A 249,251-nucleotide genomic window follows, 5' to 3' on the forward strand; every position below is an offset into this window, starting at 1 on the left:
TTGTGACATATTTTTATATTTTTGAGAGGTCGTCCGGGTGCCTCATTCTAACCTGCTACTTGCTCCTTGGCAGCTGTAACTGAGGCTTCTCTTTGAGGAGTCGCTTTTGGGGTTGGATTTTTCCACTAACACAGTTTCATGAGGAGTCAGAGCTCATGGAAGTGTTCGGAGATCTGACAATGAAATCCAGTGGGCCTTCTTTCCTGTTCTCCCTCCCTCTAAGGCTAGCGTTTCAACCAGTGTGGTCCCAAAGAGACTTGCAATTAGCCACTGCTCAAATCTACATGCGCTGTGCCTTTTCCTTACCCCCTTCCCAGTATAGGACTCCCAGTATAGCCCTGGGAGCCTTTGAACCAATTGTCAAAGGCGCCCCCTTCCAGAGGACAAAACCTCAATGACTGAGGCTTGGGGGTGCAGAGCACAAGTTGGATTTCAGCCCTTTTGAGGCTCCTTGAATCACCTGCATGACTGCACATGGCAGCCGTGCCCACAGCCTCTGGAATGCCAACCCCACGTACTTTCTATCTCTCTGATTGTCACTCCATCATGACAATGTATTTCATCTCTTATAGGAAGTCTTATCTAGCTTTTTAGTTCACAGTAAATTTTCCATTCCTTGAACTCCTGAATAATTTTTTTACTCCTTGCCTTATTTGCACTTAATTGTACACTGCCTTCTGATTCTTCCTGTTTTTCTCACTTGCATCACTATTTCACCTGATGAGGGATGATTTAGATTGAGAAATCAGAGATATCTCTGTAGATGTATCATTTATACTAAATGCTGAAGGAGAGGTCGGCAAGAGTTCTAGAGAAAGTGTTCTAGGCAGAGGGAAGGGCATGTGCAAAGGCCCTGAGGCAGAAGGTTTTTGAGATGCAAGGCCAAATGAATATGAGTAGCTCTGCATGGAATGGACTTTACAGATTTGGGAAATGAAGTGGAAAACAACTATTAAAGTATGCATTCTCATTACTTTCTGAGGACCTCTTTGTTCTAACCCCTGGAAAGGACATATAGAGATGAATCAGACCAGGCTACACATGTTCCTTCTTAGACTAATGGAGGAGGCTAAGATGGTTTCTATGTAGTGTGACAGACAGTCCATGGTAGAGGGTTATCATGAATGTCAGTAGAGGGATAGAGAGAGTAACTATTTCTGTTTGTGGGCACTGAGGAAAGCTTATCCAAGATGGAGACATCTGAGTGAGATCTGATGTAGGGTGACCCATGGAGGCTGGTGCATGGTCCAGGCTAAAGGCTTGGACTGGAACAATGATAATAAGGATGGACAAGAGAGGAAAGAGGAGAGAGACATTTCAGTGTAAAACCTGTAAGACTTGGAGATGGACTGGTTTTAGGAGGCCAGGGAGAGGAATAAGTTAAGGCACTGCAATTTTGGCATGGATGACTGAAGAAAGGCGGTACCTCTCGATGAGATCGGGAATGGAGGAGGAGAGACAGCATTTGAGGAGGGTGGTAGGTTGGTGGAGAGACATTGGGGGACGGCGAGGGCTTTTCTTTGGTACCACGGACAGCTCCAAGGATCTCCCCGAGTTGACTTGACATAGGCTAGATCAAATGGTTGACGCGAGATGCCTTAGCACCAGCAAAGGAGCTAATTTAATATACAGACTCCCAGTCCCACCCAAATATTCTGTGTCAAAATCTCTGGGGCTGGGGTTCAGGAAGGGGTTCAGGAAGCTGCTTTCTAAATAAGCACCCCAGATAACTCAGATACAGGCTATACTTAAACACTGAAACAAACCACGGTGGCCGCCAGAAGAAGAGATGAGAGCGCCCTCTGCTGCTAAAAGGACGTTTGGACCTCTTGAGTTTATGACTGGTGCATTTTAAGGCAGTTTATTTAGGAAGGGAATCCCAAAGCCAAAACAAAGAAACAAGAGACCAGGGGATATGAGTGAGAAAGAGGGGCCACCTGTGTGCAGTTACAGTTAATGTCTTCAGTCTGGGGGTGCTGTTACACCTTCCCAACTGCATTCCCTTAAAAAAAAAATGTGGCTCCCTAAGGCAAGAGGAGAGAACCCTCTCCTTGGATTGGCTTTAAAAGTATATTTCATCCCAAAAGAAATGAAAGCAGGGACTTGAAAGGGTATTTGTGTACCCGTGCTCCTAAACATTATTCTCCACAGCCAACAGGTGGAAGCGATCCAAATGTCCATTGACGGATGAATGGGTAGAGAAAATGTGGTGGATTCATGAGCAAAACATTATCCAGTCTTAAAAAGGAAGGACATTCTGGGATATGCTACATCATGGATGAACCGTGAAGGCATTATGCTGAGTGAAATTAGCCAGACACAGAGGGACAAATATTGTATGATTCCACTTGTATGTAATGAGGTCCCTGGAGGAGTCAAATTCATGGAGAGAAAGTAGAATGGTGGTTACCAGGAGCTGGGGGGAGGAAGGATGGGGAGTTATGGCTTAATGAGTACAGAGTTCCATTTGGAGAAGGTGAAAAAGCTCCAGAAATGGGTGTTGGTGATGGTTTTTACGCACTCATGTGAATTCACTTAATGCCATCGAAGGGCACGCCTAAAAAAAGGTTAAAATAGCAACTTTTATGTTTATTTTTCCACAATACAAAAAGGGACATAATAAGAAAAGCGGTGTTAATGCCCTCCACTTGACGGGGAATGCGTAGGGCTTCTCCATCCCATGCGGCGCTGAGAGCAGGGAAAGATGCCTCCCTTCTCCGTCTGGGGTTCTCCCAGGACCAGCAGGTGCTTCTTTCAGCGGATACCTGCTCCCCCAGGGCCTGGACCGGTCCCGGCCAGCATCAGACTGAGGTGCTTCCAGATAGTGGAGTTCCCTCCCCGCAACGAGGTCCTGCCTCCTTCTTCCGAGGTTGTTATTCCAGCGACTGTGTAGCGGGGTGGGGGAAAGCGGGCCTCTTGTTTGAGATCCTCCGCAGCCCCCGGACTCAGGAGCCCCACAAGTGCCCCAAACCCTAGTAACCTCAATCTCATCTCTTGCCTCCAAATTCTGCGCCCTTAGATAACCAGCGCCGTCTTCCCGAGCCCGCGGTCCCAGGCGGCTTTCCGCCCTCTTCCAAGATGGCCGCCCGCGCCTCTGTGACAGGCCTGATCACGTGGGCGCCGCCGCCTATGAGGTCGCCGCGGCTCCGGCCGCGATTGTCCCTTCCCGGGCCCCGTCCCGAGGAGGTGCCCGCCCTTGTCAACCAAAGCCTGAGCGATCATGGCAACGGGCTTTGGCGGGGAGCGCGTGGCCGCGGCGGCAGTTTGGTCGCGGGCCGGGACGGCCGAGCGGCGGCGGCGGCGGTGGCACTGGCGCTGGTACCGTCCCTGAGCGCCATGCAGCGGGGCAGCTCCGAGAGGGAGTTGGCGGCCGGCTGGGAGGCGGAGGCGGTGGCCGTGGCCGAAGCGCCGGCGGCGGCTGCGGTGGCGGCGGCGGCGGAGCCGGTCGGCGTGGACTCGGGCGCGGCCGGGGAGCCGGAGCGCAAGGCGCCGGAGGAGCAGTCCAAGGAGCGCGCCCGGGCGCAGCCCCGCGCGGCCGAGGAGGGGGACGCCCTGGTGACCCCGCGGCCGCCGCCCACGCTGCCCCTGGCGAAGCCGCAGCCGGCGCGGGTGCGGGGCCTCTGCCCGCACCGGAAGCCCCGGAGCAAGGGCCGGGGCTGCCGGCGGAGCTCGGGCCGCTCGGCGGACGAATACTGCTCCCAGCGGCGGGTCACCGTGGACAGCTCCAAGGCCAGGACCTCCCTGGACGCCCTGAAGATCAGCATCCGCCAGCTCAAGTGGAAGGAGGTGAGGCCCGGCCCGGCCGCGTGGGCACGGGGGGAGGGTGGACTGTTCGTCCTCAGAGGACCTCTCACGGCCCAGGGCTAAGGGCTGAGGGCTGAGGGCTGAGCTCCTGTTGAGCACCAGGCTCCCAAGTGCTCATCCTTCAAGGCCTAGCCGCCAAAGTCACTTCCTCCCGAAGACTTGAAGCCCGCTCCGGGTCAAGTTAGTCACTCCTTCCCCTGGCTCCCCTAACACTACGGCTCTGGCTTCTAGCCATCAGCGCTCACCCGCCCCAGACGCCAGCACTCCCCTACATCGTAGATCTTAGCTTCTATGTCTGTCTCCTCCACCAGCTTTGGGTCTTCGGGGCCCGGGACCCTCTCTGTCACTTCATTCATGTTCTCATGGTACAGCACTTCCTGTGCGGCGGTTGAGGAGTTGGTACTTTGGAGGCAGACAGACTTAGGGTCTCAGCACACCCTGCCACTTAGGTATGCGACTTCGAGGAGCAAGTTGTTTCACCTCTTAAGCCTGTTTCCTTCCTATAAAGTGAAGCTAATAATCTGTCTCCTTTCAGAGGACTCTGCTTATTGTAGCGTGGCACAAGTGTGCAGTAAATGGTAACTCATCCCACCACCTTCTCCTCTCCCTCTTCCTCCATCGCTGTCACCGCCACCAGCATCATCATCCGGGCAGGACCTGTATTTTACATTCTAGGACTTGGCATATAGTGCGTGTCAGTAAGTGGTGGATGCCCGGGTGAGTGAAGGGATGGGTTATTCATCCCTGAACCCATTTTAGACCTGGCGGGGGCTGGGATGCAGCCCCAGTGACACAGAGGGGTGCCTGTTGCAGTTGGCTGACTGGGTACAGCCATTTGACTGAATTTTCAGCTTCTAAGGCTATTTAACAGGGTCCCAGGAGTGGCGGATTGTAATTTAGGGGAGACAAGTCTGGAGCCTTAGACTCAGATGGTCTGCTGATGGAATGGGCATCTTCAGCAGGCAACATGAAGATTCGGGTACTTAGCTCTATGCTTGGCTTATGGCAGACATTCAGGAATGGTTTTATGAAGTTGGAACACACAGAGGGATGGCCACAGAAAGGATCAATGAGGTCAGAAAGTTGGCGTCCCAACAGGAAGGAGTCATGTAGTTTGGAGGGAAGTCAAGATTCAGGTGGGAAAGGGTTAGCCATTGGGGGCATCTGACTTCTCATTCCCCGCTCTACTGGTGTCCGGGTCCCCAGGCTTGGGGCTGGGGTTTCAGAGGACTTTCATGCCTAGGAAACCTGCAAGGAGGGCTCCCTGTTCTGGGCAGGAGCCCAGGTCTGGGCCAGAGATAAGAGGGCCAGAACAACATGGAATTGGAGAACTTGTCAATGCCGTAGTCTTAATGAAAAAAGAATCCAGGGACTGAAACCAGGCCACAAGAACCAGGCGAGGCTGACCGGCCCCACTTAGCTTAGCCCTGTGAGAGAGAGAGACATGAAGCTGACTAGATCTTGAGAGATGCAGCCAGAAGGACTCAGAAACGAGCAGGCATACATGCCAGGTTCATGCACTCAGTCTGTGAGTGTTTGCCGTGGATGCCGGACCCTGGGAATCAAGGACCCTTAAGATGTAACCTCTGCCTCCCGGACATTATAGTAGGGATAAAACACAAGTAGAAAAACCCATTGCAGTGATTATAGCTTCTTTGCTCCTGCTTCCTGAAATGCTCTTTTCCCAGTTATCTGCATGGCTCACTCTGTCACTTTCCATGTCAGGGCAAACGCCACCTCCTCAGAGAAGCCTTCCCCTGTGATCCCTCCTCCAACCCTTACTCTTCTTTATTACAAACTCTACTCAACACTATATTGTGTGTTGTTATTTATTACCTGTTTCCATCATTAGAATGTAAGCTCCATGCGGGCAGGGGCTTTGTTTTATTTACTGCTGTATCCTCAGGTGCTTGGCGCATAGTAAGTGTTCAATAAATACTTGTTGAATGGATGAACACATGATGTGATGCGTGTCTCCCTGTCCCTTCTTAGAGCTTAGTAGGTGCTAGGGGAGAAGAAGAAGGCCATACCAAGAAGAGCTTCCTGGAGGAGAGATGTAAGCTGAGTTCTGAGTGCCAAAAAGGAGCGGGGAGTTAAGGAGGGGCTGTGGACTTTGTATCTCTGGTAGAGGGCATAGTATAGGCCCAGCTGAGGCACATTCGGGACTTTGCATATAGTTCAGTATGGTGGGATGTGCATGTTTAATGGTCTTTCCGTTTATCGACTCTGCTTGTTTGGCAAGTGAGTTCAGCTCTTTAGGCCTCTTCGTCTGCCTCTCTATCAAAGGGGGATAAGTTGGGCGAGATAAGTGGTTCCTGGGCTCTCCTGTGACAGCCACATAATGGTCATGTTCATCTACACGAGGCCCTTGCATGGGTGGACCCTGTGTAGGGGGCAGTTTCCAGGCACCACCTGTAACTGCCCCCTCCACCCCAACCCTGCCTTTCCCTTCTCACTCAGAGAGACACTGGCCTGCAGGTGGAGTTTCTCCTTCTGGTAGATTTTAAAACAAATTCACTCACCACAATAGGACTTTACTATTCGACGTGTGATTATTCACTTAATGTCCCTCTTCCCTATGAGTCTGTGAGGTCCTGGTCCTCCTGGGAGGGCGGGAGTGGTGTTTGACTTGGCACACGCTGTAGATGTTTGATAAATATTCACCAAATGATGCTACTTGTCTCAGAGCTCATATTTCATGCTGATACCCTAGAATGTGGAGTTTCAAAAGTACTGGAGTGGGTAAACTTGAAGTTCCTTCCAGCTTTAAGCTATGACAATGGTATTTTTAGTACCTACTGTAAAATTGAAAAGATGACTAGTAATGTATATAAAGCAGGTACTAACGAAGTAAAGACACTACTTCTCTAGGCCTCAGTTTCCCCATCTGTTACAGGGGTGATGGTGGACAAGATCACCTGTAACGTTCAGCACTGATGTTCTAGGAGCAGACATATCTCCACCGGGAGCTGGGACGTGAGGGATTGAATGGCGTCCCTTGAATGCTGGGCTGTAGCTGTGGGATTTGGGATACCCACCCAGCTGGCTGGCTTTGGCGGGGGTGAGCGGGCAGTCCAGGTAGGAAATAAGATCATGAACACCAACCAGGGTAAAAATATTTCCTTTGTGAGTGTACAGTGAGGGGCCACACCACACGGTCCACTTAGCACGGCATCACGTAGCCAGCGTGTGAATTCAACACGTGCCTGGTTACAGGACACGGTCTCCCTTCCTCCTTCACTTTTATTACACATACATTTAACAACAATGATTGTGAATGTCAGCGACTATGATGACCCCTTACGTAACTCTTAGCCTGCACCAGGTACTCTTCTAAGTGCTTAATGTATCTACAGTGATCGGATTTTCCCAACAACCCAATAAAGGGCCTCATTGTCTCTATTTTTCGGAAGAGGAAGTTGAAGTACACAGAGGGTAACTTATCCAAGGTCATGTGGCTGATCAGTGGTGGAGCTAGCATTCGAAACAGACACTCCTTTGGAAACTAGCCTTCAGTTCTGGACACTTCTCTCTGTTTCCTACTGGATCTCTGTCTGCAGACCCTGGGTTGGAGTTCCAGATCTAGATGTGAATGGGAATCACTCCTTGCCCTCCAGCAGCAGGGACAGACATGCACACAATGGCAGTCCAGTCTGGGTGTTGAATGGGGGTAAAGGCCATTCCACACGGAGTAGGAAAAAAGGCAAGGAGCACAGATCAGCTTTCGTATGCAGAATGGGAAGATAGCAGCATAGAGAGCGTGTGGGAGAGTTGGAGGGATGAAGAAGGAGCCAGATCACGGAGGACAATGGAGGCCACACCAAGAGCCTTGTGCTTCTGCCTGAATATGGTTACAGGATCTTTGCCATATATAGACTCCGCTTCTCTTGCCCACTCTCTCAGCCCCACGCCAACTCTCCGAGGACTCTGTTTTCAGTTCTAGCCAGTCTGGTCTGGTCTGATCCAACTGTGTCTGCAATGTTGAATTTGCCTCTCAAAGGAGAAGTCACAAACGTTAGCTCTGTGAACTTAATAGATAAGGTGAGAGTTTATTTGAGAATAGCTAAATCAGGTTTATGGAGTCACTATTGAAGCTGCCACATGAAAGAGACAGATGGTTCCTGGCTCATGGTGGATGCTCAGTAAATATGTGGGGACTTGTGTGGTCCTCTTCCAATTGTGTGAGTCTCTCTCCCCATCCCCTGTGTATCCTTCTGCGGTTTTGACACCCTCAGTAAAGAAACCTTAAGGGAAAGACACCAAGGAGAGCAGATGCCACTATTGTTACGAGCTGCCCTCCCTGGAGATGTAGGTTGTGTATATGTACGCAGTGGTGCCATGGACACCGGCTCGCTGATGGGAACGAGGGCGCTGAGAGATCCAACAGAAGGATCTTTGTTGACAATAGCTTGTGTAAGCGCCTGTCCCAAGATCTATTACAGTGGGAGCTCTTTTTTTCAGAGACCCCAAATCACGAGTTGTTTTTTGAACCTTATCCAACCTTCCTTCGAATATGTACACACTAATTATATTGTCCTATTTATAACTTGTAGAATATTACTGTTTATTAAACATTGGTTACTGTTTACGAAATATCTGTTATGTGCCAGGCATTGTGCTGAGTGTCTTATGTTCATTAAAAATTGTATCAGACATTTACTGTGGATTGTTTTATGTAATCCTCACAGCAAACCCCTGAAGTAGATCCTATTATCACTTCCGAATTACAGATGAGGAAACCGAGGCTTAGGAAGAGGTTGGCGCAGGGCTAGCCCAAGGCCACAGGTAACAAGTGGCAAAACCATCTAGGGCCTGTGCCTGGAACTGGTCAATAATCCTACGCTGTCTTCTTTGCTAATCCTTGGCTAAAATCCACCCTACCGGGGGTTACTCTATTATTATTAGTCCCCGATAATGCTTGAAGACACTGAGGTGGGCACAGCAACTAAGAAGGAGAATCAGGGTTCAAACAGTGGTCTGTCTTGTTCCAAAGCACACTTGTCAGTGTGTTTTATAATTCTCCACTCGTTAACCCTCCCATTTGTCTGACTCATAACTCTCAAATGACAGTGGAGTCGCTCAGATCCAGGAGAGCAGTATTGCAAGTAGGACGTAAAATAAAACACGTTGACATCTATCTTTGGTGCCTGCACCTTCCAAATCCTGTCTGTTGCTGCCCACAGACTGAGAAGCAACTTGGGTGCCGTTTGACTAGCTGAGTAGCCTGTTTCCTCTGTGGAATGTGATCCTGCTCTATGAATCACTGCATCTCATTCCTTCTGGAAGAATGTGGAGTATAAAATGAAAAACTGGAGAGTTGAATCTTCCCTCCCTTTCTCATCTCCAGGATGGTCATTGCAATTTACATTCCATTTTTTGAAAACAGCATTGCATGTAAGAACGGTTTATATCCCATTCATCACATGCTCTCCTTTCAATAGACATGTGGTTTTTCCTTTGCCCGTTGAGCTTGTCAGGCCATAAAAATCACTTCTCACTAGCCGCTGTTTGAACAACATGGTATGCGCAATAGCTTCACGAATCCACACTAACACCTCAAACAGTCCTTCAAAGAACAAGTTCTAGGGGCTCATGCTCAAGTTCAATGACTAGTACAAATTCAAATTCTGGGTTTGTTTTTTTTTTAGCTGATAATTGCTAGAGCTGTTTCCCATGTTATGTAAACGTACCCTCTGTTGTAAATAGCCTCAATTTTGATAGCTTCTGGATTCTGGGTTTGTATCAGCAGACGTCGACTGCAAAAATTCAATCATACGTATTCTTTTTCTTTTAATTCTATTCTTTGAAAAGGACATATTATCGTAGTAACTGCCCACTCGTTTAGTGCCTTCTCTAGAGGGGAAGCGTTGTGTCTTGGAGCTAGCATGGGCTTTGTATTCAGACTGTTGGGTTAAAATCCCAGCTACTGGGGCGCCTGAGTGGCTCAGTGGGTTAAGCCTCTGCCTTCAGCTCGGGTCGTGATCTCTGGGTCCTGGGATTGAGCCCTGCATGGGGCTCTCTGCTCGGCAGGGAGCCTGCTTCCCTCTCTCTCTGCCTGACTCTCTGCCTACTTGTGATCTCTCTCTCTCTCAAATAAATAAACAACATCTTAAAAAAATAATAAAATAAAAAAATAAAATCCCTGCTACTAATGACTAATGTGACCTAACTGATCATGTAGTAAATATAGAATCTGAGTCTCAATTTCTTGACCTGTAACAAGTCAAGTGACACCTACCTTGCAGAATTTTTGTGAGATTAAATGAGGGAATGTATGTAAATTGCCTTAACTCACACTGTCAGTAGTTAGTAAATGTTAGCCATCTTTCTTCCTTTGAGCAATTACAGACATTGGTTGTTTGACCTACTTTTAAAAACTAGAAAAGAAACTACTGTAGATTTTAGTCTGTATATAGGTTATTGGTAAACCAGAACATCTATGACCAGCTCATTGGAATCATTTCATAAATAATTTGAGACCGGGGCGCCTGGGTGGCTCAGTGGGTTAAGCCTCTGCCTTCAGCTCAGGTCATGATCTCAGGGTTCTGGGATCGAGCCCCACATCAGGCTCTCTGCTCAGCGGGGAGCCTGCTTCCTCCTCTCTCTCTGCCTGCTTGTGATCTCTGTCTGTCAAATAAATAAATAAAACCTTTAAAAAAAAATAAATAATTTGAGACCAACTCTGTGCCAGACGATATTTGGGCTTTGGGATATAACAAATAACAAAGCACACACAGATCTCTGAGGATAAGGAACATTTTAAATGAATGTCAATGTGATGTAGTCTAGATTTAAAATTTTTAAGATAACACAGACTAAACTTTTTGAACCAATTATACTTTGAAGGCTTTGTGAATTTACCTGAAAAATTTAAAGGCTCCATTTTGAACCTGGTGCCTTCCTCATACTTTGGTGTATTAATTATCAAATACATCACTGTGGGAAGCTTATTGTAGCTATTTGAGTTCACAGGGAGGACTGAGGTTGTGTGTATGAATATACCCATTAGCTGGGTGGAGGAGACTTCCTGGGTTGATTTCTTTACTCCTGTCATCCCTACAGTCCTCCCCACTGACTCTGGAAAGACTGTAGCCAGACACGGGTTTGAGTCTTGACTCTGTGACCCTGGACAGACAACTTGCTTCCCCTCTCTGAGCCAAAGGTTCTTCATCTCCAGGAATGAGCATCCCATACTTGGTAGGGCTGTAAGGAGGGTTAAATCAGAAAATCTTTAAAGTGCCTGGGTTTCCAGTAGGAATACCTGTTTGGCTTTCCCTCCAGTGAATTTCTGTGACATCTTCATTAAGTTTTATAACAAAAACTTGGAGGTGTGAACAGGCAAATAACCTTGCTTGCCCTTTCATTAGTTTTGAACTCCCCCCTTCCCGTGGTTGCTGCGCTGCAGCCAAGTTAGGGCCCTCAGATGCCTCTGCAAAGATTAGTGTTTGGTGGAGAGCAGTCATCATGCTTCCCCATCCCAGATGGACTCCTGTCTCTCCTTTCACGTCACGTAAGTCGTGCCTTGCTGTAACAGCTGCCTTGGCTGCCATTTGTGCGCGTGTTTTTTCCCTGGGTGTGTTTGAACCATTATCTAGTAATTTTTAGAAATGTCTTTGTAAGTCCTAGCAGGCAGTTCTGATGACTCTTTCTCTAGCCCCATCTGCTTCTCTTGTCATCTGAATAAAACCTCCTCATTCTTCATGGAGCTGGAAGAATAGGGCAGTTTTCCTCCTGTGCCCATCATCCTTATTCGGTAGACTGTCACTTTTCCAAAAAGTCCTTCTGTCCATCTGCCCAGAACTCTTATGTAGGACAGTTTTCCTATTTTGTTCTTTATGCTCATAGGGAGATTTTATTTCTCTTTGTGTCAAAACTGTGGTTTATTGGGATCTAAGAAAGCAACAATGGTCATTTTTCTGGACATCTAAGATTATTTATAAATAAGTTTGTTCAACCTCCAAAAACAATGTGTGGTTATAAAAAATATATACAGATCCCAAACCTCCACTCCTCACCCCATCCCCTTCCTTCTAACTCTTCTCCTTAAGAGGCAATGCCACTGTTACAGTTCGGTATGGATCTTTCCAGAATTTTTTCTTATTCCTGCATGTGTCAGGATAACTAAATTGTGCTCTAGTAATAATCAACCACAATGTATCAGTGGCTTGATAACAACAGAAGTTTATTTCTTGCTCACACTCAGGGATTCAGTGCAGGTTGGTGGAGAGGGAGGCTTTCCGCATTTTGGTTATTCAGAGCCCCGTGCTTCCAGCTCGATGCCTGCTTCTCTGAGTCACCGAGGGGAATGTGCACTCTGTGTAAGACTTTTTCCCCAGAAGTGGCCGTGCTCACCTATCACTCAGCACAGCGTTACATGGCATGGCTAACTTCCCAGGGCTTGGGGATGTGTGGTCCTACCATGATGGCATAAATAGGATAATCAGAATATCCGGTGAGTGGTGCTAATGACCATCGCAAAAGGAATCATATGTAGAGTTGCAAGAGTTACATATAGAATATATAAATTTAAACACACATTATTTTAAATGCTGCAGTCAATATGTATAGTGTTTGGCAACTGCTTTTTTAGCAGGGACAACTTTCTCTGTTAGTAAGTGTAGGTTCATTTCATGTTTATAACAATCTAATAGTCCACGTTATGGATATACCATCATAAAATTTATTGATGGATATTGTGTCCACACTTTTCCCTTGCAATTTCAAAGAAAGGCACAGGGGACGTCGCTGTTCAGACAATTTAAGTGTTTATTTGTACAAATACTTCCGTAGGATAAATTCCTAGTGTTGGGTCCGACGGTGTATGCACTTTGTGTTTTGATGGTTACCGTCAAATGCCACCAGCAACGTTGAGAGTGCCTGTCTTGTCCCCTCCTGCAATGCCATCTCCTATTCATCTTCTAAATCTGAGCCCAATCGTTGGGTAAAAATGGGGTCTTCTGATTCACATTTCTCTACTTGTCAGTGAGGTTGGGTTTTCCGTATACTTACCAGTCCCTTGTACTACTTCCTCTGTGGAATGCCCAGATGTATTCTTTGTTCATTTATCTTCCCAGTCATTTATGTTTCTATTTTGCTTATATTGATGTTTTTCTTGTCGGTTTACAAATATTACAGATAATTACGTTTGGTCTCATATGCATGCTAAGCCTTTCCCCTGTTGATTATTTAAACATCTAATAGATAATCACTTGCCTTGCATAATCTACCTTATTCTAATTAAAAATTTTCTCCTTCCTATTCACTAAAAGCAGTCCTTTCTTATTATTGACTTGTTGGCCCAAGAGGGGAGAAAACACACAGAATTCTATCTTCAGATGCTATTAAACTTCTAATGGATTAACAGGCTGTGTGGACAACCTTAGAGTCTTAGATTTCTATGGAGCAAGATGGGTTTTTTTCTTTTTCTTAGAGAGGGAAGGGGGAAGGGGCAGAGCAAGAGAGAGGATCTTAAGCAGACTCCACGCCCAGTGCAGCACCCAATGTGGGGCTCGATCTCAGGACTCTGAGATCATGACCTGAGCCCAAACCAACTGAGCCACCCAGGCACCCCAGAGCTAGACGTTTTATGTGGAGCTTTTACATACATTTATCTAATTGACTTGAACTTTATGCAGTGAGTGTGGTAGACTTCCTTACTTCTATTTGGTAGGTGTCAGTATGGAATGGAGTTAGATTTGGGTTTGACTCCTCCCATTTATTAGTTCTGACACAGGGACCATCATACTTGTCTCATAGGCTGCTTGTCCCATTTGAGTAGCATATGTTTGATAGCATATATAACCTGCATGCCAGAGCCTCCACACAGTAAGTCCTGGTCCGGTTCAGCTTTCCCACCCTTCCGAGGTGTTAGGTGACATACAACTGAGAACTTGACGCTGGGTCTCCTGGCTCTCGGGCTGGGTCTTGTTCCAGTAACCACATTGGCCATCTAAATTGAGTATGATTTCCCAGCCTGCCTAGAATTGAATAAGACCATTGGAAATTACTTAATTATCTAAGTCATCAGTACAGGACTGGGCTTTGAGCCTGGCTGTTAGTTTCATTTAAAAAGCACATTGTTTAAAATACTAAAATTTTGGGGAAAATTTTGAAAAAAAATTTTAGTCCTACCAGAGATGCAATGACTCTTTTCATTTTGAAGCATTTCATTCCAGCATTTCTTCAGCATAAGTTTCAGCTGATGTGGTCAATGTCAATGTTTTACAAAGCTGATATAGTGTTACTCTGTTAACATTAATGCCCATATTATAACTTAGACAGTTATAAAAACTTTCAGAAATGTCATCTTAATTGTTAAAAAAAATTTCATCCAGTGAGATTTATTCATTTATTAATTTTGATGTTAGTAAATGTTGAGACTGATTGCTCTCTGAAAAAATTTTCTGGAGTCCTTTCCCTACATTTTAAATTATTTTCTTAAACTTTGCAGAAGTGAAATATTTGGGTGAAAGGACATTTATCTCTTCAGTCTTCTGGAATGTATCACTGATTTTCTTTCCAAGAATTGTAGCAGTTTCTACTTAACAGTATATGAGAGTAGCTGCTTTTGAAAGATGTAATGACAAATATTGGAGAGGAGAGTGAGCTAGGTGAATCTTTCCTCTATCTTTGCCAAACCTAGTTCTGATAATTTTTCCTAGTTCAGGGCAGGGCATTTTGATAGGGCTGTTTTTATGTAGCTATTATGTCTAAATTGAAAACAGTCACATCTTGGGCCATCTGGGTGGCTCAGCTGGTTAAGCAACTGCCTTCAACTCAGGTCATGATCCTGGAGCCCCGGGATCGAGTCCCACGTTGGGCTCCCAGCTCCATGGGGAGTCTGCTTCTCCCTCTGGCCTTCTCCTCTCTCATGCTCTCTCTCTCTCTCACTCTCTCTCTCTCTCAAATAAATAAATAAAATCTTAAAAAAAAAAAAAAGAAAATAGTCACATCAGAATGTGGCTTTACCACTTTTAAATTTTCAAGTAATTTACTCAGTGGACATGCTTGATTTTCTCTCTACCTTTGTCCCTTTCCCCACATCTGGCTGCTGGATCTTCTTCCCATGGGTTAAGATTTAAGCATTTCACATTCAGTTGGGTAATGAAACTGTGGAAAGTTTCAATAGGTTATTTCTTTGTCTCTTAGGTTTTGTCAAAGTATCTCTGATGTGGAAAAAAAGGGACACATTAAAGATTGTATTAAAATGTCACGTGCCATCGTTAGTCATTTGGGGAATGAAAATCAAAACCCCAGTGAAATATGCTTTGTACCTACTAGGATGTCTGAAAAAGCAAATCATCAGTGTTGGTGAGGATGTGGAGAAATTGGGGCCCTCATACGCTCTTGGTGGGAATGTAAAACGGTGCAGGCACTTGACAAACAGTTTGGCAGGTCCTCAAAATGTTAAAGATAGAATTGCTACATCGCGCTTGTTTACTCCTGAGAGAAACGAACATGTATGTTCACTAAAAAACACTATGCTAAGTTCATAGTAGCATTATCCACAATAGGCAAAAAGCAGAAGCAACCAAATGTCCATGAGGTGATGGGTAAACCCAGTGTGGTCTGTCCACACGGTGGAATGTAATTTGGCCCTTAAGAGGAATGCACTGATACACGCCACAACATGGATGGGCCTTGAGAACATCTTCGGGGGAAGAAGCCAGCCACAGACAACCACACGTGGTGTGATTCCATTTATATGAAACTCTCAGAATAGAGAAATCTGTATGGAGAAAGTAGGTTAGTGGTTGCCTACGGCTTGGGGAGGCTTTTGATGGGGGAAGTTGGGAGCGACAGCTAGTACAGGATTTCCCTTTGGGATGACGGAAATGTCTTAATATTGGTTGTTTGATGGTTGCACAACTCCATGACTGTACTACACACTGTTGAGCTGCACACTTGACATGGGTGAAATGTGTGGTATGTGAACTGTGTTTCAGTAAAGATGCTGAGAAAAAGTACACGTGCTTATCCCGTCCTCGTCATTGAACAGTGCTTGGCTCCCAGGTAGTAATTGTAAATATGCCTCAGGAACGCAGGTCGGCCCGGTGCTGTGTGGCCTGTTACTGGTATGTCGACTCTTTGGACACCACATGAAGTGGACTCTGTCCTGGTGGCAGAGAGTAGTGGCAGCTGTAACGCCATCCCACACTTTCACTCTAAGAGTGAGTTTTGTTTTTTGAGGGGTAGATTTGAATATTTGCCTCAAGAATAAAGTTCAGACTCCTTAAAAGATCCATGGGAAGACTTCCACGACCTGAGATGCAGGGTAGCATGGACTTTGGAACCACCCAGACACGGGTTTGAAATAACTCACTGTGTAACCATGGGGACATTTTGCTCGGGACCTCAGTTTCTTTATTTATAGAACGGGCGTGATACAATGGTACCTCGTGGAGTTGTTTGTTGCCAGCATTAAAAAATATAATCAATGTATTCAGTCTATGATATTGGGTATACAGTAAAGACTCAGGTGAATATTTTTTAGTAATATCTGACACTAAACTTATCTATATTTCATGCATCCCATGCCTTGAACTTTATCTGCTACTAACACTGCACTGTGGGGGGTCTCTCGAGCCTTTGTGCTGGGCCATTCCCCTTTACAGTGGTTATGTTTTCCCTTTTCCTTAGAATGTGCCCTTCCTTTCTTTGGCTGACTCTTACCCATCCTTCAAGGCTCAGCTCATGCCGCCTCTTTTCCATAAGTCTTCCTGACCCCCTCCACTCCCACACACCCTAGTCCAGGCTCACTTCCCTTGCTTACTCACTTATGGTGCTTTACATGGATCTCAATGTCATTAGTTTTTTCAAAGAAGCAACTTTTGGTTTATTGATAATCTCCATTCTATTTTTGTCTTCTATGTCATGGCTTTCTGCTCTTCATGATTTCCTTCCTTCTACTTTTGAGGTTTATTATGTTGTTCTATTTCTGACATTAAGTTAGATGCTTCGCCTATCTCTTTTCTAAGAAGACTACAGATTTGGGGCACCTTGGTGGCTCAGTCAGTAAAGCATGAGACTCTTGCTCTTTGGGGGCATGAGTTCAAGCCCCTTCTTGGGCATAAAGTTTACCTAAAAACAAAAACCCAAAAAACAAAGAAACAAACAACTACAAACTTACCTCTAAGTACCACTTTGGCTGTACAGTTTTGGTATGTAGCATTTAAAAAAAAAAAAATCACCTTTTAGTTCTATGTAGTTTACATTTTTGTGAAGATTTTTTCCTTGGCCTGTGAGTTATTTAGCTTTATGGTTTTTTAAGGGTTTCTAAACTTATGAGATTATTTCTGCTTATCTTTTTATTATTAATTTCTATCTTAATAACATGGTGGCTAAAGGATGTTCTTTCTTTCCTTTCTTTCTCTTGTTCTCTCTCCTTACTTGTTTTTTTCTGTTTTCCAGCTTTTGGCTTTATAGCTTTATAAATGGTTATGTTCTATTTGTTTTTGAAAAGAATCCATATCCTCTAGTTATTGAATGCAGTATTTTACATATGTATATCAGATTAGATTATGGATTGCATTATACAAATTTTATAGCCCTGTTAATTTTGTCTTACCATGGAAGAGTTTTATTAATGTTTCCCTCTATGATTATGGATTTCATATATATATATTTTTAAAGATTTTATTTATTTATTTGACAGAGGGAGATCACAAGTAGGCAGAGAGATAAGCAGACAGAGAGAGGAGGAAGCAGTCTCCCCGCTGAGCAGAGAGCCCGATGTGGGGCTCGATCCCAGGACTCTGGGATCATGACCTGAGCCGAAGGCAGAGGCTTTAACCCACTGAGCCACCCAGGCGCCCCGGATTTCATATATTTTTAAATTGACTTTTCCTTTTCCCATTTCCCCCTGTACTAGTCTGGAAGTTATATATCTTATATTTTTTTTCTTCTAGTGGTAACCCTAGAAAATTTAATATGTGTATAACTAACTTCACAAAGTCTAAAGTTAGTATCTTTACTCTCCTCTTAACAACATAAGGATCTTAGGATATTTCACTTTGGTCACATCCCTCCTGACTTACCTGCTTTTGTTGTCCAATGTATTAGTTCTCTCTTACTTTATCCTTTTTTTTTGAAATTTACAAATTAGACATTACTATCAGTTTCTACAAAGCCTTGGTGTATTTTAGATTTGCCCATGTTTATTTGCTTTGTTTATTACACTCCACAACTCGGGCTTTCCTTCTAGGATCGTTTTCTCTCTCCTGAAAGGAATCTTTTAGAAGTTCCTTTGACAAGGGGCTATTTGTAATAAACTCTGTCAGTTTCTCTTTGTCCAAAATTACCTTCCTTTTGCCTTCATTCTTGAAAGATAGTGTTGCTGCACATACAGTGCTAAGGTGATATTATGTGATCTCAGCACTTTGAGAACATGCCACAGTTTACTCACTTCTATTTTTACTACTGAGAGGTCAGTTCTCCATTGGCTTTTTTTCTTTTGCTGGTGAAGTGTCTTTTTTTTCCTTCGGGCTGCTTTTAAAATCTTTTCTTTGTCTTCGATGTTGTTCGTGTCATTATGACTTCCTGGGTGAGGGTTTCTTTCTATTTATTCTGCTTGAGATTTGTTGGGACTCTTGTCTCTGAGGTTTGCTGTCCTTTATCAATTCTGGAAAATTCTCATCTGTTTTCTCCTTCAATATTGTCTCTTACCCATTGTTTCGCTACTCTCTTTCTGGGATTCTGATTTAGATATTTCTAGACCTTTCTTTTTTGACAGTAAGCTCATGTTCCTTGGGACTTTAATCTCCGATAATTCTCTGAGACCTAAATTTAAAGTGAAGATTTTTATCTTGTGCCCTTGTGGCTCAGAGGGCTCCATTAACCTAGAGCACTGAAAACTAAATTTTTGATCTTAGACTTTTAAGATTATAGGCACAGTATAAATTTTGACTCCAGACTTGCATGTGTTATGGTTAGGCATTCCAAAGGAAGGCTCTTTTCCTTTTCCCTGAGGAGCTTTTCTTCTGGTTCACCCCTGAGGATATGGCCTTGCAGAGAGCCTGGCTTGATCTGGGAGCTTCTAATCTGATGCTTGCCTTCCAGAGGTACTCAGGGGCCAGACCATTCCCTGTATACAGGGGAAAAGGGGATTTACACCTGCCTTTGAAAAACATCCCTCTGGACAATGGATCAGAGCTCCAGAGTGCAGACAAAGATAAGTTAGGATGCTGTCTTATACCTCAGGAAAGGCTATGCTACCTGGGACAGGATAGGGGTGGGTGGCAAGGCTATTGATTGAGATGGTCTCTCTCTTCCTCTAGTCTTTAGGGTAATCCAGTAGCAGCGAGCTTGTCTTATTCATCTTTGAGTTCTTCAGTGCCTGGCACAGAGAAGGCATTTGGCAATTGTTAACTGAATTGAACTGTGTAATCAGTAATGGTTCATGGGCTGTGTTTTTGGACTACCTTCAAAGAGACTATTTTCTTTAAAGGGAAGTGACATAAAGGGATTCCAGGCGGTGAACTCACCCTGTCGCTGGCATTGCAAAGCTCAAGCCAGAAATAGAGAACCAGCTGTTTGTAAGCCCATGCGAGTCTTCAGTTTTGGCTGGGTTTACTTTCCATGATAACAGAGCTTTCTTTAGCCTGTGCACTTGTTCCTTTCTTAAGGAACCTCGGGTCTATTTGAAGGCCTTGCCATCTTACTGGATTTTATGACACTTTCTCAGAAATTACTAAACTTTATGACTGTCTAGTCAGTTTGCAAAGATGTTCCTTTAATGGTTTGTGATAGCTGTGAAAACTTCTTACTCTTAAGACTTCTCAGAAAAGGGGTGCCTGGGTGGCTCAGTGGGTTAGAGCCTCTGCCTTCAGCTCAGGTCAGGTCATGATCCCACGGTCGTGTGATCGAGTCCCACGTTGGGCTCTCTGCTCAGCAGGGAGCCTGCTTCCTCCTCTCTCTCTCTGCCTGCCTCTCTGCCTACTTGTATCTCTGTCAAATAAATAAACAAAATCTTAAAAAAAAAAAAAAAGTCTTCTCAGAAAAAATATTCTGTGTCTAGGGAACAGAGAGAGAGGAGAATGGTCCCCTCTGAGTGACAGGTTAATGAGCTTCAGCTGGTCACTGAGGAGGGTTGTTTAAAGACTTATGCAATACTATTCCTTTAGAATGTGCAGACGTATTTCTAGGAAGTACAGTGAAATAGATTGTACATACATGATTTTAAATCCTGTGGCCTTGAAGTTTTCCATTATTCATTCAACAAATACATGTTGTATGTCCACCATGCCCCAAGGCCTGTTCAAGGCAGTGGCAACAGAGACACAATTAGGGGTGCTTGGGTGGCTTAGTTGGTTAAATGTCTGACTCTTGATCTCAGCTCAGGTCTTGATCTCATGATCATGAGTTCAAGCCCTGTGGTGGGCTCCATGCTGGGTGTAGAGCCTACTTAAAAAATGGTGGGGGCGTGCATCTGGCTGGCTTAATCTGTTGAGTATCAGACTCTTGATTTCTGCTCAGGTCATGATCTCAGGGTTATGAGATCGGGCCTGCGTTGGGGGCTCTCTTGTGCTCTAAAAAAAAGAAAGACACAACTAGACACCATCCCTGTCCTTGAACAGGGCCGCTACTGGCCTATACCATCCTTTTGTGTGAATGAGAACAAGGTGCCCCCTCCTCAAGGAAAAAAATATTAAATTAGTCAATATATTAATTACATCTCAATAATGAATTTGTTAAAGCAAGTGGATTATTGATGATAAAAGTATTAGTTACTAGATAATATTTACATGGTATTATAACGAAATCCTTGTTGATTTCAACTTAAAATTCAGAAATATACTGGCATAAGAAACAAACACCAGCTGAATTGAACTGCAATATGGTTTTACTATTGCATTAATACCAATGAGGAATTTTTCAAAAAAAATGAAAAGTACTCATCAATTATACGTCAGTTATAAAAGCAGATCTGATAGAAACATAGTCTGTTTTAGATGTTATTAGATCAGCCGTCTTTTGGGGCACTTGGGTGGCTCAGTTGGTTAAGCGGCTGTCTTCAGCTTGGGCATGATCCCAGGGTCCTGGGATCAAACCCAGCATTGGGCTCCCTGCTTAATGGGGAGTCTGCTTCTCCCTCTTCCTCTGCTGCTCCCCCTGCTTGTAATCTCTCTGTGTCAAGTAAATAAATCAATAAAATCTTAAAAGAAAATCGACAGTCTTCTGATAATCCGATTTGTCAAAGGGGAACAATACATATTTTCTTGTTAAAACAAGACACTTGCGTACCATTTGCCAGGAGATTCTCATCATAAATATAAAATTCCCTAATAAAATCATCTGATGTTTGTTTACTGAACCAGAATATTTTTGAATTCCCAGTTTAGATCAGTAAGTATTTTTCCTATGGTAACATGTAAATATTACATAATAACTAATACTTATATGAATAAGTCATTTGTTATAGAGTAAAAAATATAAATATATCAATTATAAATATATGGAAAGTGTTCAAAATACAAAAGATACCTGCGTGTGACCAGCTTCATAGCATCCTTGTGTATGACCTAAAGAAAACCACCAGTGGTGGCCTTGGGGGCCCCCGTCTCAGAGGAACAGACACAGCTGGTGAGTCCAGGGTGAGATGCTAAGTGCCCTGTTAACAGTTATGTAGGACGTGTGGTGGAGACTGAGGGAAGGGAAATGAGGTCAACCTGCAGGTTTTGGCAAAAGCTTGTGTGTCAGAGGCACTCAGGGAAATAAGAGTCAATCTTTTTGACATACTTTGGTTGTTAAGTAGCCGCTAATCCTTCTTTCTGGGTTCCGGCTACTTTCTGAATAAATGAGATGGCGGGTTTCCAGATTGGTGAGGTGTTGCTGTTTTGGATAGTCTGTGTTGATTTTCTCTCCTGCCCCCCACATCCGTAGTCCTCTGTCCTCAGGCCTCTTCCCTCACAGCATGAGTCAGCATCCCTGTCATGGCTTGCTTCATTTTCTCTTTTTCCCACCAGATTTTCAGTTCACCTAGTGCAAGGACCACACAGGTCTTGGTGACGATTGTTTATTATCAGATCGTCACCCTCCAGCGCACAAGGCCTGGCTCCCTAGGGAGCAGGCTCTTCACAGCCATTGACTGAAATGACTTTTTCATTCATTCCTCAGACATTGCACTGTGGGCTCCACTAGGCGAACAAGGAAATGCCCCCCCGTGGGTCCCTCCCCGCAGGAAGCTCACTCTCTAGTTATGACAGCTCCCTGCACGAGGAGGGGCAGTGATAAGGGACTCAGAGGCCACGCTGAGTGGCCTTCCTAGGGAGGAAGACAGGGCTGAGCAAGGGTTCCAGTGTTCACACTCGGCGCAGCAAGCCAAGACAGGGCGGTGAGCCGGCACACTGGGAACTTGGGGGGTACTGCAGACCTTGTCCTGCAGCTGCGACATCGAATTTGAGGAGGGGACAGTGAGGGATGATGCCACCTGCCCAAGAGGTGGGCAGAGGCTAAGACATGAAGGTCCCAACTGCAGAGTGAGAGTTCCGCGGAACCCCTGGGTGGTTGTAAACAGGTGTGTGTGTATGTGTGTGTGTGTGTGTGTGTGACAGAAATCACCTCCGTATGTTGGAAAGATCCCTCTGACTGTGATGTGCAAGGTATATGAAGGGCTTGGGGGCGGGGTGAACCAGAAGTAGGGAAAGCCTCCTTGAGGGCAGGGAGAGTGGCTTCCCGGTCAGTTTGTGGCATGTGGCAAGTGCTCGGAGGTGGTACTTGGTAACTGAGTCCAGCTGCAGAAACCAGCAGGGTAGGACCACAGACCCTCTTTGCAGAAGGGCGGCAGAGTCACTCCTGTCACTTAACAGAGCTGCCCAGCCACCCTCTGAGGCAAGGAGGCTACATCCCTTTGCTCTACAGATGAGGTAACTGAGGTTGGGCTGGCCAGAGGACTCAAACTTAGGTCTCTGTCAAGGCCAAGTCAAGTGTACTCTCCTCCGTCTGTCCCATGGTGGGGGGAGGAGTGGGAGCCACGCCAGGGAGAACTGGCTGGCTGGTGTCACTTATTCCCAGGGACCACTGTCTTCCTTTCTGGTGAGGGAGAGGCCTCTGCCTTCCAGCTCTGGAGTCCCCCAGGCAGTGGTGCCCCCTTCCCCGAGTCTCCTTCCTGGCAGAAGGAGATGACGGCCCAGGGGGTGGCTGAAAGCTGTCTTCACCAAAGCAGTGGGGAGAGATTAGTGGGACCCTGGCGCTCTCATCACGTGGGTATCACGCTGCTATTTAATAAAGGCCTCAGTGCCTGAAGGGCCATAAGTAACCAATGATATATTTCAACCTCATTGAGGAGGAAGAGGGCAGAGTTAAATCAAATTCAGACCATGTGGAAATAAAAGAATAAAAAGGCTCCTCCTGAGGGGAAAAAGAAGGGAACAGGGCAGTCAGGGTCAGCTCTGAGCCAGACTCTGGTTAGGAGCTTGGGCGTGGGTGCCGCTGACCAGTAGAGATGGTGCCGTGTGTTTGGTAGGTGAGGAAGAAAATGGAATGTAGGGGACACCAGCCACAGAGAGGTGGAGCCAGATTCTCAACGCTGGGCCTGACCTCATGCTGCTGGCTCCTTCCCCTGCACCGAGCTGCCTCCCCTGTGCAGTCTCTTCTTGCCACCAGACATACAGGGATTAATCTTTGTGCAAAGGATGAATGGCAGGGAATCAGCAACCTGTGCCAGTTCCGATCCTCCACTCCCCAAGGGCAGGAGCCTGTCTCTTTGCCCCTCCACCGGGCTCCGTGATGTGCGGGCCATCCTGCCCCATGCTGAGTGTCACCTGCCTTTCTCCTGCCTTCTGGCTACTTCCCCTTCCATCTCTCCTGTCTCCTCTGCCCCTCAGAGATGCTCGTGTGGCTCTTCTCGAAGATGGGTTTGACCCCATCCTGAGATCTTTGCTGCTTAGTAATGAGCAAGGTGATGGGGAATCAACTGTGATTCTTCCTCTGGTGCCACATTCAAGAGGAGGTTTTGGAAGACGGCTTCACCTGCAAAAGCCAGTGGGATGAGGCCCCCCTCTGGTGGGGACCAGGCTGTGGGGTGGGTGTTCTCACACTCAAAATCCCTACTCCATCCAATCTCCCCTGCTAGCCCTTTAGCCTCACCCCTGCCAGGCTCCCCCCCCCACTCCGCCCGCCCCCTTCAGCTGTCTTCTACCCTAACAGCCCAGGTTGGGCAGGTGCCACTACCCTTGTTCCCACTGACCTCTTGGGCTGGAATAGTGTTCATCCCCTCTGCTCCCTGCCCGCTGAACTTGGAGCCTCACTTCAATATCCAGCCAACTGTGACCTCTGCCATATGCCCCCTGCCCCCCATGCGGAAACAGCTGCTTCTTCCTCTGTGTCTTCTTAGCACCTGGTAGGTTCCTCTGTATATATTGCTTTTCATGGGGATAATGATTTGTTTATGGACATTAAACTGTGAGCACGGTGAGGACAGAAGTAGTGAGCGCACGCATGTGTGTGTGTGTGTGTGTGTGTGTGTGTGTCTGTGTGTCTGTCTGTCTGTCTGTCTCGTGTCTTCGTGTCTGGCCTACAGCAGGCGTCCAGGGAGGGCCTGTGATCTGGAAGAACGTGAGAACATGTGCCAGTGCCGGCCTCAGCAGCAGAGTGGCAGAGAGACACATTAGTGAGGGAGCAAGTTCAGCCCTGTAGCTCTCCTCTCTCTGTCCTCCTGTTTCTTGCCAGGAAGGGATGCTTTTGTCTGGGGGGTTATGCTGCTGAGTCTTCTCTGGGGCCGGCCAGCAGGGGGCTCTCGCCTACCGTCACCTGGGAGAGTGACCGCGCCCTCCCCTTGTCCTTCCTCAGCCCTGCTCCCCATCCCCAGCCTGACCTGGTACCTGACCTGACTGCATAGCTGGCGAGTCGGGAACAAATGCAGACTTGCCATCCGCCTTTGCTTCGCAGTGTCTCCGACCTGACCTGAGGAGATAGGGCTCACTTACCTGGGAAGCCTGCCCACTGCACAGGTAGGGCCTCTCTCAGTCATCACTGTGTTGCCAGGCCTGAAGGCAACACCTGGCTCATGTAGGGGCTCGGTGACTCACAGTTCACTCTCATCGAAGGAAACCAGAGCTGGGCAGTAGTGGTAAAAGCAGATTTTATTCAGGAACTCTTGCAACAGAGGCAAAGAGGCCTAGGCTGTATTCTGTATACCACTCGGGCGAGTGGGGATGTGTAGCCAAGCAGTGGGATGTGGGTGAAGGAATGGAAAATCACCAAGAAGAAACCTCGGGGGCAAGGCAGGGTGCTGGCTAGAGCAGTTGGACAGGGTTCTCGCTGCAGCAGGCCAGAGGCATCAGATACCAAAGGTGGGGGATGAGGAATTCGATGAGATACTGAGAGGGATCAGATACTGGGTGGGGGATTCCTGCTGAACTGCTGAGAGCGGCGAGGAAGGCCAAAGGTGGAGGCCTGGTTGGGAAGAGTGTTCAGAGGAGCCTGACTAAAGTTTGGTCACCGAGAGGCTTTGTCACAGCAAGGGACCCTGGAAATGTCGACTCCTGGTGTGTCCAGAAAAAAAAGGAACTGCATTTTGGGAATGGCCTGCAGTCTCTGCCACAGTACAAGCCTAAAGAAGGATTTGGAGTCTGTCAGACCTGCGTGCTAATCCGGGCTTTGCTCCTTGCTAGCTGTGTGGACTAGGAGGAGGCAGTTATCGAACTTGTCCAAACTTTGAGCCCCAGTGTCCTCAGCCGAATAATGGGGATAGTAACCCCCACCTCAGAGGACGGTTGAGAGAGAAGCCCAGTGCATAAGCCAGCACACTGTGAGTGTTAACGCTTTTGTCATTCGTGTCTTCATTATTACCATGTATCTCGATGCCACTGATGGACTAAAAACTTAAAGACACGCCCATAGTAAAAAATCAACGTAGTATAAAAGGGTGACCTCCGAGAAGTATGTCCCTCATCCCACCTTCGGTTCCCTCCCTCAAAGGCAACTACCGTGGGCAGCTTCTTGGTGGGTTTCCAGAGATATGTAGGCAGAAGCATCCATGTATAAATTGTTCTTTTTCTTAGCTAATGCTTTCATATGATGCACTCTACTCTGCACCTTTTGTGTGATATGACAATAGAGCTTGGCTACTGTTTTACGTCAGCACGAATTGATTGACCGCATCCTTTCCTTTACGGCTGCACGACATCCCGCAGTGTGGGTATCCCATCACTTACTGAACCGATGCCCCATCGACATGTATTTGACCATCTACAGGTGTTGCTACTCTAGAAAGCTGTGCCACCATCCCCTCATGTATATGTCTTTGTGTGCTTGCGTGAGACTATCTGTAGGACCAAAAAAAAAAAAAAAATCTAGCATTCATTAAAATGGGGAATGTTTTCATTCTGGTAACTATTGTGGAGAAAAAGATTAGGAATTAGAGATTTGGCTTGTCATGAGAAAGTGAGAGATAAAGTACATGGTTTCTTTATTTTTAAAGCCTTTGCTAATAATAGACCCTTGTTTCCTCTTCCCTGGATGCCTTGGATTCCAGATTCCTCAGCAGGGATCTTTGGCAGATACACAAACCAGTGCAAATCAGCTTTTAGCTTGAGAATTTATTTTCCCACATAAACACGTTGTCAACCAACTTTCTGAATGCCCTATGCATCGGAGAAGTTGGGTTGACTATAATAGAAACAAAGTCCTTTTGCTTGCTTGTTTGGGTTTGAGTGGCAGAGAAGCAAACACTGCGAGTGCTTTCTCTGGGTTAGGTATTTTTCACAGATTATCTCATTTGATCCTTGTAAACCTTTGAGGTGAAAAATATCATCCCTGATTCCCAGACAAAGAAAGGGGTGGGTTCACAGAGATTAAACAATTTGCCCAAGGTCATGCAGAATCGAGATTTGGATTCCAGTCTTGATGACTGTACCACTCTGTGGGCCTCTCCTGTTCTTTCATAGGGCACTCTGTAGGACTTTCCTGAATGTTCAATAAGTTTTACCTATTGCATAGACATCTGATGATTAGTAGCACCCCTTGATGATTTTGTAGCTTTTCTGGATTTAGTAGAGACAGAGGGTCTGTTATGGCCCCAAGTTCAGTGTCTGGAATGTTTCAGTCTTTAGGTCATTAATCCAGTCACTCTCAGGTGACTAGTCCAGTCGACATTGTCGACATTGTCGGCTATGTTCGTTTCTGCATTTGGGTGGCTTCTGCCCCTCAGCTCTAAGGCAGGATTGCTCTCCTGTGATCCTGGACTCTGGCTCTGTGTCCTTCCCTCGTGTTCTCCCCAAAGGCTTTACTAAACTTCTGTGTTTTCTGTCTCTTAGTAAAGGAAGGTCATGTAAAAGCACCTTCTAAATGGTATGGCCTTATTATGACAAATGCCCCCCAACCCCTGCTACCCCACACTTTGTCACCCCAGTTCTCCAGCCCCTGAGCTGATTCACTTGAGCTTGAAGTTTGCTCTCTTTTCTGAGACCTGGTTCACTTCTGCCCAGCTCCCAGGAAATCTGTTGCCTATGAACAAAAATTAGCACATTAAAGCTCCCTCCCACACCCACCTTTAAAACATCATATCCCAGAGAGCCACATTATAATTCAATCCACCGTATCCTGTTTCTTCAGAACACATCTTAGAATCGTGCTTTGTGCCTGCAAATTCTCTTTTTTATTAATTTAATTTATCTTTATTAGCTCTTGGTTCCATATTAGCACAGCTCTCTTGTTGGGCTATAAATTCACTCTTGTTTTATTATTTATTAGCAAACATTTGTTAAGGGCCTGATGGTGTCAGGCTACCATCTCTATTATCTCACATATTCCTCCGAAATCACTCTGTGGATGGGCAGTATTAATAACCCCCTTCGCAGTTGGGGAGAATGAGGCTCAGAGAGGTTCGTTAACTCGTCTGTGTTTCATCTAGTAAGTGGTAGGTCTGGGATTTGAACCTCAGTGTTTGGATTCTAAATCCATAACCTCTCCCAGATGAAAGCCAAGGCTTATAGTTTCTTATTATCTGGCTGCTTCAGTTCCTCTACTCAACTCCTTAATTAGTGGTGACTCCAGATCAGTAGCCTTCTGGTAAGGGAATGGCTTTTGTTTTGACGGGACTCACATAATCCATACTGAGAAGGCGTTACTTAATCCGGAATGAGAGATGGTAAAAATCCACAGGAAAGCTGGAAGAAAGGAAGGGGAGCAAGTTTTATTTGACCGGCTGGCTGATTGATCTCCGGAGAGTTTTCTTTCTTTTTGTATCCCCATTCCTTTTCTTCTTGGAAGGCTAATGTGCTTCAAGGAGCTCCACCCAGTTCTTAAAAATGTCCAGGAGGTGGCAGCGAAGTAAGCGCCTGGCGTGTTGGGTTTTAGGTTTTCTGAAGCCTTAACTCAGCATATCCCAAACTTGTCTGATCATAAAAATCACCTGCAGCATTTGTTAAAGTTGGATTTCCCAGTAGGGTGGGACCTGGGGAATCTCTCTCTCTCTCTCTCTCTCTCTCTCTCTATATATATATATATATATATATATATTTGTTTTCTTTTTAAACAATCCCCCCTTAGGCAATTCTTGTGATCAGAGTAGCCTGGGAAACACTAAGTATCATCTCTGGGAATTGGGTCTTTTTTGGTCTACTGTCCTCTGTAGATTTGAAGCCGAGCTGGCCACACTGCACTGCAGTAGAGAGGACATGTATTCTGGAGAATTCTGGGGTCAGAAAGCACAGGATTCAGAAACCCAATGTGACCACTTATAAACTGTCTTATTTTGGGTTACATAATTGAACATTCTCATCTTGAGAACTGTCCTGCCATTTTCTCTGCCAGGAAATAAGAAATTGTTTTTCCTTTCTCTCTCTCTCTTCCCATCTCCTCGGTCTTCCTCTTCTTCAGCTCTCAGGGATGCATTCCCTGATTCCCTGATTTCCCCCAAGCTGGGTCACTCATAATTATTTTCATAAGAATTTTTTAAGTGTCTCTCATTCCCTCTGGACCCAAAGCGCCTTGAAAGCCGGAACCATGTCCCTTGGGTTTCTTATTTATGACTCTCATGTTTATTATTGTACGCCCAACCCCTAGCACAGCGCGATGTGAATGACCCTGGAGCTCTGTTTTTCTTAACTGTAAAAGTGGATGAACACAATCAATCCCCAGGGTACTTGGGAGATTAAATGAAATAGTGTTAGCACAACTGGCATACAGTAGGCGCCTAATAAATGTTAGTTCTTCTTTTCTGTTAAAAAGCAAAATTCAGCTGAGTTCATTTAAAGATCTTTTTGGCTTTATCCAACAACTCATCAATCAGGCAGCACTCCGTGCTTCAAAGAGAAAGTAACCCCAAGGAACTGTACAAATGAGAGGTTTGTGTAAGCAGAAGGGAGCAGGAAAAATAAATTTCTAGCAAAAAATGGATTGTTTTGGGCCAGATCACCTTCCTTTGGGGAGAGGCAGGGTTCTATCAGGCAGATCACTTTACTAGTATGGATCAGGTAATTCCAGATGGACTGGTTAGAGATTACATTCCTGGAGAGGCTGAAAATCCTTTTGGGGCCTGTTGTTTCTTTTTTTAGCACTTAACTTTGGAGAACCCACTTATGATTATTAGTTCTGAATGGAAAAGATTAATAGGCTTTAAGGCTGTTTGCTCAATACACTATTCTAAAAGGTTTCTAATATTCTCAAAGGTTTAGTTAGAATTCAGCTACCTTTCTCCCTGCCCACCCCCCTCCCCCACCAAGTCCAAAGACTATCTTCTGCCGGTCTTTTAACCTTATTCTGGTGACCCACTTCGAAGTCTCTAATAATTTGTACCTGACTCCCTGTGGATAGCATATCTTTACATTTTCTTTATTCATTTGGTGCTAAGAATGAAAACAGTATCACTGTAGACCGGACTTAGTATTTTTGAAAGATCATGGGTGGTAGGATGGGTTTCAAAGGTAGCTTTACAGACTCTCTTTTCCTGGAATTCTTTAGAAGGAGACTTCGAACATTGTCTTGTGAAGATTTCTTCTAATCTTTTGTGAAATCCAGACTGGTGTTAGTAGGTGAAGCAAATTCAGAATTTTATTTTGTTTCCCTCCCAGTTGGGACCCACTTAGGGCTGTGTGACTGCCATTCAGACTTCAAGTGTAGGAAGAACCATTAATGGTTCTTCCTCTGACACAGTGGCAAATGGAAGGTGCCCCAGTGTCAGGTCGACCAACTATCCCAGTTTGCCCAGGACTGAGGCAGGGCCTGGGGCACTAGACTTTCAGTTTTGAAACCTGGACCATCCTGTGAAAACTGGGGTGAATTGGTTGGCATCCATGGAGTAGCTGGCTGAAGGAATTGAGATGACAGCAAAGCAAGCATTAGCATGCTTTTCTGTTGTTTTAAGGGACACAGGAACCAGGGAACCAAAAGTTAAACTGCTTTGTAAAAAAAAAAACAAAAAAAAACTTTGCAAAAGTTTTTGAAAATTAATTTCACTTCTAAAGCTACCAAACTAAATATAGGAGGTCTCATATAAATGCAATTGCTTTTGCACCACTTAGAAACTCAATGACAGTCACTTGGAAATGAATGGTATTGTGTTGTAAAACCCAGTCCTGTCTTTTCTGCACCTGAATGGCTACAGCTAGCCAATTTATGTAACCCATTTTCTAGCGTTAATCATTTTCACTGATATGTTGTGAATAGTTCATCTTTGAAATTTTTTTTCTAGTTAAACACCAACAGTAGAACTGTTATTATCGTTGATGAGTTTTGAAAATAGGTCAGTTTTGAAAGGAGGGCCTTAACTCAGCATAAATTGTATATTATCACTTACATCTCACAAGGTAAAATATAAGCTTATTTTAATAGGTATTTATGCCTATCTTATTCCCCAAAGCCATGTAAAGTGGCTTTCAAAAATACAGATTTTTCTAAGTTTTTAAAAGTTTAGGTTAAAAAATCAGAGCAAAGGAACAATAAAAATGGTGTAGTAAGTTAGTGTCTAGCAATGTGAGATCTGAAGATTTTGTACAGTCTTTCTGATGGGACACAGATTTGGTTCTGGACTTTCTGGTTACCAAGAGAAAACAGAAACACACCAAGCTGTGAAGTCATGGTGCCAGCAGAGAAAATGAAAGATAACACTTAAGAGAAATATATTTTTTCCTAGTACTGAAAGCTAAGAGAAATCTCCCCAGAGGGCCTTCATAAAGGAGCCCCAGAGTGATAGGCATTGGTCCATCAACACCCCCAATTCAATGCAGTTTCAAGGTTTTGTATGAGATAGCGGCCCTCCATGCACTCTGACAGCATAACAACCAAGTGCCAGTAAGACCCACAACTACATTTCATACAGTAGTCCTTCCCTGGGGCTGTGCCTTGGCCTCCTGGCAAGTGTTTTAGCCTTTAGATGTCTAGTTCTCAGCCCACCTCTGCTAGATCAGCATCTCCATACTTTTGAAAAGCTCCTAGACAATCTTGATAGAGAATCACTTATTTAGAGGCTTTTTTTTTAAGCCATTGAAAGAGGAAACTCAAATGTCCAATAAACATTTGAAAAAAAAAATTCAGTCTCACTAGTATTATCATGAGTATGCAAAGTAAAACAATGATGAGCTACCATTTCACATACACGCCATTGGTGAAAATATGTAGCAGTAGCCAACAGAGTTAAAAGTGTGTATACTCTGTGACCCAAACAATTCCACTTCTAGAGAACAATTCTTATCTCTGTGCACAAAGAGATACAATGAAGATATTTATTGCAGTGTTCTTTATAACAAGGAAGGGTTGGAAAGCACCTATATTTCATCAGTGGTGAGATGTATGAGTCCATTTATGATGTGGGTTGAATTGTGTCCCCCCCCTCTGAGAGACAGGTCCAAGTCTTAACCAATATCTGCAAATGGGACCTTATTTGGAAATAGAATCTTTGGAGAGGTAATTCAGTTAGGGATCTTGAGATCAGATGATCCTGGGTTAAGGTTGGGACCTAAATCCAATGAGTGTCCTTATAAGAAACAGAAAAGAAGAAGACTTTGAGGTACATAGAGGTGAAGGCCATGTGACGACAGAGGCAGAAGTGGTTGACATTGGAGTGATGCATCTCAAAACCAAGGGGTGCCTGGGATTGCCAGCACCCACCAGAAGCAAGAGAGGAGCATGGAATGGATTCCCTTTCAGATCTCTCAGGAGGAACCAGCCCTGTCAGTGTCTTAATTTCAAATTTCTAACCACCAGGACTGTGAGATAATATGTTTCTGTTGTTTTAAGACATCCGATTTATGATAACTGGTTATGGCAGCCTTAGGAATCTAATAAAATGTAAACCTTCCCCCAAACTACAGGTATACCTACAAAAGGGTTATGAGGTTCTCCTTCAGCCAAGAGAGTGGAAACATGGAGCTAAAAATCTTCCATAGTGCAAATGAAGCCGTTTTCCCCTGATTTGAGGCTAGAAGAGCCCTTGGAGACCATGCGATCCGACTCCACCCATTTTAAAGATGATGATGCCCAGACAAGGGAAGTGACTTGCCCAAGACTCTATCACTAATAAGGGGCAAACTTGGATTTGAATACTCCAGAGTCTGTGTTCTTTTCCCTTCATTTGTGGCCCTGGCACCACAATGTGTCTGGTCCTCTCAGTCAGTGTGGCAGCAATGACTGCAGGAGGGAGCTCAGGTGTTGGAATCAGAAGACTTGAGTTCAAGTCTTTGCTCTCGCAGTGTGGCAAGCCAAAGTTTATTAAATTCACTAACCCTTAGATTCTTTTTCCTGCCAGTGAGGCTAACCTTCGCTCCCAGAGCACCTGACTCTCTGGATTGTAAGGTTCCAGTGAGATAATATACATGGAAAGATCTTTATTAAACTGTAAATCACTATATATGTGGTATTACCATCATCGTCTAATCTAGCCTCAGACCAGGAATGGGAAAACTCAGAAAGTGTGGCAAGCAGAATTCTAAGATGACCCCGTTGGGCCTTCACCCATATGTAATCCTTTCCCTTTGAGTGAGGATGGGACCTGTGGATTTGATAAGCTGTCACTCCTGTGATTTTGTTATGGCAAAAGAAAGATTCCCCTGGGTGGGCCTCACCAAATCAGGTGAGCAGTTTCAGAGCATTTTTCTCTGGCTGAGTTGCAGAAGAAGTGAGACAGACGTGCTTTAGCTAGTCTGGAAGAAAGACAACATCCAGTCTTCTGAACTCCCCTTGGGGCTCACTATGGCAAGAGACTGAGGCAGTCTTGAGTTGCTGAGTATGGTCCCCCGCTGGCAGCTCTAAGGAAAATAAGGACCTCAGCCCTACAGCTGCAAGGAGAGGAATTTTTCCATACAGTGAACGGAAGATGATCCTGAGCCCAAACAGGAGTTGCAACCCTAGCGACACCTGCATTTCAGCCTTGTGATGATCTGAGCAGAGCACCAGCATACCATGGTGGACTTCTGACCTAAAGAACTGTGAGCCCATAGGTGGCTGTTGTCTGAAGCCACTGGGTTTGTTTGTGTGTGTGTGTATGTGTGTGTATGTGTGTGTGTGTGTGTGTGTGTATATTTTGGTGCAGCAATGGAAAATGAATACAGAGATTAAAAGCTTTTCCTTGGGTGATAGAGCCATTAAGTGGCCACAGCTGTATGCCCATTCAAGAAACTCTGAGCTTCTGTAGGCTGGAGCTTCATCTGATCTCTGGAGTCAGACTGGGTGGGTTTGTGCCCTAACTCTGCCACTTATGAAGTTAAAAAAGGAGGCAACTGGGGCGCCTGGGTAGCTCAGTCAGTTACGTGCCTGACTTTGCTTTTGGCTCAGGCCGTGATATTGAGCCTGCGTCAGCTCTGTGCTGAGCGTGGAGCCTGCTTTAGATTCTCTCTCTCCCTCTGACCTTCCCCTACACCCCACACCCCTGTTTTCATGTGCATGGGTACATGGCTCTCTCTCTAAAACAAGCAGACAACTGAGGCAAGTTACTTTACTTCTCTGTGTGTCCATTTCCTCTTCTGTAAGATGGAGATGATCGTATTGCTGCCCCCTAGGGCTGTTAGCAGCACTGAGTGATTTTATACATGTGAAGAGCTTACAGCTGTGCCAGGCACAGAGTAAACACTAGGCAGATTGTTCTATCTCAGCATTTAGCCCATAGCTAGCACATGCTAGGCACTCATGAATGCTTGTTGAGTGGATGAGTTCATTAATTTGGACTAGAATCTTGGTCCCCTGCTTCTTAATCCTATAGTCTTTCTACTAATCATTAGTTATAATAAAAGAATGCAGATTTTTCCCCCAAAGCTAACTTTACTGGCCCAGTTTCTTCAGGAAGCACTGGATTTTTTTTTTTTTTAAGATTTCATTTATTTACTTGACAGAAATCAAAAGTAGGCAGAGAGGCAGGCAGAGAGAGAGAGAGGGGGAAGCAGACTTCCGCTGAGCGGAGAGCACAATGTGGGGCTCGATCCCAGGACCCTGAGATCATGACCTGAGCCGAAGACAGAGGCTTAAACCACTGCGCCATCCAGGCACCCCAGGAAGCACCAGTTTATAACACCACAAAAATACAGACGTGTTTAAACTCATCCCAGAGTTCTTCAGAACCTGGACTCAGTGGAAGCCGACTGAAAGCTGTGAGTGGGCTGGCTTTGTCTTAATAAACCATGCCAGTGGATCAGGGTGACACACACTTCATGCTATTTGCCTCATTATCTGGTTATCAGGGAAATACCAGCTGCCATTGGCAACTGAGCTAGGCCGTCAATCAGTTTGTTCTGAGCCATGATATAAATTAAAAGATGTTGCTTAAATACTTAGTAGAGGAGTAACAGCCCCTCATCTCAAGGAGCTAGTGAAGCAGTGGCTTTTGCTACAGCTGTCGGCTGTGCTGAGCTGTGAATAATGAGAAGAATTTGGAACTTGACAGTATAGTTCAACATCAGAAACCAAAGGAGACCCCCAACAATTTGATAAGGAGGACTGTACACTCTCTTCTCCGCTCCCATTCCATTTGGATTGTTTTTACTGGTAATTCCTTTCAAAAGCCTGGCAGGTGGGTTCTAGCTGAGAACTAGACCACCACTCTCGAACTGGTCCACATTAAGGGGGTATATTTCCTTTCCCACAGCTGCCTTGTTCACCTGCAGAGTTGTTATCAGAGCCTGGACTGGAGAGACGAGGGCCATCGCTGGCACATGTCTGCTGTATGGCTAAGTGGTTTCACATCAGGATTTGTTTTGAAGCTTAAGAGATTCTCCTTCCACTCAGTTCCCCTTCTGTTCCAAGACCCCATTGTCATGCGTTGTTCCTCTGCACTGAACCACAGGCCGCTCATTCCTCCAGCATCTGTGACTTGCCACTCCCTCCCAGACACTGGGCAGAGGCACCTGGAATACAGAAATGGCTGAGATGCTTTTCCTGCTCCGAAGAGACTTCTAATCATGCTGCCTTGTATATCCTTGCCTTTGCACATGGGCCTCCTCCAGCCTAGACAGAACTTCATGCCTTCTGGGCATGGCAAATTCCAGCTAATCTTTCAAATTTCTAGTGAACCACATCTCTTCTCCCAGAAGATGAACCCACACCCTTCTCTGTGCTTCCATAGCTCTTTGGCTCTCATCTGCTAGAGCGTTTGCCATGTTGCATGAATGATTTATTTACAAGTTCACATCCTAAAGACAGGAACTGCACATTTTTCTCTGAATCCCTGGTGCTTAACTGAGTTGATCCATGTCATGTTTACCTGCATAAAAGACAAACTTGGTACAAGAGTGTAACTGTTCCTATGTAAGGTGTGTAGGAAGGTAGAGGTGGGGATGGAACCAGATAATTATTGTGACTTTCTAATACCTCTGTTACCAGCAGAGCGAGAGATGTGTTTATAAATATCCCAACATGGAAGCCTTTAGGCTCCATGGTTTGAAAGGCCAAAGAGAGGCTCAGGGTCTTTCTCAAATTTATAAGGAGCCATTTTACTTGAAGTAAGAGTGAGTATGACCTTGAGTAACTTGAATCATGTCACCTATGGCAAGCTAATTTCCATTTTCCCTTGAGGACTATAATTTCTTTTTCTTTTGGGGGGGGGGAGGTTGAGGAGTGGTTATGGTTATTTTTTTCACAGGTTCAAAGCTACCACGGACTAAATTCTGTGTTCTCTGAACACAGTGCAGTATTGGGGTTGGAGAGTTCAGTTATTTGTTCCTGGTACCCACTGTCTAGGACTGCTAACGGGCCTCTGACCCTGGCCCTTTGCTTCCCTTTCTCAGTAAGCATTCCAAAAATACACTCACCCTTTCTTTAGTTCTCTCCTCTATGACTCCCATATTTTTACCTCTTGCTTTGACTTTTCTCTCATTCTTGTATTTCTAATGCCTTGTGGGATAGTTCCAGTAAAATGTCCTGTTGTCCCCTCCAGCTCAGTACTTCTAAAAGTCAACTGTTTCTCTCCCAGATGTACTCCATTTCCATTCATTCTGTTCTGTTAGCAGCCCTAATGGGCACAGAAATCAGAAGGTGAGGGTTAGAAGAGACAGATGTCGGTGCTCGGAGTCAGAGTACTTGAGCAGATGCAGTTCAGCACCCCGGAGAGCTCCCAGGTGGGGGTAGCTCCCTTCCTCTGAGGCCGCCCCTGTCTGGTCCAACACACACCAACCTCGGTATGGTGTGCGTCACTGGAATCTATGGTTGTTAAAAGAACCTTATTCATTTCTCCTAGACTTAGTTCTCTGGGAACTGAGGACTTAATGGGGCTGGATTCTGTTCCTTGCTCCACCACTTACTAGACACACTACTAAAGACTAAGTTACCTAATTGCTCTGAGTCTCAGTTTCTTCATCTGTGAAGTGGAATGGCAATATCTCTATCTACTTGATAGTGTTGTTGTGAGGGCGAATTGAAGCAGCTCATGTAAAGTCACAAGTACGCAGCACATAATATAGATTCTATAATAATAAAATTGTGACTATGATTTATTGAATCTATATTATGTGCTGCGTACTTGCGACTTTACAAGTGAGATGGCAGTGAGATGTCTCTGGGAGGTTACAGGTGGCTTCATGGGTCAGAGAAGCAAATGAATTCAGGGTGGAAGAGTCTGTCCTTTATCTAATAATTGCTCTGGGAATCCACTTCTTTGTCCCTTAGTGTCATAATTAAGATAGCATTGGGTGCTTTGGGGTCAAAACAAATCAACCAGTTGTTGGAAAAGACGAACAGGCCCTTCTAGACTTGCAGAATAAGAGGTGTCCTGCATGTGGCAAATGGGGAAACAGGCCCCAAAGAGATCCAATAACGCCCAAGGTAGCTCAGACAGTTAATGACCATAGGCAGAGGAGGACTGGGTCTCCAGGCTCTTACTTGGCCTTTGTACAGGCTTTTGCTTCCTCTCAGTGACCTCTTTCCTCTGTAGCCTTGGCAACCTCTCTGTCCTTCAAAAGTCAGCTCAAATGTCACCTACCCCTCTGAGCCTTGGTTGCGTCTTCTGTGCAATGGGAGTATGATGGCCATTTGGAAGCTATGTAGAGATTAAATGTCACCCTGTGGGTAAAAAGCTCAGCTCGGGGGCAGGTATATAGTAGATGCTTGATAGGATGGTGGCTACAGGCATCCAGTGCTCTGTCTGTGTGTCTAACTCAGCTGCTGTGCTGTGAGCTCTTTGGAGGTAAGGACTCTTTCATTCATCCTCCTCCTGTTTTTACCTCTCCAGCTTTTGTCTCCCACCACGGACACTTCAACCCATATGTGGAACCTCTCAGCATTCTCTGAGCATACCGCCTGGCTCAAAGGGAAAATGTGCTTGTGTGTTGAGTGAATGCATTGATGTTCTAGCTAAACCATGGTGCATTTGACCAGCTTCCTGGTGCAGTTGCCACTGTGGACAGTCCTGAAAGATCCTGGGTATCTGGTAAACTGGGGATGAGCTGCTGGAAGAGGTGTTGGGCATGACTTTGACAAAAGTCATTTGATAATCCTGGTTGGGAAGAAAGTGCTACTGGAATGGAAAGTGCTACTGGAATGCTTCCGTTTCAGTTAATAAACACACTTAAAGTTTGTTTTAAACTTTAAAACAAACTTTCCCCCGTTCACCGGGGCCCAGAAGAATGAGACCCAAAGAAGCAACCCAACAGCTATCTTTTATACTTTTTTAACAAGGAAACAATAAATTTGTGAGGAACTGACAAGACAAAGAAGTTTGAGCTTGAGGTAGTAAGTTAGAGAGGAAGTAACAAGATTTGTTTACATAGTCTATGAGGTTCCAAATTCTCTCTTGCTGGTAATAAGAATTTCTCCTTTCCTCTGGGTATAGAGAGGGCACCTTTCACATGGGAGATTTATTTTCTGCTCTCAGGGAGACAAAGGACAGTCAGAGCATCCTTCTTGCATCGTGTGTTTCTAATGTAACTTTAATTCAAAATAATATACCAGAGTGGTGCATTTTGGAGCAGCCTGCCCCAAACCACGTCAATAATTTTGCAGAACGTACTAGAGTTAATTTATAATATATAATTGGTACTGCAACCCTTTTTCATAGGCTGAGTTATAGTGGAATGGAGTAAGAGTCACTTAATGTGGGTATTTTGTTGTTTGTGTCACCCTTGTGACACTGGAAAGTGGAAAAAGAACATAGTGCTAACTTGGTATCTGATCTTTTCAGAGTGATTTGCCAAATAAACTGAAATTTTAATTAAAACTGCAAGCCAAGAGGTAAATCACTTTAGAAGTTTGTGAAGTTTTTCTTTTTCTCTTGGCTGGTATAATTACTACTAATAAAGATTCTTTTCAAGTGGGAAATTACATACCAGAATAAATAACTGGAGGAGATTGCTATGGGGCATTGAAATTATGAGAGGGGCAAGGTTCTCCTCTCCTCCTGCTAACATGGGCCTTTTTTCTATAGTTCAATTGTTTGGTAACAATTCTGATCTCATTAGAAGTCTTGTGATCAGAAGCAGAAGCAAGGTGGATGGAGGCCTCACTACAGCTCTTCCAGCTCTAATTCATATGAGTCAATTATAATGAATGGATTTAATAAAAAATTACAATGTACTTTGGTGATTAACTCAGTAAACGACAAATGGCACGCTTACCCAGAATATCATATTTGCAATAACCAAGAAGTGAACAGGAAAAGGAAACTTCATCGATCACAAGAATTGCTACTTTCCAGCAAAGGTTGTTAATTACTTATCCTTTTGCTATATTTATTGGCTCTATTAGTGGATGAGTAATTATTGTCTTCCTGGGAAACCCATTGGAGCCAGACGGCAACTTCATTAAATTGGAAGGCTCCTCAGAGTGCTAGTTATCCCTGTGGGATCCTCTCCGTTCAGAGTCTCCAACAACTAGGAATCTGGAGCAGGTGAGAGAGGACTGTCAGCCCATGGGCATGAAAGAAGGGGCTTCTTGAAAGTGCACTGGCTGTCAAAGCTGTTCTTACGCATGAAACTGGTGATGTGCTCTTATACCTCTGTGCCTTCCCTCACCCCGACTTGCAACGCACTCTTTCTCTCCTTGCCCCATCACCGCTCCACTCTGTCCCCACTCTCCTAGCCTTGGCCGGATTCCTCATGCATCTGGCTGCCCTTAGTTCTGTTCTACCTCCCTTCCATTCTCCAGTCCAGTCAGATCTGGCGTAGCCCTGCTGGAGCACGTCCCTTGGCTCTCCTCTACCTGCAGAATCAAGTTCTGTCCGCTTGCCCCGTGAGCCCTTCATGACCTGTCTGGGTCAGTGAGACCCATCCAGCTTTATCTCGCCTACTCACCTTGGGCTGTGGGTACGTGGAACTTCTTGTGCTCTCCAGAATCCCTGCCTTGCATGCACTCTGCCCTCCACCTGATTTTCCTTTCTCCTTATCTCTGCCTGGCAAACACCTATTTCACACCCAGCTCAAATAGCCTCTCCTCAGTTCAACTTTCCTCCCATGGAGCAGAAACAGTTGTTCCTGCTGGACCATCACACAGATAATGCATCTGCCTTGACCCCAGGCCGACTCTGGAATGCCTGGAGCCATGCTTGATTCACTACTGTTTTAGAAGAGGTAGATTTGTTGAGGGCCAACCTCTGCTTTCTCTATAGGGGGAGATGTCTGGGGACTTTTCCTCTCTGCCTCTCTCACCATGGGACTCAATTAGGTGAAGAACAATCCAGGATGCTCACTGTCACTGTAATAGGACTGTTATGCCCCCTCAAAATGGGTCTGGGATTAAAGGAGCGAGACTGATACAAAGCGAAGGTTAAGCAAAGCTTTATTTCGCGCCAGGCATCAAGAATCAGACTGACTGGCCAGGGCCGCGCCTCTTACAGAGAGGGCGACCTTTCTTTGTTTCACAGACTAGCTTTTAAGGCCAAAGGCCGTGCGGTTGGGCCTGGCCACGCACAAGTGGCCAATTAGATTGTAACACACAGAGAAAGCTGCACAGTGATGCTCGGTGACCAATTGAATTACAGTTTACCCTATAGTAGACATTTGACCTAGCCTATCACACCTTGGTTAGAATTGGTGCCCAAAGGGCTCCCAAAGGGCGGGGCTCATACTCCTTAATAGCTAGGGAGACAGTATGCAACCCCCCACTGATCGGATGTTTCCACCTGGCCTGGCCCACCCTTGTATTTGGGCTTTGTTACCTGGGGATGGTTTCCAGGACTTGTTTTTAAGTCAGTCCCCTGGGGACTGGGAGCAGGGACAGTTTAAGGGTTAAACAACAAGGTTGTTGTTTAACCTTAATGGAAGCCTCTGGTTAAATAGGTCCTTACAAGGACTAACTTAGCTGCTTCTATGTGCCAGACTAGTCACAAACATTTTTTCACTTACATAGTTGTTTTTAATCTTCCCGATACCCTCTGTGATGGAGGCTTTGCTAGTCCTCTTTCTCAGCTGTTAAAACCAAAAGCCTTAGAAGCTGGCAGGGTTGAGATTTGAACCCAGGTTCTGGAAGTCAGGTCAAGGAGATTTGGTGTGAGTATAGGCTTTCCCCAGAGGTTAGGTGCATATCCAGGAAGACCTATATGAGTTCAAATACCTTGGATATACCCTGTGCACCTTTAACCTTGGACTAGCCCTAGAAAACACCCCCTCCACCATCTCCTTTGGGTAATATTTTACCAGTCAGTAAGTATGGGGTGAAGGGTGTTGGGAAAATATGGAGAGAAGAAAGAAAGCAGCATTTTTTGAACACCAACTGTATTGGTGTTCAATACATATTTCACATCATGTGCCAGGCACAGGGCTAGGTGCCTTAGATGCATTATTAATTCATCTAATAACCCAAATCACATTGTCATTATTGTTCCTGCTGAAGAAATAGGCTTGGGGTTGCCTTATGTATGGACTCCCCCTCCACCACCCACCCCATCCAGAGATGCTGTGGTCATGAAGCTGGCCAATCCCTCCCCTGCATCGGGAGGGCTTTATTTGTTAGCCCACTTTCCACAGGTAGGTGGGACCCCAGAATCTCCCTGTGACCCCTCAGTTGGGTGGTTGTTGCTTCTCACCTGTCTGGGAGGATAGTGATGCCATTAGCTGAGATGTGAACAAGAGAGGAGTGAGCTAGCCTGCCTCTCTCAGGCTTCAAAGAGGGGACTCATCTTCTTTTGATATGCTCAGATTTGGCAGATGGAGTCATTTTCTATCTGGTCACACCCTTCAGCGTTTGATGGATCGCCACCAGTATTTTCTTTGTCTGCTTGCTTTCCTGATTAAAGAAAAGAGTGCTATGTTTTCAGTCCATTCTTGAAGGGCAATTGCTCAATTCTTTTCTTGTCTTAACTGGTCTTCTCTGGGCTTTCTCTGGGCTATGCTCTTCCTTGAAGTGTTAACCACAGCTCTTTTTTTGCATAGATATACATGCTTATTCCCCCCCCCCAACAGATTAATCCATCTACCCATCCATTCACCTTATTGGAGCCAAAAGAGCACAGTCTTTGGAGATAGATCAATATGACTTCAAATTCTGGGTTTGCCACTTACCAGCAACAGAATTGTATTTTTTTTTTCATGTGCAAAATGGAGGCATATATATAAGATATCTGGGACACAATTAAGTACTGAATAAATAATAGTTATTGAATTTCTTTTAAGGATATATTAATCTTAAATTCCTTCATTCTTAGAATGCTTTCATTCTCTAAGGCACTGTTATAAACCCAGAATAGTGTATTCATTATCTACTACTGTGTAATAGATTTCTCCAAAGCTTAGCAGTGAAAACATCACACATTTATTACTCACACACTTCCTGAAGATGAGGAGTCTGGGAGTGACTTAGCTGCGGTTTTGGCTCAGGGTCTCTCATGGGGCCGCAGCCTCTGAAGACTCGATCCGGACAGTAGGACCCACTTCCAAGTTCATTCCCACGGCTTTCGGCAGGAGGCTTTGATTTCTTCCCTCTCCCTAGGCACTCTCCATAGTGAGTGATGATGATGATGAGAGAGAGATGGAAGCCAGCCAGCCAGCCAGACATGCGCGTGCCCACCCCCCCCCCCCCACGCACACAGAGTGCACCCAAGACAGAAGCCACAGTCTCGACATTCCATCCCTTCTTCTGCTGTAGCTTTTGGTTCCATGGACCAAGCCTGTGCCAGTTGTGGGAGAAGACTACACAAGGGCCCGAATTCCAGGAGGCAGGGATAATTGGAGACTATCTTAGAGGCTGCCTACCACAGATGGTAGGCCTGCGAGACGGTGGAGAGAATCAAGTATGTCTACCCTGAAGCCTTCTGTCTGATGGAGAGAAAGGCATGTAGACATTAATACCCTGCAAGGCAGTGCCTGTACTATAGACATCGACTGAATACAGAGGGGGCACTGGAGAGAAATCCATTAGCTCTGCCCGGGGGCGTCAGCTAGGGTTTCCCAAGTGCAAGTACACTGCGGTGTTCTTATTCAAGAGCTGTCCTAATGGTGCTTGATATTTGGTTGGCATCTTTTTTAATTGAAGTTACTCGTTGAGGTGTTTTCCTTGGGCATTAAAAATAATAGGCCATCCTACATAACAGCAATTTGCTTTTTACAAAGTGCTTTCTCAGGCACTACCTCAGTCCGCATGACAGCCCAGGGAGGCGGATGGGTTTTACAGCTGTTGTTTAACTCCACTGTAGGTGAGCTAGAGCAGGGCAAGGTCAGCAGCGTGTCAAAGTCTCTGGGTGGGGTGTGGCAGGTTGAGGCTGGAGCGGTGCTCTTCCGAGCCCAAGTGAGCTGCTCTGGCTTCTACCTCTTCCTTGGATTTCCCCACAGCGATTTGGGCCTCTCATTTTAAAGCAGTAATTTGGGTCATTTCCCCCTGTAGATACATTACACATACACTTGCCCATATCAAAGCTTATTTGCCTCTTTTATGCCCAATCACTTGAAAGATTTTCTTTCATGAAGAAGCTTTATGAAGAAAATCATTCACAAAGCACAGAAATGTGAATTGTGCTTTCATCAGCATTCACTGTGAAATTTCATTTTGTAAAATCCCTCAGGGGGTTTGAACTCACTCTTTGGGCTATTTATTAGAAGGGGGACCTGGACATCAATTCCTTAAGCACAAATATGCTCAAAGGACATTTAATGGTTTCAGTTCTTGCAGGAGCCTGGCAAGTTTGTTTTAGTCCTTCTAGGTAAGAAGGAAAAGGATTTTGGGTCCACACAGGTGTATACGCTGAGGGAGAATCTTTTTTTGTGACAAAGATGGTAGTATGTGGGGGGAGGGTGTGCTAGTTACTGTCGTTCATGTGTGACTAACAAACGTCTCATCCAGGCGAGAGAGGAAGCCTCAAAGTTTGACAACGGCACTGGGCATTAAAGTAGAGAGAAGAAATGTAAAAATAAATTAGGAGGTAAAACGGAAGACTTGCTGACCAGTTAGGTATTGGGGAGGGAAGGGAGTTATGGGTAATTCTCAGGATTATGGTTCTAATTTTCCTATTGGCCTAGGACAAATTGGACACCTGGTTAGTCATTCTCAGAGACCCGAGACAAGTATGTCAAATTGTTCCAGGTCCTAGAAATCCTTGGCGTTCTGAGGGAGATTCGGGTTGCACATGAAGTACACAACAGTGTGTTGTGATAAGCGTAGCAGGCACTGAAGGGACCAGAAAGGTGATCCCAGTGGGCTGACATGGTCCTGAAGCTCTCCATGTCGTCAGAGCCAGCGGGCGGTTGTTAGTTTCCAGTCTACTTGACCTGTCAGCCACGTTCACGCTGTTCACTGTTCTCTCTGTCTTGAAACACTCTCCCCGCTGGCCTTTTATGGGTCATGCTCTCTGTCTCTCTGGTCTGTCTTCATCTGCTCTCCACATGACCTTCTGTTTCTCCTATCCAGCTGGGGGCAGCCCTACATCATCGGCCTCTGTCTAGGTCTTCAGCCACATGTCACACTACTTTCCTCTGGTCCCCTGTACCCCCAGCCATCTTGACCTGCCTTCAGGCTTTCCAGTGCGTCATGGTCAGTCTGACCTCTGGGCTTTTACATATTTGTTCTCTGCTTAGAATACTCTTCCTTCCCCATCTGCCTGTTCTTCTTTCCAATCTCAGCTCAAATAGCCTTTACTCAGGAGCAGGGTGACCACTCAGTTTGCTGTTCAAACTGGGATACATTTGAAAGTGGAAAACAACAACAACAACAACAACAACAACAACAACAACCCTGTATTAATATTAACACCAGGACACCAGGTGTAAAGGGGAGCTGTCCTGGGCTAATGAACATGTGGTCCCCCTACTCGGAGCAGACTTCTCTGACTTCCCAGATGTGCTGGGCTCTCCCTGTGTCCTCATTGCTCTCTGGACCTCATTTCACAGCCCTTACCATAGTTTGTGCGGATACGTTGGAAGTGATTATTTGAGTCAACTCTTTCTCCCCCATGGACTGTGTGCTCCATGGAAGCAGACATGTTCCCCTGTGTCCTTGCCACCTGAGACACTGCCCCACACACTAGGTTCTTAACACTTAATGAGTAAATAAATCAACGATCAACTCAGATTTGTATTGTGGAATGTACAAAGCATTTTCATTTCTATTATCTTGTTTGGTTCCTGTTGCACCTTGACATGTTTTCTCATCTCAGTCAATGGAGGACACAAAAATTTTGGTTGCTTAAGACCTCATAGTAAGTGATGGAACAAGTCTAGAACTCTCAGGTCTTTTGACCCCAAAACTAGTCCTTTTTCCAAAAGAGTTTGAAGAAGAGAAAAGGAAAGATGACTCCTTTTAGAATTTAGAATCTAGATAACTGGGAAGATGGTGCTGACCTTAGAAAGATGGGGAGTGGGGGAGTCTGAGAAACATTGTCTATTTTCAGCTGCCCCATGAAAAGCCACGTAGCATTCCAGGCTATAGAGAGTTCAGAGTAGAGCCAGGAATGGCCCCTTACCCCCCAGGGGTAAGTAGACAGTTTCTTACTGTTGTTTTATTGTGGTGAAATATACATAACAAAAGTTATCATCTTAACTGCTTGTAAGTGGACAATTTAGTAGCTGTTAAATACATTCACCTTGTTGTGCCACTATCAGTATCATCCATCTCCAGACATTTTCCATCTCCCCAGACTGAAATTCAGTACCCACTAAACAACACCTTCCCAGCCCCTGGAAACCACTGTTCTACTTTGCATCTCTATGAATTTGACTACTCTAGCTACCTCGTAGTAGTGGAACCATACAACATTCCGTGTCTGATTTATTTCACTTGGCATAATGTCTTCAGTGTCTCATCTATGTTGTTCCAGGCTGAGTAATTTTACGGTGTATGGATATACCACATTTTGACTGTTGATGGACAGTTAATGGACACTTGGACTGTTTCCACCTTTGGCTGTTGTGAATAATGCTTAACATTTGGGTATCAGTATCTGTTTGAGTCCCTGATTTCAGTTCTTTTGGGTAAATACTCAGAAGTAGAATTACTGGATCATGTGACAATTTTATTTTCCACAGCAGCTTTTTACATTCCCAGTGCCTGAGGGTTCCAATTTCTCTACATCCTCATCAACACTTATTTCCTTTTTATTATTTTTTAAGCTAGCCATCCTAATGAGTGTGAAGTTGTATCTCATTGTGGTTTTGATTTGCATTTTCCTAGTGATTAGTGTTGTTGAGCATCTTTTCATGTGCTTATTAGCCATCTGTATGTCTTCTTTGGAGAAATGTCTATTCAAGTCCTTTCTTTGCCCATTTTTAAATTGTTTTTGTTGTTCTTGAGTTGTGAAAGTTTTAAAATATATTCTGAATATTAATCCCTTATCAGATACATGATTTTCAAATATTTTCTCCTATTCCATGGGCTTCCCTTTCCTTCTGTTGACAAGTGTCCTTCAATGCAAAGAAGTTTTAATTTCAATGAAGTTCAATTTATTTATTTTTTCTTTTGTTTCTCTGTACTTTGTCATATCAAGAAATCATTGCCAAATTAAATATCATAAAGCTTATTCCCTGTATTTTCTACTAAGAGCTTTATAGTTTTAGCCCTTATGATTGGGTCTTTTACTTATTTTGAGTTAATATTTGTATATGGTGAAAGGTAAGGGTCCAACTTCATTCTTTTTGCATGTGGATATCCAGTTTTCCTGGCAGCAATTGTTGAACAGAATTTCCTTTCCCCATCAAATAGTCTTGTCATTCTTGTCATAAACAATTTGACTGTATATGTCAGGGTTTAATTCTGGGTTCTGTATCCTATCCCATTAGTCTGTCTGTATTTATGCCAGTAACATCCTGGTTTTTATTAATTTATTTTTTTATTAGAACTATTTTTGGTTCACTACAAAATTGAGCAGAAGGAACAGAGATTTCACATATGGTCACTGACCCTACATATGCATAGCCTCTCCAGCTATCAGAATCGCCTGCCAGAATGGTACATTTGTTGCAGTTGATGAACATATACTGACACATCATTATCACTCGAAGTCCATGATTTATATTAAAACTTATTCTTGGTAGTGTACCTTCTGTGGGCTTGGACAGATGAATAAATGATATGTATCCACTGTTGCGGTGTTATATAGAGTGGTGTCACTACCCTGAAAGTCCTCTGTGCTTCCCCTATTCATCCCTCCCCTTACTCCTAATCCATGCTAACCACTGATCTTTTTTTTTTTTTTTTTTTTTTTTTTTTTTTTTTTTAAAGATTTTATTTATTTATTTGTCAGACAGACAGAGGGAGAGAGAGCGAGTGAGCACAGGCAGACAGAGAGGCAGGCAGAGGCAGAGGGAGAAGCAGGCTCCATGCTGATCAAGGAGCCCGATGCGGGACTCGATCCCAGAACCCTGGGATCATGACCTGAGCTGAAGGCAGCTGCTTAACCAACTGAGCCACCCAGGCGTCCCAACCACTGATCTTTTAACTGGTTCTGTAGATTTGCCTTTTCCAAAATGTCATATAGTTGGAATCACACAGTGTGTAGCCTTTGCAAATGGGCTTCATTCATTTAGAAATACGCATTTAAGATCCCTGCATGTCTTTTCTTGGCTTAAATTGCTCATTTTTTTAAGCACTGAATAATATTCCATTATCTGGGTACACCACGGTTTATCCATTTACCTACTGAGAGACATCTTGGTTGCTTCCAAGTTTTGGCAATTATTAATAAAACTGCTATAAATATTCATGTATAGATTTTTTTTTGGGCATAAGTTTTCAACCCATTTGGGTAAATACCAAGGAACACAATTACTGGATCATATGGTAAAAGTATGTTTACTTTTTAAGAACTGTCTTCCAAAGGAGGTGTACCATTTTGCATTTCCATCAGCAATGAGTGAGAGTTCTTGTTCCTCCATACCATTGCCAGCATTTTGTGTTGTTAGTGTTCTGGATTTTGGCCATTCTAGTAGTTGTATAGTGGTATCTCATTGTATCTCGTTGTTTTATGCACTGTTTCGATATCTTAGCTTTATTTTAAGTTGGCATCAGGAAGCATGATAACTCCAACATTTTCTTTCTTCTCAAGATTATTTTGGTTATTTGGGGTCCCTTGAGATTCCACATGAATTTTATGATAGATTTTTATATTTCTATTTCTTTTTTTTTAAAAGATTATTTATTTATTTATTTGACAGACAGAGATCACAAGCAGGCAGAGAGGCAGGCAGAGAGAGGGGAGGAAGCAGGCTCCCTGCTGAGCAGAGAGCCCGATGCGGGGCTTGATCCCAGGACCCTGGGATCATGACCTGAGCCAAGGCAGCGGCTTAACCCACTGAGCCACCCAGGCGCCCCGATTTTTATATTTCTGTAAGAAAAAAAAGTCATTTGGATTTTGATAGGGATTTCATTGACTCTGTACATTGCTTTGTCTAGTATTGACATCCTAACAACATAAAGTCTTCTAATCCATGAACATGGGATATCTTTCTACTTATGCATGTCTTCTTTAATCTCTTTCAGCAGCATTTTATAGTTTTTGGCATATAGTCTTTTGTCTCCTTGTTTAAGCTAATTCCTAAGTATTTTATTCTTTTTGATGTTATTATAAATGTAACTGTTTTCTTAATTTCCTTTTTGGATCATTCATGGTTAGTATATAGAAAAGATGATTTTTGTGTATTGATTTTGTATCCTATAATTTTTCTGAATTCATTTATTATTTCTAACTGTATGTGTATATGTGTGTATAACCTTTATGGTTTTCTACATATAAGATCATGTCATCTGCAAACATAATGTTACTTCTTCCTTTCCAATTTGGTTACTTCATTTCATTTTCTTGCCTTTTGCTCTTACAATACTCTGTTGAATAAAAGTGGTGAAAGTGGGCATTCTTATCTCATTCTTGATCTTCAAGGAAAAGCTTTCAGTCTTTCACCATTGAGTATGATGTTTAAGCAGTTTTTTAAAAAATCTTAAAAAGAGGAGGGATTTTGAAGTCCTGGGACCTATTTAAAATTGTGTTTCTCTGTGTTCTCAGCACCTAGCACAGTGTCTGGCACATAGCAATTATTGAATGAATGGATTTTTAAAACCCACAGTTTCTCAAAACTGAGAGAGCTGAAGGCACTGCTGAATGAAGTGTGAATTTGGGACTCATGAGGTTGGCAAGGGTTGAAGGGTAACTGTAAAGGTGATAAGGAGTCATTGGTTATCTGCGGACATGGAGCAGGTGTTGGTCCCACATTACAGGCAGCACGGTCACTTAAATCTTAGTAAACTTTGCTTGGATAGTGTGCTTTTTAGAGAAACTTCCCTGGTGAAGTTATTTTCCCCTTCCCTCTGTTAGCACTTAGCAGCTGGAAGAAAGTAACATATGCTGTATCTCTTTGTATTTATGACTACTGAATTAATAACTTCAGTCCATTGGATGCAAAGAAAACAAGTGAAATGCTATAAATTATAGATGAAAGTTGTTCATGCTAATAGAGTGTGTAACATATGCCTTACTTTGGCACAGCTTTGAAATAATGTGAATGATTTAAAGGGCTTAGTCTCTTTGCCTTCATTTTAATTTAGAATAGTTGGAAAGCATCAAGTCACCACCATTTCATTAGTAATGCTATTTTTTTCCATTGGAACTTAAGCTCTCTCAACTTGGAGCAGACAAAAATCCTGATTAGCTGTAGTCTTAGGATGGGAAAGTCAAGTGATTGCGTTCAGTGTGTTGGCATCTCTCTTCATCTGGACTTCTAACAAGCAAGTTCCAAATATGAACTGACACATCCTCACTTTTTTTCCTTTAACAAGGGTCCTTTGACTTATAGATTTAAGAAAAGGAATTCTGTAAGTATAGAACTTGCTGATAACTTTGAGAGGCAGCAGGATATAGTGGATAGAGCAGGGCTTTCTGTCTTACAGAGGGATTTTTCTGGCTGCTAATAAGGAAACCCTATAGTGTGTGCAAAGAGGGGCTATATTCTAAGAATATAAGGCTGTCTTACAGGATCCACGGACACGAGGGGCCTTGAGGCTCAGGAGGGTCTGGACCTAGGATCTAGAAGCCCTAGGAACTAAAGTCACTCAGTCTGTCACCAGGGCCGCATGGTCTCACTTTCCTCTCTGCACCTCCTCCTTCTGTCTCTCTCATCAGCTGGGCTGCGTTCGCTTCTCTGTGCTCACAGCCAACCACATCTGCCTGGCTCTGGCTTTTTATCACTTCCAGATCAAGGGGCAGCAGAGGCTGCCTGGCATCTCAGATTTCCAAATTCCTCGAAGAGAGAATCTGGTATGTCACCTTGAGTCAGATTACCATTCCCAGTTCATTCATTTATTTATCCAAAAAGCTTTTCTTGAATGCCAGGAAACACTGGGGATGCAGCCTCCCTTCATGGAACGTGTGTGTTTGGGGGGGCAGGGAAGAGAGAATGAGAGAGTGTGAGCGAGAGAGCGTGAGCTCATTTTTGCGGGGACTGACTTGGGAGTTGCAGTTTTTAGAGAAAGAGAAGTATGGCTCGGGGTTCAGATAGACCTGGGTTCAAATCCCAATTCCTCTCCTTACCAGCTCTGTGTTACTTTGGGCATATTAGATACCTTTTTCATCCCCAATTTTCTCCCCAGTAAAATGGGAACAATTTTTTCTAGGGTAGTTAGGAGGATTAAAATGAAAGGTTAGGTGTGAAGCCATGAGTATGGTGCCTGCTACACAGAGTCAGAATGCCACCCCTCCCTGGTCGTGACCTTGAGCAAGTTCTTTAACCTGCCTGAGATGGTTTCTTCACCTATAAAATGAGAAAGGCTTTCATCTACTTCACGTGCTTATTATGAGCATTACGTCATGTGATATGCACCAGGTCACGGGGAATGTGTATGTAACAGCCAGCCAGGATGATAGTTGCTCCTCTAGTTCTTGTTAATCGTTACAGTTTTTTCCCCTCTGTCTTCTAGTTCCCATTTGGCCGACGCTTGCCTTGTGACATCTATTGGCATGGAGTTTCATTTCACGACAATGACATATTCTCCGGCCAAGTGAACAAGTTTCCAGGTATCTGCTGTTATTGTTGGCATCATAAAATGTTTCTAGGTTGTGTGAGGGCGCTCTCTTTTACAAAAACAAGGTGGCATTTTGAGCTCAGACTCAAGGACTCTTCATTGGGACTTGCTGCCTTTACCACTGTGGCACCCTGACCTTGGGAGGGAAGCTAACTAACGCAGAGGTCATCAGGTTTGGACCCACCAACCGATTAAGGACTGGAGGTTCAAAAATAAAAAGATAGGCTTTCCTGGACTAATTTCACCAGTGGAAGAACATGATCTTCACCTTCTGAGTTATACTATGAAGGTATAATGAGGAGACTATGTTCTCAAAACGAAAAAAAAAAAAAATGACCACTTCACATAAATTATTTGCCAGGAACAGAAGTACTAAAATTCTAGGAATATGCCACAAAAATGAGGTTAGCAGCTTCTGCTTTCTTTACATATCATCCCTGGAGGTACCATTTTTAAAACCAGATACACCAGTCTCCTTGTTGGGAACGGCAGGCTGAGACAGTGCCTACCTTAGACCTCGGGACCTTACCCCAGTGAGGCTTTCCTGTAGGGGGACTTGTTCCGTGAAGGTGTCAGAGCCAACACTTTACAACTCCTCCTCCCTCCGTCCCCAGCCTCCCCATATGCCTTTCCACTTTATTCTGAATCTCTGCCACCCTCTTCTGCTATGAATTGCTATTCATTATTTTTAAAGGCTCCCTGAGGAGGGTGGGTAAGGTGAGTGGGTATGCCCCCGGGGGAAGGAACATTTGGCCCAGTGGGGGTGGCAAAGGCAGCCAGAGGGTCTTTCTCTTATATTCAGAAATGTTAACATAACATGCACAAACCATATTATAATATGATAGTAAATAAATTTTTAATTTTTTAAAAAGATTTTATTTATTTATTTCACAGAGATCAGAAGTAGGCAGAGAAGCAGGCAGAGAGAGAGAGAGGAGGAAGCAGGCTCCCCGCTGAGCAGAGAGCCTGATGTGGAGCTCGATCCCTGGACCCTAGGATCATGATCTGAGCTGAAGGCAGAGGCTTTAACCCACTGAGCCACCCAGGCGCCCCAGATAGTGAATAAGTTTGTTAAAAAGGGCGTCACCCTGAATCCGGTCCCTCATTTAACAAACAGCAATGTGAATATTTCTGTATTTCCTCCCAAAACTTAACCATATTTTTGTATCGCTTTTATACGGTTGCAGTCAGAGTGTAGTTGCCTAAATACAAGTGTTTTCTCCTAGTGTGATATCATTTATGCTTATTTTTAAAATGAAATTCCGTTTACCCTTTTTCTAGGGGGCCTTTGGGCTCAACTGGGAGAGCATGTGACTCTTGATCTCAGGGTCAGGAGTTTGAGCCCCATGGTATGCATAGAGTTTAACTAAAAAACAATTTACTCTCTTTCTTTGGCATTCTATGCCATGTCCTTAAGAAACCATGTCTCAGAAAACCCAGTAGCCGGGGTGCCTGGGTGGCTCAGTGGGTTAAGCCTCTGCCTTTGGCTCAGGTCATGATCTCAGGATCCTGGGATCGAGCCCCACATCGGGCTCTCTGCTCAGCAGGGAGCCTGCTTCCTCCTTTCTGCCTGCCTCTCTGCCTGCTTGTGATCTCTGTCTGTCAAATAAATAAAATCTTTAAAAAAAAAAAAGAAAGAAAGAAAGAAAGAAAGAAAGAAAACCCAGTAGCCGTACATGATACGCTGGAGAGTTACGCCATGTCCACTGTGGGCGGGGGGGGGGGGGGTTCAATTAAGTGTTCAGACTTTCATGGGCCTCACTTGGCTCAGATTCACTTATAAGGTCATAGGGCAGGAAACATGGCCTGCCAGCCAGTCAGGTCAGGCATTTCTCTCCAGCGATGTCTTTGCATGGGTGCCAGAGGCTAGACTCCCCCCTCAAGCAAAAGCTCGGAAGTGTAGGGAGACAAGACCTACATTGGTGGATGTGGGTCTGTCTTGGCTTAGACACCCCTCAAGAGCTTTATCTCACATCGCTTCTCCAAAGCATAGCTTCCAGGGCCCCCAGCAGGGTCCTGCTGAGTTACGAGCATCCTTACATCAGGCAAGCCTGGGGCTACGGCTTCCTACCAGGTATTTATGCAATTTGCCCATCAGGGATCATTTCCACCATATGCTTTGTCATCTGGTAACATGGCTAACTTTTCTACCTTTATTGGTTTCCGGGGGTACCGGAGCTAGAAAATTAACCCACAGTTAGAGAAGAGGGAGGGTTCTGTTGGAGAGCAAGAAGGATTCTGGTAGCCCGGGTTCTTGCACACACAGTTCAATTCTTTTCTGTCTTGCTGCTCATAAAAGGTGATTTTTTGATGCCCCTCGAAGGACTTACTGGGGTCCTGGGAGAAGGTAATTTGAAAGAGAACAGTTCTTTCAATGAGGACAGAGTTGCTAAGACATGAATCCTCGAATGAGGCTTCATTTATTTATGTTTTCCCCTCTTTGCTTGTGCCTCATCTCATGACTGTGAGTAAAAAGAAGTCATAGCTTCCTTTTGGAACACAAATTAGAGAAAAACACCCTCAAAGGACTAGTTTCATTAAAGGACTAGTTTCATCATCAAAAATGATAGAAGAATATTCATGCCAAAGAAGCAAGTTCGCTCTAGCCTGCATCCCACATGCCAGTGACTGGAACATATAATTTTCCACTTTACCAACAGCAATTAATTAGTTCTAATGACAAAGCAGGCTCTCGAACCTCTAGGCAGAGAGGCAGTGTGGCTCCATCCTCTGCCTATGGAAGACAGCAATTCTTCGCTATGACATGATTCCAGAAGGGCCTGTCTTTTGGCTCTAGTTTGGGTCCAGGCTTATCTTCTGTCTCTCCTGTATCCCCTTATCCTAGCAGTGTGTCTCTTATGCTAGTAAGTTCGCCTGAATGTGGCAGACAGCTCTAAATGCAGCCCATGCTGAAGAAACTGAAAACTTCTGGAGATGCATATGGAAGCGAGTTATTTTGTTTGTGTCAGCACATTAGATTTTAGCCACTTTCCTATGACGAGATCCTCCAAGATGGGTTATTATGTCTTAACATGATGAATTAAGACTTTCTATAAAAATAATCTGATTTGGATACGTCTTTGCTTTAGAGAAGTCCCAAACTGTCAATTCTCAGCTCCCAAGCCACAGTTTTTTGCTGACTTTCAGGGTCTGAGATGTGTGGCGGCCACGGCAGGGGTGGGGAGGGGACATTCTGGCAGAGAGGGAGAGGGCCCCCGCCAGGAAGGTCCCGGACAGCTTGCGTGCGGTCAGGCACTCGCTGTGCTGCGTGGAGGGTACAAAGACAAGGAGAGAGGCATGTAGGGAGAGAAGTCAGATACAAAATAAGTGCCAGACAGAGGAAATCTGGGGTGCCCTAGGGGCTTGGAATGAGAACACATGACCCAACCCAGATCTGCCTGGGGGACAAACAGGGTGAGAGACCCAGGAGAACATATGAACTGAGCCTCCAGGGCTGGACGGGCCTGACCTCCCTCCAAAATGTAGGAGCAGAGTTGGCACAAAGACTTGGGGTGTTTACTGCTCATTCGGCGAAGGGCAGGTGGCCTGTGATGGTGACAAAGGGTCAGGTGTGAGAGGGGCCATGGAAGCGAGATAAGCAGGGACCTATGGATAGCATCCTTACAGTCTGAAGGTCGTGGGAGCCACTGAGACATTGTTAGGCCAGAGAGCGACATGGGCCAGCTTGCATTTTCGAAAGGCCCGCCAGAGGGATGCGTTGGAGGTGGTGGAAGGGCAGAGGCAGGAGACGGAGAGTTCAGAGGATGTTGCAGGATCCAGGCAAAAGATGAACTCCTCAGCGGCACTGGGAACAGAGAGAAGAGGATGGATCCGGAAGTAGTTACTTGTCATTGGGTGGTTGGAATGTGCTTTTGCCAAAAGTCATTGTTGTCACTGGTGTTCGGATTGAATAGGACTCTCGACATAGCTCAGATTTTGTTTTGTTTTTGTTTTAAATTGGCTTAAACCGGTCTGTGTGGTAAGCCCCAGGATCAGACTGTTACCCTCTCGCCTAGCTTCACAGGGCTGGAGACCCACCAGGCTTGGAGACTCCAGGGTAGCAGAGAGAAGAACTCAGGCCCAGGAGCGGTGGGAGGCAAGTTTCCTGGTGTGGGAAGCTCCAAGCTGAGTTAGGGCATTTTCCCAGTTGAGAGGGGACCTGCCACCATAGGGACATCTGGGAACAGACCCGTTGAGAACCCCAGGTAGGCGGTGAGCCTCAAAAGAACCTCTAAGTAGGCAGCGGGAGGGCAGGCACCAGGCTCAGGTCCTAAGTAGGAGGACCCTACCCATGCTGGGTAGCTTGGGTGAACAGGGAGGAACACAAGCGGGAACAAAGCAAAGCCATTGCTGAGGCAGCTACTCAGACACCAGGAGCAAAAGACAGGTCACCAAATTCCAGGGCGAAGCAATCAGAAAGCCTCAGAAAGACAGTTGAAGTTCTCCTTATCTAACTGGAGTACAAAGTCAAGGTCAAAGACTGCCTTGTTCCCAATCTCCAGGGGAGCTGATGGTTAGACCTAGAGCTTGTGGCACAGGTCAGAGTGTGTCCCAAAGCCTAGGGCCAGGGTCATGGGAAGGGGTCAGGTGCTGCAGTAGCGGGGAGAAGGTGGCAGAGCCTGCCAGTGACCTCTCTTTTCACATATTTGCTCCGGGGACATGTGCTCTGGGTCAGCTAGAAACCTAGCTACTCTCACCAGCTTCTTCCTGAGAGCCGATGACACGCCCCACTTCTGTCTCTGAGCCACCACCAGAAGCCAGGATGGCAGCAGCTTCCATGTGGGGTGGAGGGAGTGGTCGGGTGGGAACACAGCCTAGATATGGTGGTGGAACAAAGGTTTTGGTGGTAAGTGGATCGACGGAGGTCTACACTGGGGCCTCCTGGAGACAGGCATTTAGGCAGAGAATGGGGGTGAGTTGGCCAGAGCCTGTGGGTCAGAACGGTCTGGGAAAAGTAGCTGTTGGATTTCAGGGAGTCTCTGGAGCTGGCTGTTTTCAGCAGAGAACTACCTGGAGACTGGCACAAAAGCACACTTGGGAGCAGAACTGTCACCTGCTGGAGGACTTAGGATCCACAGTACAGAAGGAGCCATTACAGCTTTCAAATGATTATGTGTTCCATTTCCTGAACATTGATTTTTTTTCCCCTTTTCTTGTTTCTTTTCTCCTCTCCTCTCTCATTTCCTTTCCTTTCCTTTCCTTTCCTTTCCTTTCTTTTAGAGAGGGAGAGGGAGGGGCAGAAGGAGAGAGAAAATCACAAGTGGGCACCACGCCCAGTGTGGAGTCCGATGCAGGGCTGGATCTCACCACCTGAGCCAAAATCAAGAGTCAGACACTTAACTGACTGAGCCACCCAGGCGCCCCGGACATGGATTTTCACAAAACTTTTCTGGAGCGTTCAAGCCACACTTATACTCATAGCCCTCCTGTCCATGTTGTGTGAGTCTGTCTAACCTGCTGAGGGGTTTCTAAGAAACAGGGGTTTCTTCCCCAGTCACAAGGTCCTTGAAGTGTAGAAAGTAGCACAATGGTCAGGAGGCTTCATCTACTTGTAAGGTGCTGTATTATAGTTGGTTATGAAGGATTTCAGTCTAGTATGATAATAAACTGTTGTCAATGAAAAGGAAAAAGCTTCAAAAACAGTTGAAGTTATTGTTTTGTGTATTTGGTGTTTAGCTCCAGTGTTTATAACTCAAAAATTCTAATTTGGAGGGGACCAAAAGGAAACTTCTAGAATTTTCTGGGTGCATACTTATTTCTTAGGAAGCTCATAAGAGTGTCCTCAGTGAGTTTTCTTTAATATTGAAGAGTTCACATCAGAGCAGAGTTTATTAGTGCTTTTCAAGCTCCTTTATTTCTTATTTAATTCTTCTCTCTATCCTTCTAAACAAGAACCAAGAAGCTGGGCACTGACATCTTAAATCTGCGATCTTCAGATTTATTGCTTTTTTTAATATGCTGAGGGAAGCAAGAAATAGGTTATTAAAACCTTCATTCTCAAGTGTTCACCCTTCACTTCCTGAACATGGGAATTTCAAGAAATCTCATTCGTTCTGATTGTGCCCATTTGGAATGTGTGATAATTCGGACATGCCAGGCTGACACGAAACTTTCTGCTTTCTGTTAAAAATAACTTGGCTAAGCCAGTTCCTTGTGTCAGTGATGGCACTATGTTGCCTTTCTCAAGGTGAAGGCCAGTTCTCGTCTCCATTTTCAGTGGTGATATTTACCTAAGAGATAAGCATCCTAAAACTTAAAAGAATTTTTACCCATTTGCTTAAAATTTGCTAAGGTTATACAGTTTCTTCTCTTGTCTGAGTTCTTAAAGATGTTCTAAGAAAAAAAAAATCCACCGTGTTTTAAAAATGTTTTATAAGTGAGTCATTTTAATCCCTTCTGGGCAAATTAATGGGGCCTTATCAATGTTATTGTCAGTACTTACAACTGAAGAACTCCTACAGATTCCATTTTCTCCCCTGAAACTATAAATTATGCTGTGATATCCTTTCTGCTTTCTGTCCTTATTTCAAGGAGACAGATTTTATGCTGAAAGCTGTGTATTTTTCTATTTTATACCTTGAATACTCATGAAAGATTAAAATAAAGCAACTTAATTAAGTTTCTCATAATGTAAGCAGAGTCCACTAGATGATATTCTTGAGGGTATAAAATGGAAGCAGTCCTCGAAGTATGGATGGTGGCCCCAAATTAAAGAGGACATTAAATTTTAAGTGCAAGATGTAAATGCTTGTCTTTATCTATTATCGAGGGGACTAACCAAGAATGGAATAATAAACTAGCTGAAAACCCATTTCTTCCAACTGATGCTTCATTTTTTTTTTTTTTAAAGATTTTATTTATTTATTTGACAGTCAGAGACCACAAGTAGGCAGAGAGATAGGCAGAGAGAGAGGGAGGGAAGCAGGCTCCCCACCGAGCAGAGAGCCTGATTCGAGGCTCGAACCCAGGACCCTGGGATCATAACCTGAGCCGAAGGCAGAGGCTTTAACCCACTGAGCCACCCACCCAGGTGCCCCTGATGCTTCATTTTTATAAGGAGGAAAAAAAAACCAGGCATTTGATAAGGAGGAAAAACTCTCTATTACCTCCAGTTTTTCATTAATCTGGTAGGTCTTTCCAAACCATGATTCCCCTCTGTGGGAAACAGCTCCTATCTGTCTGCAAAAGCGAATATGTCGGGTGGGCGGTTTTCAAAGTCCCTGATCATGGCTGTCTTACAGTTAGCAGCTCTCTGCTGTTCAAACCTCACAGCTTCTCTTCTCCCTAGGCATGACGGAGATGGTGCGTAAAATTACTCTGAGCAGAGCCGTGAGAATCATGCAGAATCTTTTTCCTGAGGAGTACAACTTCTATCCTCGCTCTTGGATTCTGCCTGACGAGTTCCAGCTCTTTGTTGCTCAGGTAGACGACACTCTGTCCCCGGGACCCTTGAATTATGTCATGGTTGCAACTGTGTCCTGGAAGCTGGGTCCTGAGTCCTGTGTGCTGGGAGCTGGGGTGGGTAGCGGGGGGGAGGGGGTGTCCTTGGGAAGCTGCGGCTAGCCAAGGGAGTGTCCCAACAGTACATGGTGTGTCCCAATAGTACACTTGCTGTGAATAGGCGGGGTGACAGGTAGGCAAGCGGAAGAAGTCCATCTTGATACGAAGAGACTGGCCTGGGGCTGAGATTGGGAGCGGGGTCATGGAGCCGGTGTTCGGAAAGTGAGGGAGACAGGGCTGAAGCTGGTGGCCGAGCCCAGCAGACTGGGACTGTTCAGGCGAATCCAGGGTGGTCTCCCCGGCTTCCTGTGGTGTGAAATGAGGGAGTCGGGCTCTGTTTCAAGGCTCTGGAGGAGTCTGATACACTGTGGAGGTGGCCTGGGGGAACCGTTCAAGTGTCCTACTTTAAATCTGTTCCGGACTCCATTTTCTAATCGCCCATTCCATATCAAAGCAAAATGTTTGAGAATGAAATAGTTTGGGGCCTTCACCACTGTTTGAGACAGTACCAGTAGGGAAACTGAATTGAGGATTGCCATTTTTCATTTAGGACTCTTTTCAAAGCCTTTGCCTGTGGGTTCCACAGTCCATACCACACCTCTGAGGGTAACTGTACAACACATGCCGATCTTATTGTGATGCGATAGGGTTCATACCATTTACTGGCCCTACTGTGTTCTGGGAGTTGTGCCAGAAGCTTAATGTTATTTCTTTCAATCCTTACAGCAATCTTGTCAAGTCGGTTGTATTATAATCCCATTTTGTGGAAGAGGAAACAGACTTTGATAAGCAAGGGTGACTTGCTGGAGAAGTGAAATTTAACCTAGAGCTGATTTCAAGACCTATGGATTTTTTTTTTTAAGATTTTACTTATGTATTTGAGAGGGAAAGAGAGAGTGAGAGTATGAGCAGGTGGGAGTGGTAGAGGAAGAAGGAAACTCCCCGTTGAGCAGGGAGCCTGATCCGGGGCTTGACCTTGGCATCATAACCTGAGCTCAAGGCAGATGCTTAACCCATTGAGCCACCAAGGTACCTCAAGTCCTTTGCTTTTATGTTTTTTTTTTTTAAGATTATATATATTTGTCATAGAGAGAGGGAGTACAAACAGGGGAAGCAGCAGGCAGAGGGAGAAGCAGGCTCTCCGCTGAGCTAGGAGCCTGATATGGGACTTGATCCCAGGTCCCTGGGATCATGACCTGAGCTGAAGGCTGACGCTCAACAGACTGAGCCACCCAGGCGTCCCACGTCCTGTGCTTTTTATCAGTTGTCTTATTGCCTGTGTGTTGCTTTGGTTTTAATATTAAATGATAAAACTTGTAATAAAATGATGATTTATTAAGCACACACAAAAAAACTTGAAGTGGTAATTTTTTAAAATGAAGCTCTCTGTGGGGTGGTGGTCACATGGGTTTATACATTTCTTAAAATTCATCTGATTATTAACCTAAAATGCATTGTATTGCATGCAAATTATGCTTCAGTAAATTAGAAACAAACACAAACTCTCGGTGGCTTCTCATACTCATCCCTCAATTTCCCACGTCTGTGACTCTGCTCATATCCTTGTCTCTGTGTGGAATATCTTGCTGTCCCATTTCCACAACTCTATGTCTAACTATCCCGTGAATTTAAATGAGATACCGGTCAACTGTGCCTTCAAAATCAGATACGTGAGAACTTTTCCATCAACCCCTAAGTTCCTCTTGTGCCTCCTTGCAGTCTGTTCCTCAACTCCCCCAGCCCAGGCAACCACTGGTCGGTCTGTATTCTCATTCGAGATTTGTTTTGCCTGTAAATGGAATCATTCATATATATATCTCACATCACACACTTGAGTCTTTGTTTCTCTTTCTGAATTACATCTTTGAGATTCATCTTTGTTGTATAGTTTAGCCCTTTGTATTGGTGAGTAATATGCCATCGTATGAATTTGCTTTTCCATTTCCCACTTGATGGGCATTTGAGTCATCCCCAGTTTGGGGGTTTTATAAATAAAATGGCCATGACTGATCACATGCAAGTCATTGATTGAAAACCATTGATCACATTGCATGTGATCAAATGTTTTCATTTCTCTTGGGTAAAACCTACGAGTAGAATTTTTGGATCTTATGGTATATGTATGTTTAACCTATAAGAACTTGCTGAACTTTTTTTCCAAAGTGGTTATACACCGTCACCAACAGTGTGTGAGAGTTCTGTTTGTTCCACATCATTGCCAAGCCTTAGTATTGTTAGTTTTTTGAATTTTAGACATTCTGGGAGATGGGTAGTTGTGTCTCCCTGTGGATTTAATTTATACCTCCCCTATGACCAGATGTTGAGCATCTTTTCATATGCCTTTTGGCCATTCAAATGTCTTCTTCTGTTGAGTGTATAGTCAAACTTTTGCTCATTTCTCTGGGCATTTTATTTTTTAAGTTGTAGGTTCTTTATATATTCTAGGTACAAGTCTTTTATTTGTGTATTACGAATATTTTCTCCCTCTTTTCATGTTTTAACTCTGCCTTTTGAGGAATAAATGTTTTTAATTTTGGTGAAGTTGAACTTACCATTTTTTTTCTTTTATAGTTTGTGCTTTTGTGTGATATCTAAGGCATCTTTGACCAATTAAAGTGAAGATTTTATACTGTTTTTTTTTCTAGAGGTTTGTTAGTTCTAATGTTTGCATTTAGGTTTATGATTCATTTCTTTATTTTTTTTATTTTTAGAGATTTTATTTATTTATTTGACAGAGATCACAAGTAGGGAGAGAGGCAGGCAGAGAGAGAGGGAAGCAGGCTCCCTGCAGAGCAGAGAGCCTGATGTGGGGCTCAATCTCAGAACCCTGAGATTAAGACCTGAGCTGAAGGCAGAGGCTTAACCCACTGAGCCACCCAGGTGCCCCTTTATGATTCATTTCAACTTAGTTTCCATGTCTGGAATGTATCAGTGTTGAAGTTTACTTTGTTCCATAGGGATATTCAGTTGTTCAGTGCCGTGTTTTGTAAAGATGATGGTCTCCCTCATTGAATTAATTACCCTATCAATCTTGTAGAAAACCAGATGACTGTATGTGTTTGGTCTGTTTTCTTCCATTCATTGCGCATGTACTCATGCTGATACTGCATTTTATCTTGATTACTCCAAGTCAGAGTCAGTCTGGAAATCAGGTAGTGCAAGTCTTCCCACTTGTTTATCATCATAATTGTTGTAGTTATTACAGTGCTTTTGCATTTCCCTATCAGTTTTATAACCAATTTGCCCATTTCTACAAAGCAGCCCACTGAGGCTTGGGTTGGGATTGCTTTGAATCTACAGATCAGTGTGGAGACAGTGGACATCTTAACAGTGTCGACTCATCTAATCCATAACTTTTTTCTCCATTTATTTAGATTTTCCTCAGTTGACTTCAACAATGTTTTATAACTTTCAGAGTATAAGACTTCCCTAAGAAGTTTTGGTTTTTTTATGCTATGATAAATAGTATTTTTTGAATTCCAGTTTCCTGTTGTTCATTGCTAGTATGTAGACATCCAGTTGACTTTTTACTTTTGAACTTGTAGTGTGTGACCTTGCTCAAGTCCCTTATTAGTTCTACAAGTTCTTTTTTTGTAGATTCGCTAGGTAATATGTTTCTTTCAAGGAATCAATTCATTTATCTGAGTTGTCCAGTTTACTGATGGGAGTTTTGAGAAACAGTATTTCCTTACTTTTTAATGTCTCTGAGATATGTAGTGATCTCCCCACTTCATTGCTGATATTGGTAATTTGCTTTTCTTTTTTCCGAGCCGAAGGCAGACGCTTACCAACTGAGTCACCCTGGTGCCCCTGCATTTTCTTTTTCTTTCTCCGTTTTTCTTTCTTTTCCTTCCTTCTGGAGTTGTTGGTGTGGCATCTGGTAAATGTCAATTAGGTCAAGTTGGTACTTGGTACTGTTCACATATCCCTTACTAATTTACTGCCTACTTGTCCACTCAGTCACTGAGAGGGAATGTTGAAATTTTCAGATCTCTATGTGCATTGTCTATTTCTCCTTTTCGTTATATCTGTTTTTGCTTCATGTATTTTTGAAGTTGTTGTCAGCTTGATGATTTGACTCCATTAGAAGGTGAATTTCCTTGTCCTGAAATTTACTCTTTTTGATATTAATACAGTACCTCCAGCTTCTTTTGGCTTAGTATTTGCATGGTATATCTTTTTACCTTTCTATTACTTTGAACCTATTTGCATTTTTAAAGATTGCTTCTTGTTGACATCTTGTAATGGGGTTATGGGGGATAAAAGTATCCAGTTTGACAATCCCTGCCTTTTAATTTGTATGCTTGCCCACTAAAATTCAGCACAATCATCAATACTGTTGGTTTCGAGTATGCCATCTTCCTATGTCTTTACTATTTATTCTATATGTTTGGATTAATTGAGTTTTTGGTGTTTTGTTTTATCTCCTCTTTAGGCTTACCAGCTATGCCTCTTTTAAGAAATGTTTTTAGTTTTTGTCTTAGCCCTAGAATCTAGGGTTCACAGTCCATCTTTAACTTGTCACATTTACCTTTAAGTATTACATACTTCAAGTAAAGTATATGTGCTTCACAACAGTATACCTCTATTCCCATCTTCATCCTTTCTGGTATTATCATATAGTTATAAACCCCACAATATAGTGTTTTTATTTTTGCATTGAAAAGTCAATTATCTTGTAAAGAAACTGAAGAATGAGTATATTTGTCTTGCATACTCACCTATATTGCATTTCCAGTACTCTCCCTTCCTTTAAGTAGTTCTTGGATTCCATCTGGGAATTATTTTCCTTCAACTTGAAGAATTTTTTCAAACATATTTTTTGTAGTACAGATATGCTATTCTCCCAGCTTTTATTTAAAAATGTCTTTATTTTACCTTCAGTTTTGAAACCCTTTTGAGATAATTACTTAAAAAATAATTGCAAAGATAGTATATAGGAGGGGCCCCATGTTACCTTCATTTAGCTTCCCCTAACGTTAACATCTTTTACAAATACCGATGCTGGGAAATTAACATTGATATAATATTACTTAATAATCTGTGCACCTTATTTGCATTTTTATATTGTCCTGCTAATGTCTCTTTTTCCTGGTTCAGGATCCACTCGGTGTTTACTCATTGCATTTAGTTGTCATTTCTCCTTGCTGTCCTCTGAGTTGTAACAGTTCTTTATCTATCTTTGTCTTTCATGACCTTCTTGACTCTTTTTAAGAGTACTGGTCCTTTTTTTTTTAGAACTCCCTCAGTTTGGTTTTGTCTGATATTTTTTTCATGATTAGATTCAGATTACACATTTTTCATAAGAATACTACAAAGTGATGTTGTGACCTTCTCAGTGCAGCATATCAGGAGGTACAAGATGTCAAGATGTCTTATTTCTGGGGACGTTAACTTTGATCACTTAGTTAAGGTAGTTTCTGTTAGGTTTCTCCATAAAAAGTTACCATTTCTCCTTTGTAAGTATTTTGTGGGGACATATTTTGAGAGTATGTAGGTAGCCTATTTGTCTCATACATTTTAAAAAGCTTTAATTAAGATATAATTGAAGTAGAATAAACTGCAAATATTTCAAGTGTGCAGTTTGATATGTTTTGATATATGTAAAAACCCGTGAAACTTAACACAATCAAGATAATGAACATATCCATGACCCCAAAATGTTTTCTTTTCTTTTTTTTTTCAAGATTTTATTTATTTATTTGACAGAGAGAGATCACAAGTAGGCAGAGAGGCAGGCAGAGAGAGAGAGAGGAGGAAGCAGGCTCCCTGCTGAGCAGAGAGCCCGATGTGGGACTCGATCCCAGGACCCTGAGATCATGACCTGAGCCGAAGGCAGCGGCTTAACCCACTGAGCCACCCAGGCGCCCCCCCAAAATGTTTTCTTATGTCCCTTTGTAATCCTTCCTTTCTTCCTCTCCCTGCCCTCTACCTCCTATCACCAGGCAATTAGGGATTTGCTTTTTATCAAGACTAGTTTGCACTTTCTAAAATTTGTATAAATAAAATAAAATAGCAGGGGCTTTTATTTTTTCCTTAAAATTTTTTTGCTGTTCTGGCTTCTTTCACTCAATGTAATTATTTTGGGATTCTTCTAGATTGTAGTATTCATCAGTAATTCATGTATTTTTATTATTGAGGAGTATTCCATTGAATGTGTACACCATTGATGAAGTTCTAGAATATATGTGAGGTTCGGTGGGGTAAGGTCCGGAGCCAATGACCAAGAAAGAATTCTTGAGACATCCTTGGTGCAAAATGGTGGTTTATTAAAGCACGGGGACAGGACCTGTGGGCAGGAAGAGCTGCTGCCTCGGAGTTGTGAGGGATGACAGGAAGTAAGGAAAAGGGGGAGGTTTCTTTTCTTTTCTTTTCTTTTCTTTCTTTCTTTTTTTTTTTTTTTAAGATTTTATTTATTTATTTGACAGGCAGAGATCACAAGTAGGCAGAGAGGCAGACAGAGGGGAAGCAGGCTCCCTGCCGAGCAGAGAGCCCCATGTGGAGCTCTATCCTAGGACTCTGGGATTATGACCTGAGCCAAAGGCAGAGGCTTAACCCACTGAGCCACCCAGGCGCCCCAAAAGGGAGGTTTCAGTAGAATTTTCATATGCTAAAGAGGACTTACTAAGATACTGGATACCAGAGGCCTTGCCATTGCCAAGTCGTTTTGCCCTCTAGAAAGGTATTAACATTGAGATGGGTGGGAGATGCCTAAAGAATGTCTCATATGTCCCACCCAAGAGTGGGGGTGGGGGGAGGTTGCAAAGTGTCAGCCTTTTGCTTTGTCCTCAGCCAGCCTTCTGTTCCTTCATCACCATCGTTTGCTCATACCCTCAGCTGCTGCTGGATATTTAGAGTGATTCCAGTTTTGTCCTAAAACAAATAAAGATACTATGACGATCCATGTCTGAGTCTTTGTGTGGACATACGATTTCATTTCTCTTGAGTAAATGCTAAAGAATGGAGTGTCTAGATCATCTAGTAGGTGCGTATTTGATATTAAAGAAAGTACCAATTGTTTTCCAAAGTGGTTGTGTCATTTTATATTCCCTCAGCCATGAATAAGGATTTTAGTTCTTCCACATCCTTGTCAACACTTGGTGTTAGTCAATTTTTTCAATGTTAGCTATTCTAATAGGTGTATAGCCTTTTCTTATTATTTAGGTTGTGTTTCCCTAGTTATTAATGATATTGAACATCTTTTTATGTGCTTTGCCATCCAAATGCATTCTTTTAAAAAATTTTTTTATTTAAAAATTTTTTAAATGGATTCTTTAATGAAGTAAATTTATTTATATCTGTGTCCATTTAAAAAAAATTGAGTATTAGTATTAGTATTTAGTATTTGTATTGCTGAGTTTTGAGAGTTATGTATTTTTTTAAAGATCTTATTTATTTATTTGATAGAGAGAGATCACAAGTAGGCAGAGAGGCAGGCAGAGAGAGAGAGGGGGAAGCAGGTCCCCGCAGAGCAGAGAGCCCAATGTGGGGCTTGATCCTAGGACTCTGAGATCACTACCCGAGCTGAAGGCAGAGGCTCAATACACTGAGTCACCCAGGCACCCCAAGCGTTATGTATTTTGAATATAGGTAATTATCAGATGTATTGATTACAAATATTTTCTTCCAATCTGTGCTTCATCTTTTCATTGTCTTAACAGTATCTTTTGAAGATCAAATTTTTCAGTCTGTTGAAGTCCAGTTTATCAGTTTGTTCTTTTATGAATCCTGCTTTTGCTGTTATACATAAGAACCTTTACTGAGCCCAAACTCACAAATATATTTTATGTTTTTGTCTAGAAATTTTATAGTTTTAAATTTAGATCTATGATTCACTTGAGTTAATTTTTGAATGTGATGTGAGGTATGGATTGAAGTTAACTTTTTTTGGAAGTAGATATCCACTTGTTTCAGAAACATCTGATGAACATACTAACCTTTCTCTGCCAAACTGCCTTTGCATTTATGTTGAAAATAGTTGCTCAAGTTTGTGCGGGTGTTTCTGAATTTTCTACTCTATTCCATTGATTTATTTGTTTATTTTTATGCTGATACCTCACTGTCTTAGTTACTGTAGCTTTGCAATAAGTCTTGCAATCAGGTCATATAAGTCCTCCAACTTTGTCATTTTTTTCAAAGTTGTCTAGGCTATTATAGTCTTTTGATCTGCAATATGAATTTTAGAATCAGCTTGTCAGTCTATAAAAAAGCCTGCTGGGATTTTGATTAGGATTGCATTGAATCTACTTTTCACTTTAGGTAGAATCAACATCTTAATAGAATTGAGTTTCTGATACAAAATATATATATATATATATATATATATATATCCTTTTATTTTATATGTAATGTGTTATATATATATATATATCTTTTTATTTAGGTCTTCTTTAATCTCATTGGGCAATGTCTTTTATTTTTTAGTGCATAAGTTTTTCCCATCTTTTGTCAAGTTTATTCCTAAGTATTTCAAATTTTTGGTAAATTGGCAAGTTGTATTTTATCTATCTATCTATTTATTTATTTTTAAAGATTTTATTTATTTATTTGACAGCGATCACAAGCAAGCAGAGAGGCAGGCAGAGAGAGGGGGAAGCAGGCTCCCCGCCAAGCAGAGATCCCGATGTGGGGTTCCATTCCAGGATCTTGAGATCATGACCTGAGCTGAAGGCAGAGGCTTAACCCACTGAGCCACCCAGGTGCCCCGGCAATGTTGTATTTTATTTTATTTATTTATTTTAAATTTATTTGATAGAGATCACAAGTAGGAAGAGAGGCAGGCAGAGAGAGAGGAGGAAGCAAGCTCCCCGCTGAGCAGAGAGCCCTATGTGGGCTCTATCATGACCTGAGCCGAAGGCAGAGGCATTAACCCACTGAGCCACCCAGGCACCCTGCAATGTTGTATTTTAAACTTCAAGATCTAGTTGTTTATTTTGAGTTTATAGAAATAGAATTGACTTTTATGTATTGATCTTGTATCCTGAAACCTTGTTAAACTCAGTAGTTTCAGCAGCTTATTTTGTAGATTCCACTGAATTTTCTGTATAGACTATCATGTCCTCATAATTCTTTACTTTCCAATCAGCCCTTTATTTATTTCTCTTACCGTATTGCATCGGCTAGAACCTCCATCTAATGTTGAATAGAAGGGATGAGAGAAGACATCCTAGCCTTGTTCTTGGTCCTTGGGGATAAGCCTTTAGTTTTGCATCATTAAGTATGGGTTACTTGTAGATTTCTTGTAGATGCTCTTTACTAGATTGATGAAATTCCCTTTTGTTCCTTGTTTCCATGATTTTGTTTTGCTTTTAATTAGAAGTGGGTGTTGGACTTTGTTACATACTTTTCTTGATTCTATTGAGATGATCATATGGATTTTCTTTTTTAGTTTATCAATATAAATAATATTGATTGATTTTTGAATATCAAGTAAACCTTGCATTGCATTCCTTAGATAAATCCCACTTGTCATGATATAGTATCCTCTTTATATATTGTTGGAGTTGACCTTCTAAAAATTTTTAAAGAATGTTTGCATCTATATTCATGAGGGATATTGTTCGGTAGTTTTCTTTCTTTTTTTCCTTCTTCTTCTTCTTCTTTTTTTTTTTTTTTGATTTTGCAATATCTTTGCCTGGTTTTGCTCTCAAGGTAATTCTAGTCACATAGAATGAATTGCAAGTATTCTCTACTCTTAAATTTTCTGAAAGTGTGTGTAGAATTGGCATTATTTCTTTCTTAAATACTTGGTAAAACTCACCGGTGAAGTCATGTGGATCTGATGGTTCTTTATGGGAGGGTTTTTTTGTTTGTTTGTTTTTAATTTTATTTATTTGACAGTCAGAGATCGCAGGTAGGCAAAGAGGCAGGCAGAGAGAGAGGGGGAAGCAGGCTCCCCGCTGAGCAGAGAGCTCGATGCGGGGCTCGATCCCAGGACCCTGAGATCATGACCTGAGCCGAAGGCAGAGACTCAACCCACTGAGCCACCCAGGCGCCCCAATGGGAAGGTTTTTAACTAAAATTTTAATTTCTTTAACAGACATTGGCTATTTATGTTTTCTCTTTCTTCTTGAATGAGCCTTGGTAGTTTGTCCTTGAATGAATTTGTCCATTTCTGCATCCTTCCGATATTCTTGAACTTTGTTATGGGATCTAATTAAGTCATTCAGAAATAGATTTGGGTCTTTTTTTTAAGTTTTGTCAGGCAGAACTGGAGCAGTGTTCAGACTAACCAAATCATTCCTTACTACTGAGGCAAGAATCTTATGTGTACTTCACCTGATGCTCCGTGGACCATGGTGTTTTCTAGTCTGGCTGGTGAGAGCGGACGCTATTCCAGGCTGTGTGTGGGCACCAGGCATTGCTACCTCTAGTCCTTTTGAGTGGTTCTTTCCTCGGCCTCAGGTAGTTTCCTCAGAATCACTCACTGATTTGTCTCAGCTAAATACTAATGGGAGACCCTCTGTGGATCTCCAGAGTCCTCTCTTTGTGAAGAAATCTCCTTTCCAGTAGTCCATCCTGAGAACACTAGCTAGCTTAGTCACCCTGACTCACAATTTCATTTCCTCAGCTCCAAGGTTCTATTGGGCTACAATCTTTCTCCAGGCAATAAACTGGAGCAGTCACAGGGCTCACATCATTTGATTTTCAATCCTCAGGAATCATAGTCCTTTGCTGCCTCATGTCCAGTGCCTCCAAAACCATTCTTAATATATTCTGTCTTATTTTATGGTTGCTTCAGATGGGAAGGTAAATCTAATTTCTGACAGTACATCTTGGCTGGAAGTGGAAGTCCTCTGAATGAATAGTAACACTTACTGAGTATTTTTTACCTGGATTGCCTAATTTAAAATTCTTCAGCTATCCAAATAGGGTTCTTCTCTTATTCACAGGAGAGGAAAGTGAGGCACGGAGAGGTTAGGTGATTTTGTCAAGGTAACACAGCTTGGAAGACTAGCTCCAGAGTCAATACTTGAACTTCCTGTGCTATACTGTGGGTGGATATTTGAATATGTGTGTGGATAAGGTACAGAACTCCTCCAGAAAAAGGAGTAAAACTTCGCTGGCGATAAGAGGGTTAGTCAGGGTAGAGGGCAGATGGCCTAGAGGGAGGGGGAAGACTTCCTCCTAGAGGTGACACCTGATTCAATTTTGAAATAATGAGCTTGCCTTGTAGACTGTCCAAAGAAGAGCATTCTAGCCAAAAGCAGTAGCTTGTGCAAAGATGCATAGATGTGAAATAGTGTCACGTATTGGAATGCTAAGGAGTTTGGTATTACTGAAATTTAAAAGAAGAAGGTTTGACAGTAGATAAAGTTAGAGAGATAGAGGCCAGATCAGGGAAACCTTGAATGCCAGATTAATAGGCTTGAGAGGGTTAGGTAGAGGATGGGGAAGGAATGTGGGTACCTCCTGGTGGAGGAGTATAGACAGGATTGGGGAGGGCAGAGGAATGAGACCTGTGGAGACATGCTTGGCTTGGCCAGGTGACAGAGATGCTGAGGCTTGTCCCGAGACACGAAGACAGGAGTGTGATGCAGAGAAGGACCAGGCATGTGGCATATTTAGAAGGGGGAAGCTACAGAACTCTGAGACGGATCGGAGAGGCAGGTGAGGAAGAAGGCGGAGTCTGGTAGGGGTGCTGTTTGCTAAGATGCGCACGAGAGGAGGAGGAGCAGATTTGGTGGAGAAGATGGAAAGTAGCGCTAGTGCTTGCTGTCTAAGTGTTGGCTTTCTGATAGTAGCTCCTCAGAGAGACCATCATCAGTAAAACAGGAGCCAGATCCGATGACTGACAGGGACTCTTCCGGTTTGAGCACTGGAATTCCTGAACTGTCAAAGCCCATTCGGTTGATACTACAAGTACCTCAAACTGGGTAGTTCCCTAATACAAAAGAGGATTTCTTTGTCTCTAAGATGATATTCATCTAGAATCTGCTGACTCAGGGCTTGGCACATGCAGAATGAGACCATGAAAACCCTACTGTAGTCACTTGCTGGGAAGCCCGGCCCATCACTTATTTTCCTGGGACCTCCAATAAGCCCCTTCCTCCAGCCCCCATTCTCCATCTGTTAAGTGGGGAAGTGAGCTGAACCTCAGAGGGATTGTACACATCCAGGGAGTATATAATGATGAAATGCTTTATTAGCTGCGAAGCTGATTAAACAAATGTGGCATTCTTATTTTTAATACATCCTTTGTTTTAATGCAAAGCAATGTGCTCCTATTAAGAATTCAAAGAATATAGGGACTTGTGAAGAGTGAAAAAAAAAATCCCTACTCATTAGGTTATTTGAACACTAGTGTGTATCCTTCCAGCTTTTTCCTACATGTGAACAAATATACGCTGTAACACACACAGTTCTTTTTCTTTAAAGAAATGGGATGATGCTCCGCGTTCTCTTCTTTAGCCTGCCATTTCCTCTACTACATTTCATACATCTTTCCGTGTCACTGCTGCAAAGTACTTTATCGTATGGTTGCACCACGACTTTTAAAGTTGTTCTGCTACTGATGACCCTTATAGGCAGTTCTCCTGTTTCTTTGGTTCAACAAATAATTCTGTCAGGTATACCCTCCTATGCAGTTATCTTCATACCCACGTGTCAGCATTGCTTCAGACAGATATCTTCAAGTGGAATTGCTGTATTCAAAGATATGTGCATTTACATTTTGACAGGTGAAGCCAGACATGAGGCTTTATTAGAAATGGTGCACTTAATTATGAGAGGTAAACAGTGTCTTGTGATTGCCTTGGAAGTGAGCTTTCAGAGGCGTTGGAGGAGGTGTCTTTGCTTTGTGACTCCTGGCAACAGTGGGGGGGGCGTGTGATTAGCTGTAACACATTCTCAAACCTGACACTTTGTGGGTATTTTATTTGTCACGTTAATTAAGATTATATTTATTTCATCAAAGGACAGGGAAGATCCACATCACTCCTGATACTTGTCTGCAAAACCGGCACCCACATTTGACCAGCAGGTGGCGCTAGCAGGAAGCAAGTAGGATTCTCAGTGGAAATTTCTGTGAAGAGGGGAGGATGCGGGCTTGCTTTCCCCTGTTAGCAGATGGCCAATAAAAAAATTCCTTGGAGTTTATTTTGCATATGGTCTTCCATCTGGGTATTTGAGAAAAGTACAGTTTTGTTATCAAAACAGTATTTATTATGGTGAAGGAGTTTGTATTTCATAGCAGAAGAATTTTTCAGTGAATAAAGCCAAAAACCTGTTCCATAATCTTTTGCGGTTTCTTGGAGGGAACCAGCAAGCCTGGGCTGCTTCTCCCATTTTCCTCTCCAGTTACCATCCTCAGTTAGCTTTTATTGATTCAGTTCCTCGAGGCTGAATGAAGTGCATTATTTGCAAACCCCCCAGAGAACAATGTTCTCCACTGAGTTTAGGAACTAGGAAAATGTGGAGTTATAAGTGGGTCAGAGTCGAGGCAGAAAGAAAACCTGCAGTGGGAAGCGTATATTCCTTGTCCTGATTCCATGCTTGTCACATAACCTTCTGGAGACTTGGTTCCTCCCATGGTTTTCCTGCACTGAGATGCTATGCTGATCTGGCTGAGTTCGGGTCACGGGATGGCTGGCCCAGAGGATGAAGTCTCTACCTTCACCTGCCTTGTAGAGCCGTGCCCCGCTTCGCAGCCTCAGCTGGCACCATTTTCCACCCCGTCCTCCCCTCCGGGACATCCTTCCATAGTCAACCTTTTAGGTAGCACGGTCTCTCTTAGCTCTGCATTTTATACATGCCTTTCCTTTCGCCCCCAGCTCTCGTCTTCATGCCCTTTTGCTACCTGCAGGACTGCTTTCTTTCGCCTGATCCATTTTGCTAATTCTGCAGACCCCCTTTTTAAAAATTTTCTCTACAAACCTACTCTGCTCCCCAAGTCAGGGGCAAGTCTTCCACAGTGCCTTGTTTTTCTCTCTTCCTGCCACTTGAGCCAATCCACCATAATCACCTTTCTTTCCTACTCCAAGTCCCCCAAGGGCATCAAGTGACCAGACGGGTCTTACTCATCCCTAGCGCACATCCCAGTGCCTGGCACATAGTAGCAACTCAGGTGTATTTGCATATCAATATACAGATGCTTCGGTTCCAAAAATTGTTGTCTCTTGTGAGTTTAGCCACCAGAAGTTAGCTCCTCCGAGGGCCCGGGGATCAGCATGACCCAGCCTGGCATTTTAGGAGGGTGTGGGCCAGACTTGGGCCATGAGGAGCTTCCCAAAATGCCATCGGTGAGACGGTGGTTGGTCTGCTGCCCTTTCCCTGGTGATGCCCGACCCCCACCCACGCAGGGAGCTCTTACACATCCGCAGCCGCTTGGAATACCTTCTGTTTATGCAGCGTGGCCTCCCCCGGAGGCTGACGTAGTGGCTCAAGGTTCTGGTGCAGAATTAGTCAAAGACTGAGGACAGAAGCTAGGAGACCCCAGCTGTCAGAAGAAGGCAGATGATTCAGGGCCGCTGGTGGGGACTCTGTAGGAGGCATGGATTCACCTCCCCATCTGCTTCCAGTTTTGTTTTCTTTGTTGCCAAAAATAGAACTTCACCTCCTGCTTAGATATATCATGCTGCTCTTGTGCCCCTTGCTTAACAGTGGGATTTGTTTACTGGAAAAATGATAGCATCTGAAACCCAAGAGGCTGCCCCTCTCTGGGAAGGCACACTGAGGTCCTATTCATTAGGAAGTCCTTTTAAGTAGCCCAGGTGACAACTGACAACTTTGCAGCTTCCCCAGTACGTTTTATATGCATAACCTCTGCTATCCTCACTCAGTTTGGGGAGGCATCATTATCTGGTTTGCCAATGAGGACGTGGAGGGTCAGAATCTGCGAGGCTCGCTCATGGTCCCACGTGACTCTGCTATGGCCAGTGCACACAGATTTCTGGCTTGGGGTAGCTTGAATATTTCCTGAGACCTACGAATTGCCTAGTGCCAGTGATACCAAACAAGTTACATATATCCTGGCCCTTGACAGTCCTTTAATGTGAAACGAAGGTCTGGACTGGAGTTGGGTGGACTGGGTTCAAGTCCTGGCCCCACCTCTTTTTGTTTTCCCCAAACTCAGCACGACTGATATGTAACTGACATGTAACATGTAAGTTTAAAGTGTACAGTGTGATGATTTGACATCTGTATGTGATTGCCACATAAGGTATGAGGTTAGTTAATTACACCCTTGCCTGACATAATTACATTTTTGTGCATGTGGTGCGAACATTTCAGGTCTACTTTCTGAGCAGCTCTCAAGTACACAATATCTCCTCCCCGTTTCTGTACATCAGATCCCCAGAACTTAACACGTCCTGTAGCTGGAAGTTTGTACCCTTTGGCCATCATCCATTTCTCCCACCTTCCAGCTCCTGGCAACCGCCATTCCACTCTCTGCTTCTCTGTGTTTTGATTCCACATATAAATGAGATCATACAGTATTTGTCTTTCTCTGACTTATTTTACTTAGCATAATGCCCTCAAGCTCCTTCCATGTAAATGGCTGTATTTCCTTTTTTTATTTAATGACTGAATAACATTTCATTGTATATATACACCACATTTTCTTTATCCATTCGTCTGTTGATGGACACCAACCTGGTTTCCACATGTCAGTTATTGTGAATAATGCTGTAATAAATGTGGGGATGCAAATATCTTTTAGAGCTAGTGATTTCATTTCCTTTGGCTATATACCTAAAAGCGGGATTCCTGGTGGTTCTAGTTTTAATTTTTTGTGGCACTTCCATATTACCTTCCCTAGTGACTGCGTGACTGCACCACTTTGTATAATCACCAGCAGGTATGATGTAATGTCTCATTGTGTGTGTGTGTGTGTGTGTGTGTGTGTTTAAGATTTTATTTATTTATTTGACAGAGACACAGCAAGAGAGGAAACACAATCAGAGAGAGAGGGAAAAGCAGGCTTCCCACCGAGGACAGAGTCTGATGTGGGACTCAATCCCAGGACCTTAGGATCATGACCTGAGCTGAAGGCAGAGGCTTAACGACTGAGCCACCCAGGCGCCCCGTTATTGTGGTTTTGATTTGCATTTCCTTGATGATAAGTGACATTGAGCATCCTTTCATGTTCCTGTTGGCCATTTATATGTCTTCTTCAGAAAAATGTCTGTTTGGGTCCTCTGCCCTTTTTTTAATTGGAATTTCTTTCTCTTTGAATTGTATGAGTTCCTCGTATAATTTGGGTACTAACCCCTTCTATGCTCTATGATTTGAAAATATTTTCTCCCAATTGATAGTTTGCCTCTTTCATTTTGTCGATTGCTTCTTTCCCTGTGCAGAAGCTTTTTATTTTGGTGTAGCCCCACCTGTTGGTTTTGGCTTTTGTTGCTTGTGTTTTTGGTGCCATATCCTGGCACCGTCTCTTAAGCGCCTATGGGATCCTGACCAAGTCATCCCTCCCCTCTCCCGAGGCTTCAGCGCATTTTCTACCAATAGAGAAGATTATATAGCATCACCGAGGACCCTTCGTCCACTAGTCTTTTGCGATTCTCTGAATTTGGCTTTCCTGGGTGTCCATAAAACTCCCCGCTAAAGTTAAAGAAAGTTCTGCACAGATTTCTGCTCTAAGCTTTCTGCTGGAGCACAAAGGGCCTAGTGTCATCAATCTTCTTCTTGCTAATGCCTGGTCAGGGCCGCCCGGGCTTGGCGTAGTGTGGATATCGAAGGCCATAATAGGGCAGTCCCCTCACCGCTGCCCACCCCCCACCCCCGGAGGGTGACTGAAGCCACATCCGCACATTCCTTCCAGAGTAGTCGTGTGGGGTGATCGGTTGGCTGAGACTAGCCAATATTGGCAGAGCCAAGACATGCTTCCTGTTGGGTCTGTCTAAAGCCCATTCAGAAAGATTCACATCTGAGCACCTTCTCCCCTCTCCTGACTATTTCTTTTGCTGGGGGGGTTCTCTTCCTGCGCTTGCTCACTTGACAAACTCTTCTAAGGTTTCCCTGCATCAGAGTTGATGTCACCGAACCTAAGAAGACCTTTCCCGATACCCTGCTCTCCCACTCCACCTCCCACTCCCCTGCACCCAGACCCATGGGCAGCTCCTCTGGGCCCGAAGTCCATACTTTCCTTCAATGATAGGACCCCAAAGCACAAATGTTCCTGGTTGAAAGGTAGTAAGACACGCGTTTGGGGTTTAACCTTTGGACCCCAAAGGTTAAAATCCTTTTTAAAAAATTACTTTCTAAGTACGTACCTTGGGGAAATGGTTTCATCACTCTGAGCTTCAATTTCCTCACCCACAGCACCACGGGGCTGTGACGAGAATCACACTGTGTCCCTCAGTGAGTGGACATTTAGTTATCCGTTGTCTCTGCTGGACGGGGGACCCTGGGGCGCCAGACCCTGGTCAGAGGCGTCTCTATCCCCCACCATCCAGCACAAAGGGGACTCTCAGGCATTTGTGTGAAACACGTGAATATTGAGAGCAGTTTTGCAGTCTTCGATGGAAATTTAAGCCAGTGCTAAGATTGCTTAGAGTATTCTGGGTGTTGTTGGCATATTAGAAATGTGAAGGTAGACTTGTTTTAATTTTTCATAAAAACCTAATCTCGAGACTAATCACCTCACTCTTTGGTGAGAGATCACTTAGGAGAGGAAAAAAGTGAAGACTTTGAAGAGAATCCCAATTTGGCTTGACTTTTTTTTCCCCCTTAGATATTTTTTCCTCTCAGAGACAGCCCTCTGCATTAATACTTTGCAAGAGTAGAAGCCCTTTTGTCTAATTTTCTAAACTTCCATTTGGCCCCAAATACATTTAATGTTTTAAATCACAGCTGTTAGAATCTTGCTCCTTTGCGGTACTGATTTATTATGTGGAATTGTGAGATGAATATGATCATTAGCGAGCCGCTGCCTGGATGTGCTTTCCCCCTCTAACGGCAAAGCTTTTAAAAAGAAAAAGTGAAAGAGGTAAACATTTTTCTGGGAGACTATTTTAAAGGTCAAGAAAGCCTTGCTTCCCAAAGCGAGGAAAAGGTCATTGTTCACCCTTCAATTTTTGTCCTTTCATTTCATTCGGCAAAAGTTCTTAGTGATGTCGCCTTGGTCACTTGAGGACCTGTCTCATTTTCTCCCAGACAATAGGGGCCCCAATCTTGACTTCGGTGCCTGTTTCAAAAGGAAATTATGAAAATTGCTTTGCCTGTGCCTCCTCTCCTCGTCTCCAAAGAAACGGAGCGATCCCTGGAACGGTTTCTCGTTCGGCTTCTTTTCTGTGTCATTGCCTTTTGCAGGAGCTGTTTCAGGGAAACAAGGCAGAGGAGAGATTTTGGGGCGAGCAGGACGCAGTGATCGGATCCTCTAGCTTGTTAATGAACTCATTCTCTCGTCCTTTCCTGCCCCTCAAGCACACACCCCCTCTTCCACCTCCTTCTGAAACTCACCCCACATGTTTCCGAAAGAGTTAGAAGACCAGGATAAAAGGATCTGTTTGGCTAGAGCGGATCTAGTAATAGTGCTTCTCTGTCCTTCTTGGACCTGATGGCCCCCTTTTCATTTTGACGTAATTTCAGACTTACTGAAAAATTGTAAGAATAATGAAAGAATTTCTACACACCCTTCACTCAGATTAACCCCAAATGTTAACGTTTCACCACATTCGTTTTCTCCCTGTCTCCCTCCCTCTCCCCTTTTTGAGAGCAAGTGGCCTACGTGATGCCCCTTGACCCGGAAACACGTCCATGTATGTTTCCTGAATAAAACATTGTCCTTCATCACCACAAAAGCATGAAATTAACATCGATCCCATACTCTTGTCTAATCTAATCATATTGAGAATGGATCCGGATTTCGACAGCTATCCCCGTACTGTATAGGGAAAGAACCAGATCCGGTTTTGTCTCCGAAGCCTCCGGTAATCGGGGAGAATGTCCTAGTCTTTCTTTGTGTTTCATGAGGTTGGTATTTTTGATGAGTACAGGCTAGTTGTTAGCAGACTGCCCCTCAATTTGGGTTTGCCTGGGGTTTCTGCATTATTCGCTTCAGGATCGGCATTTCTGGCAGGAACAGCCCAGAAGCAGGGTCGTGTCTTTCTCAGGGCTATCATCCAGAGGCATGTGATGTCAACGTGTCTTCTTACTGGTCATGTTCACTTTAATCATTGGGTTAAGTGGTGTCTGCCAGATTTCCACTGAAAAATTACTATTTTCCCTTTCCGAATTAATAAGTACCTTGTGGGAAGATACTTCAAGATGGTATAATATCCCGTTACTCCTCCGATCTTCACCCTCTCATTTGAACCTCTATTAGTAATCCTTGCCTGAATCAGTTATTATTGTGGTGGTTACCACATGGTGATTAGCTAACCCCATCGTTCCTTCTACATTCATTCATTGAGTTTCTACTGCAAGGAAGAACGTTGTCTTCCCGTGTATGTATCTGGGGAGGTATGCATGTATGTTAGTGTGCACTCGTGGATTCTTATTTTATCCAGTAGATTATAACCCTTTACTGTCACGCTCCAATAATCCAAGATGTGGCCAGTGGAGTCCTGTGTCCTTGTAGCACTTCCTGTTCTTCTGTGAGCGCTCTCTTACTTTTGCCACAACAAGACGTTCCAAGCTTTTCTTATCTGTTCCCTGACCTAGACTTGGAATCAGTCAACTCTCCAAGAATCCCTAGTTTCTTTTGGTGGGTGTGAAGTATGCTCCTTGCCACCAGGTATCATTCCAGTGCCTTCCCCTTTTGTAAAAAGTATTTTGTGGTATTAACTTTACTATCCCGGAATGAAACATGATCCACCTACACACATAGTTTAAAAACAGAGTATCACTGGAAGTGTTCTCTAAAAGAGAAAATAAGGGGAAATGTAAACAGCTCACTAAGTGAATGCTTTAGCACCATTACTCTGGAAGACATAATAAAGTGATGAAATGTTTGCACCTCCCTCTGAGAAGCAGTTTTGGATATAAGTAAGACAATTTGATGAAACATTATAGCGTCTCTGTCTCTTGATAGATACATAGATAACACAAGCTGCAGTGCTATCAGTAAGGTGACGTTTCTGAGCTATTGAACCACTCTTGATAAAATTCCAGGGAAAGAAAGGGCAAAAGCATAGTTTTCCCTCTATTTACACAATTCCTGCATTCCTGGAAAACTGTGAGACTTAAATCACGTAGACAATTCTTTTTGTTTGTTGGTGACACAGAGTTGGGTTCTAGGCTCGCTTCCTGTCCTCTACAGGCAAGTTTCTGACTTCATGAGTCAGAGTGTGGGAGGCTCACCCTGCCCCCACCCCCCAGCCGTGGGGTCTGCCACTCAGGCCCCTGGCCACGGAGTGCCGGCAATGCTCTCTGTTCACCTTGACAAGCAAAAATACTCCCTAGTGAAATTTCCAAAACCCTCCCTAGGTGGCAGCACCAGCCCCTCGAGAACCGCTGATCCTTCTCTGTGGGACAGAGCAGTTCCATCTCTCTTCCTTAAGAAACACAAATGCTGTTTTATGGCTTGGAGGTGTTTAATTTTTAACACTTTTCAGAATTAATGTCTAACATTATAGGTTTCCCGGACTCCCATTTTACTTTCGAAATGAGGATGAGCCTGTCTGTCTCTCTGCCCGGGTAGGGAAGCAACCTCAGGTCACTGCCTAGGGTGGCCCGAGCTTGCACGCAGGGAGGGTGTCCACACTGGGTAGGAGGGCTGTGACCTGTCACAGCACAGTGCCGTCCTGCAGGCAGTCTTGTCATGACCCTTGTTCTCCAAAGAACGTATGGAAAGATCCCTGGGAGCCCGAAGCAGACAAAGACCTCCACTGTACAGATGAGGAAACTGAGGCCCAGAGAGGAAGCAGACTTGGCCAAGTCACACTGTTAGTCAGAGATACTAATTAGGCTTAGAGCTAAAGAAGTACCGAAGACTGGAACGACCCGAGAGAACATCCGGCCACTCTCTTCTGGATGAATCCCCTCCACACCCGGACAGGTGCCCAGCCTCCAGCCTGCACTTGATCATTTTCAGAAATGAACAATTTAATATTTTCTGAGGCAGTTCATGCCGCCAAGGACTGTTGTAAATTTCTAAAGTATTCCTGGGTTGAGACCTTTCTACGGGATCTCCTCTTCTCTTCCCCATTCCCCACTGGGTACGGTTTGGCACTGTTGGTCCCACGGAACATGTATGTTCCCTGTAGACGCAAAGACAGCAGGCAACTTGGGAATCTCCGAGTCGTATCCCTGTGTCCTGAGCTTTCTGAGCTGCTGGCTTTGACATTGTACTTGACATTGAGATTGGTTGATGAACAAGCCGGAGTTCTTGTCCTTATGAAGCTTTCAGTGTAGATGGAAGGCCGTTACTACACAGGTACTGGACACAAGGCTGATGTGAAATACCCCTACTTCCTTTTCCAAAGCAGTGTAGACGAAAGAGGCTGGGCTCTGGAACCAGCCACGCTTGCACTGACTCTGTCCACGGCTGCACGTGTGGCCTTGCGTTATTCTTTGCTTCCTGCTCTGAGCTCTGTTACACCCTCCGTAAAACTGCTGGCAGATGAGCACTCCATACAGTGTTAAATAAGAGCGTTCCAAAGCGCCCAGCACCGCGGGACTCGGTGCATGGTTATGTCTTCCTCTTGCTCTTTCTGTTACCCCAGTGGGACACGTTTGAAGAAACTTCCAGATATTTGGGAAGGCCTTACAGCTCAGAATAAAATGATTTATCAGAGTAAATGCACCGAGATTTATCTCTGCTTCTCTTGGACTCTACCCTTTGGTAGATAACCCGGTGATACCTGAAAAATTGTATGGACAAAACACCAATGAGGAGATCGCGCCTATTAGAATTCAAGGGAAAGACAAAATAGTAACCTGTCTCTCAGATGAACTGTTGTATGTTTAATGTTAAAATGTATATTGACTAGTGTCCCCATGGACAAAGATAACCATAGCACTGTCTTCTATATTGAAATTATAATCAGCCCACCTTATTAATCTGAATATATGTGAGCTCCTGCTAGTGTTCTCCAAGTATAGTACATTTAAAAAGTGTTCTGTGGTCATGCAAGTGTGGAAAATGCTGGACCAGAGAGATTTGTTATAATCCCCATTTGATGGATGAAGATACTGAGGCTGTGATGTTAACAAGTGCCCTACCATGTCTTGTACATCTCTCTCTGTGGCCTCTCAGTTTATGGGATTCTGTCCTGATATCCTGAATGCTGTCCTGTTGTGGTTGTCGCATAACCAGCCTGTCTTTACAGGTCATAGGTGAGGTCTTCCCTAGAGAGGGTGAACTTCCCAGTGTCAGTGTTAGGGGATTTCTTCGCTGAGCCTCCAGGGAACGTAGGTGTGTCCCCAGGTATGGGGGAGTGCTGCCTTCCGCCAAACGAGGACACACTGCAGAGCTGCGTGGCACTGAGATGAGAATCAACAATTCCGTAAACAGAATTACGGCTCGTTGCATTCTCCTCCCTCTGTTTATTTCCCTCCTGCTCTCCTTGAGTCATTAATAACGGTCTTTAGAGCTTGGTCCCATCTCGGCTGTGGGCAAGTAAGGACAGAGTTGGAGCCCAGGCCTGGTTCAGGGCATTAACAAGGATCAACTGCCCTCCTGTCCTAAGTCCACTGTGATGGAGACAGTGACTAGAGAGATATCCCCAAAGGGCAGGTGGATTGGTGGGGGGCAGTCAGAGGAACCTGTTCCCACGCAGAGAGTGGCCTCCGGTACCCCTCTCTGATTTATTAAAGAAGCAGGGAAGTTTCCTTATACCTGACCACGGAGGTCAGGAAGGGGATGCTGGGCCGACAGTGCCCGTGAAGCCTTTGAGAGTAGGCAAAGGTCTTGTCCAATTGAACTAAAGGGAGGTGGGGGAGAAACAGATAGTGTTTATTCAAGGAGAAGTGGCTTATAAAGCTGGCCTTCAGTGGCACGGTAGGAGTTCCCTTGTAGACTCAGCCCAGCTTGGCTTCCAACCAGCACACTCATTTGGAACACCACAGAGCTTCACGGTGATCAAAGGCACGTAAAAGTAATTCCTAGATGTCAACACCTTCATGCTCCTTGAAATTTAAACCAGCAGTTGAAATCCGGAGGCTTGCAGGAGATCCTGTTCTCACTCTCCTGGTGTAAATGATCAGGCTAATGACTGACGAGTTCCCAGAAGGGCACTTGGCTGCCAGGCCAGGCTCTCAGAGGGGATTGGCTTCTTGGTTGGTCGATTTAGATCCATTGCTGTTGCGGTAGCGGTCAGAGCTCTCACCCAGGAGCCCAAACACTGCGCTGCGGTCCTGCCTGCCCAGTGACTTTGAGCCAGGCAGACCCAGGTTCATGGCCCTGGTCCCCAGGGTCATCTCAGGCTTCCCTACCTCTTCCCTACTCTCCTATTCCTGCCCTCCTGACATTTGACCCACCTCGTCCTAACTGTGATTCGCAGGTCATCTGTGACTTCTCTGGACCTCAGATCCCTTATTTGTAATGTTATTAAAAATGACATTACACACATACACAAAGCATATTAAAGAACAAAGCAAAAAAAAAAAAATTTAGGCAAAATTGGCAAAGGGAGGTGGGTCAAAAGGTATAAACTTCCAGTTATAAAATAAATAAGTCACAGGGATGTGATGTATAGCGTGATTGCTATAGTTAATAATACTGTCTTGTGTATTTAAAAGTTGCTAAGAGAGTAAATCTTAAAAGTCTTCATCTCAACTCATTTATCTTAAAAATTGTGTAACTATGTGCGGTGATGGATGTTAACCAGACCTATTGTGGCGATCACTTTGTCATATATACGTATATTGAATCGTTATGTACATCTGGAACTAATAGAATGTGATATGTCAATTACATCTCACTGAAAAAAAAATAGAAATATAGAATATATATTTGACTAAGAGGTGATAGCCAATAAACTGAAAGTCTGCCCCCAAAATAATAATAGTGAACATTTATCTAGCACTTAGTACATGCCCAGCATCATTCTTTTAAAATTTATTTATTTATTTTTTAAAAGATTTTATTTATTTATTTGACAGACAGAGATCACAGGTAGGCAGAGAGGCAGGCAGAGAGAGGGGAGGAAGCAAGCTCCCTGCTGAGCAGAGTGCCCGATTCGGGGCTCAATCCCAGGACCCTGAGATCATGACCTGAGCTGAAGACAGAGGCTTTAACCCACTGAGCCACTCAGGCGCCCCTAAAATTTATTTTTTAATTTATTCTTTCTTTTTAAAAAAATTTAAATTTGATTAGCCAACATGTAGTACATCCTTAGTTTTAGATGTAGACGTCAGTGATTCATCATTAGCATGTAATACCCAGTGCTCATCACATCGTGTGTCCTTTCTAATGCCCATCACCCAATCACCCCATCCCCGCACCCACCTCCCCTCCAGCAACCCTCAGTTTGTTTCCTATGATAGAGTCTCTCATGATTTGTCTCCCTCTCCGATGACTTCCCATTCAGTTTTCGCTTCTTTTCCCTATAAGTGAAACCATATTACCCTCCAGGTCCATCCACGTCGATATAAATGGTAAGAGTTCATCCTTTCTGATGGCTGTGTAGTTGTCCATTGTGTGTGTGTGTGTGTCTGTGTGTGTGTGTGTATGCCACATCTTTATCCATTTATCTGTTGATGGACATCTCAGCTCTTTCCATGGTTTGACTGTTGTAGACATTGGTGCTATGAACACTGGGGAGCAGTTGCCCCTTGGGATCGGTACATCTGTATCTTTGGGGCAAACACCTAGTAGTGCAATTGCTGGGCCATGTGGTAGCTTTATTTTTAACTTCTGAAGAACCTCTCTACCATTTTCCAGGGTGGCTGCACCAGCTTGCATTCCCACCAACAGTGTTGGAGCGTTCCCCTTTCTCCACATCCTCACCAATATTTTTTGTTTCCTGACTTGTTCATTTTAGCCATTCTGACCGGTGTGAGGTGGTGTGTCATTGTGGTTTTGATTTGTATTTCCTTGAGGCGAAGGGATGTGGAGCATTTTCTCATGTGTCTGTTGGCCATCTGGAGGTCTTCGTTGGAAAAGCGTCTGAACATGTCCTCTACCCATTTCTTGGCTGGATTATTTGTTCTTTGGGTGTTGAGTTTGATAAGTTCTTTATAGATCTTGGATACTAGGTATGTTCTCCTGTTCCGCAGGTTCCCTCTTAGTTCTGTTAACTGTTTCCTTGCCAGCACTACTTTTTAAAAGAGCTTCACGTATATTAACTTGTTCAGTCCTCAAGACATCCCTTGCAAGGGATTGTTTTTATAGATACATTATTTCATTACATCCATGAAACAACTGAGGCAGAGAATTTAGGTGTTTTGCCCAAAACTATTGCTGAGGAAGCCTTCACAGCCATAGAGGTGAGGAGCGCTGAGAGCAGCAGAGGACAGTCAGATGTGTTAGGAGGTAGGAAGGTCAGAATTTGGTGACCTGATAGGGCGGGTCATGTGCAAGAAGGTGCACGCCAGGGTGACTCGCAGACTTCTGGCCCAGGGACACGGGTGGATGAGGGCACTGTTCGCTGGTACGGGGGACACAGGAGCAATAGATTGGAGGAAAGAGACAATGGATTTAGTTTTGGCCATTTTAATTTAATTTAATTTATTTATTTGAGAGAGAGATCACAAGTAGGCAGAGAAGCAGGCAGAGAGAGAGGAGGAAGCAAGCTCCCTGCCGAGCAGAGAGCCCGATGTGGGGCTTGATCCCAGGGCCGTGAGATCATGACCTGAGCTGAAGGCAGAGGCTTAACCCACTGAGCCACCCAGGTGCCCCTTGGCCCAGCTGAATTTTTGATGCCAGTGGAGATGTCTCATTATATGGGTCTAGAGCTCAAGAGAGAGGTGTGTGCTGGAGATAAGAGAGTGGGGAGCCGGCTACATTCAGGGTACGGTCACTGAAGTCCTGAGAGTGCTTGGAGTCACGCAGGATTCACATCGGAAGTCATGCTCCTTGTCATCCTGGACATCGAACAAAGGAAGATGGGCCAGGCTGGGTTCCAACTAGCGTTTGCTGAATCCCACTCCCTGAAGGTTCCATGCTATGTGGGGGACAGAGGAGGGCGGGGAGCTGTTTTCCCGGCCTTCAAGGACTTGGCATTAAGTTAACTCACCCCCTTTTTTGTAGGACTGAGACTATGGGGAAAAGCTCTAGTTACAAAGTAGAACACTGGAAATGTTCTTACTCATCACATAGGGTTACATCTCATGGTTGCATATAACATGCATAGCCCAGTGCCTGGTGCTGATCCCCACTGCTGATGAGGGCGCTGCTACAGCCAGAGGGACATGATTTGAATGTGGCAAAATATGACACCGAGAATGTTGTTTTAAGGTCAAGGGGTACCGTATGGTAAGAATGCAAGCGATATCAGGACCATGGTGTTGGGAAGAAGGAAAAGCTAGGGCTGGTAATCAGAAGTGCTATTGATTAAAATGTGGTCAAAGACATTTGGAGGTGAACAGAAGATTCTTTAGCCTGTTCATTAGCAGAAACCTCTCAGTCCTGAAAAACGAGTTTAGCTGGAAAGAGCACTTTCTCAGGCATCAGGTGTTGTATTCCAGGTGGGATCAGCTACATGCCTTCTGGGGTCTCAGGAGGAGACTGTGGGCTAGGGAGGTGGGAGAGTGGGGCCTATGGGGCCAGGGAATGACCTGAGGCTGTGGGCTGGACTCTGCTGGGGTGAATGGGAGGCTGCTGGGGGAGGGGAGCAGGGAACAGCTGAGGGTCAGGAGACAGGCCAGTCCCTGGGGACTGAGCTTGCTGTAGGATGGCGGAGTCGGCGTTAGATTCCAGCCAAGTAGGTCAGGGAGGAGCCGCCGTGTGGAATCTGGAGGATGATCAGGAGACCAGAGCAGAATAATAATAAAGTAAAATGAAACCAAAAGTAGTACTATTAAAAAAAAACAGTCCTGCGTTAAATAGAAATGCAAGAGCGTGTTGAATCCTCACGGCAGCGACAGGAACTCGGCGCTGTCGTTCCTGTCTTCTGGGTGGGAATACTGAAGACACACGGGCTAAGTCACTTGGCCAAGGCTCAGCTTAGGAGAGGCCAATTTGAGATTTGAACCCAGGTCTGTCCGACTCCAAAGCCCACGCCCTCTGCTCTGTGGCTCCCAATAGACTCTCGGATACGTGCACCCGGTGGCGGGGTCAAGGGGAGCTGCCGCCCGGGGCCCTCCTGTGCGCAGGCCCAGCAAGCCTGGTCAGAGCCTGGTCAGGGAACCCGGGAGAGATGGGGGGCCTGGCTGGTGGGCCGGCTGTCCTCGTGTCCTGTCTCCCGGCGTGGCGGGAAGGCCCCGGAGGAAAATGGACAGTCTCGCCACATGACTGGTTCCTTCCTGTTAAGCAGGTTTTATAGTCCCAGGTGTGTTCTAGAGGGGCTTTTGGATTGCTCACTAATGATGGGTTGATTATGGCCCACATGAAGTTGCTGCTCACAGAGAGTGGGACCCATGAAATCACACTGACAACAGGCTGGACTGGGGACTTCCGTGGAGAGGCTCCCCTCGGTCTTTGTGATCATCGCGCCGGCTGCCTGGAGGCTGTGGTGCTGTGTCCCCTTGTGTGTCGCTGAGAGCGCCTTCAACACACGAGGCAGCGTGGGCCCGGGGTGCTGCTCCGGGGTTGCCTTCCCGGGGGCGGCTGCAGGCTCCGTTCTCTCTGGGCTCCCCTTCCTCTGTCTCCCTAGAATGGAGGCTTGGAGACTGAACATGGTGATCACTCTGAAAAGCATCCAACCGTATTCTAAGACCAAACGAATGTTATTCAGAACGAGGAGAGAGAACTTATTTCCAGGTTCTTTCTGAAAGACCGCTTCAAATGACTGAATCAATTATAGTGAGAAGAACTTTGGGTTAGAAATCAGAGTTGTGTTTTGGGTCACTAGTTGTATGGCCTTGAGCAAGTCTCCAGTTTCTGTGTGTGTGTGTGTGTGAGTGTGAGCGAGAGAGAGAGAGAGAGATCGAGAGAGAGAGAGAGAGAGAGAATGAACTCCTTCCTGGGCCCAACCAGGCTCTGTGGCTGGGAATCCCTCTTCTCACACCGGCTAGCCCCAGCCAGAGCAAGATGAGTCCTGCCCTGCGTGGCTATAACTTTGTCTTCCTATGTCTGTCTTCCTCCATACTTTGCCTGTTAAACAACAGGCCCCACATGTTAACTGCTTTGAGTTTTCCCAAAGAAGGCAGTTGTCATGGAAAGTTCACAGGCTTTCTGAATCACACCAGCTGTGTGACTTTGGCCTGGGACTCCACCTCTCGGAGCCTCTATTTCCCTGCAGGATTGCTTCAGTAGACGAGGACCACAACGGTCATAGCACAGGATGTGTGTTTCACCAGTGGTCATTTAGAGGAAACTTACTTGCTAAAATAATTTTGTTTCTACAGGAGAAGTCGCCTTATCTGGCAGTCTCTCAGCTACGTATCTGTTAAGTAATGTTCCCGCCGTTTATAAAGGCTGTAGTAATCAAGCTTCTTAATGGTAATTTTGTAAAATATTTAGCGGGCATCCACCCCGCTACATAACAGGGAATAGCGACTAAAGTAAGGCGTGGTCTTTAGCCTCAACAAACACGTCCTTAGGGCACCTGGGTGGCTCAGTGGGTTAAAGCCTCTGCCTTCGGCTCGGGTCATGATCCCAGGGTCCTGGGATCGAGCCCTGCATCGGGCTCTCTGCTCTGCAGGGAGCCTGCTTCCTCCTCTCTCTCTCTCTCTCTGCCTGCCTCTCTGCCTACTTGTGGTCTCTGTCTGTCAAATAAATAAATAAAATCTTAAAAAAAAACAAACAAACATGTCCTTGAGTGGGAGAGACAGAAAAATAAACAATAATAGCCCCTGTGTGTTTGCTCAAGCCCTTTACATTCCTTACCTGATGCAGTCCTCACAACAGCCCTACGGCAGAGGCACTACTATTGCTCCCATTTCTCAGGTAAGCAAACTGAGACACAGAGGTATGAAAATTGTGGAGGGCTACCTAGCTACTCAGGGGCAGTGGTGCTGGGCTTCGTAGCCCTGCAGGTGGTTGGCTGTCATGTCCATGTTCTTAGCTTTCATAATGCACAGTACCTAAGTATGTTCCTATAATGCAAGATCGCTATCAAGTTAAGGACGCGTGAGCCATTATAATGTGATGGAGATGTGCTGTGGAAAGGTGAGCGGCCACAGCCCTGGGAGCACAGAGGACCAGAGTGGCCTTTCGGCCTGGAGGGTTGTAAGCCAGGGAAGGATTCTCAGAGGTGATTCTCAGAGCGCACCGCACCGAGCGGGGCCTTGGAGGCGGAATAGGAGCTCTGCCGGCAAAGAGGGGCAGGGCTGGGTAGAGAGGGTGGGAAGCTTGTCAAGGTGTAGGGGCGAGAAAGCGGGACCGAGGGGAGGCAGGAGGGGGGCCTGAGTCTGTGGCAGGCGAGGGCTAGCCTGCCGAAGGAGGAGGGCCTTGGAAGCCATGCCCAGGACTTGTGCATGCGAGGCCGGCTACCACACCTGGGGACTCACTCGTGGTATTTCTTCTAAACTGTTCAGATAAACCCAGGATACCCATCCGTCATAAAAGGAACGGAGGTTTTTGTATTTGCTTTTTTAATTTGCCACTCAAGTTTCCGTCACTGGAACTCTTCAAAAGCGAGGGAGTGGTGAGACGTGTGCCCAGGCAGGGGCAGATGCTGCTCCTGCTGTGGAACCCACTGTCCTCCCACTAACCACCCGCCGGAGAAGCTGGTTCGGATCCCCGTCCTCCAGTTCAAGTTATTCCACGTCTGAGTTTAAAATCAGAGCCTTGATTCTCACCTCTGCCAGACAGCAGTCTCTACTTTTGCTAACACTTCAAAAGTGACTGCGAGGGTCAGAATGAGCCCTTGGTATGAAAGACTGGACACCGCAGTCCGGTTCCGATGAACGGGAAGGGGCTTGTGGAAGGATGTGAGGGAGTTTTATGTTGGCTTCATGGCTCGGGGAATAGTCAGTCAATGGGCTGAGCTCCCCATCTCCCCCTCCCGCCCCACCCTGTGCCCCTTCCTGCCCCACCCCCCGTCTGTAAGCGGTGCCCCTCCCTGCTGCAGCCCCCTCTCTCCTTCACCTGCCTCCAGTCCCTGGGTGCCCCCGAGCCCACCTCTGCCTTACTGCCCCAGTCCAGCCCAGGCCTTCAAGACTTTACAGCCCTGAATCTTCCTGGGTCTGGTCTCTTTTCTTCCAAACCATCCTCCCCATGAGTGCGAGCCGTATGGTGGCCTGGTACGGTGGCCTGGCATCACCGATTGAAAATCGACCAGCTGCCTGCAGACCGTGTACAAATAGAAGGCATTTCGTGACCTCCTCTGCTCCTCCAGCCTCTCGTCCCCAGGCGGCCACTACTGTCCCTGCGGAACCAGACCCATCGTGGAGGCCACTGCCATTGTGCTGGGGCCTAATGGCCTCAGATGTCTCTCCGGAGCTCCGGCTGCAGTTTCCAGTGGCCGCAGAATCTCTCCAGTTGTGTGCCCTCTGGCCCACCCCCTCCCTCTGTTGCCCCCTGCCCTCCCCGAGATCTCTCTCTCTCCCTCACCTCATCATTCAGCTCCATTGACTTTACCTCCAAAATATTCTCCAGCCGGCCTCCCCCACCCCACCCCCCCGCCCCCAGCCTCAGTTCAGGCTCTTTCTCTCTGTTCCCAGCCTCTGCCCCTCCAGGCCATTTTCTGTGCGGCAGCCAGAGGGATATTTCTAAGTACATGTCTAATTAAGTTGTTCCTTCTAAAGCCCTGTCACTTTAGGACATGGTCCAGACTCCCTAGAATGATATTCAGGGCCCTTCCCTGTCAGGCCCCACCTCATACCCAGACACGGTCTGCTTCCGTCCCCTCATTCACTACAGACAGGGGCTCTGGAATCTGACGGTTTGTGCTTAAATCCTCATCCTAGTGGCTGTGTGACCCTTGGCAAGTTAATTAACATCTCTGGGCCCCCATTTCCTTAGCTGTAAAATAGGGTTGTGGAGGATTAAATGAGATGATACACTTATGAGTGCCCAGGGGCTGTGTGTGAAGCTTGTTGTTAGCTGGCCCCCGGCAGATCTCACTGGTGAGATTTCCAGTGTACCCCCCACTTCACTGCTCACTGTTCTCCAGCCACTGGAATCGTTTGTACTTGCGCTGACAGAGCGCGATTTCTCCCACTTTTATAAACCCCGCTGCAGCAGAACCTGCCCGGTTCTTCCTCTTGGCAGCACCTGTCTGCCTCCCACTCTGCCCCTTTTGGTCTGGCCCTCGGTACCCTAACTGAGAGCTGCTCCCTCCTCAGCTGACTCAGAGATCACCTGGAATGCCGGCCATAGGGATTTGCCCTGGGAGCAAGGCTTGGCCCACCGAAGCTGGAAGGAGCCGGACCCTGCACGCATGTGCTTTGTGACATGGGCTCGTCTTCCAGAGGCTTCGTTTTACCCGTGCCTTCAACACCGAGGGTCTCTCGGTTGCTGAGGTTGGATGCAAATCTACCTGAGTGACAGAGGAGTGCTCCAAACGGCCTTTGACCTCCCTGGGACCGCACACACCGTATTTCCTCAGAAGCTGTCCTCTTAGCTGCCCCTCATGGCTAATCTTGGTTTGTGGCTTAGGATTCCCATTGCTGAATTTCTCTTTCAAAATATTTTAGCTCGCTTCCCCCAGACGCCCAGCCAACTTCCTCAAGTGCATCATAAATCTCCAGTCCAGATCTCCCACTCTTGTAGACCCTCCCGAGGCTCTCATCACGGTGGCGGGAGCTCTCCGCTGATTAATGTCACTTGCGTGTTTGTAACACAGCCTTCAACTGTGGTGATGTCAAGATAAATCATTGTTTAGACCCTGGGAGTCGGCAGAAGCCAGGGACCTTAGTGTGCCCTCTTTATTTTATAGTTGAATACAACAAAGCCCAGGAGAGCTTGGGTGACTTACCCAAGGTTACACCGTCAGAAATTATCCGACTAAACTAGGGCTAGAATCCACATTTTCTGTTTTTTGTTTTTTGTTTTATTTTTAACTTCAGTTTTCTTTCCAACTCATCAATATTTAGTTTCTTTATTCTACTAAACATTTTAAAAAACTTTTAAAAATTGTGGTAAAATCCGCACAAGGTAAAACTCGCCATCGACACCATTTTTTTTTTTTTAAAGATTTCATTTACTTATTTGACAGACAGAGATCACAAGAGAGGCAGAGAGGCAGGCAGAGAGAGAGGAGGAAGCAGGCTCCCCGCCGAGCAGAGAGCCCAATGCGGGCCTCGATCCCAGGACCCCGGGATCATGACCCAAGCCGAAGGCAGCAGCTTAACCACTGAGCCACCCAGGCGCCCCCATCGACACCATTTTTAAGTGGACAGTTGAGTGGCCTCCAACACATTCACTCTCCTGTGCCACCATCACCACCAACCATCTCCAGAACTTTTTCTATCTCCCCGGACTGACACTCTGTGCCTCTCACACGCCAGCTCTCTGTTTCTCCCTCTCCTAAGTCTCTCGTAACTGCTCTGCTTTCAGTCTCTGAGAATTCTGACTTCTCTGGGTACTTCATGTAAGTACGACCGTTCAGCATTTGTCCTTTTGTGTGACAGCTTATTTCGCTTAGCATAATGTCCTCCAGGTTCACCCACTGTGGCAGGTGTCTGAATATGGCAGAATAGTCTTCTGTTGTATGTGGATAGCACATTTTTTTTTACCACTCATCTGTTGATGGACACTCAGACTTCTCCCACATTTTGGCTATTGTGAGTCCTGCTGCTACGAACGTGGACAAACACGTATTCACTCACCAAGAAGTATTCCTTATATACATTTAGAGACACTTGCTGCCGACCCTTGCTACTCATTTTTTTTTTTTTATTCCCCGTAATGGGAAGTTGGGAAAATACAAAAAAGCACAGTGAAGAATAGAAAAGCCACAGATGTTTTTGTGGTATATATTTACAGGATTTCATATTCATGCTGCCCATAATTTTAGAAGTTTTATACATACTAAGAGAGAATTTTAGCAGATAGTCCCATCTGTGTAGTAGGGAGAACACTTGAAATATATTTCAAGAACAGAGAGCATGAACGCTGAATGTGACCTTGGCCAACCCTGGCCTTGTAGAGATGAGTTCATCTGAACTATGACCTTACTTTACCTTAACAGTCTACGGAGAGAGCTCTTTGTAGCGGGGCTTCTTTAAGACCACCTTGGTAGAGCAGGTTACTGCTAAGAGTTGGAATTTTGAATGAGGGGTCTTTTCCAGTCACATTTCTTCAACATCCACTAGGGGGCAGTAAAAGACACATTTTTCTTTTTTTTTTTTCAAAGATTTTATTTATTTATTTGACAGACAGAGATCACAAGCAGGCAGAGAGGCAGGCAGAGAGAGAGGAGGAAGCAGGCTCCCCGCCGAGCAGAGAGCCCGATGTGGGACTCGATCCCAGGACCCTGAGATCATGACCTGAGCCGAAGGCAGAGGCTCAACCCTCCGAGCAATAGGCCCGATGCCTGCCAAGCAATCAGGCCACCATATCCTCTTTGCATCTCTTTGAGCCATCCGTGCCTAGTTCCAAGATAATGGATTTCACGTCCAACAGCAGCTTTGGGTAAAACTGGAGATATCAGCAGCTGTAGCGTACATGCAGGTCTTTCTCCCATTCGGTCTGACACCAGTGCATAAAACTTCATTCGATATGTTGGTCCCCGATTGCATTTTTATTCAATTCACATTAGTTCAGTGGTTCTCAAGCAGAGTGAACATCAGAATCATCCCTCACGCTCTTTCCAAAGTACACATGCCCAGGTCTCCTCCTAGATCTATTAAATCAGAATTTCTGGGGCTGGGGCCTAGTTAGAGAGACTATATTTTTATTCTAGTCCATGTTGTCTTGCCAAGAACTAGTGCATTTGTTCTTAACTTTAATAACTGGGAAGGAAAGGGTCACTCTGGGGTAAAACCTCAGAGGAGAGGTGAATATGAATTCTGGAAAAATCTCTTTCCCTTATAAAAATAGAAGCCACTGAAGGATCTGGTGGCTGTGGGAACTCAGAGCTCTGAGGCTTCCTCATAGATTGTACCTATATTATAATAAGCCAGGAACTTGGGCAGAAGCTTCTGGAATGGGAGAGGCCCTAGCAAACTCAGCATCTGTGGTTGTAGCTCTGAGAAGGCCATGCTCAGGGTCCAGATTCCTCAGTGTGCCGCCAGAGATCAGACACCCAACACTATCTGCCATAGGGAGAGAATCTTCCCTATTATTCTAATATTCTAATAATTCCCTAATATTCAGGAAAAAGAGGCATTTACCTTTAACTTAGGAGAGGTAAGTGGGTGTAGAGAACCCGCAGTAAGGTCAGACGACTTTAGTTCTCCTACGAACCATCCCGCCAGCCAGTGAGGGGACCCAGGAGGGCAAGTCATGCCCCCTTTCAGAGCCTCAGCTTCCCAGTTTGAATTATGGGAGGACTGGGTGGCACTGATCTCTAAGGATCCTCCCGGTTCTAAAATTTCAATGATTCTGTTAGTATTAATAATCATGATTTGTATGGTCCTACCCTGGCAAAGAACAGAAGAAATATTCGGTAATGCAATGAATGACAGAGACTATTGACCATGTAGTTTAATTTATTTAAGGCATATACACTGAATTAAAAGGAGAAAATATTGCTCCTCATAATATATTGAACTGTTAGTGTTTTGAACATAGTAAAAGCTTTCCAGAGGGAAAAATTATCCATCAGTGCAAACTTGACATTTTTCACTTTTTGATCCATAACTGCCATTCCTCCCACATGCTTGTATTTACTGTGAAGGGCCAAATATAGGAATGCTTTGGATGCATATTAAATAACTACATACACGTCAAGGTCGTAGTTACAAGAAGGGCTCCGTGGAAGGCCCTGGGAGGCTTGCATTGATCTCTTGTGAACTTCCATTCCCGAATCCTGCTGACAAGGGGAAACAATTGATGTGGACCATTATTAAGGTTTTAAGTGTTTCTCCATTGTTAAAGATCTTTTACAAGCCCGGAGTAACCGATAGTGCCCAAGGAATTGGCAAAAGCTTCACTTAGAAATATAGGCTGGCCAGAGAGATAAGTAAAACCCAGAGTGCAGCTGTCCTGGGCTGAGCGCCCGCAGCAAAGGTGGAGGGCCAGGGTGAGTCCAGTGTGGGGGGGATGCCCCCTCCTCAGGCCCCAGGTATGGCTCGGAGTTACAGAGCCCAGAAGAGCCCAGAACGGGAGCTCCTGCACACCATGAGTTGCACTCTTTCCCATCCGCCTCCAGCTTCCTCCAGCTCCCCCGCCCCCTCCATGTCCAACTCTGTGCATTCTCCATGGCTGCAGGGCGGACCTGAGAGTGTCCAGGGGAAACTGGGTGCGCGTGAATTATGCAGACCTGCGGATCCAGACTGACTGGACGGGTCAAGTGCCTCGGATAATTCTGTGCGTGTGCCGCTGACCTGGAGCAGGGAAGACCGTCGATGGTACGATAGTACGGATGGCAGTGCTAGCTTCAGAACCATCTCAAAGGACCAAAGGAGGATGGGCGGGGTCTGCTAGAGGAACCAAATAGGAGATCCACGCGGTAACACGAATGTTTCCCTGAGCTAGCTCCGCATTTGGTCTTATGCTCGGCCCTTTGCACATTTTAGTTTCTCTCCTCTTTACTGTGACCCCATAAGGGTAGGTTTTTGGGCCCCATTGTTATTTTCCTTTTTTTAAAAAAGATTTATTTATTTATTTATTTATTTGAGAGCTAGAGTGAGTATGAGCAGAGCGAGAGGGAGAGGCGAACTCCCCACTGAGCACGCAGCCTGGGGCAGGGCTCCATCCCAGGACCCCAGGATCATGACCTGAGCTGAAGGCAGACCCTTAATGAACTGAGCCACCCAGGAGCTCCTAGATGCCCACTTTTAAGAGGAGGAAACAGAAACCCAGTAGGAGAGAGGAAGGTGCAGACACTTTAGAGTCCCTGATGGAGATTCTAATCCCTGTTCCGCCTCTCAGTTAGCAGACAAGTTACTTCTCCTTAAGAAGCAGGAAGAGCTGGGCTTCCTGCTGCCTTTCCCGGCTCCGGTTCTGAGTGCTTGGACCTTTGCATTCCTTATCTCATTTCATCCTCACATGAATCTTACTGACAATCTTACTGCTCAGAACGATCTTACTGCCGTTCTGTAGGTGAGGAAGTCACCAGGAACTTAAGTAACTTGCCCAAGGTCACGCGGGAAGAGCTGGGCCAGGGTGGAGCCCTGGGGCAGTGGGATTGGTGCCCACATTCCGAACATCGGCTTTGCCCTCTCTGCTCCCTGTGCCGTGAGAAGAGAATTATGTTCTCTGTGAGGGTCAGAGTAGGTGACTGCTGTCCAGTGCCTCATAGAGTCCCTGGCGCTTCGCAGGCACTCCTACGTGGTGCAAGGCCGGGCACCTGGGTGGCTCAGTCGGTTAAGCATCTGACTTCGGCTCAGGTCATGATCTCAGGATGCTGGGTTCGAGCCCCGCGTCGGGCACCCTGCTCCGTGGGGAATCAGCTTCTCCCTCTCCCCTTGCCTTGCTCCCCGCTCCGATCATGCTCTCTTTATAAATAAATAAAATCTTTTTAAAAGAATGGTGCTAGGCCATTATCCTTCTCCTTCCGCCCCTCCTCCTCCTCACCATTAACACGTCATCGTTAGTTAAATGGCTTGCCCGGTATCAGACCTCACAACTGACAAAGACCTGGAATTTGGACCTAGGTCCTGTGACTGCAGACTTACAACACTCCCGGTCCCCTTCCTAGAGGACAAGACTGAGGACAGATCTTAGGTCCAGATCTCGATACCTAGCCCCATTGTTATCCGCCCCCCGCCCCGGTGCTTCGTGAAGACTCCCACGGATGGGGCTCACTTTATCACTCCTTCCCCAAACATTAGCTGAGGTCCTGCTCTGTCTTGGGGGCCTGGAGAGGAAAAGAGTGTAATGCCAACTGTGCTTTTTTCCCCCACCAGGTTCGAATGGTGAAAGATGGCGACCCCTCCTGGAAGCCCACGTTCATCGTGAAACCTGACAGTGGCTGTCAGGGCGATGGCATCTACCTCATTAAAGACCCCAGTGACATCCGCCTGGCAGGGACCCTACAGAGCCGGCCGGCGGTGGTCCAGGAGTACATCTGCAAACCTCTTCTGATCGACAAGCTCAAGTTTGACATCCGTCTGTATGTCTTACTCAAGTCCTTAGACCCTCTGGAGATTTACATAGCCAAAGACGGACTCTCTAGATTTTGTACCGAGCCATACCAGGAGCCCAGCCCCAAAAACCTGCACCACACCTTCATGCACCTGACCAACTACTCCCTGAACATCCACAGTGGCAACTTCGTCCATTCGGACAGCACGAGCACGGGCAGCAAGAGGACTTTCTCTAGCATTCTCTGTAGGCTGTCTTCCAAAGGTGTTGACATCAAGAAGGTCTGGTCTGACATCATCTCCCTGGTGATTAAGACTGTCATTGCCCTGACTCCAGAGCTCAAAGTTTTCTACCAGTCGGACATCCCCGCGGGGAGGCCGGGGCCCACGTGCTTCCAGGTAACCGTTGCCAGTCCCAGCCTGAGTTCCCCAAACTTCACGGGACCTGTGGAGGGCCCCCTGGCTTCCTATGGGATGCGGGGTGGGGGCGGGGTGGCCAGAGGGGGGTCCAGGATTGGGAGGGTGTGGGAGGGGGGAGTTGCAGTGTGGCCTCTGTTGTTAAACCTGGGTCCAGCTTTTTATTTGCCAGTCGTGTGATTTGAGGCAAGTTACTTCCCTTTGCTCACCTGTAAAATGAGACAAAGAGTACCTCCCTGAGAGGATTCTTGTAAGAATTAAATGAAATAACATAAGCACGGTGCTTGCCATTTATTTATTCATCCTTCCTCCCAGCGTTTTGTACCTTCGTAGGGGGCCAGGTCTTGTCCCAGGTGCTGTGCAGATGGTCAGTCATGGCTCCCCCGGCCAAGGCAGGGAGTTGACTGATATGGGAGACAAATCCTTTAAAAGTGCCTCGTATGAATATGTCACAAGTGCTGGAGTAGAGGAAGAAATGGACTGGTCACTGTGACGTTGTGGGACCGTCTGGCATTTTCTGGCTGGGCTGGGAAGCCTCTGCAGAAGGAGAGGCAGTTAGACGAAGTCAGAGATCCTGGATAGGGCTGGGGAGACAGTGTTCTGAGTGAGGGGGCATGTTCGCAGCCCTAGGGGGATGGGGGAGTCATGCAATTTGAAGAATTGAAAGAGGTTCGGTGTGGTTGGAGGGTGGGGCTTGAGACAGAGCTTGGAGGGAGATGAGGGAAGAGGAGGTGGGAGCTGTAGGTTGTGGCCGGGTTATGGAAGGCTGAGGGCGGTGGGGGCCCCATGGGATGTAGACAGGTGAATGGTGGGCTTAGATGTGCACATCGCAAATAACAAACCAGCTGCAGGGTCGAGAGTGGATTGGGCACTGGGAGCAGGGAGGTGACTAGGGAACTGATTGCTCTCCTGTAAGCAAGAGCTGGTGTTCACTTGGACTGGGAAGGTCTTGGTGCTGGTGGAGAGAGTAGATCTGAGAGCCATGTAGCAGGTGGAAGGGCTGGGCTGGTGACTGATGGGGCTGGAGTGAGTCATGAGGCCGTGGCAGTGAGGGACAGGGGAGAACCAAGACTGACTCACAGGTGGCTTAGGCATTTGGATGGATGAACAGAAGCCACAGGAAAGGCTTGTGTGGGGAAGGTCAGGAGCTGGACTTGAACATGCCCTTGAAGAGCCCATGTGACATCCGGTTGGAAAGTTTGAGTGGACAGTTGGACATTTGGACCTGGAGTTCAGGAGTGAGAGAGACAGGGCTGGGCTGGGAACTCATCAGCGTTCACACAATGACCAAAGCCATGTGAGGCTGCAGAAGAGACGGGGCCTCAGAAGACTCCTGAGGGCACGGCTGTTTAGGCAAGAGATAGCTGGTGGGGCCTGGGGGAGGGGCCTGCACCAGAGGCCAACAAGAAGGGGCTTGACATGTCGAAGGGATATCAGCAGAGGAAGCACGCCGAGCGCCAAGGAAGACGAGCTTGCAAAAGAGCAGGCAGGGATCACCAGTGCGAATGCCACTGGGCTGTCACACGAGACCAGAACTGAAATTGCCCACTGTGCTTCGTGACTGGCGAGGATGGTCTTCGAGGGAGCGATGCGGCCGGGGCCACACTGTGGTAGCCCAAGCCAGAGCGTGGCCGGAAGGGAAGGGGGAGTGAGAGCAGAGCCGTGAAGCAGGGTGAGGCTGGAGTCCGGACACTCTGTAGACAGCCGGGTCCCTGCCACCAGATAATCAGAGCTGATGAGAAGAAGGAGGACCTCTGGGACCCTCTCCTACTCATCTCTAAAATTACTCTGTGGCAGGTGAATATATAAAAAGAACACACGGAACCTGTCCGTAAGCTTTGGAGCAGAACAGCAAAATGGGCATCCCAAGTGCCACCTCCCGACCCAAGACTGCGCACCAGCTACTGGGCTTGTCCCCAGCCCATTTCCCTATCCACCGCTGCCCCCAGGGTCACAGTGTCTGGAATTTTATGTTTATCATCGCCCTGCCTTAAAAAATACCTTTCGTATGCACGAATGTTTCCCTAACATTATCTTGCTTTGTTTTGCTTGGGTTGCAGCTTTATACAAATGCTGCTATGAAGTAAACAGACTTTCTCAACATTCTTTTCCACCGCATGTTGAGGTGGGTTGCTGGGTCCTGTTTCTTTCTTAAGTTTTTTTTTTTTTTTTTTTTTAATATTTTATTTATTTATTTGACAGAGAGAGATCACAAGTAGGCAGAGAGGCAGGCAGAGAGAGAGAGGAGGAAGCAGGCTCCCTGCTGAGCAGAGAGCCCGATGTGGGACTCGATCCCAGTACCCTGAGATCATGACCTGAGCCGAAAGCAGCGGCTTAACCCACTGAGCCACCCAGGCGTCCCGCTGGGTCCTGTTTCGTTTGCACCTGTTTTTATGCCGACACCAAAACACACGATTTGTTTGGGTTGCTTCTCGTCCTCCATCCAAGAATGTGGCAGGAGAGCAAGACGGAACAAGAAGGGAGGAGAGAGGCAGGCGGAGCGGGGGCAGCAGAATCTCTGATGGGGGGGCTGCTTATTTGATGGCCAAAGAGGAGGCTGGTCCCAAGGTGCAGGCTCCCAGAAGAGTGGCTCCCCCTGGGCACCAGTCAGCAGGATTTCCGGGCCGGCCGGTGGAACCCTTTGAAGGGCAAATCAATCGGTGGCCAGTTCTAGGAAGGGATGGTTGTCCTCTAGAGATCCGTCCTTAGGCACTTGGACCCCAGGCTCTGGTTCCCAGGTAGGATGTCCAGCTCAGCCAATCACGTAGGGAGCTAAAGGCATCAGAAAGGGTAAGTGGGCAGAACTTGGAGATAGGACCGGAGAAAACAGGTCCGATCCCAAGCCATGAAAAGGTTAGGGCAGAGGAGACAGTTGCAACGTGGAGGCCTCCAGGGGTTATCCCGGGGGACTGTGAGGCCACATGTGTCTGACGGTGACAGCTATTCCAGGATAGTCATGTGGGCCCAGCACGACCAGCCAAGCCACAGAGCCCTGGCACAGTGAAGGGCCGGCGGGAGGGCCAGGGGCAGTGGTTTGCCGCTTGTCTTGCTGTGGACAGGCTGCATGGAGCAGCCACTGGGGTGGAACCGGGGGCTGGGGCTGTTGGGACTTGGAGGGTGGACAAGGAGGGAGCCACAGGTTTGGACAGACGACATCTCGCACATGGAACCACAGCCCCATGTCTGTTTTCCATTGCTAGACCAACACTAACTGCTTCCAGGCCCAGAGTCAGGGGATGAGCACCGGACTGGAAGCAATGCTCCACGGAGGAACTCTTCCCCTTTGCAGCTGTGTGACCTTGGGCAAATTCCCTCACTACCCTGGGCCTCTGTTTCTTTCTCTGTCAATCACCTACACCCGCTTCCCCAGCTGCCTTCCTAGGAGGAGCTTGAGGCACTGTGGGAGAAAAACTTCCGACAAGGTGTAAAGTGTTAGATGTTCAAAATTGGGTTTCCCATACATGTCAGATTCAAAGTGATTAAGAAAATAACTAGTTTTCTTTCCACCTTGGAGTCCTCTCTTACTTTCTTTATTCTAGTCACTTGATAAGACACTTGTTAGTTTGGGTCTCAGATACCTGAAGTAACTTGGAAGCCCACAGATTGGGGGAAATGGTGTGGTTCTGCTATGGAGTTGCTGTGTGACCTTACCTAAGGCACTCAACTTCTCTGTGCCTATTTCCTCAGCCTCCTCACAGAGCTGTTGTCCATTGCATGTGAGATAAAGAGTATAAAGGGCTTTGCAAACTACAATGTTCTTTGCACGCACGAGAAATGATTGCTTTGTCGTGATGCCCCTTCGCCTGTCGCCTGGGCCGGGCCCACATTGCCGCATTCCGGGACATAAACTCTAGCCAGCGACATTACATTTATCTTAAACATGTGATTGTGACCCCTTTCCAATCATAGCCACAATAACTACTCGGGAAATTGTGGTGGCCCGGAGCGGCTGCTGGCACGGCTCAGGCTGTGGGCAGCCTTCCTGTAATCTGTTGCCTAGGAACCCGGCGGCCTTGTCATCGCGGTCTGCCCGTCCCCACCCCCCACCCCCCACCATCGCGCAGCCAGCCCCCCGCGACACATCCTCATGGCAGTCTTCTTGAGGGCAGCAGTGTGACCCTGGCTTCGGCAGTCAGGTCCATGTGGGGGTAGATGATTCATGTGGCAGAAAAACACACACAGAGAAAAGGTTTCCAGCTTGGCTTTCAAGAACATTCTTTCCCAGTTCCGCGGCTGGGTGTCGATCTTCCTTTAGCTCTGTGTCTCACTCTTCTCTTGGCTCGTGATCGTTTCCCTTAAAGGTCTGGAGGAGACACCTTTCCTGAAACCTAAGCTGCTTCTCCTTCTTTGTTCTTTTGATCTCCTGTTCCCCTTTAGCCCCAGACGCCCGCCCCCTAGGAAGGAGATGAAGAAGCAGCCTTGTGGTCATGCAAGGGCTTGGGTTTTGCTCTCCAATGCTCTGGGTTTGAGCTAATACCAGCTCCTCCGTCCAGGTGAGCTTGGAAGTTAACCTTCCTTCGCCGCAGTTGCCTCATCTGTCCTGCCACCCAGAGCAGCTCCTCTTAGACGTAATTTGTGCCTTCCTGAGCCTGCCCATGTGTCCTCCTCTGTCTTGGCCTGGCGTGCTCTCGCCAGTCTCACGGTTTTTTGGAATTTAGTGCTTCCACCAAAGTGCTGCTTAAATCCCTCCTTCTCCGTAAAGCCGCCTTGACCACTTCTGATACATAAGCTTTTTTCTTCCTTTAGAATATTCCCTGGGCTTGCACTGAGACAAGCCCCAAGCTAGTTGTAGGGCGGTGGTCATGGGTAAGACATGGTCCCTGAGGGGGCGCAGGCTACAGGGAAGACTGCCACCTGGGGATCACAACTGCTTATCCTACGTGCCGGAGGAGGGCCTCTACAGGATGCTGGGAGCGCTCAGAGAAGGGAGTAATTAACTTTGCCTGATCCAGTCAGGGAGGGCTTCCCAGAGGAGGAGCTCTTGCAGCTGGAGCTTCAGGCATGAAGCAGAATTTGGCAAGCAGAGAGAGGCGAGGGACTCCCACTGTGGCCTGCTTTTCCTTCCACCTTGCTGGCTGCTGGTTGTGCGCCCCTCCTTCTGAAGGAGGAGATACCCAGCACTCAGTGCTTAGGAAATTCCCCTATCGACAATCACTCCCTAAATGATCTCACTTAGCCCCAAGGCTAGTGAATTTAGCTGCCTCCTTCCATTTTCTACTTGGATATCTAGTGGGACTCTCATGCTCAACATGTCCAAAGTCAAACTCTTGATTTCCCTCCCACACCTAGTCTTGCCACTGTTTTCCTATTTCAGTAAATGCGCAGCATCCGATTGGTTACGCAAAGCAAAAACCTAAGCCATCCTTTCTTCTTTTTCCCTCTTTCTTAGGTCTGCTACATAAGCCAGTCTTGCAAATAGACTTTAAAATACATCCTAACCAGCTCCGTTGCTACTGTCTCAGTCTAGGCAGCCATCACCTTGCACTTGTACCACCACCATAGCCTCCTAATTAATGCCCCGTTGCCCACCCTTGCTGCTGATGGCCTATTTTGCTCTCTGTATCCAACATGATTCTTTTAGAACATGTCAGATCCAGTTACTTCCCTTGTGCAAATTCTCCCATGGCTTTCTCATTGCACTTAAAATCCTGGCCGCTTACCATGGCCTACAAGATGCTACACGATCGGTTCCTTTTCTTCCTATCTGACCTCATCTCCTCCCACTCTCCCTCTTGTTCACTCTTTGCTGTGGTTCACAAGTGACCTTGGTGCTCGCTGTCCCCTCTGCCTGGAATGCTCTTCCTTAGCTCTTCAGATGACTTACCCACTCACCTCATTCAGCCCCAATTCATGCATCACCTCCTGAAACTTCTGCTTCTGGTCGTGATGGAATAACAAATCTGGACTAACCATCCTGCTGAAAACAACAAGAATACTGGACAAAATACATGAAATAAGTGTTCCTGACTTTGAACAACAAGGCAGCTCAGCACTGTGATCTCTGAGGAATTGAGGAGTGGAAATGGGGTTGAGTCCCTACGGTTGCCACAACTTTCTATCTGGGAATAATCCCCAGGACATGGACACAGAGATGGGGAACTCAATCCCTGTGACCTCAATGAGCTGCAGAGATGGAGATCAAAAGTTTGGGAAGTTTGAGATGGCAGAAATTCTGTGAGCAGAATGCTGAAAAGGAGGAGGCTGAACAGGAAAAGAGCTTCCTTGGGGATGCAGAGATCCCCGTATCACTGCTGGGTGTTAGGCCACCTCGGTATGAGTGTTGATGCATACAGTCGGGCAAAGAGTGACCAGTGAACTGATAAGCTGCACAACTCCCAGGCTCACACAGAACAAGGAGAGATGCTCACGCTCTGAGTAGCTGGTGTGGACAGTCCTTGGTGGTCACTGGGAGCATTCAGTGGAGGTTCCAGAGAAGTTATGCCTTAATGGACTAAATCATCCCTGGAATGAAGGTTACTCTAGACCTAACCTAGTGGAGCTTAAACAGTAGACCTTGGTGGTATCAAATTAATTTGCAAATAACTACCAAAAAGCCTACCCCTTTTTAAAAGAAAACGAAATCCAGATACTCAGCGTTATAACATTCATAGTATCCAGCATCCTTTCCTGTCCAGCATCCAGCTTCCAGACATTCCACAGAGCAGGTAAGGTAACCCATACCAAGCGGGGGGGAAATCCACACAGACTCAGAATTATCAGAAATGATGAAACTAGTAGGAAAAGAATGTTAAAACAGCTATTATAATTGTGCACAAGATTTTAAAGGAGAATATGAGCTTAATGAAGAGGAGAGATGGAAGCTATTAAAAAGAATTCCAGAGAAGAAAATATAAAATCTGAGATGAAAATTTCACTGAATGAGATTAGCAGATTAGATACCACAGAAGAAATGATCAGTGAACTTGAAGACGTAGCAATAGAATCTATTCAAAATGAAACAGAAAAGAGAAAATGACAGGAAATGTAAGTGAACAGACCCTCATTGATCTATGATACAATATCAAGTATTTTAACGTGTAATTGGAGTTCCCTGAGTAGAAGAGATAAGAAAAATAGAGAAAGATATTTGCAGAGATGGCCCCAAATTTCCAAATTTGATAAAAACTAGAAATCTGCAATCCAAGAAGTTTAAGAAACTCCAAGAAGGACACACACACCAAAGCTTATCATAATCAAATTGTGGAAAACCAGTGATGATTAAAAAAAAATCTTAAAAGCAGCTAGAGAGAAAAGATACATTATGTTCAGAGGAACAAAGAATAATGAAAAAGTTATTCTCATCAGAAACTGTGGAAGTCAGAAGACAATGAGATGGCAAGACCTTCCCTGGTCATCCTTCTAAACCACCAACCCTCCCCTCTTGCCCACCATATCACACTCTTTGTGGCCTTAATCACTAACTTACTGTGGTCTCTCTCTTCACTAGACTGTAAGCTTCAAGAGGGCAGGATAGTAAAACATCATTTGTCTCATTCACTGCTTTATCCCCAGTGCCTAGAACAATACCTAGTTATTTACTAGGTGCTCAATAAATACTTCGTCAATAAAGTCATCTTCCAGACAGAAGAGTATCAAGGCAGAGAGCAGTAGAGAGTCCTCAAATTACTAATACTTCAGCACAATTACAGCCCAAGATGTGCAGGGGAGGCGGAGGAAATAAAGCTGGAATGAGAGAGCGATGGCAAGTCGTAGAGGAATTTGTAGGATATGCCGTGGAACTGGGGCTTCATTCTGCAGGCAGGGATGTTAGGCAGAGGAATGTTAAAACTCTACATTTTAGAAAAATATCCTGGGAACTCCTTGTGCCAGATGATCTAGAGAGGTGAGTTGGAGAGCAGGAACTAAATGGGGAGGCTATTAAATTAGTCCAGGTGAAAACTGGTGCAGACCAAATGGAGGCCAGGAGCAGTGAGGACGGGTCAGCTCCAGAAAGTTCTTTAGGAGGTAGGATGTACAGGAGATACATTGAGCAGGAGTTGGTGAACAGCTAGATATGAAAGATAAAGGAGAGAGTTCTGACTTGTGTAATTGGGTGGATAAGGAGCACAGGAGGCAGAGTCAATTTTAGGGCAAGGAGGTATATTAATGATCTATGGCTACATAGTCAATTTCCCCAAAACTCAGCAGCTTGAACTGACAAACATTTATTATCTCTCAGTTTGTGTGGATCAGGAACCTAGGCTTAGGGGACTCCCTCTTGTTCAGTGTCTCAAAAGGCTGCAGTGAACGTGATGGCCAGGCCTGTAGTCACCTCAAGTTCTGACTGGGGAAGGAGCCTGGGGTTAGGTCTCAGGTCCCCCTAGCTGTTGGCTGGAGACATTGGTTCCTGTCACCTGGACCTCCAGAGGGCTGTTCCCAACACAGCAGCTGGCTTCCCTCAGAGTGTGTGAGCAAGAGAGTAGGAGAAGACATCCCAAGATGGAAGCCACAGTCTTTTTATAATTAAATATTGGAAGTGACAGCCCATCATTTCTGCCCTATGCTGTTTTCAGAAACAAGTCACTAGGTGCAGTTCACACACAAGGGGAGGGGGTTTTACAAGGGCAAGATTACCAGGAGGTGGGGATCACTGAGACCATTTTAGAGGCTAGTGAGTTTGGAATATGCTAAATTGGAGACCCAACCTCCTAGTTGTGTTTCCTGCGGATGCAGATGGATGTGTAGTTCTAGGGCTCAAGAGACAATCTCCTCTTATTGGAAGGTAGCTTGGAGGCTTGGCGTGGTTTACAAGTAATGGCCCAGGGCCCTTTTGTTCCCAGTTTGTTCTGGAGGCTTCTAGAAGGGCTGAAGGACAGAGAGCTTGGAATCCCCAGAGTTCCTTGGGAGTAGGAAGTGTACAACCCGTAATTGCTGTCTCCAGTCTCATAGGGGGCAGTGATTGAAAAGCACTCGCTTTCTCTCTCTCTTTCTCCCCTTTTGACAATTCCTGCTCTGCCATCAAACCAGAGAGAGGTTTTCCCCTTTCTAAACTGCAGGTTTATGATCTGCATAAAGGGACTGTTAGACTAGATCAATAGTTTCTCAAAAAAATATAAGGCTTTTTTCTCTGGGGTCCCCAGTATATGAAATAGGTAAAAGTTAATTTGATCTGGCCTCCCCAGTGCTTCCCCAGAAAAGAGCCCCATTTTGAAAAACACTGGACCAAATAAATTCCTGATTTTTTTGCCAGCTCCAACATGCCCGAGTTTCATGACTAGATCAACTCTAAGCTCCTCTCGGGTCTGTTATTCTGCTTGTTGAGATCTCCTGATGCAACACATTTCATTGCGCTTTTGAAAAGAAACCAAATTGTATTTCCTTGAACTTGTGAAAAAAATATAATAAAGCTGACCTTCTTTAAATGCTTACAGTGTTTCAGGCACGGTGCAAAATATTTTACATACCATTATCTTTATTTGGTCCTGTCCCCCCACTACTAGAATGAAAACTCCATAAGGGGAGGGAACTTGTCTAGTCCATTGCTCGATTTCTAGAAGCTAGATTAGTTCCTGGGATATAGGAAAGCATTCAGTAAATATTTTTTCCATGAATGAATTAAGTACTATTCTTATTCCCATTTTACAGATGGGGAACAGGTTCAGAGCTGCTAAGTAACTTGCCTATAGTTACACAAGTTAAAGGCAGAACTAGGATTTGAAATGAGCCCCGTTAGTCACGTCCTGCCATTTCTTGGTGGTAGGATCCCTAGGAAACTGCAAAGGCAGCTAGCATATATGGGATACCTCCTATAAGGCAAGATACTTTTTGCTTCCATTAGCAGCTAACCCTGCAAATCAGCTATCGTGACTCCCATTTTTCAGATGGGGGATATGAAGTTTGGTGAGGCTAAGTACCACTCCTAGAATGAGAGACAGAAGTAGGATTGAAGCCCAGTCTTTCTGACTCCAAAGCATTTCCGTACAAGATCCTATATATTCAGCTGCCTGCACCAAAGCATAGGTTCTGGAAAATACCACACCATTGGTGGGTGCAGGTCAATATGGCCGGACAGGTTTTGCCTTCTCTGGCTTTTCTGTAGCTTTATTTTCATGAAACCACTGTGCATTGAATTGAAGCGTCCATCAGGCTGACAAAGAGTGAGTCTAAGCTTCTGAGTTGGAGGAAAAAGCAGTCGGTGACTAAGGATGATAAACCTGGGCCCCATAGCCCGCTGCTCTCTGTAGCCTCGTCAACACCACTTGCCTCAGCCCAGGTCTGAAGTTAAACTGATGATGTCACCGGCGTCTCTTAAAGGGCTCATCACTCACAGCCACTTGTCATTTATTATTCAGCGGATCTATAATGCATGTAACATTTTCTACCGAATTTCCATTCCTTTCTTCTCGTGACCGGGGTAAGAAAAATAGAGTCAGGATGACTTTTTCCAACTCCTCGTCCTTATGGCCTTTCCCTGAAGAATAACCTCATTTTGAATTAGCCCCGAAAATGGTCATTCAGGCTTTGGTTTCATTAATAAGGATGAAGCTACAGTTTCATAATTACCATCTAACGAATGCACGTTCTACAGAGACAGGTAAATGAATTTCCCCTCATCTTTTCTTCCAGACTCCACAGAGGAGGGGACACCAGCTGTCCCTTTTTCTTTTCCTCCCCTTTATTCTCCACTTAATTTTTTGGAAACTTTGGGACTGTATCAATTCTGTTAGAAGCTTTCTACCTTCTCATCTGCAGAGTTAATGAGAGCCCTCCCGAGACTCTGACGTCCTCATGGCTCGAGTGTGGATCTCATTAGAACACGGGATCTCAAGGATCAGGAGGAGTCATGTAGGGGAAGGGTTGTTCCAGGCAGAGGGAGTGAGATGCTCAGGGTGGCTCACCCCATCCTAGGGCTTGTGAGGAACTGAAAGAAGCCAGAAGACAGCCCGCCCTGAAGCAGCACGCTGGAAGGAAGGGCAGGCGTTAAGGAAGATGGTGTTGGAGTTAGCCTGGGGTGTGGGCGCAGTGACACAGCGCTCCCCGCTCAGAAGGGCTCCGTGCCTGGTTTAAGGCTCTGTGGTCACCATCGTGCAATTGTCAGTACTTTTGGAACAAGGGGTCCCTTATTTTCGTCTTGCGCTGGATCTTGTAAATGGTGAGGGGTCAGTCTTTAGGGAAATCCTTTGGACTTTCTGAGAATCAGCTTCTGCTTTTGTAAAATGGAGAGCAGGATCCCTCCCTCAAATATGCTGTCATGAAGATTAAGTGAGATTATGGTAGGATATTACATAATCGGTGCATTGTATAGTAAACGGTGCCTCATAAATATTCCCTTCTCCTTAGCTGAGAGGGTCTATCAGAATCACCTGGGCAGGTGGGGAGTTGTTTTTCCAAGTTCATTTGCCTGGGTTCCACTCTGATGGCTTCTGACTCCCACGTGTGGGTTGGGGGAGGTGTGTGCTTAGGGCCCTTCAGGGATACTGAGGTACAGCTGAGCTTAAGAAAAGCAGCCTTGGGTTTTCTGAGATCTAGCTGAGGAGCAACTTAATAGAGGAGAGCAGATGGTGAGGGAGAAATTGATGGAGCACTACTGATCCTTAACATAATAAAAAACCTGTTAAGGAAGAGAGAGGTCACTGAGAATGCTGAAATGCATTATGAGAACTTGTCCCATTATCAAGATTCCTGTAAAATGCTCTGCTGTTTATGTGGCCTGACAAGTCCACCCAGAGGAAGAGAGGCAGTGGTCAAGAGAAGCCAGGGTCCAGGCCCAAGGTGGGGGCAAGGTTCAAATTTACCGTCCTCTTAATGAGCCTACTTCTTGAAAAGAAATTGGAGCTGGAGGGAGTAATCCTGAATTCTGTTTATCCGGCCCAGATTCTAGGCTTTGACATTCTTCTGATGAAAAACCTGAAGCCTATCCTACTTGAAGTAAACGCGAACCCCAGTATGAGAATCGAGCACGAGCAAGAAGTAAGTACTGGGACTGTCTCCTTGAATATGTTGCCCGACCGCCGCTGGTGCTTGCTTGGCTCAACGAGATTCAATATCCTCAGCCTGGCCCAGCAAACTTCTGCCCAAGTCTGAATAATTTCAGCTTGGTGGAGCTCTGAGCAGCGTCTATAAATATAAGACCTTTCCGACCCATGGTAACTTCCCAGCATGCCGTTCTTCGCGATTTTAAGGTCTGCAGACACAGAAGCAGCTGAGCCTTTCCATCAGTTTTGACATGAACTAATTAGTTAGCCTCAGGAGATGAGCTAATTGAAATTCTATGAATATGATTTAGCCATGTCGACATACTCGAGTCACTAAAATAAATAGTACAATTTAACAGTGGTTTTATTTTTCTTCCCCCCACCCTTAAAAAAAAAAAAAAAACTCATAAAAAAGACTGGAAGGAAATACACCCAATACTAATATTGGGTTTTGGGTTCTTTTAATTTTCTCAGCCCCGTCTATATTTCCAAGTTTTCTACACCGAGCATGGATGATTTTGATGGTTAGATAAACCTAGTGTTCTTTATGTACGTTTTCCCCTTTATGTCTTTTGCGGATTTGTTAAAGGAAATTGCCATTGTAAAAGTAGCATGAAGGGAGCCTTTTAAAAAATTCTCCTCTACAGATTGATATGAGCAAAACCTAACAGCACAGCCAGTAGAGCTGGTGAGGATAGGCTCTTGGTACCAAGTCACTCCCTCCGCCGTAACACGGAATCCTTACCCATTCAAGCTTTCTCCAGGGGTGTTCGAAAATGTCCCCAGCCTTGTCGACGAGGAAGTGAAGGTGGCTGTGATCAGAGACACGCTACGCCTCATGGACCCACTTAAGAACAAAAGAGAGAACCAGTAAGTATTTTTTATATCATTCATTTCTATCAACTCTGCTCCCCGTGTCCTAGCCACTCGGTTCTTGGAACATCGTAGCATGGTGAGATGTACCTGTGAAACCGTCTAACCCATCCTATTTTCATTTATGGTCATCGCCTCCAAATACGGTGACTTAAAATCAGGAGGTGGAGACTTGTATATGAATCCGACATTTGGGATTCAGCTATGAATTTTTAGCTGATTGTTATTTGAATCTGGAGATTCTCTTCCAAAAACCCCCATTCCCCCCTTGCCCACCATTGTTCACAGAGTGCTTCTCTTGGAAATGCTCAAGCCTAGGGAGAGACCACAGGTCACTTGAACGTGATAAAGATCATTTTCTTTTTACCTTCTTTGTGACGTTTACACTCTGGCATTATAAGCTTTTTGTTTCAACATTCACAGCGCCACATTAAGGAAGTTCTGAAGTTCTCTCATCTTTATGGCAATTATAATTCCCCTTCATTCCACCCACCCCAGGGCGCATAACCAAGGCGCGAATGCTGGTGGGAGTACATGCCCCGCTCCTTCCTCCGGGGATCACCCCTGAAATGAATGGCATCTCATTTGGGCATTTTGTTTGTTACGTTTTTGCCAAGTTCCTGGCTCTCACAAAGTATGGGTTGAGTAAATATCATTACGCTTGTTTGAGGCAGAAAAATCAAAGACAAGCATTTCAAATAGCATTCTTTACCCGCCACCCCTCCCCACCCCCGGCAAATCAGATTGACCTAAATGCTCGCAAATGCAGCTCTTGTCAGCTGCAAGGTTCAAGACTGCAAGGAACACTGGCTTCCCCTTCCTAAGCCAGGCGTGTCCTGCAGGTTCCCACACCGCAGCGCCTCACCAACTGGGCTCATGCCGAGATACCGTTAGAATATTCTGCGATGGAGCTTCTCCCTTGGCTGCGCATTAGAACCATCTGGAGAGCTTTCATAAATACCGGTGTGAGGGCCCCCACTTCTAGAGACACTGGTTTTAATTAGCCTGAACTGGAGGCCTGGCTGCATGAGTCTTCTGGGTCCCCTAGGGGATCCTCCCAAGAGGCCGAGGTGGAGTGCCGCTGCCCCGCCGGAATTGTCGCTCTAGAGGAGTGTTGATCTTAATGCTGAGTCGGGTTGGATGGTGCCAGCTCGGCTGAGTGCCCCTCCCGAGTGTTCTCCACTGCAGAGTGCCACTGTTGGCGGGACTTGTCTGAGAAGGTTCACCTGCTGTCCACAGAGCCCGTCCTGCAAGGCACGGGTCCCACCAATTAAAGCTGCAAAGTGGCATCCTCTTGGGTCCTGTGCACGCCCAGCGTGGCTCCCATAGCATAGCGGCAGGGAGCGCGACCAGGCAGGTTGTTGGCAGTTTGGTGAGATTAATTGCAATAAACCTCATTCCTTGAAAATAGACTCTCCAAGGGTTATTGATCTCCGTGATGGAGATGAGTCCTCCAGAGACCTACCGCACTCTGGGGAAGTGCAGGGGGCTGCCCCATGTCAGTGTGGCACATTAGAGCAACTCTTTAAAGATGACCTTGACACACGAGCTCTCTGATTTTGTTGGTGGCAACAAATTCGAAAGCCATTGTGTGGCTGCCAAAGATAGGAAGGGATATAAGAGAATCACTGTATTTTCACATTAAACGGTATCAAAACACAATTAGCTTTCTTTTCCTTGGTTTAGTGGTTTTGCTTTTCCTACACCTGGCATTCTGGATCATCTTTGAGAGCTGTAGATTGAAAATTGAGTAGCAATGGGGCACAGGACCAGGATGAGAAAGCCATTCACAACTTATCAATCTAAGTAGCAGAACCTGGTTTTAAAGGAAGGAGTGTTGCCTTTTTTTTTTTTTTTTTTAATTGATAACCAGGAACAGTTGAAATTTTAGAACCTGACCTTGATTCTAATATAAAACCCTTCTATCTCCCTCTATTCTTACCTGTTAACATAACAGTGCATATTAATAGCCAAATGTCATTTACCGATAATTTCCCTAAATTTCACCTTAAAAAAAAAAAAAAACCCAACAATGATTCTCTATGAAAGCACTTTGTAATCTGTAAAGTGCATTTATGTAAAGAATAATTATTACCATTTTGGTAATTTTATCATGCAGATATAAAGGCTAAAATTATCCTCAACTCCCCTGTGTAGAAATGTATCAGAATAACTTGAAAGAGCACCATATTTATGCCCACGGAAAGTGCCCAGGGTAGTAGTATTGAATCGTAAGTGCCCAAAGCTGAAACCACGTGGTTCTGGCTGCAGGAAACGTCATCACAGAGACTTCTGGGCTGGGAGGCAGCTTTAGAAACCAGAGTGTCTTGCGTTTATTTATTTTTTTTTAAAAGATTTTATTTATTTATTTGATAGACACAGATTACAAGTAGGCAGAGAGACAGTCAGAGAGAGGAGGAAGCAGGTTCCCTGTTGAGCAGAAAGCCTGAAGTGGGGCTCCATCCCAGGACCCTGGGATCATGACCTGAGCCGAAGGCAGAGGCTTTAACCCACTGAGCTACCCAGGCACCCCGTGTCTTGTGTTTAAATAGGATCTGACCTAATCCTTTAAAAACAATTGATGACCCTTGCCTTTTACTACACGTCTTTAGCCAAAGAGGGTCTAAAGTGTCCCTCCCTAGTTCCTTCTTGAGTACCGTGAGGTGGGTCCTCACTCTCTCCATACAGATTGAAGACAAACAGTAGATAGGTGTCCTGACCTCTTCATGCCTCTGAATGTCCTCAGGAAGTTGCAGAGGGGGCTCATGTCCGTGCCTGGGCCTCTTCACACTCCTCGGGGACTTACGGGCTAGGGTCGGTTTCCTGGTGGGACTGAAAGCTGTCCTCATGCCTTCCCCGGGAACGGGAACCCGTGACTGCTGGTACCCATCTTGGCATAGCGGGAGGCTCTCTCTTGAGCCCAGAGACACCAGATTCAAGTTCTGACCTTGGGGATGTGGAGGAGCTGGGTGAGCCTCGGTGTCCTTTTCTATTAAATGACATTTAAATGAAACAGGAAACCGATTGGTAAATAGTAGCTACTTAAATGCTTAGCTCACTACTCAACAATAAAATTCTCTACTAGAGTATGAGAAAACAAAAACAAGGTTTAGCTATCATTATATTTTCTGGTATACTTAAAGTAGAATTTTGAGTTGAAAACCAGAGACGTATCCTAAAACTGAGGCTGCTGGATCACTATGGACTAGAAATGACATGGGAGCTGGTTGCCAATGGAACATTCTGTTTCCAAGGAGCAAGATGTCACTGTTCCAGGCATATTTCTTTGTCGGATTGGGAGAAAATACATTTGGCCCCTGAAGGAATAAAATAGCTACCATATGAGAGCTCTTGAGAACTAAGATAACGTTTTATAATATCTAGTGACTCTGATTTACATCGTAGGGTTCTTCGGAGGCACTGAAGGGACAGGGGGAAGGGGAGGCTCATGGGGTGGGACTCTGGAAATGTCGTGTATCTGTACACATCTGTACACACACATATATGGTGGTAACATTCACATACTATAAAATTAGGTATTTAAATTCCATAGCATTTAGTATATTCACAGAGTTATGCAATAAGCACCCCTATCTAGTTCCGAAATGTTTTGTCACCCCAAAAGGAAACCCTGTACCCATGAAATAGCCACTCCTCATTTCTACCTCTACCAACCTACTCTCTGCCTCTGGCTATATTTATGCTAAATACTTCATATAAGTAGAATCATACAGTATGCAATATTTGTGTCTGCTTTCACTGAGTGGTATTTTTTTTAAGATTTTATTTGTTTATTTGACAGACAGCGATCACAAGTAGGCAGAGAGGAAGGCAGAGAGAGAGGAGATAGCAGGCTGTCCGCGGAGCAGAGAGTCCAATGTGGGGCTCGATCCCAGGACCCTGGGATCATGATCCCAGCCGAAGGCAGAGGCTTTAACCCACTGAGCCACCCAAGTGCCCCATCACTTAGTGTGTTTTTGAAGTTCACCCGTGCTGAAACACATATTGGTGCTTTATTCCTTTTTCTGACCAAATAATATTCCATTATATGGATATACCATATTTTATTATCCATCTGTCACTCCATAGACATTTGGGTGGAAGCAATGAACTCTTTTATATTTCAGCGTTCTGTAGGTTTCATTTGAGAACAAAGAATCTTTCCTGCTACAAGAAATTTTTAAAATTCCCAGTTTAGTTCCATCCCCTCATTTTATTGGGAGAAGTACAGATGGTGAGAATCGGAAGGGTTCTTAGAGACCATCATGCCATTGGGCGCCTCGCTGGCTCAGTGGGTTAAGCCTCTGCCTTCGGGTCAAGTCATGATCTCAGGGTCCTGGGATTGAGCCCCACATCGGGCTCTCTGCTTAGCGGGGAGCTTGCTTCCTCCTCTCTCTCTGCCTGCATCTCTGCCTACTTGTGATCTCTGTCTGTCAAATAAATAAAAAAATAAATCTTACAAAAAAGAAAAAGAAAAGAAACCATCATGCCAGGCAGCTCCCTGGCCAGGACTCTCCCTCCTAAAGGTCCCTGCAGAGGAGAAGCAAGTGTCCATGTGGGGCACAGGTATGGCATCAGTCTGGCCTGGGGAAGGGGGTAGGTTTTCAACCTTTGATCACTGTACTATGAGCTTGGCCAAGACACCCTGCTTTCTGATCTGGTCTCTAACATGGGGTTCGAGCGATCTCCTGGGCTGGATTGTCATGGTCACCACATGGAGTGAAGCCTAGGGGAGAGCCTCATGATGTCTGAAGACATTAGACAAATGCCAGTTCTTAGGCCCACCAGGTGGCCAGTCAGGCCTTGAAGTTCTGTTCATGGTGACAAGCATTCCCCAGCGACCGAGACAGCCCATCTGAGTCATGTACATGACGGTTCTGCACACGGGATCATGCAAGACAAAACCTAAACGACAAAGTCACAGAGCTAGTCGGAGGCAGCGTGGGGACCGGATTCTGGGTTCCTGACTTCGACACCAGCGTCCACTTCGCGTTGCCCCGTTGCTCCATGGACCTCCAGCTTTGCCTTGGATTCAAAACTAAGCTCGTAAGATAAGGAGGAAAAAAATCAGGAAAATCAGTGGAGACTTTTCCTTTCCTTAAGGGACTTGGGAGGCCTAAGTCTGTCTTTTTAAAAACTCCTATCCAAAGCAGAAGTAAACAAATGGCATTCCCTGATTATTTAGAAAACAAAGTGATTGTCCCATCAATTGATTCATTTGTGGAAGGTCGGTCTCCTCTGGGGAGCCATCTTACTGGCCTTTTTCTCCTCTTTCTGAATGTAGGTATTTCTGGTAACCGAGTGGCTTTCCCAGGAAGCATAGCCTAAGGGCTACAGTTAGGGTTAGGATTAGGGACAGTGGACCCCAGAGAAGCGTAAGTGAAGCCAGAGACAGGCTTGGAGGAATTGGAGGTGACTTTTTCAACATTGTGCTACCACGTAGTGTCCGTGAGCTGTGGTGTAGATGGCCCGGCCCATCTCTTATTCAGAAATGTGTATTTTGGAACATAGTTTCTATAAGACATGGAAACCCCTTTCCCCACAGCAGCATCTGACCATCTTCTCCCAGTTTTGCTTACTTCCTACCACAGCAACAACCCGGTGGATTATAAAGGGAGGAGTCAGGCTGGGCACAGTGGCTTTTGCCCTGATTCAGAGAGGTTTGTCCTCCGAAAGCTTCACTGGGAGCTCGGGCTTTTCTTCCCACCTTGAGTCCAGGCATATCCCTCGGATTCCTGCACTATGTTTGGAGTCAATAAATTAAGTGAATCCCCAAAGTAGGTTGATTCTACATAGAATCTGGAATAAAGGTGGAACATTCTAAGAGAAATGAGACCAAGGAATCTCCCCATGGCTCACTTTCACTGCTGGGGCTTGTACAATACCAAAGAATGTCATTCTGACCTGTCCTGGCAAAGAGTACCAAAAACACACGAGCCAGAGGTCCTCCAAGCCCAGACCCCTGCCACTTAAACTGGCAGTATATCCTACTGAAATCCCCTCAGTGGCAGGGAAGAGAGACTCCTGAAATGTCTGGACCAAACCTTCTTAAGTGCGGGACGCCATCTTCCTCACCAGAGAGCTCTGTCACCAACAGTCATCTGAACAGTCACGGAACCGTCCCGCCCAATGGCCCATCCATGTTGGCACAACTGACATTTGCTGAAATTCTGGGTTTCACTGATTCCTAGGGATCCCTGTGTAGCAACACCCTATAGATCAGCACACAGGGACACCAAGCACCTTTGAAGACTTCACATAAATCAGGAGTCTGGGTCAGAGAGAGACAAGTATTTGCATATTTATTTGCATGTCATTGACACCCTGTGAGGATTAGAGAACCCCCCCCCCCCCCCCCCCCCGCTCTTGGCTTTTAGAGTATTTACGGACTTACTACTGTGTGCCAGGGAGAAGTCTTTCAGAACTGAATTAGCTCACAGGCCCACGGGGGAGACAAGACCCACACACATAAATAAATCTGTAGGATAGAAAGTGCAAAGTGCCTAAAGGGAGAGACAGATGGCCAAGGGAGGAAAATGTAAGGAAAGAGTATTTACTGATAAGAAGAGTTAAAGAAAAAATTCTGGCAAAGAGGAGAGGGCATTTGAACTGAGCTTTAAAGGAAGAGTAATATTTGAGAAACACACCAGTGGAAAGACATCCGCGGTGGAGGAAACAAAGTCGCTGTTGGGGGAAATTAAGGAGTTTGAGTCCCCTCGAGAGGCAGGTGTGTGAAGTGGATTCGCAGAGGGGAGGTGCTGCTGGGGAAGTAGCTGAAGACCCAGAGGCCAGAGGGGCATGGCCTTGAACGGCAGGCTAAGAGAGTTAAAGCTTGTTCTCAATCCCATTAACTACACAACATTTTGTGTATCTGTGTATTTTTTCCTGGAGAGAAGGCCAGGCATTCCATCATGTTCAAGAAGTTGAGGACCCCCGCAGTCCTATTATCGTCAGAGGCCACAGCGAGCCGGAGCAGTTTGTCCACGGTTCGGTGTTGTGGCTTCAGGATACAGCGTGCCCTCTGTGCCTCGAAACGTCTCCCATTTTGGATGGCAGTCAGCAAACTAGAAAAATGTGCACGCATTTTCAAGTAAGAACAGACAGGAAATGACTAATGATAAGTGCATTATGTTATGGGCCAGAAATAAAACCAGACAACTCTCTTCCATTTGGAAGTGTTTAAACATTAAGTCAGAAGTTACCAGTAAAAGCCTCTTTCGGATGAAGTTGGTTGAGCAGGAGGCATTTCCGAGACTGAGTGAGGTGGGATTTCCTGAGCTGAGTGAGAGTGTCATTTCGGAGACCATTAGACAGGAGCCGGGCCTCTCCACCCGCAGGCAGCCCCGCTGTCCTCTCTGCCAGGAGCAGACGAGACACTAGACAAGCATATGGCCAGTCAGGCACCATTATGGGGTGACACGGAATTCTGTGGGGGCCCTTCCAGAATCCTTCCAGGTAGTAGTCGGGGTGGCGAATGGATTTGGAAATCTCCTTATTGGAGTTGCTTCACTGAGCCTTAAATGTTCACGGGCTTTTAAATGAGGAGCTGTTAGCTTTTTGGAAAGAGACAGTGTGGCCTGGGTTCGGGAGAACGAGGTTTTGGTACCGGCTCTTCTTGGCCTCGGATGAGTCACTGTACTTCTCCTGCACCTGGTTTCCTCATCAGAAACAAAAACAAGAATGGAAGCAAGGGGATGCCAGGTCTGCGGAGTTCGGGCCCTGAGAGAGAATGGAGGTGAAGCTATTTAGTACACGGAGGAGATGTGAGCCCACAGGGCATCATCGTATCATTACCTGGGTGGGCTCAGGTAAACACTGGGCAGGGACGCGGCTTGTCGTCTTTAAGTACAGAACAGGAGTGCATCTGAGTGATGGGTTGTCTCCTCTGAGGAAGCTCTGTGGCCGGCTAGGTGGCTACTTCCTTTCCCGTAATGCTCCACACCGGAGTGACTAAAATGGGAACCAGTGTGTGGAGAACGCCGACACACAGCAGGATCTACATGTGACACAAGAGAGAACAGACCTGACAGAAACTTATTTGCATGTGGCTCTGCGTCCCAGACTGAGAACCTGTGGGAAGTTCAGAAGAAGGCAGGGTGAGCCACGGATTAGGTGGAACCCCATGAAATGGTTGATATCCGACCTTTTTGGGGGACCTACAAGAATGGCAGTTTCCAATGGTTCTGCTGATAGCTGGCCTGGAGTGGTCAAGGCCACCTTCTTGAGGGAGGTAGGGCTTATGTTCCCTTAGGTTGGGTCTGGTGAGAAAACAGAAACTAGTTTTGGGGAGGAAGGATAGAGGTAGGTAGGGGGCAGGGCTGGGGAGTGTCATGGCTGTCCAGGACCGCCAGGCATGCTTCCAGAAGGGCCCTGTGAGATGGAAACATCAGAGTCTTCTCTTCAACACACTTCCTATTAATTTTCTCCTCAGTATAAAAGTAGTATACGCTTCTTATTAAAAAAAAAAAAATTGGAACATACTGAAAAGTGTTTAGCATGTAAGAAAAACCTCCTTCAAATTCAAGCACCCAGGAGTTAACCTTCATTAACTTTATAGTTCATAAAAATAGTATGTTCTTCTCTTTCATTTTGTAGCGGAGGCTGCACGATCTATATCATTTCTGCGTGCTGTTTTTATTTTTCTCCTTTGTACGTGACAGCGATTTCCCCTTCGTGTCCGGAGCTCTGTGAGCAGCATCGCCGGCATCAATGGCTGAGTCAGAGCCGGCCTCCGTGTTGGGGAATGTTTCGTTTATTTCCAGCGTCTTGTGCTTAAAGCTCTGTGTGCAGTGCAGGATGTTGTCTTAGCCTGGAGGGAGCCCCCGAGGAAGTGGGAAAGGAGACCCGGCTCGTGTTTTGAATGCACAGGTGGGCGACCCAGCGGGTGAGAGTGGGCCCCGGGCTGAATCCAGGCACCGTGGCTGACAGCTGAAAACGGGACAGAACTTCCTCCCCTTTCTGTCCTTCGGTTTCTCCTTCTGTAACAGGGAGTTTGCAATAGGTTGTTCCTAAAGCTACAGAGCAATGAGAACTTCTTAATTTCGGGGGGAGAGAAACATGCTGCTTATCCCTAAAGACTATTTGTCTCGGGAAATGTCCAATCCGAGTGTATTTAAATAAGCCAAACAATTTGTGTAACCTGGGGACTTTCTTTTTTTAAGGGAAAAACAGTGCGAAGGAAGAGGTGGGCAAAGTAAGTGGGAAGAGAGCTCCAGCAGTGACGGGTTAATCTTTGGCTGTGAGGATGGATTTGATTTCCCTCTAATTATCTGCTAGATTAAAAGAAATGAAAGATCAAAATTAAAGCCAGTTTTAGTCCTCATTTGAAAGCCCTTGGATATCACACCAAATGGTGGGCAATATTCTCCAATTGGTTTCATTCCTTTGTTCAATTTCCATTTTTCCCTTCGCTTTCAATAGCAAAAGAGCCCCAGGCAACCCTCCCCACATAGGTTAATGTGAGGCGGTGGGAAGAGGTGGGACCCAAGCAGCTCAGAACCATGGGACCCACCCCCAACCACATCCCCCTCTGGGGCGCTCCCAGCCGCAGCGAGGCTCAGGGGCTCAGTGTGTGCACTCCCTCCGGGCCGGGGTGGGTATCTGCATTTGCCTGGAGAGGATCGCTTTCTTCTCCGGACAGTCCACGCCTCTGCAGCACCAGAGGCCAGTCTGGAGAAGCTGCCGACACAGGCACGAGTGCATACACGTGTGCATGAATGAGTGAGTGGCGAGGGATTGTTCCACGTGGCCCCGTGCTGGAGGCTGGGTCAGGGGCGCCCCCGAGCCTCTGTGCGGTGCAGGGTACGGTGGGAGCCCCGGCAGCACCATGAGCAGGAAGGAGGCAGTGAGAGGAGCCCGGGCAGAGAATACAAGTCCCCATGAGGACCCCAGGGCAGGAGAGCACGGGGCTCTCGGGGCGCAGAAAGCAGTCCAGAACTCCAGCTGCGTGACTCATAAAAGCTCCAAGCCTGAAACAGCTCCACACTGTCTCCGAACAGAAAAATACACCCATCACGGATATTCACTCCTCGGAGTACTCTGTGTGAACCACAGCTCTGCACATCAGTGTGGACATTGAACAAAGTTGTATTCTGCAGTAGGGTTCCAACAAAATAAAATTTAAAACAGGCAAAACTCAACTTTATTTGGTAGAGATGTAACCCTAAGTGGCAAAAGCCTAAAGAAAAGCAAGGACAGGTTGTGAAAGTTTCAGAGAGCTGCTTCTGGGCAGGGGTAGGGAGACAAGGTGTGACCCGAGAGGGGCAGAGTTGGAGACAGAGACCTCGGCCGTGCTCTGGTTCTTCATCCGGGTGGTGGTCCAGTAAGGGCCGGACTTTCTCTGTAAGTGCACACATCTGTCTTATGCACTACCCTGCATAAGGTGAAATTAGGGGAAATAAGGTGAAATTGGGGCGGCCTGCTTGGCGGGATCATAGTGTGTGAGCAGGGAAGGAGTCAGGAGACAGGGGCCAGATGTAGCCGGAACTACTGGGTTGGGCCCCACGTTGAAAACAGCAATGTCTTCAATAGCCGGGCGGCATGGTGGGGTTCCGCCGCAGTGGGAAAACCGGACTGGGGTGAGGGGGGGATGGCGTGGGGCGCTGAGAGGTTTGACACGGTGGTTGTGTGGACTGGCTGGCTGTGATGGGGACGGAGGGAAAGGTATTTAGGAGGATGCGGGGGTAGGATTCGGGATGAGTGGGATGTGAGAGGTAAGGACGAAGGTAGACTCAAGAAAGGGGAGAGGTTAGCACCCGGAGAGACCAGGCGACGTTCCACAGGCCTGGGGTTTGGGAGGCTATGCGTGGGGGAGGGCAGAGGCGGAACGGGCAGCGATGGGCGTGTTTACCTGTGTGGGCGCACCCGCCGGCCCCGGCTCCAGACAGGTGCACTTCTGCACCCCGGGACCTCTGCGAGTCTCCGCGAGGGAGAGCGACTAGAATCTGTCCTTAGAGGCCGGGGTGGGAAGTGCGACTGGACATCCCCCCGCCCAGAGGAAAGGGTGGAGGAGAAGAGAAGACCCCAGGGGCCAGCAGGAGCATTTTTAGCTTATAAGGTGGTTGTGTGGGAGAGGGATAGACACCCTGCAGGCCCCAGTGGGCAGAACAAGGAAACACGGAGAAAATTCGTAGAGAGCTTGATTTAAGCTCAAGGGGAAAAAACCCCTAAATCAAAAACACCAACCTTACTTGGCCTGAAATGGTAAAGGTTAACTCAAAGGAGTCGTGAGTTCCATGTAGCTGGAAGTATTCAAGCCAAGACTAACTGGCCACAGCAGGGAGGAGCACCACCAGCTCTGGGATCAGACAGAAGGGGGTCTGTTCCGGGTCTCCTGATTGTGGGCAAGTTGCCTGACCTCTCCGAGTCCCGGTGTCCTCTGCACAATGGGACAACAGGTGGCTGCGAGGATCCCATAGGGACCAAAGCAGGTCTCCGGGTACGCTGGTTCCACGGCACCTCTTGAGTTCCTACTGAGTATGTGACACGTGTTACCTGATTCAGCTGTCGCCAGGCTGCATGGAAGCTTGCCCTAGACGTTAGTGGCGCGTGAGGGAGAGGACACGCTGATATCCGAGCCTCCCACCAGCCCCTCCTCCTCTTCCCACTCCTGACTCCATCCGCCATTGCAAGGGGTGGGGAGATTCTCCAGGTCACGTGCCTAAGCTCTGTCCGCACCAACCCGCACCCCGAGCGTCTCAATCAGCTATTCATCATATCTAGGGAGAGCACACCAGGAGCACCCTTTGCCCTTGAAAGGATGTACTTGGCCATTAAGGAGGGAACACCAGGGTTCTGCGTACGAGAAGGTGTGCGGCACAGACCCCATGTGGGCACGTCCGCTTGGCCTAGAGGACACCTTACTCCACAAGGAGGGGAGCTACCAGAGCTGGGCCAAAGCAGGAGCCTCTCCAGTGGAGAGCCCAGGGGCTGCTGGCCAGCTCTGAGTGCAGTATCTTTTGTAAGATTCTTACGTGGGGGTGCTTAGTTATCTCAGGGATGCTTGGCCATGGGCTCTTCTGGGGTCTCAGTGGCAGGCTAAGAGGAAGGAGCAAAACCAGGAAACTGGGGGAAATGGGAAGGGGCTGTGGAGGGGCAGGACGGGGCCAGTAGCCCAAATTGTAATCTGGGTCCATGTTCTCATTTCCACGGCAGTGGAGGTCCACGGCAGGGAGCGGTGGTGGAGTCCTCGGGCGCTGGCGGGAGGAGCCTCCTGACTTCAAGCTATCCAGCCAACCTGAGGGAGGACTGAGAGCCCTAGTGCCTCCCCTGGGAGCTGGCTGTAGGAGGAGAGTGGCAGTGACAGTGACAGTGGCAGTGACCATGCTTCAGCCATGGAGCCATGGAGCCTGGATAGAACCGCAGCCCTGTTCGAATGCCAGCGTGGCAGCTGGGATGGCACAGCTGGGCATCAGACTCTGGGTCTGAGTCAGCAAGCCCCCCCCCCACCCCAGGCCCCCTTCTGCTTGTGCTTCCGAGTCTGTTCATGCACTCCCCGCTGCGGCCAGCATGGGCCGTAGGGCTGGATGGAGAGAGTCCTCAGATGCAGGCCCCGAGAGCCCATAACTGAGTAGAGGCAGAGGGGCAAGGCTGCGCAGGCTGTGCACGGATGGTTCCTGAACTTGAGCAGCCTGTGAGATACCCCCCACCCAACCTGTGTGTGGGTGTGGCTGCGGGGGGAGGAGGTGTTAGAGGCCAAATGGCTGAGCCCCACCTCCAGCGTTCTGACTGTTCTGCATTACAGGGTCCCGGGTAATACAGATGCCACTGGGCCAGGCACAACACAATTCTTTGAGAAGCACTTGCCTGGCAGCCCCGGGCCTGTGTCCATCCCTGGCCATCTGAGCACTCTGGGCAGCAGCCCCTTGGCCCCGGCTGGGGTTTGGCACTGTGCTCTCAGTTGGGTAGCTAGGAGGACTGTCCTTATGCAAAAGAGATGGGGAAGGAGGCCACTGGAGACACTTTGCCAATAACACAACCCTTACTCATGGGTGTAGCGACCACAGAATTGAAAAGGCAAAGCAGAGACACTGCATAATTTCACGTTTTAATTAATGTTTCCTTTCCCTGCCTTTCTGTGCTGGCTTCATAGGTTGGGTCAATATGAAATGATTATAAAATCTAACTTTGAAGGCACAAGCCACCCCCTTGGAAATTATCTTCCAACGAGGGGGAAACGTTGCAGATTTCTTCCTCTCTTCCTCCTCTTCCGGCTGGTTTGCAGGCCAAGTCCTAGATGCATTCTTAATTTGAGACTTCCTCTGCAGCAGAGCAAGTGGTGGGGAAAATTTTTTCTCTAGGCAACAGCAACATTTCTGTCTCATTTATTTGGTTTTGTGCTGTAACTTGACAGCTATGGGGCCCCTGATTCGAACTTAGGTCCTCCTAGGACTGCACCGTTCATGATCAGTAAATACAGCAGGTTGCAGATTTTAGCCATTTCATTATCTCAGATGGAAATGAATGCTTTCTGGCCTCGTGAATAGTTTTAAATGTATTTTTAAAAAAATACAATAGACAAGTTGTATTTCACTCCCAAATGTCTTCGTAGTTCTGATCCGTTTTGGCATTATCTGATTATCCCCGGGGCCATGAGCTGTACTTGTCTTCCAGGGATTTGGTGGTAAAGTTACTTTGTCCTAAACCGTGGAGGAGTCTAAGACATGTATAGAGGACAGGTCGTTTTCACCGCATTTAGTTTGTCCTTGGATCTGCAAATGTCCTTGCTGGCAATGGAAGCTGGAGCCATGCTTTTTCATAAATGGAGGGATAGTGTTGTATAGGTGGGCAACAAAGGTTCTCGAATCCAGGGGGTCTGGGTCTGAATCTTGACTTACCTTTCCTCTTGCCCACTGTGAAACATGGGACCGTTACTTAACTTCTCAGTCTCGGTTTCTTCATCTTTAAAGTGCGAGGAATAGTAACAATAAGTGCTTTTAATGGAATTATTGTGATTGTTAAATGAATAAAAATACATGAATCTGTAGCATAATGACTGGACATAAGTATAGTAAGTGGTAGTTATTTGACAATTACCCTTATTGCTGTCATTATACAAAGTGCCTGTCACAGCACCGAGCGCAGAGTTCAATCAATGGTAATTATTATTACTATTATTATCACCATAATTCGTACAGATGGACATATACCGGGAATACAGTTTTCCTCCATGCAAATTATATGTGTTTTATTTTTTAAGATATGGGAGCCAAGAGGAATTTACATGAGTAAATGAACATTTTAATGAAGTTTAGCAAGATTAAAGTAAATCAATGGTGCTCATATAAATAGTTTAATTAAGGTAATCCCTGATGCAAAACATTTGTTCAATTTGTGCCTCAAAATGAAAATGGGTTCCATGGGTTTTCAGGAACTTCTCCTCTTTGCCACGTGTGGGTATGGGGACCTTAAGCAAGAACTGTGGGGCGCCTGGGTGGTTCGTTGGATTAAGCATCTGACTCTCGGTTTCAGCTCAGGTCATGATCTCAGGGTCTTGCAATGAAGCTCTGCTTTGGGCTCTGTGTTCAGTGTGGCATCTGCTTGAGATTCTCTCTCTCCCTCTCCCTCTGCCCTTACCCCCTCTCATTCTCTACCCACCCCCCAAGTAAATAAATAAAATCAGAAGAGAGGGAGGAAGGAAGGTTGGAAGGGAGGAAGGAAGGAGGAAAGGAAGAAAAAGTACAGCTTTCTCGTGGAAAGGCAGCTCGGCCCACAGAGGAGATGACGTAGGCTGGGAGTTAGGGTCCTGGGCCCTGAGCCGGACTTTGGGGCTCCCCACCCTTCTCTGGGCTGTGACTTGTTCATCTCCAGAGTCTGCTGTGGCCTGTAAATGCTGTGATTTTCTGAGTGCTTGTGATTTGCTGCCTTTAAAAAAGAGAGCTATAAAAACTAAAAAGGAAGATTTCATCCTTTAAAACCTTGCGACTCTGCAAATTTTGCCAATTGCTTTTAAACCACTCAGTATCAGGTGCCAAATATGTGAGGGAGGCTTAGTTGGAAATGGTGTTTGCCATCCGGAGTGTAAGCACGCACACCGAATGTGTTCCTGACGGCCTCTTGCCACCCAGCTTCTTGCTTCCCAGCAGGGTGGTATGCTTCTCTGTTGCATTCAGAAGAAACGCTTTTATGTTTGTTACCAATGTTAATTAGTTTAGAGAAACAGGATCGTGTTGCTAAAAGTAGTTCCGGATACAGAAGGCCATTTCTGGTGCTCTCATAATCTGGCTGCTTCATCGGAGGGGGTTGGGGGCGGGGGTGGGAGGTACATTAGGAGGCTTTGCATGTTGTTCTTGCCCCAAGTTCATTGCTAGCCTCTTGCAAGCTGGTGAAGCCGTGCTTAGATGGTGCTCCCTCCCTGTGCATAGCACCTGGGGATTTGGATCTTCCCATTCATCCTACCAGCGGTTTGTTGGTGGGAAATCTCTCCTCCGGTCTTGGTAGCCTGCTGAGTCGGCCTGAGACAGCCTGATAGTGTGAGTGCATGATGTCAGCGAGGCGGACCGATTGAACTCCGTGCGGCATCCCTGAGCAGCTCCAACATTTGGACTTTCTTAGCTCTTTACTGAGGGGCTTGATTGCTGAGGACCCTTCCTGTCCTAACACTGTTGGCTCAGTTATTGGTAATAATGGCAACAGTTCTCAGCCTTGTTGCTGAAGTGGGCATTTTGGTATAAGGTTGGCCATAGGCAGCTCTCTGGATGAGTTCCGAGTTACCCCAAAGTGTGTGCTTCATTTCTGAACTTGCTTTATACCCCACAGCAAGTTTGTTGTTGGCTCTTTTATGCGGGGGGGTGGGGGGTGGAGGGGTGGGAGGGATCAGTTTCCATAAACTGGTTCTTGGCTCCTCTTTTGTAGTTGAGAAATGCTTTGGTTAATTTTCTTTTCTGGGCTCTTAGTGGCATTTCAACTGCTTTCTGTGTTACCTCAGGTTAAGATCTCAGGATTGGTAGGGGCCTGGCATCATCTTGATTTATGATGTAGTCGTTTGAAGCTGTGTTTTTTTCTTTTGGTTTCACATTTGAGTTATTTTGGGTGATATTATCCCATTCTCCCGTTTTTCTCCTCCTTAAACTCTGGGTTCTAGTCTGAATTACGGGCACTGCATTCATACAGCCTAGTAATGCTCTGGGCGATTGGTCACATCCGTGCTGACACTGAAGCTGCCTCTTCTTCAGGAGAGAGCTCTGCCCCATCCCAGGCTTTATCTGTGAAAAGGGGATCATAACAGTTAGGCTCTTTGAAGAAGGCCCAATCCACAGTCCTCTTTTCTGCCTAAGTTCTGACGTGATCAGGAATAAGACAAAGGAATAAAGGGGCTAGGGTCCAAAATATCAGTCATTATGGAAAAGGCGATGCTGGAGAATGAGTGCGAATGAGCCTCCCATGGTTGAGCCAGAGTGGGAGTCCTGAGAGCAAGGTTCCTCCCTGCCGCCCTGCCCCAGCAGGACCGCGGGAACCAGAGCCAGCCCTGGTGGCCGAGCCTGTGCTCCCAAGAGGACCAGGAGGGAGACCTGAGTGGCTTCCTGCATTTCTCTCTCCATATTCACCAATCAAAAAAGTTCCTTAATTTCCTCAAGGGTAGAGTGAGGTGTGGCAGAGAGAGGCCCAAGATGTCATGCAGAGTCCCCTCCTGTCACAGGGGAGGAAACACCCAGGGTAGGGAAACAGGGACCCCCCCCCCCACAAAGAACAACCACACTTACCTCACAGGAAGCAGAGGAGCAGGGGTTAAAAGGACAAGCTCTGGAGTCTGATAGATCCGGTTCCAAAACCCTAGTGTCCACTCACAGGCTGTGTGATCAGACACGAATTCCTTCACTTCTCGAAACCTCACCTGCAAAGCAGGAGAGAGAGGCCATCATTGTGAACGTCAAGTGAGATAATCTGCTGGAATGCCAGGCGCATGGTAAGTGCTCAATAAATAATAGAATCAAGAGAGAGAACACATAGAAATGTCCTTTGTAAATGATACACTCCTATAGAAATATGAGGAAGTGTTATTATTTGTGCTGGTGATATTGACAAAGTACAGAGTCCCCTTGCTACACAGTAGGGTCCATGCCCCCGGGGTGGGCTTCTTTAAACAGGGCTGGGAGCACCTGGTGGCTTGAGATGATGCATGTCTTCTCTGGTCCACTCTTACAAAGAAGATCCACGAGCCAGGAGGGAAGAAGAAATTAAATTAGCGAGATACTGGAAGCATGAGAATGACCAGTCTTCGGATTCCAGCTTTTTTGGTAGATTCTCCTGGAAACTGTCATGTAATTCGGTAGCAGCCACTAGAAAGCCTTTCCTCCCTTTAATTTATGCCAAAAAACCATTAGCAGGACTTTGACACAGACTGAAATCCTGCCGTCTGGCCCCAAAGGCCAGCTCCACATGCCAGAGCAGACCTTGAAGGGCACTCAAGAAAGAAATGGGGCGAGGAGTGTAGCTTCCCTCTGCCTCCCCTTGTCTTTCCAGTCACCACCAAGAGCGTCGCATTCACAGAGGGTTTCTGTGGCCAGCTACCTTCTTGTCTAGGCTTTCCCATAATCCTGTGAGGCCATCTTACTCCCATTTTACCGTTAACAGCCTTCGCCCACAGACTCGGGCAACCTGCCCATGGGAGAAGAGCTAGCAACATCTCAAAGCCCAGAGGGAGACCCCTCCCCCCCCGTAAGGCCCCTTGCAGCCGTCATGTCACTGACATTTGCAGTGAACCAGCAGAGTGCCCCTTGTCTTGGCAACTGTTATTGCTAATATCTAGCCACAGCCACATTTTTTGTTTTGCATTGGTTTTGTTTGTTTATTTGTTTGTTTTGTTTTGTTTTCATAATGACATTTGCTTTTCTTCCTTGACCTGGGAGCATTTGAGCACTGCCATGGGGAGCGGAGGTCTCTGCATGGTCCGCATTGCACACTCTGTCCGTAGGTCAGACTCTGTTGGTTCTGTCCTGGTGAGGAAACCACACCCCTTAGCACCACATTTTCAGGATCGGAATGGTTGGAGTTTCTTTCAAATCTAAAGAAATGTGTAAGCCCCTACCCTTTTCCAGGCACAGACATGGAAATTAAATAGCAGTATCTATCGCGGGTGGTTCAGATGATACACGGACCGTGCCTCCAACAGTACCTGGCACGTGGTAAGCACTCAGTGAGAACAGCCATGGTGTGGTTCTTGGTGGTGGCCTTGGGGAGCTTCCAGCAAGTTGGCAATGATACATCAACAGACGATGCCAGGACCACTGGGTGAATACAGTGGGAGAGGCTGCCCAGAGGGGGAAAACAGAGATTGGGCTGGGGAAGGGCTGACCGCTATGTCAGATGGGAGAACCGAAGACGTGGGCCATGTAGGTTGGGGCAGAGCTGGTTTGGGGTGACCAGTAACTGTTCTCACATGGAGGAAGGTGCTCTTGGGAGGACCACATTTATTCAGTACAGTTCCACAGGGGAGAGCCGAGACTAAGGACATCCCAGAAGGCAGATTTGGGCTAAATGTTAGCGAAAAGTTTCTAATAATCAGGGTTTTCTAAAATGGAGCAGCGCTGCCTGGGGACCCTGCTGTCCGTCGCCAAAGGGCCCGTGCAGAGCCTGCGAATGTGAGAGGTAGAGGAGGGAAGCCCAGGCTTTGGTACCAGAGAATCACACTTGAGCCAAACTTGCGCGCTTGCCATGTGATCCCAGGCAGACCACTTGATGACTCACTGGATTCTGCTTTTCTTGCGAAGATCCAACGCCAAGTGCAAAAGCACTTTCTGAACTGGGGAACACCATGCAAAGTGTGACTTTCGCTTGTTGGCATCATGATAATTTCTGCTGAACAAGTCTTCGTTATGTCTCATTAGTAAATGCTTGTGGATTGGGTTCATTAATGAACTGATGATTTCCCCCCAACCTGGTCCTAAAGCTTGAATTTGGTCTTATCCCCAGAGCCTAGTACATAATGATTTTAAAATATACCTTAAGACACATAGTATAGTGTCATGTCTACACTGACTCTGAAAGCAAGACCCCCCTCACCCCTGAGTGGTCCTGCAGTGCCAGCCTCTTGGGAACTGTCGAATCCACCACAGAGGATCCCTGCAACCCCCCGCTTGGCAGCTAGAGTCTAGGGCTGTGGATTCTGTGATCCTAAGCATCACCTAACTTGGACTTGGAGCAAGTTGTTCTCCAAGGCTCAGTTTCTGTATCTGTAAACTGAGACAGTGTTGGGGTGCCCGGGTGGCTCAGTCCATTAAACATCTGACTTCAGCTCAGCTCATGATCTCAGGGTCCTGGGATCGAGCCCCACATCTAGCTCCCTGCTCAGTGGGGAGTCTGCTTCTCCCTCTCCCTCTGCCGCTGCCCCCTGCTTGTGCTTGCTCTCTTTCTCTCTGTCAGACAAATAAAATATTTTTTTTTAAAAAAGAAAAACTGGGACAATACCAATTTCTTACAGTTATTTTGAGGCTCAATGTCAAATGCATGTTTATTCCATTGCTTGGCAATGGGAGGGCTCAGAAAACGGCATAGAATGGCCATCATCAACTGACTTTTAGAGTTCTCAGACATGGTAGACATCCCTGGGTGAACGGTTGCTACTATAGATAATTGCTGTAACTTACCTAATTACAGAAACACACATAACACCATTTTCTCTATCCGTGTGATATTTTGAGGTGCCCGGATTTGGGGCAAATATTGGATAAATGAAGACCAAATCTTAAATCAGTGCCAATTTCCTTCCTGCCCCAAGTATCTCCATTTCTCAGTACGGAGAGCTGCCCAGAATCGTGCCTCTGGTTTCCATTCTGCCGTGTTCCCACCGACTCATGTAAGGACGGGACTGCAGCTCTAGAAGCCTCCGCTGTCTTGTCCGTCCAATGGGGTAAGTGTAGCCACTTCGTAGGGTCATGGAGAGGATTAAAGGAGATCCGGGGACGGGGCTGACAGTGAGAGCTGTTCCATCGCTGTCACTTCTAATACCAGCTATGAAAAGGACGAGCTCAGTGTCGCCTTGTAAAAAGGGACCCTCGGTAAACAGGACTTTCTTTGATTCCTTTTCAATTTACAATCTCCTTCAATCCTCTCACGGTGCCAGCATAACGAGGCTTTATAGCATCGGCCAGCTGACGAAGGAACCACGCTGGGAGGGAAAAATGCCCCAGGTCTTTTTTCAGTGGGGACCACTTGCAGCTGAGCTCGCCTCTGGCTCTGGGAGATCACGGGGGCGAGCAGCTTCTGTGAGTCTCTCCTGTCATTTCTGAACAGGAGGCTCCGAGCCAGCGTTCCAATATTGGAACTCCACACATCTAGCGGCTGAGGCAGGGACAGGGCTGCCGGGCGTCTGGTCTCAGAGGACAGTGTCTGTGATGCTCCCCGTGGCGGAGGCCGGGAGCGAGCGCCCCCAGACACCTTGTTCCCCACTTCCATCGTCAGCGGCTAAGTGACTCCAAGTCAAGCTGCCTCCAGCAAGAAGCAGCACGCAAAACACTTCAGTACATGCACGGCATCTTTTTTTTTTTTTTTTTAAGATTTTATTTATTTATTTGAGAGAGAGAGAGTAAGAGAGAGCCTGAGAGCAGAGAAGGTCAAGAGGAGAAGAGACTCTCCATGGAGTTGGGAGCCCGATGTGGGACTCGATCCCAGGACTCCAGAACCATGACCAGAGCCGAAGGCAGTTGCCCAACCAACAGAGCCACCCAGACGCCCCCCCTCCCACCCGGCATTAATGCAAATTGCGGATAGACATTTTCCACGTACTTGGGGTTTAGCTCTTCAAACCCAAAAATTCATTTTTAACCATTTGGGATTGAAATCGTTCTAAAAGGCATTACATACCTGCTTCCTGAAATCAAAGGAACATTAATTTGACATTTTTTTTCTCTTCTTGGGGCCCTAGAATTAAGAGGTGGACCAATGAATTGGCTTCCCGAAAGCCAAACAAACAAGCAAACAACCCTCTGGCTATTGTTAGCATTTGTCTCTTTCCGTGGTGGAACTATTTCTACTGCAAGTGATTTCATGCTGTCAGTGGTTTTTAACAGCCAGCTGGGAAGACTCGAGAATATTTACGGGCTGCCTGAGCCCCCGTTGCAGGAGGGAGTGGAGTAGGGTGGAGAGGACAGGGGCCCCCAAGCCCCGGCAGACCTGGCTTTAGTCCTCATTTTTCCTGCTTGAGAGCTGGGCTATCCGGGCTATCTGGGCTGTACTTAACCTGAGTTTCTTTCTATAAAGTAAGATAACAATGACTACCCCAAGGGTGACAGTAAGGTCTGCTAGGTCAGGGCTCCCAAAGTCAAGTGCTGTAGGGGCCAACCAGGTGCCGTCACGATTGTAACAGGCTGGATGGGCGCTCTGACAAATACAGAAACAGAGGTTCTCAGGCTTGGCCAGGGAACTTCACCCAAACCCCAGCCCAGGCCCTGTCTCAGACCAATTAAACCAGAATTTTTGGGGGACCCAGTAAGCAAAATGTTTTTGTGATTTTGGGAAATCCCACAGGGAGATCAGTTACGATGGCAGGACTCATTCGTGGTGGTGACTTGTGACCTACTTTCTTTAAAGGATGTAGATGCTGACCTTTAAAATAATTTTTCTCTACAATATTGTCCTAAATGGCAACAGTAAACTTTGGGTGACTTTGGGAAATTGTTAAGCTGTGTGGTGTCGGGGAGGGGGAGATGAGGTAGGAGGGTTGGCAGCACTCTGATTATAAAGGGCCTTGAATGCCGGGCCAAGGAGTTTTAGGCTTCGCCTGCAGGCAGAGGGGAGGACCCCGTCCTCCATAGTTGGCAAGAGAATCGTTCCTGGTTGGTCCATTGAGCAGATCAGATCAAACCATTCATTCTTCAGAGCAATCCCCGCTCCAGCCCTGTGTTCCTGCCCTTCGAATTTGCACAAGTTCCTTTTATTCAAAGTTATTTCTTCCACGACTTTCACCACCCGTACTGGCAGGAACAGTCTGGTGCTGGAGAGAATTAGATGGATGGGACCCCAGAGGACCGCCTTTGTTCATATTATTAACCCGAGTATTTTTCAGAGAAGATTTGATTAAAAGAGATCATCGGGGGTTTGTTTTCTGCTGTCTTTTCTGGAGAGAGCGTGGCCAATGACCGTGGTTGCACCTGCCTGCCCTCTCCGTGTGCATTTTACAAAGCAGGTGTCGGGCAGAGCTTAGGGGGCACCGGTTTCTAATGAGTTGCTTGTTAAACCACAGGCCTCCAGATTGTGTCGCTACAGTTACTAGTTTATCCAAGGAAGAAACCCTGATAGTACATTTTTTTTTTCACCCTGAAAACAAGCATATTCGATTCTTTGCTGGTACCATGGTTTTCTGAGATGGTTGTTGTTGCTGTTACTATTACTGTTTATGGCCCCGAGGGCAGTGGTGGGTGCTTGGCAAATATTATCGTCTTATTGAATTTTCACGGGGCCTTTGCAAATACTGGTTTTTCAGAAGAAGAAGTCTGGTTTCGAAGAACTGAGTCATTCCCCAAGGTCACGTGCCTGGTAGGGGTCATGCTCAGCGTTGGGCTCAGCCCATGTTCCTGTTCTTGGCTACAGCCTCTTTGCTACGCTGTGCTCATGGCTATCTGCTTGCCTGTGTTTAACTGGCAATGTTCCACGATATAGGAATTTGTATTTTGGTTGAAGACCATCTGGAAAATAATAATAATTTTTAAATATGGCTTAAGACGCATAGTATAGACGCAGATTAAACACCACTACTACGTCCCCAGGACTAAAGTCATTCCATGGAATCCACTTAAAGGAACAAATTCAGCATTTCCCTACGATAGCAGTGAAGTTCCAAATTCCAGAATTACCCCAAGGGCAAGCGTTTACTTCAGTGATTATTCACGGCGCAACCAGCCTTCCTAGGCCATATTCATCATTTGGTTAATTTGGTCATAGTTTGTTCTTCCTTCCAGGAAAATGGTGATTGCATAGAATCACTTTTGATTAGGGAGTTGTAAACATCACAGTAACTTGATTTTTCACTTTCTTACTGTTAGCTATTTACCTTTTTATAATATGAGGATAGGTTTGTGTTCTTTGATCAGACATGGCAAGAGAATCATTCATTGCTTTATTCAGCAAACATTTTCTGGGTACCTCCTGTGTGCCCTACGCTTTCCTACGGGAGGGGATGGAGCTGTGGAGTCGACCCATGGGGTATGTGGCCTGGAGCGTGCATTCCAAAGGGGGGACAGACACTAAGCGCACGGAGAAGGGAATGCAGGAAAGTGTGTGGGGGTGGGTACCAGTGAGCACGGTGATGGGCTGGCAGTGGGGTGATGACATGGTCTTGTCTCTTTGGAAGATAGACATTTCAACAGATAGATACGAACTCCAGCTTCTAGGCATTTGTAGGTGTAACACTGACTGTCTTGACTGTGCTTGAGCAACGTGAAAGTATGTGAAATGCGGTAATTGGTCATTTTGCTGAAATAAAAATTATCTTCCTTTGTGAAGGAAGGAGGAAGTTTTTGCCCCCTGGTAAAATAACTTGGGCATTACCAAAGAGGTGAAGTAAGTGCTTAGGGGGTGTGATGGGTCTTCCCTGCGCCCATGGAATCAATCCACACAGATCCTCTTCCATCCATTGATGCAACAAAACTTCAACTTGGCGTCTGTATGGTCTGTATACCTAAGAAGCAAAGCTGCAAGGCTCCATCCCTGTCTTTGACAAGGGAGAAAAACACGTACAAATACTTCTAATACAGTCTGCTCCTAATAGTCATGAGGGGTGCGTCAAGAGAACTTTGTGAACCTTTTAATTGGCTGCTGCTTATTGTCATGGAGAACTGAACAAATTGTTCATCGGCCCGCTGGCTCCTTCACTAGTTCAGTGACATGTGAATTCCTACCTCCCCCTTGGAAGGGGTGATCCAAGGTCAGGCAGGATGCCTTCCAAATGTCATCTCATTTCATCCTGGCGACAGTTGTAGGATCGGGATTGCTGTCTCCATTCCCACTGTCACCTGTCGCGACCTTCAGGACTGCCAGTGCCAGGGCAGACCGTGCGCCATCCTATATTCTGTAGGTCTGGAGTGAAGGGGCAGGTGACACGCCTTCTGGAACCAGGGGACGTTAGCCTGGGTCTTGCAGAATGAGAGGAGCTTGTCAGGCGGAGAAAGGGGAAGTACCAGCAGAGGGACCACATGTGCAAAGGTGTGATATACGAAAGAACAAGCTTATTCAGGCAAAAAAGAGATTGCAAACTTGGGGGAGGGAGATGCGGGAATGTGGCAGGAGATTAACTTGGAAAGGCAGACTGGAACATGATGAAAGGCTCTAGTGCGCTTGGAGGCGGGGTCGACAGGATTCCTGCTGGCCACAGAGAAGAAAGGGGACAAGAGAACCAAGGCTCCTCCCTGGATTTTGGGCAGAGTGACCAAGTGGCACCTGGAGAGACGGAGATGCTGATCTGTACCACACACATATCCTGTGGGGGACAGTCCCCAAGACAGACTGGTTAACAGATGAGCAAGGAGCACTTCGGACCAAGGTGCTTGGCCGTGGTGCTGGAGAGAAGGGGGTCGACCAGAGAGAACCCTCCTGGCTCCACTTAGCAGGCCCCGCCACTGGGAACCGGGGTGGGTGGGGGGAGTGCTGGAGGGTGCACTGACCATGAGGTTGTGCGGGAAACAGTTCCCTGAGGTCAGGAATGCAGCAGGGAGGAGAGATTTCAGGGGAAGGAACGAAGCCGGGCTTGGGACAGGCCGTCTTTCAGTTACCTTCGGGTGGAAGATGTCTAGAGCCTGCCCAAAAGGAGAGACGAGGGAGATTTGGGCCTGGGCTGTGAAGCCAGACCACGCGGGTACCGACTCGAGCTCTGTCACCAGCCTGCTAAGTGGCCGGGGCAAGGTACCCGACCTCACTAAGCCTCAGCTTCCCCTGTGGCACCTGAGGTATCAGCAGCACGCACACTAGGCTGTGAGAATCACCGGACAGACACGCCTAGAGGAATTGGCATGTTGGTGCTCAGCGAACGCCAGTCATCAACATCACTGTCACCGTCACGACTCATTTCACAGCCTTTGGCTCGTCAGCAATAGCTGAGACCATTGCCAAAGATGAGAAAGGGTGAGGAAGGAGCTGCCTTCACCTCCGTTTCTCTTAGAAGCCGGTGCCAAAGACGTTGTTCTAATACTCGGGGCTCACTTTCGTGATGGACGTGGCTTCAGTTGAGAGTTTCTTAAAATTAACTGCAATTTTAGAAGGTAAGGAGTAAGCCTCTGGCTGTATTCAGCGATCCTGAGGTTCCCTTTACGCGAGAGCTCCTTGGAACACACGAGGAAGATAATGACAGGCTCAGCACAGTTAAAATGTTTTAATGGGGAAAAATGGATGTGAATGGCAGAATCTGAAATGCATTAATTTTCAACATTGTGAAATTAATTGGCTCCCAAATTTAGCCGGCTCCTGCCGTAATTGGAGTTCTGGGGACCTTCCAGTTTTCTTGTTACCTTTAGCCAACATTTCTTGGTTCGATGGTGAATAAAGACCTCTTTGTTTAATTAGAGTTGAATCATGTTTTGAGAAATTAGTAATCTAATTAAAATTATATTTCCAGTTTATACGAGGTAGAAAAAGGAGATCAGCACATGGTCTGTGGAGGCTGTTCTTTCTCAGGGGGTGACGCAGGGCACCCCGAGAGGAGGGACACAGGGTCCCTGCCCTCAGGCTGTCCAGGGTGTGCAGACCAGAAACAGTGAAATCAGCTCAAGGTGATAAGTGGTCTTAGTCCAACAGGGCCCAGAGGCGAAAGTGATTTCCTCTGCCAGGTGGGTCAGGAAGCATCTCCAGAGAAGGGGACCCTAGAGGTGGGCCTTGAAGGGTGCCACTCTGACCGGAGGCCGGTTAAAGGTTGCGGTGGTCCAGGGAGAGCCAAGGAGAACAAAACTAGGCCCGGATCCTGGGGACAGTGAGGAGAAGCATTTCACTTCTGCTGTGGTGGCTGGCGGATGTGGAAGAGTGACGGAGGGGCTTAAATGGAGAGAGCAAGGAGGTCATGGATCATAGATGCTCACACTCCACGAAAGGGAGAGGCAGGGAAATAGGGAGGAAGGGCCAGGGAGGAGACTGAAGGTTCCCCTCAAGCGTACACTCCCCCATAATTTAGGAACAGGATTTGTGACCATCAAACACATGCGGGTTTTTCCCTCCGCCCTCCCCCATCCAAAAGCCGTGCATTCCTCTGAAAGCTTCATACACCGAAACGTCGAAATGTCATCAAGTGAAGAAGCAATTACCATTAATTTACATGGAAAAAACTGTTTGCGTTCCCAGACCCCCAAATTGCCTCTCTTAGGCTTTTCTGGTACTGGAGGATACACCCGGCTATCCGGATGCACAGGCCACATGGAGAAGAGAAAGCGTGGTGCTCACAGACACCCAGAGCTCTGGTGGGGGGTGCTGAGATGCTGAGTGTCTTTCTGGGAAGGAGCTGGCGAGGACCACCCTGCCCCCACCCCTCCGCCACCCATCCTTCCATGGACCACTAACATGGAGCAAACGCCATTCTCGATTTTCTCCTCTTTTCATAAAATCCACTTTGGATTTTTTTTTGGTTGGTAGGTCTTTCACGAAGACCGAATGGCGGAATGCCAACTTCTGAAAAGCAAGGGATACTGGGCTCAAAGCCTGTCCCCCAGCCTCGCTCTTTCAAGCGCTGTGCTGGTAAGCTGTGCTTTGAGAGACGGGATAGATGTCTGACCTGTGCCAGGGTAGGAATACCCAAGAATGAGCTGGGGTTTTAGGTTCCAGAAATGAAGGAAGATGAGCCAGGCTGGAAGGTGGAAGAGGGAAAAGCATGTGTCCCTTCTGGACAAATTACCTTTTCAGGTAGCACGAGAGATTCGCTCAGCTCTCTTCCCCACCACCCTCCCTGCCCCCCTGCCCCCCTGCCTGCTGCTCCTCTTCTCCAGTCCTTGCTGAGCCAAAGTAAAGCTTTGACTGATGAAAAATGCTCTTCAGAGCTGTTACGGTGTCTGGCGGGTGCCTGATTTGCAGACTGCAGGCTGGGCTGAACCCCAGTGGGGTGGGGGCGGGGGGTGGCTGGGATGTTGGGCCTGGGGTGTTGAGCCTGGAGTGGGGGGAGACTGAGTCTGGCGGGGATGCAGCCTGAGCCTAGCAACAGCGCCACAGAAGATTACTTTTAAATTACTTTTCCTGTGTATGTATGTATTTATAAACAAGACATAGAATTATTTTGTATATCGATTTTTATATGAAGGATACAACACGATACATGTATCCTTTTGCAACTAGCCTTTTGGCTTAACACTGTTTCTGGTATTTATCCTCTGTGATGGATTTGGATCTATGCTGAGTCTTTTTTACATTTACTTTTCTGGTATATAACATTTCATTTAATAAACCACAGTTTATTTTTCTATTCCTTCCTTATTAGTTCAGTTGTACTGAGGAAAAGCCAGGTTGTGTCTCATCTTCGCTGTTGGAAGCAGCGCTGCTGTGAACAGCCTTGGCACGTTGCAGGATTTCTGTGGGGCCCGGACCTGTAAGAGGAAATGGGCACCTTCTAGGTTACTGGTTATTTTTTTACTATCAAGCTTTATCTGTTTGGTTTGCTGCCATATCCTTTGCACCTCCAACAGTGCCTGATAAATGTTCAATAAACATTTGTTACAAGAACGAGTATTGACAACTGATTCCCCAAAGTAATAGTACTAACTTGCATTCCCCCCAGTTTGTGAGAACTTCCCTTTTTAACATTCTTGCCAACACTTGGTTATTAAGCTTGCTCATGTCTGCCTGTCTGATACATATTAAACTATGTCATGTTGTTTTTAATTTGCATTCCTGTGATCATTAATGAGAATGGGCATCTTTTCACATTTCTTGGATTTTTTCCTCTATCAATTGGATTTCTTCCTCTATCAATTCACTCTTCATATTCCTTGCCATTTCTGTTTTGTTTGTTTGTTTTGTTTTTACTGATGTGTATAAATGCTTTATTTAGCTGAGGTTAAAAATCCGTTGATGGTTTTATGGGTTACATCTATGGTTGCTCAGGCTGCCAATTGTCTTTTATCTTATTTTAGTTTGACTTTTAATAAACAGAAGTTTTCAATTTTATATAGTAGAATTTATCAGTCTTATTATTTGTTAAGAATGGTAACTTTATTTCTTCCTTTCTAACCCTCATACGTTTTATTTCTTTTTAAATGTCTTTGCTCTAATGATTACAGGCATGCTCACCTTACTTTTGATCTTAAAGGGAATGCTTCTAACATGTCACCATTGAGTAGAGGTAGACATCTCTTCTTGGGTTATTTTATATCATCCTTGCAATCCTAGGTTATCCTAGGATTATTATTAGATTATTTTTTTCATCTTTATTGGATTTCTTTCCAGGTATTCTCTTTGGGTCTGTTCTTAATTTATTTTGTCTTTCCAAATCATTTTTCTTCCCTTAGGCTTTGGTTTCTTTTGTTTGAAATTTTGATTATTTTAAACATACTTAGCTAGGATACTGTGGTCTGCCTTCTCTTTTTTCAGGGAGGACCATCTCCTCATGCTTTTCAAATGGAGTCTGTCTTTTGCTTCCAGTGGATTACATAGCCACTGAGTCACCACACATTTACTGGGTAACTACTGTATGCAACAGTCTTTAGATCCAAGAACTCAGGTGAAGAGTACTTGTCACATAGTTAGTGCTTATTGTCTGCAAATCCCTTGTCCAGTAAAATGAGATGAGGTAGTGATCAAGAGCCCAGGATTTGGAGTCAGGTGAATCCATTAATTAATTAAGATTAAGTGTGTCACCCTTAGCAAGACAGCAAGTTGGTTAACTTTTTAAAACTCTAGCTGAGTTTTAAAGGGTGCCTGGGTGGTTCAGTTGGTTGAGCATTTACCTTCACCTTGGGTCATACTCTTGGGGTCCTAGGATCGAGCCCTTGTGTCGGGCTCCCTGCCTAGAAGGGAGTCTGCTTCTCTCTCTCCCCCTCCTCCTGCCTATGCTCTCTCTCACTCATATAAATAAACTCTTTTAAAAAGATTAAAAAATAAATCACCAGTTAACTTCTTCTATTACCCCTAGATATTAATAGTATCTCCTTCCTAGAGTACATCTGGATACCTGTGATATAAAATGCTGAGCACAGGATCTGACACAGTGAGAACCAATGACAAAAGCTGTTATCATTTGTGTCCATTTTCCCATTTGATCCTCACAATGGTTTTATGAGATGCATCATTATTGTTATTTGACAGACATTGTATGAGCATGTGGAAACATTTAGTAAAATATTACTAAAATATTGGGTTTTCATTAATGTGTGCCAAAGGACTTTCTTTGATAAACATAAAACATCACGCAGATGGAAAAGAATGTAATACCGTGGGATGATTTAAACCCAAATTCTTGCCTTCTTATTCAGAGGTGTCATTACAGGAATTTAAAATCATATAAAAGACCCAGAGAAACAGCCTGGCATATTGGAAAAGGAGGGAGTAGAGAAAAGGTTACAAATTACCATTTAATACTATTATTTAGGTGTTACTCTCATGTCTTTGAAGTCTATAGGATGAAGTAGTAAAGTGTTCCAGAGTAATTTGCATATGGCACTCATTCATTTAAAAATCTATGGTTTATATGCATAGAAGCTCTTGGAGGGAAACATGCTAAAATGTTTCTCTCTGACCTGTAACATTACAGATAATTTTAATTTTTTCTTTAAGCTTTTCTGTATATTTTAAGTTTTCTACAGTGCTGTTGTTGTTTTTCCCCTGCTCTGAGAAGGAAAAGAAGGAGCCAGGGCCCGCCCATTAGACCTGGGATCTTGCAGCCGCTGGGCCCCCAGAGGGCAGAACAGAAGTGGAATCTCCTCTCCTCTCTCTTTCCACTCCGAAGCTAGACATTAATGGTCTCAATTCACATCCTCTTGCCGGCCTGTAGTGGTCGCTTTCAGCTTGCTAACCGGTACCTGCCCAGGTTGTCTTACTCTTAAGTTCTGTTCTGCCACCGGTGTCTTCCTTTGTCCATGCTCTCATCTTCAGTTCTCCAAGCAGGGAGGCTCTAACTGGGTTGGCCAACCTCCCCCCACACCCCCATCCAGAGTTGTTCTTTTTGATGGTAAGGAGCTCTGTCTCAGCAGCCAGTCCCTCGGAGATGGGGTTATGTACCAGTTGCTACCTGAGGCTGCTTTTCTCCAAAGAGGCCAGTAGGGGTCAGTGTACCCAGAGACCTTTAGAGACTCCGTGCTCCTCCCGCCAGGAGGCTGGTTTCCCTGAGCTCTCCCCGCGAGCAGGTGCTGTGCTCTGCGCATCACACGCTCCATTCCTCTGCGCTCCTTTATCAAATCATCCCGGTACCTAAACTGGAAACCATGGAGGTTTCCATGAACTCTCAGTGGGTTTTCTTGAGCTCACCTCGATCCTGTCGATCCTGTCGATTTACGTATACCACCCCGGTGCAGTCACCGCCTTCTCCCGTGCAGGGAGCTCTAAGCATCTCAGAACTTATTTTCTCCGCCCCCCACCTCCCCTTTTCTGCATCCACTTCATTCTTGCAGCAGCCAGAGTGATCTTTTCAAAACTCAAATCTAGCTGGGTTAAGACGTAAAACACTACTTCAGACACTTCAGTGGCTTTTCCGTTTCCTCATAGACTAAAGAGGAAACCATTTAAAGTGCCTGTGCGTGAGCTAGGCTAGACCAGCGGTTCTCCAAATAAGATCCGCGGACCTCCAGGCTCCTTGAGGATCTTCTCAGGATACCTGCAGGCTCGAAACCGTTGTCATCGTCAAAATAAGAAGACGTCATTGGCCTTTTCACCGTGTTGACTTTTGCGCTGATGGTGTGATGGCAGTGCCCGGCAAAACTGGCTCCTTCCCCATGCTTAACACACCGCCACCAAACTGTTAGCCGTCGCTGTGTTGTCGTTTTTTTTTTTTTTTTTTTTTTTAAGATTTTTAAAATTTATTTGGTGCGCGCGCACACACACACACACACACACACACACACACACACGGAGCACAAGCAGGGGGAGTGGCAGGCAGAGAGAGAGGGAGAAGCAGGCTCCCTGCTGAGTAAAGAGCATGAGGGAGGTCTTGATCCCAAGACCCTGGAATCATGAACCCAGTCCAAGGCAGATGCTTAACCACCTGAGCCACCTGAGCCACCCAGGCGCCCCAGGGGCTGTGTTCTTGATTCCTTCCCACTCTCTTAAAGTTGAAAACAAACGCACAAGACAACAAACGAACAGAAACCAGTTTCACTTAAAGAAAATCCTTGAGGAAGTGGTATAAATTATTAATTTAAGTAAATCTCAGCCCCGGGGTACACTTCTTTTTAATATTCGGTGTGGCAAAATGGCAAGTTCAGTTTAAAGTGCTTCTGCCGTGGAAACCATAGGGCTTGATTAGAGGAAAGGCTCTCGTGTGGTCGCGCGGGTTACAAAGTGAAGTAGTTCTTTATGTCAAGGAATGATCAGAAAGCGCCGTTTCCTGGAAAGAAGTTTGGGAGACAAACTGTAGTTATTCAGACTCAGGCATCTGGCAGACATTTTCTTGAAACTTGGAAGAAGGGGGCTTCTCATTTCAAGGAGGACGACCAATAGCACTTGCCACCCATGATAAAACTCAAGAATATTTAACTCAAAAATTAGAATTTTGGAAAACTTGTATCTACCACCATGAGCTTGATGGCTTTGCAACAGTGAAAAGATTTTTCTGATGAGATCAGTGGTGATATTAACAAACATCACTTTCTGGTGTTGTATAATGAATTACACAACATTTGGAAAGTCTGTATCAACCAGTATTTTTCAAATATCCAGGACCTGATGTTGTAAAATTCTACATGAGTACATGATCCATTCAAAGTGCAAGGTAGACCAATAGATTTTCCTGACAGGGTGCAACTTTTATTGATAGATTTCAGCTCCAACGCTGTGCCTAACCTTTAAGACAGCGCCACCTGGCAAGATTTCGGGTGTGCCAACTTTCCTCCATATACTTCAATCCTGAACACATCACAGCAGACAATGTAGAAACACATATGAGAACCCAACTATCTTTTATTGAATCAGACATTAGAGAGACTTGAAAAAGTGTAAAACAGTGCTACTCTTTTCACTATTTTGTGATGGTGGTGTTGCTGTTTTGGAAAAAAATATTTTTCATAAGCATGTTATTTACAGTAACATATAATGAACCTGTTATTGTTCTTTTTAAGTGAATATGTTAAAAAGTTGTCTGTTTTAATTTCTCTTATGGTGAATTGAGAGATTGTAAGTGTATGAAGGACTCCCAAGGGCCTCCCCCACCCCCACCCCCGCCAACCTGCCAAATTTGGGAACCATGGATCTAGAACCTAGATCTAGGGATGAGGTCTCTACCCTCCTCTTACATCATTCCTGGTATTCTCTGAATACTAGTCCCTTTCTGTGACCTCATCATTTCCTCCAGCCAGACTCCCTGCTACTTCAGGGCCTTTGCACATGCAGTGACTTGTGCCTAAAATGTGTTTGTTCCGCCTTCACCCAAATTCTCTTATTAACCTCTACTCTCTGGCCAACCCAGCTCAGGAAACCTTTCTCTTTCCTTGCATCCTGTCACATCCATCCTGATGCCCTCCCTTCCAGAGGCTCCGCGCTAATATATTTCATACCTGTTCTTCCACTCTACCTTCAGATTTAAATTCGTGTTCCATCCTTCCTTTATCATTTCCCCTTTGTGCCTATTCTATAAGTCCCACTTCCTCTGCTGTCTGTTGCGTTATATTAGTCACCACCTGTCTGATACAAGAGAGAGGAAAAACTAACTGACATTTTTAATGCTAAAGGAGTCCGTTGATCAATCTTTTCCTTGAGATTGCATACATTTTTAAGAGGGTTCTCACATACCTCTTTACACACTCCAGTGTAATTTACTCTGTAGGTTTTTTTTCAGCTCAGGAAGCAAAGCATCTGCATTTTGTCATTAACGAAGCCGATTTTCCTGTCTCTTGTACTTGGAAATCTCTGAAGTGTGTGCTTATTTTTTTATATCTGCCAAACTTCCCATTTTAATGGTACATCATCTTTTTCTTTTTCCTGAGCTCCAACCCCTTGAAGTGTAAACTCAGACCTCACCTATCCTCACAATCAGTGGGAATTAGCCTTATTATTCGATTTTTCTTTGCGAAAAAACTGGGTTATCTAGGTCTGTCAGCCTGCCCTACTACTATGAAAGGTTCGACAAGATTTTCTTTTTGAACTGTAAAGAAAGCCTTTGTAATAGCTCAGACTATCTGTGCTGTCAGTGAGGGGGTCTGGGAGTGAAGCTTCTCCCAGCCGCGAATAATCCTGGGCAAGCCTCTTTTCCTCTCAGGATCTCGTTCTCCCATTTGTGATATGAATGGGCTGGATGTTCACGAAAGCTCATCCTGCCCTAAGACTGTAATCCAAAGGCGTCCTGGGAGCCTGGGATGCACCCAGACTATGCCTGTTATTGCGGGGTTGGGGGCGGGGGTACAGATGTGGGAGGAAACAAGCCTCTGTTTCCAAAGAAGAGTGCCATGCTCTTGGGAACCAAGTATCAAAACCCCCGAAAACATTAGGTATCATACAGAATGATAGAGATTTCTAATATACATCTAGAATACATGTAGCTGCATTTTTTTTTTTTTTAAATACACAACCGTTCCCCCCTTTACCAAGCCTATGGCCACATCCTGGGGCATGATGGGGCTGCAGAGAAGGAGAGCATAAAAAGGTCAAGTCTCAAGAACTCATAGGTTTTTAATAGAAAAATAGAATATGCAGCATCCCCAGATCAAGGTGCAGGCCCTATGCCATCAGCAAGGACATCAGAGGAGACCCTCAGAGGTTGGCGCCAACATCACTGAGAAAACTTGAAAAGGGGGACCTAGAAAGAAGAGCTGGGGTGGGGGGCACTGAAATGTCTTTGCTGGGATAACTGGAAGTCTCTGGAAAATGGGCAGCTATCCTGAGGGGTGAGTGAGGTGGCTGGAATGACGGGCAGGATCCACTCAGAGGATCCTGCATAGTATGTCAAGGCCATGTCCAATGGCCACCAAATAGTTCCCGATCCCAGGGTGTAGGGCTCGAGCCTCACGGGCTGCAAAGACAGGCACGAGATGGGGACGGGAGGATGAAACCTGAGAGCATATTCCCCAACCCTTCAACAAGATCCAGTAATAGAGCAGCTAATTTTAGTCACTTAACTAGCTCCTCTTCCTTCCTGGAGAGCCTGTATGCCCGCAAGGGGCTGGGAGGAAGCCTGGTGCCATTAGCACGTGCTCTCTGCCCCGAGCACATTAGATCATTAGAACGCGCTCGGTGTTTGACAAATGGGACAGCTGCCGCTCAGGCAATTTCCTAGTGAATGGCCGAGCCAGGTGGAGTGGGAAGATAGCCGGCCTTACCGAACAGGGAAAGCTAATACTAATCATTAGGTCTTTGAACCTTGCCATGTTACCAATTAATGGTGGAATGAAGTGAAATGAGTAATTAGACGGATTCCAACCCACTGGCTATGCTTCCCTGCTTGAACGCCTCCCATTTCCTTACTGTGTGAAGCAGAGTACAGATTCCGTGACTAAGAAGAAGGGCCTTGTGAGATTCTACTATGAACAACGTTGTTTGCTGCCTCTCCTAGAAACATTAAGTGAGCACCTATTATGTGCCAGTGTCTGTGCTAGCAAATCTGCGTTTAAACACGTATCCTTGCAACCACCCCATGAGGTGTGGATTTCAGAGGGGCAAAGGTCAAAGCATGGAGAGGTAGAGTGACCACTAGGACCCGGGATTCAAAGCTGGGTCTGCTAACACTAAAGTCCAAAACCTGACTCGCTCCCTCCTCCGCAAGCTATGCCAGACACGGGTGGCTCACAGGCCAGCATCGCCTTTCATCCCCGTGCTGCCCTCTAGGCAGGAGGTAGTATTCATTCTGAATTCACCCATGTGGGACTGGAGAGAGAGAAGACAGTTGCTTGCTGGCGCCACTCAGCGAGTCCCAGGCAGAGCCTGGTTTCTGGCTGGCACAGGTGTCTTCTCCACTCCCTGGTGCTTCTAGGCTTTGTCCACAATGGGGTAAATGGCCTGGGGCCCTGGGGGCTGGGCTGTGTACATTTTGCTGTGCCTCCAAATAGGAAGACCCTTGCAGCAGCAACAGCTTAAAGAATTGGGAACTCTGGTCTTTCTGATCTTGGGCCCAGGACTCTGACATTGCTGGCTGAGTGGTTGCCCCCGGGTGGGTCATTTCCTCTCCCTGTAGCAGGTGACCTTCGAGGCCTAGCATTCTCTGGGGGCTGACTGACATGGTATTAAGTTCAAGTCATCACCGGCCATTAACTGATCGTTGAGTGGCTGGTCTTGAGATGTGGGACATGGTTTTAGTAATTGTGTAAATGAGAAAATGAACCAATTCCTATCCATATTTCCCCCCAGATAAACGGTCACTTTGGGCTACTTGCTTAAGCCATCAAATTATTGGAGTAAAAGAGCTTCTAGAGGCCAAGTGCCTTGAAGAGCCGAAAGCCTTTCTTACCTTGAGCAGAGTTGCTGATGTGTAGTGTGTTACCCTGTAACCCACACATCCCAGCCACACAGTCTACGTGGGAATTCCAGCCTGGTCAGCCCAGGGTCATTGCTCGCTTCTCTTCCCCTCTTCCTGTGGTCCAAGTTCATGTCCCCGGACCTCAGTTTTCTCAGATGGTGCAATCAGCTGGGCCATCTTTAAGCAACTCTTCCAGAACTCAAATTCCATGATTTTCCATTGACTGCCCCGTCATTGTCTCTCATTTGGGGAATGCGATTGTCCCCATGAGTGAATTCTTCTCAACAGGTAGGTGCTCATTTCGCTGACCACCAAAGTTTTACAGTTTAGTCACGTAAAAGTTGGAGATTTTTTTAAAAGCTTACACATATTTGTTTTCCTAATAAAGTAGATATTAAACCTTTTCCTGCTGAGTTAAGCTTACAACTTTGAACATTAAGCCACAGGACCTTAGTGCCCAAAAGAACCGTGATCCACCCTGGCGTCTACAAATGCCCCCAAGAGGCTCGAGGGGGGCAGCACGTGGGTCCTCAGAACCTGCCTATGCTTCCTAACGGCGTGCGCCTTCTTTTCTATTGTGGTCTAATGAATGGTTGCCCTCCAGACCTTGCTTGTATTCCCAGCACCTCATACAGGAAAAGGCTCTGAGAGGGCTCATTACTATTTAAGGAATGAATGGGTGAGCTCGCACTCCGGAAGTGGCCCTGCTTTGTAGTGCTGGCATCTGATGTGAAAGTTTGGTTCACCCCTCCCCAGTACGCTTTTCATGCACACTCCTTGGCTGGAAGAGAAGTTGCAAATGCCCCTGGCTCTCCTAAAATAGAATGCATGAGTTTTATGGAAACTCTCTGCCATTCTGGGGCCTTTGGGGGCTCACTTCATGTTTGCAAGCTATGTTTTGTTAGCTGATATTGTCCAAAACTACATGTTCTACTTAAAATCACAGAGGTTGTCCCTAATAGGCTAAAGAGGATTGTTTGTCCAAATGAGAAGAAATGAATTATTTTATACTAGTGCGGTAAATGTATGCTTTGTGTGTACCTAAAATGGAATAAAAGTTTTTAAGATCATCTGACTTATGACTTACAGTCTCTTAGTATAGAGAAATACATATTTCTCTATACTAAAAAAATAGCATCAGTTTTTCTAGAAATAGTAGCCCTCCCCAAGTCAGGGCTAATGGAGAGTTCGTCCTGAAACAGAATTCTTGATCTTTCTGAATCAGAGATGTGACCGTGTGTCCCATAACCCTCTCCACCCCCTTTCTGTGTTTCTTGATCATTTAAGACTGTGGTGCTTGGAGTACCGCCGTGGAAATCACCCTGCTGCGTTTTTTTTTTTTTAATATTTTAAATTTTTTTATTATTTATAAACATATATTTTTATCCTTAGGGGAACAGGTCTGTGAATCGCCAGGTTTACACACTTCACAGCACCTCACCAAAGCACACACCCTCCCCAATGTCCATAATCCCACCCCCTTCTCCCAAACCCCCTCCCCGCAGCAACCCTCAGTTTGTTTTGTGAGATTAAGAGTCACTTATGTTTTGTCTTCCTCCCAATTCCATCTTGTTTCATTGATTCTTCTTCTACCCACTTAAGCCCCCATGTTGCATCACCACTTCCTCATATCAGGGAGATCATATGATAGTTGTCTTTCTCTGCTTGACTTATTTCGCTAAGCATGATACGCTCTAGTACCCTGCTGCGTTTTTAATACCAAAGTCTCTAGCCTTGAGACTAGAAGCAAGCACTTGAACAAGCTCATTGGGTGATTCCTTTAGCACAACAAAATTTAAGGGTTACTGGCCTCTAAGGTAAGATCTAAACCCAATACCGTGGAACGTGCAAGATCCTCCATGACTAGGTCTTACCACCTTACTGGCATGGTCTCACAGCCCCTCCTGCTTCCTAGTTATCCCCACCGTAATACCGAACAGACTGTAACTAAGGACCAGGCACAACAGCTTTGCTCCTTCTGCTTGGATCACCCTTTGACCCTCAGTCTGACTAGAGAACTCCTGACCTTCCATTAATATCCCATTCAGGACCGTAGCCCCTAGAAGTCTTCCCTGCTTTCTAAATAAATAAATAAATAAATAAATAATCATAAGGCCCATTTTCTGTGCTCTTGTGGGACTCACCATTCCCCCCCCCCCAAATTATCAGTCTACATATTCTTTTTACCTACTGACTCTAGACTATCTGGGGGCCTCATATGCCTAGATCTCTTTGCTTGGCAGCCCCTGGCACTTAGTAGGAACACCGTCATTGCTTTTTTGAAACTTACTGATCCAAAAAGCTGAATCACGGTTCAGGGAGAGGCTGACATTTGTTGAACAAAAATAATAACCATGAAGGTCAAATTCAGAGGGGAAATGGAAAGCCTCGAGAAAAAATAATGGTAACAAAAACCTCAGGCTAGCTACACTGGCGTGCACACAGCGTCCGTGCTCCGTGTAAGACACTGTGCGAAGAGCCGTATGAGTGCCACTTGAATTAATTTTTACGCTACAGAGTGAGGTGCTGTCTTCCCTCCATGTGATGTTGAGGAATCTGAAGCTGAGGGACGTGGGGGATGGGTCTCAATACAGCCTCAGCAGTGGGACCCAAAGCCATGTCTGTTGGGTCTGATGGGGCAGCAGGGTGACCTAGGAAGAGGCCTGGACCTTGACCTCTGCTCTGCCGCTGATCAGCTCTGAGACGTGGCACAAGCTGGTCCTCCTCCTGGGTTTGTGGATTCCTGGGCCGTGCCGCAGGGTGCTAAGAGGCCGTGGGGGGCAGGGGACTCCTACCTGTGACATCCGTGGCCCAGTGCTTGGCACCCACCAAGTGCACACCTGGGAATGAAAGGAATGAGTCCGAATGGGCCCTTCATAGGCTGTGTGGCTCTGCACAGAGGAGAGGGGAGTTGTTTTCAGGTTCTAAATAAGGCGGGGTCAGCAGAGAACAGGACTCCCTGTGACCCCAGCGCCTTGCATTGGGACCGGGACGTGGGCAGCACAGGGCCTGCCCGGGGCCAGTCCTGGGTCCCTCTGAAGCAGACACTCCTCACATCTGAAAAATTGTGGCTACTTCCTGGCGGGCATGTGTGAAGGGGAACTTCAAAGTGTATGTCAGGATCCCCTTATGGCTCTAAAGATTAAAAAACCCCTCAAGAGACGAAATAACCTCAGAGCCTTCACACGGGTGAACGGGTGTCTTTCTGAGAGGAACACAGAACTGGGAAGACATTGATACGACAGGATTTTCAGAGCTCCCGTGGCCCAAGAAAAATGTGAAGGAAAGATGAAGGCCTTCCCTCCTCCAGAGCCGGCCTGTGCCTTTCATCCTGAGATTAGAGGCCCCTGGTGCCAGGCTCCCTTCTCCTCATGGGTGACGCTCTCCCACAAGGGTGAGGTTGCTGGTCGGGAGTGGGCGGCCGCCTTCCATTCGGTCATTCCACAAGTCCGCCCTGAGCAGACGCTGCTTCCGGCTCTGGAGACAAGGAGACTCCACAAACCTGTCCCCATAAGAGAGGACACGTTCTCTGGTGGGGTGGGGGGGCAGCATGGGGGCCCACGGAGAAGTACCGGAAGCTGTGGGAACCGAGGGAGGAACAACTCACTCAGCCTGGGAGTGTCCGAGGGCTTTGCTGAGGGGGAGCCTGTGAATCTGAAGAAGTAAGTGTTTACAAGAGGAAGAGTCAAGAGGGCAACCCAGGCAGAGACGAGGCCATGTGCAAAGGCCCGGAGTCGTGCGTGGGCCTGGCATGCCCACAACAGGGCAAGGAGAATCCTCAGGGGATGGGGCAGGTGGCAGGGCCAGAAGTCTGGCAAGATCGATGGATCCAGGCAGTGGGCGGCCTGGCCCCCCATCCTGGGATCCCGGGGTCTCAGACGTGGCCTGTGGGTTCTGAAGAGCCAACCAACACCAAGCTAACATGGCATCGCTTTCTCTGGGTTTTTAATTTAGTTTTTCTAAGCTTCAGCCTTAGGGAAAAAAAAAAACCATACATCTCCTGTTTGCCATGTTCTTCAGTACTTCAGTCTTTCCTTCAGAAATGCCATGGTGGAAGATTGGGACTGAAATTCTGCCAGAGATATTAGAGATCTATAAAAAGAGCCTTTCTGAGGAGAAATGAAGAGCGAATTGCCTGTGTCCTGCTTCTCTCCTTCAGCCGAGCCTGTTCTCCTTGTCGTGATGAGAAAATTCTTGTAATAAGACCATATAGTCGGATTAAAACAGGTTGAAAAGAAACAAAATCAATACCTTGCCATTTGTTTTATTATATAGAAACCTCAGACTTGCTCACAGACATTTTGGTTAGCTTCCAGCCCCTTGTGACAAATGACTGTCTCCGGGAGAGTTAAAATGTCTCTCACGAGCTGGAGGAAATCTCCGGAACGAATTTTAGTTGATAAAAGTAGCTGGGCTTGACGATTTTGCTCAGGTTAAAAAAAAAAAAAAAAAAAAAAAAAAAATGCTTGTTATCCCCACAGGCATTTCTGCAGGAAATTGCTTGGGCCTGTTTTTTCTCTTCTCTTTCTGGAAGTGCCCAATTTCACTCTGACCCCTGCCTTTTCATCAGGGCTCTCCTCAAAGCTATTCTCTCTACCTGTCCCCTCCTGTTTCATTTTTAAACTTCTCATCTCTCTCCGTAGGACCCTCACCTGCCCCTTCCCTTGTGTCTTGCTTTGCCAGACCTTTCTCATTTTCCTCTGGAAGGCTTGTCAACGTCTTCTGACTATGAGTTTACTTTATGACTAAAACGAACAAGCCAGCACACAACATGGTACAGTCTCGAGAAACCAGGAAATGGGAAAACACTGGGGCCTTGCCACTCCCTGCCCTTGTGTGCCATGACCGCGCTGGGAAGGATGGAAACATTCGAGGATCCAACTCAACAGCATCGCTAGGTGCTGAGCACCGACTGTGCCAGGCCCTAGGTCAAGTCCCGGGAGCATGAGAGAGGCAGAACCCTGGGTCACCCCGCTAGCCCCATGAGCAGGGAGAGTCACTAACGCTCACCAAACCCCAGTTTCTGCACTTGTAAAACGAGGCACCTGATATCGAGGGCCGTTGGGAGTATCAAAAGGTGAATATTGTCTTAAAGCCCCTGGAACAATGCCTGGCCCAGAGGGTGTCTCTGAAAGTGTTGATTTCACCTGTTTCCAAATGATGCCCTTTGCAGTTTTTGAACAAATAACAATAAAGCATTAAGAAGGGCCCGGGGCAGTGGGGTTGGGGGTGGTGGTGGTAAAAAACAAAATTCTGGAAAAAATGGAATAAAAAACCCCCAAAACGAGAAAACTTCCAACCCCAATGTCAACCAACAAAGTTAATGCTTCTCTAGACTCTGTCTACTTGCAGATGTGCCTTTAATGCTTTCTTCTCATGTACAGGATTTGAGTGCTGCTGGTTTTTAAGGGACTCCGTGGCCTGAAATTTCCCCCACATCGCTATGCAGTCCTCATGATCGTTCTTAGTGCAAAGAGTATTCTAGGGCGCCGTTGCACTATAATTTACCCCATCACTGGACATTTATGTGGTGTTCCACTTTGTTCTTCTCTAAATAAAACCCGCTCAGGAATTACTAAGTCAAAGGGATGCTTATCTTTATAAAGGTCTTGTTGCAAAGGGTCACTTTGCTTTTCCAAAGGGCTGTAACTGCCATCTTTGCTGCCATTCTTGTCTGTGTGAGCCCACATTCTGCAAAGCCTTCCGGCTGCCTTTACAAAACTAGTTGCCAATTTCAGGCATTTTAGGGAGTTTTAAAACGTGCATGTCTTTGGTTGTTCATGGACATCAGCATTATTCCACATGAGGGTTTCTGTTTACTAGTTGTATTTTATTTTATGGGACTTGGAAATTATCTGTCTGTATCTCTTATCCATCTGATTGTAGGGATTTTGAGGTCTAACACACACACACACACTCAGTACTGATGTTGACACTTTGCCCTGAACCCTGAAAACACTGACTGGGATGTGGCCAGGTGGAAGTGACTACAGTCCCCCCCCTGGAAAAGCACACATGCACGGTAGAGGGTGATGGGGACCTGCCTGGGGCACTGATTTCAGGGGTGGTCCCCATCTAGCCATCCCAGGAGGGACCGTTCCCCCCTTGCTATCATAGGCGAGAACAGTTGGTAGCCAGAGGCGGCCAGAGCGGCTTCCAGAATCAAGCTCACTTCTGAGAGAGAAAACAAATCCACTCTAGGCATAGTGAGCCTCTAGTGTGTCAGCAAACGAGGTCTTTCTACAGACTCCAAGGGATCTGGAATGTCCCTGTGGGCGTTATGTCTTCTCTGGCCCCAGGTCAGCTTGCTCGCTGGTGGTCACCAGCTGATTGAGGCATTTGCAGACTCAAGGGTTCCTGGTCCTGGAGGCTCCAGGAACCCTTTCTGTAGTGAGAAATACTGAATTAAAAATTCCACACAGCCGCCTGTGATGACTCGGCTCCAGGGTCCCCGATGATAAGCATATATGCACGTAAGGGCACAGAATTGCAAGACAACAACATAATTATATCACATTTTTTCAAACAGTATCAATACAGTGAAAATGGAGAAGGATAAAATTCTTATGGCGTACTCAGGGATCTCACCAGAAACGGCGAGTCTAGAGGCTGTTTGCTAAGAGTTAGCAGGACATGGTTCAGCACGGGTATGTGGTTGCTCCCACTCCAGTGGTTCCCAGTCCTAATGGCTTCAGATCCTAAAACCTCCTCGGCAGTGGGGAGGGGCGAATGGAAGAGCACGAACAGCCTCTGAGGTAGAAAGTGCCCTTTGCCAGGCAGCGTGCTAAGCTCCTTAAAGATGTTATTTCCTAATCCTTGAAACAGATGAAAAGGGCTTAGTCTGTGATGACTGTGTCAGGCTCTCCAGATTCTTCTGTGGGCTCGGAGGCAGGGTTTGTGAGCAGCCCCGCGCCTCTCTAAGAACGCGTCTCAGCTCTCCTTCCTCCTGACTGAGGAGACAGCCAGGAGCATCTCAAGTCTAGGATGACTTCCCTCTGACTGGCCACAGGACGCTCGACCTTTCCCGGCCATCTGCTTGGCTTCCACTCTCTCTGTTGGATCCCCTGTTCCCTCTCTGTCTGACCACCCCCAACTGGAGCGTCTCATAATTGCGATCACTAAAGCTGAAATTCTCAAGGTGTTGAAAAAGAACACAGAAATAAATCAGCAGGTGCCAGAATTTCTCCCAAGGGGGGCTCAGCCCTGGGGAGGGATTGCTGAGCTCTAATTTACACGCCAGCTGTGCTTCTAAAAGGGTGTGTAAATCAGTCCAGGGGTAATTGAAATGTAAGAGGTGGGGGTGGGGGAGTGGGGACTGTTACTTGGAGGAATTGTATGGCAAGCTCTTTTGTAAAACAAATCTTACTGATCCTTTGAGGTCCCACTCAGGTGTCACCTCCTCCTCAAAGTTGTCTCTGATCTCCACCCTCCCCCCATTAGTTATGCTTTCATCTAATCTCCCTGAGGACAGTTGGTTGTGTCTCTGCCTAGCATGTGATCCAACCTCCCTTGTGATATAAATAGATCGTGGCACAAAAAAGTGTGAAACGAATGTTTGTTGAGTCAATGAGAGAAGGAACCAGTGAATTAGACTCAACTCCCTGAGGGAAAGATACATACCTGATTTAACTTTTTTTGCATATCGCGGGCAAGCGTCTTTCAAGAAGACCTCACCCTTTCATCGGTCAGCAGACATTGGATGAATAAACAACCGAAGATGAATTAGCCTCTCTTAACTTAGCCTTTGTGGAAACCCCTCTGTTAATAGGAAAGAGATAATATTTCTCTTAGATAAAATTTCTCTTAGATAATATTTCTCTTAGATAAAATTTCTCTTAGAAATTTGTTGGCAGAAGTCAAAGCAATTCAAAACATCAGGATGCCTTCCAGGCCGTTCACATTTTAACTGGATGCCCTTTCTCTTCTTACCTTCCCCCGGCAGAAGGCTCCAGGCAAAGGGTGGGGGGGTGGTCCTTGGATCTCTGTAGTAGGTAGGGGTCTTCCTCCCTCTTTGAGAACAGTTGCCTTCCTATGATGGGGCTGTTCCCATTCAGATCATTCACGAGACTGAAATGACCCTAGTCACATGGGGTGGCATAAACTTGGGGGGGCTGCAGTCTTTGCTACTGGTCTTCGTGTTAGTGCTGACGTATAACAGTTTCCAGAGAGAAATCAGTCTTGGCCGCAGATCCTCCTTGGCCTACTCTTGTGGAGATGGGGTAGCCATCTCTTCTGGTTCAAGTCTTGTTAGGTACTGATGTAGAAGAAAAAGATTTCAGCCCTACCTTTGGTTTGATTGACTACCAAAGAAAACAGCTTGGGTCTAAATCTGCAAGATAAGCTATCTGCTTCTCAGTGATGTGCTGCCTGGTGACATCCAGCAGTTTCCTGAAAGGCTACAGGATCCATCTGGTCTAGATGGTTGCATCAAGCCAAAGCAGCAGAGAGCTCTGCTCTTGTACACATTGTTGCAGCTGTCTTTCCTGACTCTTCTTTGGTGGTGGGAGACATTACAAGAAAACACTGATTTTAAAGATACGTTGTCTATGTAAAGAACTTACAGAGAGCTTGACAAATAGTTAAATAGTATCAAAGTGTTAGCATCGGCATTCCCATTAAGGTCATTGTTAGGATGTTGTTGGGGACTTTCAGGCACTGCATCACTAGCTGTCTCACCGAGAGGAGACTTCTCTCCAGTGTCGGCTCCAGGAACAGCTGGGCTTCTGCTTGAGCAACTGGTATGGTTTCTGTATGGTCACAGCTTGTTGTCAAACTGAATCTCTCAACTCTTCTGTTTCTCTTTCCTTTGGCCGCCGGGAAGCCTGGAGCCAATCTTGTGACCACTTTACCTCCCCGCCAGCAACTATGCGACCTTTGAAGCAAGTGTTTCCTTGTGTTGAATTCATTCTTAACCATCTTTTCCTGCTATGCATGTTCTTCTCTTACCCCTATTTATGTGTAGATCCCTTTAAAAGCATTTAATCTATCTCCTCTTCTTTCTTCTCTCTATCTATCTATCATCTATCCATCTCTGTAAACCACTTTACATACTTAAAAAAAAAAAAAAAAAGAACATGTATGCTTTAAAAAAAAAAAAAAAAAAAGCTAGTATTTTAGGGGCCCCCGGGTGGCTCAGGTGGTTAAGCAGCTGACTCTTGTTTTGGCTAAGTCATGATCTCGTGGTCATGGGATCGAGCTCCCTGTGGGGCACCACACCAGGCTCCACACTCAGCGCGGAGTCTGATTCTTTCTCCCTCTCCCACTCCCTCCCCCTCGGCTCCTCCCACTCATGTGCACACATGCTCTCTCTCTCAGATAAGTAAATAAATAAGATTTTCTTTTTAAAAAAGTTTTTTTAAATGGTATTTTTAAAGTATTTCAAAGGGATCAGGCAACCCCAGTGTCCATCAACAGATGCGTAGGTGACCAAACTGTGGTGTATTTCTGTAATGGAATATTATTCTGCCTTAAGAAGGAAGGAAATTCTGCAGTATGCTGGCACATGGGTGAAACTTGAGGTCATCACACTAAGTGAAAAAAGCCAGTCACAAAAGGACAAATACTGTCCTATATGATTGCACTTATATAAGCTACTTGGAGTTGTCAGAATCATGAAGACAGAAGGTAGAATCATGTTGTTGCAGGGGCCGGGGAGGGGGGCAGGACAGGGGAAGGGGGAGTTCGTGTTTAATGGGTATAGAGTTTCAGATTTACAAGAGGAAAGGTTCATGGGGATGGATGGTGGGATGATTGCACAATAGGGTGAATATTTACCACTGAACCGTACACTTAAGATGTATTAAGATGGTAACTGTTATGGGTATTTTAACACAATAAAAATCCCACAACATTCTTAAGTATTTTAAAGCATTTTAAAAGGCAGTATAACTCCTGAAGTTGTATTGCCATCTTTAAAGTTGTCTGATATTGGTTTTATTAAAAATAGATACTCTTAAATTTATAATTAAACTACCATTCTCTCCATGACTCCATCTAACTTCTGATTTTTGTAAAATATTCCAGTTTAACTGACATATGGCTTTCATAGAGAAAAGTACGTGATTTATAAATATACTGCTCAATGACTTGTCATAAAGGGAACACACTGGGATAGCCAAATCCAGGACAAGAAATGAAGCATTACCAGAACCTGAGTGCTCCCACAGACCCCTTCTCAATCCCTCCCCACTGCCTCCTCCCCACATGTAACTACCATCCTCATTTCTAACACCATGCTTTTTTTTTTTTTTTTGGCCTGTTTTTCAACTTTACATATAGATACAGCCAGATAATATATATTTTTCTGTAGTTGATGTCTCTCACTCAACATTACATTGGTGACGTTCATGTGTGTTGTTACATGTAACAGGAATTCATTGATTTCCCTTGTTGTATGGAATTCTATTTCGTGAATGTACCGTGATTTATTTCTATGTTCTATAATTGAGGGGTTATTTCCAGTGTTTGGCCATTATTTCATGTGTCCTTTTTGGAGAACGTGATGGGTAATAGAAGAAATTAAATGAGTGAAGGAATGAGTGCATCCTATAAATTGTCATAGAGCACTTCCCACTCCCAAGTGGTCTGGCCATGGAGTCTCTAGATCCAGGTCCCTCTGCCATCAAGTGGCCTGGCCATGGAGTCTCTAGATCCAGGTCCCCCTGCCATCTGAACTTCTTGGACAGCCCCAGTATTGTTGTTGATGCCATCTGCCCTAGACCCAGCTCAGGGGCAGCTCTCATCCATTCATTCTTACATTCAACAAATAAGCATTAAACATGTACTATGTGTGTGCATTTTCTGGAATCTGGGGATGTCACAGGCATGAACACAGATGACAGCTGCTGCCCTCATGGGGCACATGTTCTAGGAGCCTAGAATTACCCCATCCTTGTTCTATTATTTCCCAACGCTCTATGACCTCTGGTCCATGCTCTGCCCCATGGCAGCCACTTTCTTAGACCTCACAGAATTTCCCCCTGCACATTCAATCCTCAACCAAGGATGTGAGGGGTACCCCCCAACCTGGCCCCATACACAGACTTGCCCCTCTCCAGTTACCTGCTCCCTGCATTCTGGACACCTCCGCTCCCTGAATGCTGGTCTCTGCTTCCATAGCTCAGGGTCTGCAGCTCTCCCGTCCTTGGTCCGAGGTCTGTAAAGTGCCCAGTAGGAAATCCTGGCTCACCCCATGTTTCCCTTTGTTCACGGTTGCACTTCCTATTGTCCAGTACTTAGAAACACTTTCCTCAAAAAATGCACTGAGTTTTCTAGTTGTTCAGGGCAGGAGTAGAAGTTGGCTGTCACTTTATCACAGCCCAAAGTAGAAGTGTATGTTTGTCTTTTTAATGGCCCCGTATTATTCCATTATATGGGCAGAACTCAATTCTCATGGATTTTTTAAGTGCAATTTATTTCCTACGGAGCAATGAGAACAGTAATACTTAGAGATTATGTCATTCTTGCCCCTAACTCCTGCTCACATCAGCAGGTGCCTTTCAGATTACCTTTCTCTCTTTCTTTTTTTATTGTGGAAAAATAGACCAAACATAAAATTTATCATTTTAATGATTTTAAAGTATACAGTTCCTGTCGTTAAGTATATTCACAATGTTGTGCAACCATCAATTTAGTGGATTTTAAAGGGAAGTATAAAATAAAATTGACGTCTGGTACACAATAGGAAGTATTTGTTTGAATAAACATATGATTGAATCCTGTCACTGGAAAGAATGATTTTGAGTGTGCTGAAAGGGTTTTGGCTATAGGTACCTGAAAAGCCCAACTCCATTCGGCATAAGTTATAAGGAAATATATAATTTTTCATTAAAGAAAACATCAAAAGCTAAAATGTAGTAGCTCGATGACGTTGCTGAGTGCCCAAGTCCTTTCCATCCTTTTGTTCTTCCGTTCACAGCACAGTGACTTTGTCCTCAGGTCCCCTCCTGGCCCAGAGATGGCCAGAGCAGTCTCAGGTGTTGTATCCCAAAATAGCAGCCTCTTGAGACAGTAAAGGGGTCCACCCCTCTTCATGTATCTTTGAAGAGTGAAGAAACCTCTCTCACAAGCCCTCAGGTGTCCCAGCACATCAAATTAGCCAGAAATGGGTCACGGTCCCAAACAGAACCAGTATTGTCAAGGACAATAGGTTCACCTCAGTTGGCCTAGACCCAGCGGAACTCACCCCGGTGGCCGCGCCTTGGGCTGGGGCCAGCCTCCCTGCAGCGCCCAGCCTTGAGGAAGAGCTTGGGTACCTCAATAGAATGGGAGCTCTGGGAGGAAATGAACCTTGAATGAACCACCGATCAGATCTGCCCCATGGTCCTGACCCGAAATTGATCTGCCCCAGTTCCAAGAAAGAGACACCTGTGAAAATTCAGTTTGTCTGATACAGTTAAAAGAATGTTAACTGGAGATCAGATTCCCTAATAGTGTTTCTAACCATCTGACTGTCGTCAGCGACAAATCAAACTCTAACCTGACTAGCCTCACTCGGGGCTCACGTGAACTCGAGAGTCGTCTAGCTGGGCTCTACTCCTTCCGTTCTGGCTGCTTGCTACTTTCCAGGCTCAGCTCCAAAAGCACTTCTTCCAAAATCCTTCTCTGAACCCCAGAATTAAAATGAATTTTTCCTTTTTCTATATTCTCTTTCATTCTGCTTAGCCTAACTGCTGTGTACCCAGGCTTTTCATTATGATTATGATTATGATTGTTACTATTTGTTTAAAAAATTATAAAAGATGGGGTGCCTGACTGGCTCAGTTGGTAGAGCATGGGACTCTTGATCTCGGGGTTGTGAGTTTGGTGTTGTGAGTTGGGTGTGGAGATTTCTTAAAAATAAAATTTTAAAAAATTATAAAAGTAACAATACATCTTACTTATAAAAAAATCCAAACCAGATGTAAAGTATATGCATTGAAAAGTCAGACCTTCCCACTTTCTCCCTCAATCCTGTCCCATTTTCAGGTGATAACTGCTATAAACAATTTGCTTTTATCCTTTTTAACACTATTTTATATGATTTTTAAACCTCCAAGGAGAGGGGAATTCATTTTGTTATTGTAATTTTTATAAAAATGGAATCATAACTATAAAATCATAATTTTATAAAAATGGAATCATAACCATTTATTAAAATGGAATCATAACTAATCATTTTTATAAAAATGGAATAATTTTATAAAAAAGGAACCATACTACACATGTGATGGTCTATGACTTGTTTTTACTTATCAGGATAGCAAGGACAGCTTTCTGTATGAGTAGATCCAGATCTAGACATAGTCTCTATGGCCTGACTGTCAATTCCAGTTTGAGGCCTTATCATACTTTTTATAGCCAATCCCCCGATGATGGAGACTTAGGTTATTTCCACTTTCCCGTATTTCAAACAGTGCTGCCAGGAGCCCCTGCACATGTGTGTGTGCACATGGGTGTGTGTATGTGTGTCTTTGTCCTCACAGACTAATATTTCTGCAGGGTAGCTTCCTAGAAATAAAATCATTGGGTCAAAGAATAGGTGATTTTTAAAGTTTGATAGCCAATGCCAAATTTATGAGGGTGTTTTGGAGCGAGTGGTTGCAGCTATAGGATAAGTAATTCCCAGACTTTTACTTTTAGACTTTATAAACCAATAAAATATTAAAAAAAAATTGTGGAAATAACATAAAGGAAGTCATCAACATTTTGTTTTTCCATGTAAGGATGTTAAAATAAAAAAAAAAATCAAGTACCAATGGTTAGCTTGAACCATGTGAAATTGACATGTTTTTATGTACAAATGGCCCAATATCTGCAGTTTCATCTGGTTTCGCTTCATACCATCAGCATGATTTCAGAAAAGAGTGGATGCCACGCTCACACACCCACACGCACAGCCTTGTTTTCTTTTCTCATTCACCCACCAGGTGGGGGAGCACTTACTTAATATCATGACCAGGAACCCCTGGTGTGGAATCACTGACCAGGGGCCCTCTCCCACCACCACCACCACCAGTGTCTGGCTATGTTGTAGCTGAGAGAGACACTCTGGTCGTGTGAAGGGTGACAGGGTGGGGAGGGCATAGAGATGAAGTGGCTGATGTTCCTGTCCTCGGCCTCTGGCACAGGTTTTAAGCTCCTGTAGAAGAGGGGGTAAGAGGCAGAAGCTGATGAATCTGGGCGAGAGGACCCAGGTGACACTTGCCACAAGGAGGAGCCACAGCGGGGGAGGCCCTCCCCTGATCCCGTCTTCTCCCCATGTCTCCGTGGAATCTAGCTCCATTCAAGGGCTGGAAACTTAGGGAGCACGGAGAGCAAACCCTCTTGCCACGGGATGGTGCTCCCATGACAGCCCAGCTCAGACACAAGGACGCTCCCTGGGGAGTGGGCCCTGGGAATTCTGTGTGGAGAGGCAGAAGTGTTCTCCAGGGCTCTGCACCAGTCACGGGTGCTCCCCTGGTCTGGTGGGAGGACAAGAGCAGATTGGGACTCTGGCTCTGTTACGGGGCAGGTTGAGAGCCACTGAGATGGTAAACACTTGGACTTGGCAGTTTATTTGAAGGCCCTGCCTGTGCACTCAGTCCCTTGATGCCGTGGACTGTGTCTTCAGCTTTGACTCCACGCCCCCCACCAAACTCAGGCCTTGCCAATAGTAAGTGCTCGGGTAATTTCCTTATGAGAGTATAGGCCTTACTCTAGGGGTTGGCTAACTTGTCCTCTAATGTGCCTGACAGAAAATACTTCGGGCTCGGCTACCATAATGTCTCTGTTGCGTCCACTCAGTTCCGTCATTGCTATGTGAAATCCAGTAGACTTGGCTGTGTCCCCATATGGCTTTACTTACAGATGGCAAATTGGTTTGGACCCAGGGGCCATAGCTTGTCAACTCCCGCCCTATACTCTAGGAGAAGGAATGAGAGCAGACTGTCTTAAGGTCAAATACTGCGTGAGTTCCAAGCTGCATCCCTGGGTGAGCTGTTTCACCTTCTTGAGGCTTTGTTTCCCCAAACAGAGAGTGGGGATAACAGTTGCCACCCTCCGGGTTGTCGCGAGAGCTGAATGAGGTGGCAGGACAGTGTCCAGCAGAGTCCTGGCAAGTGGGTGGCTTAAGGGGTCGAGAACTGCTGGTCTCAAGTGAACAGGAAGGCTCCATCCACAGCCCCGCAGCCCGGCTCCTTTCCCCAGGCCCGTCCAGGGAGGAACATGAGGGAGCAGGAGGCAGGATTTTTGAAGTCTGGCAGAACGCGATGCTTGGGACTTTGATTTGATTTCAACACAAGCACTGGGCAGAGACATAACGTCCCTGGTTCTCCTTACACGTAGCCTTCAGGTGTCAGTCCAGTCGCTCCTGGCTTGATTACATTCATCACAAGCAGCGGACGGCTTCCAAAAACACAGTCCTAGACAGATGTTGAGCCTGTCTGGGGATTAGAAATATCCTTTTCCATTAAGCATAAATTAACTTAATCACCAGGTATGAAAGATATGCAACACAAACAGCATTCCCTGAAGCTTTCATTAAAATTAAAATTCTATTTAAAATTTAGCTTGTATTTTCTAGGACCTGAACCCCTTCAAAGAGATAATATCTGCTGTAAATTTTTACACTGACAGAGTGGCAGAGATGGATGCGTGGGGGACAGTGATGAACTATGTAATTTCACTTTGCCTCCTGGCCTTCTTTTTGCCAACGGATGGATCTTGTACATCTTAAAGAAATAATTAGTCTCGGTAAGATCTGGTCTTTGACCATTTTCAGAAACAGTCAGACGGATCTAAAAAAAATGAAACTCCTGAGTCGAGATTATTCAGAACAACGTGCTTCAAGTCCTGTCTTTCCAGAACCATGCTGTGGAAAGTGCTCTTAGGATACACAGAGAGGAGGGGCGTGGACAGAGGTAGTACCAGGAGACCTCTGAATGGAGCCCTCCTTGGCTCAGACTGTTTGTCGGGATTGGAGCCTGGGAGTGGAGAAGGGGGCAGCAGTCGGGGCTCATGGTGTCCCTTATCGAATGTTGCAGGAGAGACCGCCTGGGGGACATCCACAGAGTAGAAAGAGCGGTAAAGTCGGACAAACCTGGCTTCGGATCTCATTCTTTTTTTTTCCTGACTCTGATCTTGGGCGAGTCTCGTAATTTTCTCCAAGCTTCTGTTCTCTAATCTGTGAAGTGAGGAAAATAATGCCCGCCTCCTAGAATCCTTGTGAGGGCTAGACGTAATCTTCGTGCTTAGAACTCTTCGAACATTCTGGGCTCTTCTTGAATGCTTAATATTATTTATTCATTTCGGAAGCTGTCGTTGAACATCTGCCATGTGTCCGATTCTAGACTAAGTGCTGAGGACGCAGAAAGTCATAAAATACAGCCCCCACCCTCAAGATGCCCAGAGATGGGGGACTGGGACGTATAAACAAGAAAAGCACAATATAGGGTGACCGGTCCGAAGTGGGAGCAGGAGCGAGGTATGGAGACAGCACAGAGAAGGGAGCCGTGGGCCCTGTAGGGGGTGACATCTGCTGGCCCGTAATGACACAGAGAGGCTTCATGGTGTATGACAGGGAAGGGCATTGGGGGTGGGAGGCATGGCTTGTGCAAAGGCAGAGAGGCATGGAGAGACATTTTGTATCTGGGGGATAATAATCAGAGCAGTTCTGTCAGATGGGGAGGAGGGCAGAGAATCATAAGGATGGAGTGTCTCCCCGTGTGGGTGCGCCCTCTGAAGACCTGGCCTTGAAGTGTTCCGGATGATTCCTCAGCTTGGCCATGGAGGCCTCGTGGGCGCCATGTGGGGCCAGTCACCCCACCCAGATGTTCAGGACGCCCAGACCACAAGGTGTCTCTTCCGAAAGGAAATCCAGCTGTTGAGTTTCAGGGGATTGCAGATTTGAGAGGAAGCAGATCCTAGAGTGGCACACGGCCTGGATGAGGAGGCCCAGGCAGTCAGGAGCCCGGTCCCCACCTGTGACCTCATGTGAGCCCCCTGGGAGCAGAAGCACCTCTGTGTTTTTCCATTCTGAATCCCCAGTGCAAGGGCCTGTCACAGAGTAGAAGCTTGTAAATATTTGTTGGATCACCACTCAGATGTCCCATCTGGCCATCTGGACCATCTTTAGCCTGCTTCCTCCCTGTACCCTTCTGAGAACCAGGGACACAACGGGGGTGAATGCCCTCGGCAAAGCCTCAGGCTTTATTCCCACACAGGTGTGTGCTGGGGTACAGTTGTGCCCCAATGATAATGTGTACTGATGCTGAAAAACCAGTTTACCTATCCATTAAAGAAAACCTCTGCCTGATTACTACTGGCTCTCTCACTTAACAAAACAGCTAGCATGGACCCTTTCAAACTACGAAGAAATGCACCCTACACGGTTATATTTGGCGATTTGCCTTTTTAGTAGTGCGACGTTGACTTCGTAGTCAAAACAATAATTATATTTGAGACTATCAAAGATATCCCGCTTCTTTCCCATGCCATCTAAAACATGTTAATTTACAAAGGAAAAAAAAAATTGAAACTGTACCTACCTACAAAGCCAGCATTATCTCAAAAAAAAAAAAAAAATGTTTTCCCAAACATTTCCAACCGACTTGACAGTGCAGAACATCCCTTTTCTCCCAAAGCCACCGCGCTTTGTTTTAGTGATAAATGTGTTCTAAAGAAAACCGCTGCTGTGCAGGGCTGGCAGCAGTGTCTGGTTTGAAGTTTTGAGGCTGCACCACTGTTTTCCAAAGTGTTATGCTCAGCTGACGGGGACACTGTGAAGGGACCGGGGAGTTTCTTTTCTTTTTTTTTTTTTTTTTTAAAGATTTTATTTATTTATTTGTCAGAGAGAGAGACAGGAAGCACAGGCAGACAGAGTGGCAGGCAGAGTCAGAGGGAGAAGCAGGCTCCCTGCGGAGCAAGGAGCCCGATGTGGGACTCGATCCCAGGACCCTGGGACCATGACCTGAGCCGAAGGCAGCTGCTTAACCAACTGAGCCACCCAGGCGTCCCGGGACCGGGGAGTTTCTAAAGTGCTGCACAGAAAGCGGTGACGTGCACGGCAGCGGCAGAACGAGAGGGGACTGCAAGAAAGACCAGTGTTGGAAATCAAGCCGTTGATGCTCACTGCCGCTAAGTAACGTGCTTTGGCCCAGGCCATGGCCAATAATATCCGCTGTGCCTCACGAGAGATGTGTCAGAATATGAGACTTGCCCAAGGTCGTGGGCCAAGGCCAAGTCCCTTTGTTTTCCCCAGAAGGCCCATTGCCGGGGCGGAGCCTAGGAGACCACGTGTTCAGGTCTGACCACCACACACTCCATGTCCTATGGACACAGTAGTTCTCCCCTCACGGGCCTCCGTTTCCTTGTCTGCACTCAGAGCATGATTTCTGCCCCTCTCACCTTACAGCCTTGCCCCTCAGGGGCCAGTGAGGTGATGGGAGTGTTGAGCCCCGGAAGCATTGTCAGAGCGTCCGCAGTGGTCCTCCCGACCCCAGGACCTGACCCCCTGTCCCCCTTCTCCACTGGCCCAGAACATCTCCCGGGTTCCTATGGGGCTGCCCCAAACCCACCCATTCTGGGGTCTTCCTAACCCCTCCTCCCCCAGAAGGCCAGGTCTAGAGAAGCTCAAGCTCTGCTCCTCCCCTGTTGGATGGTTCTGGGCGGATCCTCTCCCCACACCCAGGCTCATTTTCTTAGGCCTAAAGAGAGAGAATTTGGCCAAAGTGATTTCTGAAATCCCTTCCAACAGAAAGCTCAGAGTCTGAGAGAGCTTAGTTTGCCTCAAGCTGGACTTGTCAGTCCTTGGCAGTAGAGACTCCAGAGGAATTGGAGTCCTTTGTTTTCTAAAGGGGCTGTGTTTAACCCTTTACACATCAAACCCTTTCAGCTTTGCTGGGAATCTTGACTTCTTAAGTACGTTTCAGTGACTTTGGCTTTTCATTTGAAGGTTGGTTCTGCAAGCTGGGTTTAAACGGTTCTGTAGTCTATCAGCGCCCTGGAGAGCTCTGACAGGGTTTTCTACTTTTTTGTCTTCAGGCCATCACCCCGAACAGGCGGATTGCATGGCTGTGACACCCGTCTCAGCCCTTCTAACTTGCAGGCTGCACTGTGCCGTGGGATGGTCTGAAAACCAGATCACCGAGTTGTGAGAAGTGTGTGTAGAGGAAGAGTATATGGGTGTGGAGGATAGGCCCCCAGAGGCTCTCCTCACTCAAACTTCAGGGCATTGAACTTTAGGATTTTGATTTGGGCTTCTCGGAGAGCAAGAGCCTCTCGCTTGCTTCCCTGTTCTTAGCAGTGTTCTCTGCAGAGAGAGGAAGCTGTGGGGTGTCTGGGTTCTGACAGTGCAGAGATTTCTCTACCACATGGTATTCACTTGGGAATTACCACATGGGTCTTTACCCTAAATCTCTCCTCTCTCGCTGCCAGCACATACCCTCGGCTCCGTCGCCGCCTCTAGAGTTCCAGAACTGTGCCCTTCCTGCCGAGCCCCTGCTTGTTGACACAGGCGGTGTCCTCTGCCTGGGATCCAGGCCTTCCTTTCTCTCTACCTGCCATCTCGAAGGCTCCCCCGCAAGACTTTCAGCTTGCAGCTACCTCATGGAAGCCTCTGGAAGCTGCCCTAAACACTCAGAGGAGCAGAGTGCCCGTCATCCCTGTGCCCACCTTGTGCGTCACACACACTCAGTGATGCGTCTGTGGGTGTCGCCCCGGCCAAATGGACACCCTCCACGCTCGAACTGGCTTGGGGTCCCCAGCACCCCGCGCGATACCTGGCACATGGCAGGCACTCGATTAGGGTAGGAAAATGAATGAACAAATAAATGAATGAATGTGTTGGCTCCCTTTTTTGGGAGCATATACTGTGGGGACTCAAAATATGACCTTATTTGGAGAGAGGGTCTTTATAGAGCTCATGAAGTTAATATGAGGTCATTAAGAGTGGGCCCTAATCCTCAGTGACTGGTGTCCTTACAAGGAGAGGAAATTTGGACACAGGCCCACATGGAGGGGAGTGAAAATCCGGGGAGAACATGGCCCTCCTGAGGACACGGGCCTGGAGCACCAGCCCCTCCAAGAAAAGTGACATGTCTGCATGTCTGTTCCCCATACTAGGAGCTCTGACTAGATGAAGAAATCCGTGACTGGTTGGACCAACACATGTAGAGATAAGTAGAGAAAACCACCACCGAAATGAAAAATGACTTCATTAGTTACCTCAATATTTTATGAATGTTCAGTGCGGCGCTGTCAAAATGGGAGATGGATCTCTTTTCATCACTCATGAAACACCAGCACGCGGTGGGATCTTTGACGAGTGCTAAGGATTCTGTGCGGCGAGCAGGGGCGCGGTCTGTAACCTGGAGACGGGGCGGGCTGTAAGTGTGTAGGTCGTTTTGATGGCTGCGTGCTCGGTGCTCTAAACTGAACAATTCCCCCCCACCCCCCCGCCCTGCCTCACACACCTGGGAAGAGAGAAACAAAGGGTCTGCTGAAATGTCAGAAGTGGGAATGACAGATGGGAAACCTGAAGTTAGAGGCGAATGGGATTCTCTGGGAGAATCTGGGACTGGAATCCGAGATTCCACCTGGCCTCCTGCTCTCCTCCTTCTACCCAACAGAATTCTCCTTTCCCTGAAGTGGTCCACGTGCCTTATGTTGGGATGTACACCCCTAACCTGCACAGAGAACGCTCTTCCTCTCTCACTTCTTCTACACTCTTCTGTAGGAGATAGGAATCATCATCCCTATTTTACAGATGAAAATACTGATCCCCAGAAAGTTTAAGTATTTTGCCAGAGTCATAGGATTAATAACCAGCAGCACAGGAATTTTGTCTCTGGCTGTCTTTCTCCCAAGCTTCCCACCATTCTGTGTTTTTCTTACTGAATCTTGATCCCCAAGCCTGAGACATTTCCCCCTCAATTATGTATAACATATTTTGAAATATCCATTTCGTTAGAAGGAATACATTTTTCAGGGCAAACCGGCATATATGTAAGAATCCCTAGAGAAATGTGTGGTAAGATTTGGCAGGTTTCAAAGGCCTTGCTGACCCTTGAAGGTGGCCACCCAATGGAAATGAGCAACCGGATGATCTAGACATGGCTGGGCATGACTTGTGGTGAATGCTTGGAAGAATCTCGAATCATTTGCAGATAACTGACTGAAGGTGGTGGCCTTTGATTAACGGAAGACCAGACTATCTCCTGTCCTGTTCTGGTTTTGCAGGTGTCCTTTCTCTCCTCCAGGGAAAACCTTTGAATAGAATCACTAAAACCTCTCATTTTTCTCCATGAGCTCTGGGAAGGCAGAAGGAACCTGTTGCCCTCAGGATTCCGTCATCTAGCACCATCCTACTACCTGGAAGGGTAATCCACAAATAATCTATGAAATAATGATGTTTTCTTTCATTTTGAAACCATGGACATTCTTTGCTATTTTCTTCTTCTTCTTCTCTTTTTTTTTTTGACCATTGCTTGGAGACAGCCTCTGGGCTAGTGGTGGACTTCCTTCCATTTCTCCTTTTGGATCCACGCTATACACCAGATTCCTAGCAAGGCACCATCCACATGCTTACTGGCAAATCGAAAAATGAATCCTCTCCTGTTTATCCATGCCTGTTGTCTGTTGATCTTTCTGCGAAGTCTTGGGAATTGCACTGGGTTGTTCCTTCTAGAAGCTCACAGCTTGTGAGCAGCTTGAAAAAATAACTCGAACATGATGAAGACCATAGTCAGTGTTAAATGAGGCACGGGTGATGAGCTATGGGAGGAAGGGTGATTAATTTTTCCTGGAGAAATGAGGGGAGGGTGCACAGAGAAGACAGATATTTTTTTTTTTTAAATTTATTACATAAATGAATTTTGAGTAGCTTGTCCCAAGTTCACATTCTACATAAGAAACTCAAAAATAGAGCTCACTGTTTCCAATTCTGGCTGTTTAGGATGCTGACTCAGATTCAGATTCATAGCTTTGAGAAGACGAGTCTAAAAAAATAATTAGAGATACAAATCTCAATGACTGTTTCTTATTAGTAGGAAAGCAACTGTGGGTCACTTGAAAATATTACTTAATCTCATTACTTCTCATTTCACATACTCCTATGCGAGATATTTTTAAACCCATATTTGTGCTGAAATTAATAGGAAAGCGTGTCACCCTATTTTATTGTGATCGCAATAGTTAACTTCATGGCAAACAAAAGATTATAGATAGAAAAGCTTTGAACTGGTGACTATGATTTCATTCTTTAGCAGTTCACAAGGTCATGGACTCAAGCCAGATTAGAGAACAAGAGCCTTAAAAATGGTTAATACCTGTTGACTCAGAAACTTCACTTCTGGGAATTTATACCAAAGATAAAACCCAAAATTATGAGAAAGATTTATTGTCCAAGTATGTACATCCAAGTAGTGGAAAATCAGAAACAATCGAAATAGCCGTTAGCCTGAGGGAAGTCATTCAGTCATTAAAAATTTCTATAAATAATCCTGGTGATATGGCAACATGCTTCTCACACAATGTTAAATGGAAAGTGGGCTACAGAATTCTGCATCAAGTATGATTTCAAGACGCGAACAGATTATATTCACAAAAGTGAAGTAGAAGGGAGTTTGTCTAATATTAAAAGCGATCATTTCTGACAGTGAGATTATCTTCGAGAGTTGTGTTGTCTTGCCTATAGATTTCCGTATTTTTGTGTGTCTTCTGTAAGGAGACATGCTATGGTGCCGTTAAAGCTGGTGATATTAGAGAGAACCCCCACAGCTTAGACCTCCAGGGAGGAACGTACGGCACAGGCCAGCATATTCTGAGGTTCAAGGGCAGCATGGTTCAGAGCAGTAGCAGAGATTTTCAAAGCAAAAGAGCATGACCGACCAAACTTGGACTTGTCTGGGTCCACAACTGGGGGCTGGTGACGGCAGGAGGAGCGTGGGAGGCCAGGCACCAGTCAACACGGTCACCCAGGCAGTGGTGGCCTCATGGCGCCATGAGCTCAGGTCACTCACAGCTGGACTCAGACAGCACGGGAGGGGTGAGGAATGGCACCTGCTGCCCAGGCAGAAGAAGCAGGCAAGGACGTGGCGGGGGGGGGGGGGTGCAGTTGAACAGGCAGGGGAAACGGTCAAGGGGGTGGGAAAGTTCTAGAACACCAAACAGGTCCTGAGCTGGAAGCCCCACTGCATGGAATCATCCCTCTCCATAAGGATGGGGTTGGTATTAGCTACTAGAGTCCAAGTTTCCTCTTAGGCATCAGGATTCCAGGCTGAGAGCAGAAAGAGCAAAGCCAGGGCGAGGACCTGCCAGGCCAGGCCAGGCCAGGATGGGGGCTCCGGTCGTGGACCGAGCTGAGGCGGCTGGCAGAGCGTCAGGACTCCGCGGGACTCCAGCTGCGAGGGACTGGCTGGTGTCGCTCCCGATGGGCAGTAAACTAAATGTGTGATAATGTATACAAGACAAGCAGTTAGAGATGTCCCTCCGGTGATCGTCATTAACCATGGAAATATTTTTAGTTGCTAGTACTTTCTTCCAAGAGAAAATGCTATTTCCAAAGATGGCTCTGTCGGGAATGTGGGCCTCCAAGCCACGTATGTTTCATTTTTGTACTCAGCGTGTAAAGCCAAGTCGCCCTGTATATTTAACCCACGTTCTGGTTGGTATCCCTGAGCTGTGCTGGAACAGCCAGCAAGCCCCTCGCTGGAAAAATGACAGGATAAATATTGTGCCATTCAAAGTACAGAAGAAAAAATACACCTCAGTGTTTTCTTTAAATACTTTACATTTATCTAATACTTTCTATTACACCCATGCATTTGTTCATTGTGATAGACGTATGCTGCGTTGACACAGCCAGCCCAGAGAGGTTGGTGACTGCCCTGTGCCAGCCACTGTTTATATGTAGGGGTGTGTGTGAAGTGAGTGTTTTGAAACAACTTACAAAAACATGCATATGTAATCTCGTATTATAAATATACTTATATTTGTATAAAACATCACAATCTTCACAACAACTTGCAAGGGAGATTATCCCCATTTTAAGGATAAGAAAACAGAGGATCAGAAGAGCTAAGTGACTTGCCTGAAGTCACACGGCATCTAGGAGGCCGAGTCAGGATTTGAGCGCAGCTAGAATGCCTTGTCCCAAAGGTCAGAGGAGGGGTTTCCTGCTCCCGCAGCACGGAGGTCCCCGAGGCCATCCCTGTGCGTCCTCCAAGCCCCCTCCCCAAAGTTCAGGCATCTGCACATTTCCTTCCGAATACCTTTCAGTGCAGCCACAACATTTCTGTCCCTATATCTGAGAAGTGTGAGTCACTCCTGTTGGGAAAAACTAGAAAAAATGGGTCTGGGAGTTGGGCAGTGGAAAAGGAAGGGGTGGGGGGAGCAGGGCAAGGCAGCACAGAAGAGGGTGAGTGAGTTGGGGAGCTGAGGGGCAACACATGGAGCTTCAGAACTGACTTCCCACCCCACGTGTGTCCGAGGAGAGCAGGTCCCTGAGTGAGGGGGGCTGATGGGGGCGGTCCCTCTGCCAGGAATCAGGAAGCAGGGCTGAGGCCCCTCACGCTAGCAAGGGTGGGGGACGGGCTGTGAGGAAATACCTCTGTATCTGAGCCCCTCCCGGAAGGTAAAGCATTCCAAGCAGTTCATTTTCACAGCATCCTGTAGACTGTGCAACTCCTGGTGATTCAGTGAAAGGTGATTGAACCTTCAGATGGAACACATGTGTGCACACAACACACGCACACGTGAGCACACACACATACACACACATGCACGCACGCGTGCGCACACGCACACAAACATGCACGTATGCCTGCACGCAGAAAAAAAGGCTCAAGGTGAATGTTATCTGCAACAAAGCAAAACACATTCCAGACCTCTTGTTCAGACTGCGAGGGAGAAAGAGCCTAAAAATATCAAGGGAGCATCGTGTGGCAACTTACTGTTCCTAAGTTTAAGACAGATAAGATACAGATAAGATAGATGACTCCGTCCTGTGCTGTTGCTGTTGGATGCCAGTGAACACAACACTCGGAAAAACGGCTTTTTGCCACTTTGTTCCTGCCCTTCATCTCACGATCTTAGAGATCGTAGGGATCTGAGCTGGTGGGGTAGAAACAAAAAGGGTTTCTATCACTGTGTCTCGGTGCTTACTGCATCATTAACGGAGCTCTCTTTTCATAAGGGTCTCCCTTAAGAGCTTAAGATGTAAGCTCCTTTTAATTTTTTTTTAAGATTATTTATTTGAGAGAGAGAGCGCGCGAGCAAGCACAAGCAAAGGGAGTGGCAGACAGAGGGAGAGGAGAAGGAACGCGGGACTCCATCCAAGGACCCCGGGATCATGACCTGAGCCGAAGGCAGATGCTTAATGACTGAGCCCCCCTGGATGCCCCCCAGATGTAAGCTCTGGAAGGCAGGGGCGCTGTCTTACTCACTTGGCATGCCCTCTACCCAGTGCTGGCACAGAGAAGGTACCACATGTTCATCTCGCTTGCTTATCACGCTTGGTTCCAGTTTAAAGTACCCGGGACTTTGTTCCAACCATTTGAGGAGAGGGAGAATCTGGGACCTCGCGGCTCCTTCCCCACAGGGGTGTTTGCAAGGTCCGGGCCCTTTCCAGCCCCGCAGGCGCAGGCCGGGGCGGAGGCCTCCTGAGCCACTTGCACGGTTCCATAAACGTCACTTGTGTTTGTCTCATGCAAAACAGCCTGGAAACAGCAGTTCACTGTGCTTTCTGATTTCAGCTTTCCAGATATCTATGTGGACAGAAAACACAGATTCCCTCCAGTTTCTGACAGAATGTCTTCATCGGTGCTTCAGCTTTCAAAGCTTTTCGTAGCCAGGTACTGGTCAGTTGAGTCGATATGGCTGGAAGATTCTGCATCTCCTACACCTATAGCTACTCTCAGTAGAGTGTGGTCCGGAGGACACAGGCAGAGGAACGGGGCTGCAGAAGCAGAGATGTCATTAGAACTATCCGCGCTTCTCCCTTAACACAACAGGGCAGAGTGGGAGGGAAGACAGGTTTTCACCACAAAGAGACTTGATATGAATCTCGGTCCAGGCCTTTGTCTGCTCTGTGACTTTGGTTGACTGACGTACCTTCTCTGAGCCTTCGGTTCTTAAGCTATAAAGTGCAGATGATTGTACCCAAGGATCACTGAAACATTGTGGGTTTCAGAAGTAATTTTTTGGCTAATGTGATCACAGCTACGTTAAATCTCACCTACCATGTGCATCGGCAACACGGAGGACAGAGAAACAGAAAGACAGACAGAAAAAATCCTGGAAATAAAACTCTAGTATGTTAGCAGGGGCTGTAGGTGGGTGGTGAGACAAAGGGTGAACTTTCCTCCCTTTTCCTGCTTTTTGGTATCTTTAAAGACTTTTTTCCATGAATATATATTGACCTTATCGTTAGGAAAACAGAAAATAAAGAAGTGTAAAATAGGCGAAAAGAAATAATATGCATTAAGTACCAGGCATAAGTTGGCACTCGGTAAATGGTAGCTATTTTTACTAATTAGTCATTATGCCTAATAATAATAATTAGGCTTAACAATTTCCTCTGGGACCAGAGGTTGTGAATGAGTCTGTTGGTGGCTGCTGATGACTCCGTCTCAGTGAGGGGGAGCTCTGGATTCACTTCCAACCGGGCTCCCCCTCCCTGATCCTTCTGCCAGTGCCTGAGCTCCAGACTCCCCAGCACTCCCTCTGCTTCCCCCACATACGAGCCTGAGCAGTACTGCCGTGACCCCGGCAGAGGGGAGCTCACATCCAGTCAGGCAGAGGTGTTCTCCATGGAGGGGCTCGTCCAAGGACAGCGGCTGTGGCCAGGGTGGGACACTGCCATTGCTTTATTGATGGCAGGTCAATTGTCTCAAGTGAGAGGGTTAAGAGTCTCGTCTATTTCTTTTGTTTGAATCGCAGACAAGGTCCCTGGGAAGAGAGTTTCGCAGCATGTAAATCCAACTTGACGCTGTTAGTTAGCAAGCCCTGAAGTGAAACGTGTCCACCTCTCTGCTGATGGCATAGTGAGAAAACTGGTCAGAAGGTAGCCCAAGTGAGGCTTTTAGACTAACCTACCAGACACCTTAGGGCCCCATAGGGTGAACCAGATAGAATTAAACTTCTTCTAAGGAAAGAGAAAGTGAGGTCTCTAACTAGCTCCATGACCATGAGGAAGTCCGTCTGCCGCTCTGAACCCGTGTCTGAGATGGAAAATGAGAGATCCGCGCCACTGCTCCCCGAAATCCCTGGATGTTCTCAATTCCGTGACATGCTGGTGATAAACACCGTTGGTTCTGAGAAGAAACTGGATTTGGAGGTTTTCTTTGCTCGGCAGGTGAGCTGCCAAAATGTGACGCCTAGGACGGGAAAGGACAGGAATTCTCTCTGGGGCCAACACTTAACCAGTGTGGCCCCCAGAGGTGACAGATGACGGCAGGATGGCAGTTGGTGGCTTCGAGAACAATGGAAACAGCAGGTCCTCCACAGGTGTGTGTGAGCCCTCCGTTGTGTCTGTGTTGGGTGTGCCGTGCCGCCGTGTGCCAGGCACGGTGGCAGAAGCTATGTGTACTGCGCATCATGTCTATTGTTGGGTACCCTGCAGGAGTGGCAGCTGAGACATAGGAGCCTGGCTCCCTTTTTTCCCTTGACATTTTCTGTGCCTCAACCGTAGTGTCAGTGCATGGCCCCAAGAACTGGAGAGAGAGCGAGATGATCCCACCTTCACAGAGCCAGCAGTTTAGAAATTATAGACAAGTAAAGGGGTAATTGTTGTGTAGTGTGAAACAGTCTTCAAAAAAGAGGTAAAAGTAGGGTGTCATGAAGGTGAGGTGGAAGCAATGACATTCCAGGCAGAGGCAACGGCATGTGCAAAGGCCCAGCGCTACTATCCGAGGGGAGGACCTGGTGAGCTTTGTGGTCTGGCAGTCCCTGGGTTTACATGGAGTTGTGGAAGGGCAGGGCTGGAGGGGACACAGCCAGCACATGAAAGGACCGGACCCGGCCAGGGACCCTGCAGGCAGAGGGGAGTCATTCATTCATGTGTTCACGCACCTGGCCAGTGTTTAGTGAGGGCCTACTGTGCGCCAGGACGAGGAGTCAGTAGTGAACAAAACCATCACCGATCGCTGCCTTGGTGAACCTGACATTCTTTATTGGGGGGGTGGGGGTGAGAGCAGGAGATGGACAGCAACAAAGCAAATGAGTAAAATCTACGCTCTGAGAAATGGCGGGAGTGCTGGGGGCAGATAGAATGGGATGAGGCAGGCCCTCGTGGGCTGGGGAGGAGCGGGTGTCACAGCTTTAGGCAGCGTGGCCGAGGGAGACCTGCCAGAGAAGGGGACGTTTCCACAAGGACTTGAAGGAAGTAAGGGCGAGACACGGGGACAGGTTGAGGGGCACGAGGTGACATGGGCAGATCTGCCATGTGGTTAGGACATGGAAGACGTGTTGGGAGGGGAAGCTGGAAGCAAGGAGACTGGTGATGAGGCAGTTGGGATTCAAGTGACCCACCATTGAAGTGACAGGTGGTGGCAGCTTGGAATCCGGGGAGCGGCGGTGGCAATGGAGAGAAGTGGGTGATGCAAGGTGACAGAGGAATGACACTAGGCTACTCGTGGGGTTTGGGGTTTACCTTCCTCTCCCGTCTCTTGCTCAAGCACTGTGGGTGCTATATCTCTTTCCTGAGCTGGGGAACTAAGCCCAAGGTCAGGTTTGTGACAGAAATGGATGTGCTTCCAAGTATTTTGCCTACTGCACTGCTCACAACACCCAGCAGGTGGCGGCAGCCCACGTGACCGTCGTGGAGGAAAGAAGGCCCAGATGAGACGTGGTACAGTCCCCCAGTGGAGTATTATTCAGCCTTTAAAAAGGAGGTCTGAGACCTGCTACAGCATGGATGAACTTGGAGGACATTGTGCCGGGTGAAATAAGCCAGACACAAAAGGACAAACACTGTATGCTTCCACTGACATGAGCTTTCTAGAGTGTCAGGTTCATAGAGCCGGGGAGTAGCATGGAGGCTGCCGGGGGCCAGGGAGGCAGGAAATGGGAGTTAGTGTGTAACACGCAGAGTGTAAGTCCGGGAACGTGGATTGTGGTTGTGGTCGCACAACAGTATAAAAGTACTCAATAGCACTGAACTGTACCTTAACAATGGTGAGAACGATACATTTCATGTTACCTGTACTTTAAGAAACTTTAAGAATCTGTGTCAGGTCATTTACCTAAAGTGGGGCGACCAGCAAGTCCAGCCCAGCTCTGGGGCCCCCTTGCACCCCTGCCTCTCGCTCTCTTCCCTGGTTCTAGACTGTCCCGGATCACCTGGTAAGCGACTTGGCCTCTCTAGATCTATCTTTCCTCCCCTGGGAGGCGGAGACGACACTTCCTGGAGTTGCTGAAAGAATTTTTGTGCGATCGCACACTCGCCTCGGTGAGATCCTATCTCCTTGCGTTGTGTTGCTTTCCTTATGTCAGAATGCCTGACTTTGGTAAAACAGCACAGACCTAGCTAGAATCCGCGCTCCCGCTCCGTGAGCTGTGTGACCTTGGCACGGCGCTTATCTTCGTGAGCCTCCGTTTCCACTTATAAAGAAGGCCTGATATGTTCTACCGGGCAGGGGTGAGGGTGAGACTAAATACGACCTTGGATCGAGGTCCCCAGGGCAGCGCCTGGACACCACGGCCTCTGATAAAGGGCTGCTGTTCCCGTAAGGACACAGGATCATAGTTAGACAAGGAAAAAATTAACACAATGACATGACAAGTCAATTCAACATCCTTCCCCACTTCCACACCATTTTGTAGGCGGACACAGCCTCTCCCTTCTGGGAGTTGAGGTGTTTGTGGAGTCCTGAAATGACACCTTTGTGTTGGCTTCAGGAACAGGTCCACCGTCTGATTTGTTTTACAAAGGAGATCCATTCAACTGAGTCTAAATAATAGTTCCTGAGCTCCTGCTTGGGCCTGGCCCCAAGCCGCTGCCCGAGAGTCAGACATGAGCCAGATAGGGCGCTGTCTGCCCAGAGCTGATTGATATTAGCCAAGGATATTATTCCAGCAAAGTGCGCCGGGAGATGGGAAACCTGTATTCTTCCTGACCCATAAAGCCCGAGTGCCAGGAAACCTTGGACAAACTGCTCCCTGTCTCCAGAGCTCAGTCCTTGTCTACATACAGAATGACGACCACCAGTCTCTATGACTTAAAGCTCTTTCCTTTCTAAATGCATTGACTCCTTGGCCCCGTGGCTCACTCTGGAAGCGGTCTGCAGGGCATAGGGTGTTCTGGGAAAGGTGGCCAGATCACTGCTTTCTGTGCTCTGCGGACCTGGCCTTGGGGGCTTAGCAGTCAGCCAGGAGGGACTTGGCCCCATGGCATGCTGGGACTCCAGCTGCAGAAGGGTAAGAATGGGGAGGCTGCTGGGGCTGGGCAGAGTCTGGAATGCAGAGACCCAGAGTCAGTTCTGGAGGCCAAGGCTACAGCAAGCTAAGGGAATGGGGCACAGCTCACTCCAGGCACCCAGTGTGGGCTGGGACTTCCTGGGCGCCCCCAAGCCCTTCTGCCCTGACTCCCCAGGAGCACATCAGCCAGGTTAAGAGGAGATGGCCCGTGAGGACAGGTGCCTTCTGGCCTTCCTTTACCTGCCCAAGGGGTGGAAGCCCCTCTCCTCACATCAAATTCCATGGAGAATGGGGCGGAGTTTGCTTTGTGGGCATGCCTCCTTCCCCCAGCACCTGTGGGATGACTGGGAAAGGGTTCTGGCATCTTCCTGATTGCTGGTCTGCCTTCTGGTGCTCTGTCTATCTCATGCCAAGGCACGGTCTGCTCATTTCACACGGGATGCCGCACCCGTGCTTGCTTATCTTGGGCCAGAATTGAGTCAAATCCAGCAAAGCTGCATTCGCGTCCTGGGGATCATTGGTATGTGCACTGGCATAGCGTTTCCTCGTCAAATACTCAGCAGCAACCCAAGCCCATGAACGTGGGGAAGAAAAATCACAGGTTACCATTCAACCACTGCTGCCTCCATATACATAAAGCCGAGGGACCCAACTCCCTTGCAGAATTAAGACAACCTTTAGAGAGCCCCGTGGCTAAGAGCTCACTGCCTACCACTCCCACCTACTCCTCAAAGCGCTTCCCTACAAGCCATGTCTGCAGCCGCCCAGGACATGGCCGGGGTTGCCCATGTGCCATCAACATTCTTGAAGAGTCTGATGGGCTTCCGCCACTTAAGAAATTGGTCACATTTAGAAATATTCAGCCTCAGTGCACATGTCATGGCTGTATGTAGGAAAAACATACTATTATCTCTAGAGCTTGCCTGAAACCACAGGCTTGTTCCCAAAACAGATGTTTTGTGAAACCCACCGTGACAGGCTCATCAGAGCTGGAGACAGGCCAGCACTCAGTTACCAGCCTCACAAGGACACAGACATCTCTGCCGGCTTCCCGTTTTTCCTCCACACCTGGGCTCAGTGGAGATCATCCCTGTTGCTTCTCCTTCTGGCTCCTGGGTTCTGAAGTTAAGCATCTTACAAGCCTGACGCTCTAGGCAGAACCAGTCAGCCAGGTGTGTCCTGGAGAGAAGTTTCCAGGGTAGTGACTCTCAGGATATTTTAATTTGGTTCAGCAAACATTTATTGGGGGCCTCCTGTGCCCAGGTCACTCTTCTAGTTGTTTCCAGTCATATTCTCTCACAGTAACTGGCGGGGTGACCCATTTCAGAAACTGAGACCTTGTGCTGGTCTCTTGAGGCTGCAGAAGCAAGTTCCCTCTTGGATTCAAGAGGCAGACATGTATTCTCGCCCAGCTCTGAGGCCAGGCGGTGTCAGTCAGGCCCTGCTCCCTCCGGAAGCTCTGGGGGAGATTCCTCCCTGCTCCTTCCAGCCTGTGGCAGCAGCAGGCGCTGGTTGGCTTCTGGTGCGCTCAATCTCCATCTCTGCCTTCTCTTCCTACAACCCCTTCTCTGTGTGTCTGTGTCAGATCTTGCCCTGCCTTTCTCTTCTGAGAATAGCTGTCCCTCGATTTAGGGCCTTCTCCAAATCCAGGATAACCTCCTCTCAAGATCCTTAACTTGACTGCATCTGTAAAGATCCTTTTCCAAATAAAGTCACATTGCTGGGTGCCGGGACTTAGGGCCACTACCTCGCCAGCTATAGACCTCTAGCTATCTTCTGGTTGTTTCCCCAAGGTCACACAGTGAGAAAGGGTCGTCATGGGAGGGAGAACCAAGCTCAGACCTTCAGTCATGTCCTCACCCCTCAGATGCCGTGACACACAAATGTGGCCCATGGGCCCTGCTCTTAAGAAAACTATAGCTAAGTGGGAAAGAGCTTTGCGTGTTGGTTATGCGTAAGGGCTCATATCCAGCCAATCCTGATGACCTTGGGAAAATTATGTCACCACACTTGTGTCTCATAGGAAAATGTCTCATAAGGAAAATGGGAATCATATTAAGAATGATAATAGTCTCACTAGCCGTGAGGACAAGACCACAGAAGGTGCTTAGCCCACAGGCATGCAGTGAGCAAGATCCCAGACGCCTTGACCCCACAGCCTCTGTGGTTAACCACCATGCTCCCTCCTTCCACTTCCTAGGACTCCCCAGGACATTTGAATCAGAGCCTCTGAGTAGAAAAGGGATAGTACATAAGTCCCTGGGAACCTGGGTGAGCACAAGCGAGAAGCCAAAGCCGACTTCAGGGTCTCGAGCTTGGCTCACTTGGGTGGATGGAGTTGCCAGTAACAACACAGGTGGGAACAGCACGAAGCAGGCTTGTGGGGGGCTGGGGAACAAATCACACTCAACCTGACTGCGAGAGGGACATCTGGGTGGATTTGACTGGCAAGTGTTGGACTTGGAAGGTGACTTTCAAAGTGACCTTGAGCTTAAGAGTGAGGGAAAGAATTGAATTTTTGGCAAATTCAAGTGCTATCACACATTAAGCCTCTCAGGGGACAGAGATTAATCAAGAAAAGAGAACAGGGAAGTGTCTGGTCTCATTTGATTCACGGTGGCAACACTCCATTTTCTCACCTGTAAAATGGGTGCTCTGCTTTTTCCTTCCCGGGCTCATGGATGATAGATCGTGGATGGGAAATTGCTCCATAGATTTGGGGTTTTAACCACACAGTCGCTGGAGGCAGCGGATACCGCCTCAGGCACGCTGAGCAGACCGCCCCCTCGCCCCCACCCGGCAGGAGAGGTGCGTGGCCCCTCTCCCCCATCCCTGCGTCGCGGCTGAGGAAGCAGTAACTGTTCATTCACCAGGTTTGAACTGGCCTTTCTGCTGGGCTCTAATCCGTTCACGATCACCAAAGGAACTTTACGATAGCAACTGGAGTTTCCCCGTTCCCTGGCAAGGGCTGCACTTTTGCCAGCGGTTTGTGTGTTTCAGAAAAACAGGTGAGAGCACCTCTCGCAGCGAAGCACTGCCGCGCACCGCCCACGTCCCTGGACCCCGCCTCCCACGTGTGCCCCGTGCTGTCTCGCATGTGTTTGCAGGACCCGCTAGGTCAGCGACGTTGCCATGGCAACCAAGGAAGAGGCCAGCTCTGACTTCAGCTCCGCACTGTGCTTGGTAGTCGGGAAACTAAGTGATTGGCTTTCTCTTGTTTTCTTTCTTGGGGTACAGGGTGCCCCCCGCATTCCCGTTGGCACGGAAACCTTTTCCTCCTGCCTTGTGTGTTGGTCAAGTGAGGCTACTAATTTATTTGAATGGGCGTTTGGAGAAGCCATTGCGAAAGAAGAAAGTGTCTGTGTGCCAGGATGTCACAAAAAGAACACCACCCCTCACAGCTGTCCCTTGGGAAGGGATGGTGAGTGGGTGTGACCGTCTCAAGACCCCCGTCTGCACATCTCCAAATCTCTGAGACGTCTAAGCTGTCTCCTATTGAGGGCCAGGGATATGCTGGGCATTCTACGGGGTTCTCTACGCTTCATATTCCACATAGTTCTCCCCAAACCCCGTGTGCCTCATGTCATTGTCACCATTTGGCAAATGAAGAAACTGATACTCAGAGAGGTTAAGTACCTTCCCCAAGGCTGTTCAGTGGCTAAGTGGAGAGCTGGGGCTCAGCCCTAGGCCTGCCTTGATGTGCAGTCCCCAAACTGTTGCCATTCTGCCGCCTGGCCTTAACCTTGTACTTGAACTTCTGCAACCTCTCCAGAGCCGTCAGGGAGGCATCATCTCAGAAATGTACCACGATAACTGAACATTTAGTACTTCTGTGAGCAGCCTCACTGCACACTGTCTAGATGTCTGCTTGGGGAATTGTGCAGTGACAAGAGAAATTAATACTTTAATGGATTTTGACAACAACTCTATGTTAGGGGAATTCAAATGGCAGGGAGAAAAAAGTTAGGCTTTCTCTCTGGACCTGGTTGCTAATATGCATATGCCTAATTTATTAGCTAAATTTAAAAAAAAAAAATCTCTTTCTGTTAAGACCAAAACTCTTGGAGGGAAAGAGTGCTATGGGCAGGAGGAGAGAGTTAAGTCTTCCTGGTTGGGTTTCAGCTGACCGGAAGTCACTGGTTTTTGACATTTTATTCACACTTACTTATGCTGCAGCCAGGACCCCCGCCTCTCATTTAATCCCTCCACACCCCTGGGAGGGAGATTCTGTTGTCCAGCTCCAGCTGACAGAAGAGGAACAGAGGCTGAGTGATAACACAACTTCCCCAAGACCGGACAGTTAGAGGGAGTGGAGCCTGACGGCTTCTTCTCATTGCCAGAAATTATTATTGTTGCCCTATTTCCCTAAAAAAAAAAAAAAAAAAAAAAAAAAAAAAAAAAAAAAAAGACTCTCTAAAACCTGAAGCTGAAAATGATGCCCAGAGGTCACCCTGCCCATTTGCTTGCCTTCAGGCAGAATCACACCAAATTTCCTCTCGTTATTTGTCTTACAGAATACTTTTCTTCCCCAGTCATCTGTTAGTGTGTCTTTTTTTTTTGCATTACCTATTAGAGGTAGAGTACTATAAGAAGAATGGATTCTATTTTCAACAAACTCAGTCTATGGGAGAGAGAAGCCACAGACTTAAACGGCCGTAATATAAGTTTAGAAAATGATAGATTCCACAAGAGAGGTGCAAATGAGGTGCTGTGGGAAATCCAGAAGCGTGTTTTCTGGTGGGAGGGATGAGGGGAGATCCGTGGGCGGGCTGGCATTTGAAGAGGCGGCTTTTGTGGGGTGTGTAGGACTGGAGCCTGCCCGATGGTGCCGGGGGAGCAGGGCACACGCATCCAGGCTCGGGGGCCTGCAGAAGCTGCTGGGGTGTGAGCGCATCTCAGAGTCATCTCCGCGTGTAAATGAGATGGTCCAGGGAGACTGGGTAGGGCAGGAAGCAGGTCACAGACAGAGGCTTAGAGGACGGTCTACCAGGTTAGGAGGGAAAACAGAGAATGGGAAAACACCTGGAGAACGCATAGGCATGGAAGCCAGGAAATAAGAGTTCCAGAAAGAGCGGTTAAGTGTCATTGGACACTATGAAGAGGCTGAACTGGAGAAAGACCGAGAAGGTTGAGGACAATAAGGAGTAAACTTGGTAACGCCAGGAAGAGCAGCGTGTCTGAGGCAGGAGAAGAAGAAAGGCCAGAGAAGTGTGCTCACTCCGAGGTCAGGAGGGCGACAAGCACGCCAAGGGACCTTCTCTAGGCCATGCCCTGCTGGGTTCAGATTGCAGTGTCCTAGCAGAGCGCCGGCCCAGAATCCCGTCTGCATGGCCGAAGCTCAGTGGAAGCCTGGAAAGAATGAGGTCTTGAGAGGCAGAGCCCGAAGATTCACTCCAGGAGCCACGTGACCTCAATGACGTCATTTAACCCGAGCTTAGCTTCATTGGATGAACAGCCAACACTTAACCCAGTGCTTACTGCACACCAGCTGTCATTCTCAATGCTCTGCGTGTGTGTATGAGCCCATTTAAGTTTTCCAGGGGGGCCGTGACGTAGGGAGAACTGTTATCCCCATTGTACAAAGACAGCAGGGCACGAGCAGGTTCAGAGACTTTTCCAAAGTCACCAAGCTTTGGATTCCAACCCAGGCCTTCAGGTTCCTGAGTATATGTTAATATCTCCATCTCAGGTCTCCTGCGGCTTAACCACAATAATTGATATATGGGAGAGTTCCTGGCCCAGAGAGGGGCTCAATAAGCGGTATCCCCTTACCCCTGACCAAATACAAATGCAAAGTCATGGCATCCTTGCCTGAGAAAGATCTGTGATTTCAGCCCCATAAGGTCTCACTCACGTTAGCGAAAATCCCATATAGAACGACACACAAGAAAACAGCCTCAGAAAGCCCCTGGGACCCTGAGTGAAGATAGTTTTGTATTCAACACCCTCACTGCGGGTTGACCAGACAGCCGTATGGCCCCCCTCGGTGGGGTGAACCCTCAAGGGCAAATCAGGGACAGGTGAAATTCACAAAGTGAGCAGATTTCATCCAAAATTTGAGGGGGGAGAAAATTTGGCCTGGGATATGCCTACAGAATCCCTAGGTTAGGGTTCACCAGGCATACAGTATACAAAAGAGAATAGGATTACCCCCCAAAGCGAACTGCATTTGGATGAAACTGAATGCCAAAAAGAATCACGGTGATGACTTCTCCACATGGTTTCCCCACTTATCATCTGTGTTCACAAAGGCCTGTACTTCGGTGCAGAGCTGTGTTTAAACACTAAAATGCTTTGTGTTGCAGAGAGGCGCTGAGTATGTAATTAAAAGGATCCCTTCATTAGCACAACTAGACAATGAAAGCTCAAGTTGGCCTTTTCCGCTAATTTTGGAGGTGGTAAAACAGAGGCTAATACAACCCCTGATTACAATTGTCACATAGACAGTGCCTTGCCGTTGCCACTAGGAAATCTTTGTTCTCCCCGAAGACAGCCAGGATCTTCCCATCACTGGGAGGGACAAAGAGAAAGGAGAACGCATTCTGGCAACCGGAAGTGGAGGGTGTGGCAGTGTCCCGGCCACAGGACTCTGGTGCCAGCCTCCTCACCCCAGCAGCTGACTTAACCTCTCAAAGCTTCAGCATCCTCGGAAGTAAACCCGAGTGATTGATTAGATTGTTGTGAGAACTCAGGGGAACAATGCCCATCTGTATTCCCTGTTGGATGTCCTGAGCACCTCCTGTGTGCCAGAGCCCGTGTTAGAACACAGACCGCGGGCTCCGCTTTGGGCCGGAGAGAGATGCAGTTCCCTGTACCTCTCGTGATGAGGATGATGACAATGTACAAATCTGAAAGGTTTTAGAGAAAGGAATGGCTCATTCTAGCTCCAAAGCCTGTGGAGAGTTTTCTGGGAAAAATGCTACAAAGTCCAAGATTTGAAGGGTGAGTGTTTTTCCCATGGATAATTGGGGAAGGCACATTTACACAGAGAGGAAGGAATGTGGAGTTTGGAAGGCAAGGCCGGCCAGCAGCCCCAAGGGCTCTGCTCATGAGGTGAGCCCCATGGAGGGTGCCTCGGCAGCCGGTGCAGGCCAGGCACAGAAGGAAGAACCCAACTCCGGGTCCTGGTGCAAAGCTAAACACCGGCCCAATCTTCTGTAGAAAGACAGCCACCAACCCCCTGGTGGGGTTAGAGCAGGGACTCCTCAGCCCTTTGGGCAAAAACAATTCTCCCTCCCCCTCCCTGCCCCCCAGAAGGGCCTCGAGAGTCTGAAGCTTTTCATTCAGGTTCAGAATTTTGGCCACTCTGGCGGTTCAGCTTTAGGGGTGGTGTTCTTTGTTTTGGGCGGGAAGTCAGGAGAACTGGGTCTGTCTGCCCTTGCCACCACCTCTTACTTGATGCCTCACCTCAAGCAAGGGTCTGCCTCAACTTCCCTGTATATTGCAAAAGAAAAATGGGGTGAGAAGACCCTCCCCCAGTGCCCCTTCGCATTCCACAGTTTAATTCTTTCTTTACGTGGGAAGCAACAAATATTTTTTGCGACATCAGTAATCCTCAGGTAAGGGGCAGGTATCCAGTGAGGTCTGAGAAGAGGACTCATCTGGGGGATTTATTTCAGGTGGGACAAGAGACAGGTGCAGGGTGACCTGGCCAGCTTGCGGCGAGCCTCCCCAGACAGGGGAGCGGGAGGGCGGTCCAGGGTCTAGTTACGTGAGGGGTTGCCGGTAGAGCAGAATGTCAGAGAGTGGTTACAGAAACCCCATGGTCTCTGGGGTTCCCAGAGGGGTACGCAGATGTCTCCCATTGATGGTGACTAGACAGTGAGCCTCTTGAGATGATGGCATACAGGAGAAAAAGACGTTGGTGATTCGAATCCCAGAAGCTAACAGGTATCGAAGCCCCGTGCCAAGCCGGATGCAGGCACTTTCCCTGTAATCACATCAGCCCTGTAGGTTAGGCCCCGTTGTTTTCCCCATTTTTGGTAAGAGGAAACTGAAGCTTTGGGGCTGGATGACTTGCCCGGGTCACCCTGCTTGAGGGTGCAGAGCTGGGGTTCCAGGGGACCACCCGGCTGGTGCTCCGTGGGGAGGAGCGGCTGGGCAGCCGGCCCGCGCCCCCCACCCACGTGACGGTGCGCTTCATTTACTCTAACTGCCCAAGACAAAGAGAGCAAGGACGATGGCAAGACGCGGGCTCTGTGCGCAGGGGCCGAGCAGAGAGAGCTGTGTTCGAAAAGAAGCATCTTGCGATGTCTTTGTAAAATGAGCTGTCAGTTCCCTCATCCAGAAAATGAGAGGGCTGAGCCCCATGACCCTTGAAGGCCCTTCCAGCGCTGAAATAGCAGGAGTTCTGGGTCTGTGGGAATGGGGGCACCGGAGGAAATCCTCATGTGTGTCCTTTTGTTAACTCATCGCCTTAGCAGGAAGATGGTCCTGCAGCACCCCCACCCCCGCTCCCGCCTGGTGGCTCAGGGAGCTCGTCCCCAGCAGGGACTGAGACCCAGTCTGCTGCTGTGGCCGCTGGGCCCTTGTTAATTCATACCCGTGACAAACACGGTGCTTCTGTGACTCGTGGGAGGCTGTGATGGTAAAATAGGGATTGAGTGATTTGGCGACCAAAAGGGAACAACCCCTCCAGGTAAGTGCTGTTGCTCCCAGGTCACCCCACTGAGGTCAGTTATAAGCCCCCGCCCTCCCCCAAGCAGATTCATCTGGACGCTTCATGGGCAGGCTGTGGTTTTGATCCTAAGCAATGCCAAAGTTTTGTGCCGTCCCATCAGAAGTAAGAGACTTCTCTCCAGTCGGAGGTAAAAATGCATTTAGAGAAGGTGCTTAACCACAGTGAGTTGTAGCCTGATGGAGGGGAAAGCACCCAGGCTTTGAACTCAAGTGGGTCCAGGGGCAAATCCTCACCTGTAGCCCTGTAATAGCTGAGTGGCCTTTGGAAGGTAGGTTAACTTCTCTGAAGTTAATTTTTTTCATCACTTACAGTCTGTAAGTCATAGGGTCATGGCCAGGGCTCGAAGGAGATGCTGCAGGTATCCTGCCTGACTCTTGGTGCTCAGTGCCTGCTAAGTCCTCGGGCACGGAGGAAGCATCATGCACTGTTTAGAAGCAAGGACTCTGGCCCCCGCTCGCTGGGTTTCTATCCTGGATTAGTCTGTGTCTTCGTATCTTAAGTTTCCTCACTGTAGAATGGGAGTAGCAATAACACCTACTTGGTGGGATTTCATCAAGGTTAAATTTTTTTAAACCGCGGTTCCTAGCACATAGTAAATGCCACCAGTGTCATCACCATGGTGTTTGTTGCTGTCATTGTCCCACCGTGCTGTGGAAGGAAGCGATCAGGGCAGGGGGCGGTGGCCAGAGGCGCATTGCATGGGCCGCGCAGGGAGAAATAGACCCGGCATGGTCTTACAGGGCCTGGAGCATGGGACAAAGTTCCCTGACTGAGTCCTTCTCTTCATCAATTCAGGAAACAAGCGCTTTAGCCATTCTGTTGTCTCTTGTCTTCTCTTCCAATAGCATAGCGCCACCAGCAAGCAAATGGGGGCCGTGGGATAGCTGAGAGTTATCCAGAGACAGAGCTGGGCTATTTGGTGGTTAAATTTATTTTTAGTGACTTCATCCTCCAGCTCTTTAAATTAGCTGCTGGGCTAATTTAAGGCACTTCTGTGGTACATGGTTAGCAGTTTCTTCAGGAATGACAATGTGCATTTGAAGTCCCAAGTGACTGCGGGGACAGGAGTCAGCCACGTGGCAGGGAAACGAGTCTGCCTACCTTCTTTAGCCATTGCGGCACCACTGCCCACCAAGGCTCTCCTGCCAAGCCCCGGATTGCCTGGGAACCTGATCCTGGGTGTTCTATCGCTTTCTGTCCCCCGTGATCCAGCAGTTGCCATATCCACTTCCTTCACTCAAATCAGTGATTCTTAGACCTTAGCCTGCATCGGAGTCGGCCATGGGGCCGGCTAAGCAGAGTGCTCAGCCCACTCAGTGTCTGAGTCTGTGGGCCTGGGGTGGGCCAAGAATTGGTATGCCTGACAAGTTCTCAGGCAGTGCTGAGGCAGCTGGTCCAGGCCATATGCTTTCAGAACCATTGACCTAGAATGTTCCAGGAGCTTCCTAGCATCACCCACGCCCCTTCCTGGATTACTGCTGGTGGGCTCATTCACCTTTACCAGACTTCTGATTTTGCCCCTCCCTTCTGATCTCCGACACCACCAGATCCAAGAGGTCTGACATCCAAGGTCCTGTAAGACCCACAACAGCTTCCCTCCATGCCTACTACTAGGTGCCAGCAAACCGACCTCCTTCCATGTGCCCTAGGTCCTTCTCTGCATGCTCCCCTGGCCATCTTCACCTGACTCACTCACTGTCACACACTTCTGGCCAGTAAGAACCTCGGCCAGCTCACCCATGTCACCGAGGCCCCTGGGACAAGGAAATGCTTGGGAAATAGTTCATGAACAAATAAATTATTGAAGGCATGAGGAACTAAAAATGGAAATTATTTCTCTGAGAGAATTCATGTACTTTCTCTGAAATTGGAATCTAACGTTGCTTTATCTGCCTTCCTGTTTTATTAATTTCTGGGGAAATATAGTATATGCCTAAGAAAAAAGTCTTTGGTTTGATTTAGATCAACTTAGCGCCAAAACAAAAAGCAAATTGGCATAAAACTCTCTAGTGAGATAAGTATGGAACATGTAGTGATATAGTTGTAAGTATGAATTCTGTTTCCACTACTGACTTGGGATGCTGGGAGTGTTCTGGTTCTCTGGATCTTGGGTCTCTAATCTGTAAAATGGCACTAGTTTCTACCTACTTCATAGAACTGTTATGAGGAACGCTGAGATAGCATAAGTAAGCTGCTTGGCCCAATGCTTGACACAGTACGTCCCTGATAAATAGGATTTCCAGGCAAAATAGAGAAAGGTGGTTTTAATAACAAAGAATCCCATTTTATTTGAAAAACGATAATAGAGAAAACTTTCCAGAATTTTAATGAGCCAAGGATATACCAAATTCAATAATTAAAAAAAAAAAATTACCTCAAAGGACTAGTAAGCTTGATTTATGTTTTCTTTACCAGTCACTTTTATTTAATAAACCCGACGGTTCCATTAAAATGCCATTAAATAAAAGCAGGGTTTTACAGTATTTGCGATAACTTGGATCTCGATGTAATCATTGGAATTAGCTCCCGCAAAGATACCGTTTCTCGTTGTTTTATTCCGTCTTCTAGACCAGCTACATCTTTTACTGCCTTCTTCCGGTTGAGTGAAACACTCCCCCTGTATTTGTGGTTTTGAGTATGGAAATGGTATCTGTGGCTTTGAAGGCCCTTTTCATCTTGAGCTTATTAATTGGGATTCAGGAAGGAAGGGAAATGGTAGGCAGCCAGTAAACACAGCAGCCCTTGAAGGAAATGTGAGGGGCTCACGTTAAAGAGAAAAAACCCTCATTCTGTGCAGCTCTGGGCGTAGGGCAGGGCTCGGGCTGAGGACGCTGGTGAGAGACATTCTCTGACATGCACATCATTGGGAAAACTTCCCCAGCCCAAGAGGTCCCCTGGAGGGGCAGGGTCCCCATCACCTGGGCAAGCCTGGCCAAAGGCCACCAGGACCCTGGGCCATCTGCTAATTAAAGGAGCCCCTGGGGCTAGTGGCCTTATCTGCCTGGAATTAAAGTTTCCCCTCTGAAACGGCACTGTCATGGAAATGTTCTGGAACTAGACAGAGGTGATGGGCACACGACATTGTGAATGTGCTAAATGCCACAAAGTTGTACACTTTAAAGTGGTTTTTTAAAATGTTGTATACAGTAGACCACATCCGAGGAAATAGATGACATCATTGGACAGAAGACCTCCAAGGCTGCTGCCAGCTGTGACATGTTATGTTTCTGGGAGGGATGACATTGCCTAGGGACTGACCACCATGTCCCATTTGGTCAAAGACAGGCCACACAGACATTCAGCTGAGGGGGTGGCTGATTGAATTACGATTCGGGCTTAATACCAAACATCGCACAGCCATGAGAAATTACGCTCCCAAAACATATCTAATGCCATGAGAAGACACTCATGATGTCATTACAAAGAAGGTTCTGTGGTACGTGGAATGTGATCCTAACTTTACAAACATCAGTAAGAAACCAAAACACGGTGGTGTTTATCCCTGACCTGTGGCTGACAATGATTTACATTCTTTTATACATTTCTCAAAATGTCTACAAAGAGCGTGGATGACTATTATAATCTAAAAACACTATTTAAAACACAACGTAAATAACCGTACATTGGATTCTGTGACCTCCCCCCACCCCCCCGCCGTGAATCTTGTTGCACTGTGGAGCAGTGGAGTGCCAGTGGGTGAGCCGGAAGGCCTGGTTGGAAGGACAGATTTTTAATTCTGGTTCAGCCGTGGCAAACCTTGCTGCCTCTTGGTGTCTTCACCTGGAACAGGGGCATAAAAATAACAGTCACGTCACAGGGCTTTGCGAAGAGCGGATGAGACAATGAAGATGGGGCGGCTGATTGGGAAGAGTTCTGAGCTCTCTCCTTCAGCACTGAGCGCATGCAAACTGTACATTTCCAAATCTTCCCTCTAACAAAAACTTAATGAGTGCTTCTAAAGTCAGTGATTGCCACTTAGCCAGGAATTTAAGAGCTAATCTCCAGAAACACTGCTACTCTTCCCTTAACTGTCTTCCTATAACCTTCATGTGAAAACATTTCATTTCATCTGAAAAGTAACCACCTGACTTCTATTTACTGTTCTTGAACTTAAGGAGATGATGCTGAAACCGGCTTGGCTGGAGGGAGATCGCATCCCACCCGGGAAAGGTGTTTCTCCCCGGGAATCAGGCCTCTCCTTGGTGGGCAAGACTTTGTTTTCCCCAGAACCATCCATACAGGGCTGAACTTTAAAAGGGGTTTTCCTGGGGCGCCTGCGTGGCTCAGTCAATTGAGTGTCTGACTTGATGTCTGCTCAGGTCATGATCTCAGGGTCGTGGGATCAAGTCCCGCATGGGGCTCTGTGCTCAGCGGGGAGTCTGCTTAGAATTCTCTCTCTCCCTCTTCCTCTGCCCCTCCCCCCGCTCGATCTCTCCACACATTCTCTTTCTCTAAAATAAACAAATAATCTTTTAAAAAAAGAAAAGAAAAAGGTGGGGTGGGCAGTTCTGGTTCCGTCTTCATTCTATCATTGCTTTGAGACCCGTGCCAAGACCCAAGACCCAAGCGGAAGGATCTGCAAACAGAACTCACAGCCCTTGACTCACACAAGGGGTTTCTCTTCCTTAGGGGCTGACTCCTTGACCCAGAATAGAGAGAAGATCCTTAGGGCAGGGCTGTCAAGCTTGCTGTTTCTCTATCAAACCTCTTCCCCATTAAAAAGACCCTATGGTGTACAAAATATCATAACCTTGGTATTTTCTCTGATCCCTGCCTGGCCTTTAAAAGCAAACTCCCAATTCAACAAATCCGATGAAACATCTCCCAAGCACCTGAAGCGATCCAGGTAGAAACAGAGTTGAATGAGAGAGAGAGAGTTGGATGAGTTAGGGTTGAATAAGATGTGAGGGAGGGATCAGCATCTAGACAAATGCCGGGCCACTTAGGCAGAGGAACCAAGGAGCAAGTCTGAGAAACAGGAGCGGGGCCAGGCAGAGAGTCATCAGCACGATCAAGGAGACATCTGAGCTGGCTCTGGAAGTGGAACAGAAATGTGCCAGGCAGCCAGGGCCAGGGGGAGGTCTCAAAGGCCAAGGAAAGCAGGTATAAAGATACCAATATGGCCCAACTTCGTGACTAATGGTGTGCTTGGAAGTGGGAGCACGGGGAATGAGGCCATTTAATAAAGGAAAGAGTAGAAAATGGCCTTGGTGTTGAGCTCAAGACATGGTTCTAAATTTCCTGCAGTTGGCCAGTTGGGCAGTATTTACCGACCAAGTACAAAGCGCTCAGGGTGCTGTCTCAGGAGTGGACACAGGTTATGGATGGAAATGGTTACACCGGTTCCCAGACCAGCTGTGGGTGGCACAGTGGAGGGGAAGGTGTGATGAGCTCCAAGGGCAGAGGGAGGCACCGGAGGGAAGAGAGCTGGGCATCCAGTGAGCTCCGAGTCTCTGGCCCAGACCATACTAATGGGCAGCAGGGTAGGGTGGCAGGGCGTGCCCAAGGCCTTTGAGGGTATAGTGTGTCTAGGACAGTGATAGGAAATGAGGGGGATGGAGGAGAAATCGAGGGGGGCCTGGAGTGCCAGAGTGAAGATTATGAACTTCACTGTAGGCACTTGGGAAATCAGTGGAGAGTTGTAAGGGACAACCCAGCCAGGTTTGCTTTAGAAGAGGGGCCTCAAGAGGTGGTTGGGTGGCTCAGTCAATTGGGCATCTGACTCTTGATTTCAGCTCAGGTTGTGATCCCAGGGTTGTGGGATCGAGCCCAGCGTTGGCCTCCACGCTGAGCGCTAATCATGGAAGCTGCTTGGGATCCTCTCTCTCTCCCTCTCCCTCTGCCACTACCCTCCCACCCCACCCCCACTTGCGCTCACTCTCTTAAAAAAATAGTAATAATAATTAAAAGACTTTAAAAATAAGAAAAATAAAAAAGAAGAGGGGCCTTGGTGCCAGTGTCTATGGGTCTATGGATGAGAAAGGCTGGACGCTGTTGATACAGTCTAGGAAAGAGTTGACAAGGGCCAGCAGGGGAGAGCAGAGCTGGTTTCAAGAGATAATGAGGACTTAGGACTGGTGGCAGAGGCAGAGGGAGAGGAGGACTGTCATTTATCCCGACATGTCCTGCTTGGGTAGCTAGCAGATGGGGGTGACGTCCAGGGAGACGGGAAATGTAGACTTGAGGTGAAGGAAAGAGACGTTCCGGTCTGGGGGGCTGGGGCTATCCTGAAGCAGCAACAGGTGGTAGTTGGACGTGTGGGTCTGGAGGTGAAAAGAACATTCCAGGCCAGAGGTGGGTATGTGAGTGTTATTAGTTGCGGAATTCTCTTGAATATCAAAAGAATTTTGGAATAAAATATCCAGATTCAGGAATCACAACACTATAATCATTTTTTTTTTTTTTTGGGTATGAGTTCCAAATAAGAAAATAGTTAAGCTCGAAAACATAATTGTGCCTATTCCTAGAATTGGATAGCTGATGTATCTTTGCAAATTGTTCATTGAACTGTGCTTCTGGCTTCTTGCCAGCCCCCAATGAGATTTTCATATTTCTTAATTATTCAATTACTACCCACAAGTAGGAGTTTGAAATCAAACCTAGGCTGCTCTGTAACAGTATTGTCTTGATTCATGAGTGCGGTAAAGGAGAATGTCCGTATTGGGAATCTGGGGTGAGAGAACAGAGGAAGTGGACGCTTCCACAGGACTCCACAGAGTCCTGACTCTGTCCTGGGTTCGAGTCCCGGCCTTGTCCCACGCTAGCTGTGTGAGCTTGGGGACCTTGTTTCTCTGAGGTCAGGTTTCTGGTCTGTACAATAGAAACAGAGAGAGTGTTCACACCTCCCGAGGTTGCGGTGAGTGTAGAGAAAGGAGAGTGGCTGAGGGAAGGTGCTCTACCTACTGTCACGCCCCCTCCAGATGCTGGTCATGTCCCTCATTGCTTGTGTTCTGCAGGTCTCAGAAGCTTAAGCAGCCAGCTGTGAAGGAAGAGCCTTCTGACAGCGAGCCGGCCAGCGCCTCCGACGCCAACCCCAATCCCGAAGCGCACCTGCCCTCCATCTGCCTCAAGCAGGTGTTCCCCAAATACGCCAAGCAGTTCAACTACCTGCGCCTGGTGGACAGGATGGCAAATTTGTTTATCCGGTTCCTGGGGATCAAGGGGACAATGAAGCTGGGACCAACAGGCTTTCGGACTTTTATCAGGTCAGTGAGACCAGCCCCTCCAGCTTGGGATTCGGGAAGGGTGCAGTGGAACCCCGCATCTGGCTGGTCCCATCACCCCCTGACTGTTCCTGGGGGAGCCCATCTGTGCTGTGAGGTTGGTGCCCCAATTTGGGTCAGATTGCTCTGGAAGCTGACCCTGTCCCCTCCTGTTTGCTGAGTGAGTTCATGAATGTGACAGATGGGATGGCATGAAAACACAAGGCGGTGCTACCTTAAATCAGGTCCTTAAGCCACAGAGAAGTCATTGTCCCCTGGACCCAGACGGACCTTGTAGCTCTTAAGCTGGGGTGATGTTCTCCCAGAGATATGTGGCTGCATGCTGAGCGCTTATGAAGCCACAGCAAAGAAACAAGGCACATCTGCCCCAAGTGTCCATTTCAGGAGAAAAAAGTTAAATAATTCAGTGGATAAATAATTTAATGTATTCATCCTAATATAAAGATAACCCGATTGTATCATCAAGTACAATACAAAATCTGCATGAAGTGTAAATATAAGACATGAGGTAAAGCAAGTGGGGTTTTGCCACAAAATAACCCCTGCCTCTTGATCATTCGTCCACTTGCCTCTACTCTCCGGGGCATTTTGGGGTGGCACAGGACTAAGTCCCTGAGACAGTACTCACTAGGCGCATAACCCTGGGGCAAGTTAGAAACTACCTCTGAGTCTCGGTGACCCTACAAAATGGGGAGGAAGCCAGCTATACGTCAGGATTGGGTGTCCCCCACCTCGAAGAAGCTCTCTGCCAGCATTCAGGGGCTGCTGCTGCTCTGCTCCTTGTTGGTTTTCATATTTCTACCTTCCACCTCAAAGTCACATCCTTCATAGTTTTATTCACTAAAGCAAATAATTAGAAGACTTGAATTGGAAACATTCTGTTGTACAATTTTCTCCAAATGAATTCTATGAACTCCAACTCTGGCTCTCTCTGTTCCTGATGGGACAGCACACAGAAGACACGGCCAGTGTTTAGAAGAATCGTTAGGAATCTTTGCTGTTTCAGGAAACCTGAGTTAGAACTTACACGGTGATCTGGAGAAGGCCTCTGTGTCCTCTTAGGGTGAGGGGGCAGAGGAAAGCCCAGTGGAAGGAGCCCAGGCTTTGGGTCTGGCTCCTGAGTGAGGCATGTCACTTAATAGCTGTGTGGCTTTGGGGCAAACCCCTGGCCTTCTCCAAGTCTCGGTTCCCCCATCTGCACATGGAACTAATCCCTCCTGCCTATCAGGGTTATTATGAGGTTGGGATGTAACACATCCTGAAGCACCTGGCCCAGAGCCTAGTTGACAGGAGCTATTTGCTGAGTGTGTGTGTGTGGGGGGGTCTTGTATGATTATTTCCATTTCCATTATGCAGCGGGAATTCTCAACAAAGTCAAGAGACACATGTTATTACTTCCCTGAGAATACTACCCGATACCTTCTGACTTGTTTGGGAATTGCATCTGTCTCATAGTAAAAGATCCTCATCTGTAAGCGTTTTAAAATAGTGAGATTGATTTTCTCTCATATTGGAGGAAGTTTGGCATGGGGGTGTTCAAGGGCTGGTTAATGACTCCACAATGTGATCACACCCCACTTCCTGTCTTCCTGTCCATCCATCCTAAGCATGGGCTTTTCAAGCTTCAGGCTTGCCTTGATATCACAAGATAGCTGCTCAAAATCCAGCCATCATGGTCGAGTTCCAGTCAGGAAGAAGGGAGAAGAGAGATGTCAGATGCTTCCTTCTAACTCCTAATTACGGTCTACTGAAACATAAGAGATGGGGGGGAACAGTGAAGATTTGGAAAAAAATAACATAGTGAAAGAATTCACAGTCTCAGCTGCCTCCAGGGGTTGAGCCAGAAGCGGAGGCCAGCAGGTGGATTCTGGAAGGATGGGGAGGGCCGGGCTACGGCAGCCTGAGGAACACATGCCCCAGCTAAAGGAAAGGCTGTCCTGGGCACATATCACCAGAGCTTCTGAGTTTTCAAAGAGAAGCTAGAAATGCTGATTTTTATGTAAAATCTCAATATATGTCTATCAATGCGGCGATTCAGAAAATAATTTTTAAACACTGTGTGGGTTCGAAGGGTGACTGCCCATAGAATCCACCAGTGTGTGAGCGCTGGCAGGAGAGGCAAGGGACATACTGAGAGGACTTCTAGGCTCACACCTGATTTTGAGAAGAAAACAGAACTGAGAATGGTTCTAGCAAAGGGGGTTTCTAAAACACTCTCAGATGGGAACTGGATGATATCGAAAACATCGCTACAAATCTGTCCATGTATGATAAGCTTTATGATTCTTTCCATCATTTTCTCTCTATAATTAAGGGCATTTGCATGTAAAACTGGTTATTGTCAGGTTGGAGGCCCTTAGGTCTTATAGCCATCATTCCCAGTCTGTGGCCAGCACCGTCGGTGGGAGTGACAGTGACCGTGGCAACCAAGAGCAAGGAAAACAATGTCTTCAGGTGGGGAGTAGGCGGCCAGGGCAGGACTTGGACAGCGAACCCCTCTTCCTCCCTCCATGCCCTCCCAGTCAACGCCCTGCGTAATTAAAGATGTGGGAAGAAGTGGAGAAAACGTGGCACAACTGTTAATAGATGTTTTTTTTTCCTTTTGAAAGATACCGAAAAATCCCAACAGCAACTTAATCGTAAAAGATGATACTCTTTGCACTTGGATTTATCGAAGTAAGTTCGGTCTTGCCAGCTAAATGTAACAGCAAGCATTTTCTCTTGCTAACAACCATTCTCTCTCTCTCCTTTCTACTTCAGTTTAAATTTTGCTTCATTATGAATTAATAATATTTATGCCATATGTTAAATCGAGCCAAGTGCCCTTCTCTGGAGCACTGCACAAGAGACATATTTGCTGGTGAGATATATACTCCTCTCCGGTCTCCCACGCAAACAGCAGAAGCTGAACTTGGCTTTCACCTGGACGACCCACTCTTTTTCTCCGAGTTCCTTAAAGAGAACTGGAGGAAACAAAATAAACATCCGACCGAATTTATTTTCAGTGACCATCTCTCATAGTGTGCTGTGTAGATCAGCAGTTTTAGGAGTGAATTATGCTAATGCCAGTCTGGCCACATTCTATTTTTCTTTTCTACCAAGAAATGAGAAATAATGAACTGTCGTTCCCTTGTCTAGACTTAACTCGTCGAACCAGCTTTTCGTGCCGTTTTCTCAAGAGGCACATAATAGTAGCACATATTACCATGAATTAATGCGCCTCTTTTCTCTCTCTCTCTCTCTCTCTTTTTATGTCATAATAATTCCTGGGGCGTGGAGACTTCTCTTTCTCTGAGAAATAGAAATTAACTGATTCTTCAGTTTGACAGCTTTCTTTGAGAGAAATGCATTTTTGCCAGTTTCCTTCCATTGGATTACTAATCTGGGGGCCATTCTCTGTAATTTACTAAGAACACGTTCTGCAAACGTAGCCTCATATCAGGATCCAACATCAGTCTGCACGTGCTGCATTTCCCGTTTCCACAGCGGGCAGATTAAACCATTTGCCAGAACCGGGTTCGTTTCGAGGAAAGGGAGACGGCTCCTTGGCACCTGGAGCATTTGCTTCCTGCTTCATGTGAGGGCAGTCTGCTTGGAGAGCCCTGCTCAGGCCCTTTGTGGTGTCTGATCCTGTTCTCCTTTTAAATTAGAGAATGTTTTTTCTCTTTTTTTCCTTTTTTCCCCCTTCCACTCCCTTTGCTCATAGGGAGATATTAATATGTTTCATAATGGGTAGCTGTGGGGGGTTTTATGCTCTGAGAGGCAACGTGGTGTGTTAGAATGTTCTGGAAGGAAAGTATAAAGGCCCCCCCCCCTCCAGTCATTAACTCCTCCGTGACTTTGAAAATCCCCCTGTTCTGTGATGATCTCTTTCCAGTAATACTGTGAGATGCTATGCTTAGGATTCAGTCACCTTTAAAAAAATGTATTTTCTAAACCAGAGTTGTCATTTTCCCCTCCTATTTAGTGTTGGTTTGGTGTTTTGTTTTGTTTTGTTTTAATTAGCAAATATTGATCATTTGTTAGCTTTCACCTTATGGAAAACTCTCCAGGAGAAATAAGCTGTTTTTCTTTCACAGAGAAGGATGAACACAAAAGAAATTCTATAAATGGGATTTTACAGTGTGGAAAAAGTTGGTTTCTAAATTTCCCATGTGATGTCAGTGGTTGTTGAGAGGAAATGGGGCTGATAATTTCAGATCTTTCTATACATGGGCTCCTAATGAATGATTTGTGATTATCTCCTATCATATGTGCCCAAATCCCTTTGATTCTGGGGGAAAAAAACTAAAGAAGACAAAACATTTCTTCAAAATGGCTCTGTGTCATGGAGGAAGGCTAGGAGCTGCCCTTTAATACTTCTCCGTATGTGCCAGGCACTGAGCTACTCCTTAAAATGGCTTTGAATGGTGAGTCGTCTTATCTTCATTGTACAAATCAGGAAAGAACCTCAGTGACTTGTTCAAGGTCACATAGCAAAGTCAAGATTCAAACTCCTGTGCATGTGTTTCCGAGCTCTTTTTGTCCCATGCACCTCTCCAGACTATCCTTTGTCAAGAATTGTCCTGTTTCTCCTGTATTGCTTGGACTACTCTTCCACGGAAGAATTTATCCCTCCACTCCTTAGTCATTTCAGGAATTTCATCCCAGGGCATAAGGGGAAATGGTTCAAATGATTAAGAGCTACCAAGGCTTCATGTTTTCTACCCCAGACTCTGAGGTCACTTCCACCCTCCGAGAATGGCATCCAAGACAGGTTCAGCTCTGCACTACTCACTGGGCTCCGAATCCCACCTACTCATAATGGGCACAAAATTCATTCTGTAGTGATCGATGGATAAATGCAAAATTCATTCTAAACATGTTGTTACAAGGAGGCACTCCCTGTTTGGGTCAACTGAGAATATTTGGTGACCATGGGGACAAACCGAGGAGACTCTGTCCCCAAAAGACCCTGGTTGTCTTCCCTAGCCTTATATCCCAAAGTTCCCCCAACAGGGCCTCTCTAGAGACTCCCACTTTCCCAGGCCCACCTGAGACTTTGCCTTGAATCCTGGGTTCTTCCTACGGGCCTGGGCTGGGTCATCTCACGACTTCTCCCTGAAGCTCCTTAATCAACAACTCTCTCCTCCAGGGTAAGACTAGATGTGAATCCTAGCTGTGTGATCTTGGGCAAGTCACGTCCCTGCCTGCTCTTCAGTCTCATCTTACCTGTCATTGAAATGGGACTAAGAATACTTCCATCACAGGGCGGTTATGAAGATCCAGGGAGCCAATGGGCAGGAGAGGGCCTGGCCTACGGATGGGTACCCAAGAAATGCCTACAGAAGCAGAATTCTTTTTTAAAGCCTCTCCTGTCTCCTGCAGCCAGCATGGGTTTCCCCCTTTCCCCTGTCCAGGCACCAGATGTAGCAACCAAGTGTGTTTGTGGGCATCACTAGGGAGGATGAGTTACCTTGGAACAAGGATAAATGGAGAATTCTCTTTGGTAAATTACAGCTCCTGCTGAAGGTTTGACACTGCTATTTTCTACCTGTCAGAAAAAAATGACTATATACCAGTGGTCAGTTTGGGTTCCCTTTTTATACTCCATTAACCCACAGAGCAAGCCGGGCAGAGCTCCTGTCCCATGGGGGAGCAGGTAGTCAGGAGGACACCGATATGATAATTAGGGGAACGCGGTGGCTCTTTTTAATGAAGCTTTGAAAAATGAGCAGTGTGGGTTGTCGACACACCCCGGGAGAAGCTAGAGCATCGTCTCCAGCGGAACCCAACAGAGATAGCCATCTTGGTGACAGGCGACGTGAAAAGCTCTGCGTCCATTGACATGTTGTTACCAGGGCTCAGTAACTGTGCGCTGATGTGTTGGAAGTCCGCCACTGGTGACTTGTGATTGAAATACGGAGCAGGAGCCCAGGAGGGAGCGGGAGGTGAATTGATGGCCTGGGAAATACTGGTGGGAAAGATAGGAAAGAAGAGGCCGGGATGGAGAGAGGGAGCGAGCAGGTGTGCTGGCATGCACGGAACACCGATGTCATCTGGGCACCCTGCCGGGCACACGTCCAGCCACCACGGTCAGGGGTGTTCATGGGTTTGGAGAGGGGCTTCGGGGTGCCCAAATCCTGCTTGCCAATCAGCCCCTCTCCTGTGGGGTTCCTAAGGGAGCTATTCACACGAGGGCTAAAGACAAATGGGAAATCAAAGAACCACTTTATCATTAGCTGAGGCAGTGGATGAGGACATGTTCGCAGAGTTAAAAGCATCACTGAATGTAGTGCAGGCAGACAGCTGGCTCAGAGGTCTAGCTTCGGGATTCCCAGGGCAAACCCAGCCTGTGTTGGGACTCGCTTCCCAGCACGACCCTGTTCAGAAAGGTGGTGCGTCTGGACAAGGCAAGGCCTCCCTTCAGTCTGGACAGAGAACCTGGGCGTGCGTACCCAGTCAGTCTGACTGGCGAGCACCAGATCTCCAGAATGGACAGGGCCACTTGCTGAAAGGGCAGCCCCAAGCAGCCTCTGAAGGGTCCACATTCGAGCCCTGGAAGAGGAATTGGGAAAGGAGGGAGAGAGAGGGAGGAGAAGCAACAACTGCGGGCCCCCGGGTACCAGGCACCTGCTGGGTTCTTGGCGTGTGCTGCTTCATCTCATCCCAGCCCCCACGCGGGCGGTAGTCTTCTCTTCTTTTTAGGTATCAGCAAATAGAGGCATCGAAGGTTTCAGTAAATGCTCACAGTCACACGGCTAGAAAAAGCCAGAGCCAGCATTTCAATCCTGGTCTGTCTGATGCCCAAATCACGCTCTCCTCAAGTGTGCCAGACTGCCTCCCCACATCTCCAGACCCGAAAAACACAAACCACAAAAAACAAAACGAAACAAAACCAAGAGGGGAGGGGGAGGATTGCAAACACGCCTCTGTGCTCAGACGGGGAGCTGATGTGGGACTGAAAACCTGGTTATCTGAGCCTCTCTGCACTGGAGGAAATCAACTAGGGGAACTTCTGAACTCTGAGGCCAGCCCGTCCCTGGCCCTGCCATTTCCAGTTGACTCGCCAAAGTCAGGAATGAGCGTGGAGGGGCCCCACAGCACCGTGCCTCAGCCCATGCAAAGGGCATGGGCTAGCCGTGCTCGTCTGTGCTGGGAGTCTTGGGCTTGCCATGGCTGTTTGGGGCCCGTGTGACATCTCAGGGGACAGATTTAGATAGGAGCAGTGCAGGAACCTCAAGCCCCTGCCTGTAGGTTTGGGCCCAGGGACTCATCGGGTGAGCATTCCAGTGGGGACTCACTTCTGGATGGCAGCGATGTCTTCTGTCTGAACTCATGACATGGCTGTTTTCTTTGGGTCCCCCAGCGGGTCACTGTCACCCAAAAGACACTGGTAAGAGAGAAGAGCACCCAGGTCCGGCTTTTCTTTCTCCTCTTAGAGACTAATGGATACGAGGTAAAGACAGGCATAGGGACAATTTCTGAAACATGAGATTCTCATTCCCCCTCGGAGCGGGCAGAGACCTCCACCGGGAGGTGTTGGAAGAGGTCAAACACAGCGACTGTTTTGTAAGGATGGAACCTGAGGCTCAGGAACAGGAGATGGATTCTCTAGGGCGGTCAGCTTCCAAGCGGCAGAGCCAGATTCAACTCAAGACGTGCCATCCTCAAGTCCTGGCTCTTTCCAGCCCTTTAGAATGGGCCAAATGACAGAAACCCACATAATCTATCCTTCGATTACATTTTCAGCCTTCTTTCCCACCACCCCAGCCTTAAACCCATCGCTAATCCCAGCTGTGGGAAGGCGGGGCCTCCAGGCAGGACCCCCAGCCCAGGGAAGGCGTGGAGGCAAACGGAAGAGGCCACGCCCCTTCTAGCAGTAATATGTCCCCTCCCGTCTTTGGCAGGAACTGCAAACTCAGCAGCAGCAGCTTGTCCATGGCGGCCGTGGACATCCTCTACATTGACATCACAAGGAGGTGGAACTCCATGACGCTGGACCAGCGGGACTCGGGTAGGCACCTGAGGACTGGCCTCCGCCCTGTCTAGTGCGAGTCCAGAGTTGTGGGCGGGACCCTTTGGGTTTTTTCTTATTCAGGGTCAAGCTGGGGAAAGAGGAGGGTTACCGTGTCAGCTCTAGATATCGCTAGAGGGATTGAGCTGAACTTGAATTCAGGAGCCTGAATTCCTCCACCAAGGCTGTGCCCACTCAAATTCAAATGCCACCATTAGAATTCCTTGTCTCTGCTTAAGGCTTTGATTATACTCGCTTAATCGTTCATGTGCTCATCTCTTGGCACACATGTACTAGCGTGTGCTGGGCCAGGCCCTGGATAGACAGGAGCGAGTAGCACTTGGCTCTCACTCACTGTAGACCAGGGAGGCAGAGGAGAGCCCAGCGCTGGCATGCCGTGCTGTATGCTGGCGTGGAGGGGGTGCAGGGGAGGGAGCCCAGCGGAGGAGATCCTGTGGAGGGAGGCCTGAAGAAGACTTCTTGGAGAAGGGTGAGTGGGAGAAGCCAGTGAACAGGGCAGCATGGACCCTTCTGGCAGGCGTGGTCTGGCTGAGACATGGACACAGGCGGGGAAGGCTCAGATAACCCCAAGAAACTCGGAGGGACAGAGCAGGAGGGGAAGGGAGAAGCGGCAGTGATGGGCTTGCTAGAGCCATCCAGGCCTTGAATCCACATAGAAGAGTTTGCTCTTGATCCCCTAAATTATGGTAGGGTGGGTGTGGGGAGGATGAAGAGTTTCGTTAGAAGGATCCACCTTGGGGTGAACGCATTTCTGATCTTCTTCCTCACACCGTGTTTTTCCATTTGTATAAATCATAAAATTACGCCGTGCTTCCATGCATAGTCCTCATTAAACCTCCCCGTGAGCTAGTGCACTAGGTATCAGCGTTTGAATTTCACAGACGGTAAACTGTAGCTCGGGTGACCGGGCACCCAAGCTTCCCTCCCTTGGGCTGCCTCCTGGCCAAAGGGACGCCAGGCAGGAGGGGGCGCCTTGCGGAGCAACTTTCTCCTGTGATCTGGTGGGGAGGTCAAGAAATCAGAGCTTGGGAGACCCAGATTACCACTGACTGTGCCATTTTCTACCCATGTGAGCTGAGAAAGCCATTCTGCCTCCTGTCTCCGCTTCCTCTTCCGTAAATGGGGCCAACCGTACCTGCTCGCCAGGGGTGCCCTGCGGTCTCTGTATCCATGGGTGGGAATGTGGGAATGTGGACCCTTGCTGGCAATACGAAGGGGCTCATCTTATCAGTGGGCAGGGCTTGGGGAGAACCCCGGGGGTGGGTCTGTGTGAGCGTGAGGGGCTCCCTGTCACATCCTACCCGCCCCCCCCCCCACAAATGGGCTACAGCTTTTGACCGCAGAGATCATCACCTTTTAAATAATGATGCCACCAGCTGCTGTGGTTGGGCGAGTCCGACGCGTGAGCTCTCCGCCGGGTGCTTCGTGGGCGCAGCCCTGGCTGGAATTCTGGAAGGGGGTAGAATCACCTCCTCCAGAGAGGGGTTCAGCCTCTAGGGGTTCACCTAAGGCTGAGGTTCAGCCTTAGGTGGCGGGCGTGGCCATCACACCAAGCTGCCACAGGTCCCCTTGCGGGCTGCTTGACCCTGCGAGGTGGTCCTGGGGTAGGATGACCACCCAGCTCCCTACGGCTCTCCTTCCGTGAATGCAAAAGCGAACCTCAGGGAATACCGGTAGGCACCCAGTCCACAAGGTGAGTTCCACCGCGTGTCTGTGGGCGGAGCGCCCTTGCAGCCCTCCCTGGCAACTAGCCACGGCTGGAGATGGCGCGTCTTCCGAATCGGGCAGATTAATTATCATCTCGAGGACGGAAGGTGCTCACATGACAGTTGAGCTGCGCGCTTTTTGCTGACGCCTTCAGAAAGCGAAGAAGTGTTGGCTCTGTGAGTTGAATGCAGGGAGTCCTCGCAGGATCCTGTGGAGGGGGCCGGGAGAGGGGGTGGGGGTGGCGGCGGAATTATTAAATATTGAAATTGATCAGGAGTAGCAGCAGGAAGCTATTTATCATGTTTTATTGCTGCAAACTAGCATTACCATCTGGCCCATTGTTAATTCTGAATAGCTTTTCATGTTTTGTTTGCCTCTTAAATTGCTCTCTGTAAGCGGAATCCACAGGGGCTGTCCACAGCACAGGCTCGGGTGAGGTTTTCTGGGGTCTGCCAGGATCTCTGCGTCCTGCTGACCAAGCGAAAGCGATGAGAATAATACCAGTTTTTAGCACCTACTGACAGGCGAATGCGGGGCTGGGATCTCCCAGGCCTGTGGCCATGCCCGGGTCATCAGTCCTTAGCAGCAACTGGGATTTCAAGATTCCCCTCCCTGGCTGGTTCTCACCCCAGACCTTCCTAGTGGGTGATTGTATCCCATTTCACAGATGAGCATCCTGAGGTTCCAAGAGCAAGTGACTTGTCTAAAATCTTACAGCCAGTGAGTAGCAGAGGCCTCCATGTGAAGTCAAGCCTCCTGCCTCCTGGCCCAGGATGCTGTCCCCTATCCAGCACCGCCCCCCCCCCCCAACCAGCAGTGGTGTTCATTTGAGTGATGGGGGAGGGAGCAGGGCTGGTAAAGCAGGGAGGTGAAAGGTCAACTCATAGAGCACAGGGCCTCTGGGAAGATGGAACTGGAGTGGGAGGTTGGTTGCCTGGTGTGAGCGCCTGTCTCCCCTGACGTCATCCTCGGAGTTTGACTCCTGTTTCCATGGTTCCTGAAACGAAATCACAGACTTGGGGGGTGTGGGGTACAGATAGTGGGGGCTGGGCATTACAGCCAGAGAGGAGAAGCCTGTCTGTGCCCAGGGTCTCAGGGACTACTACCGTCTGGCAGCTGGCAAAGAACAGGGGCCCCGTTCTTGCTTCCTGAGAAGGCTGGTCTGACACCCCGATTCTCAAGGATAAGGTGCTGCTGAAGTCAGCCACATTCTTGGGAGCATCTGGGAAGCTCCCAAAGAGCACAAAAGGACGTTTGTGGTTGGGTGGTGGTTTTCTCTTTGGGTGAGGATCAGCAGAAAGAACCAGACAGTCCTCGCTCCTTCCCTCCATGGTGCCGAGCCAAAGGATCCTCGTGCTCTCTCAGTTGCAGCTCAGTCCTGGCCAGAGGTGTGGAAGCCCAGTCAGATGGGAGCAGCTTTATCTACCCCAGAGCTGCCGTGGAGCTGACAAGAGAGTAGTCAGAAGAGAGATAGAACTGGGCGGTCATTCTCAGAGGGCACACATTCACTCATTCAACAAACAGGTAATGAACATGTTAGCAGGTATTGGGCCGATGGGAATATAAATTATTTACAGATCCTGCCCTTGAGAAAAAAAGTAATAGAGACCATTTACTGCACATTTACTATGTGACAGAAATACTAAAGGCTTGTTATGAATTCTCCCATTTACTTCTCCCACAGCCCTGTGAGATAAGAGTTTTTTTCCCATTTGACAGACAAGAAGCCCGAGGCTTCAAGAGGTGAATTTAAACAGGTGTGTCAAGTACATCAGTGGGGACCCTGGGATTTGAACCAAAAGCCGTCTGCATTCAGAGCCTTTTCATTATACCCAGTGTCTCTAGCCACACAAGTGAAAAGGACACACAGTTGACAGTTGTCGTAGGGTATGGCCAGAACGCCCATAGGGAAGCAACAAAGGAGAGGCGCTGTGAGGGTAAGAAAAAGAACATATACAAAGCCCTGAGCATGGTGCGCATCCCAGAAAAGTCACTCTCTATGAGTTCAGTATCCCTGAAGGCTGGCACAGGGCCAGAGCAAGATCTTGCTCAGTGCCCAGTGGATGTTTGATGAGCAGATAAATAGCGATAAAATATGTCCTGCATCCCCGAAATAGGATGTTCCGAGTGTGAGGGCCACGGCTTATGGTAGAGGTGGTCTCACCGACAGAGTCTCCCTTTCTGCTCCTTAACATCCTGCAGAAAACACCATCCCGTTTGGCGAAGAGCATCACCCTACACCCAGCACCAGCTGTGTCTAACTGCTCGGGCAAGGTCCCCTTTCTGGAAGCCAGTCCAGACCTCCCTTCCTCCCTTAGGAGGCTTCAGCAGCCGCTGAAGGGGTTAACCCAATTCCTGAAGTCTGAAACCTTAATGAAACCTGCATGGGGAGACCCTACTATTTAAGGGGAAAAAGAAAAACAGTGTTTAGAAAGATAAGTGAGAAAAAAAATCAAAACTAGTATATAAAAAAAAAAGATTTCGCATCATGAACTCTAAATCTCAGACCATTCTTTTAAGCAGCCTTGTTTTCTATCTTTTTTTTTTTTTCCCCAGAACTGGAATTAGGGCACAGAACTGGATTAATCATAATCCTTGGTTCATTGAGAGCCTTCCAGCCCCATCCACACATAACCTGCTTTTATCTAGTCAGCTTTTTAATTTAGTAATTTTTAAATAATGTAATAAGCATCCACGACTCACCACCTAAAAGGAAATCTAGGACTTGACAATAACCCACGCCCAGCAGGTGGCTCTCCCCCAGCACCAGCCCATTCCCCGCCTCTTTCTACCCACAGGACCCTCGTCTGGATCCTGCGCTTGTCAGTCCCTGGATAGTCTTGCTGCTTCTCTGTTAGAATGTCAACCACTACTTAGGAGCGTCATGGAATTTAGCAATACGCAATCTCACACTGCTCCGGGAGGCCAGCGTAATCAGCATTCAAATAAATAAATAAAGATTTCAATTTGCAATTCTAGAATTTCTAGCAGAACGGAAATCTAAAATGCAGGTCTTCTCAGCCAAACTGAGGTCTGGTAGCCCTGTCGTTGCCCAGAATCCAATGAAGGAACAAATGTGTCGGTGAAGATGCAGTCATTTCATGTAAATTGCACTCCCAAGCACCTCCTTATCATTGAGACTTTGCTCTCAACTCTTCCCAGAGTGGAATTTCACTTCTCTGTGCTAGAGACGAGGACAGCATCACGATGAGGCAATAAAAGGTAGTATTACTGCGTCATCTATGAGAGACCAACGTTTCACTGGCAAAGGGAACATTTGAGCCCAGCACCTGGACATCTTGTCCATCTAACACACAACCGGCATCTGGAGTCTGTCCCAGTAATCAATGGAACATGATTGCAAAGCAAGAAAACAGGGATTGAAGGGTCTTTCCTACCCACCCCCCTCCCCGCTTCTCCACCCATTCAAGCACGCCTGCGCGCACACACCCCCTGCTTGCAGAGGGAAATCTAGGAGTGGCATCGTTTAATGTCTGATACATCCTGCATTTCTTCTGCTGCCTGAAGAATGTCTGAGCTACATGGCCCCCCTTCCTGGCCTGGGGCTGCCTGAGTTTGAGCGGCACTATAACCGAAGCCACAGGCTCCGGGATCCAACAGACCCGGCCTCGAATCCGAATCTGAGCTCTGCAACTTGGCTAGCAGGTTACATAACTCCCTTGGAGCCTCACGTTCTTCCTCTGCAAAATGGAGATAGCAATGGTGCCCACCTCCTAAAAACAGTACCTGGACAGCCGTGGCACGGCTCAGGAAGGGGCTGCCCCTGCCACAGTCACATGCTTGGCTCTCGCTGCGCTCCTCTCTCCGGAAATGCCTCCCTCACCTGCTCATGCCCAGGGCTCCGTAGGTGCTGGGACCGGAGGAGGAAGTGCCTTCCTGCCGGGTCTGTGACTGTAAACCGCCTAGTGCCTCACTGCTGTCGCCTCCCATTTCCTCGCCCCTGAGTCCCACACCACACTGTGGGGTGGTGTGGCCAGGAAGAGGGGGTGCGCGGTGGTGCTGTGAGACTGGGGAGGGCTAGAGGCTGTTAGCCAGCCTCCCTGCACACCTGCTGTGGTCTCCGAAGGCCGGCTCTGGCCATTCCTTCCCGTGTCTGCTCTCACACTGGGGGTGCTCGCTGCGGTGCCCCCCAGCCCTCCTCTGCGTCACGTCTCCATGCGAAGCCACCAGCAGCACCTGCGGGCGCTGGTCTAAGACCCCAGTGCTGGGGTAGAGCATCTGCAAGAGGGAGAGCCTCGCAGACTGGACCCCCCTCCCCCGCAGCCGCCACCACTCTCACTAGCCCCCCACTCACTCACTCCAGCCGGGGTAGCCGCCACCTTGGAGGGCCTCCACGAGGCTCCTTACCTCTGCTGGAAACCCCTCCCCTTGCACCACTACCGCCCAGGCCATCTCCATAAGGAGACCCTCAGGCTGGGCCCCCTCCCCGTCAGCCTGCTGCTCCTTAACAACACCGATCGCAGCCACTTAAATGCCATGGAATGAGTGTGGCCTTTGCCCTTGAAGCTAGACTTAACCTCCGTGAAGCCGAGCGCTATGCCCGGCACATAGTAGGTGTTCTGCAAACGTGTCAGAGGAGCTCAGATCAGACCCTGACGATCAGCGGCGCCCGTGGGCGTCTGAGTCTTATGACTGTCTCTCACCAAATTTCCTCAGTCGACTTATGCAAATCAGGTGCCTCCTATACTTTCATCAGCTGGAATGAGCCCCAAGTAAAATGTATTTGGTTAACGATGTACTGAAATATTTAAAAGTATTTTTACTTGGTGTTTAACAAAGCCTGGCTTATACATATACATGGACGGCCCCCTCCCTCTGAGATCGGGGAGGCGGCGGATCACTCGGTGGGTTCCATGCCGCGCCTCTTGCAACGTGTCTGGCGCAAGCGACATTCTTCAGCCTTGGATTTTCTTGAAGTCAGATGGTCTGGATGCGTGCCCTACATGCTTACAAAATAGGCAGCATCAGAATCATCCTTAATAAAGGCAAGCGAGCCGGCAGAGAGGCCCGCGCACCCTCTCCCTCACACAGACCCTGGCGGGCCTGCCGCCTCGTGGGCTGCGTGTTCTGGAATCACTTCTCCCCTTCGCAAGGGCTGTCAGGAGCCCCCGTGTCCCGGGCACCCATTCGTCATCCTCTCCACCGTCACCTCTGGGGTGAAGGGAACAGGCTGTCTGTCCACTGAGCTGGTCTGCCCCGCCGGACCCTCAAAACTCACAAAAAGGGAAAAGCAGAATGATAGTTTATGCAGCGCCACCCGCCTCTTTGCTTGTGCCTGTTGCTTACCACTGTGGACCCTGCAGGGACAGCCACGGGGGAGGGAGGTTGTTGGGGAAGTGGGAGCCCCCGAGTCATGTGGCCTGCGGTCCCACAGCGACACCCCCCAGCTGGCAGCTCTTGGAGGGGACACTTCAGCTCTGCAAGCTTCAGTTTCCTTTAAAAGGGGGCTGATGACATCCGCCTTGGGTTGTTTTAAGAATTTAGTGAGGAAGAGTATGCCTGGCTCAAACAAGTATTTGTGGATCTGTCTGTCTGTTTGAAGCACTGTCGAGGTTCCTGATGTTTGTGTGTGCTTTACAGATTACAAAGCACTCTCCCCGTCCTCTTGGGATTCCTGGTGAGCTGGGTCTTATTCCCACGAACCCATTCTCAGAAGAGGAAACTGAGGCTTGGGGGGATGGGGCAGAGCGGGTTGGGGGGTGGAGCAGAGTGGGAGGGAACCCTGTCCCGAGCCTCTGCCTTGTGCTGCCTAGGAAGTGACAACAGTCACAGCCGCATGAAGATGCAAGGGCCCGGCCAATCCCCAAATGTCCCCAGGCCCAAGACCCTGATTCAGTGACCCAGGCATCCGTAAGGATTGGGCAGAGTTGTGTTTGGTCCCAGTCTTGGCTCAAGGAGACATAGGCTGTGACAGACACATCTGGGGGGCTTCTCCCCCAGGCAGCCCCCCATCTGTTTCTCCTCCCGCCAGAGACTCCCCTGTTTGGGTACTCTCTACTGTCACAAATACGGCACAGAAGCTCCCCACAGCCCTGCTCCTTAGAGTTGAGGAAGTGAGGCCTGGCCGGGTTAAGGGCCACCACTGATGGTGCCCAGCTAGTATGAAGAATTTATGGGAACGTTGAGCAGATAGTACAGAGAATTCCCATCTGTCCCCCTACATTGTCCACTCTTATATCTTGTATGACTGTATGCATATTAGTGAATAAATATCAATACGTTATTAAAGTCCATAGTTTACATTAAAGTTGATGCTGTGTTTTCTATGTGTTTTGACAAGCGCATAATGTAATTTCCCCAGCGTTATAGGACCATACAGAATAGTCTCACGGCCCTAAAAACCCCCGGTGTCCCACCTGTTCCTCCTCGCTCACCCTACACCCCTGACAACGTTCTGCTGTGTCCTTAGCTTTGCCTTTTCCTGAATGTCACACGATGGGAATTGTACCGTGCCTGCCATTTCAGACTGGCTTCTTTCACTTAGCAGCGTGCATTTAAGGGTCTTCCGTGTCTTTTTGTGACTCAGTCGCTCAGTTCTTTATGTTTCTGAGCAGTGGTCCACTGAACGGTTACATCACAGCTCGCCAATCCTTTCACCTATTGAAGAATATCTTGGTTGCTTCCAAACTTTGGCTATTATGAATAAAGCTATTATAAACATTTGTGCGCAGGCTTTGTGTGGACCTAAGTCTTCAGCACAAGTGGGCAAATACCTAGGAATGTGATTGCTCAGTCATGTAGTAAGACTGTGTTTAGCTTTGTAAGAAACTGCCAAACTTTCAAAGTGGCTTACCCTTTCATGTTTCCTGAACAATGAATAAGATTGCCTTGTCAGCATTTAGTATTGTCAGGCTTTGGATTTAGCCATTGTAATGGGAGGGTAGTGGTGTTTCATTGTTTTCATTTGCATTTCCCTAAAGACGTGAGATGTTGAGTATCTTTCCATTTGCTTATTTGCTTTCTGTACATTTTCTTTGGTGCAATGTCCATTCAGATCTTTTGCCTGTGTTTCAACTGGGCCATTGGGTTGCTTTCTTCCATATTGTTGAGTTTTAAGAGTTCTTTGTATATTTTAGATACAAATCCTTTATCAAATATGTCTTTTGGAAGGGTTTTCTCCCAACATGTGGCTTATCTTTTGAATTTCATAAGTGTCTTTTGCAGAGCAGTTCTTGGTTTCATTAAAGCCTAACGTCATTTTATTTTTTGGTGTTTTTTGTTTGTTTGTTTGTTTGTTTGTTTTTGCTTTCATGGATCTCGCTTTTGGTGTTGTATCTCAAAATGCATAACCAAATCCAAGGCCCTCCAGATTTTTTCCTATACTATCTTCTAGAAGTTTTATAGTTTTGTATTTTACATTTAGGTCTATGATATATTTTGAGTTAATTTTTGTGAAAGGTACAAAATCTGTGTCTAGATTTAGGGGGGAGGGTGATGAATATGGATGTCCAATTATTTCAGCACCATTTGTTGAAATGACTAGTTGTCCCCTCCCCCCTATTGAATGGCCATTGCTCATTTGTCAAAGATTAGTTGATTACATTTGTGTAAGTCTATTTCTGGACTCTCTATTCTGTTCCATTGATCTATTTATATGTTCTTTTGCTAGTATGACGTTGTTTTTTTGGGTTCTTTAAAATATTTTATTTATATATTTGACAGAGAAAGCATGAGCGGGGAGCTTAGGGGGGTTGTAGAGGGCAAGGGAGAAGTAGACACCCCACCGAGCGGGGAGTCTACTCGGGACTTGATCCCAGGACCCTGAGATCATGACCTGAGCAAAATCAAGAGTCAGACACTTAACCAAATGAGTCACCCAGGCACCCCCCCATATAAATTTTAGATTCACTTTAATATCCACAAAATGACTTGCTGAGATTATAATTTGGAATGTGTTGACTTACATACCTTTTCTTTTCTTGTCTTTCTGTACTAACCAAGACTCCCAGTACAATGCTGAAAAGAAGAGGTGAGAAGGGGACATCCTTGCCTTGTTCTCAGTCTTAGGGGAAAAGCATCTAGTTTCTCTCCACTAAGTATGATGTTAGCTGTGGGGTTTTTTAAAAAAATAGATATTCTTTATCAAGTGAACAAAATTTGTTTAGAGGATGTTTTTCTTTTAAATCATGACTAGGTATTTGATTTTGTCAAATGTTTCTCCTGGATCTATCAGTATGATCATATGATTTTTCTTCTTTGGCTTACTGTTGCAATAGATTACATTAATTGATTACTGAATATTGAAACAGCCTTGCACACTTGGAATAAATCCCATTGGCAATGGTGTGTAATTCTTTTTATACACTATTAAGTTTCATTTGCTAAAATTTTATTGAGGATTTTTGTATTCATGTTCATGAGACCTATTATTCTATAGTTTTCCTTTCTAATAATGCCATTATGTATTATTAGGGTAATGCTGGTTTCATAAAACAGAATTGGGAGAGTAGTGGTATTTCATTGTTTTCATTTGCATTTCCAAAAAGACATAAGATATTGAGTATCTTTCCATTTACTTATTTGCTTTCTGTTACACCTTCTTTGGTGCAATGTCCATTCAGATCTTTTGTTGTATTTCAGTTTTCCCTCTGCTTTTATATCCCAGAGGAAATTGTATAATTTCTTTCTTAATGTTTGGTAGAATTCACCAGTGAAACCATAAGGGACTACTGCTTTCTTTTTTGAAAGGTTGTTAATTATTGATTCGATTTCTTTAATAGACATAATCCTATTCAGATTATCTGTTTCTCTTTACGCGAGTTATGGTAAATTGTGTCTCTCGAGGAATTAGTCCACTTCATCTAAGTTACCAAATTTGTAGGCAGAGTTATTAATAATATTCCTTTACTATCCTTTTTTTTTTTTTTTTTTTTTTTTTTTTTAGAGAGAGAGAGAGAATTTTAAGCAGGCTCCGCACCCAATACAGCACACACAGAGCCCAACATAGGGTTCAGTCTCACATACCTAAGATCATGACCTGAGCTGAAAGCAAGAGTTGGATGCTTAACTGGATGATCCCCCTGGGCACCCCTCCTTTATTATCCTTTTTAATGTCCATTGGATCAGTAGCGATTACCCTTCTTTCATTTCTGATATTAGTAATTATTAATTACCAATTAGTAGTCTAGTAATCTGCTCCTTTTTTCCTCTTCGCCTGGCTAAGGTTTACCAATTTCATTGATGTCTTCACAGACTAAATTTTGTTTCATTGACTTTTTCTATTAATTTCCTCTTTTAATTTCATTGATTTGTGCTCTTATTTTTATTATTCCTTCTCATATGCTTACTTTGGGTTTAGTTAGCTCTTCTTTTTCTAGTTTCCCAAGGCGGAAGCTTAGATGATTGATTCTAGATCTTTTATCTTCTCTAATAGGTGCATTCTAGATCTTTTATTTTCTCTGATATGTGCATTCAATGCTATAAATTTCCCTCTAAACACAGCTTTCACTGCACCCTACAGAATTCAGTCAGTTCTATTTTCATTGAGTTTAAAATATTTTAAAATTTCTCTTGATACTTCCTTTTGGACCCATATGTTGTTTGGACATGTACTATTTTATCTTCAAATATTTGGGGACTTTCCAGCTATCTTTCTGTTACAAATTTTTGGTTTAATACCACTGTGGTCTGAGAGCATGCTTTGCATGATTTCTGTTCTTTTGTATTTGTCAAGGTGTTTAATGGCCCAGAATGTAGTCTATTTTTGTGAATGCTCCATGTGAACTGAAAAGAATGTGTATTCTGCTCTTGTAAGATGAAGTATTTTTTACACGTCAATTAGATCCAGTTGATTGATGGTGCTGTTCAATCCAACTATATCCTTGCCAATTTTCTGCCTGCTGAATCTGTCAATTACTGAGAGAGGGATGTTAAAATCTCCAACTTAATAGTAGATTTGTCTATTTTCCCTTGCAATTCTATCTGTTTTACCTCACATATTTTGACACTCTGTTTTTAGCTACATACATTCTAAAGATCATTATGACTTCTTGGAGAATTGACCCCTTTATCATCATGTAATGCCCACCTTTATCCCTGATAATTTTCTCTGTTCTGCAGCCTGCTTCATCTGAAATTAATTTGCCTACTCCTACTTTCTTTGGTTAGTGACATATCTTTCTCTTTCCCTTCACTTTTTATTTATGCCTTTATGTTCAAAGAGGGTTTCTTATAAACAGCATAGAATTGGATTTTGTTTTTTATGTATTCTAACAATCCCTGTCTTTTAACTGACCTATTTAAACCATTCACATTTAAAGCAGTTATTGGTATGAATTCTTTACATATTTGGTAGAATTCACCAGTGAAGCCATGTGGCCCTAGAGTTTTGTTGCTTGGGAGGATTTTGATGACTGATTCAATCTCCTTACTAGTACTCAGTCTGCTCAGAAATTCTGTTTCATCATGATTTAGTCCTGGGAGGCTGTATGTTTCAAGAAACATATCCATTTCTTCTCTGTCATCAAAGACACTGTTCCTGGACATTCTCCTTTTCTTCATTCTTTCTTTCTCTTTGCATTTTAGTTTGTGACATTTCAATTGACATGTCTTCAGGCTCACTGATTCTTTCCTTGGCTCTGTCTGGTCTACAGATGAGTCCACCAGGGGCATTCTTTATTTCTGTTTTGGTGTTTTTTATTTCCAACATTTTTTTTATTCTTTCTTAGAGTTTCCCTCTCTCTCCTTATGTTACCCATCTGTTCTAGAATGTTGTCTACTTCCTCCATTAGAGCCCTTAACATGTTAATCATCATTATTTTTAATTCTCCATTGCATGATTCCAACATTGTGTCATAGCTGTGTCTACTTGTGATGCTTGCTTTGTCTCTACAGACACATTTTTTTTTTCTTGTCTTTTGGCAGATCTCAGAATTTTTTGTTTAAAGCCAGACATGGTAGATCAGGTAGTAGGAACTGAGGTAATGCAGCTGTCAGTGTGAAGCTTTATATTAACCCAACTAGAAGCTGGATTCTAATGTTTGCTGTAGCTGTAGGTGCTAGAAGCTTTAGTTTCCTTGGTTTTATTTTCTCCTTCTCTGGTCCTTGGGATTTCCTAAAAAAAAAAATAAAAAAAAAAATAATCCTTCTTGAACAGAATCTTGGTCTTGGAGCTGTCAATTGTTATCCAGTATTCTTACATTGGAGCCTTTTTGATGCAGCAGGAAGGTACTGGAGAGATAGAGCATTTGCTAATCTTGTGATTAAATCTCAATTTCTTAGTGGGCTTGAGTCTCTGGACTGTGACATCCAGAAGTGTTTCTTAGGCTTTTTTTTCCTACCCTTCTGTGAGAGAGGAAAGCTGAAAGGGCTGGAGTTGTATAAATGCCCTTTCCTCGGGTCAGATAAGCCTCTGGGAAACTAGTCTCCTTTAAGGTCAGTATTATTTTATGGAGAACACTCAGAGCATATTTCAAAAAGATTACTTCCCCACACACACATTGTGCCTGAAGCATGTAGAGTTTTTCTCCAATCACCACTTTGAGAACCCAGTGGGTCCCTGGGGATAAAACCCACAGAAGTGTGGAGGACCCCTAAGACAGGGTGCCACACTCAGCCTCTAGCAATTCCTCAATCACCAATGAAGCATTCCTACCAGTTACTGTCTCCAGCAGCCACTGCTCCTGGTAAGCTGACCTTGGCTATGATTCTCTGTTTTCACATGTCTGTCCCATTTTCAGGATGGCACTTTGCCCTGTGACCTCAATTCTCTGACGGACATAAGGAAAGTCATTGGTTTTCAGTTTGCTCATCTTTTTTTTCTTATTGTGAGGATGGGAGTGATGACTTCCAAGCTCTTTCTGTGTCAGTGCTTAAGCTTGAAGTCCTTTATATATATTTTACACTTTTCACATCAATCTGGAAATTTACTCTTTCTATTCCAAGTTATAGAGAAGAGACCCGAGGCTCAGAGAGGTTAAGTAATGTGCCCAGGGTCACTCAGCTAATGAGTGGCAGAGCCAAAATTCTTTGTCTTCTAATTCTAATGGTTTTTGAGGAACTACCAATCCCAAGCATTCCAGAAATATTTAATATATAGGCCTTTTCAAGATTTTCCATGAATTCTTGGTGAAATCTGGACTTGGTCATTTAACCTGAGAATGAAATGAGAGTCTCATGATCTGCCTGACCAGTCTCTGTCTCTAGCCAAGAAAATGACCAAGTTAGCCAAGATAGAGCCTTATCCAGCCCAAGATCCCCCATCTCTCACATGGGGCCAGCTTCCGTATTCACTGGTAGCATCCTCCAATTTGTGTTTACTGCCATAGAATCATAGTGTTTAAAACTAGAAATGCCCGAGAGATCACTTATTCCAACACCTTTGCTTTACAGGTGAGACCCTGAATCCTAGGGACTCTGAGACCCTGGTAAGTTAATAGGAGAGCCACCTGCCATCCATAGGCTCACTACCTTGCTCTTTTTCCTAGATCTTTCTAGGAATTAAGTTCCACATTTATTTTTGAGATGGCCAATATATGACGTGCGATGAAACCTACACTCTGCCCCATCCTTTGCCACATGGGAGAAGGGGAAAGGCAGACAGCATGCCCATGGGCTGCCCCGCATCTCACTGGGAGATTTGGGACTTCTAGTGGTCAAGTGTGTCAGCCTTCATTAAGTCTACACTGAGGTCTAGGTAGACCAGTGGTTCTCAATGGAGGGTTGACTTTGTACCTCCTCCCATGGCCCTGAGGGCATTTGGTCACGTCTGGAGGTGTTTTTGGTTATCACAACTAGGGAAGGAGGAAAGTTGCTATTGGCCTCTAGTGGGCAGAGGCCAAGGATGCTTCTTAACATTCTGCATTACATGGGACAGATTCCCCAACAAAGCATTTTTTAGCCCCAAATGTGGAGAGTATCGAGGTTGAGAAAGCCTGAGATAACGCATACCCACTCAGAGTCTCCACTATGGCTCTCTGCTTACTTGAAATAGACACTTTTCCCTTTGGCTTCCCTTAAAGACAGCTCCTGGGCCAGGGGAGCAGTTCCCCGTGCCCGCCCACCCAAACCCACCCCCCCCCCGCCCCAATGCTCCTAGGAGGCAGCTGCCAACCAACGCAGGGTGGGAAAGGGTGTGCACCTGAACTGTTCCGCGAGACCTTACATGACTGAGGTGCTTTCTTCTTGGTAGCAGGTGGGTGTCTCTGCCCACACTTCCCCACCGATCACGTCTGTGAAGGGAGGAGGAAGCCTTATGTAAGCGCAGCCTCATACAACCTTCTGTCATTCTGGCACTCCAGGCCTTGGGAACACCCTCCCTCCCTCCGGAAGTCTCAGGGGAACAGTGGCTCTGTTCTGAACCCGCCCTACGGGGTCTGCTGGCCAGCTTCCTCGTCATCCCCTGCAACCCCAGCCCCTCATCCGAGCTCCACTCCCCTCCCACATACCCCATGCAGCAGCAGCTGCACGGGCTACTACTCTGAGACAGACCAGCAGGCTTCAGGTCGAGCCTCTGCTCCTGCTTTTCTCCCTGCCTGTAACAGCCTTCCCTTCCTTGACCATCTAGACAATGCCTACCCTTGACCCCCCTTTGCAGAGCCTCCATCCAGGCCCATCTCCCTGCTTCTGCGCCAACCAGCCCTGCTTAGTCCTGTGCTCTGTCCCCTGTCAGCACAGCCCTCTAGAGGGACTCCCCCTGCTTGATGGGGTTTGCAGACATCTGTATCCCTCTCCACCTGGCCCCAGTGGTTGCCAAGCCCATGCCTGATTCGCCTCTAGGGCCCAGGGCTTAGGGCCGTGAAAACTTATTGAAAGGATGAGTAAGTAAGTGAATAAATGAAGGAACGAATAGACAGATGGAATGTCCCTGCTCCTTATCTTCAGAGTGGCCACTTCCCCGACCCTCATGGCTCCCTGTCGCTCACCCAGTTACCTAGACACAGGACACGTGACCTTAGCTCTGCCTCTTCTACCACTCACGCTATATGATCTCTAGCAAGTCACTTGCTGTCTACACTGGGCGCACCCATGGTAACTAGCTATGACACTGTAGGTGTATAGCACCAGCTGTGACACTGTAGGTGTATAGCAGGTAGTAGAACCCCAACCCAGTTCAGGACCCCCCCCCCCCAGTCCTCCATTTGTGGTGGCCCCGACTGGTCCCCAGACAGCACTGCTCCTGAGCACTGCTCCTGAGCATGAGTACAGTGAAAGAAATGTTTCTTGCGCTAATAAAATTACCTTCTCTAAAGAAGGCAATTTGCATGTTAATGTTTTGGGTAATTCTGTGCAGCTCCAGTGCCCTCGGGGCTGCAATTTCTCTCTGACAAAGTGATAAAAATAAACTCCCGCATAAAAGAGCATTTCTCTTCTCTCTCATTTGCACTCCGAAGTGACATTCTTAATGTGAGTCAAGCTGAAACCCACTTCGCAATCTTGTTTTTGACACTGATCTGCCTGTCAGTGACAGGCTGGCTCCCCAGAGTTCCGCAGAGGGGTCTCCCCTTAAGGACCAGGCTGGATCCTCCTGGCAAGGGGGCGTCCCACTCCCAAGGCTCCAGATTCAGGTCTTCCTTAAATTCCAAAAGGTGCAGCCTGTTAACTGGAGGGCAAACATGGGGCACAGGGAAGAGCGCTGCCTTCAGGGGGTGAGTTAGCGTGACCTGCCCCCCCCCAAGAGTGCCCATTCTTGGGAAACAAATACAATGGATGGAGAGTCCAACACTGCCCTCCAGGATGGCAGACGGTTCGCCTGCCAGGCTTGGCCTCTCCGATCACCTAGAGACAAGAAACAAAGAAGCTCAGATTTGGGGGTGTCCTCATGTGCCCGACCCAGGCCCGGCCCCTTACATCTGTATTCTCTCACTGAAACCCCACAAGAGCTGGGCAGAGTGGGTAGAAACTGAGGCTCCCAGATGTGAAGGGACTGAGCCAAGATCACCTAGCCACACAGAAGAGACAGATCCTGACTGAACATGGGCCCGTGTGTGTGCTGGCAGCATGCTGTCCATGCCCAAGCGGTGGGAGAGGAGGAGAGAACTAGTATTCGCCAGACACCTACTTTTGCCATGCGTTACACGTCTATATTGCATTCACTTAGTCTACTAACGTTAGTGACCGCGTGTGCGGTGACCCGTAGGACTCCCCGGTCTCATGCCCCCCTGACAGTCTGGTAGCGGAGGCAGACAGAGATTAAACATAGAAACCCAGAAATAAGCCCGTATTTCCATGTGCTGAGCTCTGTGAGATAAAATAACTAAGTTTCAAGGAGACTAGCGGAGGAGACCTAATTTATGTAAAGGAGGTGGTTCAGGGACATCTGTCCGTAAGAGCATCGCAGCTGAGGTCGAAGTTCTAAGGCGGGGGGTGAAGACTTGAGGGAAAGAATGCTCCAGCAGAGGAAACAAGGAATGACAAAAGCTCTGAGGTGGGAGAGTGTGTGGCCGGTCCTAGGGAACAGAAGCTGGCAGAGGGTGGGGGGTGCACCCAGGCCGAGAGGGGGCTCAGGCGCGAGGGGGTGGGGTGGCTGCAGAAGAGGGCGGGGCCAGGTCTTGCTGTGGCTTCTAGCAGGTGAAGGAAGCGGCTGTTGCTCTGAACGCTCTCGGGGAGATGACAGCAGAGTACGTGCTTCTGAAAGTTCATTCTGGGGGCTGTGTTGGAAGGGGCAGTGCTGGAAGCGGGGAGACCAGTGAGGACGTCGCTGGGAGTCCAGGGGAGCCTGGTCTTGGTGGGGGTGGCTGGCGATGGTGGAGAGGGACGGCAGCTGTGGGAGAGGAGTTTCCAAAACGGCTCTCGGACTTCTGGGTTGAGCGGTGAGGTGGGTGGAGATAGTATTTATTGAAATGGTACAATTTAAGGCAAAGCAGGATGGAGATCCATTTCGAACAGGCTCTTTGAGATGCTAATGAGATAGCCCGGTGGCAGAAGAGCCGTCTGGCTTGGAGCTTGGGATTGGAGCATTGATTCCTGGCAGATATTTAAAGCCTAGGGAATGAATGACAGGAAGAGAGAGCCCTGGGCCCAGGCAGAGAGCCCTGCAGGACCTCACACCCACCAACCAGAGAAGAGCCAGCAGAACACTGGACCCCTGAGTCCGGAGTTGCTAGAAGGATACAAAGAAAAGCCAGAGAGTGGGGCATCCGAGAAGTACAGAGAACACACTTTAAGGAGGGAGGCATCCCCACTGACTGATGCCCAGAGGAAGCTAGGAAGGGGAACGGAAGGTACCCAGGCTTTTCTCAGGAAAGGTTCCAGTAGAGGGGAAGGGGATGGAAGCCCACCATGGCGGGTACACAACATCCCTGTGGCCAGTTCGGCTGATCTGGGACCAGAGCTAGGAAGGTGGGCTGCAATGTCAAGCCTTTAAATAGTGCCAGAGGCCAGTGTGTTTGATGGCCTTTGGGCCCAGTTCATGAGAAGGAAGAAAGTGCTGGGGACTGGGGGAGGGGAGGGGCGGGGCGGGGGGGAGACCAGGCATGGACTCCCCACCACCCAGCTCTCTCCCATAGGTGTTCCGCGAGCTTTCCTGCCTCTCCTGCAATTCTCTGCTGCTTCCTCTGTGTTCTGACCCAACCCGCTCCCCAGCATGCGTGCTCACGTACACACACACACACACACACACACACACACACACGCTCACTCACTTTGCCCTCCGCTCTGGACAGCAAACATGACCCTAGAGCCAGGCTGCCGTGGGGACAAAGAGTTAGATTTGCTTTCTGAAAGGGGAGATCTGTGGGGGCTTGGCGCATTTCAGCATGGTGAGAAGGGGTCTCCTGGGAGATAATATGCATCCCACCTCTAGAGAAGACCAAATGGGGGCCAGATGCCCATTTTAAGCAATGCCAGGGAGGACAACCGTGGCTCGGAATCTCACCAGGGACCTGCAGATAGAAAGTACCAGCAACAATTGGGCTTCTGTGGGACTTGGGATCCCTCCCTGCCTCTCTGAGTAGGGCTGATGCGACCTGATTCACAGAGCCCAGGTGTGAGTCCCCACCCCACCTGTAGGTGGTGGGACTCTGCCTGGACGTCTGTACCTTGGCGCACCCCAGAAGCCCACGGCACCTTGCTAACAAACAGAACCCAAGACAAAAGCATTTGCTCTGTCATTAAACACTGGTGAACAGGGGCGCCTGGGTGGCTCAGTGGGTTAAGCCTCTGCCTTCTGCTCAGGTCATGATCCCAGGGTCCTGGGATCAAGCCCTGCATCAGGCTCTCTGCTCAGCAGAGAACCTGCTTCCTCCTTTCTCTCTGCCTGCTGCTCTGCCTACTTGTGATTTCTCTCTGTCAAATAAATAAATTACAAAATTGTTTAAAAAACAAAACAAAACAAAAAAAAACCACTGCTGAACAGCCCAAGGGTTATAAATGCATTTACCACCCAGATTTTGTCTTGAGGATGAAAGGAGAGATGTCCCTACGAAGCGCGTCACAGTGCCTGGTACATACCAAGCACGACTCCTACTAGTTCTTATTATTTTGAGTGTCATTGTCCTGTAAGGGCCTAGACTGCATTAGCTCTGAAATCCTTTCCAAGCCAGAGGTTTTGACCGCTTGCTGAGGAATGAGTGTTGGGCCTCAGAAGGTTCTGCTGGAGCCGTTAATCCCACCAGAAATGTCTGGAATCGTTCCATGGCGTTGCAGAAAGTGGAGCCGGGTCCTGTAGCCCCACCTCCCCACCAGTGACTCAGGGGCTTGTGTCTGTCGCGGTGGAGTCGGGTGACCCTGGCTAGGACTGGAGCGGGACCTGGGGCCACTCCGCGCCGTCCAGCAGTGTGACCTATGCCGGACGAAATGATGGAGAAGCTGCTTTCGACGTTGGTTGTGTTTGTTACTCGGGTGTCACAGGCTCCTGGCGATAATGATTTTCCTGCAAGGTCTATTTATGGCTCATTCCTGACACTTACTAATTTTTCCATCCAGACAAGGACAAAGGTGATGGTGACTTGCCGCCGCTGTAGTGCGTAAATACAGTGATTGGGTGCGTGCCATTCTGTTCTCGAGCTGTTCGCCGCGGGGAGCGGTGGGAGTGAGGCAGTGCTCTCCTTCTCCCTGGAAAGGACAGGCCTTCTGGAGGTTTCCATCTGGTTTGGGGAGAGGCAGTGCAGAACAGTAGTGGGAACCCCACAAAGACCACTGACCAACAGTGTGACTCTGGGCAGGGGGCAGGACCGCTCAGGTTTGCCATGAGATTATAGGAGCGCGCAGGGAGAACGCACATGTGCATCCCAGTAGGCAGGGTGCCCCCAATAAATGATTTTTGTCACTACCATTTTTTGAAACGGTCAGAAGCCACCATCCCCCCCCCCCCCGGTGCTTCTGGAGTCCCAGAACATCACCCAGTTGCAGAAGGGGAAACTGAGGCCTGAAGAGGGGAGGTGATTATTTCAAAGCCCCGCAGGGCAGAGACCATTTTGAGTACCCGTCTCCTGACCCCCTTCGTGACCTGTCCTCCCTGCCAGCCCAGCCAGTCTGCTCGTTTACTCCACAAACAACTGTTGAGCACCTGCGCTAGGGCTGCTGGATGTGGAGGTGAAGACAGCTTGGCCTCGTGACATGCAGTGTGGACACAAGCAGTCAGCTGTCCACCACCAAAGGAGCAAATGAAGAAATGTCATGAGAGTAGGGCAGGACACGTGGAGCGGGCACAGAAATCCAGGTGGGGACATAGCCTGAGACTTTGGCACTGCTGTTACTAAGTGCCCCATTGGGCTTCCTTTGGGTGGTGCGTTGTAAAAGCCATTTGGCAAACTTCACAGATGCAGAAACAGAGGTTTGGAAAGGTGAAGCCACTTGTTGAAGACGAGGCCGAGAGTACACGGCACAGCTGGACCCAGTGCAGTGCATCTGACCCCCAGTCACTGTCCCATGAGCCCGATGCTGTCTCGTGGGAAATGCCCCAGTTCCATCTCCCCATGTGGAGTCCTTCGAGACCCCAGCCCTGGCCAGCAGAGACCACGCTCCCGTCTAGGGGGATTGTGAGGCAGCAGACCCTGTGTGGCAGGGAACCAGGCTGCAAGGTGCCCCAAGAATGGAGGGAAGGTTCTGGTGATTCATAACCTTGGAGCCGGTGCAGGCTTCCCCGACAGCCCTTGTGGGGAGCATGCCACCCCCCGGATGGGAATCACTGAGCTCATTCTAGTCCAGATCACTCAGCTTTATTTCCTACCAACGATTCCACACAGAAAGCCCGTATACTTCCACCATTAGACTTTCACTATCAGACAGACACATCTATTCTAGGTGGGTCATAAGAAAGATGGAAAGGCTGGGGAGAGAGAAGGAACGGGCAGGTGGCTGGCCTCGCCCAGCACACCAGTACCTTGAAATGGAATTATAGCAAGGAAGCTCAGGTATTTTTGAAAGGGAAACAGTATCTCCTACTCAGTCTGAGTTAATCTCCCCGGCTGTATGCAACGATTTGGATTTAATTATATCGTCGACTATATTGTCGACGCAAACGTGTTCTGTAAACTGGAAAAGAATACGTAAGTGTCACGTTAAGAAAGCGCGATGCAGGACAAGCACCGGGGGTCTGAGCGTCAGGGAGGCATGGATTTAACGCTGCCCTGTCCACCTGCGGGAGCCGCTTGGCCTCTCCGGGCCTGCACTCCTCGTGCCTGTCGCAACGCCCTTTTCTGAACAAGACCCGGGGAACCAGATGAACACACGGAGATGCTCTGTAAACGGGCAAGGTGTTGCTGCTGATTCGTCCTTGCGCCCCAGAACGGAGGTTGGGATGGTGGGAGCGCGGCCGCCAGCATTCGCATTAAGTCCTGTGTGTGAGGACCCCTCCCTAGGAGGAGGGACCAGAGGTCTTTTGAGGCCAGACGGAGCCCGTGGGCCCACCCTCGCCCGCCGGCTGACGGAATGACACTATGTTCTGTCAGGGGCTGTGTCCCCATGTGCAAGGGACAGTTTGGGTGGGAGACATGCGTATGGCCACATCCGGAATGTTTCAAAGGCTGCTTTCTCCAGCGACACCCGTCAACCCAAATAAAGTTGCAAAAAATACTCAACAGCTTATCTTCAGGCCCGGGAGGCAAGTGGGCAAAGCGCACTGGCAGGGACCGGCAGATCTTCGCCCTCCTGCTGACATCTGGCCGAAATGGGTGGGGCCCGGGCCTCCGCCGCTGCCAGGCAGGCGTCGTCTCTGCCTTCTCAAGGACCCGAAGGAATCTGAAGGCTCTCAAAGCAGCTAGGGAGTAAAGAAGTTTCGAGAACAGTCCCTATTCCTTCCAGCTTCCAGCTGTGTGACTTTGACAAATCTCTTGAGCGTAAAATGGGATTGGTAGGGACACCCGCTGCGTAAGGCTCCTGTGGGATTAAATAATGCGCTTGAAGCCTTTAATTCAGGGCCTGGCCCCTAATGAGGGCTCCATAATTATTAACCAGTGTTGTTCATTGTCACTGCATTTACGGTGACAGGTCACTACAACGATGTTACCAAAGAGACACCTCCAATTCCAAGTGAGAGCCACGAGAGGTTTTTCAGGGGGCTGACAGGGCAGGGAAGGGGGGAAGGTCTCTTCTATTTCTCCTCAATGGCTCAGGTGATCCCTAAGGCTCGGGTGGTGGTAGAGGAGAGTGTCTCCAAGGGCTGGGGGAGCCGTAGCAGAACCGAGAAGTCGGGAGGCTACAGAATTGTTAAGACCCTAATCCCCAGTGTGACTGTACTTGGCGCCAGGGCCTCTAAGGAAGTAACTGAGTTTAAAGGAGGTCCTAAGGACAGGGCCCTGATCCAAAGGGACTAGTGTCCTTATGAGAAGAGACGCCGGAGAGCCAGTTCGCTCTCTCTCGGGGCCATCCGAGGACGCAGCGAGAAGGCAGCCGTCTGCACGCGGGAAAAGAGCTCTCACCAGAGCTCAAACCTGCTGGCAGCCTGAACTTGGACTGTCAGCCTCCAAACTGTAAGAAGCCTCAGTCTATGCTGTTTAAGCCGCCCAGGCTCCAGCAGATGCGGTATACGGCAGTCCAAGCAGACGAAGACGCCGAGGAGGGGTGGGCAGTGGGGTTTCAGAGAACGAAGTTTGTTCTGGGCCTCCCCCATGGTTCTCAAATGCCCACAGCAGGGCTAGCCCGGTACTAGGCTTCTCAGAGACCACACACTTCACTTCTTTACTCCACTGCCTCCTCGAGAGCCTTTAAGGGGATGGCCAAGATGGAGCGTGTGATCCAGAGTTGCCAGATTCACCCATGGTGCAGAATTACTCACACTGTAGTTACCAGTGCAGTTTCAGGGGCCTCGTGGCCCATACACAATCCCCAAGAGATGGGAACAGGAACCTGGATTTCAGGCAAGGTCCCCAGGTTATTTTATGTTAAAAATGTTTGAAAACCACAGGCCTTGAGGGAAAGGCCAGTCCTCCGCTGGTGTGAGAGGCCCTCCTTCCTAAGGGCACCTGACTTCCACATCACTGCCCTCAGGCTCTGTCCTCACCTCCTCCGCCACTCCCACCCTGGTCCAAGCTGCCAGCAGCGCTCGCTTGGACCAGTGCAGTAGCCCCCAAGGGATCTCCTTGCTATCTCTTCACTTGGGCCCCTCCTCCTGGTCTCAACACAGCAGCCACAATGACCACTTCCTTTCCTGTCTCCCCAGTGGCTTCCCATCTTCCTCAACATGGAACCTAGAGTCTGACCATGGTCTACAGGGCTTTCTGTGGCCGGGCCTGTAAACCCTTCCAGTCTCATGCCCCTCGGTACAGCTAGAGAAGGGCAGGCCTTGCAGAGGGCAGTGGAGTTCTGCCCCACTTAGTGGTCAGTGTTGATGCCGGGAGAAACCAGGGATATGCGGTTTCTCAGAAACCAAGAGAGGACCAAAGCCAAGCTGGAAAAATTTCATGGTTTCTCAGCTCCATCATTTGATTTTAAAAATAACTCGATGAGATTGTCTTAAAATGCAGACATTTTTAGCCCAAAGTCAAGCTTCTCAAAGTTCGGGGGCAGGTCCTTTTGCTGATAGGCCACTTTTCCCAGATGGGTTTTCAGCGCGGAATGTGTGCAGACAGACTCAGCAGGGGAGGGAGAATGAGGGGGAGGGACGAGTTCTCGAAGTGGGGTTTCTGGACCAGCACCCTCAAAACCACCTGGGAACGTGGTCGAAGCGCAAATTCTCAGAACTTCAGAAGCAGGAACTCCTAGGGTGAGGCTTGAAGCCTGTATTTTCACAAGTCCTCCTAGAGCCACCAGTCTGGACCATCTTTGGCTCACAAATCTGCACATTGTCTAAGAGAAGAGCTTTCATGGGTGTCTTTCCCTTTGCTGCTTGCCTTACCCTGCTGTCCTCAGCTGGAAGATGGGCACAGTAACACCTGCCTCGCAAGATTGCTTAAAAAGTTCAGTCTATTCAAGTAGACAGAATGGGCCATTTTCAGTGCCTGCTGCATGCCGGGCTGTACTGGGCACTGAGGATGTAGAGGAGACTGGAGCAATGTCCCTGCCTCCAGGAGAACACAGTCCCACTGGGGAGACAGCCTCATCCCCAGGGATTTGTCCCAATATAGAGCAAGGAACAAGGAGAAGCCCCGAGGAAAGGCCGTTGACTCCATCTGGTGATGGGTCAAGGCGAGCATCACAGACCTCCAGAACTTAGAGGCTGGATTGGGGTATTTTTTTTTATTTTATTTTATTTTTTTAAACTTTATTATATTTTTTCAGTGTTCCAAGGTTCATTGTTTATAATATAAATTATTTTCTAATTTTTATCAACAATGAATATGCATTATCTTATCTGGGAAATACAGAAAAGTAGAAAGAAGGATACAAAAAGACCCTAGAAGTCTAGTACCACCCCACCCCCCCAATACACACTGTTAGTATAAGTGAGTTGATGATGAATACCACTGTGTACATTTTGTTTTCCCTCGGAAGGAATATTTTGAAATACTTGAATGGCTCTTAAAACTTTTGCCAAACTGCTTTTCAACCATCCATGGAAATTTCACCACTAACTTCCCATTATTCTTATTTTGCATTTTGGTTAATGGATGAGCAATAGAGTTCTGTGGCTTGGGTGGGGACTGGATGTTTTCTCTCTTACTTGCTAACCTAAGCGAACTACCCATTCATGTGCTTGGTCCGTTGGAGGACTCTATAAGGTTTAAGTATTTTCAATATGAAATTAATTACCCAAACCAGACTTAATATAAAAAACAAACAACCCAGATTCCTAGGGTTTCATTGCAAGAGAATACACGAATCAGAAATAAAAACAGTGATGTACCAAGTGCTTCTGATCTACTTCTCAAAAATAGTGAAGAAAATAGAACCAGTTTCAGCATCTAGTGGTGGGGGGGGTGGATGGTGACATGGTATGCAAAGCAAGATTTGATGGAATATTATTATGCAACTATTAAAATAATGTTATGAAGCCTGCATAGCAACATACAAAAATATTTATGCCATCATTTTAAGCCATAATAGGTACAAGATTTTGTACATGTATATTACAGTTGAGTGAAAGCCCATCTTCCGTGGACAAAGAGAGTGGAGAGAAGGTCAGTCGTCAAGGACACTTAGTTTCTAGAGGGGAGGACATTTGTGAGCTTTCCTATGCTTTCTGCTGGCACTGGCACTGTATTTTATAATAAATAGTAAGAAGGAAGAGGGAAGCCCCAGAGAGAACATGGGGACTGTCCACTGGAAAAGGCAGGAGAGACCGCCACCCCCCCTCCCCGAAGGTAACTTGGATTATCTCCAGTACATTTCCTCCTCCCTCTTCCTCCTACCCCCAGCCCGCAGAGACTTAAGCACTTTCCATTCTCTCCAGCACAGGGAATATTGACCCGGGTCTGGCCACCACTTCCTGGGCCACTTGATGAGATGAGATATAAGAACCACGTCCTATCAAACTCAAACCTACAGCCCCTCAGCCTGGCTGCGGGGGGAGAGCCAGCCACCCGTGTCCTCGTGGTGTATAGTGTGGGGCGTCCCTCTTCCCAAGCCTCCCTGGCCTTCAGACGCCCTCAGACACACTCAGTAGGGTTGAGCAGACAATGCGGGGCTCTCAGCCCCTGTCCCCAGTCCCTGGCCTGAGAAGTGTCGGCTTCGCTTTCTTATGCTGGTCTTGGTGGGGCGGTTTGAGGTCAGGAGACCTGGGATCTAGTCCCGCTCCTGCCAGTCACAAGGCTCTGACTTAGGCCTCACTTCCTGGCCCCCTCTTCTGTAAAATGCAGGTGCCAGACGAGGCTTTTAGAGCAACAGGAGGGCTGGTGCTCGGCTGGGTATGAAGAGCCAAGATTCCCTTAGATGAGTCGTTTGTGCTGAGGACGATCTGGGAGGGCAGGGCTCCAAGCCACCCCCACTACACACACACACGATTTCATTTGAGGAATTAAGACAAACAAGCAAATCCCATGATGTTTCTATCGCTGTAACAAAATAGGACACACACACCCCTTGACTGGAGGATTTGCTCAGACTGTTCTAGGCCTGGAACTCCACAACTGGCTCGTCCCCCAGCCTTCCAGCCCTTCCCAGTCTCGTCCAGCTGCGCCCTTCTCCACCTGTCCTGCTGCACGCACCCTGGGTTCTTACTAGGCCACATGCCCCACCTCCCTGTTCCCAGCCAAGCCACTGCTCCCAGCTCAGCTCTGCCCATCAGAGCCCTACCTGCTTTGCGCATTCCTTATTGCAGGAATCAGATGCAGAATCAGCAGTGCGTGAGGCCTGGGTTCAAATCCCAGTTACGTACCAGCATGGGGCTGGAGGGCAAGTTATTTCGTCTCTCAGGGCCTCTGTTTCTGCATCTGCACGATGGGAGTCATACTCGGGATCTGAGCGCCTGGCACAACCAGCTTGACTCCTGCCAGAGTCAATAGTGTGCAGCACCCTTCCCTTCCGCTTCCGTTTTCCCTGCATGTATATAACCTTTATCAAAGTACAACATGTATGCAGGAAGCTGGCACTCTGCCTTTTCTTCAAAGTCATATGTGCACTTAACTTCAAATTCCAATAGTAGCAAAGGGTTCACGATTAAAAGTGGCTGCCGCTGCTTTGCCGCCTCTTTCTGCCCTCTGGAATTTCCCATTGCATATTTTACAACGGGGTACATGAGGTATTGATTCCATAATGGGAAGCCTGTATCTCCCCTTCACCCCTTTCGTCCACCGCCGCCGCCCCCCTACCGTGTCTGGCAATCATCAGTTCGTTCTCTATATTTATAGGTCTGGTTCACTTTTTGTTTGTTTGTTCGTTTGGTGGTTTTTTTTTTTTTTTAAGATTCCCCATAAAAAACAAAATAAGCTATGTGTTTCCTATAGAAAATCAGGAAATGTAGACAAGCATAAAGAAAACCAAGTAGGGCGCCTGGGTGGCTCAGTGGGTTAAGCCGCTGCCTTCGGCTCAGGTCATGATCTCAGGGTCCTGGGATCGAGTCCTGCATCGGGCTCTCTGCTCAGCGGGGAGCCTGCTTCCTTCTCTCTCTCTCTCTGCCTGCCTCTCAGTGTACTTGTAATTTCTCTCTGTCAAATAAATAAATAAAATCTTTAAAAAAAAACAAAAAACCAAGTAGAACACACGAAATCTCATTTCTCATTGTAGAATGTTTTCTTCCAGATGATTTAGCCACAATACTTCCCCCCACCAAAAAAAAGCCCTTGTATTATCTTTCCTTTTTCCCTGGGCATTACAGCTTTAATCACAGCCTTATGCACTTAATTAAGGGAAGGAAACGAATATTTGTTGAGTAAAAGGTGCTCAGTGCTCGCTACTCCCGCACAAGCACCACCAGGAAGCTTGTTAGGAATGCAGAGTCTCGGGCCCTGCCCCAGAATCTGCATTTTGACAAGCTCATGCACGTAAAGCTGAGAAGGGCCGTAGACCAGGGAGGCTTGGAGCCACAGTCCACCTACTGTTCCTTCTCGTCCTGGACAAGAGGCTTGAACCAGAATGTAAACGCCCGCTGCTTCCTTTACAGAGAAAGACTTGCTACAAAGTACTGCCAGCTGAGCTAAACAATGTGAGTGATGAGGAGGGTGATTTATATTCTGGCCCAGGCTCCTTATCTTGTCAGGGACCAGGGACACACAGTCCCTGGACTGGGCGCCCGTCTGCCGACCACACTTTGAGTAGTGCGGGTGAGATCACACACTTCTGCCGCTGGGGGCTGGGGCTGTGCTGGGTCTCTCTGGCTTTGGATCCCAGCCTCTTCCAGCCTGCTCAGGTCTGTCCCTCCCACTGCCGGTGACAAACGCCCGTGCTGGCACAAATGCCCATGCATGCACACAATCTAGGAGAGCCTGGCCCATTATCGGTGATTAGGAAACATCCATATCTCTCTTTCTCTTGTTTTTGTTTTTGTTTTTGTTTGTTTGTTTTTTTTTTTTTTAAGATTTATTTATTTAGGAGAGAGAGAAAAAGAAAAAGAAAGAGAGTGTGCACACTTGCCAGGGGAAGACAGAGGGATGGGAGAGAGAGTCTAGAGCAGACTCCTTGCTGAGTGCAGGGTCCAACGCAGGGCTCAGTCCCCTGACCCCAAGGTCAGAACCCAAGCCAAAATCAAGAGTTAGATGCCCAACCAAATGAGCCACCCAGGCGCCCCAGAAATATCGGTCTCTTGATGCAGACGGAGCCCCCCCTTGGCCCTGCATCTCTGTCTGTACCAGGCCTCTGTTTACATTAAAAGGGTTTTACACCAGGGTTACTGTTCCCTTTATCAGCATCTCCCATCGGAGCCAAACAGAGCAGGGCACTGGCAGAGCATCTGGAGTCCAGAAAAGCTGAGCAAAAAAGCTTTGATGGACTTGGAAGGAGACAAAGAAACAGCTTCTTTGCTCAGCGCCAGTTCCCAACACGAAAAGAGCTCTCAGATCCCAGGGTCCATATATAATCCAGGATTTACAGACTCCAGGCCAGGCTTCTCCCCGAGGACAGCAGCCTGAGTAACGTGGTGAGCCGGGAAGCAAGGCCACTGGGAAGGTATGGATTCGCAGGGGTGAAGCCGGCCTCCTCTACAATACTGAGTGTCACCTGCCCTGAGGAGCCCAGGAATCCCATGACTTTGAATCGTGGGGTTCATTTTCACTTGGACATTGAAAAAGACTCAGAACTTTTCATGCAGTGCAACTTAGTTAAAAGAAGTGAGAGTTAAGGGGCACCTGGATGGCTCAGTCGGTTAAGCGTCTGCCTTTGGCTCAGGTCATGATCCCAGGGTCCTGGGATTGAGCCCCACGTTGAGCTCCCTGCTCAGGAGGGATTCTGCTCCTTCCTGCCGTTTGTGCTCTCTCTTGCTCTCTATCTTGAATAAGTAAAATCTTTAAAAAGAAAAAAGGAAAGAAAAGAAAAAAAAGAATCGAGAGTCAAAGTTTGAATTCCCAAGGTCACTGTTATCTGGCCTACATGAACGTTCAGGGTGGAACATTCATGACCTGATGTTCTCTGAATGTTCGTTTCCTCATCTGTAAAGTGGGACGTAAGAACACTGATCTCAAAAAGGTGTCGTGAGTGGCAAGGTCAGTAGAGTACCTACCGCAAACTCATTTGTCCATCCATTCATGCCCTCGTGTACACATTCTACCTGGAGCCCCCAGGGTCTGGTGCCAGGGGACGAGTGTCGAGCTGGAGCTCACAGCCCAGCAGGGAAGATAGAGATGGTTGAAGAACCGACCGCACAAACACGGAAGACGGCGCAGTCGGTGCTGCTAAGGAAAATGCAGGAAGCCGGTGCCAGGGGCCACATCTAATCTGGGGATCAAGGAGAGCTGGAGATTTTTGAGCTCAGGTCCCAAGGACGAGTAGGAACTTGGGAGGCAAAGTCAGAGAAGAACGTTTCAGGGACGTGGTCGGACTGCTGTCTAGAATATCATTTTGGGTAGAGAGAAGGGGGTCAGGTTTATTTTACTCTTTGAGATGAAATCTACATACAGCAAAATGCACACATTTTAAGTTTTGACAAGGCACCCACGAAACCAGCACCTCTGTCAAGAGCGAAAACCTTCAGGTTTCTCTCCGTAACTTTCTTGACTGTTAGAAAACTTAGGGACTGGGTTTTAAAGCAGACATGTGAGGGCGGTGCGGAGGAATAAGGCTTCAGGCTGGGGTTGAAATCCCAGCTCTGCCATGTTCCACCCACGTGACGTGGCCTAGCCAGCTCCACTTCTCTGAGACTCAGTTTCCCTGTCTGTCAAACCGTGTGAATTAAGCCTACCTCAGAGGACTGATGAGGGGCTTGAATCCGCAGATGGTGGTGAAGGCCCGGCTGTGCCCGGCACAGGGTAGGCACTCTGGGAGTTGAACCCCAAAGCTGAAGTTTCCAGAAAGGAAGTGGGGGGGGGGCGGGGGACGGGGGGAGGCGGCCTGGCGGGTGCCGTGGGGCCTTGCCCTGCTCACCGCTGCTCTCTTTGTCCACAGGCATGTGCTTGCAGGGCTTTGTGGAGGCTTTCTTTTACCTGGCTCAGCGGAAGTTCAAGATGCTGCCTCTCCACGAGCAGGTGGCCTCGCTGGTCGACCTGTGCGAGTACCACCTCTCCCTCCTGGACGAGAAGCGCCTGGTGTGCGGCCGCAGTGGCACGTCGGGGGGCCGGGCCCCAGACAGCGGCACCCCCCAGGAGGCCGCCGCCTCGGCCCCGCTGGCACAGGGCACCCCCCCGGCCTGCACAAACAGCGCCCACAAGGTCTCCAACTCCAGACACGCGCTGTCCTGAGGGCCCCTCGTTGCTGCAGATGGAGAATGAGCCCCTCTGGGCTGAAGAGAACCTTCTGGGCTTCTGGCCCGCAGAGAGGGGAGGCCGGCTGCAGAGAGCCCCTGCGAGAGAGCCCCTCCTCTGCCCCTTCTCATCTCCACATGCCGCTCAGCCGCGCTTGGAGAGGCGAATGATTCCACGCCCGCCTTCCTCTTGGTGGCCCAATGATTCATGAGTCATCGGTGGACATATGACATCCCCAACGTGACAGATGGCAGCGTCTATTCTGGGCTCACAGGAAGCAACAACCGGGCAGAACTGTTGCGCTGGGGGCACAGGGCAGCCGGGACCCCCAGCCTGAGCCGTGGCAGGAGACCCTGAGGAAGCCAGCCCGGTGGGGGGCCGGGGGGGTGCGGTGCCGGGGCCTCCGAGAGAACTGTTCAGTCCCAGGGACATCATGTTCATTTCCTCCCAGCGAGCTGTGAGAACCAAATGGCGCTGGCACGCAGGCAGACGCGACTCTCCCGTCCCCAATCATGTGCTTCATGGATGCGGTGAACAGATCGGCCTCGTCTATTCCTTTAGCTTGCCTGTTCCTGCAGTGTTCGCTTTGTTGTTAATTATGAAATAATTAACCAAGGAGTAACTAAGGAAGGCTCTGAGAGTCTTAGAGCTGACGGGAGCCTCGGAGGTCATTTTGTTTGATTTTGTTTGAACTTGATTCCAAAGCCGGTGTCCGGCGGTCACGTGGCTTCTGATGGCCCACCCTGCACAGACAGGGCATGGCCAGCTGGTGGACAGCAGGTGCTGCCAGAGGACCCTGGGTGGGTGGAGGACAGAAGACCCTGGGGAGGACCAGCGAGAGCAGGAGCATGATGTCCGAGGCTCAGGTGGTGGGCACGGCATGAGGGAAAGCAGGGCCCACACGCTCCCTTCCACGAGACCCTTCCCTTGTCTCCATCTGTGTCCCCAGGCAAAGCCCTTCTCAGAAGGGAAGACTCAGAGGCCTCCAAAGGTGGCATTTTGGAAAACCAAGCCCTGCAGAGCTCACTCTGGGCTGTTTGTCGACCAGAGCCACCTGTAATGACTTTGCTTTCCCAAACAGACAGCAGGACAAGAGGCCTAAGTTGGGAGGGGCAGGAGGAGGCTGAGGCTACTGAATGCCCCTGTTTGGGAACAGTCATCAGCCTGACTCCCCAATCACCTTGGGTAGTTTCCTACTGCTGTTCCCATTTTCAGATGGGAAAAGAAAGGTCTGGGTGGGGGGGGTCATCTATAGTGTCAGCTTGGTCCAATTCTGTTGGTCCACCCCAGAGCCCCGTTTCCTTTATGTCCCTATGTGAGCGTGACTCCAGCTCCAATCCCCCCAACCCCCCGCAACTGCTCCGGGGCAGCCCGGGGTCTCCCAAGACCCTGCCCCCTCTCCTGCAGTCTGGTGGTCTGGGCCAGGACCATCCGTGTTCCTGGGTGGCGCTGTGAGGGAAGCCATCTGGGATGACCCCAGGCCCATTCTTCAGTCCCTGTCGCTGCTGGAGCAAATGGGCTTCCCCGGGAAAGACCCAAGTGAACGTGTCTCTCACACTTGTTAGCAGCTGGGAGCAGCACAGAGGCTTTGCAACAAAGCTCTGACTTTGTTTTCAGAAAGTAATCACTTGCCAAAATGGTGTGCAGTTTTCAGGTCCAAATCAACCAAGCACATTGGATTGGGGGGGAGGTCAATAGGTTGAATTCGAGTGGCATGGTTTGGGGTGATTTGAAAATGTCAGTTCTCACAGGGAGGAATGTCCTGTCCCCCACCTTTGCACGTCATCTGCAGGCGGGTGGCTCTGCCCAGGACCCCCAGATCACTTTCTCAAAGGAGCCCCACCTGCGGCCAGCACCTGGAGCCCTGCACCCCGCAGTGAAATGAGGCCAGTATGCGACAGACAGGGCGCTTCTTTCTCAATGCTGCTGAGCAGGGGGGATTAGAGGCTGCTCCCTCACTGGAGAGTGATAGACTACCCCACCGCCTGGGGCCCAGGGGACGCCCCCCCATGGACAACTGGCCAGCGGTGTTGCCGGGTGCAGCTGACACGAGAGCAAAGACGGATGTCCCCTTTCTCCTAAAGAGAAGAGCCAGAGCTGGGGAGCCGGGGTCCAGAGATGTCCCATGAGAAGCTGAGCCCCCTGTGCTGTGCCCTGTGTTACCCCATTTCCAGGATCCGGCCCTCAGGATCCACCCCCTGGCCCTCTTCTCCCCTAGTGCCCCTTCCTCCCCTTCCTGCTGAGTCTCACACACACACACACACACACACACACACACACACACACACACACACACACACACACTGCAGCCAAAGTCCCTGAAGGGCCCACACTTCCAGAGTGGGTTCAGTGAATGGTGAAGACCAGGCTCTCTGAGCTCTGCCTGGGGGACACCACGGGGCCACGCCTGTCTTGCTGCGGCTGGTGCCTCGGCCAGCGTCCTTCCCCTTCCACACTGGCCGTCCTGCTCCCTCCCTCCATCCTCCAACGAGACTTCTCCACTGTCACAGCCAGGAGCTCTGTCCCCACAGCCTGGCCAGTGTGGAGCCCACTCGCGGTGCTTCTAAAGGCGCAAGGGAGCCAGCGGGGCTGTTAGCAAGCACCCCTTATCGAGCCGCATCCCAGGTGCAGGGACAGAGCGTCCCGGAGACAGAAGCCTCCATCCCCCAACAAGGGCCCTCTTGTTTCTCCTGGGGGTCCCTGTCCACTCTCCCCAGCTTGGACTTCATCTCCTCCTGCCTCTCTTCCTGTTCAGCTCATCCTCCATCCCCAGTGGCCCCGAAGGAACTCAGAGAACCCCAGAGCTCACCTCTCAATCCCCTAATTCAATCAGCTGTCATCTCTGTCCAGATTAAGCCTCTGCTCCGTAACCCAGTGTTCAAGGTCGCTCATAATCCCTCCCCTTCCTTCCCTTCCATCCGGGCCCCCACACACCAGGGGGCAGCCTCGGCCTGGCCTGGTCCGGGTCCTGGCCCCCATGCTCCTGGGGCACTCGCCATCTGTTGTTGCCCCCAAACCCCCGCCCCGTCCCCGGGAAGAGAACGTGCTGTTTCCGGCCACCATGGCTCCGGGCCCAGGAAGAGGACCCGCTCCGGGCTCCCCCAGATTTTTGCAAGCTGTTCCCCATGCCTGGATGGCCTCCCTCCGTCTGATGGAGACTTACTTATCTTCAAGGTCCAGCTCAAACATCCCACTGCAATACCCCCAGCAGAATGAACTGTTCTCTCCGTCTACTTGGGAGAATCTGGAAAGTTCTGTTATCATGTTTGCCCTGTGGTGCCGGTTGAGTCGATGCCAATGTTCAGCGAGTCCCAGGGGAGGAGCGCATTACGGTGCTCCCCTCCCCCACCCGAGTCTGTGCGTACCCTTAAGAATCACGGATTTTTAAACCCTGCCAAGGGATCCACCGAACCCCTCCGTGTCCCCAGCTGGCTGTTTGGCTCCCGGGGCCACCTCTGTCCCATGAACCTGAGCAGACAATGGCTCCTCTGACCCTGGACCATCTTTCCTTTGTGCTTTGTCCCTTTGTCCTGGGTTCAGGTCTGGGCTGTGTCCCCCACCCATCAGCACCCCCTTTTTTTGACCTCAGAGACTAAGGCTCGCCGGGCTGGATGACACACCCTACAGCTCCTCCCTTGAGTGGGGCCGTTTCTTCACCTCTGCAGCCGCCTGCGTTCGTCCATCCATCCGTCTGTCTGTCCGTGTGGGGTTGGTGAGCTCAGAGATAATCCCCACATGAATGTAGATGCTTGGGGCATGTTGGGGGGGTGGGGGGTGGTGCTAGGACTGGTTTGGGTTAGAGCCCAGACCTTTGGAACCATGTTCCTGCCTTTCTAGAACCAACTCCCTTTCCCACGTGACGTTAGCAACACCTGTTCCGCACATCACAGTTTACAAAGTCTGGTGCAGCCATCCTGCCCTCGGATCCTCCAGCCACGCAGCGAGGGGTGGGGTTCTCACTACCCTCGTCACAGACAGTCCCAAGCTCGCGGCTACAGAAGGGCAGAGCCGGGACCCTCAGTGAAGCCCCGTGCTCCTTTCTCGGCGCCGTGACAGCTCTGCACAGAGACTCTGTGCTCCCAAAACCCGGAGCGGGGAGGCTCTGGAGTCCCCTTCAGAGACGTGGGAGGCTGGTGGGGGGGGGTGGCTCAGCTCGTACCCGGGCTTCTGGGAGCTTCCAGGGGCTGCCCACCTGCTCCTCTCGTGCTGCGCACCCCAGCGGGGCTCCAGGGGCCGATCGGCAGGTCCTTCAGCCACACAAGGGGATGACAGGCCCTTACTCACCTGGTCCCTGGAAGCCAAGACAAGAAACAGCAAACGCAAACACAGCAAACACAAAAACACACAAAGGTGGGGCTCGACAGTCTCTGGTTTCTGAAAAACGTGTGAAGGGATGAAGGAAGACTTTCCTTCTTGAATGTTGTCATCCGTCAGGACGAATGAAGCCCAAACAGTCACCTCCTCTCCCTCTCCACCTCACCCTCAGGACACTCGAGGCTGAAAAATGGCCTCAGCTGTAGCTCCAACACGTGGAACTTGGACTGGCAGAGTATTATGCCGAAATAGCCTCCCTCTTTTTTTCTTTTTTTTTTTTTTTCACTTCTTGATTAATGTCCTAAACTCCTCGGCCCTATAATTGGACACTGGGCTTGAAATGACCGGCGTTTGAGCAGCTTCCCTGGAAGCTCAGAAATGATGAAATCTCTTGCTGGGGAGCTGGTGTCCCAGCGGTCGAGGGAGCCGTTCTCCTCTCTCGGCGAGGTCAAGGGACCTAAAACCCACCTGGCCCTGACTGAGATTTTTGGCCAGTCTTCGATTCGGTGTGATGAACGGGAGAGGGATTTTCCCAGATGGCACACCGATTTCTCCCTCATGAAATAAACCCAAAATGTGTTTCCCTTCCCAGCGATGAAGGAGCTCTGCAGAACATTCACCCTACTCCATTACCTCCGTCTGTAGTAACCAAAAGTCTTGACGTTTATATAACTAGGAAAACCACGCAGCCCAATGCGCTCTCTCTCTCTCTCTCTCTCTCTCTCACACACACACACATACCATCACGCTTTCGTATAAAACGGCAAAATTACTGATGATTCTTATTTCTGGCAATTTCCTTCTGAGTCTTATTTAGAGATCCTAGGAAAAAGGGCTCTGTGCAGCCCTAGGATGACATAACCTGTCCCCAGAGGATCTTGGGAAACGACTTCTGACGTGAAGGTGCTTGCGAGGATTCCGACCAGGACCAAGGTCCTGGGCCTTGGGGACCCTGGCTGCTCCTTGCTGGGGCTCCCCTGGGACGCTCCCAGGCTGCAGGAGCGAGGCCTCGGCCCGGGATGGAGGAAGCCAGCCTGGATAGTTTCCCTGCAGAACCTCTTGCATCACAACGGGAAACCGAAGACCTGCTTTTGCTGTCCCTGTCACACTTTCTCACCGGCGACTTCACTGCCCTCTCTCTGCCCTCTTTCGGACCCCTATGGTGGCCACGGTGTCCTCATGCCCATGAGGAGCCTGTCACCAGACTTGTTCTCTGAGAGCTATCTTGACAAATGTCTGTTGAGATATGCTAGAACGGGCCGGATGCCAGAGAACCCTGGTGCCCACCTGGACGTCCCCGCCAGAGGGGCCCCTCGAGGTGCCGCGGGGGCCTCGCGCTCCAGCCGGCCTCCCTCCAGGCAGGACTCTGCTGCAGCTCCTGCCTCTGAAAAGCCTTTAAACACTCTTTATTAAATTTTCATGGCACATAAAATCAAGGTTCTGTTACTTGGCCTCAGTTGTCTTGGTAACTTCGTAAAATGCAATAATAAAACAAAGCCGAGTGTTGCTAAACACAGGCTCATTGTAGAAACGGCTGCAAAGTATTGACCATTCCTTCCACACGGTACTTTTTCACAGCAAATCCACTGGGGTGGACAATGCTTGTTCATTTTGGGTCAATTGGTGAGAAAAGGGCTCTTTTTTGATTTGTTCCTCCCCTAATGGTTCCTGTTTGCCTGGGAAGATAAATATTGCCCCAAGGAAACTGTGCGATCCCAGGGGGAGATGAAAGGAGGAATTTGGAATATCCCCCACCTCTTGGTCCGCTGAGGACCGCCTGCCCTACGGAAGGAGGGAAGTGCCCCCCAGTGTGGCGCCCTATGGGAGGCAGGTTGGGACAGCTGCCCTGGGAGGGAGGGTGGCCCTTCCTGCCCCCTGCCTCGAGTGTGCAGCAGCCACTGTCCGCAGCTCCAGGCCGAGAAGGTATGTAGGGAAACTCTTCCCTTGCGGGAAGCTCCAGGCGGGACACCTCCCTGGAGAACTGAGCCCTTCAAGCTGCGCGGGAAAGGTGATTGCTGGTGCTGTGGCTCACCTGGTGGCTCCTTCCCTGCGAACAAAGGTCTTCCCCACTTCCTGGCACCACCTCTCCCCTGGACTCTCGGGGAGCAGCCTACGTCTGCTCTGACAGCACCCCTCATGGGAAGTGAAAAGCAGATAGCCCAAGGTTACACTGGGATACCCGCTCCCGCCCCCAAAATCCCACCACTCTGTGGCATCAGGGAGGTTCATCTCACAGAGTGCCCCCCCCACAGCAGGGGCCATGCAGGCTGGCTCTGACCCCAGGGGACTCCTTTGTTCTTCGGCCCCCACGTGCTCCATTTTAGGAAAGCTTCCGATGCTGTGCATTCCCTGTGCTGCTCCTCTATGCCAGCCCTGGGTTCTGGACTCCCGGGTCTGCGGGTCACAGCTCTGCTGGGTGGCGGAGCTGCCGGGAGGCCGTCCCGCAGCCTCAGAAGTGACATCAGCCTTGGCCCTCTGCAGCCGGGCCAGACACATCTTCTTAGGGATGAGTGGGGCCATTGGAGCTGTAAGGGTTTCTCCATACCTCTGCCTCCCTCTAGAGCCCGTGGGTGTTTGGTGGCGCCTCTCAGGGCTCAGTCCCCACCTCCAGCTCTAGCCCAAGCAGCCCCCACTGTATCTCCCACACGTAATGGACTCAGTGACAAGATCGTATCCTTGCCCGCTGTTCATCAGTTTGACCAGTAGAGCGAGGGAAGCCCAGAGAGGGGAAGGGCCTTGCCCCAAAGGCCCAGCAAAGCTAGTGATGCCAGGGAACGCCTCTTGGGAGAGGGAATGTGAAGAGAGAAGCCAGCGCCAGCCCAGGGGCCTCTAGGGCGGGAGGCAAGAGGTCTGTTCCCAAAGTCCATGGTGCCTCTCGGCTCTGAGCTGCTTTACGGACGGAGTTCGCAGGTAAGGAAAAATCTTCACGTGCCACCATCATCTCTTCCAATTTCTTACTCGCAACAAAGCTGGGGACCTTGGGGAAATAACTTGTACAAAGTTATAAACACAGCAACCTCTCCTGCCCCCCAGGCCCCGCCACCTGATCAGCTGTGACCCTACCATGGCCCCAGCTACTTGGACACGGGGAACGTACGTGTGTCGTTCAGGCGGTGATTCTCGGTTTCTGGGCTGGTTCACACCAGGGCCCCAGGGAGGTTCAGGGCTCCCCCAGGTAGAGCGGCTTCTCCCACCCACCACAGAACACTTTAGGGGCTGGGGGTCCCTTGGAGGCCGGTGCTGGGCTCATTTCTCACTTGGCTCTAATCACGAGACGCTCGAGACGTGATCTGACACACTCACCTTGGTAGCTGCTCCCTGTAATTTAAATCTGCTTTGCGCTCATTCTGGAGCCCGCTGCCACAGCATCAGGGTCACCGGGCCCCTTGCCGCTGTGCTCAGTGAAATGTAGCCCAGACCCTGGCAGGTCATAGGTCCGCCGGTGGGGCCTGCAGAGGCCAGCAGCAAGCAGACACTTATTTGAAGCAACCTCATGTTTTAGCTTTAAAACTCCCAGAAGTACGGCCTTCTTCATATTATGTCCTTATTTTAGTCAGAGTAGGCTACGTGATACTGAAGTGACAACGAATACCTCCAAATCACAGTTGCCGAACCTAGCGGAGGGTGATTTTTCTGCTCGTGCAAACCTGACTTGAGTCAGGGGGCAGGATCCAGGCCGCTTCCAGCCTGGGCCCTTTCCTCTCAGCGGCGGCTTCCTGGGTGTCTGTGAGAAGATGGGAGGCTTGCAGGGGTGGGGTGCTCAGGGGGCGCTGACTTCACCTCCGTGCATAAGCCCTTGGCCGGCACCGGATCCCAGAGCCGCAAGCTGAGGGCACAGACGCTGGGAGATGAGTTCCTGCTGCCCACCCAGCTGGAAGAAACAAAACGGGACTTGGCGAACACGTAGTATCTTTTTTATGGTTTTTCTTCCTCTAAATCTTCAAATAAAATTGCTGCTCTAAGGAAACAGTCATCCATTTCACCTTAGAGCTGTCCAGAGTGTCCCCCCCACCCTGCCCTCACCTACTGTCCCTTTGAGAAGCTCAGCACCGTGGCTTTGCCAGACTCCGGAGAGGACGAAGGATCTCGTCTCTCCCCACCGAGAAACCCAATGCCAAGCCTGTCACTTAGCTGCAGCTTGTCTCCAAGATCTCTGGGTAGGTCTCCCATCACCTGGAAAACCCAGTCCGAAGCTCGTGAGCCCTGAGGTTTCCCCTTGAAGAGGAGGGGGGCTGGGCCCAGCTCCCAGCATGGCTGAGGCTCTCAGACAGGGTGGAGTAGCACCCTCAGGCTAGAGTAGCACCCTCAGTCCAAGTCTTGGAGCCCCCTGGCCTGGAGACAGGGGATCCAGCCAAGCCGGCTCTAGCCGGCCTTGCACACGGACCCACAGAGTGAACACAGACGCACAGATCGAACGCGGTGCAGGGAGTGGAATGTCGGCAGGGCTCCTCCAGGAGCAGGTGGCAGCTGTGCACAGGGCAGGGGGGAGGGCGTGTCCGCCAGATCCCCAACTCACCAAGCACACACACTGGCCAGACCATGCCGGACACACGCTATGGGTTTGTGCGTTCATCTTAGATGAACAAAGGTGGCAGCAGGAGGCTGGGCGGGGTAGGGGTGGGGGTGGGGGGGAAGGCTTCACTAGGTCCCCATTCTGGTTGTCAGTCTGGGGAGGAACAAGAGGGAAGAGGCTGCAGGAGCCTCTTTGAAGTCAGACCCTTGGATAGCAGAGAGCCACTGCATTGTGGGTTTGGGTTTAGCTAGGGGGAATTTTCTAGAACACTCCAGGAAATGGACAGTCCTATCATCACCCCATTTCACAGGTGAAGAAACTGAGGTTCAAAACCAAGGCAGAGGGGCTTTCCCGAGGCAGCTCAGTTTGTAAACGCCCAGGCCAGTTTGAGATCCCGGCCTCGTGGAGCCCCCGCACTCCAGATGGTTCTCAGCAGTGCCGGCCTCGGGAGTTGGGGGGGAGGGGCTCCCCCTTCACACGGTGCTGAGTTCTGTCAAGGAAGGTGTCCCAGAACGTGTGGGCGTGGGAGGTTCTGGGGGAGGCCTTCAGCAGCACCATGTCAGCAAATGTTTCTCTGAAAAAGCCCTTGCACAGTGTGGTAAAATCCTTGAGGAAAGGCCTTGCCTGCCCATCTGTGCTTCCTGGAGGCTGCCCGAGTCCGGCCAAGTTTTCGGAGCAGGGGCCTTGGGAACTGCTCAGCTTGGCCACAGAGCCATAGCCGAGGGGAACTGTGGCACGGAGGCCATTGGCATAACGGTGCCCATGTTATGGACCGGCTTGGTCGCAGGCACTGGAATCCCGGCAGCCCTGGCGGGGAGGCTGGTGGCATCACTTTCCTTTTAGAGCCAAGGAAGTAGGGATTCAGAGAAGCTTCATGCCTTGCCTAAGGCTGCGGAAGGCCGCCTTTCCGGCCCGTAAGGCCACATGGCAGGCCAGCAGGGGAGGGAAGCAGCTGTCCACATTCCTGCAGATCAGAATGTTCCAAGCCCCCTTCCCCTGGGGCCCCAGGCATTCACGCACACAGCATCGCGGCATCCAGAAGGTCTGCCCCGGAGCCCGGGCTCCTGGCTCCACAGCCCCAAGAGAGGCCACTCACGCCGGGTCTGGAAATGACACTCCCCGTCTCAGCCCTTCTCAGTGCGCTCACATGCTGCGGGTGAAGTGGCATTCGGAGCAGGGGAAGGGGAAGGGACAAGGGCCTCGGCAGAGAGGGGACTTTCAATGCGGGGACAAAGAACCCTTGGTTTTGGGGCCAGCCAGGAAGTGTTCATTCACATTCCACATTCTTTGCCTAAAAAGATATGGAGGAACATTGTACATCTTACGTAGGCTTCCTTTAAAAATGGCTTTTAAAGAGTTCTGATTCCTGTAAGATATCTGGGGAATTTACTGTCAGGAAAAACCAGTCCCCAAGGACAGTAGGTAAAATGCCAACCCCACTGCATGGGAAAGACACTCAGCCCATCTGGGCTTCACGTGGTTGTTGGTTTCAAAGAAATACACAATGGAGATGTAAACATCACACACACACACACATACACTTAAATGCACATATGGCACACATGCAGATAGACGGCTAAAACAAGTAAAACGGCACAAAGATGTTCAGTCATACGCAGTCTCCCTCCACCCCGTCCCTCAGTCCTCCAGTCCGTCCCCAGAGACAACTATCGCTCCTGGGGGTCTGTATGTTCTTTCAAAGACAGTGCGCGCACACACCAGAAGTCGTAGGTATGTGCCTGTGCCCCTTTTCCTCTCTTTCATACGCTGCCCTGTACTCGGCTTCCGCCACGGGGCGTTATTTCTAGGACGTTGTTTCAGGACACCGACGCGGAGGCAAGCCTCAGTCTCTTAACGGCGTTAGAGCGCGCCTTTATACAACGCCCTACAGCCGCTTCTAATACGGAGTTCGCTTAGCTGGTTCCCAGGGGAGGCATTCACATTGTGTCCGGTTTTCTGTTATCCCATAACGGGGCTCTTCTTTATGTACACGCATCTCGATTTACCTGTCCAGCTCTACCCAAGAGGATGAATGACCAGGTCAAAGGAGACGCACACTTTAAATTGCAATCGATAAATTGTTCAGGTGCCCTCCCAAGACACAGGACCTGTTTTTGTTCCCCCGACAAGGTGTGAGAGGGCCAGATCCCTTCACCCTCCCCAACAGAGCATAGTCTCAAAATGCCCATTTTTGTCAATGGATGGGAAAAAAACGACCTCTAGTATTTCCTTTTCTGTGAACTGGTTGCTCCTGTTCTTTGCCCATTTCTCTGCTAGTCTTTTTCTTGTCGATTTGTAGCATCTCGTGGCAGATGAGAAGACTTAGACTTTTGTCATATTTTTGCAAACTATGTGTTCTATCAGGGCCATTTTTTGGCAGCCAACTGTCTTCCTGCCTCCAACACACTCTCCTCAGGCTGCCAGAGTGGCCTTTCTGAAATGCCAATCTGATCACGTCACCTTCCTACCTCGAGATGGAGGACAGTGTCCCATCGTCGGGATCCAGCTCAAATGCCTCACCTGCTTTGGGGGGGACCTCCATGTGGGGTCCAGCATTCCCCAGCCCTGACCAGCAGGGCCACCATGGGAAACCGTGAAGATTGTGCCCTGCACTGGGGTCAAGGACACATAAAGGAGAACCCAGGGCGCCCCCTATAGGCAAACCAGGGGGCCACCTGAGAGTCCCTGCCTCTGGGTCCCATACATCTGACCTGAGCTTTCCCAGATTTTTACCATTTCCCATACGCCCGGGCACTTCCGTTCCTCCCCGGCTTCATCCATGCTCTTCCTTCTGCTCCCAATGCCCTTCCTCCCCTGTGGGCCTGGGCAGCTTCTCCTCCAGGTGTTGTGGCCACTATCTCTGCTCGAGATGGGCTCACCCTCCCCTGTGGCCACACAGCCCTCCTGTCACCCCTTGAACCCAGGTCAAGGCGAATCTCTCTGTAGGGCAGGGCTGTGCTCTTTGATGTCTGAATCCCACGGCCAACCAGGGCCCCGCACGGAGGAGGAAATGCGTGTGGAATGAATGCCCGAGTGAAGGAAGGCCGGAGAGCAGGCAGGCAGCCTCTGACTGCCAGACGCGGTGGACATGAAGCGAGCTGCAGACCCAGAACCTCCTCAGCCTTTCAGCCTAATGGAAAGTCGTGCATCTACCCAATAGGTTCTTCTTTTGCATAAATATCCATTAAACACTTTGCAAAATGCAAATTTTTTAAAAATGCAGCAGACCGGTTCTTCCCAGGTAATTAGAGTCTGGCCTGTGAGTCGGCAGTGAAGGCCTTTCATTAGTAGGTCCATTGCTCTTTTCAGATAATAAATTAGGGCCCATTCAGGAAGCAGGTTCTCCTTCTTCCTCTAATTCCCCCAAAGGGGCATCGTAGGAGGACGCAGTAGGCATGGGGTCAGGCACAGAGGTCTCTGCCATGGGAGCCCCCGGGGAGGGAGCGGGGAGCTAAGTGCAGATGGCTGTGTGGGTTGGGGTTGGGGTTTCCCCACTGTGGGGGTGGAAAGCAGGGGTGAGGAGGAGGCAGGGAGAGGCTGGCAGGAGAGGCCAGGCCCCGCAGTCTCTGCTGGCCCGAGGAAGATTTCTTCTTTGCTATCAAAGAGTGTTCAGAGGGGCTTGTGTTTTAAAATAAACAAACTTCGAAATTTGGAGGGTGGGCTAGGCAGCGTGGGTGGTACGTGTGGGTGCGAGGCGGGGAGGCCAGAGTCCAGGCAGCGGGGATGGCGGCTGTAACCCGGCCAGGGCTCTGGGGACACGGAGCACAGACACCGCAAGGGGACATGGGGCACAGACACCACGAGGCTCATAGGAAGCAACACTGAGGGCACCTCCCACAGCAGGGGCTTGGCTGCCGCCTCGCCTCCCTCTGGGAGGGCAGGGCCTGTGCCATCCTGTTGGCACATCTCAGTGCACAGCTCAGTCCACAGCAGGTGGAATGTTCTGGAAGTGAATGAATGAACGACACAGGTGGGAGCAGAAACACTGAGTGAATGAAGGATTTGACACGCGGGGAAACCGACGCTGTAAGTCGTGGGGTGGTATGTGATCCGGGGAGCACCCTGGGCTGGGCCAGACCCGGCTGCAGGGCCAAGAGAGAGGCCACAGGCGACCCGCCCCCCCACCCCAGGGCCACAGGGAAACCCAGCTCCTCCTACCTGCTCACGAGGACTTGTCATCTCCCGGTTCACCCACAGGCAGGAACAGGCACGGTCCCAGTAAATAAATCTGGGCCACTTTTCAGCATCGTTTAACGTCCCCGGAAGGTTGGGTCACGTGGCGTCCAGCAGCAGCCCATTAGCTGACAGGCTGAAGCATATCGTATTGGATTCCACGGCCCGCGGAGCCTGCGAGAGCCCGTGCTGCTCTGAAACCTGCGCTGATTTATTACAACGTGACCGTGCTGCTTATTTCCCGGGAAGAACACGTGCCCCTTGCCCTTGCCAGGACCGGTTTTCCAAACCAGAAGCAGGCGTGGGAGGGTCTTGAACCCACTTCTTGTGTACAGGTTGAGAACAAGAGGGAATGATGAGCAAAGGAGCCCGTGGGGGTTGGTGCTGAGCGCTGGGGGCCGAGCTTGGGTGCCGCTCGCAGAGACATGATACCAGGCCCCCTGCTGCCCTCCTGCCCTGCCCTCTGCCCGCTGCCCTGGGTCTGTCTGCTCATCGCCCTGTCCCTGGCTTCCCTGGCCCTCACGCACGACCACAGAAGAACCTGGAGCCAGGCCGGCCAGGGGCTCAGCCCCCGGATCTCACACCCCAGGGGCCCACAGGCCGGGGCTTCTCCCTGCAGCACGGGCCACACACACTGGCCACAGCTCTGCACCAACCAAGACAGAGAACACACCCATGTGGGTGTACAAGCAACAGGGGACAGAGTCACACACGGAGACACGCCCACAGACACCCCCTCGCATCCTGGCGTACACGGTACACGTAGCCCACATGGACACACAGCACACCTCTCACAGAGGCACACCTGATACTCACACACACATGTATAGTCACATACACACTTCCATACACATTTTTGATTTCTAAGCAGCAGATTAACTTTGTTTTTTATTGAAGGCTAATTGACAGACAATACCCGATGAGTCTCGGGTGTACGTCATAGGGATTCGATATTTTTTATACAATATGAAATGATCCCCTGACTAAGGCCAGTGACCATCTGTCACCATACAAAGTTATTACAATATTATTGACTATATTCCCCATGTTGTACATTATATCCCCATAAACCTTTGTTATTAATTCCTGTTTTAGTTGCTCTGTGGTCAAGAAACACGACTTCCTTTTTTGAACCTACTCTGTGCCAAGCACTATGTCAGTGCTAATTATGGAAAGTTGAATAAATTTGGACTCCAGAGCCTAATAATGGAGGAGAGAGAAATCCACATGGACAATTTGATGCATGGGTGGCAGAGGGAATGCCAGAACATATATTTTCTTTAATGTATCAAATTTTTTTTTTCTACTTGGGTTGATTCCTTTTTTTGTTAATTACCTAACCACTTCTAGGAATAAAAAAAAAGAGAGAGAGAGATTTCAGTATCACACCCATTTGCTTTCCCTGAATCATCAGCATCGATGGCCACATTTGCATTTATTGCCATTTGTAGTTCTTCTCTGCAGCTTGCTGTTTTTCTGCTGGGATTAATTGTTTAATTCTTCAAATTTCCAGTTATTTGTCTTTTGCAATATTCTTGGATAAGACTCCAAGCCGATATTCTGGGATGAAGCATGACTTTGACTTTCAAGCACGTGCGTTCTGGGTTTTGCTGTCGGCGATGATATTTTATATCCCCAAGGTTTTTTTGTTTTTTTTTTTTCAGGCTGCACCCACCCCTTAACGGCACACTCCTGTGGATTGATGAAGCATTATTTGAATCATCTGAGAATTCATTCAGGATGGCTGAGGCTCTTGCGCAATCCTGACACGCTAAGGCTTGGGGCACCGTCGGGGGCAACGCAGGACTCTCCCTTGCCCTGTAGAGAGGACTGTCTGAGAGCGAATCTCCCCGAGGATCTGCATACCATGTTGGCAGGCTCAGCCATTCCCTCCACTCAGTCCGAGCCTGTGCCCCCCGCCCACTGGGGGGCCAGGATGGGGAGCAGCTCCGTTTCCCCCCTGCAGGTGTCTTTCCCTTCTGCTCAGCCTATGGTGGCTCTTCCTGCCTGCCTGATGCAGGGGCCCCCTGACACCTGCTATACTTCGGATTCTGTGAAATCAGAGACTTACGTACCAACTCCTGATACCTGGAAGGTGACTATGTATGTTTGTGCGCACATGTGTATGCGTAAGGGTGCATATTTGTACTGTACGTGTATGTGCATACATACACACATATTTATACACACATACACAGATGTTTATTTGTTTCCTGGCTCTGCCTGCTGAAAAGGTAAAAAAGAAAGGATGTTCTAGTGGCTCTCAGGTCCTGGTCTGTAATCCCAATCCCCAGAGTTGCTCAGGGAGATGAGTGATCCAGAGCTGGAGGAGAGCAGGTACAAGGTAAGCCTGAACCTCTTATGATGCTAAAAATAAGGCAATGGTTCAAAAAGACATTGAGGATGTCAGGGGACATGGGCACCAGCGTGAAGGGCCTCCTGTGGCCAAATCTGGGATTGTCTGAGCACCAAATAATTAAGCAATGACTTATAAACCCTTAAAAATAGGACTTCGTGTATCCATATACCGATAATAAATAAATACCTGAAGAGAAAGGAGATCCTTTGTTGGCAGCAAAATTCTGAGCATCAACTGGTAAGGGAAAAGGGGTGCTGGCATTGGAAAATCATCCTTTGTAGCCATCCTAGTAAAGGCTGAATCAATCAAGAATCGTTAATGGTTGCTAAATCTAGGGGGACAGTTTGATGAAGAGCAAGATATTCGCATGGTCTCAAAATGTCTCCCCCATAGGCTGCTTATTAGTTGGAACCAAGACAGAAGGAAAAAAAACAAACCAGTAATTACACGATGGAGAAATAGGACCATACCTTGATCAGATGATCAAAATGAACATCACCCGTGAGGGAGAGATGGGTATCATGTGCTTTCAAATAGGACAGAATATGCTCCCCGCATTATTTTGGCCAAGAATGAATAACCAGAAACTAGCCACAAGGAAATATCAGACAAATTGCAACATTATATTTCCATTAAGGAAGAAGGAGGGAATAGTTGACCGCAGTCTTCCAAAACTCAACATGGTAAAATAGAGAAAAGCCATGGAAATATTCTGGATTCGCAGAGAGTAGAGACATAATACCTAAACACAGTCTTGACCCTCCACTGGATCCCATGCTGGAGGGAAAAATACTATAAAAAATATCACTGATTCAACACAGAAGATCGGAATGTGATGTCGGATTACAGTATGGACTGATGCAAAACTGACTGAGGTTGATGACTATCCCTCGATTACGCAACAGAGGATCTCCAAACTTACTGAATGCACACGGGGGGAACTTAGGGGTAAAGGACCATGACGTATGTCACTTATCTTCAAAGAGTTCAGAAAAAATTGTGGGGGGTGGGGTGGGGGAGGAGAGAGACCAAATGATAAGGCAAATGGGATAACAGCGTTACTAGGAGAATCTGGGTGTTCTTTGTATTATTGATTTCAGCAAATTCACTGTGAATGTGAATTCTATCCAAAATCAGAAGGTGGTTGTTTTTGTTGTTATTTTTTAAAAGATTTTATTTATTTATTTGACAGAGAGGGAAAGAGAGCACAAGCAGGGGGAGAAGTAGGCAGAGGGAGAGGGAGAAGCAGTTTCCCCACTGAGCAGGAAGCCCGACGTGGGGCTCGATCCCAGGACCCTGAGGCCATGACCTGAGCCAAAGGCAGAGGCTTAACCCACTGAGCCACCCAGGTGCCCCTCGAAGGTTTTTGGGTTTTTGTTTTGTTTTGTTTTTTGTTTGTTAGTTTTTTTAAACTTGTTTCCGGGGCTTGAAATTTTAGACTATGTGCAAGTATAATAATTTAAAAAAACAGGAAGGAAGGAGAAAGAGAAGGAAGGAAGAAAAGAGAGAAGGCACGCAGGTGCGCAGACAAGGACAGCTTAGGAGAAGGATTGTATCTGTCATGAATTGTTCGGTGTCCATGATCTACTGCCAAGTGAAAAAAGCAAACTGTCCATTGGTGGGGAGTGTGATTGCATTTTTGTCTTAAAGATATTAGTTTTGGGGACCTGAGTGGCTCAGTGGGTTAAGCCACTGCCTTCGGCTCAGGTCATGATCTCGGGGTCCTGGGATCGAGTCCCGCATCGGGCTCTCTGCTCAGCGGGGAGTCTGCTTCCTCCTCTCTCTCTCTCTGCCTGTCTCTCTGCCTACTTGTGATCTCTCTCTGTCAAATAAATAAGTAAAATCTTTTTTAAAAAAAAGGGATTTTAAGATACTAGTTTGTATGCTCAGGAGTAACATCTGTCAGAGATCTCAATCAACGGTTCACAAACGATTTCCATCAAGAAGGGGATTTGTGAAGGAGGAAATCCCTTTTAACGTTAGAGGTTTCTGTTTGTTGTGGTTGTTTTTCACAGGTGTCAGGAAAATTTGTGGAAGACTTCAAAATAGGAAACAAGGATTACCCGACTCCTGGACCCGGAAACTGCTTTTCAGTATCCTTGAGCTACTTTTCAGCTCCTTCGATCACAAAAACCTGATTAAAAGGCATATGATTTGGGCAGGCGGGGGGAGGGGGCTCAGTCGGCTCAGACTGCCATCAGCTCAGGTCCTGATCCCAGGGTCCTGGGATCGAGCCCCACATCGGGCTCCCTGCTCAGTGGGGAGCCTGCTTCTCCCTCTGCTCCTGCCCCCCTCTCTCTCTCATGAATAAATAAACAAAATCTTAAAAAAAAAAAAAAAGCATGTGATTCTTATCCCTATTTGTAGGTAGAAACATAGATCGTGCCCAGTGGAATGCCCTTGATCATGGCCCCATGGACAGACTAGTTTCACATCTATTTGTAACATTTGTTCAGCATTTGTGATTTCCCATTATAAATGTGGCTCTTTAAATTCTCCTCCAAATGGGTTGTGACAACTGGCGGGTTTCCTCATTAATTAATGAATTTTAAAAATGCTAAACATATGTTCACTTTATTTGCGTGAGAGGCATGGTTTCATCGTTTTAATAAAATGTATCTTTTAACACAAGCATTTGTTACTTTCATAAGGAAAGGTAAAATCTAGAAACATTTAAAAAAAAGGCAGTCCAGAGATTCTCCAGAGAGCCACATCAGAATCCTGGGGAAGTGTGGGAGGGGGTGCTTCTTCTTCCTTTTTTTTTTTAAAGATTTTATTTATTTATTTGTCAGAAAGAGAGAGAGCACACAAGCAGGCAGAGGCAGAGAGAGAAGCAGGCTCCCTGCTGAGCAGGGAACCCGATGTGGGACTTGATCCCGGGACCCTAGGATCACAACCCAAACCAAAGGCAGTAGCTTAACCCACTGAGCCACCCAGGCACCCGGGAGGGGGTGCTTCTGATCTCAGTGCTGATTCCCCGATGGACCGGAAGCCCAACTTCATGCACCAGCATAATGTAAACACCAAGTGTGGGCACCCCCATCCCGGGACCCCACCCAGCCTTCCCCAGGGATCCTGTGCCCCCAGTGAGTGGGGCTTCCGGGCCCCTCATTGTCACTGACCCAGAGTCACTGGCTGGCGGGGGGAGGACGTGGCCAAAGTCAGACCACCGCCCTCTGGGTAAGGGATTCTTTCTGTTTCCGACGGACTAGGCGTCTCAGAGAGCAAGACATCCTCGGTTAATTTGTTTTCTGGGCATTTCAAGGATATATAAAAAACAAAGAAATGCCAAAAGAGAGTCACAAGAATAGCAGTAAATTTTAAAAATTTATGTTGCATACATGAATGTTTTAATACGAATTCAATAAACAGTGCTGCGTAGTTGTCCTGCTCATCAGAAAATAAGACCAGGCTGGTGTGTGACGGGTGTGCTCTGGAGACGACCTCTTCCCCTTGCCGGGGATCGAGGCACCACCCAGACCATGCGGACCACCTCTCGGGGGGATCCAGGTGTGAGTGCCCATGGAGAAGCAGTTTCAATTTTGTATATTTATTGCATACGTAGACACTTTACTGAATTGTGACTGGTTGTTGGCTGATTCCCAGGGAAATCCCAAGACAACCCCGTCTTTTGTCCTCTCTTGCCTGGTGATTATAGTTGGCTGCTGAGGCACAGTCCTACAACCGAATCTTAACTTCTTACCGCATCGGGTATGTTTCACTCTTAAGGGTGATCTTGGCTATTGGCTTGAGGTAGTCTTTCTTTTTTTTTTATAATGTGCTTTCATTAAAAAGCAAAAATACATTCAGAAAATACTGATAAGCACGGGGTGGGGGGGGCAGAATACAAGTCCTCGACCCCTCTCTGTCCGTGTTTTGCGACCAGCTCAGTGTACGTCCTTAATAATAGTAATTGTTATTTTAAGATCTTTTTTTTAAAAGATTTTATTTATTTATTTGACAGAGAGAGATCACTAGTAGGCAGAGAGAGAGGAGGAAGCAGGCTCCCTGCTGAGCAGAGAGCCCGATATGGGGCTTGAGCCCAGGACCCTGGGATCATGACCTGAGCCGAAGGCAGAGGCTTTAACCCACTGAGCCACCCAGACGCCACTTATCTTAAGATCTTTATGAGAATGATTATTATTGCTCCCAGAGCAGGTAATGTTCATTTCCGCATCAGCACCTGTGGACGGACAGGGGTGACAAACAGCATCTCTGCGGACAGTTGCAGAGACGGTCAGTCCCACCTAGAGTCGGGGCTGTTAAGACAAAGCAGACTTGCCCCAGTCCCCTAAGCTCACATATCAGCAGACATCAGACTGAAGCCCAGGGTCCTTTACGCCCAGGCTCAAGCTCTTACTTACCCTCCACTGCCTCTTAATCCAGATTTGCTTTTGCAAATAGATTTTAGAAACTAAATTCCAATCCTCCTGGACATACGGTTCTGTTACCAGCTTTTACACCCAATGTAGTGTTAACAGCTCTCGCCGTCCCTTGTTATTCCATAGATTTAATGGCTGTCCAGCTTTTTATTACATGGATAGGTTTTACTTGTTCTTAAAGGGCTCTGTACCAAAACAAGCAATGAAGACTGGTTGGGAAATATGGACACAACAATAGTACGAAGCAGAGGGCCCGTTCTCCTGTCCCATCCTGCTGAGCCCCACACGGCGGAGGAAGTCATCACTAGTTAGTAGCATGTTTATTTCCACGGCTCGGCTGTGTCACTCACTGTGTAATTTGTTTTCCTTTAAAGGTTTGGGGGCATGTGGATCTACTTCCTGCCGTTCACACCCACTAGATCGTGACCACCATTCCAGAACCATCTGTCCTTTTTCATGCACGAGAATCAAGAAGTCACCCCTGGCTCCTGGTAACAGCCACGGGGAGGGCCGGCAGTGCCGTTTTGGGGTCGGAAAAGTCCGGAGCTCGGTTTTGGGCACGTGGAGCCGGATGCCAACGGGCGATGATGCTACGTGGGCCCGTGGCCCTGGGAACGTGATGCTCAGAGAGAGGTAGAACTGGGTATGGAAACGTGCGGGTGCGTCAGAAAAGCCACGGTATGGAAATCCGTGGCTGTGTGCCCTGCTGGGGGGAGCCACGCCTACAGGAAGGGCAGGTGCTTGTCAGTTCACCCCGGGCCCCACCTGCTGCTCCGGTGACAGTCGTCGCAGGTGGCCCTGCTTCCGTCACTCACACTGCCTGCCCGCTCACGGAGGCCTTGCGTTTCGCGTTGTCAGAGAACGTTCAGAAAAATCATCCAACTTTGCAATTAAGGCAAAAGAGGGCAGCTCATCGTTCCAGTGTCCCCTGGAGTATTGGGGTTTGTTTGTTGTTTATCCTTTTTAAGTTTTATTCTTTTTTTTCCCTTTCTTTTTCTTTCTTTCTTTCTTTCTTTTTTTTTTTTAGAGTGAGCCCACCTGCATGCATGAGTGG

The 249,251-nt window shown here is 47.5% G+C and overlaps 1 protein-coding gene across 5 annotated transcripts; it reads left to right on the forward strand.

Moving 5' to 3' along the window:
• Positions 1–3,175: 3,175 nt before the first annotated feature.
• On the forward strand, positions 3,176–229,082 carry TTLL11 (tubulin tyrosine ligase like 11). Of its 5 annotated transcripts, XM_059141423.1 has the most exons (10): positions 3,176–3,786; positions 50,482–50,578; positions 57,875–58,008; positions 94,981–95,556; positions 107,389–107,484; positions 108,244–108,359; positions 169,563–169,661; positions 189,862–190,110; positions 198,018–198,124; positions 228,161–229,082. In XM_059141423.1, the coding sequence occupies exons 1-10, from the start codon at positions 3,337–3,339 to the stop codon at positions 228,451–228,453; spliced, it is 2,217 nt and encodes a 738-aa protein (XP_058997406.1). In that variant the 5' UTR covers positions 3,176–3,336; the 3' UTR covers positions 228,454–229,082. The 5 variants fall into 5 exon arrangements, with proteins under 5 accessions (XP_058997406.1, XP_058997407.1, XP_058997408.1 ...); XM_059141424.1 differs by lacking the exon at positions 169,563–169,661; XM_059141427.1 differs by lacking the exon at positions 57,875–58,008 and having other exon boundaries at positions 3,772–3,786.
• The last annotated feature ends 20,169 nt before the right edge of the window (positions 229,083–249,251 follow it).

The sequence above is a fragment of the Mustela lutreola genome, chromosome 12, assembly GCF_030435805.1.
Source record: "Mustela lutreola isolate mMusLut2 chromosome 12, mMusLut2.pri, whole genome shotgun sequence".
Lineage (NCBI taxonomy): Eukaryota > Metazoa > Chordata > Mammalia > Carnivora > Mustelidae > Mustela > Mustela lutreola.

Bases quoted from the DNA above. Each gene is read 5' to 3' on its own strand.
- TTLL11 (XM_059141423.1), top strand. From the start codon at position 3,337: ATGCAGCGGGGCAGCTCCGAGAGGGAGTTGGCGGCCGGCTGGGAGGCG. The intron at 50,579-57,874 runs GTATCTGCTGTT...TCTTCTCCCTAG, and splicing joins CCAAGTGAACAAGTTTCCAG to GCATGACGGAGATGGTGCGT. The intron at 198,125-228,160 runs GTAGGCACCTGA...CTTTGTCCACAG, and splicing joins GCTGGACCAGCGGGACTCGG to GCATGTGCTTGCAGGGCTTT.